At 47.0% G+C, this 283,065-nt stretch overlaps 10 protein-coding genes across 20 annotated transcripts in view; 4 read left to right on the top strand and 6 right to left on the bottom strand.

The window, feature by feature from the left end:
* Positions 1-12,606, top strand: part of CANX (calnexin) — a 19,172-nt gene extending 6,566 nt beyond the window's left edge. For both annotated transcript variants that reach the window (XM_040078031.2, XM_040078032.2), the window contains 14 exons: positions 1,106-1,294; positions 1,773-1,846; positions 2,354-2,412; positions 2,642-2,783; positions 4,099-4,180; positions 5,322-5,514; positions 6,424-6,613; positions 7,351-7,464; positions 7,931-8,087; positions 8,400-8,615; positions 9,007-9,126; positions 9,230-9,368; positions 9,514-9,596; positions 10,195-12,606. In XM_040078031.2, coding sequence (XP_039933965.1) covers positions 1,109-1,294; positions 1,773-1,846; positions 2,354-2,412; positions 2,642-2,783; positions 4,099-4,180; positions 5,322-5,514; positions 6,424-6,613; positions 7,351-7,464; positions 7,931-8,087; positions 8,400-8,615; positions 9,007-9,126; positions 9,230-9,368; positions 9,514-9,596; positions 10,195-10,248 — 1,809 coding nt within the window. In that variant the 5' untranslated portion in view covers positions 1,106-1,108 and the 3' untranslated portion in view covers positions 10,249-12,606. The remainder of the gene's footprint in view (positions 1-1,105; positions 1,295-1,772; positions 1,847-2,353; positions 2,413-2,641; positions 2,784-4,098; positions 4,181-5,321; positions 5,515-6,423; positions 6,614-7,350; positions 7,465-7,930; positions 8,088-8,399; positions 8,616-9,006; positions 9,127-9,229; positions 9,369-9,513; positions 9,597-10,194) is intronic.
* A 1,713-nt stretch (positions 12,607-14,319) lies between these two features.
* Positions 14,320-36,575, top strand: MAML1 (mastermind like transcriptional coactivator 1). Its single transcript, XM_040078353.2, has 5 exons — positions 14,320-14,688; positions 23,356-24,756; positions 26,762-27,022; positions 29,931-30,045; positions 32,216-36,575. The coding sequence occupies exons 1-5, from the start codon at positions 14,320-14,322 to the stop codon at positions 33,205-33,207; spliced, it is 3,138 nt and encodes a 1,045-aa protein (XP_039934287.1). The 3' UTR covers positions 33,208-36,575.
* Positions 36,576-39,042: 2,467 nt separating this feature from the next.
* On the top strand, positions 39,043-46,137 carry LOC120759296 (leukotriene C4 synthase-like). The gene is made up of 5 exons (XM_040078423.1): positions 39,043-39,100; positions 43,040-43,139; positions 44,925-44,995; positions 45,626-45,707; positions 45,990-46,137. Exons 1-5 carry the CDS (start codon positions 39,043-39,045, stop codon positions 46,135-46,137), a joined length of 459 nt encoding a protein of 152 aa, XP_039934357.1.
* Positions 46,138-46,844: 707 nt separating this feature from the next.
* Positions 46,845-97,842, bottom strand: MGAT4B (alpha-1,3-mannosyl-glycoprotein 4-beta-N-acetylglucosaminyltransferase B). The gene is made up of 15 exons (XM_040078314.2): positions 97,711-97,842; positions 62,300-62,479; positions 61,462-61,602; positions 60,570-60,703; positions 58,060-58,106; positions 55,767-55,880; positions 55,254-55,329; positions 54,768-54,882; positions 53,881-54,011; positions 50,938-51,045; positions 49,842-50,035; positions 49,413-49,491; positions 48,874-48,961; positions 47,902-48,014; positions 46,845-47,826 (listed from the first exon to the last, which is right to left on the bottom strand). Exons 1-15 carry the CDS (start codon positions 97,805-97,807, stop codon positions 47,803-47,805), a joined length of 1,641 nt encoding a protein of 546 aa, XP_039934248.1. The 5' UTR covers positions 97,808-97,842; the 3' UTR covers positions 46,845-47,802.
* Positions 97,843-104,488: 6,646 nt separating this feature from the next.
* On the top strand, positions 104,489-108,927 carry SQSTM1 (sequestosome 1). 2 transcript variants are annotated; one of them, XM_040078345.1, is made up of 8 exons: positions 104,489-104,733; positions 104,882-104,977; positions 105,772-106,001; positions 106,110-106,266; positions 106,741-106,830; positions 107,342-107,586; positions 107,834-108,041; positions 108,631-108,927. In XM_040078345.1, the coding sequence occupies exons 1-8, from the start codon at positions 104,556-104,558 to the stop codon at positions 108,786-108,788; spliced, it is 1,362 nt and encodes a 453-aa protein (XP_039934279.1). In that variant the 5' UTR covers positions 104,489-104,555; the 3' UTR covers positions 108,789-108,927. The 2 variants fall into 2 exon arrangements, with proteins under 2 accessions (XP_039934279.1, XP_039934280.1); XM_040078346.2 differs by lacking the exon at positions 106,741-106,830 and having other exon boundaries at positions 104,495-104,733.
* Positions 108,928-109,364: 437 nt separating this feature from the next.
* Positions 109,365-112,720, bottom strand: MRNIP (MRN complex interacting protein). Its single transcript, XM_040078347.1, has 7 exons — positions 112,661-112,720; positions 112,504-112,563; positions 112,282-112,379; positions 111,009-111,078; positions 110,578-110,714; positions 110,219-110,321; positions 109,365-110,026 (listed from the first exon to the last, which is right to left on the bottom strand). Exons 1-7 carry the CDS (start codon positions 112,718-112,720, stop codon positions 109,463-109,465), a joined length of 1,092 nt encoding a protein of 363 aa, XP_039934281.1. The 3' UTR covers positions 109,365-109,462.
* A 1,577-nt stretch (positions 112,721-114,297) lies between these two features.
* On the bottom strand, positions 114,298-136,008 carry TBC1D9B (TBC1 domain family member 9B). 3 transcript variants are annotated; one of them, XM_040078118.2, is made up of 22 exons: positions 135,860-136,008; positions 133,525-133,635; positions 130,563-130,681; positions 129,595-129,823; positions 128,690-128,948; positions 127,825-128,032; positions 127,480-127,692; positions 127,162-127,323; positions 126,436-126,586; positions 125,862-126,076; positions 125,005-125,122; positions 124,020-124,305; positions 123,260-123,389; positions 121,972-122,070; positions 121,191-121,259; positions 120,189-120,429; positions 119,832-119,897; positions 119,616-119,687; positions 119,151-119,201; positions 118,064-118,111; positions 117,512-117,618; positions 114,298-116,738 (listed from the first exon to the last, which is right to left on the bottom strand). In XM_040078118.2, the coding sequence occupies exons 1-22, from the start codon at positions 135,975-135,977 to the stop codon at positions 116,046-116,048; spliced, it is 3,765 nt and encodes a 1,254-aa protein (XP_039934052.1). In that variant the 5' UTR covers positions 135,978-136,008; the 3' UTR covers positions 114,298-116,045. The 3 variants fall into 3 exon arrangements, with proteins under 3 accessions (XP_039934052.1, XP_039934053.1, XP_039934054.1); XM_040078119.1 differs by having other exon boundaries at positions 119,151-119,183; positions 135,860-136,007; XM_040078120.1 differs by lacking the exon at positions 119,151-119,201.
* A 4,754-nt stretch (positions 136,009-140,762) lies between these two features.
* RNF130 (ring finger protein 130) lies at positions 140,763-192,599 on the bottom strand. Of its 4 annotated transcripts, none has more exons than XM_040078186.2 (9): positions 192,341-192,599; positions 191,985-192,275; positions 182,006-182,200; positions 169,002-169,252; positions 165,403-165,474; positions 163,486-163,568; positions 156,851-156,947; positions 155,639-155,843; positions 140,763-144,401 (listed from the first exon to the last, which is right to left on the bottom strand). In XM_040078186.2, exons 1-9 carry the CDS (start codon positions 192,411-192,413, stop codon positions 144,292-144,294), a joined length of 1,377 nt encoding a protein of 458 aa, XP_039934120.1. In that variant the 5' UTR covers positions 192,414-192,599; the 3' UTR covers positions 140,763-144,291. The 4 variants fall into 4 exon arrangements, with proteins under 4 accessions (XP_039934120.1, XP_039934119.1, XP_039934118.1 ...); XM_040078184.2 differs by lacking the exon at positions 140,763-144,401 and adding exons at positions 150,462-150,656; positions 153,476-153,569 and having other exon boundaries at positions 191,985-192,593; XM_040078185.2 differs by having other exon boundaries at positions 191,985-192,596.
* Positions 192,600-196,279: 3,680 nt separating this feature from the next.
* FLT4 (fms related receptor tyrosine kinase 4) lies at positions 196,280-259,502 on the bottom strand. Of its 4 annotated transcripts, none has more exons than XM_040078281.2 (30): positions 259,342-259,502; positions 238,590-238,686; positions 232,584-232,855; positions 228,806-228,915; positions 227,756-227,918; positions 227,369-227,508; positions 226,480-226,648; positions 225,794-225,911; positions 225,072-225,223; positions 224,270-224,432; positions 216,037-216,175; positions 213,418-213,526; positions 211,976-212,335; positions 211,580-211,726; positions 210,802-210,933; positions 210,416-210,522; positions 209,976-210,111; positions 209,068-209,172; positions 207,569-207,682; positions 207,242-207,330; positions 206,862-207,009; positions 206,201-206,295; positions 205,745-205,867; positions 205,256-205,367; positions 204,776-204,875; positions 204,221-204,326; positions 203,148-203,287; positions 202,445-202,565; positions 201,578-201,663; positions 196,280-200,238 (listed from the first exon to the last, which is right to left on the bottom strand). In XM_040078281.2, exons 1-30 carry the CDS (start codon positions 259,397-259,399, stop codon positions 200,019-200,021), a joined length of 4,131 nt encoding a protein of 1,376 aa, XP_039934215.1. In that variant the 5' UTR covers positions 259,400-259,502; the 3' UTR covers positions 196,280-200,018. The 4 variants fall into 4 exon arrangements, with proteins under 4 accessions (XP_039934215.1, XP_039934213.1, XP_039934214.1 ...); XM_040078279.2 differs by having other exon boundaries at positions 216,037-216,181; positions 259,342-259,472; XM_040078280.2 differs by having other exon boundaries at positions 196,280-200,235; positions 216,037-216,181; positions 259,342-259,472.
* A 4,202-nt stretch (positions 259,503-263,704) lies between these two features.
* On the bottom strand, positions 263,705-269,577 carry LOC120759424 (nuclear factor 7, brain-like). The gene is made up of 7 exons (XM_040078629.2): positions 269,447-269,577; positions 268,646-268,920; positions 267,977-268,072; positions 266,133-266,366; positions 265,737-265,756; positions 264,866-264,981; positions 263,705-264,779 (listed from the first exon to the last, which is right to left on the bottom strand). The coding sequence occupies exons 2-7, from the start codon at positions 268,916-268,918 to the stop codon at positions 264,235-264,237; spliced, it is 1,284 nt and encodes a 427-aa protein (XP_039934563.1). The 5' UTR covers positions 268,919-268,920; positions 269,447-269,577; the 3' UTR covers positions 263,705-264,234.
* Between the last annotated feature and the right edge of the window lie 13,488 nt (positions 269,578-283,065).

Genomic DNA, 283,065 nt, shown 5'->3' with positions numbered 1-283,065 from the left:
GTGAGGTAGGAGTGTAAGGCACGGAGGAGGGGATGTTTGGTTTTATACTTGTTTTCAAAAAAACTTCAGTCTCAGTTAAGCCTCTGGTTTCAGAAGGAAAATGTGGAGTAGGATTCAAAGGAGAAAAGATGAGCAAGGTACAGGTTGTTGTTGTGAGGGTTTTGGGCAGCTAAAACTCAGCAGCGTTCTGGGAGTGTTGCCTTTGGTATAAACCTAAAGACGCACTGATCTTTTAATTTTTCTAGGAGGAAAGGCAATTTGCAATCCATTTTACTTGCAAGACATTTTAAGCTACAGCTTGCCAATGTCTGTTGTATTTTAGGTGTGACAATGTGCTGGGCACCTTATAAATTAGTTTAAGTGTGACATTTTAATTCTGTAGGGCTTCAACAGTTAACAGCTACTCTTTCTTTGGTCATCTTGTTAAATTAGAGAATGAAAGAAGGGAATTGAATCAAGTGGTAGTTTCCAGGAGTTTCAACTGCTTATAGGCATCTGCCAGTAGTAACAATGACTGTTGGCAGTAATTCTGCAATAAAACCTGGGGAAGGGGTTTGATGATTGAAAGCACTAGAGCTCTGCATTTAAGAGGAAAAAAATATATTGAGCAGGAGATGAGGATTGACTACTCTGCAAAAATTACTATTTTTGAATAAAATAGAAAGTTTTATTTCAATTTCTGGACTGAATGGAAGCTTGAGTTCCTGCATGGTGTATTTAAAGTCCTTCATAAGCACGAAATAGATTTTCTTTTTAGGCTTTTACAGCCACATATGTTGTGGTGTCATGTACGTGTCTGTTGTCCTGCTTGTGGGCTGTGGCAGTGTAAGAGCAAAATTATGACACTTCTGCAGCATGATCTGCAGAACGTGCTCATGTGGTTCTCCACTCAGTTAATATCTGTTTGGTATTAAATACTTAGCTTTATGTTGTGTTCCTCCCCAGCTTTTAGAGCTGTCTCAGGCAGATGCAGTAAATAACAGAGCTGGAGAGATAAGTCTGCACTTCACCTGTTGCCTTGGATGCTGGGATTTGCACCGAGAAGCAGCGTGTTGCTCTGCATGCAGTGCTGGCTTGACCACTTTGCCTTGTCTTATTTATTCAGAACATGGAGCTGAAATGGCTACTGTGTGTGACCCTGCTGGCCCTTGGGATCCTTGCTGTCCAGGCACATGATATGGATGAAGACAATGATGCTGATGATGTAGTTGATATTGAGGATGACTTGGATGATGGTATTGAGGAGGTAGAGGAATCAAAGTCTGAAACGAGCAGTCCTCCTCCAGCTCCAAAGGTTTGGCATAGAACTTCTTTCAACAATTGAATTACTACTTGTGTTTTGGTTAATGTGAGTCTGATCAGAGTTGTCTTTACTTTTTTAACCTTTAATATGTTGTAATGTTATTAAAGATGTTATCTGAGAGTAAGGCTTGGAATTAAGGTTGACTGCTTTGTTCCTGTTCTCATATCCCGCATCTTCGTCCAGAAGACTTAGATCTAACCTTGATGTGAGTTAGATCTAACCTTTGATGTATCAGGAGTTAATTCTAAAATTTCCAGCTAGATAGATATATACTTGAGTTTTAGTTGCAGACAAGAGTACAACAACTTGGCACAAGCAGCAATGTTTACGTAATTTCTGTGTTTGTGCTTCAAGAATGTCCAGGTGAGCTGTATTTGAGTGTAGGAGTGTAGGAGTTTTACATGCCTGTATTTCTGTAGAATGAAGAATGTGTCTTGAAAGGTGCATAAATGCCCCCCTTTTCCAATAGGTTGCTTACAGGCCCCCTGTCCCAACTGGTGAAGTGTATTTTGCGGAATCTTTTGATAAAGGAACTCTGGATGGGTGAGTATAATCTGAAGGATGATTCAGTACGACAAATAATGTAAAATCTTGGTGAAAGGCAATGAAACCCTCTCTGCAGAACTTGTGTTATTCAAAACTGAACCAAAGGGCCCCCGTTCATTTGGGGTTACAGTACTGACTTCTCGAGACTCGCTGTTCAAATGCTGAGTCAAACCAGTATTTCCTTAAGTTCTGGTAATAAAGGGGAGGTGAGGCCATTACATGTGGTTTTTTAACTTTCCTCAGGTGATGTGAGGATGGTAAGGTGCTACTTCTGGGTTTTTTTACAGGGGTGTGAGGTACCTGCTCATGAGGCCATGGTTGTACCTTGGGGAGGGAAGTGGCAACCAGAAAAGTTTGTGGACTTGGGAGCAGAACTCCTCAGGGGATCAAGATACTAGGGTGTAGTCATGTGAGAGCAAGGGCTGCCTTAAGGGCAGAATTTTTAGTGTGCATGTTGTCAGGGGGGAAATATGGTTTTCCAACCACTGGATGTCTGTCTTCTAGGTGGATCCTTTCCAGAGCCAAGAAAGATGATACAGATGATGAGATTGCCAAATATGATGGTGAGTCCAACCCAGGTTTTGGATAAGTGTTTCTGATGTTGTTTGTCATACACGAAAAAGAGGTGCAAGTCTTTCTTTTCTGTTTCTCAGCTAAAATTATACTTGCTGAAGAAAATTAGAGGGAATATTTATATACCTGGCTAACAATATAAGATGTAGTTCTGATTTAAACAAAATATCCACTTGGAGATTTTAACATAAATGAATGTTTGGTCAATTTCTTCCCCAGGTAAATGGGAAGTCCAAGAAATGAAGGAGACGAAGCTTCCAGGAGACAAAGGTCTTGTAATGGTAAACCGAGCCAAGCATCATGCAATTTCATCCAAACTTTCCAAGCCATTTGTGTTTGATACCAAACCCCTTATTATACAGTAAGTAAAGAATAATTGGGTGTTCTGTTGATTCCAGGGTGACATGATAGCAAGCTGAGGTTGATTCCATAACTGAGATTTTGATGACTAGGGGTCTAGATGATACAAGATGCTGTAACGTATTATTTATACTGTTTTGAGTAAGAGTAGAAAGAGTAACCCAGATTCCCAAAGTGGGGAGTTAGTAATAGCATGGGTCCTTCTGAAGCCTGGAAAAGGAAGAAGTCTCTGCAAACTAGACTTGGTAACCTGTCTTGTGGCTTCAGTTCACTTGATTTAATTGCAGTAACAAGGTCAGGCAACTGACTTTTGTACAGCTAATTGTGGAAGTCTTTGTCCTTTTGAACAAACACTGGTCTGTAAGTAGGTCAGTGCTTCACTTTCTTATACAGTAAACTGCCCCCTGTTTCTGAAGGGAAGTGGACAGAGGGGTAAAGATGCATTTGTTTCTTCCTTCCTGTGCCTTACTTCATTTGCCATGAAAGATGAACACCTTACATAGCTCTTGTCATAACTGTTTTAGAAGAATCTACTTGCATGTGTGTTAGACAAGCAACTCAGTGGAAAAGCATAATTCAGTGAGAACAGTTGAGTTGTGCATTATTAGTGACATTATCAGCTTTAAACAAAGAGTAAATTAATTTGTATTTGCACAAGATAATGAATTGGTCACTTTGCTTTGCATTGTTTAATTTTGGCTCAAAATACAAGGCTAAAAATAAAGCCCAGCGGTCATTCACTCCAGCTGCTGGCATTGTGAGAGGATCAAGCATACTTAGCTTAGTCCTGACAGGGGTGTTTTGCCTTTTTCAGGCTCCTTGACATCCCTAAATATACTGTTGTATGCTTATAACCCTAAAGGGGCTTCTCCTAAAATCCAATTGTTTTTGTTTTGTAGTCTTGCAAATTGAGTTGTCTGTCTACTGTAGTAGTTGTGGGGAAAATAATTGGTTTGCCTCAATCCCTGTTGAAGTGTCATATACTGGAAAGCTTTTTCTTCCTCCTCTCTACTTCTAGGACATTATCTTCTAGGCCAGCACTCAATTTCTTTAATCTTTTCTGTCTGGTTAATTCTTCTAAATCTTCAGTTTAACTGTTTCTCAGGCTTTTGTGAATATTTTCTTAGTCCTTATACCTTTATATAGCTGTATGACTGTATCTTTAATATTCACTGGCTAAGTGATTTAAAGCAAACACCAACAAAACAATGTTACTGTTAATTTGTACTGGAAAAATTGTTGTAGTATATTACAAAAATAATTCTTCCTCCTGTATAACATGTGCTCTCCCCTCTTCTATCCAAAACTAAAATTAGGTATGAAGTAAATTTCCAAAATGGAATAGAGTGTGGTGGGGCCTATGTGAAATTGCTTTCAAAAGCCCCTGAGTTGAACCTGGTGAGTAATGCTACCACTTTTGGATCTTAGCTGTGAAACAACTTGAAGTTTTTTCACTTTGTTTCTTTCTGAAGAAACCCTCTTAGTGAAAGCAGTGGGGCCTGATTGCCCAAGTACTTTGCACTCAGCATTTTCCCAGTGCTTTCAGTTGGAGAGGATAAGTACTGAAATGTGATGGCCCCTTGAGTGGAAACTGAAGTTCTCTAATAGCTGAGCAGTTGTAGACCTCTGCCAGACTCTGCAGTACTTCAGATTTTCCTGGTTCTAGAACAAAACAGGAGCTGCTTAGGAGAGTGGCCAACTCCTAAGGCCTAAGAACTGCATTTTGTTCTCTCATTTAAGTGGTTTAGCCTGTTCAGACGAAGCTGAACTGCTGGGTAGCCTTGCATAGGCTCTTGTATCCTACGGGTTTTCTCTAGCCTTTTTCCTAGACTTTATAGGATGTACCTTTTATGACTTGTTATCCATCCTTCTCCTTTTCTTCTGCAGTCTCACTGGAGTTGTATTAATATAATTTCTATTAAAAAGCTCCAGAAAAACCACAAACATCAAGAACATACTTGGCTGCCTAATCAGTTTCATATGTGTATTGAATTTTCAGATAACATTAACAAGAACAAACAGACTTGAGGAGGTCAGTGGTGATTATATCCAGTTAGAGCTTAGATTGAGGCAGTACCCTCATACCTACATAAGTGTATGCTAAATGCAGCTTGGCTTCACTTTTAGTGCTGCTTATCACTTTGTGTGAAAGAAACTCAGTGGCCTTACTAGTCTTTCATCATTGCCAGTAGCTGATACTTCTAATTGATAGCTTTTAAAATGCTTTATTGTAATATAGAGATATACTTAAACATTGTGGATGTCACACTAATCTTTTGGATAACACTTGAATAGTTGGTGTTTCCCATGTGGAAAGTAGAGCCCAAAGTTACAAAATGAAATAGTTGGGATAGTTCACAGCACTTTTTTTTTTTTTCCTAGAGGCTTATATGAGGGACATAAGTTGTAGTGTGGGGATTTCATTGGCTTGATATCCAAGTTTCAGAATAATTTTAATTGAATAGGGAATTCTTACACCAGACAGTGACTTAAGTTGTATTTCAAAATAATGGCGTGAAATATTGGATTGTTTTTAAAGGATCAGTTCCATGACAAAACTCCATACACAATAATGTTTGGCCCTGACAAATGTGGAGAGGACTATAAATTGCACTTCATCTTCCGACATAAAAACCCAAAGACTGGCAAATACGAGGAGAAGCACGCAAAGCGTCCAGATGCAGATCTGAAGACTTACTTTACTGATAAGAAGACTCATCTTTATACTCTAGGTATGGTGCCTGCTAACTATATATATAGATAATTACTACATTTTCTGCACTGAAATCTCATAAAGTGAGCCAGATGAACAGGTGAATATTTGTGTAAGTGCACCATAAAACTAAAAACCACTTGAAAGCTTCAAGTGCAAAAACTGATTGTCTATGCAGAGGCTTATTTCATCCTTCCAGGAAGTCTTGATTCATGTAAGAAAGGTCATGCAATTTGAACTTAATACTTAAAGGAGAATTGATTTTCAGGGCAGTTGTAAGTAACTTGAACTAAGTATATTTGAAATAATTATCAGCATATATAAACTGCCTGAATGTTGCCTCTGGGTAACATGGGGTACACTAAGCTTTAGATGTAGAGGCATCGTGGTTTGTTTTAGTTTTGTTTGGGGTTTTTTTTTCTGCTTTCATGTCCCAGACGAACTCAGGAATTCTTGAAACAGTGTCTGGTATATTAGCTATGATCAAAATCTTTCAGGAAGTACTTAGGAGTGTCTCTAGCTTTTCCTACTACAGGGACAGCAGTAGATAAAGAAGTGAGATTAAAATGCTGTTAGTCAGTAGTAGGAAGTCTTATTCTGGAGTAGAATATGAGTATATACATTCTTACTACTAAAGCAATACTTACTGTGCCAAGGTCAACTTGTTGCGGTAACTGCTAAATCACTCTACAAACCTCTGTGCTTTTAACACACGTAGGACTTCTGCCAGGAGTTTGCCTTCTCACAGAGTGAAATGTGTGCATCATAATTAGTTGCACTTTGGTGTAAGGAGAAAGGTTCATAGCAGTTCTTTAAAGCAGTTGATGGGTAGGTGGTAGCTTGGATTGTACAGTGGGGATGATTGATGCTTTATGACTCATGCTTTGTACCGTACATGCAATGACTGCATCAAGTTTTTTCCTTACAGTCTTGAATCCTGACAATAGTTTTGAGATTCTGGTCGATCAAACAGTTGTCAACAGTGGGAATTTGCTGAATGATATGTCTCCTCCTGTGAATCCACCCCGAGAGATTGAGGACCCAAATGACCAGAAGCCTGAGGACTGGGATGAGAGACCAAAAATCCCAGACCCAGATGCTGCTAAACCAGATGACTGGTAAGGTGTTGGAAGGGTGGAATTGAGGGAGTCCTTAGTCTGATAATTTGGTCCTGATCAAAATGTCTTTCTCATGTGACTTATGGGAGGTTTTGAGTCTCACCCTTGTAATCACAACACTGTCAGTTTGGGCATCCTAACAGCACTTCAGTAGGCAAAGGCAGAGAGGTTCCACATCCTCTGGAAATTTCTGTTTAGAGCTCCTGTTTCTGCATCGGCCACAGACAAAGATTTTTACAGAAATACCTATTCTACCTGTTGCTCTCATCCTTGATGAGATCAAAAGATGAGCTGCAGAAGGTATAACTGAAGGATCTTTGTAGTTGTTTGTGTAATGTATAGATAAGGTAACTGAAAAACCTGACTCCCTAAATCAGAAACTGATCCTGCCTTTCTGGCTTTGTAGCTGTGCTTTGTAAATTGTACACTCAATTTCAAGCATAAATGTGTTTTTGCAGCTGCTGCTAAGAAATGGCATTTGCAATAATATGCCCTGTATAGATTGGTTTTTAAAAAACATCAGTAGTAGTACTTTGCAGTTGGCACCTTAATATACTATGAGGCACGTGTTAGGACTGCAAGACAATTCCTTTCTGAAATCATGGGGTGACTCTGACAGAAGGGAAGGTGGTTGGCTGTCTAGAGCAGTGGGCTTGTTCAGAGTCTGTAGAATCATACATGGGGCTAAAGAGCCCTTATGCCATGTGTATGTTAACACATAATGCTCTGCCCTCAAGGGATGAGGATGCTCCTGCAAAGATTGCTGATGAAAACGCTGTGAAACCAGAGGGCTGGCTGGATGATGAGCCAGAATATGTAGCAGACCCTGATGCTGAAAAACCTGAAGATTGGTAAGATTGCTGCCTGTTGCAAGTGACAGGAAATATTTCATAACTTTGGTACTGATGCTTACAGTTCATTGTTGCTTGCTGGCAAAGTTGCTGTTCAAGCTATTTTTCTTCAAAAGTAGAAGACAGTGGTCTGAGGACTCATGTCCTGCTTTCACCTCTGCATTTTTCAACTCTTTTGTGACTAAGCAGAACAGGGCAGGGATGTTCACCTTGAAGTAAAACCTGCTTGGAAGGGGGGCAGTGGGGGAAGCTGTGCTCAGAGACTGTCTTCTTTTGATCTTCACGGTTAGCCTTTGATATCCTTGTTCCTTCTGCAGTATATTTATCTACAGACCTACACTATACAAAGTTTCAGTATCTCCATTTCCTGGTAGAAATTTTGATTTTCCCAGAAATCGGACATTGTCTGAGCCTTATTCTGTATGAAGGCAAGGGGTGGACTTCAAAACTGAATTTGCCTTTTCAGGGATGAAGATATGGATGGTGAATGGGAGGCACCTCAGATTGCAAATCCTAAATGTGAGGCAGCTCCTGGCTGTGGTACCTGGCAGCGCCCGATGATTGACAATCCAAACTACAAAGGCAAATGGAAGCCTCCTATGATTGATAACGTGAACTATCAGGTTGGTGTTTTCATTGCTTAAGCTAGCAGCCAATGCAGCATCTCTCTTACAAAAAGCAGAATGATTTAGATTCAGCAGATGTAATTAAAAATTCAAGTGCTATCGTGATTGTACTGTGTTTAAAGTGGACAGATTTAAAGTGCTTTTTTACCAGGCATCACTTCATTGTATTGATTCCCAAAGACTGATGAGTTGCACCCGTAGATGTTATAATTAAGTGCAATGGATTGTTATATCTCTCCATTCATAATGGGCTGAAAACTAAAATTTGTCTTCTAGTAGATAAGGCTGCATGTTTTTTGTCTTTTCTAGGGTATATGGAAACCTAGAAAGATCCCAAACCCAGATTTTTTTGAAGACTTGGAACCTTTCAAGATGACTCCTGTCAGTGCTGTGGGACTTGAGTTATGGTCCATGACATCTGACATCTTTTTTGACAACTTTATCATCTGTACTGATAGAGCTGTGGCTGATGATTGGGCCAGTGATGGATGGGGACTGAAGAAGGCAGCTGATGGTGCTGCAGAGGTGAGATAGCAAGGTTTAATTGTGTGCTGCTGAGTGGAACAGTAGAAGCATCTCTGCTGCTCTCTCACAGCCTTTGGCAATATATACATGTATGTGCTAAGGCGGAGGGTTTTGCTGAACCAGGTCAGTTCATAATTACAGTGTGTTAATATAGGTAACTAACAGTACTCAGTGGTCTCTGAGTTTTTGCTCTGATATTTGGACTGTTTAGCCTAATTCTTAGTTTGTAAGCTATGGGAGAAGTACCTGTGCAGATGAGCTTGAATTTTTTTTGAGGTCTGAAATACAATGTTTAAAGTTACAAAAAGCCTGTTTGAAAATTCTGTATCTTAAACTTAGCTGCTAAACTTGCTGTATGGGGTGGAATTTGATAATTCTTTTGGTCTTACAGCCGGGTGTTGTGGGCCAGATGATGGCAGCTGCTGAAGAGCGTCCCTGGCTTTGGGTGGTCTACATCCTCACTGTGGCTTTGCCAGTGTTCCTTGTTGTCCTTTTCTGCTGTTCTGGAAAGGTAATGCGTTTCCTCTGATAGTTAGTCTCATGTCTAAAAGGAAGTTCAGTAAAATGTGCCTGAATGTCACAAATAATTGCCTGCATTTGTCATTGCCTTTCAGAAGCAGCCAAGTGCTGCAGAATACAAGAAGACTGATGCTCCTCAGCCTGATGTGGTGGATGATGAGAAAGAAGAAGAAAAAGATAAAGGGGGAAAAGAAGAGGAGGAAGAAGAAGAGGACGCAAATGAGGAAAAGCTTGGTAGGTAAACTAGATAATCTTGAACGATCTTCTCCCTGATAGAATAAACCAGCAGGATTGGCAGATACGGAATAAACGCAATGGTGTACTGAAGATAAGTCAGGAGGGAGAATGATAGTTCTTATATTTTTTCCCCCCCTTCCAGAGAAGCAGAAAAATGATGCTGATCTAGGAAATGCTAGTCAAGAGGAGGAAGAAGAGGAAGAAGACAGGAAACCTGCATCAGAGGTAAGAGTGCTTAATCTTTGAAAGAAGCTTGTGCATTTTCTTTCATATGTTACGTAGAACAGGCCTTACTACAGTGTTCAAAGTTAACCTGGCTCATGTCATGACCCTCCCTCCCAGTTTAGAACTTTGGAAAACTTAATCACCCTGAAGAATAGGAATTGCTGTGGTTGACTTCAGCGGACTTGGGCACCCTGCTAAAGACACTGCTGTAGAGCCTGCCTTGAGTGGGGAGTGGGACTGTTGGAAGGCATCTTCTTGAGGCAAAAGGCTTATTCAGCTTCAAGTGCAGTCAGGATGTGACCTTAAGTGCTCCACACTGACACAATGGCTGACTCAAAAATGGGTGGAGTGTTGCTTGAAGTTAAAGGATTCTCCCAGCAGCAGAAGCTGTTGAGCACTCCCAAGAAATAGTGTACATCCACAGTGAAAACAAAGAATTTGCCCGTTTGCCAGAAAGTACTTTCAGCAGTAGGTCCTTTCAAAAACTGAATTCTAATGTAGAAGTGGATTCTTCATAGGTTTTCTGAAAATGGTTATTAAGGGTATATTTAGGTTTTGTTTTATTTTATTGATGTTTACAGAAATTACTTTCTTGCAGGAGGAGGAAACTGTGAATAGATCACCCAGAAACAGAAAGCCAAGGAAAGATTGAAAAAAGTCATAAGAACTTGATCTGTGATTTCTTTTTTTTTTTTTTGTTGTTGTTTCCAAACATGGTTCTGGGAGAGGACCTTGGACACCTTACATTGAAACTTGGACAAACCTCAAGATTTCACCATCCACAGGTTCCAGTCACACTATCCAATGTAATGGAGTGTCTAGCAGTAAAATATTTGCAATCATCTGTTCTAAAAAGAGCATCATTCCTGTAGAAAGAAAGCATTTAATATAATGGGCTGTGGATTTTGGAATGTAACATAACTAACCTTTTCATTTTTGGTTTTAAATATTCTTTTCTGTTCTTAAGTAGATTGGTAGAAATTTTTCTGGACTCAAACCTTGGCTTAATTTAATATATTAATTAGTGAAATATAACAACGAATCTTGAAAAGTGCTAGGTGATAAAAATGCAGTTTTATAACTAGTTGTTTTGTTTTGTTTTTTACAAATATGTAAATTCCTAAATGCACCAATGTCTTTATACCCCTTAAAATTTGGTAATTGTTCGAAGAAAAGTTGTCAATGCATTTGACAACACCCCTGCCCTCAAAAGAAAAGACACCTGGGGGAAATGTGTGGGGGAAACAGTAGTGAAATTCTAACTAATCAACTTCATTCTTTTGGGGGGAGGGGAAAGAGGAAGAAGGGGTTGGAAGGAAGGGGTTAGGCAGTCTGTAGAATATATGCATACTGTGCATGGCTAAAGCCCTGTTAAATGTTGACAAATGATCTAGGATTTGGAGTGGGTCATCTTAATGTGGCATTTAATCCTGCAGAGTTTGCAGACAACCGATTTTATTTGTTCTTGAACTGTTTTTGTAAAGCTGAGGGTTGCTGGAGAGGTGTGGTTAGGCTACTTCCCCCTTTGCCCTCTGTTCAGCCAGCGATGTTTTCCACTCTGTGACAGTACAGCTCTTCCTGAGAGCAGCTTTGCCTCAGTTGCTGAAGCACCTCATGTTCAGCTCGTTGTCAAACTCAATTTCATAGCTAGGCCTACTCCTTTCCAAGGTCCAAACACTGAATTAGACAGTGTCCCATATCTTCTCACTGTTGTCACTGTATGTCTGCTGTAGAAATGGGGGAGGTAGGCAGGTAGGCAAGTTGAACTGAGTATTTGTTAAGGAAACAAAAACCACAACCAAGATGTCAGTATTGTAGGTGGGGAAGGAGCATGTGGAATCTCTTAACTGGTATGTGAAACTGTTTTAAGTCCTTTTATCTACTCTTCATGTAACAAATGCATTCTAAATTATATTGTGAATGTTAGGAAATTCCAGCTGAATAAATTTTTTTAAAGTGTCAAGTCTACCATACTACACTGTTTCAAACACCTTTTTTTTTGTGGAATGCAGGTGAGCACTACAAGAGCATTACCTCTGAGGGTGAGATGGATGTAATTCGTTACACTGTACCAAATATGTTGGCGTTTGGATGTCTATATAGATAAACTTTTGCCTTTGTTTAGAATGAAATTAAATGTCCTGAAATTATTCTTCTTGCACTGAACTTAAACACTCCAGTGTTGTTTGGTCATATGATAGGTATAGTGTGTGGAATAATTCCCAGGGGTTGTGGTGGGGAAGAGTGTTCCAATTACCTTGCAAACAATTAACCAATTACTAAAAGACTCTTGTTTGGGGTTTGCTTTTTTTTTTATTTTATTTTTTTTTTGTAAAACACTTATTGCGGCCTGTCCTTACGTTGTATCCCTTGGTTGTTGTGTTTGAAATATTAGTGATCACAAATGCATAGCAGGATTTCTTGATCTCTCTGCAGTGTACAAATAAACTATTGTAAGCAAGATACTGGAAGTAATTTCAGACTTCTGTTGGGAGCTACTGTTGCATGTTTAGAATGCCTTTGCCTGTTAAACACCTGGTCAATACTGCTCCTTATTGCAAAAATAGCTTATACTCTGACATGGAAGATGTCATAGCTTAAGCATTGCTACTAGCTTGTTCTCAGGACTGTATTTTTATCAAGGAGCAGCTGCTATTTATGACTCTCAGTCCTTTGAGATGAAGTATGTGTAAATGGTTTCAATTCAGCTAATGTTTTGAGCACAACATATGAAAATCTAATTAATCTAATGGTTTTTTATCTTAATATGCAAATTGCCTTAAACTCCCCAACAATCCCTGTGCATACCTGTTCTTTCAAAGCATCAAAAGTGAACTTGAGATCTGCTATCAGCTTTTAAATAGCATTATATTAAAGCTAATTGTAAATCTACATTCGCTTCTGCTAAATCTCCTGAAAAAGTCTCCTGTCTGCATGTTATGGCTTTTTTTGATACCATAGTGTATGCTTTAAATAATCACTACAATAAATGAAGACTTTCCAAAATGGATAGACAACTCAAGTTACTTTTTATCCTGCCTTTTGGCTTGGGTGCCTCAGTTTGACCTTAGAATTGCTCTTAGTTTTAAAGTCTTAGAGGAAAAAATATAGCTACCTGCTTATCAGGAATGCATAAAGCATAGCTGTGTTTTTTAGAGTAGTGAAGCTCCACCTGTGAACTGTGAAACTGTTACAGATCCTTGAAGGTGTATTTGGGCCTTTTGTGTCTGTGCAGCCAAGGGTGGCAGCTCTTGAAAAGGATGCTGAGCTTGATGTGCTGTGTCTGACAAGGGGGGAGGTGTTAGGCTGACAGGGTAAATCAAAACACAACCCCTGGGATCTGACACACGAGGCAGAAGAGCAGCTTTGCTCCTGGAGCCAGTGTTGGTAGGGGCAGTTGATAGGTCAGGGTGCATCTAACCCACTAACCCCTTCCAGCAGCATCCCTGGCTGTGATCTACCCTCGCTGCCTCTGCTCAGTCCTGAATTGTCACAGCTTGAGGCTGTGACCTCTCCAATGCGTTACAAATGTCTGTTTTCAAGATTGACTCCTGGGCCTGTGGAGGGTTTCTTCCAAGTACTGACTACTTCTACATGTCCATGGTTTGCTCTTGCGCTTTCTCTGCTCCTCCAGTGAGGCTGTGGGTACAGCCATGGGCCTTGTGACTGCTCTGCTCATCCCAATCTGATGGTAATACCCCTCTTGCCTCGTGGTTTGTAAAAGGGGGTTTTGGTTGACTGGGTTTTTGTTTCGGGGTTTTTTTGGTTGTGTGCTGCTTTTTTTTTTTTTTTTTTTTTTTTTTTTTTAAGTGTTGCTGGACACAACTACTGTCATTTCATGTCCATTTCAAACAGGTACTTGTAGAAGCAACTTGAAAAAAAATTGTAAAAACTAATCAATAAAGAAACTTAAATCTGTTTGGCTTTCTTTGTCTAATTAGCAAAGCTGGATCAGTCTTCATCAGGGTCAGGTAAGCCGTGCCTCTCTTGCCGTTTTTTGCCACTCCCGAGCCAGGTAAGCTGGCGCTTGTGCCGGGCAGAGCGAGGCCGGGCACACGGGGCCGAGCCGGGCTCCGCTCCAGCGACCGGAGCGCTCCTGCTGCCCGCCCCTCCCTGTCAATCACCCGCGGCTCCGCCCACCGCTTCTGCTGGTTGGCTGGGCCGCGGTGGCCACGCCCCTCCTTACCTGTTCCTTTAAACGGCGCCGAGCTCCGCCTCCAGCTCCCCTCCGCGGCTTAATTATCACCTCCGCGCTCGCCTATTGGCTGGGAGGGGCGTCGGTCACGGCTCGTGACGCGCCTCGCGCCGTGACGTGCCCCCCACCCAGGAAGCTCCGCCCATTTATTCTCAACTCGGCTCTGGAGGGGAAAAACAATTTCAAGATGGCGGCGGCGCGGACAACAATGGGGGGCCGGGGGTCCGGGCCGGCCCGCGCCTGAGGGCGGCGGCGGGGGGGAGCGCGGCAAGCTCGGCCGGGCCCCGCGGGGCCGGCAGGGCTCAGGGAGAGCGGGGCAGCGGAGCGGCGCCGGGCTCGGGGCAGGAGGAGGAAGTGGGGCGGGGGGGTAGAGGAGCGGGCGCCGGGCCGGGCGAGGGGAAGAGCCGGGGCGATCCCGGCGGGGAGCGCAGGTAAGGCCGGCAGGAGGGGCGGCGGAGGCCCCGCCATGGCGAGCGCCGGAGCGAGCAGCCGGTGAGCGGCGGCGGCCGCCCCTTCGCCTCCCGGCCCATGGTGCTGCCCCCCTGCCCCATGGCGGAGTTCGTGGTGCCGCGGCACAGCGCGGTGATGGAGCGGCTCCGCCGGCGCATCGAGCTCTGCCGGCGGCACCACAGCGCCTGCGAGTCCCGCTACCAGGCCGTGTCCCCGGAGCGCCTGGAGCTGGAGCGCCAGCAAACCTTCGCCCTGCACCAGCGCTGCCTGCAGGCCAAGGCCAAGCGGGCCGGCAAACACCGGCAGCCGCCCCCGGCGCCGCCGCCGCCCGCGCCCCCTCCGCCCGCCGCCGCCGCGGGGAGCGCCGAGAGGAGCGGAGCCAACGGGCTGGACGGCGAGACGGCGAGCGGAGAGCAGCAGCACGGCCGCAGCAGCGCCCTGATAGCGGTAAGCGCCGCCCGGGGCCGGTGCTGGGGCCGGGAAGGGACCGGCGGTCGTGCCCGGCTGGCACCGGGACCTCTCGTCTGGAGCTGGATGGGGGAAGGAAAACAAACTCTCGCGGTTGGTGTGGTGGCCTGCGGTGCTGGGGCTGAGGTTGGGGCTGCTTTGCAAAGTACCCTGTCTGCTGTGTTACAACTTCGCAGCCGATAAGGGCTGTTTTGTTTTCACTCGTCACCTCTACACGCTGGAAGAGTATATAAAAACTGCGACATAGTGGGGTAGGGATAGTGGCATGATTTCTGTGATGTTTAAATCATTCAGAGTATTTTGTGAATCATATTTCTGGCTAATTCACCTAAAATGCCCCTGCAGAAACTGTCAGAGGGACACTAATTCTGCGGCGCCTTTGGATTTTTGTTTGCTTGCTTAGGACTTTAATTTGGGGTGTCAGGGTTTTGTGGAGTCATTTGATAAGGATATGCTTATTACTTGGGGGGGAGTTTTAAGACAATGTGTCTGTCAGTTCTGGTACATATTGGAAAGAATTTCTGTGGAAAGGCAGCTGCTTGTTTGCCACTCACTCTAGTGGGTGTGAACACTATGAGAATCCCACTCCACCCATTAAAAACTGGCTTAGCTCAAAATCTTAATGTTTCTCTGGCTTCTCTAGCATTTCTGGTTGTTGGGATATATTCACATAACCGTGTTTGTATATCAAGATAGCTATTGCTTAACTTATTCTGGGCCCTTTAAATATACTGCTATGTGCTAATGTGTCAGTAATGTAGGTTAGTAGGATAACCTCTTAAAGGCTGCCTGTCCTAATACCTGTCTGCCTTAAAACCAGGTGTTTTTAAATGGTGGCCTGCATGGAAATGATTCAGTACAGCTCCAAGAGTCTTTAAAAGGGGACACTGGATTAAACGCAGATATTTCCAGGTTAATATATAGAATAAATCGTATTTTTAGTGTGCTATGTGTATTTGATTGAATTAGAAAGGAAGAAGGATATACTTTTCTCTGTCTTGGACCTCATTTGCTGTTTTTAAAATAGATCATGATAGAACTTATTGTATACTTGAGTGTCCAGGACATAATGTGAAATACTGAAACATGGGGTTTATTGATGTCATCTTTACTCTGATCAGCACTAAGCAGCCTGGGTGCAGTTTGTAGTATTTACAAGATGAACTGAAAGTGTTACTTAACTGAATTGTGTCTGTTCTTGCTAATACACCGATGAGACTCGAGGACTTGCTGACTGTTGAGAAGACTGAGGTCCTTGTGACACAGTTAGAGCACTTCAGAGGGCTGCCTACTATAGAAGGGTACTTGAGGAAGAGAGGAAACCTTGTGCATTCCTGACACTGATTCTACAAAACTTTATAGTCAGCTGTTGTTTAGCAGACTAACCTTGAATGTAAACTTGTGTCAAAACAAAAAATACTCAAACTTGTTTTTTATTATCTAAAAACTTAGTGGGGGTTCTGTTTATTTCCTGCTGGGCTCTCGGGTGTTTTGCATGTGGGGCTCTACCCCTTAATAATGTGTATTTTCATTACACTCAAGGCTCTTTAGCATGTCAAATCCTGTTACTTAAACTGCCACCACACGACCTCATATTGATCTTCTAAAAGAAAGATGGCTCTAATTCACTGGTGTTGTTTCTCTTAAATCACTTTGGATGTGGATTTGATCTAATTAGCATCCATTATAATGAGGGCTCTCAACAGCAGCAGGTTCTGAAGTGCACTGCACATCTGGGGAAGCCCTTGTACAGGAAGCTGCTGCCAGTGGCCAATTTACACAACAGAAGAGGGTTTTAGTGTATGAATGACTCTTCCTCGGGCTGGCCTGCTGTTTCCTTCCGAGGATCCATGACTGTGAGCTTAATTGCAGCTGCTGATTCATCACCTCGTTACTGGGGTATAAAGTTGGTTTGCTTAGTAATTCAAGTCTTGGAAAAAAAACACAACAACACTTCTGCTGCTAATTTAATTCCCCTGGCCCAGAAGGTCCCACTCTAGGTTGGTATTTTACCTCTACCCATCATGTTGCCATTATCAAGACTAAGCACCTGCTTTGAATGGGAAGGACGTGGGCTTGATTTCCAGTGTTCAGTAAAGTTTGGATGAACACCAGAATTATCTTTTAAAACATCCTGGCCATGTTCCTTTCCAAAGAATGATGCTAGCTGAGTGCAACATGCATTATATCAGCTGTTGCTGCTGTGGCAGTCCAGATTTTTCTGTGAAGCTGCATATGAATCTGCTCTTGGAAATTAGTACTTCACGTTGAGCATTAATGAAGCATTTATTTTTGTCCATGAAGGAGAGAGCAGTTCATATAAAGGTGAAGGCTTTTGTGAGATCTTGTAGTAGTAGGACATGAAGCTGCATTGCCCCAGGTGTGGACAGTGTGGGCACTGCCAGGTGCTGTGCTGGAGAGCATCTTCTGTGAATCCACAATGGTCACAGAGAACAGGGTGGCACTGCCACTTCCTGCTTAGTGTCTTGTGTGATTTGTCACATGGACAGAATCAGATATTTTCTCTTCCATTAGTCTTTTCTCTGATTTAGATCCTGAAGTTGGATGGATCTTGCTTACAGGCAGAAGTAAGGGGTAGATTCTTCCTTGTTTTCTTACTAAGCAGCTGTAAAATTTAAGCTACAGAAACTGAGAGACAGAATTACCTTGGATTATTTATGCATCACGTAGGCCTCTCCTTCATACAAGGAAAATGTTGAAAAACCTAGCTTCCTACTTCTAAAAAACTTGCACACCATCATTTGATGGGAAATCCAAACGTTGGCATCTACTTCCCGTTTCTGTTGTTTAACGTGACATTATTTAAGGCTGTGTTCAAAGTAGAAGATGTTTGATGTTTGGATAATGTGTTTGCTGTGTTCATCTTACATTTTTGAGAAGCAGGGGAGTTGGGAAGAGATGGGACTTGTCTCTTAGAACATTTTTTTCTCTGTTGGGTTCTGATACATGAAAGTTCATTGAATAATGCTGTTTAAATTCTCTGCAAGGGAAGGGTTGGCTTCCTTATGTTTCTGTGTTAGACTGTGAGGCAGTGTATGGCTGAGCTGAACAGAAGGCATTTCATTGACATGTGAATGACGAAAATGGGAAGATCTGGATTTTCATCTCTACTCCTTGTTTTATGATGTGGTGTCTTGGAAGGAGAGTTGCTCCCTGTTTCTTACTGGGTTTTTTCTCTACCTGAGAGCAGTTGTTGTGCAGAGAGCTTGCTTTGTCTAGGACTGCCACAAAACCACAAACAGTATTTCTGGAATGAGCACAGAAGGTCCAGTCAGTGGCCTGTCTTGAGAATACTTTGTGTTAAAGCTGAAGAGCAGCATTTATTTGGGAGTGAGAGATGTTTTACATTAATATTAGTTAAATACTAAATTAAGCAAAGGCACCAAGTAAAGAGTTTTAAATGAAATTTAAGTCCAAGGAGAGCAATGCAGTGTTTCTTGGTTGAAAGACCTAACATAATGAATTAAAGGGAATAGATTGCCTGTAGTATACTGACAAGTGTTAATGGTGTTCCTCTAACAAAGCTCAAGCTGGTACTCTAACAGTTCAGAAGACCTCATTTTTGTGTAAGCTGTGGTATAGGGGTGTTAAATTGTGAAATTATGTTTTTACCACAAAAATAGCAAGTTATTTACATGTTATTTATATATAGCTGTGGTGCAGTGCAGTCTTGCCACCATTGTTTGTTTTTGCTGACAAGTCTGATAGTTTGTTGCCCAACAACTCAGACAGGTTTTTCTTTGTCTCCTTTTAATACTCTGTGAGGTATTGTTTTATGTTTGAAACATTTCCCTTACCAGATTAGTTAGATATGCAGTGATGCTTCCTAAGTTGTAAGGATCTGGGAGTGACTGCGGTGCTGCTGCTGCTGTTTAAGTTCAAGTGAGGTGGAGGATCCGGCGTTGCAGCTGAAGGCACGGGAGGTTTTTTTTGATTCAGCAGAACAATTCCTGTAGCAGAAGCTGCCCCTTGTGACTAATGCAGGCTTGGGATATTTATAGACATGCCTATCCACAACCCTTCTTCACTCCAGCAGGCAGTCACCCAAATACAAAAGTCTGCTGGAATTAAAGTAAAAATTAAAATGAGTCCTGCAGTTTGGTTCTGACAGCACAGTGGAATGTAGGAACGCATTAGGAATGCAACTTTGGAAGCTGAGGGTAGATGCACAGTAAAGAAGGAGTTCTTAGTATGGTGTGTAGTCAAAATGTTATGTTTTCTATCCAAAATTCATACACTACAGTGTCTGATTTTTGCATTGTTATTCCAGCTTAAGGATTTGTCATCTTTGTTGCTCCTGTCCTTGGAGAGACAGGAGGAGAATCAGTGTCTGTAGAGCACCTACTGTGAACTCTGGTACATGGGAGCTTATCTCTGCTGCCACTTCCATGGCAGAAAAATGCATGTATTCTGATTTGGTTTCTCACTTCTAGGTGAGAATGCTAGGAGCCATATTTGAGCTAGTTTTTTATTACGCTTATAGTCTAATACAGCATTTCTTCTTTGAAAATGTCCAGTATTATGTTTCTCTTGCTGGTATATCAGGACAAATCCTTTTAGACTTAATTCTGATATTGAAATGGTAAACTAATTTGAAATAAAATACAAAAAATTACAGCTCTACTGAATCCTGTAATAATATTTAGATCTCTGTAACAGATGCTTTAAAAAACTACGTAAGAACATTATACAGAGCCTGAAAGGCATAGTATGAGTACCAGATTTTTAAGGAGTTTCTCTTCTGCCATGTTCACAAGGTGGGTTTTTTTTGTTTGGGGTTTTTTTTGTTGTTGTTGTTGTTCGGTTTTTTTTTTAGTGAAACCTGCATACAGTTTGTATTTTTATATATATATATGTATTTACCATCTTCAGTTATAGGACTCATAGTATAGCAGAGTACTGGATTTTTGCAAAAGGACTGACTGTCCTCAGTTTAGCTGTTCTGAATGGTAAAAGGGTTTCTTGCTTTCAGGCGAACAATATGAACTAAACTTTCATGCCTGTTGAATTCTAACGCATTGAAATGTCATTGGTTTCAGATGATTATCTAAATCTGGTTTCAGGTATTGACTCCACACCAAAATAGCCAACACCAAACAAACAAACTAAAAAGCCTGAAAAAAAAAACCAAACCAACAAAACCAATCAGAACAACTTTGTACCGCTTTTTTGACCAGTGATTCATGCCCCTCCCCACCAAGGCAGTAAGAATGCACTGCCCTGGCCTCTGAAGTTTTGAACTCTGCCAGTGCTAACAGACAAGATAGATTAAGTTTTCAAGCTTTTCTGGTTTCTTGTTGGACTCCTGTAGTAGTTTTTGGAAAGCTTGTACAAAGTCAGTCAATTCACCCTTGCAGTGAAACCACAGTCGGCCTGAGCATCATTGTGGTAAAACTGGCGGGTTTAAGACACAGATTGAATATATGAAAATGCTTTGTGTGCTCTCTGTTTTCTGCTGGAAGCTTTGTCATTTGCCTGGGCACGCATCCATCTCTGGCATTGCAGGCTTGTGTCCTTGTCAGTGTGTGAGTTACATGACCAGAGGTGTGTTGGACACCTTTTGTTGTCATGGATGGCACCTGGGTTTTGTCAGCTTGTGTTCCATGCCTGAGGAATGCACAGCTGGGCATGTGTGCTCCTGCCAAGGAAGTGTTTTTGACCACGTTGAGGACTGTGTGTTCTGCTCATGTGAATAAAATGCAGCTCAGGTGATGTGACATGGAGAAGGTGCAGCATGTGGCCCCTAAGTGGTTCTTTGACAAACTGTTTGTCCTGTCCTAGGCTAAAGGACCGAGGCCAGCTCACATCCCCTGCCTTGCACTGTTCCTATATTGGTAAAAATACTTCAGATAAATGCTTTTGGGGTAATATTTTTAGGCGTAGCTAGGTAGCAGTGATCTCAGAAGTTCACCTTTCATTGGAAAATTGAATAGGCTGATAAAATGAGAAGACATTTCTGTATCTGATCTTGTGACAGAGGAAATGATTGGCTCAGTGTTACAAATAAAATTGATTGATTCTGCTAAGGAAATCATGGATAATGTTCTGGAGGAACACTGTGCCTTACAGGATGGTAATGAACAAGAAAATTAAAGCTGAAGGGGTTTTCTTAGTGAGTAGCAAGCTATGCTTTACTTCATCCATGTGTTGGTTGGTTTTTTCCTGAGTTTTGGCAGAAGAGAACAGGTTTTTCTTGCCTTGAGAACTCTGTTGGAGCAGCTTGATATGTAGATAGCTTGCAGTCTGACTTGTATCTCACATGCAGCCTGTTATTTTCCCCCTCAGATCAGATTATTTGGATAGACACAGACAAACTGGGGAGGAACTTAATCTCCCTTTTTTTGCCAAAGGAATACGGTTTTAGGTGAAAGGAGGATTTTGTCTCAAGCAACTTACAGTCAAAATGTCTCCAAGGATCAGATATCTGAGTGTTATGACTGTTGAAACCCATAGAGATATGAGAGTTCCTGTGCTGGATATTAGGGGTCTGTATCTTCTTCTAGACTGCAGTGAGTGTAACGCAAATCAAAGTTATTATTTGGATGTAAGTTTTCAGGGGGTGTGTTTTTTCCCTAACTACTTAGAATTAAAGAGAACCCATTCCCAAACTTTGAGTAATTTGTCTCATCATATAACCTTGGGCAAGTTACTCATCCACCTTGAGCTTCAGTTTTCCCGGTGGGAGTATGAAGTAAACAAAGGGAAACACTGAAAGCCAAATGTTGTGATGGAGTTGAGCTTTCTTGCTCTCTGTTGTTTTGTGTTTTTTACAAAAAAGTAAATTTCCATTGTTCTTTCAAGTTGGCATTTGAAAAATTCACTAGAGAGCTGATACTCCAAGCTGAAGACGTGATGTTCAGATTAAGAGATTTCAACTTTCAGCCTCCTCTCACCTCATCCTACTCAGTCTTCTGCTGATCTTGCTACTCTGCTGCTATTTCCTTGTGCCATCTAGATCACAGTGTCCAGAGAAGCTGGAGTCTGTTTCACAGATAAAAATAAGACTTTGCTGTTACCTATGCAAGCATTAAACAAATAGTGCGGGGTTTTTGCTGCTACCTGTGCAGGAATTAAACAGATGGTCTGGAGTTTCTTTCCCCCCGAAGATCAGCTCACTGTAGACAGTTTAAAAAAAAAAAAAAAAAAAAAGAAACAATTAACTGTGAACCAGTCCTCCTGTCTGTAAATCAAAGAATACTGTTGTTCAGGCAAGTGTGTAAAATTCTTCTGATAATTTATGCTGGCCCTACATACAGCCTCTTGCTTGAATGCTGAGATCTTGAGGTTTCCCATTTTTCCTTGGATGAGACTTTTCCCCAGGGGTTAGTGGACTGCCTTGTGAAGACTGCAGGTAATATTAAAAGAACCATACTTGTCTTGAGGTTTGTTTAATGAGCTGCTTCCCTGCCATCTGAGAGGACTGTTGTTACCCTACACCTCAGATGGGTGGCTCTTGGTGGGGGTTCCTGTCGAGTGTCCTGCTGAGGTGTACCAGGGTGTCTCACCCAGGTCGGAGCCGATGGCAGTTCCCTTCTCAAGCTCCTTACGCTGTTGGGGCAGTGTCTCTGCCCTACAGGTTTGTCTGCGTTGGTGGAGCGTTCCAGCACCAGCAAAGCTCAGATTTTTTTACAGAATGCACCCGAGGGAAGGAAAAGTTTATAGTCACCTTTGATGTGTGCAAGAATTCTCTTTTCAGATGCTTTTGAGGTCAATAGAAAGAACTTTATATTTGCAAGAATGCTGGCAGGAAGGAGAAGTTGAACAAAGGCGCTCAGGCTCTGGCTGTGAGGCTGCTGCTGTAGCCGCTGGTCGCTTCTAGGTGGCACCATGAGAAAGAGAATCTGTGCCTTCACCGTCTGTGAGAGGCCAACTGTGGAGCTGCTTGGGGCTCTGGTGGTCAGAGCAGCTGGTAAATACTTCAGGAGAAAGGAGGAAAGGAATGAACTTGCTTTGCTGTGATAGAACTGGCTGAACTCTGAATTGCATTTTCCACAAGTGTGAAGCAATGGTCGCTAAGTGACAAATTGGTTTTGCTTCAGTGCCAGAAGTGTGATTGTCTACAAAATTTATACACATAGTTCTTCTCTAAAAGTTATTATCACAAAAGAATTACTTGTTTTTTCTAAATATTTAAATGTGAGACTGCTTTATAAATATTTAAGTGTGAGACTTTTATAAAACAGTCTCATGGAACAATTATACTGTGTGTGTACATAGATCAAATAAAATACGGGTTTTTATTCCCATCTAAAATTTGATTCTTAACATTCTTAAATATTTTTCTCATTTTGAATAGGAAAAGTCATAACATATTCCAGTTCGCTGCCATTTTCCAACTTTTTTTTTTGTTGTCAGAGTGTATGGCGGCTTTTAGTTTTGTCTGAAGGAGGGGGGTCTCTGTTTGAAGTAGTACATGTTTTTTGAAAAATTTCCCTAAGAGATTATACTGAGGAAGTCATCTCATGTGCTGACTTGTAAAACAAAATGTTACCAAAACAAAGATGCAATCTTCAATTTTTTTTTTAAATGTTTTATTCAGAGCAGGACAATGTTCTGGTAAGAAATAAAAATCCAGATCTATGTAACACAGAACTAAGTAACTAAAATATTCCTTTTATTTTTCAGCAGCTCCATGAGACTGTGAAAAGAAAGCTTGATAGTGCTGCTTCCCCTCAGAATGGAGACCAGCAGAATGGCTATGGTGATGTGTTTTCTGTGTCCAAGAAACTGCGTCGTGAGGATGGTCTGGGAGTGAGTGGTTCTTCCAATGGAATGCCCCCTGTGTCTCCACTCCATCATCTTGACAAGAAATCTGGTACTGGTGATACCTTACAACTTAACGGGAAACATCCAATGGGGCTCGATGGCATCAGCAAGAAGTGTCTTCCAGATTCCAGCCTGCAGATGAATGGAGGTGGTGATGCCGATGATTCATTTCCTCTGAGTTTGAACAAAGAGCTGAAGCAGGAGCCTGTAGATGAGCTTCCCTGTATGAATCCTGTAGCAGGGGGTTCTATATCTCAGAATAACCTGATGCCTGATCTTAATCTAAATGAGCAAGAGTGGAAGGAACTTATTGAAGAGCTCAATAGATCCGTGCCCGATGAAGACATGAAGGATCTCTTTAATGACGACTTTGAAGACAAAAAAGATGCAGATTCTTCAAATTCAGCTGCACAGACTCCATTGCCACAAGATATTAATATAAAGACTGAGTTTTCCCCAGCACCCTTTGAACAAGAACAGCTGGGATCTCCCCAGGTTAGATCCACTTCTTCGGGTTCAGCATTTATTGGTGCTGCTTCTGTACCTGTAAGTGCCGCTTCTACAACGGTTGGTAGTTCTCAGGCTATGTTCCAGCCTCCCAGTCAGTCAATGACTGAAAATCCTAATCAGCCCATGATGCAGGCATCAAACCACTCTCAGAATGTCCAGAGGCCCGTGTTATTAGCTGGGAAGTGTGCGGGAAGTGCCAAAGAAATGTCTTCTGCTCATCAACTTCAGCAGATTGCTGCCAAGCAGAAGAGAGATCAGATGTTGCAGAACCAGCAACAAGCTTCACAGGTCCACCAAACAAATCAGATGTCAACGTGGCAACAGTCTGGGACTTCCCATAGTCCACTGGCTGTCCCATATACCATGGAAAATCCTACTAGCCCATCAGTTTATCCACCAGACTTCAACAATCAGAAACTCATGATGCCTAATTTGGGAAATAAAAGCTCACCAAGAGCTGGAGGCAATTATCATGTGAACATTTTGGGTCATCAGCAAAACAGCTTGAACCAGAACCCTGTGAATAGTCAAGGCTCTATGCTGGACTATGGGAACACCAAACCTCTTTCCCATTACAAAGCAGAATGTGAGCAGGGGGTGGCAGTGCCTGGGCAGAACAAGACTCCCATGCTGGCATACATCCAGCAGCGCCAGCAGCCACCACTGTCCCACGTAGGTGACGACCAAAATGGGATGATTCTGTTGAAACCCAAGTCTGGAAACATTGCCTACCGGCTGCCACATGGTCAGGTGAATGTCCTGAATTACCTTTGCTAAGTAGCAGATTTAAGGTTGCTGGGTAGGTAAGGCTGGAGTGCAGCTTCCTTGGTATAGTTTCAAATGTTCTCATTGATTTTTAAAGAGAAAAAGCCTATATACAAGAATCTTAGACAACAATCATGAGGTCTTTTTTTCCACTGGGGACAGTTTTTAATACTGGGTTCTAGGTCATGTAACGTGTGATTTCCAGCTTAATATACTTTGTGGGCAACAAATTATGTCGTGCTTCACAGAAACTTCTACTTAGAAAGATAAATAGATGCTTTGTAAACTTTTGACTAAAATAACTCATATAAAACTGCAGTATTACACAGTGTTCTCAAAGAAGCTTTGATTTCTTTACCTTGTTTTTAGTCCTTACTTGTGTCAGAGTTGGCTTACTATAAAAAGACCTCCTTTTGCAGAGAGATGGAAGTGGGGACTGCATTCCTGATTTCTTGGTGTTCTGTGGAGCCTTTCAGTTCTATGGATTTTTATTGGTTAAGTCTCTGGGCGTTGGGGAAGCATGGCATAGGGGAGAAATGTATCATTGAGAATGAATAGTGGTAAAGTTGGTTTGCTTGAAGCATATGCTTCAGGTTTTCCTGTAAGAGAAAATTCCAGATGGTGCTCCTTTGCTTTGTATAGAACTGTTACTACAGGTATGTTGCAGGTGAAAATTTCTGTAGTGGGTGGAAGTATAGACTCATTGGGATTCTGTAACATGTACCTGCAATGCACATGAAAGAGAGCTTGTTGAAAAAAAAGGTATTTGTTGCAAGGAGTAAAGTTCCTTCAGCAAAAGCTGTTTGAGATCCAACTCTAGTCATACGTTTCCTCGACGAAACAGAAAACCTGTGAAAAAGCTCTGATTAGTGTGTGATAAAGACCACACCGGTGTGCAAATAGAAATTTGAGATCAATGTGTGCTTCAGAAAAAAAAAAGAATCTCTTTGAAAGCTGGCAGAAGTAACAGTCTAACAGCATTTTGATGGAAGAAGAAGGGTAGAGATGATTGTGTGTGTCACATCTCCCCCTCACTGGAAAACACAAGGGTGACCTTGCACCTACACTGCCACACTTGCACTGAACTAACAGAAATATTGATGAAAGCTTTGGGAGAATTTCTCAAAAGCTTGCACACAGAACAACTTAGCACAGCATTCCTTATATTTGGCTCATGATTCCTTATGAAACTGTAAAGTGAGAACCAGCAGCCAAACCCATTAGCTGCATGCTTAACTTTGTTCCTGTAATTAGAGATGAGGCTGAATTGTTCTTTAAAATGATGAAAACTGTCAAATTTCAAAGGGATTTGCTGGTACTGAGAAGGGAGTATCGGATCTTGAATGATAATTATTCCAATTTATTTTCGCTTATCCCAAGTTCCAGTCTCAAAAAGCCAAAAATGCAGACTTAAGAATAACAAACAATATCAGACTTATATGTATTTTTGTCTGTGGTGTATGGTGATCGTTGGATTGCTGGAAAAATACTTTAAGACCCATTTTGACCAGTGGAAGCCTTTTCCCCTTCACCTGCATGCAAATAGTAAGTTCTCTGATATTAAAAAAAGGCAGCTTTAGGATGGGAGACATTAACACTTGCAGAATGAAATGTTGACAGGAGAGGCAGGATTTAAATAAACATTTTGTACAACAAAAACATAAAATGTAGTGTTTGAAAAACTGCTACCAAAGCAAAGTGTGTAGAAGCTGGGTTGTTTGAAATGCAACAGTTTGTAACTGCCTGGAAAAAAGCACACAGAGCTATACTCACCTGTTTGAGCTGGAAATTGGGAAGTACTTTTAGACTAAAGTTAATTCCTAAACGTTGTGGAGCTTCTGACCCTCACTCCAAGGTGGCAATTCCATGTGTGGCACTGTGTAGATGGGTGTTTGGCTGTCTTTAATTAGCTGAACTTCCATAAGAATCTTCACAAGTGGAGAAGTTACTGCATTTCTGTAACTTTTGTCATTTTTCCTGTGTTCTGCAGGATCAGAACCCTGCTCCTGCTGTTCCTCGTGTTCCCGTTTCTGTCCCGGGCCCTGGGGTGGGTGCCCAGGCTCCAAATGTCTCCATGGCAGGTAACCACAGCAACTCAGCTTATCAGCAGCAAGCAGCAGTGATGAAGCAACACCAAATGCTGATGGACCAGCAGAAGCAGAGAGAGCAGCAACAAAAGCACCTGCTCATGGAGCAACAGAAGCAGCAATTCCTGATGGAACAGAGGCAGCAGCATTTGTTGGCAGAGCAGGTGAGAGGCGCCAGCTATCTGGGTTTTTTTTTTAACTTGTGCTGCTTTGCTTTGGTGCATGAAATAGCATTTGATGTCTTAGAATCAGAGAATAGTTTGGTTGGGAAGGACCTTAAAAATCGTCTCAGTTCCATCTCCTCTGCCGTGGGCAGGGACACCTTCCACTAGGCCAGGGTGCTCCAAACTTCATCCAGCCTGGCCTTGAAACAGATCCAGGGATGGGGCAGCCACAGCTTCTCTGGGCAGCCTGTTCCAGTGCCTCACCACATCCACAGTAAATAATTTCTTCCTAATGTTTAATCTGAACCTAACCTCCTTCAGATGGAGATCTTGGATTTGGAGCTCTATCACTTCATGCCCTTTTGAGACACCTTCCCCTCCAGCCTTCTTGTAAACCCCCTTTAGGTACTGAAAAGTGCTCTGAGGTCTCCCTGAATCAGCTGCCCATCACAAACTTTAAGAAAGGAAATAAAACAGTCTCTTCTGAACTGAAAATGTATGAAAGCCCATTTTGTGAGGAAGGTTGTAGTAGAATATGCAAGATTGTGGGGCTCTGACTGTGCCAAGTCTGAGCGAATGGCACTTTTATCACCTGGAGACATCCTGATAAAATTGAGGTCTCAGTAGAGGTGGCAGAAAAACCCCCTCAGTTCTGGAGCCACTGTAGACAAAACATGGTCGAGTGTTTGGCAGTGTATGAGTGTTGGTAAAGATATGCTTTTGGGTTAAAACAGTTTGGACTAAGGGAATACTGTGGGGAATTATATTATTAAGGACTGAAAGGAAATGCCCCAATCATCAATAAAATCACATTTTCTCTATGAGTTATGTGGTCTGTAAGCTTAGAATACCTTTCAGCAAATCAATCAGTCTTTGGTGACTTGTATGTTAATATCAAACATCAAAGATGAGTAATCATTACTCTCAAAAATGTTAACAAACAAGTATTCTTTGATAGCAGGTGGGGAGAAAGGAAATATGGGGTGTGATCTCCTGCTTGTGCTTTTGCATGTCTAGTGGATGGTGATTATTAGAGCTTTGTTAGAGCTCTCAGAGCTGTGCCCCAGTAGGTTTCTTTACGCCAGAAATGGACCTAACAGATGTCAGATCTCTGTGAACAATGGGGAGGTGATAAGTAGCATATCTCAAACACAGCCCTGAAATATTTTTTCCTATCTGTTTGCTTCTGCTTTGCCAGCACATGTCGCTGCAGTAAATAATCAGTATTATGAAAATACTTTGTTCATGTCCTAGTTATGGTAACCACAACTAACTCCTGTAATTTCCATTTTTCTATAGTGATGCTGGGACTCTGGTCCCAAATAAGGAGTGGCTTTGCCTTGGAGCTGAACAGCTTTAGATACTGCATTTGCCACATTTATTGGCCTTGTGCTGCCTAGTCAAGCTAGGTCATGTTAGCATTCTGGTTTGATACTTATTTCTTTGGATATACATGGTACTGGATGCAATTTTACAAAATGTTTCCTGAATCTGCTGATGTCTACTTTGTTTCAGGTTTCAGGTAGCTCCAGTGCCATTCCCTGCCACTTTAAATCTGTCTTTTCACTTGGCATTCTGCGTATTTTTTTTTTTCTTTTTTCCCCCAAGCCAGGTTCTGCAGTTCTTGGTTTCTCTCAGGGCTGTGGCATCTCTTGTTGGCTTCCATGGTCAGCCTCTTTCAGGTCTGACTGGTCCTGCAAGCAGCAGGTCCTCTGTCAAGCAGCCTGCCCTCTTCATTCCTGTGCATGTCTCAACAGCTTCGCAGCTGGAGACATTTGGGTAGGGTGGTAGTGATTATCTGCTGTTTGTTACATTGCACCAGTCTCTCCTTAAAGGCTTCTGGCTTGTCTCTTTACCCCAAATACTCTTGGAAGGGAGTTTCTGTCCCCTGCTGTTCTCTGTAACTTTTTTGTTAAGTGGGTAGTTGTGCGTTGTATCACTGCTTGGTCATGTCAGAATTCCAGTCTGGCTGAAGGTATCTGAGGAGGAAGAGACAGAAATGCTGTGCCTGGTGCATTTCATATTGTAAAAGCAGCTGTTAATACTGTCAAAATCTGAGTCTACTGTCACTACATCTACATTCCCCTCAAGAGTTTACATTTCATTTCTCCCCAAGTTTCCTAGTAGAAAATTTTCTTGGTTTATTTTTCAAATGGTTTGGTCATAAAATAGGTATGGGTTGAATCTGCTTTTATTTTAAAGAGGAACAATTATTTTGTGTCATGAGTTGGATCTGTTTCAGTTGATTAGTGCTTTGCTATGAAAGTCGTTTGAAACAATGGTTGAAAAACTTGTATGACTTCTGTTATGGACTTAGTTCTGCAGTTTTCCATAATCTTCTAGGAAAACCTGTGAGATATGAGAATATGGATTTGTGTGTATCTTTTCATGTTTGCGGACAAGGACTAGAAAATATTTACATATTCAGTTTTTGATATTTTGATACTTCTGACTTGGACTTTTGATTTCTGAGAAGGGTCTAAAATACATTGATTTGGAAATGAAGACCAAAAAAGTAAATGTTTGGGGATTTTTTTGTACACTCACTTTTGCTCTTTTTGTACCTTTGCCTCTTCTTGTCTTTAGACTATTGCTAAAAATGCCTGTTGATTATGTTACTCATTAGGAGACTGACATCTCAGATTTTCAATCTTTGAAAAGCTCCAGACATGCACTGCAGTAATTCCTGTAGTGCATGCTGTTGTCTCTGAGATCCTGCTCTTGTCACTCATCAGGTTGAACTGTCTTTGAGCCTTGAGAACGAAGTCTGAAGTGACTGTAGGGCTGCAGAAGCCCCTTTGACTACCAGCTGTGCATAGAAGTATGCAGACAGCTCGTTTTTATCCAAGACAGCCCTTGGAAAAACCTTGATCTGTTTTCAAATTATCTTGCATTGGGCCTTTCTTAGGAGAAGCAGCGGCAGCAGCAGGAGCAGCAGCTGCAGCGGCATCTGACGCGGCCTCCTCCCCAGTACCAGGATCAAGCACAGAATCCATACCAGCAACAGGTTGGACAGTTCACAGGTGAGTAAACATGGCAACTGAAATAACAGCAGAAGAAATACCAGGAGTGAAAAACAAGGTGTCTTCAAATTTCCTGGATTGGATGGCTTTTAATTAATTTATTACATGTCTGCCTTAAAAGCTCTTGACCTATACTCTGATTCAGTTGCAAATTAACAGCTTCCCTGGTCACAGGTATCTGGGACAACTTAAGCTTCTGATTCTTAATGTTGTTTGGGAAATGAATAAAATTTTTAAGTACCTTCATTGTTCTACAGGCTTTTTTTATACTTTTTTTCATTGTGCAGGTTGGAAATTCTCTCTGTCTTTGATATATTAATATTCAGAGGTTTTTTCCTGAAGTCTGACATCACTACTCCCTGTATCTATCACAGGCCTTCATTAAAGAACAATAAGTGGTGTATTATTTCCCTCATCTCAAGGATGAGTTTAAAAGTCTCTAACATTTTTATCCCTGATACCTTTAAAAGGGAATGTAGTTTGAATTCTCTTCATGTTAAGGGTCCTATGTGGTTTTTTTTTTTTTTTGTATGAGAAGCAACTTAATATGTATGTAGGATATTAATTCTGATAAAGAAAAGGTGTTGTCACTGTTCAGCTGGAATAACTTCAAAAATGTGAAATACCTAGAAAGCAATAAAAGCTCATCTTTTTACCTTAAAAGCTGTTACTTGGTGGGGCGTCAAGAAGCCACATTTCTTTTTTTTATAAACCTAGAGTACAAGAAAATTTCCCTTAGTTTTGTTTTCTTACTCTCCATGTTCCTGTAGAAATAAATACTGAAGGGAGAAGATGCAAATGGAAATGTAATACCCTCACCCTGACAGTGTTCGTGCCTGTGCAGTGTCAAGTGCAGCTACACAGCTGGGTTTTGTTACTTAACTGAAAAATCTCAATGCCAATACAAAAAGATTGTGTGCTGACACAGGGATCAATAACATCCTTCAGATATTGCACTGAAATATTTTTTGATCTTGCCACTTTTCTACAGAAAGATAGGCATAGTATTAGAGTAAGTTTTGCTATAATGAACATCAGTACTATTAAAAATAATTTTTACTGCAATGATGATTGTAACTATTTTTTGCACCTTAAATCCTGATATATGTGCTGTCTCTTCCCTGTAAATATTGTGACAGGAGGACTTTTCCCCCACCCATCCATTCCCTTGACATTGATGTTTTTATGATATGCTTTGTTGATAATTAATTCAACATAATTTGAATTCTTATTTGAATTTATTTTTGATAATTCTGTTTTTATTCAAACACAATATTAGTAATAATGTAGAGCCAGTACTCCTCAGCTGTCGTAAAATATCAAAAAATTTTGCAGCTTACTTTTGGTTTTGAAAGTAAAGAAATTATTAGTGTAGGTAGGTTTCCCCTGGTCGACTGTAAGGAGTGTGTGGAGTGTTACATGCACTACACTTTACAGAGCTTTTTCTGCCTTTTTTGCTTCAAATAGGAGGCTGTTTCTTCTACAAGAAGAAATTTTAAACATAGAACAAATAACAAAGGACTGTATTTGGTTTGCTGAGAAGACATTTTCCCAAATCACCTTGCTCAGCTTGCTTGGGTATCAGCGCTGCCTATTAACACGGTGAATACTTCACTGTGGAAATCCAAAAGATACTTGACCAAAATTTTCTGAATTCGATATTTCTGTATTAGGTAAATAGAAGATACTCCTGGAATTGGGAAAATGCAGAACTGACAACCCTACTGTTGTACGATAAGAGATGCACCCTAGTGTATGCATGGAATGACTGACTCTGTGTGTGTGTGTAGTAAGAGGTATTTTTTAACAGCTTAGTAAATTGTGCATGCACTTCAAAGTATGTGTTTACCTTTGTTCACAAAGAAATATCAGAGTCCTGCCTTTAAATTCATAATTTTTTTTAAAATTAATTATGCTGAACTCTTAGAAGTGGTATTCAGATTTTTTTTAGGACATTGGCATATCTGTGTTTGAGATCAAGGTGGAGGTGCTAACTGGAGCAACAGTTGACACTCTTTAATTAAACTCCTGCTCTCTGTATGTTATTTGCAGAGGTCAGTTTATACAATTGTAGCTGTGCCTCTCATCTGGGTTATTGTGCCTACAAGCCTGGCTTGGCACTGGTTGAACCTGAGGTATTTAATGTACAAAATATTTCTTTATATTTCAGGGTCATCTTCAGCCATGCCCGGGGTCGGTAATTTGGGACAGTCCAGCTCCGGCAGTCCGCGGATGTTTCCTCAGAGCCAGAACATGATTCAGATGGGACCTGGACACGCTCCTGTTGCTCCACTGCAGTCGGGCTCCAGCCAGCAGGAGCGGGGGGTGTCGCAGTACCCCAGCATGCAGAACATGCAGCGAGGGGGGTTGTACAACCTGGCGCCCGGCATGACCCAGATGGTTTCCCAGCACACGGCTCCCAGTGCCAATGGACAGACCCCGATGCAGAGGCAGGGCAGCTTGGGCCAGGGCGCTGCCGTTCCTGCTGCCTACGGGCAGAACACCTTACCAAACTCAAGTATTTCTCAGCAGCACAGTAAAGGTGCACTGAATCCAACCTTATCTAAGCCGCAGATGGCAAGAGTACCGGCTGCTATGGGGGCTCAAAATCCATCTTGGCCACACCAAGGTATCCCTAATATTAACAACCAGACACAAGCAAACAGCGGCTTAGGACCATTTACTGCCAACTCCTCTTTCCACATGCAGCAAACGCATCTTAAGATGTCCAACCAGCAGTTTGCCCAGGGAATGCCTCAGGTAAGCCTGAGCACCAGCAGGCCCATGACCTCGATGAACGCTGCCGTCTCTGGGCCGATGCTGTCGTCCTCTTTGGGAGCACAGCCGCGGACAAACCCACCCGCACAGCAGCAGGTACCCTCACAGCAAGTCTTGCCTGGCATGAACCAGACTGTTCCAGACCTGAATGCTTTCAACCAGAACCCAAATCAGCAAATTCCCAACAGAGGAAACCTGCACTGTAGCCAAGGGTACCCTGTGAGGACGACCAGTCAGGAGCTGCCTTTCGCCTACAGCGGCCAGTCAGGCAGTAGTGGACTTCAGAACTTAACTGGTGACACAGATCTGATAGACTCTTTGCTGAAAAACAGGACTTCAGAGGAGTGGATGAACGATTTGGATGAGTTGTTAGGAACTCATTAAAATGGGGCCGGGGGCGGGGTTCTACTTTTTTTTTAATTATTTCATGAGATATAAACAACTCTTGGACCAAAAATCCTGTGGCATTGAGGAGACTTGCAGGCATTAGAGGTAAATGGTTGGGAAAAAGACTGGAGCTGCTTCTCAGTGAGTGTTGACGCGTGGTCACGGCGCACCAAGCAGGTCTGCAGGAGGAGTGCGCTTTGTCTGCGGTCTCTGAGGAGTCGCACACTTGAACAGGTCAAAAAAATACTGTGTCCTAGCCAGCCTTCCAGAAATCTCTTGCAGTGTTCTAAGACTAAATATTTTAATTATTTAAAAACAAAACAAAAATTCCACAGAAATAGTGCAGAAAGAACGCAAATAGTTGCACAAATTGTGTTTAGGGCTTAGTCTGCAGCTATTACTTGCAATAATTATTTGTTCGTAGCTTGACATGCTGTTATAGTACTGTCCATCAAACTTCTGATTTTTTTTTGAGAAGAGGCTGTATGCACCTGAGTATGCTTGCAAAATGTTTGGAATTGTTTCTTTTCCCCATTGCTGAAGCATGTGCCTGTACTCTCAGTAAGCAAGTGATATTTCACAGTAAATATTTCTAGATGCTGGTAATAGATGAAAGAAAGTATTAAAACCTGGCCAGTTAGTCTAGATAGTCATCTTCATAGGTTGTAGTCTTTTAAGCTGCAGTTTGCACTCTGTTGTAGAGAGGCACAGTTCTTGGCTTGTACCTTGCTGTGTTTAAAAGGGGAATTTCTTATGGGAGAACTTTTAAACTATAGTAGGTTTAACATGAATTGTAAAGCCATTTACTTTGCACCTGTTTCTTCATAACTTATTTCCAAAGGTAGTTGTATTTAAATGAAGGCTTTGCTTCATGACAGCTCATCTAGTTTTCTTTGTTGTAGAAAGTAAAACTAACCTTTGAGATCAGTTCATCCCCCGAAGTTAGCAATGAGCACAAGACTTTGTCACTTCAGGATAAAAATGAGGAAAGAAGAATTTGGCTGGAGGTGGAAAGTCCTTATTAGCAATAATAGCACAGGCAGCCTGGGAGAATACTTGTATCAGGGTTGCTCCAGTGTGGAAGTCTCCCCCTTAAATGCTTTGTTTTTTTAATACTGGCTTACAAGTTTGATAATCTTTCTATAGACTGGTGGATTTACTTTTTTAATATCCCTTGAAGCAGATGCTGTTCTTCAGCTCAGCCCAAGGAGACCTCTTATCCATATGTTTGGGTTGGTCCCAGAAAGGACAAAAACCACAATGGGAACAGTCAATGTTCCAAAGTCCTTACTCTCTACCAAAAAAATCCCTTATCCACCAACAAACCACCTTGCCTTAATGTTTATTTTAAAATGAAAATAAAGTTGAAAGCTTTTGTTTTAAATGCACAAATACCTCTTCCCTTTCTAAATCCACTTGCTTGGAAAACTCCTCTAAACTTTCTAACCAAACCCAGCATTGTGATTTAAAAGCTATTTCCTTCAACACAGAGTGGCTTCTCCAGGAGTTTTCTGCATTGTGGAATCGTGAGTGCGGGGTTTTTTCCAGAGGGGGTGAAGGGAAGTGAAAGATATCATTGGTTTCAAAGAAGGAAAATATTTTACTGTATCTACAGCTCCTTTATGAGACAATTTGCACTTTTGAAAACTGCTTTTTTAACACTAATACTTTAACCCTTTCCAAATATGCATGGAACATGGTTTGTCCAGCACACTTAGCTAGTGTGGATGAATTCCGCTCTGTTGATCAGATTTGCTATTTTATCATGTTGAACTGTTGATGAAAGATGTGCATTGATCAGTGGATCCCACCTTTGAACAGTGGATAAAACTTCACTGAAGCAGGCTTAATCCCTCGTAGAGCTTTTGAAAAGGTGGCATAAAGATTGTCTTTGGATGGGAAGACGAAGCTGTTGGTGACTTTTGTTGTTGACACTTCCGATATTTTCTAGAATAAGTAGTTGAGATGCAAATAACTGATGCTAGCTTTTCTCATACTGGCAATCTAAAAAAGAGCTAGTGAGCTTGGTTTACTATTAAGTTAAACCAAAAACTGGTCCAAGGTAAGCGTCATTAGAAGAGTATAGATATAAACTAGCAATGGCAGGGGAAGGAGTATTTGCTGTATTTTTAATTTTAAGGGTTAACTTTGCACCAGTGTGCCTTCCCTTCCTGTCAGGGGTGCTTGGGACCTCAATTTCAAGTGACGTCCTTCCATGTCACTGTTTTTTTCCCCCCCTTACAAACACTTGACAGAAATAACAGGGTAGTAGGATTCAGCTTCTCTTTCTCCCTGTTTCGGTTGTGGTGAAATCTGCTCTGTTTTCCAGTAGATTTTGCACACAGACTTCGTTCTGAGTAAGTCAAAATACAATCCATCCAGTTGTGATTTCTTAATTGGAGGAAAAGAACATCTGCTGTTTGCATTATTACTACCAAAAAGGCAATCCAGCAAAATGTCCAGGAAAATGCAGGTGTGCTCTTTCCTCCACTGTTTCTGGAAGCTAAGGTGGATATTGCTCTGCTTGACCAGAGGGTTTGTTCAGGAAGGTATCTGGGTTTGATGACAGGGCCTTTTCATGGTACTGTTGGAGTAAAATTAAGTGTGATTCTAGACAAACTGGCTTATGATGCCCATTGGTCTCGGTGTGTGAACAGGATCCAAAGAGCCCCTGGCTCTGGCTTTGGTCCCTGTGCACAGAACGCAGTCGGGGCGTTGGGAACGCGGTGCCGCTGGAACAAGGTTGGAACAGTTCAATGGCAATGAAAATACGGTTTTGATGTGTGTGGGTGCATGGGCAGGGCTGGGCTCTGCCCTGGTGCCCTGTAACGTGTCACTGTCTGTGTCTGCACTCGGGCTTTCCATTTGCTGCAGCTTCAGAGCAATAAAACCAATCTCCCCTGAACTGAACCCAGCCGGCCGCCCATGGCTTTATTTATAAACTGCGGTTTTGGTTGGGCAGGCAAGGTGAGAGTGTCACTGTGCAACATCCACTGCCTTCCAAAAACCACGATCCAATTGAAAAGGGTGCTCGAAATTTTGTTATACACATTTCCTTTGTGTAAATAAATGTTTACAATTTTATATTAAAGATTTGAATAAGAGTTAGATCTTCTGACTGTATATTTTTTACTTTTTATAGATTTTAAAACTATAATTCTTTATATATGTGTTTGGGGGGTATTATGGTAAGTTTTATGCTTGTAAATGGAGAACAGTTGAATTTGATGCTAACCTTTATGAATTTTTGTCATTGAAATGTATAAAGAGTCCATTAATCCCCTTATTCTTTTACTACAATTACTGGTGCACACCAAAAAGAAATCCTTCACTTCTGTTTTATCATTATAAAATAAATATTTTGCTAGTGTATTAAATATACATGGTGTGACTTTATACATTTGCGTGAGCTGAGCAGAGTTCAGCGTTGTCATTCCTGGTGAGATGGTTCCTTCCCTTCATCCCAACACACTGTTTTTGCTCAGCTCGAATTCTACTACTGTGTCTTACCAATTCTTATGGTTTCCGAAAGTCCATTTAAACAGGCCAGAACTGGATAAAGGGGCCTTAGAAAATGTAACTTTGAAAATCAGGCTTTATGCTACTCCCACTGCTTCCGGGCTTTTGTTGTTTTTTTTCTGGAATGCATTGTAGGCCTTAAGCTGGGAAATTCAACTGCAGAGGTGGTTGTTAGTAGTGCAAAAGATTTTAATAACTACCGAGACCTCAGATGTGCAGAATTGTAGAGTCCCAAAATGTGCCAGTTCCCCCAGAATAACAGCCTTTAGAGGTTCAAACTGGTTTCCTCAAGATTTATCCGATGCAGGCACATGGCACACACGGGAATCCAGCTGAGACCTGGGACACGTGCTGCAGGCAGGAGCTGATGTTTCTGAGCAAGGAGCAAAGTACTGACAGCAATGTGTGTGGAGGTCTTGGCTTAAGGCTGGTGAAGTCCAGTAGCCACTGCCCAGCTTCTTCAGACGTTGATGGGTCATTCTCCAAGGTTTGCAGTTGGTGTCATTGTGCAGTTTGCAGCCCCAGCTCAGCCTCCAGGTTTCCTCACAGCATCCTGACTTACCGGAGTGTATTTTTAATGTATTCCTACTCTACAAGTTTTGTGTTCTGTTTGGGAGAGGAGGAGACCTGTAACTTCAGACGTTTATAAAGAACCAAATGTAACAATCAGTAGCAATACCACAATCAGCTGCTTTTAGTTCATGGGGAACTGTGAAATTACATTTATTTTTGTTTTATTGTCCCATTAAAATACTGCATTTTAGTTATTGTTGAATGAAACAGAAATTTTCCAAACCGTCCCCCACTGAAATGACATCTGTGATTTGCCAAAGATTTTAAGGAATCAGTGGCAACTTGTCATGGACCTTTGCTCAGAAACTAATTTGATTTTTTTTTCCTTGATGCCAGTGTTTTTCCTGAGAGTAATGGAAATCTATAATGGAAGTGTTTCTCAGCCTGAATTGTTTGTTGAAATATGTTGTAAGGAGACCCCAGTGGCATTTCCCCTCTGACTTTTATATTGGACACCACAGATGAAACATTTGGTCACCAATAGGTTCAGTTAAGGTTAATTTTTACTCTGAGTCTGCTGTACCTTGGAGAGTCTGAAGTCACATAATATGTGGTTTTTTTTTTTTTTTTTTTTAGAGGGAGGGAATGGGTTTGCTATTCTACATGTGTGATTATTTGTAAAAAGTGTAATATTGGATATTTGATTAACTGAACATCTAACTTGATGAGCTGTCACAATGGGGTTTTGAAGCAATGAAGAGCCAAACTAGAAGAAAAACTTGCTGTGTCCCTCTTGAGAGAAACTGTAGGTCTGGTGCATGCACAAATTCTGTAGTGAGGTTTGTTTGTGTGACTGAACAGGGAGAAGTGCAATGGCTCTGCCACCAATGCTAAGGGAAAACTCTTCTCTTTGATTTTAAAGTCAGAGTAGTCATCCGTATAAAGCTGCTCAAAAACAAGGTAAGTTATTGAACTGATGCCTATTTTACTGTTGTGGAGTGGGGAGAAAAGTTATTCAGGGCTAAAACATTGCTGGTTTTCAAATTTTACAGTTATAACTCTGATGTCAGTGTAAGAGTTCTCAGGGTCTGTACATTTCTATATCCTCTGCTGCCTTCAGAACTGAGAACTTTTATTTTGTATGTTAGCCAGGGAAAGGTTTGTACTGCTTAAAAACTTCAGAAAACTCCTGAGGGTGTGTGAATGCTAGAAAAGAACTAGTACTCTTTGGTAAACTTAAGAATAGTAATTAGTAGGACAGAGTATCTGAATGTTCTGTTAAATCACAGAATCTGGTAACAGAATTTATTCCATTTGGAGTGTATCAAATCTTTCATGTGGTCAACTCCACTACTTGAAATAAGAGCAGAAGGTCAAGTCATTAATTTGTAAATGCTTGTTCATAATTTTTACAACCTTGCACATAATTGAGATGCTTCAGAGCTCATTAAAACTAGCAACAAAAGGGTTGGAAAGAATTCCATCATCTTGCCATTGCCAGCAATATATAATTCAGTCATGGTATAAAATCTGTAAATGTAATTAGAAGAATTTCACAGTTTGCTCATGTAAAATTCTTCCCTTCTCCATTGTTCTGTAAGAGGCACCTGGCTGGAATAGACATTTTCTGGTGGGTGGCTGCTTTGGAAGACCACAGGGTGTGGAGAGAATTAAGGTGAGTTAAGGTGTGGTGGAGGAAACAACGGTGCTCAGAGGCAGTGAAGTGGGTGGTGGTTGGAGAGAGTGTGGGGACAGCTGTACCCAGAACATCAGGCTGGGGTTTGCTCCACGGTTAGCAGCATGAGAGATCAGATAGATCTGCTGGCCGCAGTCACACTTCTGGGGGTCCTGGAACAAGGTAAATGTCCTTTGTACAATGCCAATATTAAGGTAATTATGTTAAACTTTGTGGGATGTGGTTCCTGTATTTTCCTCTGAGTGTCTGTGGAGTGAAAGTCACTGTTTTCCAACCTGGCAAAATGATGCAAATTTTTGGCTGTTCATGGCAGAAGTGTCATGCTTGAGGCTGGTCATTATTTAACAGGGACTAAAATGATTCTCAAAGCCAGCAAGTAAAACTTTTTGACTAAAAGCAATTTCAATGTGATGTTCTTAATGTGAACTAATTTTTGATTGAATTTTAGCAGGTAATTTGTAACCTGCAGTGGCTGGAGGTAGCCAAAATAAAGGCAGGTTAGTAAATGTGCTGCTGAGGAGGGCAGTGTACAGACAGAACTGGTGTGGATGTAGCACACAGGTGTTTCTGTGTGACCAGTATCCTTGTGTGTTCATGTGGCACAGAGCAGAGGACAAGATGGACTGAGAGCACAGTAATTTGCAAACAAATGCAAGTTCTGGTCAGAAATAGACAGGGAGCTCTTCAAAGGAACTCAGTGACTTCTAATTTAGATAGATGCATTGTGTTTAGACCATTTAGAAGGAGCAGTGTTGTTGCCAAGCTCTGTTTATTTGTGGGTCCTTTCGGCAAAGTATCTCCCCCTTGAGCTTCAGGACAATCCCTCCCTTGCCTGATTCTACAAGGGAAAGTTTGTGGGTTTTATTATTACTGTATTAATGCACCGTACAGCTATCACACCACTGCTTACAAATGGATGTGAATCTCTGAGCAGTGTCATGTGCTTTTAGCCTTCAGATGATAAATCTCTTAATGTAAGCATTATTTAAAACAAAATACATCGCTTTAAAAGTAGAGCTCAAGACTTCTGAATTTTCTGTAATTTCCACTGAATTTACACAGACATACCACCACTAAATGGAAGAAGCTTGTGCTATGAATTTTTTTGTTGTTGAACTAAGTGGGGATGGAGTGAGTATTTAGTGTGCAAACACAGGGCATGAAGAAAGTTAGAAATTGAGTTACAGAAATGCTGCTGAGCCCTTTTCCTTTAAGAAACCCTCAGTAGCAAATCCCTGGATAGCATTTTGTCTCAAATATTTTTGTTTAATGAAAATTTCAAGTACTTTTTAAAGATTGCAGCATTAAGCACTGTACTTTGATGTCAGGTGTGAAGCCAGCAGATAAATAGCAGGCATTGGCACCCTCCTGTCTGTTCTACTGGATGAAGTATCCTGGGTTTCTGATCTCTGCTTGGGAAGCCAAGGAGCAAAATCCTGTGCGTTTCCTTTCCATCCACTCCTATGAAATGCATGTGCCCGTGTCACTGGGGTTCAGAGCTGTGCAGTGCCTTTCTCTGCAGGTTTGGAAAGGACATTCTGCAGGTGAGTTACAGGTCTGGGATTCGCTCTGAGCAGGTGAGCACTGAAGCACAGACATGGGCTATCCCTACAGACACTCCTCCATCACACCCTGGTGTAGGAGATGGAATTTAATGGCTGACCTTGGTACAGCATTAGTTGATTTTAATGTTTCCTTTTGAATTTCCTGGCAGCAAGCAGTTTCCACATTCTTTCAAGTAACTTTCCCCTTTTTAATTTAGTCATTTTCAGTTTAGTGGAACTCTTGAGTTTAGCACACTTTAGATGTGTGCCCCAGCCTTGTGGTGAACATTGTACCACAGAGCAAAATTATTCTACTCCGTTTTTTTCCTCACGCTCCTTTATTTTCTGGCTTCAAAGGAGAGAAAACTTGTGCAATGTCACTGTGAGGCCCCACAGGGCTTGTTTGCCAGGTTCACTCAAATGTGGCAGATAGCAGCTCTGATATGATATGACAAGTTTGTGGACATAATCAAATAGAGAATGAAGACTATTTCCACTGAGGAGCAAAGTTCAGGGAGAGCTGAGCCCCTGAGCCATATGGGAACCCACACAGGTGATTAACCTCGAGAGATGAATCACAAAAAAAAATCTTTGAGAGGTTCTGCAGAGTAGATTAAACTCTTTTTCTCTAAGAGTCCGTGCTGAGAAGGTTCATGCAGTGTGGGTTTTTTCAACACCTCATTCTGAGAAATGTTTGCGGACTGATTCTTCATCCTTAGTCCTTCACCCTTGCACCAGGTTTGGGGAACAGCCAGCTGTCCTCCAAAAGGCTCCTCCTGGGTGGTTGTTTTGCGTGTTACCCATCCCTAAGTGTCAGAGTTCTGTGTAGGACTTGTCTGAATATTAGCCCCTGTGTAGAAGCAAGATGCCAAGTGTAGAGCTAATGGAGAGGTTTGATGTGAAATGACTCTTAGCTCACCCATCAGTCACAAGGATCCTACCTTCGGAAAGGTGCAGATGGCACAAAGCAGGATGAAGGGCATTGCCCAGTGCAGTTGGGCTTATGCCACAAGCCAGATCTACTTATGGTGCTGTAACTTCAGCTCAGTCCAGTTCTGGAGAGGAGACTGGGCTGAGAGCGTCAGGGAGGAGGAGAGGTAACGGGAGGGGTCTTCCCTGAGCTCTGCCAGGAGCTGCTGAATTCCCATTGTGTGTGACACATCTCTGGATTCACAGAGGGAATGCTGTGTCGTGTCCTGCTGGGCCTCTGGAGAAGGGTCACACCCTCACCCATGATCAACCTGCTACAAATGAATCAAACAGGGGGGAACATTCTCGTTTCTCCCTATTTTGCTCTGTCAGCACCTCTCATTTAGGGCTGGGTCACTCTGGAAGACACTAGAATATGCTTAATTGTTCTTCAGTGTGTTCTGAAAGGAATGACTGTATTTATGTTACTAAAAACTTGTGATACACAAAGTCACATAGCATCAGATTATTTACATTTCTAATTTCCTTCTACATATGTTCTAATGCTTCTCTGCAGGCACATGTCTTGTCTTTAATCTTGGAACATCTGTCCCTACTTCCTCTTCTCTATCCTGCTGTTCTGCTTTTATCTTGGTTACAGTAAGACTGTCCCCAAGGCAGGCCTTGCACCCCAGCTCCTTGTCTCTCTGTGCCATGCTCTGGAAATACTGCTGTGTGAGGACTTTGCTCACTCAAGTGTCTCAGTGACACCAAAGTAATTGTTTTTATAACTTTGTTTTCTCCTATATGAAAATAGGAGTTTTAATAAAGGCAGCACTGTAGTAGTGCACCTAAATAAAACACTCAGAGCATCAGCAATTGTCTGTGGGAGTAGGAGCTTTCAATAAATAGTGAAACACTCCAAATCTTCCTGTTAGCAAGTTTTCATTGTTTTGAAGTGACTTTCCATGTCCTTCACAAATTTAAATGCAGCAGACACTTGAGTCAGGGCCTTGGCTTAAATGTGGCACAGTCTGATAGCAGGCATGGCAGCACCTGCGCTCCTCGAACTGCTGGAGCCTTGGGGCTGCCCTGCAGGAGTGAAGAGCAAGAAATAATCACCTTCTTCCCCATTTCCTTTTATTACCATGATTAAGAGCATCTCTAATTGACTTAATGATATCCCAGTGCTTGGCAGTTTGGATGCTGCTCTGTGACATGGGCCACACTTTGCACTCACTAGGAACAGCAGAAAGTGTTGCACATCATTCCCATCGGACTGGCGGACGGTGCACAGGTACTCTAAACCCAAAATGCAAGATTAAGGAATATTTCTGTGACTCAGTGTGGGCTTGCTATGGTTTTATTGTGTTTGATCTGCTGGGGAGCAGCACTGAGGGCTCTGCTGAGTGAGATGATGCAAAGTGTCATCCAGCACCGGCATTCAGCTGGGATAACCAAACCTGAATTCAAAGCACGAGAGTGGAATAAATGGCACATTTATTACAGGTCATGTGTGACAGCCCTGGACTATGGACCTAGATCATATCAGCTCTTTCATTCTAACCACTAGCTTGATTCCAAGCTAGATAAAGCTTGGCTAAATAAACACTGCTGGTCCGTTACCATTCCTGTGTTCTGTTTTTAGCCTATTTTGCAATGCAGGTGATCTATGCCCGTCGGAAGTACAAGATTTCCCCTCCTGAAACAACAGGTCACCCTGAATTTGAGAGGACCTTCAGAGCTCAGTAAGATTTTGACTTTTTGTGGTGACTTTGTCTAGATAAGATTGGAGTCAACTGTTGGGAGAGACTGGTCCCCCTCAACTCACCTTTCTGCTTACTGCTACTGATTTTTTTTTTTTTTCCAATGCTTTGTGCATTTTGATTTGGAACGCTGTGGCTGGGGTGTCTCTGTCCATCCATGATAATTCTCCTTCTGGCATTGTGAGGCAGCCAAATCACAAATTAGTGGCCGTATGGAGGAGGCGCAGAGCATTCACTATTAGAATCATTAAATTTAATATTACCGTTGGCTCCAAATGGTGAGAGCAGCCAAAGCTTTATTAATAACCTGATATTTTCTTGTAATGTTTTGCTGTTGAATTGAAGCAAACGGCCTTGCTGGGCCCTTGAAGCTACAAGGGCATTTTAATTTTTTCCCTTTCAGAAGCCATTGTAGTGTGAGAATCAGCACTCGCAGGCTCCTGCTGAGGGCTGTTTCTTTTTGCTCTGTTCCTATGGAGAGAGCAATGCTGGAGCTAAACTGGAAACGTTCACAGATCCCCTCGGCTTCCAGCAAGCACCAGATCCTGTCTTTCATCTCGGTGGTTCTGTTGTGTAAGCGATTGAAAGGAGTTGGCTGGAGCTGGTGTGAGGGGTAGTTCCAGCCCGGCACTAAATCCCAAACAAAGCAGCTGCGTTCCCTTGCCAGCGCACAGGAAACATTTGTGGAGTGACAAAAACACCGGCTCCAGTCCTTCTGTGGTGCCATGGAAGGCCAGCCTGCCTGGAGACATCTGTGAGCTGGGGAGCTGCTGGTGTGGCTTTTAATTAAATATTTAACTCTTAAATGTCTGTTAACCAAGTCCTGCCATGGGCTGTGGTGTTCTGGGAAGCCCTGGCTGTAATCAGCAGGGAAGGTAACCTTGGGGAACTTGAGGAGATACTGCCTCTTCGTGGGTTTTTCTTCTTTTCCCTGTGGAAGAGTATACAAATGGATAATTTGATCTACTGAAGGAAAAAAAAAAAAAAAATGGGAGAAGGTGGTATTGATGTATTACTCACTTGAAGAAACCTGGCAGCCTCCCCTCACTGAGGCTCGAACTGCATTTACAGAATAAGGTTCTTCAGACTTTTTCCAGCTCCCAGTCTGGCTCCATTCTTCAAAGGTTTGTACATTTTTGGCCAACATCAAGATTAAATTGCCTAGGGAATGGTAAAATGTGGGATAAGCAAAACCAACATCTTTAATAACACAGCTCCTACTCTTGCAGAAAATCTGTATTTCTGTTACTAAAGGAAAAAGGAGGAAACCTGGCTGTAGATCTGATCACCTCCTGCTGAATTTGATCTGAGAGAAGGCTCCTTCTTGGAGTGTGACTTGTGTGACTCCCAAATTTGGGCTGTGCTCACCCAAGGGGAAGAGAAAGCTCTTTAAATACCGGTGAGAAGGTTCTTCCCCAGCAGCTGGAGGTGCAGCAGCTCTCTGTGATGGTGCTGTATGTGGGATGGAGCCCATCGAGGGTCCAGCAGAGACAAATCTCTGTCCCAGCCACAGCTTGTCATTCCAGGGCCATGTGAATGAGGGAGGGGTGAATGCTGTGTGTTGTCTGGCTGCTTTTTGTCTCATCAATACAGATATTGGGTGGTTTTGATCAGAGAAAAGGCCCCTTTCCCACAGCACAGTGATGGTTCTCATCAGCTCTTTTAGTTTGCTCCGACGTGAGTTTCCAATCCCCTTCTCCAGCCGTGGTTATCCAGGCTCTGATGTACAAGGAGGCAATTTTAATTCTCATCTCTGGTTCTCACCAGGGCAAACTGCTCAGAGTACTTCCCGATCTTCATTTCCCTCCTCTGGGTTGCTGGAATCTTCTTCCATCAAGGTAAGAGGGATGAGGGGGGGGACTCCAACCCAAACCATGTGAACAAATAAGAAATCCCATTGTGACTCAGCCATTCTCTCTGTGCCTGTGAGGCTTTTGTTCATGGACAGCAAATTTCCCCTTTAGAAGTGCCCCAGCTCCAGCTGGGAGCAGCTGAACCCATTCCTGCCTGGAGGAGGAAGCACTGGCAGCCCCTGCTCCTTTGCAGAGCCTCGCTGTCCCCTCGTGCTGCTTCTCCGAGACAAGAGCAGGCTGTCCCAGGGCGGCAGCAGCTGAGACAGAGCTATGTCAGAACGAGAAACCATAACCCAAACCTTTACTCATCCGCTGTCTGTCCCTCCCACGTGAGCTCAGGGGATTTGGTTGCTGCAATAGGGACGTTGTGAGGAGAAACCAGGTAAGGGAGCGTTGCCAACCCAAGTCCCACAGCAACTCTGTGGGGCAGAGAAGTTCACCCCTCACAAAAAGGGAAGGAAGAAAGCTCATTTGAACTCCCCCAGCGGTTTAAAGCCACATCACTCTGCGTTTGGCTTTCTGCTCACGCCCCATTGGGATGACTGCTGGAATGCAGCTCCAGCAGTGTCCAGGGGTCCCAGGCCTCACCAGAGCTCGGCTCCCGTGTCCCCACAGGTGTGGCTGCGGCCTGTGGGCTGTTGTACCTCTACACCCGCCTCAAGTACTTCCAGGGCTACGCCGTGGCTGCACAGGGACGGTAAGGACCTGACCAGGGCACCCCAAACCAGCCCAGGGAGGCTGGGAGCAGGACCCGGCCCCAGGATCGGGTTTAGTCCCCATGGGTGGGTCTGCAGGCAGATCCTCACCCTCTGCTCCTGCCCCCGTGTGCTCACGGCCGTGTCACCTCTCCCCTGACCGTCCCAAAGGCGGGTGGGGACTCTCAGCCCTGCCAGGGTGCCTCGTGCCCCCGCTGGGCTGCGCTGGGCTGGGCTGGGCTGGGCTGGGCTGGCAGTGCCTGACGGTGTTTTCCTCCACCCAGGTTGGGACCACTGTATGCCAGTGCCTGGCTGCTCTGGGTGCTGGTGGGGCTGGCACTGGCCGGGCTCCTGGCACATTTCCTGTGGCCCAGCTCCTCCACATGGATGGCAGCACTGGTGTGGCCTCTCCAGCTCCATGGTGCCTGGTGAGAGAGGCCACGGCTCTCCCAAAACCCACTGTTTGCCCTGGCACAGGGGAGACAGCCATGTGGCACCACCAGAGAGAGAATGTTTCCTTGGCTCTGCATTCCCCGCTGAAGGGAGGTGGATGCTGGCACTCCTCTGCTCTTCAGAGGTAATTTCCCTTCTAGAAAGCAAATGCTCTCCAGCCTCTGCCCCTGCTGAGGAGCTTCACTGCTGGGCTTTGTAGCACTGTCTGCTCTAAAATGCCTCCGGCTCTGCCTCATGGAGCACAGATTGACCCACATGCTGTCGTCTCTCCTCCTCACTGCTGTAATGGTCTGTGTTGAAGAATCACACCATGGATGTACAAAAATAAATTCTTTTTCTCACTAGAAATCACCTGTGATTGTCAAAGGTGCTCAGAGAGTGGTGTGAAACTATCTGAATTGGGGACTGGGTTTCATAGGAAAAGCTGCTGTGATTAACTGAAAATGATGGGTAAGCTTGCCTAAAACCACATCCAAATACTGGGAGAAAAGCCTGACCCTAGTCCAGGTACTAAAGTCTGTGTTTGGCATTGATTGAATGACCTTTACTTTGCCCCAGCTTCACTTACCACCCACCCTGCAACAACACTTTGCCCTCCCTGGATTCCACCCTCTGCTGTGAACTTGGGGTTCACAGGTGCCTAAAGCAGCCCTGCTGCAAGCGACTCTCACTACTGCACCAAAGGCTTAAATTTAGCTTTTATTACAGTGCACATTGTTTTATATATTTATATAGAGAGATGTACTTGAAAAATCAAACGTATCCAATAATAAAAAATACAGAACATTAAAGTAGTATAATGCATTCCAGTGTATAGCTGAAAGAACATTGGGATTTACACTAATCCCTACTATTTTTGAACTGGGCTACCTCTGCTTTTTTTTTTTTTGCTTTTTTTTTCCCAAAAAACCCACATCAATCAATAACTGAAATAGTTATTTAAAAAAAGACAGTTTCTGCACTCCATCTCAAGGCATGAAGACACTGGAGACTTCACCATGAGTTAAGGGGCCGTGTTCAATGCTGGCAGGCACAGTGTGGCATATTTTATTTTTTTTTTGTTTTTCCCTGCCATAATCATAGCTCCAACCCCTTGGATTCGTTCCTCCTCTGCTGAAGGAGGGTCAGTCTTTGCCCTCACTTAATCCTCAGCTGTGGCCCGGACTGTTGCCTGGGAGAGAGCAAGGCAGACCTCGGTCCCTGCCCGCTCCGTCCCAGCGCGCCCGTGGGGTCAGCAGGCAGGACTCAGCGTGACCTGCTCTGTCCCCAAACGCAGCCAAAGATCGCCCTGTCCGGGGCTGAAGGTGCTTTTTGTCCCCACGCTCGCCAAAGCTCGTCCCGACCCCAAACTGTCCCGCGTCCGTGCGTCCGAGCGGCAGCCGGCACCCCGAGGGAGCGGAGCAAGGCCACCCCCCTGCACAGGGCTTGGGTTCTGCTTTTTGCTCCCCTCCAGGAGAGGTCGATGCCGGTCCTGGCCCCGCTGGGGATGGTGGGGCCGGCGCAGCAGCGGCTCGGCCACGGCGTGTCGGCGAGCTGCCGCCCCGGCAGCCGGCCCTGCGCTGTCCTGGTCCGGGCAAGGCGCCGCGGGGAGGAGGGAGCGGGAGCAGGGATCCACGAGCGTGTCCGTTCCGCCTCGTGCCTGTTTCACTCTGCTTTTTTGATAAAAATCTGAAAGAGGAGAGGGACGGGATCAGAGCCACCAGCGGGGCAGGGGTGGGGAGGTGCTGAGGGAGCTCGGCTTACCTCGCTCAGGATGATCCACACCGGGGAGTCGGTCTGGATGGACAGCCTGATGGCCTCCAGTGGCCCAAAAGATGGGTCCACCTCACCCTCTGCGACGCCCTTGGAGAACGAGCCTGGTGGGGAGAGCACGTGGCTGACACGGGGATGGTGCTCTGGCACTGCCCCTCCACTCCCCCTCTCCCCCAGGGCACCACCGGCCCCAGCAGCTCCTGCTGCAGCTCCCCAACGCAAAACAGGCTAAAAAACAGCAGCGTGCACGGCAATAGAGTGCAAAATGCCACACTTTGGAGAACAAAAATCAGGTAAACAAAAGGTATTTGGAGTATGTGGCAACATACCGTTGCTGTGAGAAAGGGGACAGAGTGACCTGACATGCTTTTTGGTTGTGATTTATTTTTTCTTTGAAAATGCAACTGGGAGAAACCAGTCAGCATGCAGAGGAATGAGAAAATGGCAAAACACTACATGTGCCAGGAAATTTTTCTTTTGTTTGTCTACTTAAAAAAAAGTACATCTTAGCAGGGACACCAGGACATTGGCAGGTCTCTGGAGGCTGCAATTGCTCGTTCTTGTCCGAGGGCAGGGCAAGCACTAAAACAAGCTCAGGTGGCAAGAGATGAAGTCTGACCTGCAAATGGTGTGAGTACAGAGATGGCAAAACTGCCTGTGGTGGAGGTTTTTAACCCCAGGGTAAGCAAACAAATAATCTGCATAATTTGGTCCCAGATCTGAGCAGAGACTGGCAAAAATGCAGAACTGAAAACTATTTGAGGAGGACAACCTGGTCTGAGAGCGAGGGCAGTGGAGGAGAGGGGACAATGACAATTAAATCCTGTTCCAACCTGGCTCCTGGCAAGCAGAAATTACTCTTTGCCAAGCAAACAGCTCTAAGGTTTGACTGACACGCAGGTGAGGACCTGGGCTGTGTTACCAAAGCCAGCAGGCACTTTACCACCCCACACCCCGCTGTACCTATCTGGATGTAGCCATCCGCTGTCCTGCGGTATTTGACGACTGCGCCTCTTCCCTCCTGCAAGGCTTCCTTATCTGACTGGAGACTCTGCAGAAGGAGAGGAGTTTTGTGCAAGGCCAGAGGCCATGAGTCACCCAAAAGCCACAAGGAAAAGCAGCAACCCCAGAGCTGTCCTCGCCAGCAAACCCTGGCATCTCGTCCCATACCCGGCACCCTGAGACACACGCCCAAAACAAGAGGACAGCTGCAATCTTCATGCTGCTGTTACAACTGTGCCATTCTGGCTTCATCCCCTCCTCTGCAGCCACCCCACCCCTCGGAGCATCCTCTCTGCAGGCAGGGATGGCTCACACAGCCGTGCTCAGCAAAGCACCCGAGGTGGCATCACACCAGCATGACGCTCTGGCTCCCTGCCAGCACCTGTAAGAGGCACTTGGACCTTGTAAAGATTCTCCTGAGGGCTTTAAGCGGTTCCCTCCTCTCAAGCCTCTTTTGCTTCCCACTCCACCCTCACCTCAACTCTCAATCAAACACTTACGTCAAACGGCAGAACCTCCACGGTTGTGTTGAAGAGTTTGTCCTCTGGGTGCTCGATGTTCCCGCTGCGGAAGAAGAACCTGTGACAGAGACCAAATCCAGAGAGAGGCACACTGAGCGAGGGGGCACGTGATGGCTTTCACCCCATCTGAACCATCAAACAGCTCAACCTAACAGGCACCTTCCCAAAGAGCCACAGCACGATTTGGCAGGAGACTTTCTGTGCCAGATCAGCTAAACCATGGACGGCGCACAAGTGCAAGAAAGCAAAGGTGGCCCCACTGAGAAAGGGTCAAATTATCCTTCCCCTGGAAGAGCACTGCTCTCTCCTCCTGGACAGCCAAGCAGGAGATGGACAGAAGAGCAGAAGTCAAATGTCTCCACATGCTCTGGGCTGTCCCCACACCCCGCTGACCCCTCAAGCACTGGCCTTTCGATACGGAGCGGTTTGAAGAATCTGAATCGGATGAAGTCTCCGGCAGTGGGAGTGAAGGCCCAGAAGAAGTCCTCCCGCAGGTAAGCCTTCTCCAAGGTGAAGTGCTGGTAGGTTTTCAGGCTGGTGCTCACCTCGGCAGGAGGGTTGACGTGCTCTTTCCGCAGCGCCTGTTTTCCAAAGTCCTTGTCCTTGGTGGGCACAAAGCAAAAGGGCAGAGAAGGGCTGTGAGGAACCAGGGTGCCAGCTACAAGGCACTGCAAACTAAAATTTTGTGATTTGCAGGGCACAGAAGGATGAGAGATGGAAGCAATTCAGGCAAGGCACCAGGCAGGGGAATGTGTGATGGATCCCAGGATACTGCCTCAGGAGAGGCAGCTCAGAGAAACACCCCAGCTCTGTGCTCTGATCCAGCACACCAAGGAGCCTTTCATTACCCAAATGTCCCTGAATGCCTGGAGCTCTGGAAACAGTCTTTACACTTGAGGAGAGAGCAGCTGGGAGGCTGACAATAGCATAAAATGACTGGATTACATGGCCTGACGGCACTGCACTGTGATACAAACTGGATTATACCATCCATTTCCCCGGGGATCACACAGACAGCACAGCTCAGGGATGTCTGTCCATGGGTTCTGCACCTGCAGTTGTGGGAAGCTGCATTTTGTTCATGTTTAAACACACATCAACAAATCCAGCTCTCACACAGTGAGTTATAGTTTACGTATCACCAAATCCCAGGAACATGGAGTAGAGTGGGAAGGAAGTCAGACCAAACCAGGAGTCATCTCTCCAAGGTTTTTCAGCAGATTCTTCAAAGTCACTTTGCCTGGACCATGGTCTGGCACTCAGGATGGGTGGCCAGGATTGGTACAAATACTTAAAATCTTGCAGTGACTCTTGGTGCATGTCACTGCCATTCTGAGGAGCAGGAGCTACCTGAGCTCACTGTAACTCAAAACAAAACACAACCACTTCAGAGAAATCCAGCTGCCACCACCTGCTGTCACTGATGTCCTCACCCAAAAGCAGCCAGTTCCCAGGTGCCTTCAGGCCAGGCCACCTGCAGCTTGGAGAGGGAGCTGGTACCCACCTTCAGCTTCTGTATCTTCCCAGCCAAGGAGGAGTGGGTTCCCACGTGCTGGAAGAGCGAGGGCTTGAAGCGGATCCTCAGGTTTGCCTTCTGCCTGTCGCAGTGTTTCTGAAAGGAGACAGCCCCACAGTGCCCCAGGCTCAAACCTCTGCAGGCCACTGTGGCCCACAGGAGGGATGGACAAGGGCACAAGGAGTGACAGAGTGCCCTGTCCTCCAGCTCTCTGCCCTTCTGTGGTATTTAGGCTCTAATCTGGCAAGAGGGCTTTTAACCACACTCTGGAGAAACCGTGACTCTCGGCCACTCGCCCCCCAGGCTCTGCTGGGCAGGGTCTGGGTTTAAGTGCCAAATTTCTCCTTGCCAAGCACAGCTAAGAACGCTGAGCAAATCCCCTCTGTGCTGTCAGGGAGGATCAGCCAGAGAACTGAGTTTCCTTTGCCCTTGGCTTATTGGGAAAGCCTTTTTCCTACAGCTCAGAGCTTGGGATCCCTGAAGTGTGAAGGTACAGGGATCCTGGGATGACTCAGAGCCCAGGCGAACAGGTACCAAGTGTGGGCTCTCTCTGGATGGGCAGTTCCCAGTTTGCTGGCAGGAGTTGTGAGCAGATGTACAGCACGTGCCATCGCCAGAGCTGCTGGGCTGTTTCACGCCTATCCACCACATAAATAACCTTGGAGATGCCACTGTCATCCTGGCAGTGATTTACCACGGAGTGGAGGGAGAGAGACGATGGAGAGGGAATAAAGGACAAAAGGGAAAACCACTGAGAGTGTGGGGAGATGAGAACTCACATCTTAAAACAGCTCATTTCTCTCAGTTTGGTGGAGCAGGACCAAAATACAGGTTAAAAGCTGCATGGAGAGGGTATTTGTTATCCAACTTTGGCTTTTTCCAAGAAAAGAAATGCATGCACGTCCCTAATGCCATCTGCTCTTGCAGCGTCCCACCCAGCAGAAACCCCGCGGCGGGTGCGGCGTCGCCGGATGCCTGGAATGGGCAGGGTGTCACACCAAGCCTCACCACAGGCCTGGAGCTGGGAAATTCCAGGCATGACCCCTGCGAGCTGCAAAAGAGATAATCCCCTAATCCAGCTCATGTTACATTAGAAAATTAAAACTAGCCATGCTAATGGGACAGAGCCTACTCACTGCCAGCAACTCTGGATGCAACTCCATCATGGCTATCTCACTCTGGATGGGGAGAGGAGGAAGAAGGGGAATGGAGGCAGCTACAGCATTTCCTGATTTATCTTTCTTCCCTTTTCCTGCACTGCTAAAGAAATGTTTCCTGAAAGCAGCCTTGTCACAGACAGGCCAGGAGGGGGAATAGCTCAGTTGGTGGTAAGAAGGTCATTCTTTCACACAGCTCTACCCCAGGTAAATCTAAAATTAGTTAAAAAAGAAGGTGCAGAATATACCCAGAGCAGGCAAAGCACTTACCAAAAGCTCAGGTCAAACAAACTTTCAATCAAAAAGACAAATCCTCCCTGCTACCAATTTGATTCTGCACAGTGGGATTTACAAGAGAAAGTCATGTTTGAAAGGGCGCAGTGCAGAGTTAATCATGCAAACAGTGGGGGAAAGGAGCCAGAAATCCACACGGAAAGTAGGTTAATTTTTATAAAGGCAACATGTTTAAGAGGTTTGCGGTTTCCCCTGAGAAAATCTTGGTTCCATCAGGTAGGAAAAGATGAGCACAGATGAGTTAAGGAGAAGATGATCCGGCCCAGCAGGATCTGCATTTAATCAGTGCTCAAGCTGAGGATTTTGAAGGTGGGGGCACAGACAGCAGCATCATTCCCAGCTCCATCCCAGCATCCCACCCATCCGGCTTTACCCACAGCTGTGCGGAGTGTGGGGCTGCCAGACAACCCTGGGGACTGTTCTGCCACACCTGAGCACAGGGTTTGAACTGCCAGGGGGATGCAGTGGACATCATCAGAGACTGGTGCTGCTGCACAAGGGGTACTGGAGCTGATGCTGTGTCCTCTGCCAGGGATCAGGCCAAATTAAACCACATCCTTGCCCCAGCTCTGCAGAGCCCAGAGGATGGTCCATCCCCCCAGCACATAAATGCAATCCTAATTCCCAGAGTGACCACTTGGTCTGGCATTTATCACCACAACAGGGTTGGCACCGTGAAGTCTGTTGTAAGGCACTGGCTCTGAGCTCTGCACAGGGACTCTGCTGCTCATTCTCCACCGGGGGAGGAGGGCGAGCAAGTGTTGGAGTAAATACAGTATGTTCAGAGAGAAGACAGGAGAGTATCTGGTGCTGAGCTCATCTTACGTCTGCTGCCACACACATTCCTCCTCTGCCCTTCCCACTCGCTTTAGCCCCTTTCTGCTGGAGTTCAAACACAACCTCCACAGGGCACGGGGGCTTACTGGCAGCACAAAACCAGCCCATTTCACCTCTCTGCACCCTCCTAGGAAGCCTGAAAAGAGCTTTGTGTGATCTGGCTTTATTCTGGCAGAGTGTGCAAGGAGGGTTTGCTCTGGGTTGTCCGGGGTGAGCTCTCTGTGCTCATGTGTGCTCCAGGCGGGAACAGCACATGGATCCGGCGTCAAAGGGTTATTCTGGGGTTGTAGTCAGTGAGTGGGAAACAGCTTCAGGGAGAGAGGCACAGCAGAATGCAAAACAACACAGGAGAATGGTGAACGACTCCTGTCCTCGAGGACTGGAGGAGGAATACCCTATTAGTGCTTAGATGCAGAAATAATGCCTTTCCTGGCAGCTGCAAACTGCAAAAGCCTGAACTCCCAGGTCTCCACTTACACAATCTACAAGGACACCCTGCAGCACGCTCCACAGGGATGGCACAGCTTGGTGCAAAGTCAGCTAGCACCAGAGCTCACAGGAAAGGTCCTCGGGAGGCACAGCCAAGAGTACATTTGCCCACACACAACAGAACATTTCCCTTCAACAGAGGTTGTTTACGTACTGCATCTTTCTCAGGGTTGCAGACTTTCACCCAGAGGATGTGATCCAGCAGCCAGTCAATGGGTTTGTCCTTATAGAACATCAGGATGAACTCCACAATCAAGCTCAGATCCAGAGACTTGAACATTTTTCCTAAAGCACAAAGAGAGAGCAAAGAGAGAGAGGAGCTTTGGTATGAAATGGTCTAGAATCAGAGCTAGGAAAGGAAAAATTGGGAGACTGGGCTACGGAGGTTAGATGTGTCCATCTATGTAAAGGAAACAACATGTGGCTCCTGTTTACGTACCAGCACTGCTGACTTTGCTGATACAGTTCCGGATTTAATATTCGTCACAGAATTAGAAAGCATTAGAGTCTCACAGGTCATAATAGTATCAAAAGGTCTAAAACTCTCCCATTCAGTAAAGAGAAACAAGGATGAAAAACACAGCCAGCTGCATGACAGACCATTTCCTGCCCCAAAAACTACAAGTTTTAAGCCAGTCAAACCAGTATCCAAAAAAACAGATCAAGCTGCTACTGCAACCAAGTACTGCCGTTCCCAAAATAGTTCTGGGCTGATGTAAACTTCCTTTTGCACACTCTTAGGCAAATCCAGATCCCATCCAGCCTAAAAGCTACTGGCCATATCTAAGCACTTTGGCTGTTGGCTGGGCCACTCACCAGGTTTATTTTTACTAAAAATGAGTAACTGCAGTACCAGCTGTGAGGATCTTTCTCCCTTGTGCAAACACAAGGGTCATTGCAAAAATAGGAGGGGATCAAGTCCAAGTATTTTACCATCTTTTGGGGACAATTTTTTGGGCCAAGAATGTAGTGCTGGTAAGAGCCAGCAGGCTCTTGTGCCTTGTGCCTGATAGGACTGGAGTGAGAGGGAGAGAACGTTACCAATGAACCCCAGCTGAGAGAACTCCAGGATCATCCACTCCTCAGAGGGCTGCTGCAAGGCAAAGTTCTTCATCGTGCTGAGATAGTTTGGTTTGGCCACAATATCATCCTCCAGCTGCAAGACAAAAGGGCACAGTGCCAATGCCCCATCCAGGTCCCAGCAACAGTCTCTCTATGTAGAGCAATTACACTATAGACCAGAGGAAAGCTTTGGCACAGGCTCAGTTTATTCTGGAAGGTGCTCCAAGCATTTTTTCTCACTCAGTCTTACAGGTAAGAGAAACAAGGACTTTTGTCTTTCCTAAGTAGGAGGTTTCCAAGTCAAAAAGCATTTTAAAAACCCAGCTTTTGAACCTAGGTGGCTAAAACCTGCTCTCACTCTGCTGCATCACAGAATTGGATATGCTCTTTGCTCTCTCTTAGCTGGTACGAGCCAGTACAGTGAACTCACAGGTACATCCATCTTCCCTCCAGCACCAAACCCACCTGCACGTAATAAATGCCTTTGGACTGGGCATACATCATTAAAAAGCAGTAGTCTAGGTTCTGCTTCGTCCTCCACCTGCAAGAAACAAAGACAACGGGAGTGTTGGTCTCTGCTGGGACAGTGGCTGCTCCAGGGAGCCTGCCAAGGCTGGGTTTGAGATGGGAAGGTGACACAGCCCTGGGAGGCAGAGAGGATGGCATATGGCCTCTCCCTTTGGTCCCTGGTCAGCTAAGAGTTACTGGAAATCTCAAGGACTTTGAAAATGAAGATAATTTGGGTTAAAATGAGCCCCTCGCTTGGTGATAGAAACACCACAGCACAAGGGAAGCCTGGCAAAGCTGGTGCCAGTTCATCCCCCTGTCACCCAATCACATCCTTCCAGCTCTTGGATAATTCATGTTTGAAGTCCTCACCTATCCCTGCAGAAGAGTTTTCCCTGCTGGAGTCAGTGAGGAACTTGCTACAGTTCCTTAATTCAGGGCTTGCTTGTTCATAAACTCACTCATTCTTACCTGACTCTTTCCTTGGGGTCTCCAAAGGATTCCCGCAGGTGGGAGAAATCAGGATAGAAATGTGGAGATGGGGAAATTACCTCCAGGAGACCTGAGTGTATTTCCTTTGGGAATCTGAGGGAGAAAAGCAGCAGTAAACAAATACCTCCACATCTGATACAATATTTTGTAGACCAAATCACTGGGTAAACACTGAGCCACAGAACCAAACAAAGAACAACCTCTAGTGTATAACTTCCCTGGTATCTGGTGCGCTTCCAGGCTTCATCAGAAGTCATCAGCAGGAATTGACATGGACTTCTTAAGTTATCTTCTCCCTCCCACAGCCTCTAATACCCCTATATGCACATGCTCTCCTCCTGCACACACACACGGTTCAGCTTTAAAGACCAGCCCTGAGCACCATGTACTCTTTACGGGATTAAGTGACCTGCAAACTGGTTCAGCAAAGAAAGGACTTGGCATTTAGAGGCTTTCCAAATGTATCAGTAATTAAAATTAATTTTGCCGAGGTTGTGCTATACATTTCTCCTAAGTTGCTTAAAACGCTGCTGTGCCGTAGTTCAGAGAGCCAGCAGGAAGTCTACCTAGCTCTCTCATGCTGATAAAATCAGCATCTACTTCTCCTATGATGTGGCTAAGAAACCTTTAAAGAGTCAAACTCAAGCAGAAAATAATGTCACCCATCTGAGAAGCAGGCACCTACATCAGCCTTGCAAGCAATACCCTGGGACTGCTCTAACTGTGAGAGATAAGCAGGAAAACCAGTTATTTTTATACTGCCTTTTCAAGAACATTTGGTGCAAGGCTGATTTCCTTTGTTTGTGCAGAGCCTGGAGGACGGGAGATGGGGCAGAGGGAGACAAAGCAGCGAGACTGCCAAAAACTTCTCGCGTCCTTTTTCCCTTCCTTATTCCTTCCTTGGCACTGGCAGGTCTTTCAGCTAACGCTCTCAAATCTTCCCTTCTCCAGGCAGCAGTGAAACAGCAGCTTCTCACTGAGCTGACAAAACATTGCAGTAAAGCAGCAACAGCTTCCTCCCTCCAGTGAGAGAAGCCCAGCCTGCCCTGGCCCCACACCACCTCAATTCAATTTGGAAGAAAAATAATTTCAGTGACTCAGGGAGGGGCAGGAGGCACTGGAGAGGGGGATGATGAGAAATCAAATCATTAAGTCAATTAAAGTTTCAGGACTTGTACTAGAGGCACTCTCTGCAGCAGCGCCCGGTAATTTCATCAGGATCCATCGGACAATCAGTCCATTATCCCGCGATAAGTGCGTCCTCCTGCCCGCAGGCACAAGGAGGGGAGCCCTGCCAGCTCCTGCACAGCAAGATGGAGGGTTCTGTTTCAGCTCTGCCACAAGTGCCCGGGAACACAACCCTCGCTCCCCACGTCCCCATCCCTGGCTCGGGGAACACAACCCTCGCTCCCCACGTCCCCATCCCTGCCTCGGGGAACACAACCCTCGCTCCCCACGTCCCCATCCCTGGCTCGGTGACACACAACCCTCCCTCCCCACGTCCCCATCCCTGCCTCGGGGACCAGGGGCGCTGCCCTTTCGCTTCTCCTTCGTGCGGCGACTGCGATCCTTTGGGAAGGAGCAGTCCCCGGCAGTCACCGCCCCTTCTCTCCCCACCTTCTCCCTTCGCCTCCGAGCTCTGATGCCGTGACCGCCCGGACCGGCTGCTGGTTAATAATCCTGATTAATAATCCATCACCAGCTTCTGCCTAAACAGCCACAGACCAAGCTGCAAAAGCCACGGAGGCTCCAGGACATAAATAGCAGCCAGCACGAGAGACAAATGTAACTAGAGCCTGGAACAAGGGGAAAACAAACAGGCTGGAGCGGGGAGAAAGATGGATCACGGGGTTTAAAGCAAAATTAGGCAGGAGCATTCGTGTGTGCGTACTGCACTGCCCAGACTGCACAGAGCAAGCACAGGGCTGCAGCAGACACTGAAAACAACTGCCAGGATCGCTGGAAATCTAAACAATCCATCTCCTCACAATGCCCCAGGGCAGAAGGAGCAAAACAGAAGGAAAACGACCACGTGTGTTAAATACTTCCTCCGAGCACAAAGCTACATACGGGATGCATTTTAGAACAAGCAGAAAGTGGAAGCGGCATCAGCAAAGAAAGCACAGTTTAAAAAGAGGAAAAAAAATCCCCAAGCAACAACAACAAAATACAAAAGGGAAGCAGAAGAGCGTGTATTTTCTCCTTAATGAAGCCATTCCCTGGCCTTGCTGCAGGCACAGGCTGTACGCTGAAGCCACTTGGAAGTGCTTACAAGTTTTTGATATTTTCTGCCACTCCGGCTGTGTACTGTGGATCCGTCTGAAAACAAAAGAAAAGCACTGTTAGACCCTTCAGCCTCAGCCCGTGTCCTCCATGGCTCAGAAATCTTCTTCAACACACCCCGGGGTACTGTCAGCACATCTGGATCATCTTCATTCACCTTCATGTCTCCTTTTATCCAGCTTTACTGCTCTCCCATGCTGACAGGCTCCCAGGAGCCCTCCCCTGTGGTCAGTGTTAACCAAAGGCATCACACACCAAAATCCATCCCAAAGGACAGAAGATCCTGCATATTTTCTCCATGTGCTCTCCTGGCACTTCTGCCCCTGCCAGCACCAAGTGTTTGCACAAGTTTTAACCTCGGGGTTATTTATTTTTTCCCTACATAAGCTGGCTTGTATCCAAGAGAGTATTCTTGGCAGCGAATACTCTGTACCCTTTAGTGAAAAAGAGGGGTCTATGTATAAGTTTTTCATTTCAGGTTCATTTTGACACTTTCCTTCCTAAAGCCCCAAGTTTGCTCCCACAATCTGTGTGGCAACCCATAACATTTGGGACACAAAGGTCGCCAGTGCCGCTCGCTGCTGTCTGTGGGAGAGATAAGCGCGAGCGCAGGGACAGGACCGGACAGAAACCTTCTGCACAGTGACGGGGAAAACAAAACCCCAGAACAAAGGGCAGGAGACCCACGAGCAAACACTGTTCCTGTTTCCTGGTGGTGGCATTGATTTGGGCAGCCATACAGATCATAAGGCTGCACGTCCCGGGTGGATCTGCTGATGCAGCATCGCAGAAGCCGGGACCAGCTGCTGCTGCACTGGGTGCCGGGCGAGGCGAGAATGAGACACCGGGGTGTGTGTCACAGGCTGAGCACAGCAATTCTGTGCTGGCACAGAGACAAGGGAGGGTTTTCTCGAGAGGAAAAGATCCCTTTCCTAAACAGGGCTCGGAGTCCCAGTGCTGGCTTTGGCAGGAACCATGCAGCTCCACTCCAAGTGTCTGAAACAGTGGGTTGGTGACAGCCGAGCCAGCCATCTCACCCCAGGGCTCCTCTCAGGCAGCTGAGGAAGCCTCTGCTCTCCCAGGCAGCCCAGCCACTGTGGATGACACCTGCAGTGGCCAGCAGTGACAGTTGGGAATGAGAAATCCCTATCCCAGAAAGGACAGTCAGTTGCTGCACTTGTGCTGAGTCTCCAAATTACTCAGCATTTGCTTCGGATTCATACCACCCTCTCCACTATTTACTCTTTATGCCACGCCCAAGGAGCTCTAACAAGTGCAGGTACATGGAGAAACACTTTGGGAAGAGGCAGAGCAGGCACAGCAGTGGCAGACACTTGCACAGAAGGATGTTACACAGCTCCAAGACCAAACTTGGCCAAAGGAATCTGCAACAGTCATCGCTGTTAGTGGGATGTGGTGTGTGCTCCTGCACTTCACGGGATCAGAATTAATTTGTTTTTCACTTTCCTTGTCATAGGTACATCCTGAAAATCAGGAGCTGCCATCACAGCACACACTACTTTAATTTTCAAGCCAATTAAAGTAGTATTACTGCAGTCCAAAACAGGAGCTGGTCTGGGTCAATTTGCTTAAAACCTCTCAGGCTTCAACTTACCCACTGCAAAAATAGTCACCAAACCTGTCCTGGCTCCAAAGGAGCCAAATTACAGCCAGGACCAAATCCTGTCCTGGGCCCTTTGGGCTGCACCCATCTGTGCATACCTTCTCCCTTCAGGCCAGAGCCCTGAAGGCCAAATGCTACTCAGAATGTCAAATTATGGGTAAACAGGCAGCAAACCCAGACATTCATCTTTGTTCTGCTCCCAGTAACAGGCTACTGAGGTTTATCTTTCTCACTGGATTTCTGGAAATTAAGACAAATGCACTTCAGGCTCAAGAAAATAATCCTGAGAGGAAAGCCATGGAGAAAAATAACCATCTAAACCCATAGATAAAAGCAGCTCTTGCAGATTAATGTATCAAGGCTTTTTAGCCCTTGGATTCAGCAACTGATTCCAGGCTCCAGGCACCAGTACAAAGAGGTGTATCAGGGTTGAGACTCGCAACCCCAATTCACCGACTCTTGGGTTTCAAGAGGGGTTTAGTGCTGTGGTACAGGTACATGGAGAAACAGAGCTGCTGCAGGAGCAGGTCTGAGAGCTCTCCTAGACATGGTCATGGGGCTGCTCCAGCTCACTTTGTGGATATCCACCCAAGCACCCTGCAGGAGGCATCATGAATTAGGTGAGCTGCGCCCCACCGGTAGCTGCTAATGGACACGTTTGCCTGCTCACATCCTGACCCTCTCTGGCCCAACCAGCATTTCATTTTGGGCAAGACACAACTGCTGATCCTGCTGGACAGCAGCCCAAGGCCAGGCTTATCTACCCAGCAAGTGGCAGAGCTGGCATCCGGGTGGGCAGCAGTTTGGCACCGAGTCTGGCAGACAGCGGGATGAGGGCCAGGGAAATGGGGCAAACTGGCAAAGCTGTGTCTTACCTCGGCAATGAGGACAACGATGACGGAGTCCTCCTTCTCCTGCTGAGTGAGCTCTGAGATGAGGGAGTTGAGGGTGTCGGTGAGGTAGGAATGCACCTCCCGCTTCACGCTGGGGATTCCCATCACGACGGACACTGCCCAGGGCCACGGAGAGAGTTTAGAGAGGGGGCTGTGTTGGACACTTTGCTCTGCTCCCATGACCAACTCATGGTTTACCTGGTTAATGCCAGGCTCTGTCATTAAAAACCAGCAGTGAGCAGCAGGTTGGTGGGTTCCTGGGCTATGCAGGGCACCCATGGGGAGTCAGATGTGCTCTGCTCTGATCCTCCCTGAGGGAATGATCTCTGGGGGGGTGGGGTGGGTCTTTTTAATTTGTGATCAGCAACTTGAAGACCACCTCTTGTTCTCCAAACCCCATCCATGGCCAAAAGCACTACAGTTTAGTAGGTGCAAGTCAGGTCTTTGATGTTGGGTTGGGATTTGGGAGCAGGGGGAATCATCAAGTAACCAAAGTCCTGTTCCCAATGGGATTTGTCCCTTTAGTTGGGTTACAGTCTCCATGAAGCACCCTACAAACTATGCTTTCATCAGAAGCCCTTCCAGGCAAAGTCTAGAGCACTCTGGATATGGAAAGCAGCAAACAACATCTGGCAGAAGCACTGAGAACATTTTAGGGCCAGTCAAGAACACAGACAGCACTCCCCTGTAGGCTTGCAGGCGTGACATGGCTCACCCACCCCATATGTCACCACAACCAAGGAAGCTTGCATGATGCATGCAGCCCTTCCTCCAGTCCTGCTCATACCTGTGCCACAGCCAGGCCCGGAGGAAAGGGGAGGGACAGGCACCAAGGTGAGGAAGAGCACCAGAAGCAGCACTAATTCCCATTTACCTCCAGTGCGCCCCTGTCCCACATGCACGGCTGGCTGCAGACTGTTCTCCTTTGACAGCAAATGTGGCAAATGATGGAAGATGGTGGGAAGGTGCAGCACATTCTTGTTGGTGATATTCCACAGTTTTAACTTGGTTTCGTCTTAAAAAGGAAAAGGGAATCAATTGCAAGGCACGGTAGGTAAGAAGAGACTGCAAGGCAAAATAGCCTTTTTACAGCAGCCTGGCCACCCGAGACTACTGCTGGGTTATAAAAAAACAGGCCAACCTTTAACATGCTACCACAAACCCAATTAAAGTTCAGCAGGAGCCAGGAGGGCCTTAAAGAAGTCCCAAAGTATTTGGGAAGGAGAGGAGAGAATGAAGATAAAATGAAGGTCAAATCAGATCTTTCTGTAGAGATCCAATTTTCTTCAACCGAGCAACTTAAAATAAATAAATAAATAAAATAACAACAAATAAATTGGCGAGGGGTGCTCAGCCAGCCTAACTCCTTCCTCCCCCCTCTCTTTGGATACCCATTTTCCATATGGGTTGAATACAGCCATAGGAAATGAAGTGTATGACTTGCAAGGGAGAAAAAAAAGCTTGTAAGCAAGCAAATTGGCAAATATCCTCAGCAGAGGCAAATCCATGTTTAATGATGCTTATGCACCTCTAATTAAACAGGAGTTTAAGAGCTCCCAAGTCTCCCTGAACTCCACAATTTGCTCCTGCTGGGGGAGAGAAGAGCAGGTCCCGTCCGCAGTCCTGCGCACACGTACACACACACACCTCTCTACCTCCTCATTAGAAACAGCTTCAACACAGCCCCAGATCCTCAACGCCTGTTTATTCACCAGATAAGCTGCTCCAGGTCCGGTTTATATCCCTCAGGGCCTGCTTCTCCGACAGGGCTCTCTTGATCTCCTCCAGGACCAGGTTGAGCTCCTTGGAGCGCTTCAGGCTCTCCTGCTCAGCGGAGTGCAGCCGGTCCCGGAGCGCGAGGAACTCCCGCTGGTAGATGTCCACAACGTCACCTGAGGATGGAGAAGAGAGACAAGTTTTGTCCTCTGTGCTCAGAAGGGTTTCACTCATACCTCCCTTGTTCCCCCAGTCCTTAAATTATGGATTTAGGGAGCTGTGGTCCAGCACGCACCCACTGGTGAAAGGGTTTCGGGGGGGGCAGTTCAAGTTGCAGAACTACAATAATAAAGCTACTTCCATTTTTCTCTTTCAGCTTGGGTTTCTGGGTCATGTAAAAATAGAATCATACAACAGTTTGGGCTGGAAAAACCTCTAAGATCACTGAGTTCAACCATTAATCCAGCAATGTCAAGTCCACCATTAAACCATGTTCCCAAGTGCCACATCTACCCATCTTTTACATCTCTTCAGGGATGGTGATTCCTTCACTTCCCTGGGCAGCTTGTGTGAATGATTGGCAGATTTCTCCTGAAGATTTTTTCTTAATATCCAATCTATCCTTTTCTACAGGTTGAGCCTTCCCCAGCTCGTTTGCCCTTCTTTGGGCACACAAATACAACTGGCTCCTGGAGGATCCTGAGTGATGGAAAGAGAGATGTTGGCAAGGGAGAACACTGCCCTGCAGTGAGACAAGGGTGCAGACAGCAGAGAGCCCCAAATTTTAACAGTCAAAAGAGATTATGGTAATCTAACATCTCCAAAATATGTCAGGATAAAGAAAATTGCATGGCAACAGCTGCCTGGATGCTTATATGAATTCAAGTGTTTGGATACACACCTTTACATTCATTGCATCATAAATGTATAAAACCCCCTTCTGATAGGCTAGAAAAGCTTTTTGTTTTGAAACATCTTATCCCATGCTCTGTAAACAGAGCAATAAAACTATCACGAGCTTTCAGTCAGAACTAACTATACAACAGCTGGGAGTGGAATCAGTGAGCCACTAACAAACCTTCCCGGGACATTTTTTCCCATTATTAATGAAACTGCTCATTAAAAATACACTTTTATCTGTGGTTATTCATGTGTTTTCAGTAAGATTATAACTCACAAGACTATACCCAAAGCAGATTTATCCACTGAATGGTAGACTCTTAACCCAAACACGACTAGAGAGCTAATGATCAAAAATACTGCACTGGAACTTCCCAACACAGGGCTAAATATAAATCAAAGCAATTGAAAAAGACACATTGACGGCATCAAAACCTTCTATTTTGGGGTCCATGAAGAAAAAGGAAAATGAATTTTGAAAATCATACATATCAAGCTTCAGTGCACAGAGTTTCCAAGACAACAGTGCTTCCCAGTCCAGCTACTGGTCATGCTTTTGCCCAGAAAGTTTCCCCTATTTAGTCTTTCCCCCAAGAAAAACCTCCTTAAAGACTCACTGCTTCAGCACAAGCCCCCCCCAAGGCAGTCTGGCTCCTATTAACCTTCTGACATTATTTTCAAAGCCACGGCACACGGGGAGGGAGCAGAGGAAGTCACACCCATTTGATGACTCTGTCCATCTGACAACACGTTATTCAGAGAAATTCAAGGGAGAGACATAAACAAGACCAGTCCTTCCTTTTTCCTGTGCAGTGCTGCTCGCTTTCCACTCCCATCAAGAAAACATTTTCAAACGTGCAGAAAAAGAGGTTAACACCCAGCTTTGAGAGCTGCCACGAGAATTCACAGGAGGACGTCAGGCTCTGAAAACTTGTACCACGATGAGTGAGACCTTTACCTGCTGGTACCACTCAAACAGAATACAGCTACATTCAGCTTCCCAGTACTCCAGGTTTTCCTACTTGTATCTTTTACTGGCTGCATCTGGGAACACCAGCAAAGAACAAGCCTCACTTTGTGTTTTCGCACACATGATGGCTTGTGCAAGGCTGGAAGCATTTGGCTCTTGGCATCCTGGGGGGTTACTATCCTGTGGATGCTATCAAAGCCAAATCACAGCCAAAGGCTGCCATTAGATCTTGTTCTGCAATACCTGGAGCAGAGTAAAGGCGAGGCTTTGCACATAATGGCTTTTTCCAGAGCACTGCACTTCATTTGTGTCAGATTTAGAAGGGAAATGTCACTGATTATTCAGTCACTAATGACCTGCCTGCCAAAGCCAAAAGCTGTACTTTCCTTAGACTGCAATGGCGATGTGCAGTCAACCATTTGCTGCTTTTCTGGTTAATGGCTGGAAGTGACTCTGTATTTGCTTCCAGCACTCCTGTCATATGATGTCTTCGTAGGCTTTCCATTCTTTAATTAAAATTTCATTAAATTTAAAAGCTGATCGATCGTTGACTGGTTCTGATGACAGCCTGAACAATCCTAGACAAAGCCTGAGATGGGTGTACAGTTTCCCATGAATTTCCAGTAATTCTGCACTTTGTGGCCTGCAATGACACGTGGCTGCAGATCTGTGTCCTCACAAAAACCCTCACTGCTCAGCCAGGGAGGGCTCTGAAAACCCACAAAGGGCAGCAGAGGATAAGAAAGGGGGATTGGCTCCCATCTCTACAAGCAAAGTTGGACAGAGAAGTGATTTGCTGCTAATTAGGCTGAACAAATTTTTCAGCTAGTGTCAGCTCAGCACAGACCCTTTACATACCTTTCAAAGCAGCAGCACTCCTGATCTACATATTTATTGTATTCCCTCCCAGCACAAGATAACAGAGCTCTTAAAATATCCCTAGACTCAAGCACTGCAGGACAAAACCTCCCAGCTATATCTAAAAAATAAAAAGATTTCACTTATTTTTTCTTGAGAGATAACACGTTGCTTTGGGCTTAAAATATACTGGTTTAAAGAAAGAAAGAAAGTCAGCGTTAGGTGACAGGCTGCAGGACTGACCTGGGAGACCAAAAACCTCTCAAATTTGCAGCACACATGTGCAAAGAACTCATTTCTCACCTTGCCAGGGCCCATATTTGCACTCAATGGTTTTTCACAATCTGTTTTTAGAAGCAGGATGGCTGTGAGGCTGCAAGTGGGAATCAGGCATCCTCATACAGGCCAGTGCTCAGCGGGGCAGGGAAGCAGCGCTGGGCACAGCTGAGGGGCACTCACCGTCTGTCCGTGCCATGCCCACTGCAGCAGCTCTGGGAGGGGATCCCTGGAGGGGCAGCAGCCCGAGGCTGAGGGACAGTGACCACGGAAGTGTCCAGCTGAGCATCACTCACTGACTGATGTCCCCTCCTCCTCCCCTCTCCTGCACGGCTGTGCCCGGACACGCCTGCCAGGCTTTGTGCTTTTAGCTGAGAAACCTGGGCTGGATTTGCCGAGCAACAACACAAACCACTGGGGACACAGAAGTCAGGGATGGCTTGAACAGGTCCTTTCAGGAGCTGGACTTTGATGATCTTAGTGGGTCCCTTCCAAGCCAGAACATCCCATGACTTCCCAGCAGTGGGGATGCAGCAGCGTGCAAGGGATGGGCACAGGCTGGTGGGGCTTCTGGGCTGCTCCCCAGGAGCCGGTGGGTGTCCCCCAGAGCTGAGCTCCTGCAGCCTTCCCAAAGCATTTACCCATCTGAGACAGCACCCCCTTAAAATGATTTCTCCATCATGGAGAATTCCGTGGCTTCATTCTTATTCAAGTGACTCTTAAGTGCGAACTGTGCTAGCAGAGGTGAAGGCTGGGATAACTGCATCCACATCCACTTTCGGTTTTTGAGTGAAAGCAAAATAATCTGATCCTAAACCAGAAGACAGACACAAAATCAGACCAGTGCCAAAAAAACACCCACCCTGAAATCTCACAGTCATCCATCCACGTGTATCAATCTATATCTAAATCATCTATATCTATACATATATACACACATATATCTACATCTATATGTATCTACACACACACATATATAGATATCTACCTACCTATACAGTCAGGAATGTAATAATTCTGTATTTTGCATTCATCTTTCCAATCACACTCCAACCTCCCAGGGAGTCTGCAGTGCATTTTAAACACATCCACATTTCAGTTCCAATTACTTTTGGTTTTGTTCTCTGCTGATAACCTCTCCCAGCAGAGTGGACCCATGGCCGACGCCAGAGACTTCCCTTCAATTCAATCTTTTCAAAAGCAAACACACAGTTTTTGCTAGCTGGACTTGCTTCTCATTAGGAAGACTTTCAAGAGACTTGGTTTAAAAACTAAAAACAACCCTCAAACCTCTAAACTGTTTAGCTCTGTAAAATCTTGGCTTCAAGAGCATAACTGCACTTTTTGACCGCTGTTGCACGAATTCCCAAAGCCAAAAGAGCGAGAAAACGTGCAGCTCCTTTACAACGTAAATGAAGCTGAAGCAGAAAATCCATCTGCCTACAGAAAATGTCTCTGTAATGACTGTTCTCCCTCATTTTATTCAAAAGACCCCTTTAAGAAATAAATGCTTCCCCCTCTAGGCCTTGAAAGGGCCTGAGGGGACTGCAGAGCACACAAACAACTCCCTCTCCGTGCTAGAGCATCTGTGTTACCCGAAAATGCTAACAGGGAAGAACAGGAACCAGGCTGGTGAGCCACTGTCCCCATCCCAGCCAGGCACCCATGCTGGCCCCAGCTGCCTCCAGCCCCAGCAGCTCCTGGAGTTAGATGATGATTAGGGGATTTTATTGTTTTTTTTTACATTTTGATGTTTAATGATTTATATAATGCTGGCACCGCTCCACGCATTACACTCTAGATTGCCCTGATTGAATCGCAACATTCATTCGGTCTTTTGCTAACAGAATTTCACTGGACCATTAAAGAGCATAGAAGGAGTTACTGTTCTGTATTGGTGAATTAAATTCAGCTCCTGAGATACAAAGAAGGAACAGTCCTGCTTTACATGGAAATCTGGTGGCTGGTGCAGCACACAGGTGTGAGGTACTTTGCACACAGGTACACAGAGATTGCAGCAACTCCACAATAACCTGTTTATACCATTAAAAGCAAAATGTTGCCCTTTCCTTACCTGGCTTTAAAAGGTAGAAACTAGCTCTAGAGACTCACCATAGAAAAATCTCCAAATCATCCCTAAAAAAAACACTGCAAAGAGACTCTTAAGTAGCAGTGAGAAAGGATAATTTAGCATTAAAAATACCCAAATATCAGCCCTTCCTCACCCCCCAACCAAAGGCAGGAGAAAGACTGAGCAGGTCTTTTCCTTCAGATCCAAGAAAACATGAGTGCTGCTCCTGTGAGATGAGAAAGCTGAGAGACACATCATCTTCCCTTCCGTGAGCCAGCAGGTCATTGCCCCCAGTTTCAGACTCATCTTTTAAAATCATAAATATTTTGGCAGCGTGGGATATATGCAGCCACTGAGAACCTGATTTGCATTAAGGAACTGAGCACCAAGACATGCCGAGCAACAATCCAAACACTGTCAAGGGTAGAGTTTGGGGAGTGGGTGGTATCTGGCACGCTGGGCCTCCCAAAAGGCTCCAGCAGTTGCAATTACCCTGTTGGGGGCTGATTCATCTGCATAGAAAGTGAGTGTTTCAGCAGTGCCATCACCACACAGCAAACACGGATGCTCTGTTCAGTAAACATTATGCGACATTTACTTCTCCACTGTGTCCCAAACCACCTGGATACTCAGTCAAAGCAGACATTTTCTAGCTGCTGCTTGCAAGTACACCCCAAGATTCTTTATTATAAGGTTTTAACATCATTTTTAGAGAAAAAAATTTTAAAAGGCAAAAAAAAAAGTTTTTAAGGAAAATTTTTCGAGTTTTTAAAATGATATTATGTTGTAATTTGTGGTTACCACCAAGGCAAAAAGTGACATGGAAAGTAGAATCTTTAGTACCACTAGAAAGCTGACTATTGGGAAAACAGCTACCGGTGTGGAGAGCTTCAAGCAGGACAGGGACTAGGGAAGGAGGGGGTGGCATGTGGGTTTCTCAGCTCAAAGCAATCGGGCTGTGTTAGGCAGTGCTGGCACTGGCACTTACAGGGAGGCCCAGTAACCAGAGTCATGCTATGGTTTGGGTTGGAAGGAACTTTAAAGTTCGTCTAATTACACTCCCCTGCCATGGGCAGGGACACTTTCCACTAAACAAGGCTGCTCTAAGGCCCATCCAACCTTGCCTCAGACATTGCCAGGGATGGGGCACAATGGGCACTGGTGGTCAAAAGGGCTGTCAAAACCAGCAGCTATGGTTTAGCTCCTTGTGTTCAACCTCTGCCCTTTATTTACCACTTATTTCAGTTCAGTCAGTACCTACAGCAGTGCTATCCTGAACTGGGGGTGAATAATCTATTTTGATGCCCCCACCACCTCAATGCACCCCTCAGTGCCACCACTATCCTCCAATGTGGAGCCTGTGCTCAAGAACTATCCTGCTGGAATGCAGAGCTGTTCTGGAGCATCAGAGCCTGTAGCATCTTAGAAAAACCAGTACCCACCCTCCATACCCAGTAAAAGGCACTGGTTGCCCAAGCAAGTGATGGAAGCAGGAAAGATCCCTCACAGTCAGTGGAGGCTCCTGCTGCTCCTGGGTTGGCTGCTGGGTTTGAGCATCCCATGGCATCAGCGTCACGCTGAGAACACTCATCAGCCAGGACAAGAGGCTTATTAAAAGTCAGCCTGTCTGAAAAAATGATCCTCAAATAAAGCAAAAGCTTTCCCCAGCTCCAGCCTGGTGCGTGCGTGTGTTGTTTTCTTTAATATGGCCATTTAATAAGAGCCTGTGGTATATTTAACAGCATTTCAACCTTCAGCAGCTCCGTGTAATGAGATAGAAATGCAATGCGTCTCTCCACTGACGGTCCCTCCCCAGGGAACACGGGCACCTTTAAGTCACTATTTCTTTTTGCAGCAGTAGGTGTTGATCATATTTCTGTTGTGCGTCTCCTCACTGGAGTTTAATGTTGTCTCAGCACATACGTCACCAGAAGGAGAGAGGAAAATTCATATCCCCTGCGCCTTGTTATTCCAATGTATGAGCTACTGTTTGCATTGGAGAGTCAGTTCAGACAACACACACACAGATATTTCAAAAACAAGCTTTTGGTTTTGCTCCTAAAGTCCTAAGCAGTAAGTTTTCAGAGATGGGGATGGGTAGATTTCCCATTATGGGGATGCTGCAGCACAACACAGATGGTGAACATTACAATTCCCCATCCCAAGGAGGAGAGCAAGTCACAGGGGTGCCCAAATCCCCAGGCTCCCCCGGGGGAACGCAGGCTCCGGAGCACGGGTGTAGAAACTCAGAAATTAGGAACACAAACAGCAGCGCCTATCACCCCTGCCTAAAGCGCCTCGGATCGGGGCGGAGGAGGCAGCAGAAGCCGTCAGACTGCTCTCGGGTACCCGCAGGGCAGGTTCGGGATCGCTTTGTGCGGCGCAGCCCCGCGGGTGAATCGCAGGGAGGGAGACAAAGGGCTCCGAGATCACCGCGAATCCCCTGGGCTTCGCCTGCCGAACAAAAGCGCTGGCAGGAGAGGAAATTCCCCGCAGGAACGAACCACCAGCTTCTGACAAAGGAACCGGTCCTTCTGATTTGTCCCGGGGTTTTATCAACCCGTTCAAAGGATTTACGAGATGAAGAAATCAGACGGCAATTCATTTTGCTGCAAAAAAAGCCAAGGGGAAAAGGGGAAGAGGGCAAATGCTGCCAATGATCTAAAGAGAAAAAAAGATGGGATTAAACAGTGAATTTTCATCACAGCAAAAGGTTAACTGTCCAGAGGAAGCCATAAGGATTGGTAGTAAACTCACCAGCTAATAGATTTAGTGAGGATGTGGGGAAGGAGATGAATTTGTGAAGTAGCCAGATATGGAGCGGACATGGAGATAAGTTCATCAGAGCCAGAAAAGGAGCAAATCATCAGGAGAAAAGTCAACCAAATGGCAAAGTGACACCAAAACTGATAGATGTAATTTATCTGGGGGGGAAATCAAGGTATTTTTCACATGGTTCTTAATTAGCAATATTAACTAGGGAGGAAACCACAGCACCAGTGTCTGCAGCCCAAACTGCAGGCAGCAGCAATCCAGGAAAAAAGGGGGGACAGGGAGGGAGGCAAACAAGATGTTAGTGTGGTTAATGAACAGGATGGGGAATAATAGTATGAAGATTGCAACATTATTAAAATGATGCTGCCTAATCCCACAATAGTTTTCACCTCATCTGAAAAAGAGTATTAATACCGACTTAAAAGGGGCTTTTGAGAGGGTGATAACAATGATCAAAGGCCTGGGGAAAAATCCTGCTTTGTGAGGAAGGAAGAAATATATGTGATAATTCATCTTAGGATGGGCATGGTAATAGGGCTTATGATGAAAAGCATAAATAATAGAGTGATATAGAGAAAATATACCACTGGCTTCCATTCTCCCTGTTTCAAAACACAGCAGTAAGTAGCCATTTCATTCAAATATTAATTTGAAACTGAAAAGGAAACGTGTTGCACGGGTAAAGTGTATTATTTCTCTGAATTCACTGAGGAATTTAAACAATGTCAAAGAGCTGGAAGGTGCTGAGCCCAAGCTTAGGTAAAACACTGTCCTGCCAGTGGTCCTTGGTCTAGCTGGGTTGGGAGCCCCCTTTTCTCTCCTTTTCCTTGGGAGAAAGACCGCACATTTCTATGTATCTCCTCACAACCTAATTAGGAACACTGAAGCTTTTGTCTTCAAAGCAAAGCTAATTCATTAGCAATCTAATTATTTACCTGTGTAGCACCAATACAGCTTTCGAAGCATTTTTCTCTCAAATGGAAAGTGAAGGCTTTGTACTTGGTGGGGTTTTTAATACCGTTTATTTGACTGGGGAATAAAAACATGCTGAAATGGAACAAAATAAAGCATTACAGAAATCATGGGTCATTAAACCTCGAAATAATTGCAGCTTGACAGGGTTTTAAAGTGAGGACATTACACAGCCAAACCTGGGTGAAGGGTGGAAAGGAAGGGGGGAAAAGGGGAATGGGAAGAGCTGGGAGCTTGCACATGTGGTCAATTTTACCAAGCAAACCCGTGTATGGTTTAAAAGGAGATGCATTTGCCTGATGCACACTCCTTACATGGCACGGGCATGGAAAATGCTCTTGGATGCACCTAAGGGCAGCAGGAACAGCCTGGCAGTGGAGAGGGTGTTGTTCTCCTGCTCTGAACATGAACATGCAGGAACCTGCAGCAGCACCACCGGGGTCCAGGCACGGCTCTGGGCACTTCCCATGCCATGGGCTAAGTCACTTGTCACTTATCATGCTGGATTATGAACCATCACAATGCAGGGAAAGTCCAAATCGCATTTGCTTGGCTCTCACCAAACCCTACGGACTGCATTTCTCTCCCTTTCACCTTGTTCTCACAACAAGCAGCAAAGCCAGTGAGTAAAATCTCATGAACCAAAACAGCCCCAAAGGAACAGCTGATGGCTGGAGTGTGCAGGACCATGTCCCCACGGGTGCCAGCAGGGCCCAGCTCTGGAGCTTTACACAAGCTCCAGAAAACCCTGAAGCAGAGCAAATGCCTCGCGGTCCAAGAGGAAAACCCTTTCTATTATAACCTCATTAACTTAATAGTGAAACAGAGACCTTGTTCCACCAAAACCCATATAGCCCCCACGCGTCCTGCTCTGTGCTTCGTGCTTAATGGCTCACAAGTCCATTCAAAAGGAATCCTTCCAAGAAGGGAAGTCAATCCTTGCAAAAGGTCACTGTGTTAATCATCACGCCCTTTCTCTAGCAGCAGCTGTCGGTAATTGCCTGTGAAGGAGTCGAAATGAAACTCTTGTTAATCCTTCTCCCAACATTACTAAAATCAAACATCATCATTAACCCCCCCACAAATGACCCCGAGCCACCAGCACTTCGCAGCTGATGGACCAGCTCAGCCCATCTGAGCAAAGATGTGGCACTGACCGGGTGGAAAAAGCAGCTCCACTTAGCAAATTGAAGGTGAATTTATTGATTAGCAGCACTAAGTGCTGGTGCCTTGTATTTCCCTACCTCCCGTACAATCGACCATTGCACTCATCATTCCACTAAAGTTACCACCAGACTCAGAGCAGCCGAGATCCTGGAACAGTGGGAATTTGTTTAATCAATAACATATGAAGGTTTTGGCAGGGCTGAGTGTATGAAAGAATTTTACAGCAGTGAAATAAAGTATTGCTGTGTTATAAATCAGAGAACACATATGGAAAAGTCAGAGTGATGTACTAAGAGGGATATCAAGGAAATCACAGAAGTTCTGGCTGGAGTCCCTGGCTCCACTGATGTTAATAGCTGAGAACTTCAATGCAAGTCAGGTTTGACTTCTTTTCCAAAAGAGTAACTCATTTGCAATGCATGTGACTGTACTGAGTGAAAGGATATTGAGAGCACTCCCCTCATTCCATTGTTTATGTAAATTGTACATCTTGTCTACCTGCAGATCCAGCCACCACCAGATTCCAATTTCCCTATTGTACCAACGCCTGATCAGATGCATGACCATGCTGGTGGGTAGAGCAGACTCTAAAATCACCACATACTGATCACAGGATGAGCTGATCTAAATTGCATTTTGTTTTAGTAGTCTTAAATAATTTGCAGAATGCTCAAAATAAAAATGCATGCAGAACCTTTTAAAAATTACTCAGCATTAATATTTGAAATATTTATCCCCTGGGGTGCAGGCTTGTAACACAAGCACTTAATGGGGTACAATTTCCTTCCTCCAGAGAAAAAACAAGACATTGCCATAAAATAGCACACTTAGGCAAAGTATAGTTGTTGATGCTATCTGAGGGCTCTTGTTCCATTTTATATGCTAGGAAGTTCCATTTTATATTCCTCGGAAGAAAAACATACCACTAAAAGAGTGGGAAGACCCACTTCTCCCTTTTGTCATTCACCAGCCAAGAAAATATGAGGAAAGGTTATCAAATAATGTTTGATAACCACAAAGCTAGACCAGCTGCTTTAGAATGCATAAAACCCGCCCTTATTTCTTCCCCTTGCAGAAAACACATCACTGGAAGTACAAAGACAGAATTCCCGACTCGCCGGCAATAGTAACCTGCAGAAAATTAACTTTTTGCTATTCTGAAGTGCAGGGACTAACCCAGAACGAGGTGGCCTTGGTTCCACACCCCACAGCAGCCCAGCTGCAGAGCTGCCTGCCAGCCCATGCCAGCAGCATGATTCCAGCAGATCAGCTCTGCTGAGAGGCAACACAGATGCTGGTGATGGCACAGCACAAGGTGGGGGTTGCAGGACATTTCAAGGGTAAAAAATAAACAGCTGGAGGGGAGGAGGATGCTGACTACATGGGTAGTCTACTGCTAAGACCTTTGGTTGCTTATTAAATGATGCCTGAAAGCTTCTCAACAAGCTGCTGCTCTGAAATGTTACTGGCATCTCCCACTGCCCCGTGCTGAGCGTCACGAGCGGCTTTCGGCCAGCCAGGAGTGCCAGAATGCACAGGGTGCTCCCCGAATCTCCTCAGAGGGCACCAAAACCCAGGCAGCCCCACAGTCCTGTGGCCTGATCCAGCTGGAAAATTCAGCATCTTTACTGCAGGCTTAGTTTTGTGTCAGATCATCCTGCTGACCGAGCCAGTAACGCAAAGGAAGCACAGGAGAACCAGGATGCCCTTTCGGACAACAGCCCAAAAGGAGAACAGTTTAAATGTCTGTGAAACCACAGACATTTAAATCCCTGGAGGTTTTGCTTTCTTGCAACGTCAGGTTTACCTAAAGGCTTAAAGGCAGTGCACTGAGCTTTACAGCCTGCTGCCTACCACCTCCAAAAATAGGTGTGATTCCGGGAGCCTGGACCACAGGACCGTGGTATTTATGCTTAATTTTCACAACTATTCTTAAAGTGCTGCTGAGTCCTGGCAGAAAACACTTCACACTCCCTGTGAGCAAAGACGCTGCTCACACCTCACATTCCCTTTGAACATGTCTATTTAAATGGATTTGGCTTTTCAGTATTTCACACACCGTTACCTTTACCGGTGCCAAGCTTAAGGTAACCTAATTGTCATGCGGGCTGCTGTGGATCAGTTTTCCAGACCTTCCACCCCGAGGGAAGCTTTGTTACAGAAATTTGACATGTTTAGGTGCTGCAAGGAGAATGCAAGATGGGCTGCCAGAAGCTGTGCCCGGCAAACAGCGTTGGAACTCACAGAGAGAGTTTTCCATGATCAAACAGTTGCATCTCATGCAGCCCAGTAAAGCACCAGTGCAGCCGTCTGTCCTCATAGCAGCATGTGAAGGATGACGAGGGATCAGGCTGTCAGCTCAAGGAGGTGTGAGGGAGAGATAAAAGAGGGCACAGAGCCCCAGAGAGGCCATGGCTGCTCAGGAAAGGCACAGCAGGGAGAGGGCTTTTGCACAAGAAAAACCCCAAGCACAGCTGAGCAAAGCCTCAGCTGGTACCGAAGGAGTTAAAGTGCAGAAATCACAGCAAACTCCACCAGTGGGTGTGAGGGACTGCGGGGCATGACCTGGCTGCTGCAATCCTCCTGTCCCAGGGGTGCCAGGAGGTCAAAACTCAGGAAAAATCCCACCACGGGGGAGCGAGGCTCAGCACAGCGCAGGGAACACAGCACTGTGACTCACCCACAAGGAAACTGCCCTTGAAACTTGCAGCACCGCTGTGTAGAGCAAAACTGGAGCCCTTCTTCCCCCTCTACAAAGAAGTTTATTGGACTTCAGTGTCCAGGGAGGTAATTTCTGTACTGAGGGTGCTTTAAGTACCCCTGATGCACCCGAAATGCTCTCTCAAGGGCCATGGAAGCTGCTCAGCACCTCCTGGAGTCCCCTGCTGATACATCCATAAAGCAAATCACCCTGGGTGAGTCCCCAGTTAATAACTTACCCTCACACCCAGCTTCCCAAAGCTTCCAGCACACAGATCAGCTTTGATACCCAGGATCACCGCTGTGCCTGGCTGAGAAAAACCTAATCCAATTTCTTTCTTCTTTAGGAATAAAACATCAAGCACGGGCAGTCAGTCAGATACAGCAGCAGTGTGGAAGTAGTGGCAGCACAGCTGTGTTATCATTGCCAGCAAACCCACGGCTGAGGGAGCAATGGAGATGGGGGAGCTCCAGTGCTGGCATGGGCTGGGAGAAGTGGTTCAAGACATACAGCCTCTTTTGGGGAGCTCATTATTTAGTTTCATGACCATGGAAAACCCCAAAATGTGTAAACTGTAAGATCACAACTTTGCATGTAGGAATTCATGACTACAAAGACATTCCTACAAGGTTCCCATGGCCATGTCTGCAGCCTGGTGAGAGCAGGGGCATTCTGACAGCCTTATAAATCCATACACTGGAAGAAATATCATATTAACCCTACATTGCTGCAGACTGGAGCAGCCCCAGCAGAGCCACCCAGCCACCCATGCACAGAGGGTTTTTGGAAGGTACACATCCTTGTGCACCACCCCGAAGTGCCTAAACCACTTTAAAAGCCACAGTGAGGTCAGGATGCCATGGAGCACTGCCTCAGCACCGCTGTGCCCCAGCAATGTCCCCTCTTGGGGCCAGAACACACCCTCTGCCAAACCACCTGCAGTGCCTCTGCAGCTTTGGCAGCCTGGCCAGGGCACACACTGCAGCCAATTCCCTGGGCATGTTTTATGGAGGACAAGCCCAGGAACTGTGTGTGTGTGTGTGTGTGTGTTTGAGATCAGATTTCAGGGAGGTGATGTTTCTAAACCCCTTCCCCAGCACAGATTTGGAAGGTGTTGAACAAGCAGCCATCCAAGCACCCAGGCGTGGGCAGGACGTGAGTGCTAAACCAGCCCCGCACACCTGACAAATAAATACTTTAACATTAGACAGGAGACTATAAAATGAAGCTATAAGCACATATCACTGCACATGAAGGAAAATGTGTTCTGCTGTTAATGCCCATAATTCTCTACTGAGAGTAATGGATACCAACAAAAGAAGAGACATCCAAGAGTGCCAAAATGTGCACCTACCTTTTTTTTTCTCCCTAAGCTTGTGTTGAGCATACTACTTGAAATACAGAATGGCTGAATTCTATTTTCTCTCCAACCCTCAAGCCAACAAAAAATGCCCACGTTTTAATAATGTCATTAGGCATTAGGATAAATTAGCAGGGTTATAATGAATTCTCAGAAAAAATACTTGTGTCTTCAGAGCTGTGTTCCAGTTATACACCAAGCTGTATTTCAGATTAAATAAAAAGCAACTCCTATGATGGGTAGCAGATAAGAAGCCAGGCTAAATAATGCTGGAGGTCCTTCCCACCTTTGAAATAAAAAAAGAACATATGTGTTATTTATGATCAGTGCTACTACAGGGCCTGGCTGATCCTCTGGAGCTGAAAAGGAAGAGCTGGATGATCTTCCAAAGGAGAAGGGAGAGGAAAAAAAGCCAGTTAAGTTTCCCAGCCAGGGAAACAATTTATGGATAGGAGTACTCTCTTCAACTTCTTCAGCAAGGAGACCATGCATACTTATCTTTCTTTTCAAAGGACATCTTGTGCGTATGAGCAAATTTGTCCAAACCGTTCTGGCTCCGGCGGCGGCAGCGTGTTTAGTACACTATTTCCAGATGTGCTTCTATCCAGTCAGTCCGGCTGCTGCCTCAAGCCAAGAGAGTTATATAAGCTGCAAAGCTTAATTGGATTATTTAGCCCAAATCTTTGGCTGAGAGGCAGCGGGGCTGGAGAACCGGACAGGCAGCCTGGAGAGGAGCTGCAGCCCCGCCGGCTTGGGGGGAAAGGGAGGAGCAGAAGCCAGCGAGTAAAGAGTTGATAAAACAAGACTGGCCTCCCCGTCTCCCTCCAATTTCTCACACCTCCTGTCCCTTTTACAGAGGGGGTAGTAGTTGGTATTTTATTAGAGCCATGTTTTCCTACTATAACAAAAATTTAAAAGGAATGCAAGAAGCATTTAGAAGACATGAGCATTTCCTCTCTGCACTAACAAACATTTCCTGACTGTGCAGCTCTACAACATGGAATAACACATTTAGCATCCTTGTTTTCCCACAATAATATTTTTTTTTTCCCAAACTTTGGCCGTTTTGATGGCTGATTTTCCATTTAAGGGCAAAATCCTGCTTGTGGGATAACCCATCCCAGCGGATCTTCGCAGATGTAATTATTAGGGCAAAGTCCTAAAAAAGAAAGTGTTGTGACTATTCTTGGGAATAAATCAGGAAAGAGAAGAGAGAGAAGCTGAAGAGTTTCCAAATGCTGTAGCTACCAAAGTGTGCCAGAATGATTTTACTCCTTTTATTTTTAATAGAGCTGGATAGTTAAGTCAGTTAAGTATATAAACTCACACTAAACTTTGAGCAAGTTGCCTGCTCCATTGCTTAAACAAAAAGTACATGCATGCTTGACAGCCATTCAAACCATTTTCATGAGACCCTGGATGGACTTTGTATGGCTTTACTACAAATAATAATAATAATAAAAAAGCAGCCTGGCATCCTTCTCTGCCACTGCTGACAACATTCCCACCACTCTCCACCAGGCAAAGTGCCATGGATGAATTCAGCAGATTAAAACAACCAGAACAGTACAGCAGGCAGGGATGTGCTCAGTCCTGCTGGAAATAGCTCCACAAACACTGCAAATCACACACAGCGAGGCAGGATGCCTCTCACTGCTCCAGCTCTGGTCCCAAAAGCATCATACACACAAGAACCCCAAAATCCAGAGCATCACTGCTGGCATCCACACTGCAATTCCTGATGAATATTCCCATGAATGAGAAGCTGCAATTAACACGCTGTTCAGAGTCATAGTAAACAGCAGCAGTGACCAAAAAGCTCTTTATAGAAGGGCTCTCTGCTACAACACCATGATTGCTAGTTATGGAAGTATTTCAAAACAAGGCAGACAAAGAGATTTCCACAGGGCACAGCGAGCTATCCGATTTGTGCTGCGCTTGGACTGCATAAATCAAAATCCAAGCGGCATTTACAGCACTCTATATGTTCCTTAAACTTTATTTTTTTTTACTGCATGCATTTTGTTCCCTCTGTGAGCTGCAGCTAAAGCTCTGTGTGACTGATGGGAAGGAGAAAGTTGGCTCAGGCTGACCAGGCAAAGCAGGCTCACCCCCCTTCCCTGTTATCTGCATTAAGAGCTTCAACAAATTTGTGTAATACCCAGCATTATAGAAATGGATTTCCAACCAGAAGAGCAGTTGGCAGGATTAAACAAGAAGAAAAGCACATGCACATAAAAAATCAGGAGGTCTGCACACAAGCTAATGGAGCAAACAGAAAATCACTGGGCATGGTCCCTGGGCTGGAGAACCACTTCCTTTACGACAGACAGTAACGTCTCATTACAGAAGAAACAAATACAATAAAGATGAATATTCCATCTTCCCCTGGCTACATTTTAAGTGTTAAGCCAATACAAATTCTCTGGTTATATTTCACAAAAATAGCTACTCAAAAAAGCCCTGCTGGCAGCGCAGCAGAGCAAATTTCATTTGAAAGATAAATCCTACATTTTTCGTAGGCAGATGTGAAAATATATCAGACTTTATCATAACAGCCCCTCCCAGGAGCCGAAGAAGCCACAGAGTAAATCTGCAACAACAAAGCTGCTTCTTTTCCTTCCTTCCCCGACACTGCTTAACTCAACACAGACAAAATCACGAGCAAACCAAGTTAGTTCATGTGGCAAACAGAGGCCACACACTCTCCCAGCGCCACGGTGCTCCGCAAAGTCAGTATGGAACCAGCCCGGCACTTGGGATCATCAGTAAAACACTTGGACAGTGGAACTGCAGGGATGCTGTCATGACTGTCAGCACAAAATGACCATTCAGCTCCACTCCTCCACCGAGGCAAGACCGTACCAACCCTCAGGAAACAAGCGCAGCCTTGTCGGGGTGTCTGGGCACGCAGGCGCCTGACACCGGCCAGCGGCTGCCAGGACAAGGCTGCTGGCAATCCCAGGAACGCTGCCAAACGCTGAGCTGGAGCAGGGCATTGTAGCATCGCTATTTCTGGCTGATAAAAGGGCAAAATCGAGCTACCTCCACAGTTTAGTGAAAACTCCTACAAAGCTGACATGTGAAATGCTCTGAAAGCTGCTCTTCGGCGCAGGATTATAAATCTGGATCAACACCACCTTCCCTCCCGCTGCAAGAACATTGCACTGAAGGGTGATTATCCACCTCTTACCAGGATGGGGAAGGGAGCAAAGGAAGAAGCACCTCTAATCAATTAAATCCCAGCTTGGTCTGAGAGAGCCAGTCTCTGCAAAGAACATCCCACAGCTGCTCCCACAAAGCCAATGAAATTCCCTGTAGAAGGTGTTGAAAATGGAGGGCAGAGAGACATGCACCCTACCCAGGAGTGTGCTGGATGCTTAATCATTAAAACCTGTGGTTCCATACAGGTCTGCATCTGCAGTTCTCACCTGCTCCCATGGGAGGGGATGGATTAGGGAATGGGAGCTGGAATAAACCCAGGCAGTGGCAGCACCAGGGGTCTGAACATGACTTCCAGGCTTGTGCCTCCTGCAATCTCAAGAAGATCTTTCTGGATTCCAAATATTTTTATGACTAAATAGTTAATTATGACTAGTAATTTTAGCTTTAAAGAAACTACAAAGCAGACAATCACTTTTAACCCAATAACTAGGAAAAGTAAACCAAAAAACATATATATAAAAGCAATCTGGTCCGCTCGGCAAAGCTTTCCTACTGCCTAAACCAGTATCAGCGATGACCTGAAGTGCAACAGAGCTGTGCAAGGGCGGCAGCTCCTTAGATTTGTAGTTTTGGCCAAACTCTGACTACAAACTGGAAATCCTGCTGGCCTAAAGTCCCCTGGATTCAAGCACTGGAAGCAAACCTGCACCAAGAAGCAGCTGTTTCCATGGACTGTAGCTTGGAAGAGGAGCTTGAGCTCTTGAGATTGCTTATTTTTCTTAAGTTACTTTTACATATATTTATTCCTTCTATAATCTCCCCTTGCCTTGCATCTCAACTTTGAATTATTTATCATCAGGTGTCACATTCAATTGCATACTTTATGAGGTGCAAACCAAATGATTAGTCATTCCAGATTAGACTTTCCCAAACCATCTGTGCCAGGCTCTGCAGCAGTTTGGTTTTGGTTTTGGTTTTCTTTAATACTTGGAGGGGAAATAAAAGTTCAATACTGGATTAACTTGAAACACAGTGGAAAATAGTCCATGTTTGTGGATAGCAAAGCTTTATTACTCTGCTAGAGCCGTGCTCCTCCAGGAAGGTGCAGATGATCATCTTCAGTGTAATTCAACCAGTGATACAAATTGCACGCAGCATTATTTCAAAGACCTCTGATTATTGATTAGAAACAAAGTCCTTCTCTTCCTGCTCCCTCCTTGAGTGGTGCTGATTGCACACAATAGAGAGCTATCACTTAAAGAGGCAATTAAGTCAACTTCTGAAAGGTAATTGAATAGCTGGAATTCTTGGTGCACTATTGTACTGCATTATCTTGATTGCAATGAAGGAAAAACAAAGCAGCCAGAGCAACAAAAATTAGAGAATGAGGCTCTGGCCATAGGCAGGAATACTGAAATGGATGGGCCCATTAACGCTACACACCCCCCCCCCCCCCCCCAATATTTTCTTGCTGTGGTTACTTCTAACACTTGCTAGAAGAGTGAGAAAGCACAAAAAACTTGGTCTTGTTTATTTTCTGCATTGTCAGGGCTTTATGTGGGACAGGCTGCTGACCAGGCACAGAGAATGCTGCTGGCTACAGCCACCCCAACACACCCCACACCTGGGGGGAACCCAACATCTGGGCATCCTGTACTCAACCAAAAGCTTTGATTAAAGAACTTCTTATGGCTTGGGCTATGAAGATAACACTCTTACAGACTCACCCACGCCTGGCAGAGCCATCAAGAGATCTCCTTTCTGCCGTCCTGGCTACCTTCAAAATACCCAGAGGACTTCAGATCACCTCTGGAGTTTCCATACCATGGCCTAACTGGGCTGAAGTGAGACTAAGAGTTTGAAAGCTGTTGGGAAGAAGGACATTGTTTTAATCTCTCAGAAAAAAAAAAGAGCTTAAAAAAGTCCTCAGTTACTGTAAGCCTGCCAGCACTCAGAATTTATATAAAATAACTCAATTAAATGCAGTAAAAAAAATGCATCACAATCTAAGAGAAGAATCCTTGGAACCTGAAGGCACTGTTTGTACATGGTCAAAATTCACCATCAATTTTTGAGCAATTACTCAAAGTACTCAGAGCACTCATGTTATAAAGCATTTACACAGACACATAAAACAAAAGCTTTTTCCAAAGTAGGAAAAGAGGCGCCACAAAACATAAAAATCTCCCTCATTCTTCTGTGCTGACAGCAGCCTGTGGTGTGACCTTCCACCCCTGTCCCCTGGCCCTGGGTTTCCACGGCAGCACAATCAATCCACCCAACCTCTGAGCACACTAATGGCCAACTGCTGCTCTCCTCCAGCAGCTTTGCTTCCCCACTCATGCATTTTGTCTGGCACTGGAGCCTTGCTGAAGAACATAGGGCTGAGCAGGGTGAGATGCTGCAGAGAGGATGCTCTGTCTATTCTCCTGGCACACCTCAGTTCCTGCCCTGAGTCCCACAGATTTCCCAGCCCAGAACAAGCGTAGATCTCCCGGAAAAACCCAATAAATGCCATTTCTCCAGTAACAAATATGCCAGCAGAGAAATGCAAATCCATCCTTCTGCAGATATGGCTTTTGTGTTTGAGGGGCTGCAGGAGGGATGCTCAGAGGGAGCTTCCAAAGGGATCTGTGCACCCGGCAGGTTGGGAACCTCTCCTGTACCCTGATTTCCCACCTGTGAAATGGGCTGAATGACACCCAGCCAGCCTGGTAGAGGGCTTTGCCTTTCATCAATCCAATTCCTTGTCTGAGAGCCGGGTGACTCCTGCTCTCACCTACTCCACCCTCACCCTACTGCTGTGGGGCCTCAGGAGCCCTCACTCTGAACAGAGGCATCCATTCATCCACTGGGAATCTGGCAGTACCACGTAAACAACCTCTGAAACACACGTGGTACCATCGTTGGGCACTGTGCACCAGGAGTATGACTTTAGCACACAGAGCCCTGCCCAAACTTCTGCCTCATTCCTTTTTGTCAGTCTCTCCTCAGTCTACTTCGCAATTATCTCTGCAATTCCCACTGAAAGACAGGACACAATTTAAGGAACTTGAGCAATTTTTTCAAACTTGAATAGTCTCTACCCAAAGGAAGCCAGAAGGAAGCCAGTGCACTCAAACACACCCCAAGAGTCTCAGTCCACAGACAATACCCTGAAGTGGGAGCTTTTAGTCTTTCTTCATCAGCAGACTGAAAGCCCAGCACATACAGTAGGGCACCAGCCTCTCCCTGGCCATCCTGTACTTGAGACTTGTTCTATCTTTTCAAAAGCTCCCTTCAGTTAACACAATCGAAAAATTCTTTAAGGACTATATCTAGAACAGCTCTAAAAATTGATTGTACTTTCCCTGAGAGCTCATGTCTACTTACTGGATGGAGGAGCCAAGAGGAGAGAACAAATATTTCATGGAGCAGCCACTGCACATAAATATTGCCCCTGACACAGATGTGCCGTGAAGACAGTTGCATCCTCACATCAATTACACTCCAGAAGCTACATCTGTAGAAGTCAAATGAATAAATGTAAGCTAGAATAAAATATTATTTAAATTTCTAGGAAGCTACTTCAACTTATAGCCATTCTTTCCTGTGACACATTGCGCTGGTTCCTATTCTAACAACACATTCATGTACCTGCACAGGTACAAGGGATGTATACAAATCACACCTTGCAAAACAACAGCTGGCAAAGAGCAGGATTTGAGTATTCATTACTCACTGCTCAACAGTTACATACATTTTAATTCTGACCTTAAAACATAATTTGGACCGTGGCAGATGTTTTCTACAGCACAGGCTGCCTTTGGAAGAGAGTTAATTCAGTTTAAACATGGCAGCAATGAAGAAAGGGATTTAAACATTTTCTGCTCATTCTCCAAGCTTAAGGCTGCAGAGGTAAAAGTGAGGGAGGGCTAAATTGAATGGCTGAATTTGCCTCTCTCAGCCTCAGCTCTGGATCCAGACCAGCCAGGTGAGGCTGCGCCTCCCTGTCACCTCTGTGACATCAGGCTGTGTCAAAAAGAAATTAAATTATTTCAATGATGTTCTGCTGAATGCACACTGGTGGAACCAAGAGAAGAATAACCTCTAGTTTTAAGCTGCTGAATTTTCATCAGAAGAAGGGGACATACTCCTCTGCAAAACTCTTCCTCCTCTCCCCTTGTTACCCTGAGCAGCTCTCTCCTGCTATTTGACGTTAATAAGTAGATCACTCCTTCACCAGCCGCACTTAAAATCTTCTGTAAGGTAAGATCCAATTGCAATTTTATGTCCGCACAGTTGCCCACACTGAAGGGCCCTGAAATGCTCTTAACGAGTTGTGTGCACAGGGATCAGCTCTTCACACATCAGCGGAACAGGCTTGGGAAGCGACAGCTGCTTCCATAGTGCACAGGCAGTGGAGCAGTTTAAGGGGAAGAGAAATGGTATAAATAATTGAAATCACAGCAAGAAATGTAGGCAGAGCAGAGGGAAGGAGGGCAACTCCAAAGAAGCCAGCAGCAGGAGAAGAGATAAGGACTTCTCCTGGAAGCCAAACTAAACTTGGGTGCGTGTACAAAACCCACACCTTCTTGCCAGTGTGCTACACCACACACCAGCACTCTAAAGAATTTCTTGACCTTTTCTGCACTGGCTGGCAGTGATCTGAATTCTGTCCACCTACACGCTCTCTCTTGTCAACATCTTCCCTTTCCTCCTCTCCATGAAATCCTGAAGTCTGATGCAAATCACCCCCGTGCACGTCCCAGCACTGCAGTGACCTTGGTAACCAAAAAATGCTGATGAGTCAATGTGGATTTCAAATTCTGCCACTGACACCCACCTCACCCACAGGGACCTACTCCCCCTGGCCCAACTTCTCATGGTGAAGCTCTGGGAGGGTTCCCAGTACACCCAGAACATTCAAGGTGCACTAGAGAGGATCCTGGTTTCAGCTGGGGCCTCTGAGCACATGTCACCATCAAGGGTACCTGCAGAAATGCCCACCCTTGGTTTGCAGGCTTGCATAACAACTAACCAGCACTCTGGGACAACAGACAAGCGCCGAAAGTTTCAATCCCAGGAGTGAAACACCTCCTTTGATGGGCACAGCTGCTACAAAGGGCTAAAAGTTGTAATTCTGCCTGACCTTTAACTATTACAGCAATACTCCTTGACCTGCATTTTAGAAGTTAGGAAGAGACAGGACAACCCAGGCTAAGCGATCTGCCACTGTCTTGACAGATTTCCAAAGAGACATGAAATATCTGCCTTTCTGTGTGTGTGCATTGTGCAAGTCACTTGAGAGCTGTGCAGACATCTGGAAAAAAACACAGTTTCTCTCTGGATAGCGCTCACCCAAGCAGGAGATGGCAGGAGATCATTTATAATGCTCTGTGGAGGTAATATTTGGCATAACAGCTCCAGGAACTGCTCCATCACAACACTGGGTTGAAGAAAGGACACTTCAATTAGCAACTCAGCTAACCAGACACCTTTAACAGAGCAAGTAATGAGATTTCTTAATGAGTGGTTCATCTGAAGGGTGTGCAGTGATACCAAGACGCGGGTGAAAATGCCCATCAAGATCTCTGTGCAAGTCACGAGTGCGTAGGATGGATATCTTATTTTAAACAGCAATCAATTGATTTTAAGGAGTCAGCTGTCAGACCCTGCCAGACTCCTCTTGCAGAATGTCAGTATTTTTAGGCAAAAGCCTGTACCAGGCATCACTGTTAAAGTTCAGCCCTGCTCCTAGAGCCACAGGGCACATCCTAGAGCCACAGGGCACACAACTGTGACCAGAAGGTGAAGAAACCTTGATACCGACTTTTCCGTGTGAGCATTCCAATTTAAGAGTTGCTGTTCAAGAAGCATGTCACCGAAACAAAAAATGACCACTTTTTTTAAACATGACTCATCTCCTAAAGATCCTTCCAGAGGTTGCAAGGATCCCACGTATCTGTTTCTCTACACACAGCCCTGCTTGGCAAGCGCCTTATTGGGGTGTGCCCAGCTGCACATCACACCTTTGTGCAGCCTACCTGTCCCAAATCCAAGCCTGGTATGAAAAGGCTGAGCTTCACATGTCTCTAAGGACATCCTCCAGCTGGGACAGGCAAGTGACAGCTCACAGTCCTGTGAACAGCAATTCTGGTGTCAAGAGCAACTTAGAGCTCACAGCAAAAAGAGACGCACCCACCCCTTGGATTTCAGCACAAAACTGGCCCTTGTAGCCTCTCTCTGCCACGTGAGGGAGACTGGAAACCCGAGTCCACCTAGGACAGGACAGAATTTTCTCTTTGACTTCTAAGAACAAGGAAGTCTTTCTGTACTTCTAAAGACAGCTGAGCCTTAACAAGGCTGCCGTGCCAGCAAGTAAAGATGGGAAGGGAAAGTAAAGGGAATCTTGTGGTTTCAGAGGGTCTGCAACTGAGAAGCTGCATTTGGGCACTCTCCAAACGAATGATGGGACTCCTTCCCTGACAAAAGAGCCATGAACAGCATGTGTCCTCAGGAGTGCAAAGGAATGGTGCCAGCTGCCAATCCTCCTCTTCCAGCTGGAGGACAGCTCGTGGGCAGAAGTCTTCAGTGGAGAGTCTCCAGATTGCTCCCACTGGGGCACACACAGCCTGGCTCACCAAAAAAGGCTGTGGCCAGCTCAGACACGCCTCAGTTCACTTGGGGAACACGTGATGTGAGGCTGGAGAGAAATGGCTCTCTGACAGCTGGAAAATGCAGCTGCCTGAGCTGCTGGGGGATAATGAAGAACTAGCCACTTCCTAGAGGTGTTTTTCTGTCACCCACATTCTTAGAGGCGTGTTTGTGTCACCCTTTCCTCTGACCATGGGGTCGCAGAGAACAGAGTTTCCGTAACGCAAAGCTCTGAACGCTGTTAACTGAGCCAACCCCATCCAAATGCCACGGTCTCAGTCACTACGAAACTGTTCCTTTCTCTTTCTGCCATCCTCCATTCCATCCATGGGGTGTCCATTAGATTCAAACACAAAGAGCCTACAACAAGAGCCTCATTAGCTGACTGTACAACTGGATTTGTTTTGCAGCACAGCGCCGTCCCCCACACTGCAAGGCAGAGCTCTTGATGGGGGAAAAAAAATGGATCAATTTAGAAAATATCTTGCACACCTAAATGTTACATGCAGCTCTTCTGTCAGACTTAAAACAACAGCACTGCCAGATGTAAAATGGGGGAAAAACTCCAGGAAGCCTCTGAAAACAGCAGACCAAATGAAAGGAGAAAAAGATGAAGGAGGTTTCAAATCTGTCCTGGAGAGAATGTGTGTCATAGCTTTAATCTGATGTGGGGAGGGGGGGAAAAAAGGAAACAGGGCAGCAGAGACCAGAAATTAGATCTATTATGACCAACCAGGTAGATAAAAGATAGATGATCACCAAGGGAGGATGGCTGTGTTGGAATCAGCCAGCTTCAGAAAATGTCTAGTCAGCTTTAGCTGATTTGATACACATGAAATTGGTGTCCACACAAGACTATTCTCCTGAAAGGATGGGATTTAATGCATCGAGATAATTATCTAGATCCTTCTTTATCCCATTAGTGGTTTTCATTCGCATCCTGGAACACCATAAGCGGATTGTTCAAGAATTATTTGCCATCCACTGTTTCAATCCCGATTGGAATTATCTTTATACCTCAGTATGAAGAAAAGAGATTACATCCCTGCCAGGGCTTGCTGGAATGCCCTCTTTTCTGAAGCTCCCTTTATCATTCTTGTTCTATAAGGTGTGGAAAAGAAACAGAAAATAATTGTCATGGACATGATTTTGCCCTCTCTTCCTTCCTCACACATATGTTTGGGAGGAGGAGGAGGAGACGCTCTTCCCACTGCATCCCCTGCAGGAGATGCATCACTACACCTGCAGAGAGATGAAGCTCAGCAACACTTACTCATCAAATTACCCAGGACAGGATCCAAAAACGCTCCCAGCTTCCTTTTGCACCACGATCCACTACTAAAAGAGCAAGGATCAAACTGTTAAAACCAATTAAACGTGTGACTTGATGCAAGAGCAGGAAGTGGGATTCACTGCCCTGGAGATCCCAGGGGCGTATGGCAAACGCCACCTCGTGCTCTCTAGCAATGTATGTCACTGTGCAAGCTCCGGAGGAGATCAGGCCAGCGTCACTCAAACAGCCAACACAACCCCTTGCTTCAAGGCCTAAAATAACAAGAAGACAAAATTCCCCTCCCAGGCACTCTAACTGCCTGCCAGGTTTTGTATTACTGGAAGAATTACATCTCCATCCAGGTATGGCAAGGACACAGCTCATCTCCTCTTGGGCAGCCGTGACTCTGGCCAGCAGTGAGAAAAGATGCCTGGATACCACAACTGTCCCTTCTCCTTAAGGAACGGGAAGGAGGCAGGTATTCAGACCCGACATGAACAGGAGTGCATGTATTTTTTAAAGAATCGTGCTTTACGGCTGTGTAATGAGATCTGTAGGAGAGGTATCTCTATAAACAAGTTATTAAAAGGGGGAGGAGGGACACAATAATAGCAGGTGCCAATTACTCAGCTCCCAGCAGAGACTTTTCAATTTCTCACCTTCCCCCAAAGCAAGATGTGCCTCTGTATGGCACTGCATTCACTTGCAAGTGTGAGACCCTTTGGAGTGTGGCTTCTCTCCCCCATGGCAGAGCTCCACTGCCACCAGAGCGGGGCCAACCCTCGCCCCACCAGCCCTGTGCCAGAGCTGGGACCAGCACACCATGAAATTAATTTGGAAACTGAATACAACCATATTTTTATTTGACTTCAGAGACCAGCCGCTCCTCCCATCAAGAGGAACAGCAAATTCGTGAGCTGACTGCAACTGCCAGGTTTGGATCCCTGCAAGTATCTGCTTAGTTTTGGGAACAAAACACCAGTAATGATTTTGTTATTTTGAGATGGCGGCATTGTTTCAGACAGTAAATGTCCACCCTGGAGCTGTCAGAGGCACGCCATCCTTTAAAGCAAGCACACCAAGGTAATGATTAATATTACAAAAGTAATTTGAGCCTCTAAAATCATTGTTTTCAAAATCAGCAAATAATTACCAAGGCCTTCAGCAATCAATACCCAAGATAAATAGAAGATTAAATTGCAAAAGAAACAGAAGAAAGTACTTAATATTTGCCAAACACATGCCAAATACACTTTTTCATGGTAACCAAATACTTCCAGTAAATAGATATTTTAGCTCACTGGAGAGGCACTTTCAGAAAGTAATAAATTAATCCAATAAAACAGACAGACTGGGTGGAACCAGACATTAACGAAACAGAAACTGATCTATAGAGAGCCAACCCACAATCCATGTCCTAATTATGCTCATCCACCACTCTGAGTACTTACCTCCCCCACCCAGGTCAGCTCTTTAGCTCAGGGAAAATACACATTTCATGTGGATTCACTGGCATGACAAAGTGGAGAATTTCAGCCATCAAATTACAAGCCAGAATTTGCATTTCCAGTTTTTTTTTCTTAAATACTTCTCACTCCTCAAAGTTAGCAAATTAATCTCCTTTTAAACACAATTGCTTTTCCTTCACTTTAGTTGAACCTCTGTATGTGAAGTGCAGGATGAGCTCGTGCTGCCCATCAGCACCAGCCACCCACGGCACATCTTCACGGCGGTTTGTCCTGCGGGCTGTGCCTGGCCCCACCATCACTCCAGGGACCCTGATGGACTCAGAACAACCCCTGAAACTCGGTGCAAGGACCAGCACGATCTCCTCCCCAGGTAGCCTAAACCAGCTTCTACCCAAAATCATTGCTTGCTAATAACGAAGCCACGCTATTAGGTAAGTATCTGGTAAAGCTCTTCAAAAAGTGGATAACTTGAACTCAGGATTAAGAGAGGTAAGACATGGGAAGATCTCCATCCTGGTCATTTTCTACAACATCAAAGGAAGAAGAAAGGGAGGAAACAGAAGACAAAGAGAAAATATATCAAAGCCAGCTCCAGAGAGCGCAATCAGAGATGGCATGAAAAAGGAATAGTTAAAACGTCAAAGGCAAGATCAAATAAAAGCTCACAGTCTGGGCACAGAGAGAGAGGAGAGACCACCCCAACACTTCTGCCAGCATTAACTGAATAATTCATCTGACAGGTACTTGTCTGTGGTTGAGTCTGAGAGAGCTCAACCACCACCAGATCCATCCATTCACTCGGCAAAAGACACAGACAGACACTGCTCTTGTTTTACACGTGGGGACACACCCTGGGGACACTGCACAGCACCTCTGCTCCCCTGACTGTCTGGTGTTTTGGGGAGGAATAAAGAAATTTAGTTCTCCCTCAGAAATCTTCTCCAGCTTCTGTGTGAAGTTCTTGGTACTGGCAGGGCTGGCCTCACAACTACAGTTTAACCCAGCCACCACATGTTTTCACTGTACAAAATATATATACAAAGATCTTTAAGGAGATGATTTCTCAGGACTGGAAGCATTTCTTTGATTATTTACAAGAGCTTCTAAAGGCTACATAACCTTTTGGTACCACAGTCCTCCTCCCTAAGCCATGACATTCCTCAGAACACTGACGATAGGCAGAGAACCTACTGCCACGTAAATACAAGCAGTGAAGGACAAAAAGGATCTCCAGGATGAACCTTCCAGAAAGCTCTTGGCATCACAGGAGAGAAGAAAAACCTAAATGCTCTAAGGCAGACTTGAAAACGTGATCAGGACGGTCTAAGAACTCATTGATGAGCAGGTAAGGACCAGGCACTGATGCAGGCATGTCAGCAGCACTGACATAAGCCAACACCTTGCTCTTCCTACAGCTCAGCATCCATCCCACTACCAACAGCTCCTAAACCACCAGAGTGACAATTATAGCCACAAGTAAATGGACACTGCAACGCAACAAAACTCATCATGAACATAAAAGACAGGTGGAGATTAATTTTTGCCCAGAAGCTTCTTTAAAGCCTAATGCTTTACATTTGAACACTACTGCCGTCCACTTTAATACAAGCAGAAATTAAAATATCTTGCACAAGACATTTTCGTGTGCTTGTCTAGTCACTTCAAAATACAGATTAACCTTTAGGTAAGCATTTATCCTGCACGTAGCACAGGAGGGATGGAATATTTAAATACTGGCAAGGCAGGGGCAGGCAGGAGAGAAGACAGAGTTACAGAGCCCTTCTCTGTGCATCAGAGATGCATCCATGCTAATGCACTGATCCTGGAGACTCAAATGTGACTTGACACCGAGACAAAAACAGAAGGGGAATTGGTCAGTGACACAATTAATGCAGAAAGAGATTATTTAATACAGGAATCTGCCACTCCCAGACTTTCCTGCTTTGCAAGAGAAGCCTGACATAAGCTCAAAAATAAACCCAAGAAGGGCACTGCTGAATAAAAAGCCCCCTATGCTGCAATTCAGACGGAAAAGGCAGAAAAATTTTTCTTCCCTCCATCAAAGACATAATCCTCTGCCTGTATCAGGAAGCTGCTAAGCAGATACTTGATCAGTCCTCCCTGAAAAGCCTCTCCTCATAACAATGCTAACCTGCCTGCCTCCACTGAAGCTCTTTGATTATTTTAATACTTTCTACAATCCTTTAATTTGCCCAGTGAGTTCTGCCACCACAGCAGCCCTCTTCACCCACCAAATCTCCCAACCTCTTGATCTCTGTCTCATGAAAAAGAAAACTTGAACATTAGAATTGGCACAATAATGATATGGAAAAACCTTCACCTGGAACATTAAGCATCATCTCCGAGTATTTTTATGTAGGTGGCTCAGCCTCAGGGGTTTCCTTCAAAGTCCTGGTGGCTGTGGATGCCTGTGCTGAGCATGGCACCTCAGTATGGATATTTGTTTGTGTTTCTTTATACCACAAAGAGAAAAATTGGTCCTTTGGTCACTCCTTTGGGTTTTGTGAGCCGGGAGAACCATGGGTAATCCAAACCCACCTGCAGCAGCCCTGAACATCTACTGCTAAAGCAATTTCTCCAGCACTTAGAGGCTTCAAGGCTTTCTGGAGATGACTGACAGCTTCACTTAAACTAGCCAGCTATAGATGTGCTTTACACTAAACACTAAGTGAATAATCAATGAACATTCAGGATATAAGTACAAATCAATGATTTGTTTTACATGAATCAAAGAGAATCACAAATGAGTTTTGTTCTGCAGCAGAAGTAAACCAAGAGAAGTACTTGATGTAATTGGGGGTGTGTGTGTGTTAACCTCCTGACTGCTCCTCTCCTATGTGCTGACACAGACCCTGCTGTCACAGAAGTGTGGCAGTGTCCTCCAAACCCCTGTGACAAGAGATGTCACTGTCCCCAGAGAGCAGATGGGAACTGAGGCATGAAACCAGCCAGCTGACTTTTCCAAGACTGGGAGGGACACAGCATAGCAAGGACACAACCCCAAGCCTATGCTGAAGAACACAGGTTAGGAGAGAGCCCTTGTAACTTCATCACACAACCACAGCTCTTAGAGTGGGAGCAGCAATGGGACACAGCAACTGCACACACAATACAGGTCAAGAGCCCCCTTTAAAGGCCTTTTAAAAACTCTACATTAATAAAAACCAGACATACAGGTGACTCCAGACAATGAACGACTTATTTTGATAAATGAGTATCAACAGATTGCACAGTGCCCCTCACTCTTAGGATGAATTTGTTCAAGTCACGGGGGCAATAACTTTGCAAATGCTGCTGCATTCCAGCTGCAATTTCACACAATGTCTGCTGAGCACCAGCCAGGCCATGAAAAGTCTCTCAGAAATGCTCCTGCACATCTTTTTATTCACCACACATTTTAATGACAGATTTCCAAACTCCATGGTTCCCTAGCCAGGTCCTTGCCTGCACCTTCTCAGCCCTCAAAAACGCTCGCTGGGTCTCCTGCTGGCACCTCTCCTGGGAAACACTTGCAAGGGTTGCCATGCTCAAACCAGGGCTTTCACTCATATCCATTTCGCTGCAGGCAGTGCCCAAGACCTCAAAGAAACTACAAAAACCTAACGTCAAGCTGGTGCAGGCAACAGAAATGAAAAAGCAGCGGGAACCCCACATGCCGCAGGACACGGCTCGTACTTAGCGGCATCAAGCTCTGACTCTGCTGCTTCCAGAGCGGATTAGTGTTCACGGCTTTTATGCGCTATAGAAGAAGACTTTGTAAACACACTCAGAGGAACATCCCTCCAGGACAAAGTTTGCTTCCCACAAAGGACACCCCTGCTGAGCCGAGCATCCTGCCGTGCATGGCACTGCACGAGCGATGTTTCCTTATGGAGACGCTGCCTGAGCTTTCCCTGCCGCAGCAGAGCACTGTCCACGCTGCAGGCAGTGCCCCACAGCCACCAAACCCAGCATCCTGCTCCTCACCACACTCCCTAACCACGGCAGAAACCCTGTGCTCAGACCTGAGCCAATACACCCAGCCAGGATGCACGTGGTGAGTCCTTCAAGGAGCTGTGCACGCCCGTTCTGAAGCGCTTCCACAACATCCACAGGAAAAACAGTTCCCACAAGGTGAGCACAGAGTCACAAACCACCAAAACACCACACGGACACAAGCGATCTTCGGGCTGCAAAGCCACCATGCAAACAGCAATCCCACCTTGCAGCCAAATCTACAGGTACAGAGTTGACTGCAGTTGGGGTTTTACAACCCCTGGAAGTCAGGAGCTGGCTGGCAGTGGGTAACCAGAAATCATTAAAAGCTGACAGAGAAAAAGCTTGCCAGGGGAAGCCTGCACAGGCAACATGAGTACAGAGCCTGCTCTGAGCTACACAGCCATACTGAGCAGGTACCATGCCAACCTCTACGTGTAGCATTTCCAATGGACAGCACGTTGGGAGACTCCTTAAAGGGTCAACACAAGATTTAAAAGTTCTTGTTCAACTAAAAATCAAATCCCAAGACTTAAACCCCAAATACCCTGCAGCATTTATGGCTCTGGCATAGGCTGCAAAGGACAAAGAGAAGGGCTGTATAAACAGCACATGGCTGGTCAGTCAGTCAAATTAAAAAAACATTATAGATGAGAACTGAACAGTTTTCACCACTGGAAATTAAAAAACCACAACAATTTAACTGGTAGGTTAAATTGTTTGCCTTCATCCCATCTGTACTTGTGACTTACCTAAAGTCACGAAACCTTCTTGGTTTTACTGATCCCTCAGTAAGTCCTGGGTCCCCTGGAGTCCCCAGATTGGGCACATTAACACCCAAACCCGCCTGCACCTTCCCGAAGGCTGATCCTCCACAATAAGCAGCCCTACACGTCCACCGCCTGCCACCAGGTTACAAAAGACTTTCTGCATGGCAGTTCATAGTTTTGAGAAGTGAAACCATATTGAAATCTGCAATCAGCAAAGAGAGAATATCAGACGCTGGCCAAGACACCCACCACCGTGACGCACAGCACGCGGCCCACCTCCGAACAGCCCGTGATGCTGGACACTGGCTGCCTGGGTGAGTGGCTGTGCTATTTGAGGCTGCCCTTCTCTTCCCACTCCAGCAGACTATTTCAAACCCCGTTTATAATTGGAAAGAGGCAGCATCTGTTTTTACAGACCATGAGGTCAAAACTTTTCTAATAACCACAGCACAGCAGAACACCATTAGCAGGTAAACAAGCCCTGAGCTGGTCTCAGAAAAGCAGCTCTAGAGATGGTTTGCTCTGGTTTATTTCCTTTCAATTAATTGTTTTGTCCTCCCAACACAGAGTGGGAAGACAAGCAGACTCTGCAATGCCTTACATTTTAATATCATATTATTCCCCACTGGAGGCAATGCGGACACCTTGCCAGACTTCCCCAGAACTCAATGACATCAGTGACTCAGGAGCACTGGGAATTGTCTCCAGTCACTCACAGGGGGTGACTGACGTTACAGAGGACTGGCAAACACAAAGCCTATCTTTGAAAAATACAAGTATGGGAATAAGGAGGAAGGAAATCATAGAATCATCAGCTTAACTTCAGTTTAAGTGCTTAGAAGACAAGGAGAACTTGAGCAAGAGATAACCTCTGTTCATTAAGAACAAATCACATCAAACCTCTCATATTTCTTTCTGTGACAGGGTGTCAGTTCTTGCAGGAAAGGGGAGAAGGAAAAAAAAAGATTTCTTCTGATAGTGTTTGATGGGACATCCCCGTAAGGTAGCCAGGGATGCAGGGACTGAGCTGAGCTGCCTGAAGGTAGGGCCACCACTGCTGGGAAGATCCCCTGTGAACAGGGCACTGCTCATTGAGCACAGACGGGGGGCTTTACTGAAGCACCTTCCAGTGGAACCCATCCCAGATCCCACACCAGTTGGTGTTTTCATCCACAACTTGGCTGATGGCAGAGAACAGGCTGATTGCCCTGGAAGGCTACACCAAGCTAGGAGGGACTGCGAGCATGCAGGAGGACAAGATCAGAATTCAGAACAATCCCGATAATTTAGAAGAAGCGGTCTGGAAAAAAAAAAAAAGGGACGTAAGTTCAACAGGGACAAGCGTGAGGTAATGCAACTTGGTAAGAATAATTAACCAGGCAAACACAAGCAGGAAAACATCTGGAGAGGAATAGTTGAAGGGCTGATGGGATTAAAAAAAAAAACAAACATGAGTCACCTATGGCAAAAGTGAAAAGCACACACAGTGGGATGTATAAACAGGATCATTGTTTATAAAAGATATGAAGTAACCCTTAGTCTTCTGAGCAAAAATACAGCAGCAGCTTCAGCCCTTTATCCCAGGTTAAGCATCACTCCTGACCAAATATGATGGTCCAGAAGAGAGTAGCAAGAGCAACTGCACACCAAGAATACATGACCTAAAAAAAAAGTGATCAAAGGAACCAGTGTGGTTTAATCTATATTAGTAAGGGAAATGGTAGCAACTTCCAAGTATCTACTGGCCCACTGCAAAGAAGGACAGAAGGAACTTTGCCGCCTGTTCCCAACAAATGGAAAAAAAGAAGACCAAACCTGAAACCAAACTGAAGAAAAAGACATTTCTGTACAAATCATAAGAAAAACCTAATATGAGGGCTGCTAAATGTCAAACAGATTGTCCAGGGAGCTTCGGAGTCCTTGTCATCAGAGGTTTTTAAGAAGGAATATGACAAACATTTGTCAGGAAGGGGTTGGTTATCAGCGATCCTGCGGAGGGCAGGCGATGGACTGAATGACCTCTCAAGGTCTTCTCCAGCTCTGCACTGGATAACGGCCTGATACGTAAATGACCATAATAGCTGGAAACCCGCTGTGCTGACACTGCTGGCTGTGACCTGTTGTAGCCGTGGCCCTGTGCAGCTGACAGCCTGCTGCTGCCAGAGGAAAACGTGCATCCCGGGAAGGGTCCTGCCCACAAGGACCGGGCAGTGATACCCACGGTTGTTATTTTGGCACTTGCATGAGCCACGGGGAAAAGCTGCCTGTTAAAAAATAAAAGTGTGTCAAAGGACAACACAGCCCAGACAGCACAGACTGCCTAGTGGGGCTGGCCACCCTGCTTCTGAAAGCAGGGGGGGCTGCTCAGAGCCCACACAGCACCGCACGCTGCTTTTGCCTTATTTATGAGAGGAAGCTGCAAGCAAAGCCACTGCTCGGTGGTAACCACAGGGCAGTTCTCAGAGCATTCCTCGGCACCTGCACAACTATTGTAGTCTAGCATTTCTGTCTGAAAGCAACACACAACAGCAACACCTGGGTATGCAAATATTTTGGCCAGTTAAAACTATCACCAGCAGAAGCAAACCAATCCACCGGTACCAAGGCAGCACGCCTGCATTGCAAACACCCATCACACAAACCTCGGCAGGAGGCAGCTCTGGTGGGATTTAAACCACCTGAGCAGCACAACAGGAGAGCCTTCAGTGATGAATGAAGCTGAGGAGTCCAAGCAGCCACCTGTCAGACACCCGCAGCTGCCAGGACAAAATGGCACATCCTAGGCACTCCTGGCCTGCTGCCAGGGAAGAGGCTGGATGGGCTCATGTCATGCTGCCCATCAGAGCCAGAAAACCTTCCCCCAGAGCTGCCCCAGCCCTGATGCCGGCCTTGCACTACATGCAAGCTGCACCTTGTGACGGTGCACAGTGTGCCACAGGATTGTAAATCCACCAGTCACAGCTCACGCTCAGCAAAAACAGTTTCTCACCTGTAGCAGGGAGAGATGCTTATATAGCAAGTGGGAGGAGAGAGTCAAGGCCTGGTTGGTCAGACCACATACCTTTAATGACCTCTAAAAGTGCAGGAGCTGGAAGAGCTGATCAACTACTACAGGCGTAGGAGGTTACACACTCATACGCAGTACAGAGACACAATTCAGAAGCAACTGTCAGAATTGTCCTCCAGGCCAGAATAAGTCCAGTTCACTGCTTGAGTGAGAGACTGGGTGGAGAAAACCAACTACTGTGTTGTCAGGAAAAACCAGCAGCAAGAATCTCTGCAACACCTCTACAGGATTCCTCCACAGCCTCGACGGGACAGGGCCCTGCGCCTTTGCTCTGCACCTGCCTACTCAGTGCAAAGCCAGCACCAATATTTGTACGCTGAAGCCACAGCCCTCACACCTGTCCCACATCCGCTGAAGTTACTGGACTCAGCATCGAGCCACAAGGGACACATGAAGGGAAGGCAGAGATGCCCAGACCTCCTCTCACCAGTCTGCCCAAAGAAGCCCCAGCGTTTCAGAGCTCCCCCCAGTTGCTTTCATGCAGATTTAACCCACCTGGCTCCCACCGGCCACGAAGGATTTGGCCATAAACATGGGGGTGCAAAGAAGCACATCATCAAAGCCAAGACAAGCGCACCCCGACCCGGACAACAGCCCGCCCATCACCCCGCAGCCCCCCGACCCTCCGCGGGCACCCCCGGCCCCAGCGCGCCTGGGGGACGAGCAGAGAGCCCCGGCTGCGGTACGCCCCGCCCGGCCGGGCACGGGCAGTCACCCCAGGGGTTCCGCAGGTCACGGTCCCGCGGGGACCAGGGGGCACCGCGGGGCCGGGGGCGCACAGAATCCCGCCGAGCCCACACCCCTGGGGCTCCGGCGGGATCCTGCCCTTCGGGATCCCCCGGGTCCCGCAGGATGCTCACCGGCTCTGGATCCCAACGCACCCCCGGGGTCCGGCCGGGCCCGACTCGCGGAGTCCCCGCACGCCCTCCCCGGCGGCGGGGCGGCGGCCGGGCCCCCGCGGAGGCGGCCGACCCCTCTTACCTTTGTGCCCGCCGAAGGCGCCGTACCAGGAGAGCGAGAGCAGCGCGCACAGGCACCCGAGCAGCAGCGTGAGCGCCGTGCCGCTGCGGAGCCTCATCGCCTCCTCGCCGGCGGGGGCGGCCGCATGTCCCGGGCGCGGCGCGGCCTCGGCGGCCCCGGGGACCCCGGCGGAGCGGGGAGCGCGGAGCCGAGAGCGGGAGCGGGAGCGGAGCGGGGCGCAGCGCCCGCACCGCCCGCACGCAGCGCCCGCGCCGGGCCCGCCGGGCGGGCGGAGCGGGGCGGGGCCGGGCGGGGCCGAGGGGCGGGACCAAAGGGCGGGGCCGAGGGGCGGGACAAAAGGGCGGGGCCTGGCGGGGCGGGGCCGAGCGGGGCGGGGCCGAGGGGCGGGGCGGCAGCGAGTGAAGGGCGCCCCCGTGCGGGGGAATGCGGGACTGTAGAGGGAGGGGCGGGGTGAGTGAGAGTGTGAGCGTGAGTATTGAGTGTGAGTGTGAGTGTGAGTGTGAGAGTATTGAGTGTATGAATGAGTGTGTGTGAGTGTGTGAAAGTGTGTGAGAATGAGTGTGCGTGTGCGTGTGCCTGTGAGTGTGTCTGCACATCTGTTTGCACGTGTCTATGCATGTGTGTGTGTGCATCTGTGTGTCTGGGAGCATGACTGTGAGTGTGAGATTGTGTCTGAGATTGAGCGTGTGTGTGCATGAGTGCATGTGCACCTATGTGTGTGTGTGTGTATCTGTCCATGTCCATCCATGCACATGTGTGTGTGTACATCTGCATGCACATGTGCATGTGTGTGCAAGAGTGCACATTCATGAGTTATGTATATAAATGTACATACCTGTATCCCTGGCTTAATCCTATCGACACACACTTGCCTCCTCATGCCCACCCATATGTCCCCACAAAGCTACAGATACATCTGTGAGTGCCTGCGTGGGTCTGTACACGTGTGTGTGTCCATATGTGTCTCGTTCTGTGTCCATATGTCTGTCTCTGTGTGTGAACATGCTCCCAGCTCCCTCTGCCTGCAGTGTGCGGGGCTGTGCACGTACCTGTGGCTGTGCCAGGGTGATGCCCATCCCTGCACACGGACCCCCAGGAATGGCCCAGTCCCTGCAGTGTCACGGGTGGGTGCCCTGGTGGAGGTGTGTGCTCAGCCCCTGTGCTCAGGGATGTCCCCACGGGGTGTGCACAGCTGGGGGGTGCAGGATGAGGTCGGGGGCACCAGCCCCAGGAGTCAGGCAGTGCATCCTCGCTGCCATTCCTACAGAAGTGTTTCATCTTGGTTCAGGAAATGGTATCCAATGTTTATTGAGACAAAATCAATGCCAGATGAATATCACAAATGGAAGCTGCTGCCTGGACGGACATTATCCCTCTTCCAGAGGACCTGGCATTCAGGGGTTATGACCTCAAGCTGCTTGCTGGTGAAGGACAGAAGAAATCAGATTACAAAATGGTTTTGCTTCTGTTTTCTTCTGTTAATGGGTCCAGCTTATTTCATTATAGACTGTACTGCGAGGTCAGGCTCCACCGGCATTTATTTGCTTTCATCATCTGAACTTGTTTCTGTGGGTGGGTTTAGGTCAGGCAGCTCAGGTGCCCTGTTCATGGGTACATAATTCCTGAACCAGCCAAAGTTGTCACCTCCCGTTCCCCAGAGCTCTTTTAGCAAGTAAATATTTCTCAGACCTGTAAAGATTGTAGGACTGGCTTCCAGTGATCAAAGTCTGCTGCTTGAAATGTTTGGATCAATTAAGGTGCAACGTCCAGCAAGGCGTGTGCCGTGCCAGAGGCAGGACCCGCGATGCTCGGATGCTGCCCCGGAGCCATCTCCGGGGGGCAGGCAGGGATGAGCCGGGAGCAGCCGCCCTCCGCGGGCACATCTCCCAGCAACACTCCAGCAGACATGGGAATTCTCCTGAAAAGGAAAATCTGCCAAATGGGTGCCCAAGCGTCCACTCAGCTTCCTTCTGGAAAGGTGAGGAGCGAAGGGAGCCCAGCACCCAGGCAGGTGCAGCGGCGCCTCGGGGCGCTCTGGGTGCCCCGTTGAGGGCTATGCACGTTTATGAGGAAAAGCACAGGTCACCCATTTCTGCAGTCTTGCCTAACTGCATGCTTAGAATTTTCTTCAGTTCGTGAAATAAAAGCACGTTTTTCAAATCTTCAAATGGCCTCTCCCGGAGGTTAGACAATCCGGGAAGGAAATCGGCAGAGGGAGCCCTTTGGACGGCGTCAGAAGTTTCTACATCCCTCCGCTGACAGGAGCCAGGGAGGAGCTACAGGGCTGTCATGGGTTAGTACAGTTCAGTACAGATCACTGCTCACTCGGGGAACACCCCTGAGCAGGGAAATGCCACGAGCAGAACTCTCGGGGATGCTTAAAAACCCCGGCGGGCGGAGCCCGGACCTGGGCATCCTGATTTTACAAAGCACAGCCGAAATAACCCCATCAGAACGTGAGCCAGCAGCAGGTCCGCAGGGATTAATGGCAACCCCTCCTTCCCCCAAAGGTGCCAGACGAGTAAGAGCTGCTGGTGAGGAAACGCTACAGTCCATTAAATGTTGGCTGTTTATTTTCAGAGGTGCGAAATGCTCCCACACCACTCGGGATATGTGATGTGTCTGCAGCGGAAGAGAAGTGAGGAACATTAATAATTTCTCCAAGACAATTAATTAGACTCTTCGCAAGGATAAAGTTTAATCTAATTTCTGCTGTTATACTTTGTCTTCATAAAAGTCTGAAGAAATTAATGAGCTTTATACCTCCCTCTCATGATAAAAACCTTGGGTTCTCTTGGGAAAAAATGAGGGACTAAGCCAAATTGTAGCACCTGCCATTTTTCTCTCACACCTGCAAAGGTCTCATTTATTCTTCAAGTCCATCCCTCTTTTCCCAGTTTTGTCTTTTATTCTGTTTTTAAAGTTTTGAGCAAATTTTGAGCAAGCTTTGAGCTTTGGTCCTTCTGCAGAGCAAAGATTAAAATGTGACCTGCAGAGACCCAACCCCCTGGCAAAAAATAGAGAGAAAAGGGGTTTTTTTAAGGTGATCTCATGATCTTTGAACAGTTGATGTTGGCAATGCTGACCGTGCTGCAGAAATGAGGGGTCCTCATGGGAAACACTCCCGTAGCAATCCACTGGTCTTGAGGACATTACAAAAATTAGAAAGAGAAAACAGGTCTAGGTAAAAAAATGTAATCCAGATTAAAAATGTAATCCAGAATCCTTGGCTCTGGAGTTTGGCCCATCTTTAGGCTCGATCTTTCTGAGGCTGCTTTATGCAAGAAACCAAATGATTTAATTTTCTATGTGTTTTATAGGCTGCCGTGTTCAAACATCACCATGGCTTGTTTCACTGCAGTATAAATGTTTCCAAATCTCCTTAGCCATGAGAGAGAAAGATGACAACAGGGTGCTTTACCTTCAAAGTGTTGACATGTTGATGCTTTAATTCAGGGCAAAAGCTACGAGTCAGATTCTCAAAGCAACACTTGCCCCAAGCAATTTACGTAGGTTCTAAAAAACGCTTTCTCACCTCCAGGAGCTTAAATCCTTATGGAACTGCACGACACCCCTAGTTTGCTTGTACCTTGTGCTTGCTCTCCACCCATTCTTCCTATCTGCTCCCCTGTCTCAGTGAAAAAAAAACTGTCCCAAAGTTTTCCGCCCTTAAAGCCACAGCAATGAGAAATGCTGCTGAGCCTGTGTAAACACCTGACGTGCAACAGGTAAACTTCAGGAAAGCTCAGCTTCAAAAATGAGACAGCAAAAAACTCGCTGCTCGGCTTTCTGCTCTGCCTGTGCCAATGAGGAAGGAGGGTTCTGCTTCCGAGGCAGGAACAGTGTTTTCACTGGGCTAGAGGAGGGAAGAAGCGGTCATGGGACAGGGCTGAGTCACCAGCATTAGATCCGACATGTCTGGAGGATCCTGCACCTCTCCAGAAGGCTCTGGAAGGAGCGTGCGGGATCGCAGAGTGTGGGTGGGGCACTTGGTGCAGCCCGGAGAGCTGTGCACGGTCCCTCCACCATCACACGCTGTCCTGCCAGAGCTGGGAGGGCACCGGGACCAAACCTCCCCTCCTCACCAGGGGTGCTGGGACAATGATGGGAGCCTCAGGCTGGAGCAATGATCTGAGGGAAAATTGCCTCTGGAAAACCCTCATCAGCCTCTGCCGTGGTTTGCAAGCAAGGAGAAGATTGGACATTTCCCCTCCTCCACCCACCCTCTTCCCCCTCGGGCTTCACTGCAAAGATAAGAAGTTTGGACGGAAGGAGTATTTCTGGTGATTGTGCCCTCAGAACAAAAACCTCGCCAAATATTTTTAAACATTTCCCAGCAGAAGTGGGTGTAGAGTGAAAGCAGAGCACTGAAGGGATGATGAATGCTCCTTTTTATGCCTTTTCTCTCTAGCTTGAATTTTTAAACTCGGACAGCTTTTTTCCCCCCTCTGTTCCCTTTACTGTTCCTTTGCTACATCCATCTGTGAAGCCGGTTGCTCAGCACCTGGGGCCAACAAGCCACTTTTTGGGCAGGGCTTGCTGTGCTGCCATGGGATTCCTAAGGAATCATAAGAAAATATCCACACAGCCGCTGCTTCATGCTGAGAATGCCGAAATCCAGATCCACTTACAAACAGAAACTTCTCAAATGGAGCTGGGAATACAGCACAGCTCCTCACAGGGGGCTGAGGAACTGGCCAGAGGCAGACCCCAGGGCAGGAGGCAATGGGGCAAAGGGAGCTCTGAGGTGGAGAAGGGCTTGTTGGGAGGAAATCCCCGACCTCGAGGAGGAGGAGGAGACTCACTGAGTCACCCCTGTCCCGTGATCGGTGAGGTAAGCCAACAACAGACCGGTGAAAGCCTGTTTGCCTTCTGTTTTGTAAAAGTGCATGATGTCACACCCAGAAGGCTGAGCGTGACTCAGCATGTCCCACCAAGAGAACCGGATTAAAGTGGACACCGAGGAAAACTCAGATTTCCGATTTTATTTTAGCGCATTGTTTGATAATTATAAGTGCAACGATCAATTCGCCTGGAGACAGAACTGATGTGAAAAGACACAGCAACTTGAGGACAACCTCTGTGCCCTCAAACGCCCCTCAAACACAGGCAGGGATGGAGAAGGGAATAGGAATTGGGGCTGTCTGGGACAGCAGCAGCTTGGACTGTAAGGAATGATTGTGCTGGGGCTGGGTCTCAAAATACGAGTCTCTGGCTTTATAGATGAGACCGAGAGTGGCCCTTGGAGTCCTCAGAAACAGGACCTGAGATGGGCATGCTGGAAGTGCTGCCTGGGGAGGCAAATCCAACACTGGCAGAGTGTCCTCTACTGCACATCCTGCTTCTGCTGGTGCCACATCAGATTTTATGGAGAAAATAACATTCTTCAACAATGTCAAGTCATCAGTTTTCACTGACATTTTCAGACTTAAGGGTATAAACAGCAAACAGGCAAAAGGGAAGGTGAACACAATATGGCTTTGCTGCCTGCCCGAATCTTTCAATGTTTCCTGCTGTAAAAGCTGCTGAATCATTTCCTACATGGCATTGTCCATGCTTTCACCTGAGTCTGCTGGTGTTTAAACTTTAACCCACTGCTTTATGGGGGAAATATTAGCCATATCATACCTAGAAACCGAATTTTCTAGAAAACATTTTAACTCTAATGGGGCAAACTTTTCCACTGTAAATAATATTTTCCAGGAAAGGGTTGCAATTTCAACATTGCCACGCATATGCCAAAAACGTCTCTACATGAAAGGCCAAGTGTTTTAACATATATACTTTAGGTCAAGAAATAAACTACCTTCCCATTGTGGAAATTAAAATTTATGCTTCTCTTGATTACAGAAGATGATAAATCATGACACAGTTTCTCCTAAGTTCTTAATATCTTAAACGAAGAAATACAGCACCAAGAGTCGGAGCGGTCAGGCCTTTGGGTGCGAGGAAATTAACACCAACAAGGATCCTAATAATCATTGATCCATCATTATTTAATTATGCTTGGACAGCACAGATGGTGTGTTCTGCCAGCTGAACCATCCTGCGGCCGGATTAAGAGGCCTGTCAACTGTATCTGATCTGCAAAAAAATACTGCTGCCAACCGGCTTGGAAAGGCCGTAGCGCATCCACCTTAATGTCAGTTGTGTTTACACCACTGTCGTTATTTTTAGCCCCCCCTTTCCGAAACAGGGGGTTCAGGGAAGAGTTATTTATTCCCGTCACGCTCGGCATGCCAGCCCCTCCGGCGGGTGCTGCACGAACGGGGCTGGCGCACGGCTCCCACCGCCGCTCGCTGCCCGAGCTGGCCCCGAGGCCGTGACGGAAGGGACGGGCAGGACCGGCACCGCCGAGCGGTGCCGGGACGTGGTGTGGCGCTTCCCCACCGCGGTGTCTCGCAGGCCACCCTGAAGGTCCCCGTGTCGCACTCACTCCCGGCCGCCCAGGCCCCGCTGGTGCTTTGGACGCCACAACAACCCCGCGCCCCCAAACGCTCCCGGCACTGGAGCAAACCCGGGGCTGAACGGGGCAGGGAGCGGACACGGACATTTGTACGTGTCCACAGGTTTTCCGGGCTGCAGGAAAACGTGGCTTGAGCGCTTTTCCGTTCGCGCTGGATGCGGACGGAGCAGGACCAGAACCAGGAGCGGGATCGGGCCCGGGGGCGGGATCGGGATCGGTATCGGGCCCGCGTGGAAGGGGCGTGGTCACTCGTGGGCGTGGCCCGTGCTGTGGCGCTATAAAAGCGCGGCCGCCTGAGCCCCTATCGCCGCCGCTCGCTCCGCCTTGTGCATCCGTGTGTGTCTGGGCTCCCGGCCGCAATTCCTGCTGCGCCACAGCCATGGCGGCGCTGACGGTGAAAGCTTACCTGCTGGGCAAGGAGGAGACGGCCCGCGAGATCCGCCGCTTCTCGCTGCCGCCGCCCGTCCGCTACCGGGCCATCTACGACCGCGTCGCCGAGCTCTTCCAGGGGCTGCTGCGGGCCGGGCCGCCGCCCGCCTTCCGCATGCACTACAAGGGTGAGCGGGGCTGGGGCTGCGCTGCGGGTCGGGCCCCGGGGCGGGGTGTCCCCGGCGGTGGCAGATCCCGGGGTGCGGGGCTCTGGGTACCCCGTTACCCCCCGTGACACCCGACCGGGCGCCTCATCCTGCGCTTCACCCTTTGCAGATGAAGACGGGGACCTGATCGCTTTTTCCAGCGACGAGGAGTTGGAGTTGGCGCTGCCCTACGTGCGGGATGGCGTGTTCCGTGTTTATATCAAAGGTACGGCCGCGCAGCTCCGGAGGGCACGGCGGGTCCCGGCTGAGCGCTTCCTGGCAGCGCTCCCAAAACGGGAGAAGCCGGCCCGGCCCTTCCCCGTGTCCTCAGAGGCCTGGTGGAAGCTGCGGCCTTTGCGGGGGAGGTTAAATAAAGGGCAGTGTAATATGACAGAACATGGAATCTGACGTGGGATAAACAAACCACAAGTTTCCTCCTAGCCCTATCAGATGGCCTAGTGCAAGGCTCTGTTGTCATTCTCATTCCCTGGATACACTATAGACTACCGCTGGTATCTTAAATATTCACAATGTGTTAGTCTTAATTCTACTTTCCCAGTGCACAGTTGCTCCCTAGTCCCTTATGTTCAGGTAGATGTCCTCAAAGCTTTATCTGCAGTCCATCTAGTGAACCACACCTGTTGTCCCCATTCTCATGTTATGTTTTCTGGCATCCGCCTTCTAATTCCTTCTCCAGAAACATTTTGTGCCTGCAGCGCTTGGGAAGGTAGGATGAGAAGCCAGATGAGGTGGTGCAGTACTCATCTGCAATGAGCGTGCCAAGAGATATTTAGGATAAGTCATGCTTGGTTTCAGGAGAAGGTATCTTTACAAAATCTTTTTGCACGTGGTTTAAGGTCTCTTCCATGAGCCCAGCTTAGGTTTGACAGCCAGTGTAAAAATAAACTGATCTAGTAAGTCAGCACTGCTCTGATGGGCTGTTTGTGCTTCCTCCTCTGCCTGATTTCCAGCCTGTAAATAGTAACCTGTTAGTGATGCAAAGTTTCCTTTCCTTAACAGAGAAGAAGGAGTGCAAGCGGGAGCACCGCTCGCAGTGCAGCCAGGAGCCGCCCCGCAACATGGTGCACCCCAATGTCATCTGTGATGGCTGTGAGGGACCCGTGGTGGGGCCCAGGTTCAAGTGCACTGTCTGTCCAGACTATGACCTGTGCGGCACCTGTGAGGGGAAGGGCGTCCACAAGGACCACAACATGGTGATGTTCCAAAGCCCACTGCTTAATCCGTTTGAGGTGAGCAAAATCTGTGGAAGGGAACTGATGAGTGGGACATTCCTCAAATTCAAGTTAGGAGTTTCAGTTGCTCAGAACCTAGTGTCACATGGATGTCGCCCTTTACAGTGGCTTCCCCGAGGACGCTGGCTCCGTAAAATGCGCCATGGTGTTCCACCTTTCCCCTGGATGCACTGCTGGGGGTATCCTGGGCCTGCAGCTCCCTGCCAGAACTCGGAGCAAGCCGAAGCCACTGCCGCAGCCACCAGTGCACCGGCTGCAGAAGGTAAGAGGAGATGCCCTGCTAGATAAGGCGGTGGTGGAGCCTCAGGCTGGCTGAGGTTCTGCAGCACAGGGTAGAGTCTGTGTGGGAAAATAAACAGAGGAACTAATCTAATTTGCTTGAAATAATTGGCACCTTTCAGCACAAAATATGATTACTTTGAGGTGTGCTTGAGTTCACGCAATCAAATCAATAAGGATACAGATAAAGTATCTGGAACCCAACCAAGCCAAGCTGTTAGGTCAAGCATGTCAATATTCTACTCCAGATCTGCCTTTCAGCATGGCTAATGAGCCATAACAATGCTAATGCTGGCTTTCTGTTCCAGAGGTAGCTCAGTTAGTTTTTGTCTGTAGTGCTTTGTTTTGTAATGTATGTGAATGACAGGAATGAGCACTAAGCTCCTCTGGGGACACACCCTCTGCAGGTGCTCTTTCCTTCTGAGCTTGTGTGTGCTAACAGAAATTGTTTTTCTAGAAGCTTCTACTAACAGCCAGCCTCAGGACCCCAATGTCACCTTCCTAAAGAATGTTGGGGAGAGTGTTGCAGCTTTTCTGAACCCCCTGGGTAAGTGACCTACAGTTTGTTACCAGTCCCTGAGACTGGCTTACAGGTCTGTTTAACAGGAGCAGCTGTCAGTTGTTGTGACTGGTCTTGGAACTGCCTCCTAAGCCTCAAAGGCTTAATTTACACTTGGATACTAATAATGCTTAGGCTTAGAACAGCACTGAGGACCTTTTCTTTGAGAAAATGAGGCAAGATTTCATTAGGGTGTCAGCACTGTAACACTACCTACAAGTCAGTGTGACTCTGGATTTTGCCTGGTTTATGTGGACAGATACGTAACTTCTGTCCTGGCCCTCTTAAGTATATGGCTTGTCTGTGTAGAGGAAGATGACTATTTTGTGCTTAGCTATTCTTTCTTAAAGAAGGCTTTGCATTTTAATTCCTACATGTTACATAGCAAATCGCAGGATGACAGAAACGTTAGGAGTGTAGAGCAGGATTGATAGGATCATTTAGGACCATGCTTTGGAAAAACCGCTTAGGACTTTGTCCACCTCAAACGCTTTTCTAGGTATTGAAGTTGACATCGATGTGGAACATGGAGGACAGAGAAGCAAAGTGACTCCCACTTACACCAAGCAAGAGAAGACCAATGCTGAGGCAACCAGCAGTGCTCCAGGCCAGAATGTTCAGACCAAAGCAGACCAGAATAATAAAGAGTCTGCTACACAAGTAAATGCCCTTGCAGAACAGATACAAGACATGGTGGTAGATCCTGTGCCCACACAAATGGAAGATGGCAGCTTCCACTCCCAGGTACAGGAACTATGACAGTAATGGAATATAATCACTTAGCACACATGGTGGGAGTGAATATTAAGATGAGATCAGATTAAATTGAGATCAGATTAAATGATATGCAGCAGCTTTTTAACCTTACAAGTTTACAGCAGAGGAGGTGGCATTTCTTGGGGATGTCATTCTTTATATCAAAGGCAAAGAGTAGCAGTGTGCATCCTGCCTGGGAAGCACTGCAGCACCTGGACCTTTTTTTCTATTTCAGGAACACAGTGAGTCTAGCAGTTCATCGGGGGGTGAGGAGGACTGGACCCACTTATCATCCAAAGAAGTGGATCCTTCCACAGGTGAACTGCAGTCTCTGCAAATGCCAGACACAGATGGTCCCAGCTCCCTGAATGTGCCTCAGGATCCTCCCCAGCCAGGACCTACAGGACTGCGAGAAGCTGCTCTCTACCCACACCTGCCCCCAGGTAGGACAGTGTGCAGGTTTCGTAGCTAAGAGTAACTCTGGCTTGGGAACTGCCAACTTGGCCTGACACAAGCAGACTTGTTTTAGAGGTGGTAGAAAGCAAGGTGTTGTGTAAGTTAGATCCAAACCTGTCCCTGACTTGGGCAGGTTTGGCAGCTCTTGCACCCTGTTAGAGATGATCCCGTGGTTCCTCTCTTGAATGTGAGTCTTAACCAGATGTCTGACCTTAGGTTAATACACCATTTGAGCAGTATGAAATAGGTGCTGTCCTCAGTCGTGTCCTTGCTCTGTACTGCTTGAGAGAGACTTCTAATGCAGGATGTGGATGAGCAAGAACATCCTGTGGCTTTAGGGCAGCACGCTTCTGCCACTAACAGTAACTAAGGCCCCTCAACTAAGGTCACTAGTATGGAGTCCCACAGCCAGGCCAGCTGAGCCTGACTAAGCACTTTCCTTAGCTCTCACTCTGTATTGTTTATCTCAAGCATCTGTGCTCGTGGAAGACTTAAGAAAGGCATGTCTCCTCTTCTCAAAGAGTGCTATTAAAGCCTTGCCTAGTTTTCCAAACTAAACTATTCTTCTTTTCACAGAAGCTGACCCTCGCCTCATCGAGTCCCTGTCCCAGATGCTCTCCATGGGCTTCTCTGATGAGGGTGGATGGCTCACTCGGCTCCTGCAGACCAAGAACTGCGACATTGGGGCAGCGCTCGATGCCATCCACTATTCTAAACAGCCACCTCACTTGTAGTAGTAACAGAAAGCACTTTTCTAGCTGAAAGCAGATAACACAGCATGAGTTATTACGGTTCATCGTTCTTCCTACTCTGGGTTCTGTCTCATGTTCTTAAGTGCTTGTAGAATGGAGAAATAAATACTACTGCATGTGATGTGTCTGTGTGAGCATTTCAGTATCACAGCTGTCTTATGGATGAGGCTGAAAACACAAAGCAGCCCAGGATTCCCTTTTTGCACATACCTTGGTGTACACAATGGCCTACACTTAGGAAGAGAAATCTGAATGCACTGCTGGCTCTGGAGCTTGCTTGTAGCTCTAGAAGAAAGGGTTGCTATGGGAGATTTCAATGAAGATGTAGTTTGGGGAAAAAAGAGCTGTAGTTTGTAAGGAGGAGTCAGTCACAGAATTTAACGGTACAGGCCAGGAATCCTTAAAACCTGGCAGCTTTCTCTCCCCAAGCTGACCTACTTCCATTCCTATTTCTAGCTGCTGAGGTTGCTAGACAACACTGTAACCTGAGAGCAACAGTCTCTTCCCCCTCCTTCCCTTCCCCTGAAACACAACTATCAAGCAAGTAAACACCTTTAATAGTGCAGTTCTCAATGACTGAGTACAATCACCTTTAGTTCAAAACTACAATATATCAAATGCAGTAGAGACAAGAAAGACAAGCCAAAGATGCTTGCTCATAGATCATCATCAAACTCCTCACCTGTGCAGAAGAGCTGCCCACAAGAAGTGATGCTCATCTTTGGCCCAGGGTTGGAGTTAACAAGGGTGTTTACCCTCCCTGTGGTATCCACGCAGCAGCTTCCTGCAGTGGTCCGTGCAGCAGCTCCCACCCTCAGCACCTGGCTGTGAGGTTCTCTGAGCACATCCTCAACTGTGCACCTGCTGCTGGGCACTCTTGAGGCCAGAGCCTCAGTGCTAGCAACACACTTTGTAAACTCAAAACCTGCACCCTGAGGCAGAGTTCTTCCAGCCTGCCCTGAGCACCTCCAGGCTCCACCAGCAGCAGTGCTGCCCAGCCCCACACCTCCACTGCCCTCCTGCAGTGCCATGGTCACCACAGCAGCATTTTCACTGGAGTTACCAGGTAACGAGAGAAATCTTCCCCACTTGGATGGTTTGGTACAAGCAGCTGGGGGCTGTGTACTCTCCTCAGGCATCACAGACTCACAGACAGCAGGAACCACACTGCCTCCAGAACCAGCATCTCCATCAGGCACTGCTACAAAGCATTTCTTGTGCTGTAAGAAGGGAGAGAATTTGGTTACAAATGCAGCATAGAAGCATTAAAGGTGGCACTGGCTTTGCCTAAATAAAACCTTTCAGAAAGAAACCCCCAACACATTTTTTTTTTTTTCCTCCCCAGTCATTCATTAGCTTGCTTGGAGAAGAGCAGAGAAAGAGGACAGGAGCATCCTCTATAGCTGAAATACCTCAGTAGTTTTAACTTTTTTGGCTTGACAGACATGTTGAGAAACTCCACTTTCTTCTGCATGCTCTGAAACATCACTGGAGAGGAAGTGCTTCAGGTGTTTCCTGGCCAAGAAAACCATTCACAAAGAAGACAGATTAGATCCACTGTGATTCTTTTCACAGATCACCAGAGAGGTTCATAAAATGCAAGGCTCTTTATCCCCAAATACCAAATCCCTGCTCAGCTCAGGTCATACACTGCAACCTGCACCTTAGCTCAGATCTCAGAGATGAGCTCCGTCCCACACCTCCAAATCAGGTGTCACCACTCGGGAGACAGGAACTGCAAAACTGTATTTGCAAAATATTCTCTCTGTACCTTTGTTCTCCCACAGTCTTCTTTCTCTGGGAACAGAACTGTTGCCTTTCCAGAGCTGCCTCCTCCTCGTCATCTTCCTGATCCTCACTCTCATGGCCCAGATATTTACTCCAACGACTGCCTTCTGTCCTTCCCTCCTACAACACTGGAGAATTACTAAAACCAGCAAAACATGGGGGTTCTCATTTTTGGCGTTGTTACACATGTGCCGAATGCCTCAAATCATGAACCAGTTTAGGACACGCTCCTGTATCACGTTCTCAGGTTCAGTCCCCAGTGGAGCAGTTTCTGTGCACATCTCCCTCTGTCTCTGCAGGAGCCTCTCTGATCTGATTCAGCTGTCTGAACCACATAAAGGGATCACTGATTTCACTGGGATTCACCCAGAACAGAATGGTTTTGTATTTACCTCAGATTTCCAGGGATCTTACCTGCTGGACTGAACTGTCCTCATGTTGTGCTGCTCTATTTTTGCTGTCATTTACAGAGTCTTCTACACACCTAAAATAGAGGTTTAAAACACAGTTTCTAGAACACACTCCTCCTGTCTATTGATTTATAGGCTTCAAATCATCCAGTCATAGCACAAGGGATTGAACAGAAAGCATGGTTAGGAACACTAGATACGACACATATCAGAAAAAACAGGATCTGTGGAAAAACATAACAAATGAATGATTTGCAAGATACATTGCACAAATACTTGATTCAGTATAGTTAGAAGCTCTAGTTAGAGCCCTCGTTATTGCTATACAGAGTTGCAAGTTTGATCTAAAGCCACTAACTGTGAAATGGTAAGTTTTAATTGATCTTAACTACGGATATAACAGTGTTTGTTTGGTACAACAAACTCATTTATTTTATCCCATGAAAGCAAGGAAAAGGGAAGTTGTTTCATAATGTTTTGAAATTCACAATTCTTTGAGAATAAAAATAGCAACACTTTTTGATAAAGTGAACAATGAGTTTTCTTTCCCAAGTTTAACTGCGAAGCACTGTGTAACCACAATTTACTTACGTAACTCCCCTTGACCAATCTCTGAAAAGAACTTTGAGTAAAAAGGAGGCTGGACCAGTTCAAGACCACTTCAAGATTAGATGAGTTATAAAGATTCAGAAATGAAATAAACAGGAAGGTGCTACTCAGATTTTCCAGCCCAGCAGGAAGTACACCGAAGTGTTTGCAGCGAACAAGTCTTTTACCAAGAGCAGCAGTGATTACTCAACAGATTAACAGTGTGAACCTAAATGCCAACAGTTAGGCAGCAACTTCTTCAAATGGATGTTTTCTGAGAATGTAATCTCATGAGGTGAGGACTGTAATCTGTAAAAGGGACATCTCCACAGTCAGCTCATCAAACAGCACATAAGAAAGACCAAATTAAAAAAAATCAAAAACCAACATAAATCCAAACCCTATTGTGTACATATTAATGAATAAAGGCCTGACCAACACATACTATTGATCATCTAGAGCTATCTGAAAGAAATCCTCATCAAAAGAAACATGCTGGGAGACTAAACCCCAACAAAGAGCTTGCTCCTACGACGTGAGGCCAAAACCAGCATGGTCAGGGCTTCTCAACAGACCAAAAATCCCTCCTGTGGCATGCCCAGGTTGGCCAACAGGCACCCAGTGCGTGAAGATGCACGTGAGCCGCAGCACATCAAATGCAACGAGCAGGTAAAGGTTAAACACTGTACCAAGATGTCCAACCAAGCGCCTCCTCTGCTTCACCCTGCAGCAAGTTCAGCTTCTGGACGTGGCGCCTGCACTCCAGACCCGAGCCCTGCCCATAAACCTGCACAGAATGAATGAGGACAAGGCTGAGGGAGCAGCCAGAGGGGGACAGCAAGAGGTGAGGGGACAGCCCAGGTGTCACCGAGGGCCAGCACACGCGGCTGAGGGTGTAGGGCTGCCCTCACCTTCTGCACGGCCTGCCGCTGGCCGCACACGCTGCAGCTCCACCGCCCGCTGCGCTTGGCCTGGGAGGGCACAGAGGGGTCGGTCAGGGCCCGGAACCCCCTGCCCCCGGCCCCGCCCGGCCCGGCCCGGACCCCCCTGCCCTCGGCCCGGCCCCACCTGCTGCCCCTGAAAGCGGCGGCAGCTGCAACACCGCAGCACCCAGAACCGCTGCGCCATGGCGGCCACGTGACCCCCGCGCGAGCCGCCAGCGCCCCCCGGCGGCGGCACCGGGCAGCGACAGCGGGCACCGGGCAGCGACACCGGGAACCCGGGCAGCGACAGCGGGCACCGGGCAGCGACACCGGGAACCCGGGCAGCGACACCGGGAACCCGGGCAGCGACAGCGGGAACCGGGCAGCGACACGGGGAACCGGGCAGCGACAGCGGGAACCGGGCAGCGACACTGGGAACCGGGCAGCGACACCGGGCACCGGGCAGCGACACTGGGAACCGGGCAGCGACAGCGGGCACCGGGCAGCAATACGGGGAGCGGGCAGCGACACCGGGCACCGGGACCGGGCAGCGACACCGGGCACCGGGCAGCGATACAGGCAGCGACACCGGGCACCGGGCAGCGACACCGGGCACCGGGCAGCGACACCGGGCACCGGGCAGCGATACAGGCAGCGACAGCGGGCACCGGGCAGCGACACCGGGAACCCGGGCAGCGACAGCGGGCACCGGGCAGCGACACCGGGAACCCGGGCAGCGACAGCGGGAACCGGGCAGCGACACTGGGAACCGGGCAGCGACAGCGGGCACCGGGCAGCAATACGGGGAGCGGGCAGCGACACCGGGCACCGGGACCGGGCAGCGACACGGGGAACCGGGCAGACACCGTAACCGGAACGGGCTCTCCGCTCTCACAAACCAAACACATCAAGTCACCGGGCTCGCTGTGCCCGCGGCAGCTCAGCTTTGCAGGGGCTGCTGGCGGTGCGTGACCTTCGCGTCTGCAGCTGCATCGGCACCTGGAGATGTGTTGGTCTGTGGCATGTAATGCTAAGTCCACAGAGTAATAAGGAAAAAAATTAAAATAAAATAAAATAAAATAAAATAAAATAAAATAAAATAAAATCAGAGTGCAGTCACACCAAGTCCACCTGTTGGACAATATACCAAGTTTAACATTTCTTATATAGCTTTAGAGAGAGGTTTTGTTCACCTTGGCCCGGAGGAAAGGAATTTGAAGTTACCTTTCAAAGGACTGTTTCATCACTCAAGACATGATGAGCTTAGCAGCTCAACAGACTGGAGGTAGCACAGAAGATACACAAAAGATAACCATTAAGGACCATCAGCTCCAAACAGCACCCCTGGAATGGTCAGCAACACCTGATCAGGAAAAGACCGATAAGAGATCCAAGGAATGAGAACCTCATTAGCATCGGAGGTGAAGAAATCCATAACCAAAAGAAACCAAATACTAAAAAAAGAAAAAAAATCCAGAACTTTGGACCAATGAACATTGAACCAATTAATTTCTATGGGGTTTGACTGTATAGGTATCTGAAAAATCTAGTAAAGAGCTGTGTGTCATAGAATCATTTTCTCTGCACACGTGGGTAGGTGTGGATGAAATGATTTCTGTTGCACATCCTGGCCAGAATAAAGTAATGCCTTGAATCTCTAACACTAAAATGTTGGAGAGTTTTTGTTTTTCCCAGAGTTTTGGTGACACAATCTTTCTCAGAACTGGGTGAAGAACCAGCTCCATGAGCTCAGAGAGAAATAAATGACAGCCAAATAGCCTATAGGATTGTGATTCATTTATTGAATACATGACAGGTAAGACAGACAATGTAAAATCACATGTATTATTTGTACTTAAAAAAAAATACAATAAATTACTGAATAATTAGTAAAAGCAATTTTACTAATGGCTGCTCTCCAGTGATACAGGACAGAGGAGGCAGAGAAATAAGAAACATGTACCAGCTGTGAATACAGACCAAAAATGTCACGAGGATGAATTAACACTGAGTAGCACACCAAGCAGTGTTAAATGGGAACATCCACATGTGTCCTTCCTACCTTTAGATCCCAAGTGCCAGCCAAAAGCTGGATCAAACCTTGCCTTCAGTGCAGGGTCTGCTCTGGCCGAGCAGCAGCGTCTCTCGCCCCGCCCCTGGCACGGCCACTGCCTCCGTGCTGAGATGAGTTTATCTGTAGTAACAGCATTGCTTCTCCTCCCTTGGAGAACACACCTTGCTACCAGAAGGGCAACTCATAGTTTCCTCTGGTTTTAATTGATTTAAAAGACCACTCACTCGGTCTCCCAGTTATTTTGCCTCTAACTGGAATGAGCTCTGGTATTGAGGTTTCCCATAAGGGGCTGATGGCAGAGCCACACTGCTCTGAAATCTTCCCCTTTAGGTACAAATGCCCTTGGATGTGCAGTAGTTTCTAAGAGCATGTCCATTTTTAAACTCTCAGGAAAGGACACTGAGCAGCAGAGCGTGGCACAGTGCTCCTGCACAACTTCCTGCTCCGAGCATTTGTGAGGGCTGACTGATCAGAGTACTCTTAGGGGTCCTCCTAAAAATTGGACCCATCACTAGCTAGGAAAAACAGGGAATCAGCACTAAATAGTGAACACACCAACAGGGACAGTCCAGCAGAGCAGTGTGTCACTGCCCTGGAATGCTGAGGCTGATTCACTGACTTCTATTTTAGGAACCTATTCCCTCATTATAACCACCATGGGCCCACTGATTGACTCAGTATCACTTCTGCACTGAAGTCAAGGAGCTTGTGGCTTCCCAGACAAATTAAAACCAATGGCTTTCAAAGAAATAGAAAAGCAAATGCTAGAAAACCACATCTGCCTGAAAATTCCAGAATTCTGAAGGAGAAAGTAAGTGATCGTACACTACAAAAATGCCAAATCACATGTGAAAGAAACCTGCAGGTCTGAGCAATGTCTCTGTTTAGTTCTTAGGGTGCTGGGAGCAGTGGGGCACATTTGCTTTATAGCTGCTGAGTCACAGAACAGCTTACAAGAATGTACAAGATTATTTATAGGTCAGAGTCCTACAGCACTTGACTACACTGCATTAGCTCTCGGACTGGCAGCCAGAAGTGAGCACGGTTTCAAGCCAGGCTGCATCTGCTGTGCAAGTTACTCAGGAACCTACAACAAACAAGGGCAGGCAAGGAGCAGTTACTGTCTGAAATAAAGCTTAATTGAAATAAAAGATAGCAAAAGGCAGACATGCATAATTTATGGTGGTAATTCTATATGTCAGGGGCTATTAGGTTGTAATGGCTCTCAAGAATGTAATCTAATTCTCTCAGCTAGAGTAGCCAAAGAAACACCTAGGCAGTCACTGTCAGGAGCCCCTTATCAACTGGATTCTATTGTAATTGTGTAGTTTCTGACCTCTGAATAAACAACAAAAAAAACCCAACAAAATCCAATCAGAAAATACCAAACCATCCTGCCATCTGCCACACTATCTTCCTATTTTATCTCCCAAAGACAACTCCTGCTTTCCTGAGTTCACCCTGACACAGAGGAAAGTTCATAGTCACTGGATGAACTGAACTGCCTCTCTACCTTCTTCTGATCCTTGATCTTTTGGAGAATGTTGACTTTTTTCTCAAAGTAGTTTACAAGGGCTGTTTCTGTCAGCATGGAAGCCAAGATCTGCTCGAAGGAGATGGACCAGTCAGTGTCAATCGTGCTGCCATACCTGGCAGCTGCACTGCTGCCCTCACAGCCGACCAGCACCGTGTCGTCTGCGATGTCTTCGCACTGCAGGGAGCCCGTGCTGACCATGGAGTAGGAAGACATAGACATGTCATCTTTGGTTTCATCATCTGATAGCAGCTGCAAAGGAGAGCCTTGTCCTTCCCCCGACCCATCTCCTAGAGTTTGGTTTTCCTGTTGTGTTTTTTCAGGCTGAGCATCAACGCTGGCTTTGTCCTCATGGTCAGCTTGGGGATGCTGCTGCACTGCTGAATTCTGGCTCTGTTCAGATGTTGGTGACTCCTCTTGACTCACAGGATCTTGGGTATTGTTTGCTTTGCAGTCCTCAGACTTCCTTGTGGGCCTGTTGGAGAATTTTTTCCCAACTTCCCCAATCCGCAGAAGCAGACTGGCCACAGTGGCGATGGCATGGTACAGCTCCTGCTCCACGGGGTCCTCACTGAACATGTTGTAAAGGGTCTTGCATAACTCTATGAACTGTTCCTTTAAAAGAAAAAGACCAAATAATCATGTATCGGACTGAGAGAAGTTGTCAGTGGCAGATGAAGCAAGAGGCACCATCTCAAATGACTCATTGCTTATTTGCCTCCCTACCAAGCGGTAACTTATTGCACAGATTCAGAACAGTGACACAAACTCCCCCCTCTCTGTTGTGGCTAAATTGAGACAATTTAATAGTGGTGGGTTTTCTGCTGACAGATGAGCAGAGTAGTCACATATCCACTAATGCTAAGAAAACCTGAAGTTTTACTTCTATTCTGCTACTCTACTGTGGTCAGCTTCTATGCATTTCTGAACTGGTTTAAGTAGGACTCATCAAGGAAATTAGAGACAGAAAAGATCACACCAGTCATCTGACTCTCTCTTTTGTAACCACATTCTTCACTCTCCACCAAGCAGCTGTAACTCAAAGCAATGCAAAACCAAAAAAAGCTGAACAAGTTTCTGTGACTGGCAGCATATTTGAAACATCCTGCTCTGAAGGGAAAACACAGAGTGCAGTTCTTATAGGAAAAACTGGTCTGTGAGGCAGAGTGAATCCATTACATTTGATTGGTTGATACAAAGCAGTTTGTCCATATCCCCTGCAGAATTGAACAAAAATGTTGAATTAGAGGTTCTAAAGCTCACCAGACCAGAACAGCAGGGAAAACTATGGGCAAGGACTGAATATACTGGCAACATGGCTGCACATACTGCAAAATTCCACTAAGCTGCCAATGATCCAACTGGAAATTTTCATACTCCTTTCTTACCTGGCTCATTTTGGGGAGATCTTTAATGGTTTCTTTCCTGTTCTCTTTTTCCTTGGCCCACATTCTTAGGTAGTATCTGTAGTCCTGTGGACTGGTACCTTTCTCCTCTGCAAGACAAGATACAAGCCACTAGTCAGGTGGTTTATGATTAGAGACATAAAAAGTGAATGCTGAGCCAACAAAAATCAGGCTTGAAGAAGGTGTTATTGACAGCCCAGGAAAGCATCTTCCAGGAAGGCTGCATTGTTTCCTCCTGGTTTATCTGATGCAGCTCAGTAGAGCAAAAAATTTAACAGTGCTGCATCAGCTTGACTTCTCACAGATGAACTCTGTGAGATGACAACTTACCCAACATGATTTACAAATGCTGTGATCTTGGTATGTAGAAGAGTTGGAGCAGTAAGGCACAAGGGATGTTCATTCCCCAGCTCACCTCCTGCTTTACCTCTGTCCACAAGGGACACAAGGTCTCCTTGATCAGCATGAGACAATGAACAGATCATAATATGAAAGATACAAGATTAGAACATGGTCTACTGATGATGAAATTACCTTTTTCTGGACCATTCTCATTTCTCCTTCCTTTATCTTCTTGGGTATCTAAAGAATTATGGAATTATAAAATAATTAATACAACACACAAAGAACTTAATATACAGATTTAAATTATACACGAGTACGTTTAATAGAAGTTAGATCTCACACCCATATCATGGTTAGAGTGAACAGAACAGGATGGAAGCCCAAGGCTGAGGGGATGGATAAAGAGCCACACAAAAAGTGGGTTGAAGAGCTGAGGTAGAGGGTAGAGGTCTTAAAAGAAAGTGTGAAAACACAGATATGAAAGAAAGAAAAGCAGTGTGATGGCTTAAAGACAATGATGTTCAGTCATCCAAAGCAAGATAATGAATGGAAAAAACCCAAACCATTACTGAGCACATATGTGACTAATGCCTACACTCCTCACTATTCACTGCCTGAACTGACATTTTGGGAGCAATTTGCAGCCTAACTTCATGAACTTCAGTTCTTGTTCCCTAGACTGTCACTAGAGCAAATAGGAAGTCTTGGGTTCAACTTAAGACTGTTTAATCATCCACCTAGCACCAAACTGCACAATTACCTCTTGTACTTACTCAAGATTTTTTTGGGCATTGTAGTGTTTTGGTAAATGTTTAGCATGATTGACATACTTTGTCCTCCCATCTGACAATCCCTAATGTTGTATTTTAAGAAATGCAGTAAACTAGTCTACCAACGCTTTGGCAATTCAGTGGCATGCATCCTTATTCCTTTAAACTGGAAGACTGTGGAGTAGGCACAGGGATCACCCACCCAAGCCAGCAAGCCTAGCACCAAACCCCTCTGTTCTGAGCATCTTTCTGACCACCAGGTTCTAGGATGAGATGAATTCCACTGAAAGAAGCCAGATAAAACCTATTCTGACAAAGGCTGAAACTCAATAGTCAGAATATACTGAAAGATATTTAATTAATTATAGCACTTTATTAATAGTGAAAGTGTCATGAGCAAGGAGCAGCAGCAATAATTTCAGAGTATTTACAACAGCACACTGGGCTGGCAGGTGGCATCAGTACCACAGCCATGCTCAATGCATGCACATAATCCATGGACTGACCTTGAGACTCACAGTGCAGGCAGATATCCAGCTCTGAGACAAAAGGAGACACTTGAGCAGCAGAAAAAGGGATTGAGGGAACAATATTCCAGATAAAACAGAAGAAAAGGTCAGACATAGACAGACACAGAGAAGGAAACAAAAACAAGAAGAGACAATGAGACTTGCGTGAAAAACCTAAATCATGGTGAAAGACAGGGGCTGGAGAAAGCACACTGCTCCTCCTCAGCAGTCTGTGCCCATGCTTCAGAGCATGCTGTATCCTGCATGGAATGGGCACCAAGGAGTTTTAGCTCCAAACTTCTTCCCCATCATGCAACAAAGACAGTGAACTCAAACACACTGGCAATCCTAACACACTGCCAGCACGAGACCGTGCCTTGCACAAAATCACTGTTCAGAGGACATGAATCTATGCTGGAACTCCTGCTTAACTGAGAGGTAAAGGCAGCAGTGTTGCATTACCTTCTGTTGTCATATCCTCCGTGAAATAACTTGTGGCCTCCAAAGCAGATTCTGTCTCCTCTGGATTCAGAGCTGTATTCACAGAGAAGCAAATGTTAAAATCTCTAATTGAACAGCAGTATGACCCACTTCATTAGCAAGACTCCTGAGGCACCCCCTGTCGATGTCAGAGCAGCCCGTGTCCAACAGCAGCAGTACACAGAAGCAGTCACTCACCAGGAGGGAGGTGCAGTTTGTAGAGTACTTTGAGTTTTTCAGTGAGGTCACCATGGTACATCCCACCTGGAAAGAAAAAAAAAAGGTTAAGAAAAATAGCACTTTAATGATAAAGAGTCACTCTCTGCTTACAGGTTTAAACCAGAATGAATTCCCACACAATGACTGCTCGAAGTCCTGTGCAGAATCAGTAATGAAATCCACACCAAAAAAGGCATATTTTGTTCAGCTTGAGGCTTCCTGCCACCCTCCCCATTCATGACAGTGAACACACCATCATCTCCTTTCGCTTCTCTTCTTGGAAAAGGACAGACACATTTTTTGCAGCATTCCATTTTCTTAAAAAACGCCGCTTACTCATTCCTGTCACGAACTCCTTGAAGTTGATGAGGGAATCCCTGTTCTCATCCAGGAGGCGGAAGAGCCGCCCTGCCAGCACAGGGGTGTGTGCCCCACAGGCCCAGGGGGTGAGGCTGATGAACAGCTCCTTGAACTGCTCCATGTCGATGCGGTACTGCTCCAGGTAGGGCAAGCTCTGGTCGCGGCGGGCAGCGGCCGCACGGTTGTTCCCCCAGTAACAGCTCATCAGGTACTTGGCCTTTGGAGGGAAAGGATTAACAGGGCAGATTATGCTGCTCCACAGGAGTGGAGACTGTCACAGCTCAAGAATAGCACTGAGGAAGCAAAGAGACATTTCAAGAAACACATTATCTGCCTTCTGATTCCTAGTGTTATTTCACTACAAAATAATATGAACTGAAGGAAGTGACACAGATTTCAGGAAAAACACAAGGAATTATTTAAAGTGAAAAATACAAAACATGGTTTCAGGTTTTAACAAAATGTCATTCAGGCTTTATTGCAAAGGGAACATGCAGGTTTTAGAACTAAGCCTCTAACTCTACAAAAGAGAACAACCAACTTTGGTAAATGCAATTGGGTAATATCATTCTTTTAAAAATATATATGCTGACAAATAGAGGCAAAGCCCTTAAGTAATCTTGTCACAATTACAGATGAGGTCAATGGGAAACCTGAGAATAAAAGCTGAGGTACAGTCAATGCTAGCTCCCCATTCTCAGAGCTACATCACATTCTCTTCCATTGACTCTACAGTTTCTTTCTGAATATCATTCAAATACTGTGAATGTGGTTTGGCCACCTTTGGAGGAAAAAAATTAAAAATAATTAATCAGATAGTAACAGGGCCAGTCCTAGAGGCACCATGTGTAACAGAATGCCACATCAGTTTCTGATAGGTCACATTAAGAATTAAAGCCAAGCCATTGCTTCCTTTTCAACTTACTTTGTACGGTGTGTGACAACATTTCTTCCTCACTCTCAAGGAAGGTTTCTTACCTTGAACACTACATACAGCTCTTCTAGTTCTTCCATAGAGAAACCAATGTCACCAGACACAGCTCGGACCTGTAGTTATGAATAAAACAGAGTGAACAATTTATTTCAAAAGCAAAAAATCAAATACAAGTAATATCTTCTGTGTTACATATAAAAATCTGTGTAACACAGAAGAGAAGAAAACATGTGCAAGGATATATCACACAGAATGGGAAGAAAAATATCACCATTCTAACACCCCTGGAAACAAATCAGGAAGGCAGCTTGCAATCAAGCAAAAACTGCTGACATTTTCAGTAGTTTACTGTGCTTATTTCCTGTCTGTGCAGAGCAGATTGTGTCACCCCTCCCTCTTGTTTTTATTTTCAAATATTTGACTTGGATGCATTCAAAGAACAACAGTGAAATAAACACACTGATGAGATTCTCCATCTAGGACATGGGAGATAATGGCAATAAATATGGACACTCCCCGTTGACCATGAACCCTTCAGTAAAATTCCCTAATGCACTCTCTAAATGGCAGTAAAATAATCATCTGCTAGTCAGCTTTTCTCAAAGGTTCCAGGCAAGCAGTAAAACAGACAGCACTAGGCATAGGAGGCCATGTCAAAGCCTACAGGTGTTTTTTATCTGCCTCCATGACAAATATCTCATTCAATCTTTCTTCCAGTCACTTAAAACTTGGGTCTGCTACAGCATGAAGCTTCTCAATGCTCACAGCGAAACACTTTTCATGAATGTGCCACTTGGTGGCTCATTCAATCTGGGAGTCACATACCACACTCTTCTTGGCTGTATCCTCCAGAGACTGGATCACTTTCAGCCTTTGTTTGAAACGCATTTGTTCAATGTCATCTGCCTTCAGATTGCCAAATTTCTACAAGAAAGGAAGCACATCAGGTCAACCTCATCACCTGAAGAGAGAATGATCCATCTTCAATTACGCATTCTTTAACAAGTGTACTATCCCCTCAGACATCACCTAAACCCACTAGAAGCCTTTTACCAGGAGCAAGATGAGAAAAAACTTGAGTTCTATTCCCTATTCACTCCTGTCCTGCAAGAAGAGTAATTCAGAGTTCAGGAGAAATCCAACATCAGAGATCTCTAAAGAAAAGTTGCAAAAAGGATCTGTCAGGACTGACAGAAATACAGGTCCTGTACTGTGGCAGAGATAAGAGAACAGACAGGCTGTCATTCCTTCCAGCCCTGCCATTTTTTCCTCAAGGACCCCCATGAGATTCAGCCTAAGAAAGATACTACCGAAGAAACACCACAGTCAAGAAGCTTTTCTATGGATTAGGTCAGACAAGTAATATGAATTCAGTGACACTCTTTTATAAAAAGAAACCAAGAACAGAGATGGCAGATTTGAAGAAGCAACCAAACACCCAGGAAAATGACAGCTGCCTGACTGTAAACAGCCAGAAGGGGACGGGGTGAAAAAAGATAAAGAGGGAAATGATCCCACAGTTAGCATAGAGGAACTGCCAAACATCAGTTCTTTTGCCTGTGTTCTTTCCATCATTCAGAATCAAATTTCCTATGAGTTTGTTCTCGGTATGAATTGTGAGGAACACCTCTATCAGTGCAGAGATATTTTAACAGCATTGCCACCATTCTGGGGTCACCATCCTATTACTACAATGTGGTTCACAGAACAAGATTTCTATGTATGTGAACTGGGATTCTTCTGTGTTTGTGCAGAGTACTTCAAAATTTTTACCCAAAATTTTCCTCCTTAACTCCTTAGCACTGACAATCCTCAAACAGAAGTAATAATGGAGACTTTTTTGACAAAACAGGAAGAAATCTCTAGTTCCTAACTTCTTCCTTATTTGCAGTCTTCATTTTAGTCCCTCTGATGTCGGGCAGACTGTTTGTAATGTGCAACAGCCAACTGTGTCAGGTTCTACTCATACCCAGCAGGTGGAACAATGGCTTCAGCCTGCATTCCCTAGGCATCTCAGTCTATGAACATTGCTCAGATTTTGGCTGCACAAAGTATAAAATGGGATGTTAGAAGAGAAGAAATCTCTTGGGCAAACACCAAGTGAGAACTTTACCTCATATGAAGTTTTGATGAGTTCAAATATGTCAATTTCAAGTGGGGGGTCATCTCCACTGGTCAACAGTGCATGCAAGTGGGGAATAGGGGGAGAGACACTCTGTCTGTTAACTACGTTGTCCAAATATCTGTGTAAAAAAATGAGGAAAGATGCAAGATTCCAGGATTAATGTCCAGAAAAAAAAAATATCCTATATGTATTACTCCCAACTTCTTTGTATCATTAATCTAAACGTGAAGGAGAATTTAATTTTTCCCATCTAATCTGCAATGCTACCCTCAATGTACCTGAAGTAAAGTTGATTTTCACCCTGTTTTGGAGGGTATTTGCTCTTTTAAAAGCAGGCTTCTAATCATATGCTGAAGATCTTGCCGTACACGGAAGAGATTCCCATTTCAAACAAGAAAATCTTACATTTACTAGACTTAAGAGATTTCTGCTTGATGTTTTATGTTTCTAGAAGGTGATTCCTGCCACAATCTGTTCTAAAGAGTGAACCAGAATTAAGAACCTTTAAGAATTCAAATTCAAACTCAGATGCAGGAATTCATTATGCTGCAAAACAGCTCCAGAAGTATGGGATTCCTCCATCACGGGGCAACAATTAATTTCAGCTGTTGCAGAAAGCAATAGCAAACCTCTCTGGAGCTCAAGTTTCATCCTAGAGTGTTATCTATGATCTGCTATAAGGTAGGAAGCGATGATGACTAAAAGGCCATTGTTACTATTCTGTCATAAATAAGAACAACAATGGTACCTGCCCAAAATAGTCATGGCTTCACCTTCATCGCAGCACTGTAGTAACTTCTCCATGTTGGCATCAAGTATGGCCAATGACACCTGCAGGATAAACTTGATGCCCTCATAGAAAAAACAGTCAACAATGACCACGGCACTCTCAAAGGGCATCACACTCAGGAAGAGAGTGAGAAACCAGGAAAGGGATATGGTGGAGATCACTCCCAGGTCCTGCATCTTTTCTGACAGCTGTGGAAGATACTCTCGTGTAAGTTCTTCAAAGATGCCTTGGTCCACCAATGCACCTGAAACAGAAAAACAAAACAGTGGCAGAACTCAAAATGGTGGTGTCATGTACCAAACAAAGCAATTATTAAACAAAACAGTTTGAGTTCACTAAATTTCATATAAGCCTCTGAATGCTGTAACTAAAATTAAGACATTATTTTTTTCCTTGTTCTCAGTAAAACCAATGAGACTATTCCTACATTGCAGAGCATGCAGACACAACCTCTCGACACAGAACCTCTCATTCATCTGTGTGTTTGCCCTGAATGGAGGGGTGGAGGATTACTTATGTTTTGGTATTTATACCAGACTATAGCCTTTTACACAAACCAACTATAAAAACTCATGAAGTGGTGCTTTCACTAACGTTCCCTGAGAGCTTGTTCCACAGATTTAACATGTCATTCAGATGGGGAAAACTAAAACTCAGTAATGCTCTTCTAGATATTCCTCCTTACTGCTAATAATCCCTCCTGATACTAATTTTTGGTGACTTCATCTTCCTTGTTACTACAAGGTAGAACCACTACCTTGGAGGCCTGTAGTGTCTGTTCCTACGTCTCCATCACACCCCTGCCACTTTAAAAGGAACAGAGTTACGCTTCATTATCTTTAAAATGCATCACATTTAATTAATTCTGAACAGTAAAATGTTCCTGGGAGATGCTGGTGCAGCTGAAAATCCAGGCTGCAGCAGGAATCTGACAGGGACTCACCCACTACTCTTGTGTTGTAGTAGTCTGGCAACATCCGCTCGCACAAAGCCACCAGGAGCCAGAAAGCCTCTTCCTCGTTGCAGTACAGCAGCAGCACCGAGGTGACAATGTTCATGGCCTAGGAGCCAGCACAGCAAACACACAGGTACAGGGGAAAAACATGGAGGTCCTCATGAAAGCTCTGCTATTAAACACCAGCTAAATTTTCAAAGCATGAACACAGCAAACTGAGTCACATCTATTTCCAGCTCCTACTGGCATCTGAGTCCACAGATGACCTTAAGCCAGTTTTTCTTCCTGTTTTTAGTTCCTCTGTTCAGGAGACAGCAAATAATTTGATGACCTTCGGTCACACACTTTCAGTAAACAATGTGAACAAGAATAACTTTCAAAGTCTTCGTAAAAATCTTTGGTAAGAATTTGGCCATAACAACAATATAATGAGAACCTGTAACATCACAGCAATACACAAAATGAACCTGAATTTCTACCAAGTTGTTTCACGAACTAGCAAATGGCTTCATTTTCAATAGACTGCCCATGTGCAATGTCACTTATTTGACTTAATTGCTCCTTTTAATGAAACCAGAATATGTTTTTGCTGAACTATGGAAAGCTCAGTCAGGAAAGCTACCAAAGACTCTGACATTACAGCTAACAGCACTGTGAAAAGTCTACTTAAATAGTGTGTTCAAAGGCTATTTAAGAGATGATGCAGCACAACTTCTTTCCTACTTTCTCACCACTACATAGACAGCATGAAGGAAAAGCTTGAAACTGAACAAAAAACTGTAGAAAAAGTCCAAGTCAATCATGGTTACTGTGTAGGACTAACAAATCTAAGACCTCTTTCCTACCTGACAGTACCCAATTGTTGGATTTCTGAATGCATAAGCTGTTAAGACTCTCCGGAGGGCAGCAATTCCAAGTTCATTTTGGAAGGCAGGATGTTCTGGCATAGAGCGGTGCAGATCTCTTTCAATTTCCTCTGTAGCGAGATTGTACCTTCCCATCGACTTTTCCACAAGATCTGCGTAGTAACCAGGATGAGTCACCATCTCATTCCAAGCCCCTGAAATGACAAACAAACATTGCTTTACTTCTGGTGCTTTGAAACACAGATTTTATTCCCGGTTTGAGAGATGAAGGAGCCAAGAAGCACTGCATGAACTCATGAACTACAAATAGATGTGAAAATATAACAACAAACTCATTGTTAAATCATGTTAGAGTTTAGGTCCCAATATTGAAACACAGACAAAGGAGGCCAAACAGCGACTAAGATAATAAAGAAAGCCACAACAAAGTATCATTCAGATGGAATAAACCTGTCAATAGTTTCTTCTGAAATGACCTAGGATTCATACCTTTTCCTTTGAGATGTGCAGAAAGCTTATTCCTGCTGTCAAAATATGCAGCACAACATCCTACCTGAGAAAAGAAGCCACAGCTCTCCACGGAGATTCTCTGGGATTCCTTTCTGTACCAGCTCCCTTGTCTTGGCAGTGCGGTACATACACATCCCTCGCCCATATTCAAAGAAATGGATGTTCCAAGACTCTTCCTTCATCTTCTCCTTTGCCTTCATAGGAACAAATATGGCCATTTTAGGAGATTATTACATTTTTATGTTTGTAAGAGGTGATTTCTGGGTATATTCAGGCCTGCATTTCACAGGAAAAATACATTGTGACATTCAAAACCTCTTCTTTCTGCTGAAGAAGAGTGTATATACTAACCTACCCTGTTCTGAATGAGTTATGACCTTGCTTAAAGTCAAATCCTTACAACTACATCTTGCAAATCTCCACATAAATGCAAGCAGAACCATGGATCACAATGATTAACTAGCAAACAGAGATACAAGCTCCCTGCTTTCCTGCTCTGAAGAAAAGTTGTTCTTCACAGTCATGAATTCACATCCCAGAACACTAGTAACAGTCATTTCTCAGCCTCTGGTCAAGTATCTCAGATATGTCAGTACAAACAGTGTAAGCTGACAGTCAGGTTACCTCTATGCAGCACTATCACTGTGACACACACAGCAGTGATACTGAGCAGGGATAAAATGCATTCCCATTCTAGAGCAGGCCAGGAAATCAGCAACCTGCTGCAAACTATTAAACGTTAATCGTTTTACATAAAAATATTATTTACTCCTTTTGGTCCAGAGAGCTCCTCAGAATTCCTCCTGAAGAGTTTGAGCAGTCCCTGCGAGGCTGTTGGCACTTGCCCAGCACAGAAGCTGACGGGTCGATGGCTGAGAGCAGATGTGGGGCTGACAGCCAGGGGGCTGCTGGAAGGCAGCTCTGGAATCTCCTGCACAAGAGAACAGAAAATGTCTGAGCTCACGCTCTCTCCTTTGCTCATGGCCTAACAGAGACAGCACTGGGTGGTGACAAGCACTGCAAACACGCTGTACAGAGCACTGCTCTGAAAAGTTGATAAAGTTCCTCCCAGCTATTTCCTTAGTACCTCGCTGCTGGGATCAGCCACGTTCCACTTCCACTCCCTGTCGATGCCACAGGGTTTCTTGGACGGTGTTCTCTGCAGGAAGTCAGAGATCCTCTGTACCAAGAAATCCCGGTCTTTCAGATTGGCGAAGAAGAAGGTCATTTTACTTTTAGTGCTGATGGACAGAGGGCTGGGCAAGACACTGGAACTATCTGCTTTCTCAACTATTGTCACCTAGAACACAAAGACAAGGGCCATTTGGATCTGGCATGTTTTCCATTATCCATAAAGCACACCACAAAAGACAGAAGGACATGAAAGAGAAGAGAGGCCTGTAGTCTTAATATATAGCTAAGAAATTCCCACCTCCCTGAGAGGAATGATGAGATGACAGGCCTCTTCTGCCCTGCTGGCAAAACAGATGTAATTGTTGGAAACAAACATCTGGCCAGGAATATGCATCTTGTTGAATGGCGTCCACAAGGTACAGTCTGTGTGTCCATCCAGGCATTCGTCCTTGGGCAAGCGGAAAGTGGCACGGTAGCACTCATTTTTGGCTCGAGCATCCAGGTCTCTGGGGAAAAGCAAAGGGTAGTATCCTAAAACTTTCTTACTCACCTGAAAAACCCACTCAAACATTAATGTCAAATGTTCATTCCAATCACAACCTTCAGACTGTGCTGTGTATTCTTAGTATTCCTTTCTCTAACTGAGATGCCACCCCTCCTCTGACTCCTCTTTCAGCCTTCAGACATGCCTCCCTGACAAGGTATGTCCTGCAATACAAGATAAAATATACAAGTGCATCTGCAAAACTGAAATGTTACATCAGATCCTGAAACTGCAGAGAACAGTCCCCAGTGGGAGGATTTACTACAGTACAAATCTGTTTCTTTTTATAAATCTTTAACTTCAGACAAAGGGGCAGGTGTAATTTTCTTACTTCACTTTTTTTCTTTACATATGAATTTCAGCCATTTCTAGTTGAAAATTCCTTCTGACAGTGCCTAGCCATGCATGAGAAAAACATGAGGCTGTATGTATGTGAATTCAGCTCCAATTTGGGATGGGGAAACAGAGAGAACAAGCAGAAGACTAATGACTGAAGTGAGTGATGTAGCCCCTAGAGTAAGAAAACCCCAGTAGCACCTGGGAGATATAAAATAATGCAGATTTATTTTTACAATCCCCTATTACCTGTCTTCTTTTCTCACTGCTGGGAACATAATACCTTTTTAATGCAGAGATGTTCTTAAGAGGCTTCCTGGGCTTTGGGAGAGACTTGTCCTGTAGGAAGCTCTCATTATCCAGTAGCTGCCGCATTGCAATGTTGGCCAACTGCTCCATCAGCTTGAAGGTCTCATTGATGTTGAGAAACATGGAAAAATAGAGTTCACTGTCCCTCGTGCTTACTTTAATGCACTCAGGGAACAGCAGTGTAGCATTTTTTTCTAGCTGGGTTACATCCACCCACTGGATCACCAGTGTAACTGAGAAAAAGAATTTAAAAAATACTATTATTGCAATTGAGGCAAAACAACAACCAAATAGATATGAGGGTCTAGCAGCCTGCAAGCTCTCAGTGGAGCAGCATTTCCCCCCCTCTTACACATGGAGAGTTCTTTTCTTCACACTTTTAGTGGGTTCTCCAAAAATACTTGGAAATAACCTTTGGGATTAACTAGACTAGAGATAATGCAGTTCCAAAAGGACTATCTCCCATCCAATAAATGCTTTCAACTACAATTACTCAAATTTTTATTTTTTCTTTCTAGCAAATTAGCTTTGGAGTTTGGGCTTTGTAAATACTGGGTCCTGGCAGGTGTTTCAGATAAAACTCACCAAGGTAAAAATACTGCTTGGTTCTCTAACCAATCTAACCTGTAAAAAGTAATCCAGTTTCAGTAAAACAGATGTACAACTGGAGAAATGTTTTAAAAAATGACTCAGGCATTCAGTCTAAACAGCACTGAAGTGCCTAGGAGACCAAGAACTGATTTACGTGCTGAGCCAGACAGAGCTCAAGGATTCCTAAAAAAAACCTGTCAGCTTAAAAATGAGTTGACATAAAAGATCAACTGCATTGAAAAGATCATGGGAAGTGACAGAAACACAACTTGTAGGCTCGTAACTCACCCTCTTTGCCCAGCAGGAAGGAGTAGAAACAGAGGTGGTTGACAGTGAGGTACAGCCAGCCCTGCCTGGGGACACGTCCCTTCCAATAGCTGCAGGAATAGTAATTGACCAACTTCTCCACCTCAGGCATCCCAAACTGCTTCCTCATCTTCAGTTCAGCCTCTTTGAATTTACCTGGATCCTCTTCACTCTGGGGCTGCTCATTCTTGTTCTCCTCAGCAATAATGCCCTGAAAGGACATGGGAGGAGAGAGGAGAAACAGAAGTGAAGGTGCCTGCTGACAGAAATTATGTACAAAGCAAAGGGTCACAGCAGCAATTTGGAAGGCACAAAGGAACAAGACACAGCACTTATCCTGTCACGTCAGAAATAGCAAAGACATGCAGAAAGGACAGTCAGATCCTGTGGGAGTCTGGGATCTGGGATCCACTCCTGAACAAATGCCACAGGCACTGATGCTTAATGCTTGACAGAGTTCCTCATGGATGGCCTGGGAACACTTGGAACATCCTGCAGGAGAACTGAAGTCTATTTTCACTTGCACACATGCTTCTTCAGCTGGAAGAAGATCATCTGCCAGGAAGGGCAGAACTCTGCAGTCTGACAGATCTTGACTGGCCAGAAGGAAAAACAAATGACCACAATCTCTCTCACACACAGACACACATAGAAAATACAAAGATTCTGACAGGAGAGCTGAAACAAGATGCAACTTCCTGCCGTTCAATAAAGAACTGTATTTATAAATTTCTGCTCTGCAGGATTTGTGGGCTGGGAATCTCAAATGTGTTAACTGCAAATATACTTGTTCAGTATTTGCTGTGACTGTGACCTGATGTTGACAATACTATATGCATGCCATGACACTTTCATACCGATGTATGACTGAAAAGGATAAAAAATTCTTACAGCCATCTCCCCGTCCTTTCTCAGAATCTGGAAGCCCTTCAGAGAAATATGTCACTTACATGTATCTTGCCCTTGACAAAGGTGGTGATATCTTCTTCATTGTCAAAGATGGACAGAGTCTGCAGTAAGTTATTCTCCAGCCATTCCCAATGCTTTGTGATCTCTTTACGAGATGATCCTAATTGAAGGGGAGAAAGATGATGCCAAAACCAAAGAAAAAAAAAATTAGAACCAAGTCTTTCTTCCTCCAAGTTCACAGCAAGAAACTAATAATTACTGAACAGTGATTAGGATAAATCACACACACCAACTGTGTACATGTCAAGGACATTTTATGTACACCAACATTATGTTTCTAATAAAACGTCTCCATTGTCACCAAGGATACTCAGCACATGACCAACAGATCATCCTGTTGCCAAAGCACACCAAACACAGCCTTTTTCCCAGACAAAAAGCATTCCCATCTTCCTGTCAAGAAGTACTCTTTAAATTACTGGCATTCTAGAACAAAAATAATGAACTACCAGAAGAACCTAAAAACTAGAACAATTTTTAGAACAACTGGAATTTTTTAACACCTACAAAGAGGTTCCATTTCCCACGGGCAATGGTCAGAAAGGAGAATGCAATCAAAAAGCAACCAAAATATTTACATCAAAAAGTTCTCTGCTTTCTTAAATAAAAATTGCTCAGCAAACTTTCTATCTAGCTGTCTGTAATCATACAGTCTACAACAGTTCAAAAACCAATTTAAAGAACTTTTGTTTAAAAAGTTGCCTTTATTTCCATTAATTATTTCAAATACTTGGGTTTTTCTTCCTCTTTGTTGATAGCTATCACTATACTGTAGACAGAAAATAAAAAGCAGAAGAGATAAAAAAAAAATCAGGATTCTTTAACAAGATAAAAAACATTGTTAAATGCAGATGAAAAGAAATATTTTAAAATGCAAGTCAAAGACATTTTTAAGTTTCTCTTTGCCATATTCCAGTAAATTTACCTTCTAGTTTCATACTTATGGAGCGGGATATCTAAAAATGTTAACAGCATGCCTGCCACTACTCAGTTTCTCTATGAGTACTATTTACCACTCTGTGTAGTTAATGATGGAAAAGAAGAAAAACAAATGACACAAACAGTTCCCTGGGAGGCAGCTTCAGCCGTGAAATCCTCTTCACATATTTGCAGTTGGACATCAAACCATAAAAACCCAATGCCTGCTAATCTGAGAATAAAACTAAAAGCAAATGAGCTGTCCTGTCTGAAAGGACTGCAGGGATGTGAATTTGGGTTTGTGTATATGGCCCAATGTGCACGATAACAAAAGTTTGTTCTGTTGCCTTTGTGTATAAATTAACTTGACGTCTACCGCAGCATCTGGCAATGTTTCTAAAAATACAAAATGGCTTATCTTAAGGGCACAGAACTATTAATTACAGGATAAAAACCCCACAGATTCAGCAACAGCAGAAGTGGAATAAAGTCTGTGTCCTGCTTTGCTTCATGAGCTGCGTCTCTTACCAAGTGACAGCAGCCAAATTGCTAAAATAAGCCTGGCCTTGCTAATTGACATCTTTGTAAGAACAACATTAGAATGACATGCATGAAGGAGTAAAAGTTTGTGATTCCTACAAGGAGGGTTATAACAACAAAGTGCTGAAGAGCTGAAGCTGCATGTATTACTAAATGGCTGCCCACCAGTATTTACACACAGTGAACTGTAAATAAAAGGTTTGTATTTTTCAACTAAAGAACAGCATACATTTTACAACTTTAAAGGAGTGCCAGTACTCTTACTTTGACAGCAGCATGAGAACCAGATATGACAAAAAACCAAACCAAACCAAAACAAAACCACTTTTGGATAAAGACAACATATTTACTCGTATTTACTATGTACAATAATTTATCAAACTCCATTTGGGTGTTACCCAGCCCATCTCACTTCTACATGCTGCATTGCTCAAAAATAACTGAGATACAGAGGGTATCAACTAAAACACCCCTGAAATTGAACAAAAATCACTAATGAGTGTCAAGATACCATAAAATTACAGATCTGCACTAAATAGTCTCCTTTTTTCTATGCAGTTCCTGACTTGCCACTTGATTTTCTGTTTTTCTTAATTCTCTGCCTCCACCCTACTCAAAGGGAAACCTGAGTTTCTGTGAAACACAGCAACATCTAAACCTCTCCTCTGCAGAATTTAAGTAGCTCTGCAAGGGAGAATATTGTTTGGTTGCCTGGGGAGAAGGTGGGAAGAGGAAAAACAAGACATCAGCCTCTGTGGGCCTTGCAAATGATTCCTTCACAATCAGATTTTATGTCTCCACCACAAAATGAGAAGTAAAGATTCTTATTATAAACAAAGTTGGTCTAACAAATATGTCTGGAAATATTTCCTCTTTAGCAAGTGTTAGGACCTAAAGCTTTAATCAAAGTTCACCAACAGGCATCAAATGGTTGCATTATGAAATTCTAAAACAGTAGTGACATTTCTCATGTAAAAGGGGCCAAGGATCCTTGATGTTAAAAAAAAAAAAATTATTCTAGTCCATTTTACAGATCTATATACACATCTATTCCAGGCCAGAAATAATAGAAAAAACATAAACTGGACCAAGAGATTCCCCAAAGTACCTCTAGTACCTTGAAAAATGTTACATGTTTCCCATCTTGTGCCATGCTCCTGGTAAGCAGCAGCACAACACTCATCATCCCACCAAAACCAGCATGTGTTATTCTCTGCACAATCTCACTACAACCTTGCAAATACATCTTGAAGAAAGAAAATTCCTAACAGCTGCAGAAATAGAAGTTTTTTCAAAGCTTCAAGTTCCTCAATTACAGTTTAGACAACACTGAGTTTTGTCATTTCTGGAATCTTCCACTACATCAGCAGAAGCTCTTGGAAGTGTCCTGAGCACTCACAGGATACTCCTATGTGGGATAACAAGTCATCTGAATCAAAAAGAGAAGAGAATAACTCAAACCCAGTCCCCAAATGAGTCACATACCACAGGCCACTGCCCAGTACACTTGAGAGTCCTGAGTCTGGTGCAGAATCCGGTATGGGGCAACTCTGGCACTGGAATCCAAAACCACGTCTAGTGTTCCCACAAGGAGACCTAGGAAGCACAGAGACACAAATTACAGCAGTGTAATACCAAAACTAAGAACTGGGTTAAGCGAAAACACAGGATGATCACTGCAGAAAATGTCCATGTTCACAGTCTGTGAACAGTTGTGATGGAAGAGCTGCTGCACTTGGCTGAGAAAATGGAGATACACGTCCAGTCACTGGAGGTAAATTACCTAAAAAACAACTGCAGCCTGTCCCACTGGTAATGGACGACGTTTCGATGGCAATTGAATGCCCACTAAGCCTCATTATAGCCTCCCACCTTCAGAGCAGAGTTTTCTAATGAAAGTGAAATATGGTTTCCTCTGCAGGGTTTTTGCTTCTGATAGTGATTTTTAAGCCTACCAAGCTAAAAGACACAAGAGCTTTCAACACTATTTTTCAGAATCACCCCTGCCAAAAGTAGATAACTTGTCCAAATGGAATCAAGTAGATCTAGAAAAACTGGTGCTCACAGGTTTCAAGGATGTTTCCAGAAGTACTTTGATTAAACAAAGATGTCAGCAACTCAAAATTTGGTAACTGACAGAAATCAAAAAATTTTTATATAATGTTAAAAAAGAAAGGAGACACATCCAGAATAAATGCTGATGGACCAGACTTTGTAAAGCAAATCAATTTACTTAATTAAGTCTTTATTTCAATTAGATAAAACAGATATCTGATTATTTGTTTTGTTATTTTAGACAATGCATCATGAGCATCTTTAATGCAAATTAGCTTTGCAACACACTCATGATTAAAAGTTCTCTAGTATTAAAACTTGGAGAGGGAGCATGGTTACTCCTCGGGCTCTGACTTTGTGGAGGATTCCCAGCTCTCATGGTTTTGGTAAGCCTGTGCAAACTGTACTCATCCATATCTCATTCCTTATCAAGAAACATGCCACTTCCTCTTCCTTATCTCCCTTGGCTATCTATGCAGCAATTAACAAATTAAGAATATACCACTGATTGTCCTCGCAGTGAAACATCACCCACAGCAAGCCCATGTGACAAACCTAAACCAAACACGTATGTAACCAGCACAGCAGGATCTGTTTGGGCTCTGGGTTTCTTGTGTAGTTTTAGGCAGGATATGGATTAAAAGTTAATTTTGAATCCTTCCTATGACAATACTGAACGTGTCAAATATTGACACACAGACCAGTAATGAGATGTTTAATAACTCGGGCCTGACAGCAACCCAAACACCTTTCCAGCTTAGCTGAACATCCCATTCTAACTCAGATGTCACTGTGCAGCTGCACAGCTCCTTAAGGACATGTGGCTTTTAACCTGCAGGAGCTCTGAAGGTTCTCACTGAGCCACAGTACCTCAAAAAGTAAACATTGCTCAAAGCTCCAACCCAGCAGGAACACGTCAGTTTAAATGTTCCCAGAATAGCACCAGTCGTTTCTTTTTGGAAAAAAATGGAAAACTGTAGAATACAAGTACAGGCCTGTATGTGAAACTGCGTAAGTTAGGTGACATCAAGCAGAGCAGTTCAAAATAATTTTGAACACTGTAAAAAGATAACATATGCCAATGTTGTTTATCATCTGCACCATTTCTGTAATTAGTTAGTCTAAAAGGGCTAATACATGACAGTCGCTATGTGTAATTGACAAAAGTCAATTTCACATCTTTGTAATTCACATAAATGGGTTTTTTTTAAAGTGAAGGGATTTGTTGTTGTTAACATTCTGCTTTGGTGACAGTCATGTTATTTTAGCAGTTTATGTCAGAAACACGGCTGTTCCCTACACACGGGGGTGTTTTCCACTGGGCTGCACCCACACAGCTTCACCCCCGGCCCATGTACAGCACAACTTCCATACCGCTACTAAGTATAAATCACGTCTTACTGTCATCCTCTGCACCTTGAAAAAGCACACACATCCACAAAACATGCAAATAAACCACCTTAATAATTCAAAGCAAGGCGAGCAGGGCTGAGAAGCCATTTCTGACAAGAGAACAAGACGGTCCCAAGCACTCCGCCAGTTATGTGTCCTCCCCAGCAGCTGCTCCCCGGGCCTGACGGCTGACAGCCCCGGCCGAGGGCGGACACCGCGGCCGTGGGGCTCCGGGATCACACACATCGCGAGGAGCAGCGAGGAGACGGGCGGAACGCGCCTCTCTCCCCGCGCCGGGCCCTCCCAGCCCCTTCCCCGCGCTCACGGACCCCGGGCCGGGCCGGAGCCTCCCCGCGGCCCCGCCGCGCCTCACCCGTGAGGCCGCCCCCTTTGCCGTGTCCCCGCCGGCGCTGGAGAAGGAAGAAGGGGTTGGCGCGCTCGGTGACCCACAGCGCGCCGGCCAGCAGCACCTCCTCGGGGCCCAGCCACATCGCGGCGGGGCTGCGGAGCGGAGCGGCCCGCGGGGCTGGGCTGGGCCGGCCCGGCCGGGGCGGGAGCGGCGCGGGGGGAGCGGCCGGGCCGGGTCACGGGGCCCACACAGCGCCCGCCGCCACCGCGCCCCCTGGCGGCCCGGCCCCCTCACTGCCTCCGCGGCGCCGAGGTCGCGGGTTCGAGCCCCGTGTCCGGACGGCGCCCGGGGCCGCCTCCCCGCACCGCAGGCAGTCGGGGGTGAACGCCGCGCTTTGCAAAGCTCCTCTGTCTCCCGGTGGCACACTGTGGCATTGAGAAGACCGGAACTGAGCGGCCTGAAGTTGTGTCGGGAAGGGGAGGAGTGGGTTAGGTTGGATATTAGAAAAATACCCACCCTAGAGGGTTGTCGGGCGCTGGAACAGCAGGGACATGTCCAGCACTCCTGCGCAGGCTGGGGATGCTTCCATCTCCTCTCTGGGAAGATGGGAATTAATTTGCCCCTTTTTGCTGCAAAGAACATGCACTTCCAGCATCTCTTCCTCGTGGTCTCGGGGTGGGGGTCCTGGAATGCCCCTCCTGGCAGCTGGCTCATTTTGGTCCTACTTTGCAGGACTGGAGCCCGCTCAAAGCTTGCGGCCCAGTCCAAGGATGATCTCCGCTGCACACAGGACAGCGGGACGTGCAGTTCCCTTTCATCCCTTGGCCGCGGAGCAGCTTCCCAATAATTTAGTGAACCGTTATTTTGTTTCAAAAACCATTAGAGAGCCTCCAGGCAAACTCAGAAAGGGTTACAACAGCAGAAAACACTGACATCTGCCATCTCTGTGCTTACTGTCCAGCTCCCAGGAAGGTGGGAATGCCGTGTTTTTATTAGGCTATAAATCCTTTAACCCTGGATGATCTATCTTCTTTGTTAGTGTAGTACTCTAATCCCAGTTGGAGCCTTTGTACACTACTGTAATATAAATATTTATTAGCTGGCTCAGCCTGCAGGGCTGTGCCTTCCCCTCAGTGGCACGGCTGTTTTTGGGAAGCTGCAGGATGGTTTCTGAAGGCTGGCTGTCCTGTGGGAAGGGTTTGGACACTGGGAGAAGATGCTGAAGGATCCTTCCCTGTTCATTGCTGTTCTTGCTCACTCTGTGCCATCTTTAAGGTGGCAAAAGCTGTGGGAAGGTGGATTAGTGTCTCCAGCATATTCATAAGGCACTTTGAACCATGTGGCCCTTAATGGCCTGGGATTTCTAGGCACTAATACAGAAAAAAAAAATTTTATATATATATACACACACACATATATACATATATACATATATATACATATATATATACACACACACATCAGAGTGGGAAAAATACTCTCTGAAAATGGATCTATTGACAATGTTGTCCCACACTGTCCTCTAAGACAGATCTATAAGAAATGCTGCAGGACTGGAATCACCAGGCGATGCTTTCATTCTCCCGTATTTTCAGACACAAAACTCACCAACTCCGCATTTTTAAATTGCTTTTTATTGAAATGTAGTACATTAGCAAACCCTAACTAGTCGGTATACACTATGAACATATCGGCATATACCACGTAACTACAATACAGTGTTATACTTACACCAAAACATGTCAACAAGTTCTGCTGCTGGCAAGCTCCACTTCCACAGGGGCTGGAAAGCCCTGGCTGTCGGGAGGGCACTGTGTGTCCCTGTGTCCCCGCAGCGTCCCCAAACCCCTGGCAGCTGCTGGCGTGTTCAGGTTACCTGGTCATACCGGTGTGACCCACCTGGCAGCAAGCCAGTGCAAACAGGCTTTTCATTTTACACGCACTCAAATTGGGGTTTTTTTGTTGTTGTTTGCTGCAGTCTCCTGTGCCCAAAGGCCGGGGGCTCCCCTCTCTGCTGAGATAAAATGATCCCATTTTGGTGGATTCAGTGTGCATAGTTAGCCATGGCCTTGAGCAGGTGATCCTGGACAGGCACAGTCATACAGAGAAGCTTTTAGAATTTAACATCTACTTGCAAATTGCAGCAGGGCCGATGGCACAAGCAGAAGAGTGACGCTACCACTCATTTTGCTGCGAAAGGTCAGGTCATTCCCCTTTATAGGAGTGGTGTGACAGACCTTACCAGTGCTGGGAGTTAAGCCTAGACACAGAGGGTGGGGAAAGTCTGCTTGCTGATGTGGTGGCATTGGGGAAGGCCTCTCGTTCATGTAGCACCTTCCAGCACAAGCAGAAAGTGACAGGCTGGGGCACTGCCTTGCTGGGACCTCATGAACCTGCACCAGGAGCTTTGCTTTGACAGACCCAAAGACTCTATTAAACATTCCTGGCTTAACAGCAGCAAAGAACAAGTTTACTTTCACACTCAGACTTTCCTGTGCTGAAGCCTAGGAGGGTTGCTGAGCTGTTCTCTGTATGATCCTCCCAGTGCAGCCCAGGTCTACGGGGAGGCTGCAGGCAGCTACAGCTCTTACTGCTGGAGACAGTGTGAGGATGTTACAGACACAGGCACGGGGGATCCACAGCAAATCTGATGATCCATGCCTTAACATAGCCCAGCAGAGCTGCTCTGCTGGGAATTAATGGCTCTTGTACCCCCCGGGGGTTTAGGCAGCTGAAGATCGAGTCAGAGCCAAGCAAAGTTGAGCCCTGGAGTATGTGAGAAGCAGAAGAAAAAAAAAAAAAAAAAAAAAAAAAAAAAAGAAAATGGCACATAAATGCACACAGCTAAGGCTGAGCTCAGGGAAAAGAATAAAAGCTCCTGGCCCCTGAGGGCTTTTGGATACAAGTGGAGAAAGGAATAGCCTAGCAGGAGTGAGGGAGCCTTCACATACATACCCATCTGATTTCTGGGCTGCAAACCCCCAGTCCCAGCTGTATGACACTAGCTGATGTTACACCTCAGCCTTGCGTTGAAATCACTCAAAGTAGCTTCAGCTTTCAATAAAACACTATGTAGTTCTTACTTAGTAGGAATATTAATACTTAATTATTAACTCCTTAGGAAAGGGACTATTTTTGGGCAACACTTCATACCGCAGGGCCCCCAAGCCCAGAGACCCTGGACTTTATTGCAGTAAGAAAGAAAAAAAATATTCAGATGTTACTGCACAACCTACACATCCACTTCTGTTCATGTGAGCATCTCCATGAGGCTAACGGGCAGAAGAGCGAAAGGATGCTCCATTCAGGGATCCAGAGAACGAGCATCCCACAACAGCCCAGATCCCACACACCCTGCTTTGGCTGAGCACAGCCCAGCAGAACCTCTGTGTTCCCACAGAGCGTGACTCTGGTTTGGAGCGATGCATCCCCTTGGAGGGGCTGGCATGGTGATGGCACACTGAGGGGATGGCACAGTGATGAAGATGCTGGAGAGCAGCTGGACAGCAGTGCCCGCACAACAGGGACCTTCACCCAGCTCTCCAGAGGAGGAGGAAGCCCGTAGTAACTAACAGAGTGGAAAGGTAGAGATTAATTGGGAGAATTAAGAGTGTCTGGGAATGTTGTAGGCTTTTAAAAAGACTAGGTTAATGAAAGGATCAATCAAGCGACAGGTAACAAGGTGTCAATTAGTGGTTCTTTGCAAAGGCTCTGTGAGCAGATTTCATCCCCTCAAAGCACTTTGCAAGCACCAGGTAAACCTGACATGCCCTTGAGAATTTGAGGTTTTTGGTCAACACCTCAGGACATCACTGGCTGGGGGTTAGAGAGCATCACGGCCCTGGGTCAGGAGGAAAATCCCACCTGGAGCCCTTCTCTTGTCACTGCATCCCACAAGGAAGGGATAGGGAGTACAGCTTTTTCTTGTAATTATTTCAAAGACAAGGGAAGAAAAGCAGAAATGAGCACCAGTACTCATTGAAGTACTGCCTGCCTCTCCCCTGATTTCCCCCCAGTCTGTTTAGTTGGAACATCTTTCCCTCTCTCACTCCCTCCCCTGCTCACCAGTTTCCACCAAGTGTGCCAGAGCTGAGGCTGCCCTGCGGTGCAGCAAGTCTAGCAGGGAAAGGAAAAAGTGAAGATATCTTTAAATATAACAACACATATGCAAGCTGTCATGGCACATCACATGCTCTTCTGCAATGCTCAGGCTGGAAAATTAGGTCAAGTATGGCTGGGTAACACAGGGTGAAAAAGGAGCAAAAGCTTTACTTGGGAATTTGAAGGTGTTTGCTGAGTTCCCTGCCCTGAGCTCTCCTGTCCTTCTCTCCCCTGCTGCAGGGCTGGCAGCAGCTCCATGGCTCTTGCCTTTGCCCCACTGTGTCTCAGCTCCTCAGCTGCTGTGCTATTTTCTACACTGTAAAAAACAAATGACTACTAGCTAAGCAAAATAACAAATATTTCTAATACTTAAGTCAACTCACCAGTAATCAGGCTGCAGAGCTGCCTAAACTTCAGCTCAACCCTGGTGCCTTCATCCTTCAGCTCATGACCTGACTGTGGCACTACCTCAAACCTAAATTGGACTGAACAAGTCCTGGAGCCTCAGTGTGACCCATGTTTCCTGCAGAATTCCCTCTGCCTTCCAGGAGCTGGTAAAAAGCTCTTGGCTCTCCCAAGCCTTTGCACTATTTTACATGAATGTGTTTAAAGAAAACAGATGTGTAAAAGTCTCATAACATAGTCCTAGACATGTTTATTAAACTGTTTTTGGTCTTTCTTTGGCTAATGTAGGATATCTGGCTATTCCTATAGCACCCTCAGGTACCAGGGCAAGCATCCTAGAGCAAAGGGACAATGCAGATTCCAACACATGAGCTCATTGGAGGGAGCAACTGTGAGGGTCATTAGGTAAATTTTAACATGCTTCAAATTCAATATTTAATGTTGTGTATTATAAGTAAAAAGCACACTTACAGTCTGGTTTCTTACTGGCAATTATCCTCTAAGAACACAAGCAAACCTCGATTTTACAAATGTCTTATGGGAACATGCAAAACTTTCATAGAAGAGGAAGCTTAGAAAGGGAAGGCAAAGTGTTGAGGTTTGACTAGCTTAAGAAAACACTTGGAGATAAAAGGTTTTTTTTATATGTAGAAGTCAAAACCTGAATGTTTTCCTGTTAAAAAAAAGCAATTATTTTTTAACTTTGAAAATGATTTTCCAAGTTACTGGCACTTACAGTGCTTGGTAGGTTGCTGTATATTTTACTTCTGTGAAATGACTCAACCACACACAGCACCACTGCAGCAGAACAAGAACAACAATGCTCATTAAGCTTTTTTTATATACTGATTAATATTAAAAGGAAAACCTCAAACTTACCAGCACAGCCCAGAAAAAAATCACCCATGTTGCTGTGGTGCCTCTTCCCTGTCCTAAATATGACTAACTGGGGAAGGCCTGCTCCAGCACGTAGGGACTGATTGCTTGAACAAGCTTTTCATTTTTTCAGTGTTGCAAGACTTCCCAAATCCAGGATGTCAATCACAAATACCAGCTCCCCTATCCAAGATGCTACAGCACAAATCCATTTTTACATCACTGTGCCAGACCCTGTCTTCACTGAGGCAAGCCTGCCCTCCCCTTGCTTAAAACCAGGATGTTTGGTTAGAAATAAGATTTAGCAAAATACAAATTACATTGTTTATTATTTTGTCTTTGGGGGCTTTGTGCTTTCTAGTTTTCAATTTCCATGCCTCTTCTAGCTTTTCTGTATATTCTGGCACACAGCCTGTGCAAACGGGCTCATTTGGAGCTGAGAAATCATCAGCTTTGGTTTTGTGCTGAAACTGTGCCCCAGTGACATTCCTGGTGGCCTTAGGGGACATCCCTGTGTCAGGGATGGGGCAGCTCCTACGAGAAGGATTGGCTTGGAGCACCCCACTCAGTGCTACAAGAGCCTGTCCTACCCAAAACCCCACCAGAGCAGCTCTGTGCCAGCTGGAGACACCAAGGCATGTTTACATTCAACCAGGAACACCCAAGTATCTGGGTTTATTATAACCTGACTGCCTTCATGGATAAAAACAAGCCCCATAACCTCCTTGACAGTCGGTGATTTTCCTTTGGGGCATTTGCGTTCCCAAGGTGCCGCTCCCACGTGTCCCTGCTGATCTTGCAGATGTAATTACGAAAACAGAGGCTGCTCAACCGGCGCTCCTGCCACCCCCGAGTCCCATACGGGTTCAGCTCAGCCAGGCTGGGATGGGGAGCTGTGCCCAGGCTGGGGTTCAGCTCAGCCAGGCTGGGATGGGGAGCTGTGCCCGGGCTGGGGTTCAGCTCAGCCAGGCTGGGATGGGGAGCTGTGCCCAGGCTGGGGTTCAGCTCAGCCAGGCTGGGATGAGGAGCTGTGCCCAGGCTGGGGTTCAGCTCAGCCAGGCTGGGATGGGGAGCTGTGCCCAGGCTGGGGTTCAGCTCAGCCAGGCTGGGATGGGGAGCTGTGCCCGGGCTCGCTGGCAGTGCCCGGAGCTGTCGCTGCCTGCCCCGCACACCCGCCAGCAGAGGAGGGATGCTGACCACGACCCGCTGCTGCCTCAGCCCCTGTGGCACTTCCTGTGACCTTCACTTCTGCTTTGTAGGAGAAAGTGGGCGTCAAAATCGTGCTCTTAGAAACGTTTGGGGCTTCAGCGCATTTCCAGAGCGAGCTGAATGGCAATAAAAGTGCATTTGGTAAATATCAATGTGGGTATTATGAGAAAAACCTCCCTACACTTCACGCCACCCACTCTTGAATTATCAGATTAAATAAAGCTGACGCACAGCAACAAAAGTCAAAGCATGCTCGGCAAAGAGGCTCATTTCCTCATCTTACAGAGCTGGGTTTTTCTTTTTCTCTTGAACATCCATGTTAAAGACACAGCTGAACCACACTTCAGAAAAGGATATATGTTAAGCAGATTGCTATACAATTAAAAACATTATAAAGGAGGGGAAATTCCCCTGCTTGTAGCAAAAGCAGGTGAAATTAAAGCATGGCAGGATAAGTCTTACCTTTCTTTTTGGCTTAACTGATTTCTCAAGATTCCTCTACAGAGGGTGAAACTTGTGTTTCACATTACAAGGACACAAATGAGTTTCTACACCTACAGTAACTTAGACTGCAATGGAGAAAAATCCAAACATTCATTAACAGCTATGCATTGTCCGGTAGGAAACGGTGGAGCAAAAGGGCTCGCTCCTCCACGTTGGCTCATCTGAGGAACACCATGAATGACTTTGCTCCAGAGGTTCCTCTCTCGCTCTCCATTTCTGCATTGTTCTCTCAGAAGCTTGCAAACAGTATCCATTTCCCCACCGCTTTTGTCACATGCTGGTAAAAATTGATTTTTCCTGCAGCGTGTCAAAGCAATAGCTGCTTTCCTTTCTTCTCCTGCTTTCTGCATTCCCCTTATTGATGTCAGTGGGAAAGAAGGGCACAGCTCAGAGAACGTATTTGTTAAATAACTGTTGCAGATCTCAACAGGAGAGTGGGATAAGAAGCTTACCTCTTTTCTTCTCTGTGTAATGCCAACATGCTGGCTTTTAAAAAACCTCAGTGAAAAATTTGGTGGATTTTTTACCCCCCACCCCCCAAAAGAAAAGTTACGTGAGAAAGAAAGCTAATTTTATTCCTGCATATTTCAAAAAGTCTAATGGTTGTTAGGTAGATCAAGTGCTGGTTCTGTGCATGTCCTCTCTACAGAAAGAGACTCACTTGACTTCAGCACACAAAAGGACCAAAAGTATATTCTGTGTATACCATTGTTCTCCTGCTTCAATCGAATTGGAGAAAAAAAATCCAAGCATCAAGTTTCTTGAAATCTTTCTGCAAATGCAGGTCCTCTCTGCAGCTTGAATGTCAGACTGGCTTGCCACCGGCTGGGGTTAAGTGGGTTGTAGGAAACTCAATGCACTTATGAAGGTCCCTCTCAGAAGGGGCTATTTCACAGTAAGGTTATGGATTGACCGAGATATACGAGTGCTTTTACCAGTCACTGGCCATCTCCTCTACAACCAGTTCCCTTTCTGACATTGCCCAACCATCTGGACAGCTAAAAAAATCGGAAACAGCAGACGCCTGTGCAAGAGACGCATTTGCAGTTCATCACAAACTCTCAGGGCCACCGTAAAACCTCTCCTGCATCGCCGCGGCTGGGCCGACACAGCTCCCCGTGCTGTTACTCAGCAATTTCCATCAGACAACCTTGCTTGCGCACAGCTCTTTGTCAGCTCAAAGATGCCACCCTCAGAATCCACCACAGCTGGTCTTCGTCTGTGCAAACGAGAAGGTGGGTTCGTGTTCTGGAAAAAGCAGCTCTTCTTCAGACAAAGGAGATCCATGGAAAGAGTACACAACAATAGGAATGAGAAATGAAAAAAACAGAAAAAGGGCCAGGAAGGAGCATGGATTCCTTTCAGGTTTTGTTCTCGTCGTACATGTCCAAGGCAGGCTCGATGCTTGAGAACTCGCTCTCGTAGACCAGGCTTCGAGGGGACAGAGAGTTACGATGGAAGAAGTGACTGCCTGCAAGAGGTAGAACAAAACCACATTAGCAACACACAGGAACAATGAAAGAACTGAGTAAAGCATCCTCATACCTGTGTGCTGGATGCAAACACAGTACATATGGACAAAACAGCCACCCTTCAACACAAACCAGTAACAACCATACGAAACATTCCACCTCTGTTCGTGCACTCCCCTGCCAGTTTAAAGCAACTGCTTTCCATATTCATGAACAGTCACACCTCAAATGGCTCTTTCAGATAAAAGAGGTCAAGTCTGAGCAAGGCTGGGGCAGGCTGGAGTTTCACACTGTCTGCAAACAGTTGCTGGCTGTTGATTTACAGCCTTGTAAAGCAGAGGCGTGCTTCCCGAAATCCTTGGTCAGCACCAAAGCGCTGTGTCCTGCACCAGCACAGAGCGCTTCAGCTTGGTCTCAAAAGGAACAAGCAGGTAGAGCGAGGGGTTCCCCAACACTGCTGGAACCCTGACCTCCTCCAGAGCTCAGCAAACTCCATCCACATGAGTCACCTTCTAGAAACAGCCACCTATGGATTTCCTTAAACAAAACCAAGGAGGCTCTTTTCCAACACTGGCAATACCCAAAACAAGCACCACGTGGCTGTTGATAAACTGGGGAGTCGAAGTCCATTTTTTTCCCTCGGTGGCCTGGCATTCCCGTGGCTCTCTGAATCCACAGATGTGCTTTTGCAAGGATCCCAGCCCTCCTGCTGTACAAATGATTCTCTCTGAAAGCATCTATCATCAGATCAGGCCCTTGGCCAAAACACTTAATTACCTGGTTTCTTGATCCCAGGGGGATTAGCTGGGAGCAAGGCTGCTTAGATTAAAATACTCCAGGCAGCTACATGAGCCAAACTGGAAGCAACTGAAAAGCTTCCAAGTTCATCAAAAAGGCATTCAACAAACTAAGGTGCCTCCAGTTTCAGGCATCAGTGAAGCAAGATGCTCAGGGAATTGTAGTTTTAGCCCTGGCAGATTTTAGCTGCTTAAATCCCCATTTCTTTTCCAAATTTTGAGCGCAGCCTACCCCATTCTGAAATGAAGACCTTATAGAAGATGTGAGAAAAGAATTCAGCTGCTACTGTCCAAAACCCTTTTTCTCCTTTCCTGCTCACCCAAAAAACACACACTTTGTGTGCCCAGGTTAAATCCTTGCTAATGAGTGCCCAGAGGGAAAAGAGAGCCAGAGAATGGAACTGCTGCTCTTTCACAAGCAAAAGTCAGTGCACACACTCACTCCACCATCTGCAGTGAGAATGGGAAGTTGTCATAAGCAAATTAGTTTTTGATCTTGTAGTTAACTGAAACAAAAGTGAAAATTGTGGTTACATTGCACAGGAGTGGATTGTTGACTCTGCCAGGAGCATGTATCCAGGTGCTTGGAACTAGCGGGCCATCTTGGAATATACTTCCAGAAGCAGTTGGTGGGGAGTGACAAACACTCATTTTCTGGATCTGAACCATCCCCCAAATTTACAGGTTTCTAAAACTGGGCAATGCTTAAAATAAAAGCAAACAAACAAACAAACAAATAAATAAAGGTTGACTGTTTAAGGAAACAAAGCTGGAACTGTGACTTCCAGATTATCATGGTCTGTCTCCAACAACTGGACTCGATGACCTTAGAGGTTTTTTCCAACATTACTGATTCTATGATTCAAGCAAAAAAACCCCCAAGCCCTCAACCTGCTTTGAAATCACACCAGATAAAACTGATTTCAAGGCTGTGTTATGGGTCAGGTTCATTTACTTTTTGATGAGCGAGTCTCATTTTGCAGTTGAAATAAGCCGTGAATGTTGGATATTCCATCTCTCCCTCCTCCACCTGCTGCAGTACTACACACAACCAATGCTCTAACAACCAAAGGGATTCTAAAAGCTTGGTGCTGCTTTTGCTTTTATTACACAGAAATCAAACATGGGAGTAGGAAGCAGACAGCCCAGGCTGTCATTTCCTCTGTGTGCACCCAGACTTTGACTCTAGCACGTTGGAGGGAGAGATTTAATCAACAGGCAGACAGGTCATCTGACAACCAGTATTTTATATTAATCTGGAAATAGGCAGTGTATATCCAACACCTCTAAAATTCTTTACTGTAATGTTTTTGTCCTTCTTGGCAAAGGAAATTTAAGCCACCCACTTCCAGGGAGGCTGCATGTTTCCGTACAGATAGACATCTCTTGGCTTCCATACCACTTTTGAGACACATCGTTCATTCTTTCCATAAGTGTCTCCTCTCCCATCCAGTGCAGCCAGCCCAGAGCTGAGAATTCAGCTGCTGCTCAGTGTTTTCCACCACTCAATCTTCAGGTGCTCCATTAACCAGGTCAGGAGCACTGCCCACAGCTTATGGCTGGAGCAGTAGGGCACAGTGACCCAGCCACGCTCCTCTTAATGCAGAAAATTGCTACTGTTTGTACAAAAATGTGGCGGCAGTCCAGCTGATAAATTTACCGAATAAATGTATTTTAAGGACAAGTACAAACATCCGCAGTTCCAAATTCAGCTTATGAATCTGTTCTTCCTATTTTCCACTTACCAAGGAAGATCAAGATTTATCCCTGTTTGGTACAGAAAACAAATGGGAAGGCTGCATGCAGTTTTAATAGATGAAAATGAATCCTTCAGTGCTCTCTGCCACTATTCTTCATTATATGATTAAAAGAACTTTTCAGATAACTTGCATTGAGTGTGAAAATAAACAAACTACCCTGGAATTGATCTTTATGCCTACCATAGGATGCCACCAAAGTGAGGGCAACACCAAGGCTAAAAACTCAAGAGACACAGCCCTGCAGGTGGCACCAGGATTAAATATCACCTGATGCTCCCTCTCCATCTTAAAGTATCTTAATGCCCTTACTCATTAATCAGGGCCATCTTCTGCCACAAGCTGCAGTCCCTTCCACAGCTCCGCCAATGAAGAGTTCTTACTCTGGAAATCTGATCAGAGCACTCTCTACCTTAATCTGTTTTAGCACCCTCTCAGTTAAGGAAGAACAGAGTGGAAGTCCTTCATAAAGCACCCTTTCCTCAAAGCCAGCGTAGCAGGAAAGCAACTTTAAAGTAACTGCTTTCCATATGCATGAACAGTCACACCTCAGGTGTGACTTTCAGATAAAAGAGGTCAAGTCTGAGCAAGGCTGGGGCAGGCCAGAGTTTCACACTCGGTGCTGGCTCTTGATTTACAGCCTTGTAAAGCAGAGGTGTGCTTCCTCAGAAGATCCAGAAAGAATAGTTACCATTGTGCAGACATGGTGGGATGAATGACAGAACTGAAGTGCTGCAACAGATGGCTGAAAATTCTTCAGAAGGGGACAGGCAAGGAAGGAGACTCATTTGGGGTAGCCCTGTGGTGCTCAGAGCCACTTCCCATGATTTACCAGCAGTCCCAGGTACCTGGGGAGGAGCCAGCTGACTGGAGGTCAGCAAATGTGACACCCAGCTACAAGAAGAGCTAGAAGGGGATTCTGGGCAATTGCAGGCCTGTCACCTTGACCTTGGTGCCAGGGAAGGCCATGGATCATTTTAGTGCCGTCACATGGCACATCCGGAACAAGCAAGGGGTCAGACCCAGCCAGAGTAGGTTCAGGAAAAGCAGGTCCTCTTGACCAGCCTGGTCTTCTGTGACAAGGTGACTCAGTGGATGAAGGAAAGGCTGTGGATGTGTCTGCCTGCACTTCAGTCGAGTTTGACACCGTGTCCCACAGCATTCTCCTGGAATGCCCACGGCTTGGACAGGTGCACCATACACGGGTGAAGAACAGGCTGGATAGCTCAGCCCAGAGAGCGATGGGGAATGGAGTTACATCCACAGGGCTCAGAGCTGGGGCCAGCCCTATTTAATGTCTTCACTGATGATCTGGATGAGGTGACTGAGTGCACCTCAGCTCGCAGCCAGCACCAAGTTGGGTTGATCTTCTGGAGAGCAGGAAGGCTCCATGGACGGATCTAGATAGGCTGGATCAAGGTATTTAAAAGACACAGATATGGCACATGGGGACACAGTTTAGTGGTGGGCTTGGCAGTGGCAGTCCTGGGATAATGGTTGGACTTGATGATCTTAGAGGGATCTTCCAACCTAAGTGGTTCTATGATTCTATGGAAAACTTTGAGGATTTCCTTCTGTCAATCCAGAAAAAAAAAAAAAAAATGTTTCTGGGATGATGTAGAGTCTATCTTTGAATGTATTTATTTCATTAACAGATGAATATGCACTGATTGCTTGACCTCTAAGTAACCTATCAAAATTGTATCATTATTAACACTTTGTAGAGATACTTGTTAGAGGCTCAAAAGAAAAACTAGAAAAGATGATGCTGAGTTATTTAAGTCCTCCATGTAGGGAAATGCACTGAAAAGTCCTGTCAACCCTTTTGTTCTAAATATCACTCAACTTCTCCTTTTGCTGCTGTTCTGAAGAAGAAACATAAACTGGAATTATTATGGTGCTTTTTGCATCTGGGTCACTGCACTGCTCACACACTCCCTGCCCAACAGCATTAAATAGCACTTACGGAATTTTGGTTCAGGAGACATGCACAAACTTACCAGTTTTACAACTGCTGTTGAGAAATGAGTGAAAAAAACACGTATCATAGCTTGTTCCCTAAATCATGCTCTAACCACATTCCTCCATTTTTGGCAACAACACTCAGTTGACACATGCTGTACAAGCACACAACCCTCAAACACAGAATGTTTGAGGTGCTTTTTCTTCTTGTGCGTAAGTCCAATGGGGTTTTCCAGTCTTTCAAAATGCACTTACTGCTCTATTGATTTGTTTCCATATTTCTTTCAGAATTTCACAAGGACACTGAAGAAGAATTCTATTAAATGCACTGAAGCTATCACATTCTTCACTGCCTATTATAAAAGCTGCCTTCTCAGCTGAAGCCTGATGGACAAATAAGAATTAAGAAACTATTTTAATGTAGCATCTGGCTGTGTTCCTAAATTCTAAAAGTGCCTATACATAAAAATAAAATTAAATTAAAGCCTCTAGTTCCCAGTACATAAAAAATTAAATCTTACAGCAAAATTACTCCTCTCTGTTTATTTAATTAAATTAGAAAGCATTCACTTTCTACATCTCGACGCGAGAACAACAAAAACAACCAAACCAAGAATAATTTTTAACTTCTGTCAATTACTTTTCCTCCCCAACTTGTTACTTTCATTTACCCATCTCGTTAAGTCAGGCGTTAGCATTTGGCTGCCTCTCAGGCCTGTGTGTTTTAACTGACTGTTGTGAAATTACTCACACAGGGCTTGCATAACTTGTATGAAACAGCTGGAGTGAGGAGAGCCAGGGGAGATGTTTTCCCTCTGTCTCCTCACCAGTACAGAAGCCCTGGCAAGCAAGGACATGCTTGCACAGAGTTTCTACATTAAAGAGCGTTATCAACCTTCCATGATCTGTATTTGAATGAAAACTAACCCCTGGCACCGATATGAAAGGAGGCTTCACACGCGGCAGCAGGAGAAACGCTGTATTTTCACTTGTTATTAGGGAAGGAAGAAGCGGTTTAGAGCAGCTTCACCTTTTTCAAAAGGAGGGTGGGGTGAAAGTAAAAGAAAAGGTTTATGATTTGTGTTTTGAGACAACAGCACCGCAAATCTCCAGCAATGCCTGGCCTCAAGGCAAAAATCATACTGCAGTGCTCCCAGGGCAACTGGGACTGTCACAGGGAAAGAAACTGAGAAAATGTTCTTATTTCAAATTACTTCTCAGCTGGAGTCAAGGTTAAGTCCATATACCAGAATTGACAGCTTGACCCAGCTTTTTTCCCTAACAAGCTTATATGGAATGATTGCTAACAACACTTTTTAGTCACTTCAGTGGCAGTTGAGTCACTTGAGTGGCATCATAACAAGGGCACTACATGAGATTTCCACTACTTAGCTTGTGGCCCAAATGAATGGAGAATAATGGAGATCTGCAAAGACAAAGTCATTCAATGGAAATAAAGCACCTTGTAAAATTTACAAAATGCTCTCAGACTTGAGTACTAACACAGAAAGCCCAAGAAAAATGAAATTCTCACAGAGTAAGATTTCATAATTAAAGGTTTTTTTTTTTATTTCTTCACTTTTTCTTTAATACAAAGCTTTGGCATCAGCAAATTTTATGAAAAAATAGAATGTACTAAATAATTGCTTGTGCTGCATGATCGATAAATGATGCATAAAAATAGGTGTCTCTCTCCAAGGCAATCGGCCGGAAAGCGTTTCTTCAATAGCATTCTGCTCTGTAGGGCAGAAAAAAAAAGGAACAAAATATTTATGTTAAAGTTAATACTGCCAATACTGAGAAAAAATAATAATAAAAAACTCCTGTAAAAGTAAGTTAGTGAAAAATGTCTAATTATACAAAGCCAGAGAATTAGGAGACATCTGTATTTGTCACATCATTCCTGTATTTGTCACATACAGGACAACCAGAGGTCTAAGCACTTCTAAGCTTTTGAGGACACTCCATCTGCTACTGAAAACTTTCTCTAAGTGGTGCTATCCAACATTTTGGCTTAAACCCACCGTTACACAGTAATTTCTGATTGTTCCCTAGGAAGCAAGGCAAATTGTGCTGCTTCTGTTCCTTTCAAACACTGCCTAAAACTTTTTATACTAGTACTGCAAGGGTGCTTTGAGACCAAGAGAAAGCAGCTGGTTCCTTATTTTATCACTCAGACAATGTTTACTTTTATCACAACTATTTAAAAATGCACTAGTGTGTATTTATACATACACACAAACATACATATACACAGCTAAAAATGTATATACTCACGACTCCAGAACTATTGCTCTAAATAACTACGTTTAAGCTGAGGGAAGGGCATAGCAAGAAAAAGGTACAGGATATGTTTTTAGGTGAGTTTTAAAGTAGAATTTCAAGTCTTTTACTTGCACCAGAATATTACATGGCCTCATTCTTGCTGCTGCTGTTTTTCAGTAAGAAAAGCCCCTCAGATTCCTCTTTAAACCCTACCATAAGAAAGGCACGGCATGTCAGCTTTGCTTTTTACATGGAGAGCAGCATAAAAAGCAAGTATGCTGTTTAATAGAAAAGGCAGTGAGGAAGAGCTGCCATATATCTGGCATGATATTCAGCAGAGGAAATTCTTTGGCACTGGGAAGGTGTCAGTGAAACCATAAATCTTAGCATTAGAGTCTTTTTAAAGTGTCTAAAATGAGTAGTCAAACCCAGCAGCACTTGTGGAGGCTGCTCAGATCCCAAAGGATCCAGATGAAGAGCTGCTGAGGTTAGAGGCTACAGCCAAGAACCTCAGTGACCCAAAGAAGTGATTTTTGAAGCTCTGGTTTCTGGGTTGTGAGTTTTCTTATCTGCCTCCAGTACACACTTGATGTGCTTGGATTTCAATTCCTATCACTCAGAAAAGGAGCTCTCCTTGTATCAGCACACCCTTTGTTTGTACTGAGGGAACATCACTGTGAAAACACTTTGCTGGAGGCCCGAAGTCCCTGCCAATGTGCAGCAGCTTGTCCTTGCAGTAAAAACAGTCCCAGATCCCACTGAGCAACAAGAAGAATGTCAAGGCAGGGCAGAAACGCAGCTGCTATCAGTGCCCACATCTGGATGAGACTTCAGGGCTCCAGCTCCTCCTCCTTCGCAACAAAGTGCAAGTGCCCAGCAATGCAGACATTCCTGTTCTGCAGCTCATCTTGCCCCATTGCTTTCCCAAGCTACTTTTCCAGGCAGACTAAAGATTAACTATGTTCAGCTGCAGCCCTGTCGCCAAGCTGCTGATTGACGGCTGCAAGATTTTGACAAATTGGAAAAAAAAAAAATCAGTAGATGTGGTAGGGCTGTTTGAAATACTAAAAGTTTTCTTCATGAAGCCCTTTTGGAATGAGTGTATGAAAAGAGGAGGAAGATTTGGAAATTAGTGGTAATCAAAAATCCCTGATGACCAATATTATGGACCCTCCTGAAAATCATTAGCTTGAGATTGCCTAAAATTTTACACTAGAGGCTATTAGACATGTTTCCATCTTACTGAGGACACCTTATACTTTCCAAATAGTAATAAAAGAAAAAAAAAAAAAAAAAAAAAATCATCCAAACCCCTTCTCTTGTCTCAAAGAAAAAACAATCCTAAAGGAAATGTTTATAAAGCTGCATTTCCCAGCTGCATTTCTTTGGATCTCACCCCACTTCAGATAGAGAGATCAGCACTTTAATGGAAACTCAGCTGTGTCAAGATGTTCAGAGACAAAGAAATACGTTGACACTTTGCCTTCCCAAATAAAAAATTAAATTAAGATTAAACATATATCCCAAGCCCAGATATTCTGTGCACCTACATGAAAATAACTAGATGTACCTAGTTAATAGATCTGCAGAATAGATTTATACTTGCCCACACACGGAATTATTTAAAAAAAAAAAAAAAAAAAAAAGACTGAAAGTCATCTGCTAGGGTAATTTCTTGTCCAGCCTGCCTGAAGGGAAGCTGAGGGTTTCCATGTAGGTTAAGAAAGCATGGAAGCAAGCAGCCCATCGTTTAAGAAAGGAGAAACAGTGCATTCACTGCTTTCAGCTCTCCCTCACCTACAAGGAAAAAGGTAGATTTCTATTTAAACACCTTTTTTTTTACCCCTTAGCTGAAAGTGTGCCAACTAGGAATACAGGATTTTTTTTTGTTTTAACATGAAATTTGACTGTAAAATTTAGGTGAAAGCTGTCAAAGGTAACTGCTGGTAGTAAGTTTTGGCTCTGACAGGTGAATTTTGAACATAGGAATTTAATGGCAGAAATCTAACGTTCACCTAGAACATTGATCAAAAACTGACCATAAACGTTCTCTGTTTTCCCCTTTTCATGTCTCCACTTAGTAAAGAGATTTCCTCAGACAACCCAGCTAAATATAAATGGTGGGAATTTACATGTTACCCTGAAACAGAGACACTCGCCTTTGAGAAAAGCAGGAAATTAATTTGATTCCTCCAAAACTACGCATTCCCCCTTCTATTGGTATTTATTCCCAATGTTGTCCATGACACACACCCACCAGAAATGCACAGAAACATCTGAGTATTTACTTACTCATTAGCATTCAAGCTAGCTGTGGCTTTGATGATCATGTAGCAGAGTGTAAGGGCACTGAGGAGGCCAAAACTGGCAATAATAAACCATTCTTCTGTTGACAAAGGAAAGGGAGGAAATCACTCGTGGGAGAAAGCGATGCCAATATTTCCCTCAAACACCACTGGCGGAAGGCAAGAGGCTTCTAAGCCATGACTGGCCCCAGGAGGTGAAGCAGAAGGAGGTTAAGCCACAGAGTTATTGACGGGAGAAGGCTAGCAAAGAAGAAGCGGAGAGAGGTGCAGAAAAGAAGCATGGCACAAACAGTATTTCCTGGCTGAGCCCAAGGGTTAGTGATAAAGAAAAGTTACTTAACAATGCAAAGTGAGATGCAGGATCAAGGGAAAATGTAATGCAAACTCTGTCCGCCCCCAGGTCAGAAAGACGACTGTCAGGTTGGGTTAGGTTTGGTGAGATGCAGCTCTTACACATAAACACGCCCAAAGTACTGTCACACTTCAACTGTGTCTTTACCCCCTCCCTCCTGAATTTATGTTATTTAAATCCCAAGAAAAATCAGAAGAGATTGCTCAGCAGTAAAACATTACTAGAGTTTTTGACTTAATAGACAGATATACCCATGGAAAAATAATTTCAATACTAGGGTAGATATACACACATATTAAATAAAAATTAATATAAAGAAGTCTATTAAAGAATGTTCATTATTCAAAATTCTCCCCAGGATCAACCTGGCTTACAGTAACAGTTCAGAATACAAACACTGTTGTTGAATACAGCTTTTGGTTTAACTCTCATGCCTCAAAGAATGCATGTGTCGTCCATAAAATACAAACATTTCAAGAGCCCTTTCTAAAGCTTTACTTTGTAAACATTGTCAGAATGAACTGTTGGTGGTTATTTCTTGTTTTACCCTGGCTTCCCTTCTGTGCACAAGCAGCACTACAGCTGGGAACAGACAGTAAAAAACACCTTCTGAAAAGGCAATTAGTAAAAAGGGAAAACTACAGTTTTCCCACCCATGAGAAGGAAGCAGCACAGCAACAGATCTGTTGTTGTCCAACACGACTGAGTGCAAGGTGAGCCAGAGGTTGAACAATGGATGGCAAAACGACTTACGGGCTTTGTGGAGAATCCAGATTTTGTTTGTGGATTTTCCCACCTCAGATCAAGATATTTCTAGATATGGACTATGTTTTTCATGAGGTGAGTTTGTTTGGTTTTGGTTCTTTTTTTTTTTTTTTTTTAATGAGACATTTACTTTACTACAGCACCTAAAGAAACACTCTACTGGACTGCATTGGTTTCACTGCCTTTTATACATGTATCAGTACACATGTATCAGTGGCAACCAGTCACTAAGTTCAAAATCTAGATCACAGATGCACATAAACAAAATACAAGGAGAAAATGAGACTGTTGTACTGCACGGATTCTATTTTTGCATTCAGCCAGAAAAACAACCATTCATGCATCAAGTGCGACTGTACAGCATATGGAAAACAGATGCAATTCCACACATACTGTATTTATTATTGTGCTATTGTACATTAAAACCCTAGGTAAATTCCAGTAAGTGGAAATTTTCCACGCTGCTTTTATGGATAAGAGATTTCAAACAGTGCAGGAACAGTTTTCTGATGTTATAAAACACTTGGACAATGCTCAAACGTTGGTACATCAAACGCTTCTTTAATTCACAAATTTTGTAAGAAAAAAAAAACACCTGCTAAGTGACGTCAGAGTTCCAGTAGCAATGTTCTCAGGGGAAAAAATGACTGCAGAAATAACTATCCGTTAAAATATTTATATCTGTATAAATTATTGCATGTAAAGTATTCTGAAGGGATAAATAACAGTTTTGGCAATCTAGCCTCTTGTGCTGGTTACCAAATTCAGGAAGGTTATTTTGGTGCCATTTCAGTTCATCCTGGGCTCTTTGCATGCAGATCTAAATGGATATACCATTAATAATGGAAGTGTTGGCACTGTCATAGCTAGAGTTATTGGTTCCAATAAGGAGCCTCTCTGGCAGAGACACTGAGGTCACCTTTGTCCCTGCAGGGACATCCATCACCAGGGCCCTGCAGCACAGAGGGACACACACACACACAACACCCCACGGACGCCGCAGGACGCTGCCGGGAGCCAAAGGACACTTACTTGTCACTGCAATGTTGATCTCCCCTGACCTGGGTGTCAGCTCCCCGTCCTGTGGCAGCTGCGACATGCCCGAGGTGCGCAGGGGCTCCAGGCTGAGGGAGCTGTCGGTGCCGAAGTCGCCGAGTGCCGAGCGCCTGCTGGCCGGCTGCCCCCGCGTCAGCCGCTCCATGTCAAAGGCGACGTTATCCGTGCACGGCACGCTGGGCTGCGGGAGAACACAGCTCCACGTTACACCGGGGGGTGCTGCACACGCAGCGCCCGTACCTCCAACGAAACCACACACACACACACACACACACACTTTGTTCGGCTGCTGTGGCTGTCCTGAGGTCGCGCAGGAGAGGAACATGTGAATGAATAACTCCTGCCTCTTGAAGAGGAGAAGGAAGAAGCAGAAAAAAGGCTGAGATACAAGGAAGGGACTCAAGGACACTCGTATCGTAGCCTCTGCTTGTATGGTTTACCACAACCATGGCAAACTCTGAATTCTGTATCCTCTTCTAAAAACCCAGGGATGTTATTAACTGCAAAAACAGGTCATCCGCAAAATATCTGCTACTATTTCTTAAGAAATGTGCAAATTTGCAACTGACACAGTTAAAAATGGAGGCCCGATTACCCTCGCCGTCTTGATTCAAAAGCCACTTTAGACAGTCTCTCCATATATTTTCTTATCTTACTCTGAAAAGAGCATCACTCCCACGTTGTATTTTTTTCCTCATAAAGGAAAGATTAAAAAAATCTGCTTTGGGGTTTCACTGCTATCCCTTTGTGAAATGGTCAATGAAAGCAGTCCTGGGCATCCTGTAAGACACGAGCTGCTTGAGGAAAACTCACTGGCCTTGGCTAGGGCAGGCCTTTTAATATGCAAATTTAAGACTGCCTACAGGAAACCACAAGAACAAGAGCTGCAGAGAGTAAATTTAACAAGGAAGAGTTCAAAGGACTTGAGAAAAAGGAAGATTGCAGAGACTCTAGAATACTTCCAGTAGATAATTGTCATAATGCAAATATAACAATAAATTCTCAACTACCAACCAGGGAAAAAAGGAAAACCAACAAATCAGCACCAAAGAAATTTGTAAAATCCCCCAAATATTTTCTGAGTCAGGGTACTGGAACACACTTCCCCCTCTCCCCCCACTACAATTACTCTTCCTATTCTGGGTCTCAGATATGGGAGAAAGAAGAATTCACAACTGAGCAACTTACCACAATGCCCAGTGCCTTCAAAATGTTCAGTTTACACATTGGACATGTACAGTGCTCACTGAGCCATGGATCCACACAGAGTTTGTGGAACACGTGCCTAGAAGAAGAGAGAAGGCACATACATAGTTTACAAACAATTCTATTTTATACCATGAAAACTACTTAAACTTTTGGATAGCTGGGTTTTTTTTTAATTTTAAAATACATGCAATTCTTAGAATTACCAGTATTCTGTGCTAATTGCTGTAATTACAAAAAATAAATTAAAAAATATTGCTTGTTGTTGTCACCCTTTACTAACAGTTTAATTAGGAGGAAACACTTGAAGATTTTTGTTGCCCCCTCACCCCTCTCCTTGTGGATATGAGTAGCAGATGCAAGGTAGAAGAACCAAGGCAATGCCATTTCCATCATAATCTTGTCTACAGTCCTGTCTCAGTTGCAATACAGAATCTGACCATAAACTTGGTAGGAAGAGCACATATCTATCAGCTGTCAATCTGGTTTACCAGTCAGTGGAACCAACCCAAACACACTCCTGTTTGACTTTGAAAAGGCTTTTATAATTATCACATTGAGGTAAAAAGAAGGCTTTCCCTGCCATCAGTATTTCTTGATATCAAGAAGGAAAACAAGTCCATCATCATACAGGTGTCATAAAAATAAAAGGAGAGGCAAACTGGGCTTTCAGAGATGGAAAGGCAAATTGGGCTCCGACTTGCACAGCAGGGAACTCTGCAACAGGCAACAGTCTGAACTGCCTCCTACACTGCATTCAAAATCTTAGTCACATACATGAATATAAATGTAAGTGTTGGGATTGATATAAACCAGTGTAACAAGGAAAGACTACGCAGAGACCAAAACAAGGTATATAAATTAAAGGAAGTTAAGGAAATGCCTTCTTAGCTTTTCTAAGGCAAAGAACTTTTCAGAGCATATTCACGGCAGGAATGGGGATCACAAGACTGTCCACCCAATATAGCTTTAGTAAGTACTCATAATAACCCAGTCTGAGTAACTGCCTGTGATAATTCCTCTGATAAGAGCTGTGATCCTTCATTTCCAGTGGTGCTGACTGCAGAGCAAGGAGCCAGTAAGAGCAGGCACACCCAAACACGACAGACTGGTGATCATGACAAAGATCAGCAATTACAAGGGCTGCTTAGTCAGCAAAGAGCTGTGCTCTGGAGCCAGAAGGGAAAGGGGCAGGGGCAGAACAAGCAGGTCCTGCCATCAGTTTGAGGCATCGGCAGGGGCTGGAAGAGGTGGCCATGCGTGACCCCAAGGCAGCATAAAGCTGAGATATCTCTGTCCCCTCCTTGCTCGGGTTACATTTGTTCTCTGTGCCTCAGAAATCTCATCTTGGATTCTGGGAGTCCTCTGCTCCCTAGCCTTTGGGATTTTAAAACCAGAGACCAAATGAGACATCAGATAATTCTCTTTTAAATCTCTGGAAAGCAACGTGAAAGGCCTCCTGAAACTGTTAAACATGGCAAAAGACAGCATATAATTGGCTGATGGAGGGACTAAAGAATATCAACATAATGAAGTCTTAGGCAGCTACAGCTGTATGTCCTACCTGTAGTAACTAACGATGCAGAATTAGGGAGTAAAATAGTCAAAAGAATATGGGCAGGCAGCAAAATAATTCTGCTTATCTCTATCCCAGATAATGCAGGAATAGAAACTTAATCTCACTTGGCTGGCCTGTGTCCTCTAGCAAGATGGCAATCACAAAAAACAGGGTATGTACAGTGCCTTCTATTCAAACACCCAAAATAGACTCACTTCTATTATTTCTAAGTCATAATGCATTCCCTTTATTACTCACAAAACTACAGGAAACAATGTTTAGAAACTCTGGGTGATACATAATGGTTTGAAATATTTTGAAACATACAGAGATGCTATTTTTCTATGTTAGGCAAATTATGACTTCTATTTGCTTATGTTTTCTTTTAAGGCTCTGGAATCCATTTTTTTAAAGCAGAACAAACCTGAAAATCTAATATTTTGGGCAAGAGCAGACATCAAGACTCCACAGAAGTATGAAAACAGCTTTATTATATCATTATTGGCTCATCAGTGTTGTAGAAGCACTCAGCTCAAGTGAAGCAGGCGACTGATATAGATGCCAACAAGCATCCACTAAATATTAGGAGTTATTTTAAAAAGTCATTAGCACTTTGATATATTTATATACACAGTCCTATTGTTTTTGTGACCTCCCAATTCTTTGCTTTTAGTTCCTAAATCTTCAAGGATGTTTATTAATGTGTTTCAAAGAAGCGTGGCTCTCCAAAGGTTATTGATTTAGAAAGCATGGCTCTGCCTATTACTTACACAGCTTCTCCACCTCTTAAAAAGTTTGCCGATAGCACCATTGTGGCTCAGGCTCTGTCTGGATTTCTCTGTTTGCAAGAGTTAAAAAGCAGCCATACAGCAATGACAACAGCAAAGAAGAATTATTTTAAAACCTCACCCTGACAAAGTAAGCCCTTGCAATTTCTGCCCTCATAAACCTCCTCCATCTTCCTGTCATTGGTATTCCAAGACCATAAACGTGACGAGCTCCTAGCGAGTCGCTCTTGGTCACGACAGCCGATGCCGTTCCCTCTGGGGACTCAAGGTGTGACACAGCCTCTGCTGCTTGCCCAGCCTCGGGCTGGAGGAGGCAGGGCTGGCAGCAGGGCTGGCAGCTGGGCTGGCAGCACTGACGGAGTCTCCCATGCGGGCACAGCTCCAGGCAGGTGACCTGCAGGTATTTTTCCACTCTGTCAGCACACCCAATCCAGCTGCCCTCCAGCCCATAATAAACACTGTAACACCGACTCCTGTACAACAGGGCTTCTTTGCAGCATTTAGCAGGGGAGAAAGTGAGTTAGGAAATCTATTTTGGTGGCATAAGGCCTCCAAATTCACACATCACAAAAGGAGAAGGGTTGAATAATTTCTGAGCGCTGTTTCCCTAGAGCTCACCACCCTTCCCTGCTCTCAGGGCAGCATCCCACCAAAGGGACCTTTGCTGCTACAAAGCAGGATCTTTGGCTACTGCTGGAGGCAGCTGCTCTCCTGGCCCTGGGGTCTAAGGCACTGCAGGAAACAGAAAGGATGCCATCAACACTCTACGTTAATTTGGTCTTAAAAAGAGAACAGCAGCTAGTTGCAGCAGCGTAGAATCAAACATGAAAATCTGGTTTAGTTACTTTTGTCACTTTCCTCCTTGTTGCTCAGGACAGGAATTAAGACTTTGGCTCAAAAGCAATTTATTTTACACCATTCACATACATCTTTGTCTACCTAGTTAATTCCTTCCTTGGCCATCTTTATGCCCTTTCCAATGTCATTTTCTGTTCTTCTCTAACCTGTCACTTTGCTCTCACCTTCCCTTATCTCTCACTAATCGTTCACACTACCCACTCCTCACTTATCACCGAGTGCCTGCTCAGTCTCTAGATGCAACTGTGTGATGGTAGAATAAAATCATCTGAATAAGGAAAATTGTCCGTGAGGTTTGTCTTTTGCTAGGATCCCTCTGACATTTGTTTCCTCTACTTACTTTTCACCTACACAATGACATTCACAAAAGACATTCCTCAAGCTTGGAGGCCTAAAACAGATGGCTGCTTGTCCCTCTGTGCACTAAAGCTATAGGTATGTCCACAGGCTGCTGGTACTGAACATCTCTCTCTGAAGCACAAAATGAACTACTGCAAACAATGCAGTTGAATTTCTACCATCTTCACTTTAGCGTATTTTTAAATTGGCCACAATTTCCTGCACGCCACAAGGCTTTACATCACAAATGTGGTGTTGCGCTACAGAATTTTAGGTGCAACTTGCTCAGCTGCTGGCAGATTTTGCCTGCTGTGTGTCTGTCCAGACCAGATTCCTCTGCTGAAGCACAGTGTGACAGACCATACTTAACTGCAGAGAACAACTGTGCTACTAAAGGGAAAGGCTACTTTTAAATTGATGAAAGCAGCAACGATGTCACATGTCAGTGATTCCTACTGTCTAATGATTACAGCTTTCCCAACAAGCACAGTAAGAAGAGGTTCTGGCCTTTTATTTGCTTCCTCTTGGTCAAGTAATTTTCTCCATGGTTTTCTTGCACTTTATTCTCTCATCTGGCTTAGAAACTCTCTTGTAGGCTTTGTTTTATTGTCTGCGTGCTGGTCTGGTGGCTTTTTTTTTTTTTTTTTTAAATAGCATTGCGTGCTACACTTAAATGGAAGGCTGAAGTAGGAGGAAGTAGAAAGGAGTTAAACCTCCATAACAAGATTTGGGGAGAAGCATCTCAGGTAGTGAAGACTGAAAAATCTCACATGGAATCTGAAATTTATTGGGCCCATCTTTGAAGGTACTAGTTGGCTTTTCATCTACAAATATAAAAATGTCTTGTGGAAAGCATGCATCTCACTGTTTGTGTCTAGCCTAGATGGTTTTGCACTCAACTTAAAAGCTGGGCTGCAGCAAACGAAATGGGAGCTGTAAAAAAGTAGAAAGCGAACATAAAAGTCATCGTACAGCCTTCGGCAGGAATGTAATCTGAGCCTTTGCTGACCTTACATTCTTGTGAAAAACAGAACAGAAAATGATCTACACAAGAGCCTTGATCTCTCCTTTACATGGGAAACTGCACTGGGGCAGGCTGTGCTGAGGTGGCAGCCAGGTGCACCTGCATACAGCTCCCCAAACAGCTGTAATCACCCCTGACAGAGAGCTCAGAGCTCCCCGCCTGTAGGACTGTGGCTCAACAAAGGTGTCTGAAGAAAAAGGACTTTTTTTTTTTTTTTTAAATTAAAAAAAATAAATCAATGATGACCTTGTTTAAATGGTCTGTATTGTATCTGTGGATATCAGCAACATATCCAGTGCTCACACAGGGGCAGTTGTTTAACTAAGGAAGTCAGCTTTTAATCCCAACTCTGCCTTGTGCTCAGTGGGAACAGCTGTTTTCCTACCAGGGAAGACTCATTCTCTCTCCACTGGCAAGGACCTCCTCCTGCCCTTTGTTTAGTATCAAGAGAAAGGCACAGAGGAGTGGGACTTGTGACCTTTCATTCCACATCCTTGAACCTCACAGTAAAACTATACAAGAGAAGCTTTCTTAAGAAGCAGTTTATGAAACCATCATCTCAGTGGTCCAAAACTCGTGTGCAGTTTTCAGAAGTTCCTACTCTAACTTCTGAATAACCTTCTGCACAACATATCAGAAGAGCAGGGCTTAATTCACCTATACAAGCTTCACTTGAAATTGCAATAAATGACATAACTGAAATCTTTACACTTGGGAGTATATTTTTCAGGGCAAGATAACATCAACTTTGAGTAAAAATGACCAAATTGTTAGAATGAAACACACACACATCCACATGACCAAAAGCTCCCGAATTTTTACAGTCTAAGCTCTTCTATTCCTGAATATTTTAATGAGTCTCTAAATAATCCGTTGTAGGTATTTTAGCTAAAAAACACTGAGAATCTAAAACAGGTCATTGTTTCCTGCTGTCCAAGAGGTAAGGATCACAGAGAACAGTAAATAGAATTAGATTTTTGGCTTCAGAAGTATAATGCACACATATTTCGACCAGTAAGATATAAAATAATACTGTTTTCCTTTTATGATGATGGAAATACCCTGCACATTAGAAGATATTCAAGCTATTCAGACCAGCCTGCAGGAGGATTTAAAGACCAATAATGAGCTCTTATGTGCTGCTGCTGCCTGACTGAAGATTGACTCCAACATGACTTTGCTGCTTCCAGAGTATCATGCAGAACCATTCATGTACCAAGCACAAGCCAAGTTACTGGATCTTGCTGAATATATACGACCTAATTTACACATGGATTTTGTGCCTGGAGATGAGGAGAAACCACACATCAGAACACAAGGGAAAGATGTCCTTGGTAATGCTTAATGCTACCAAAATGTATGATTCATCAAAATCCACCACCAGGGTGGAAAAGTATTTAAAAGCATCTCTCAAAGAGAAAATGTCCCAGAACAACTCAAGGATGGAACTGGAATGGAAGCAAACTAAAAACCTGTAAATGTAAACACAATGCTATAAAAGAAGGAAGTTGTTACATTTTAAGCAGTAAGGCAGAATCACCAGCAAGTACAAATCTTCAGACACAAGCCAAGATCACACTGCACTGAAGAGACCAAAGACAGATGATAGCACAGTGGCTGACTAATATCAGGAGGTATGAAGGTTGCAAAGACTGCATTTCCCCTCCCTACAGTTTCAGAAAGCAGCAGCCAGTTGTTGCACATCTACAGTGCAGAATGCTGCAGTTGTACCTGGCTCACTAAAAAACTGAAGTTTTTTGAGTCTGCCCATCACTTGGTCCTTAAACCTGCACCCCTCCACCTCACTGCAATCTCAATAGCTCCATTGCCAGTATCTTTAATATAATTCTGTTTAATCTCCATTGTCCTAACAGTGCCAACACCCACCTTCACACCTTCTGGCACCATAGTCTAAAGCAGAGTGGCTGTTATTAGGACTGGAAACATCCAACAAATGCATTTGTGAATTACAATGCACTTATTATATGAAATGAAGCAACAGAGCACCAAAAGAGAACAGTTTCCAAACAAAGCAACTTTATTATCTTACTTGCATGGCAAAATGCGAACAACATCATTCTGCTTGTAACTCTCAATGCAGACAGCACAATGATCAAAGTCTGGGTCTGTTTCCTAAAATGAATAGAATGAGAATTCAAGTCAAGAGTTGAGGCTATGACAAATGTCAAAGTAGTTGTGACTAGTATATGAACTGCACTGTGCCAAGTGGCTGTTACTAAGCTATAAACCCAATGACTGGATTATTATAATACAACATGAATTAAGCAAGAAAAGCATCCCATACATACAAAATTCCTCTTTCTTGGAGCTGGTAAATCATCATTAGATACATAAACTAAGGCCCAAGATGATTCTAATGTTCAGTGAAATCATTATAAAATATAGTGGAGATTTTCCCAGATTTCCTTTTCTCTACTTCCAGCTTAGAGCTAACATTTCTATTTTATTCAGGGTTGGTGGATTTTTTTTTTGTTTGTTTGTTTTGACAGAGTAAGAATTCTGGGGCTCATTTTTACAGTGAGAATGAGCACATTTTACTTAGTGCAGGGCAGTCCAATATTTGTATCTGCTGCTTATTTACAGAATTATCATCATTCTTACTGAGACATGAATATGAGGATCACTGACTGACCAGCTCCTCTCTCTCCTGTTTTCCCAAAGTTACCATTTTTTAAAACTATATTTTAAAATACATTTTAAAATTCCAAATTAAAAAGGAGGGGACTTATTTTGTATATAGACATGGCATCAACTATACATATTCAAAATGTTTTGGGCCTATGACACAAAACAGACGGTGCCTTCTTTTAGCTCAACTTCATTCTTCTTTTTGATGCCAACCAACTACAAGTCAGACAGCAAGACAGGGACCAGAGCAAGGCCACAGCCCCTCCTGGCCAGCACCAGGCAGGGCTGCACACAGAGAATGCTGATGGCTCCTCTGAAGAAGAAAAGGTTTTTTCTCACTCTGTTCACCTGCACCTCACGCTGTCTGTACTGCAACCTGCATAGCACCTGCCAGTTCTGAATTTATGCTGTCAAGACAACAGCATTGTGTTACACGGAAAGGTTCCTCTAATTTGTATGTTCCCCACTTCCAGAAAAGATTTAGCGCAGTGAGCTGTTTTGAAATACAACTACATAGGGAGGGAAGAAGAACAGAAAGACATTTTCTCTGCGTTCTCTCTGGAAGCAAAATTTCTTATCACTTCCTAATCTCCCACTGCTGAGAGTGTTGGAAAGAAAGAAAAAAAAAATCACAATAAAAAGGCCCTAAGAAATAGTATTTTAAAAATCAAATCATAGCAAGAATTCCCCTGCTTTTTGAAAATTGAAGCTAAAAAATTAAGCAAGATTAAATGACTACTTTTTCCTTTCAGAATCAAAAATAAAGCAATCCTGCTCACAAAAGTGGAAAAAGCTTAGGACACAACACCATATATTTTAGTCTGTATACTAGCAAGAAATATTTTTGGAGTAACTTTGACTGAAATACCTCTTTATGCTCCTCTTTAACTTACTGAATAGTCATGTTTTACTTCAGAGATTATCTTCAATTACCTGTCTTTTAAATTTATTTTTCCTTTACAGAACTTATATAGGATAAGGCTCTAAGCCTTAGAATTCAACATAAACAATGCCAGCCCTATGTAGTCATGCCAGAACACCCTCCCAGTCAGCCAGCACAAAAAAACACCCTCAGTCACAGTTGCCAGATGGAGTGCAAATAGTATTTAAGCACGAAAAACTTATTTGAAATATACAAAATTACAGCACAAATCAAAACTAATAGTTACACAAAATATTGTGCCACAGGACAAAGTAAGCCTCCAACAAGGAAGGCAAAGTCATAAATCAGGAACAGAAAGAAAAAACTGAGATTGTTTCCCAGAAAAAAATTAAACATGATGCTCAAGTTTATCATGTTGAAATCTGATTATTATACCTTATCACCCTTCTTTACTGTCCTGGTTGTCAATTTACCAATGGCTTTCTTGGCAGCATCTCCAAGACGACGCTAATAAAGTGACAAAGAAGAGAACACAAATTAACCCTGATAAACAAGCTTCATTAGTGTCCTTTATAATGACTTATTTGGACTCAATAATACCATTGCAATACACACTATGGCAGCAGGCCAACACATAAGACAAAATGCAAACACAGCAAGGCACGGAGATTTGTCGAGAAGGAAAAACAGCCAACAGCTGAATCCTCAAATGCTCTCCACAAGCGTGGGCATAAAACTCATGGACTGTATACAAGTCCACAGAAGTGGATCAACATTGATGTGGAAGAGTAATCAAATCCAAGCTGCAGGACAAAAGCTGAAGCAATGTCCCCTCCCAATGATTTCCATTATATTCTGTTTGTACTGTTTTTTATTCAGTGTGCTGTAATATACTGCTAGTTCTCTTAAGCCTGAATTATTTTTATATTTTCCTTCTGAGCAGGCTGATCTTATTCTGAGATGCAAAAGATCCTCCCAGTGTAACCTAGTTTCTCTCTTGCTATTACCCAAAACCACCAGGATCTCATAAAAGAAAAAAATGATGGGTCACGAAATCTAAACGAGCCAATATAGACTTAAATAAAGCTGAAATTAATACTGATTTGAGGATAACCTCAATCTGAATGCAGAGGCTGAATTATTTTTTTGCTGTTTATGCTGTTTTATCACCACCACAGCTGGATGGAAGGAGCCTTTTCTGACATTCAAGTTGTGATTTCTATGGAAATGCCCAGTTCCCAGCCAACAAAGAACAGCTGTTTGTCATTGTTTTCCCACTGGGATCCCAGAGATGGGCACTGAATGAAACAAAGATCCCGTTGTCTTCATTCAGGGACATGAGACATCAGACTTTGTTCACAACTGACTTAAAAATCAGAAGTTATGTATTCCCTTTTCCCCCTCCAACCTGTACTAAGTACTCTGCCTTTGAAAGGGATGGGCTGCTTCTCAGAATGCAGCTCTCAAAACCTCTCCTGCAGCCTGCAATAAATGTGTGGGGTTTTGTGCCCACCTTTTATAAAACTGAAACCCAAATTCTTCATAAGGTGTATCCCTCCCCCCGTATCATACATTTCCCCGCATGCAAACTGCAATGAAAATTGCTTTTATTTGAGAAACACAATGACCTCAGAAACCTGTATCACAACTGACTGTACCACTTATTCTAGAATTATGTAAGCACTTTTCTTCCTTGTGGTTTTCACAGAACAGCAGCTCTTATTTTATATTTTTTAGTGCAAGGATTTGAAAAAAAATCAGATACACAGTCACAGCTACTGAAGTACATCCATGTAGGGAAGCACAGCATCAGAAGCATAGCTGGGATGGGAAATTATATGCCTCCTAAAGTCAGAAATCTCACCCTAACTTCAATATGCGAGAATTTAGCCAATTTAAGCAGATCTAAATTACTTGTCCTTCCAAGTAGTATTACTTGGAACAAGCATATTGGCCTGAGTATTTAATGACAAGAACACACTGGGCACGCTGGAGTAGATAACCATTGCATAACCAAAAGCGTGATAGTAAGAGAGGAACGAGGCTGAAATGGAATTTAATTTAAATGCTCAGCTCTACCAGCTAACCAAATGTGGGTAGTATCTATATTTAGTTCTACTGCATGTGATTGTGTATGCACTACAAGAAATTCTAAAGATTATTTTCCCATTGAATGCATAAAATTTCAGCAGAACTCTTCCAACATATTGAAGTTCTTTTACGTAAATAAATTTGCTAAATAATAACTTCCATCTCTTCCTTTTAGAGAGGTCAGTCTCTTCCATTTTCTAATTTTAACAAATACTCTTTCATGCTAACACTGGAAGTGCTCACGATTTGCTATTTCACTAAGTTAGGGCACAGACACACAGCATATGTTTGCCTTTAAAACCCACAATTGTCTGGATGGAAAAGGTCACTTCCACATGCAAAAGAGTTTCACACCTCCAGCAGAAGCACACAAGAATAAGGTGAAATACCAATATCTACTTGTGTTATCTACAAAAGGCAGCAAGTTTTTGATGGCTTTGATTTAAAAAACAGAAAAACTTGAGCCTTTGACATAACCTAAAAACAAGATCATAGCCTAAACCAAGTTATTTAATCACTAACAGTACAGCCTTTGTAAAAGCTCTCAAAGCTCTTTAAAAATAAGCGGTAGCTGTCGCCACTTTCTTATTAAAGTTTAATAAACTCAGCTTTTTAAACCACATAAAATTTTCATCAAGTTTCTCCTGACCTTTGTAAAAATCTAAAGGAAGAAATAAGGTCATAAGAGCCCTTTCCCAATGGAGGAGCTGTTTTGAAACGTGGACATTTGGAAGAAGCCTAGAGCCATGTAGGGGATGGAGACGGCACAATTTAGTATTCCACAGACATTCATTAAGTTAGTGTTATATTTAAACTTTCACTGTCCCAAGGGACCACACTAAGTACTGGCTACAGTGTGGTCATTTAAGAATGAAATCCTTAGGAAAATCTACAGGATGCCCATGGGACTTGCAGCACCAGACACTATTTATAGTAACTGAAAAGGAAATCCTGTGCCACAGCCGAGGCTTTATAAGATTGAATTTATTTTAGGTCTGACAGAACACCGAAGAACTGGCCCACAGGCAGATGCTGTGTATCAGCTGTAGTTTGGGGGACAGGGAGGACAGTGACTAAAGGTCAAGGGGTTTCTAAGTTAGCCCTGACAGAGAGAGAGGGCAAAGAGGGCACTGTGGATTTCCTGAGGTTTACTGACCCTTCCCAATAAAAGCCAAGGCACACTATGGAGGGTCATTAAGTCCACACTAGTAAAATATTTACTTCAAAAGTTTATCTGTGTTTGAGTTGACAACTTGATTTAGTCTAGATCTCAGAGTATGGCTATACATAACTCAGTTCTTAAACAAATTAAGAGTTGAAAAAGAATCTAAGAAAGGCATATGGGACAAAATTTTGCTTAAAATATATGACCAGGAGAATTAGGTACTCCTTACCAAGGGTGATCTTAAATAAAGTTGAAAGTTAATGCAGACCACTAAGCAGCTCTACACCTTAGTTTTCTTACCCTAACATTCATAACAGATTATGGTTTGGGAATACTTTCATACAATTTCTGAATTACCTGAACTATTACAGAACATATCCTTAAGAGCATGGAGAAAACTCATAACATTTGCTCAGTGCTCTCCTACACTACACAAGCTGATTCACAATTTAACTTTCCTCCTCATTCCCAACATACATCCAGTACGTATTACTCAGCCAACACAGAATCCATCTCACTTTTGGACTTACACAAACCAAAACTCAAGTATTTTGCTTCAGTTCTATTCTCTGCTGTCATGTAAAAGCATCTATAGCAGTGTGCTGCTCAGGATGAAAACACTTTGCTATATAAAAATCCTTGTCTGGCAACATGCTTTGCCTTGGAACAAAGAGGTTCTGAACACCAGTTTGGTGGGCATTCCTTATCTGCTCCCTATTCATTATTGTATACAGAAATATTATCTCCATAACTTAAGAGAAAAGAAGAGACCCCTTACCTGATTTCTGTCACGTGCACTTGTGTACCTGATCTTCTGGATGAAGTAAAATATTAACCATGCTGAAGAAATGATCATCAAAACAATGAATGATATTGACACAAAGACTAAAGAGCCTCGACTGAAGTTCTTCGGAGGAACACGGGACCCCACTGCTATGGCCATCAGGACAGAAATATTCTTTTCCAAGTAATTCAGGATCTCCTTAACCTTCGATTCTGTAATCATGACAGCAACAATGTCTCCAGTTCCTATAAAACGGGGAAAAAAGTTTAATTTCTATTTAAAATTAACATGGCATGCTGCTCACATTTTCCAAATGCAAAGTCATTTGACAGCTCAAGAGGTTTTAATCTAAGCCATCTATGGCACATGGAACTGGGCACTCTACTCATGCCTCGTCCTTCAAACCCAGATTTTCAAATTAGGACATTATCATGCAAACTCTCTGCAGCTCCACACATAGTAACAGATCTCTACTGCTGGTTACACAGTACTTCCCACATTGTAATTACTGTGTACAGTCTGAACCAGCTTTCAAAAGTACATTTGTTCCATATCTGAAGCCATGAATATCTAAACAGGCAACTCTCAGAAAAACATTCAGGAGGTGAGTGAGAATATGAGACTATTGCTCGAGCACCCTTAGTATAGGCAGTGAGTGCTGTGGATGTTGCTGGGGCAAGTTATGCAAGTTCCCCTGTGTGGTTATGTGGCTGCAAAGTACACGAGAATTGAAAAACCTTGGCAGAAGTTTGACTGCTGATTTTATCACCCATACAAAGACACGCTTGATAGGATCGCAAAGAGGCTGTCAGCTTCATCAGTTCCATTTTCAATGTGTAGCCCATCTGTTTTCATAGTGTCTTGCCTCTAGACTGCTTCCTGTCCCAAAGGGAAAATTATTGGTACAAAGATAATAGGAAAACCATAAGCCCTGCTGAAAAAGAACAAAATCACCTATAGAGAAGAGAGAGCGCCTACGTTTTCAAGCAAAGACCCCATTAAAAAAAAGAGGACCTTGAACACAGGGTAATTCTAAGTTCAAAGAAAGAAAACTTTTAAAAAAAAAAAAAAACAGCCAGAAAGAAAAAAAACTTAGGAAGTTTCATTCTTATTCATCCAGACTTTTTAGCTTCCTATACTAGAACCCTTTCAAGACCTATTTTCAAAATGCTTGCAAAATCTGTTCATCTGCTTGCTCCATCTGCTTGCTCCAATTCACATTCCCTCAGAGAGGAACAGTATAAGGCAAACGACTTCAGCACCAAGATTCTGGATTTAGAGTGGATTTAAGCTACAGAGAATCTAGTGTGACAGTAGAGAACATGAGGTCCTGTTTAAACAAAAGGCATTTGCTCAAAGTCTTTTAATCAAAACCTAATTTTTAAGAATCTACTGCACCCACAAAATGTTTAAGAGCCAAAAGAACAGCATCTTTGAAACCCTGGGCACAATAACTTGGGGTGACAGCTACAAAATTTCCCAAAATGGGGACTTTTTAATAGAGTTGTTCAACAGCCTTAAATGTTCTCTTTATACTCTTAGAATCCACAATGCTAAATAGTAACATTTGCAGTCACTATCATCAGTTTTCCTATTAAGTTCGCTAATGTTGGTGATGTGGATTGTGCTGACAGAACTACTCAAAAGAATCAAAACTGATAATCTCAGAAATTAAAATTTGCACAATAATTGAAACACAGCCCTCAAATTGCTTTCTTCTAGAAACTTAACTTTATTTAAAATTGAAATGGCAAAGTCATGCAGGTCTTGTCCTGCTAACACAGGGCTGAATAGGAAAAGAAAGTTCAGTGTTTACTTCTGAATATGTTTGAAAGATTGACACAGTAATTTAAAAGCTCTGAATAGCAATGAAAACTCAACATAACTTATTTAATCTCTAGTATAGCACAGACACAAACAAGATCAACTTTAATCCAGCTCTCAAGAGACACTTGAGTACCAAGTTTGGTTTCACGCAAAAATAAGCAAGATATTTAATAGACAGCAAATCTCAATCACTAGCTTTATTTTCATAGAAATCTTCCCAGATTCCTATTTGTCCAGTTGGGAAGATAGTTCCTGCCCAGACTTGCAGCACGTTTTTACAGCACAAGAGACACCCGTCCTGCAAGTCCTGTATGCAGCTGCAGCTCATGTTCCTCAACCCCAAATCCCTGCACCTCCGATAGTGCAAGATGAATCAAGAGCAGATAATTTATACTGCTTGATATTTTCCCCAGACTTCACTTCTGCTCTTCATATCTAGTTCAGGCAGAGAAGGAAGGCAGGGAAGGCTACAGGAAGACTCTATTCTCCAGAGCACATATTCTGCTAAGCTTCCCCACTAGGAATTTATTTGCACTGAGAAATTATGTTAGTATCAAACTATCAAGCTAAAGCACTCAGTGTAATATTCTAACATGATTTATAGCTATCTGCAAAGCAAAGATGACAAAGATCTTCTGATACTAGTCCAGTTCTATCTGAATCCAAAGCTGAAGCCTCTACCTATTCCCTGCTGGCCAGGGAATGTGACAAAGCTGACAATCTGTCATGTGTTTTATATAAAGCCCAGCACAATGGGAACCTCTGGCATCACTGCAAAGTGATTTGCATTCCAAATGACTCAACTGGGAAGAGCCAAAGTGCTACTGCTGCTTCTGACCCTGCCAGAGCCAAGGAGAACTGCAGAAAAGAAAAATAAATTGTGTCTGTTTAACACACTCAAGCTCAGTGGAAACTGGGACTTGGTTCATCCGTATTTTTGTCAGGGGCATCACCCTAAATAATTTTAGCAAGAACTCCCTGTTTGAGAACAATTGGGGGCAGGAGGAGACAGTGAGTCATTTATTTTAAGCACCTTGAAGCCTCATATTTCTGAAACTTTAGCAGAAAAAAAAATCCTCAGGTGAAGACAGCAAGACTGAAAGTGTTTGTGAAACTCAGAATACGGTCTTACTCCATAATCTTGCAAAAAGGAATATTGTCCTCAGCCAAGAACACAGTGTCCAAAGAAAAGAATCTGGTTGCTTACACATGGAACCACAGATGACAAGCTAGGACAGACGGTAGGCATAAGATAAATATTGATGCCTGTAAACATAAATCATTTAATTGCTATCATCCAAGCCCAGGCAGCTCTTCCTAGCTTGCAATTTTACCATGCACGTGTTTAATCAGGATACTTATACAACTCTGTGTATGAAAAGGGATGAAGTTGTGACTAATCATTATATCTGTGTAATGTTACATTTTGAAAGCAGAATAACTTAAAAGCTGAGAAGACAGTAAAAACAACATTATGGGAAAAACAGCAACATCCAGAAGTTTCCTGTAGAGCTTGTAAGAAAACTGCTTTGCTCTCTCACTGACCTATTCACATAATACTTGTGGTGCTTTTGTTGTGTTGGGATTTTTTTTTTTTTTTTAGGTTTTGTTGTTGTTGTTGATTCTTGACTACCAAATGTTCATCTGAAGCTCAGAATACAGATAACTATGTCCAGGATGCCAGGCTGAAGCTGAAGACAGGCAAGGTTCAAAGAGCAGACTTCAGACACCTTCAATCCAGCTAGCATCCACTGGAGGTTGCAGGGAATGGCAGCCTGGCAAAATGCAACTTCTTGCAGAAGGGGAGAGCAAAACCTTAGATCCCACCTCGAGTGTGGAAAGTGTCAGACCACCTGCAAGAGGCACTGAACTACTGTGATTTCATGCAACAAGGTTTGTAGAGAACGGAAAAAGAGCCAGATACTCATAACAAAGGTCAGTGATTTGCTAATGGCTGATATTTTAAACTAAAGTCCTTGCAATAAGTCTTTGATAGTGGCTGCTGATGCTGCAGACACAGCATGAAGCACACAGACTGCACTCATCTCATGCTTGTGAAAGAATGCTGTCTTCTCTTTAAATAGCAGAGAAAATTTAACTGCAACTGAGTTCTTTATCACTTCTTTCTGAAAAACCTAAATGCAGCACAATTACCTGAATAATTCTGCTGGGGAAAATTTCAGAGTACTTCCTTAGAAAACACAAATTCCCCATTTCCTGATAAAGGTAAAGATTGGTCCAGGCAGTCACTTGAAAGCTGGATTCAGACAGTAAAACACCACTGCCTTTCTGAGTGCAGCAATAGGATCATCATCATGATGGTGTAATTGGAAATAAAACTGCCCATTCTCAAAAACCAGACTTCCCTATTCTTCTACTGAAATCCTGTAGCTGTGTGCTAAGCATTTCTGAATGCATTATATCAGAAAAAAAAAAGACAGCAACACCTACTATTCAGTAGCCAGGAAAGGGATCAGTCCTTTTACAGTGAGCGACAGATTTCTTGGAATAACATCAACTAACAGCGAAACCACTCCAACAGAATTTGGGAGCCCAGAAAATGACAAAGAAAGCAGGAAAGCACAAATGAAAGCTATGGCTGTATATGAAATTTTGAGAGACTGATTGTGAGTTCTGTGAAAACCCCAGAAGACATCTGAGCTGCATGAGAGCAGAGGTGGAAGCAAGGATTACCTCTACAAAGAAGGGATTCAGCCACGGAGGATATAATCCACAGAACCCGTGAGGTAAAGGATAAGCAAAAGGCATACTGAACTGTATGCAAAGCTGTGCTGCTAGAAAAAATAGGCCTGGGGAGAACTGTTTTTAAATAAAAATTCCATGGCACAACAGTGGGAAAACCCACACATTTATCAGGCACCTTAACATTTTAGTCTGATGCAAAATGAAGAAATCCGTTGTGAAGAATAACTCTTACATTCTAAGCAGGTTTATGGGAAAGCAGACACCAAGAGGACGAGCCTTGGCATATCTTCAGAGTCATTAAAACCGGTCTAGCTGCACATATTTTTATTTTGATCTAATCAGAAAGTAAACAAGAGCACATCCAAGCTGTCAACACATGAGCAATCTCAAGAGTAGAATATGTTGTTTGAGATGTCCCAAATCAAATACTTCTGAAAACAGAAAAGGACCATAATATTTGACAGTTATTGCATTCTAAACAAGACAAGAATTTAATGCCAAAATATATACATTAATTTTAAAAAGAGACTGGTAGCATTTTAAAACATTTGTCTTCCTGTTGCCTTAATAACATTGAAAATGTTGAATTCTTGCCTGTCTGTAAACATTTAGTTTAGGATGCCTATTTTATGTAGTGACGGACGCCAGAATAGATTTTACAAAATTACCACAAGAAAAATCATAAAGGGCAGGAGTATATGAAATGATTACCCAAAAGTCAGGCTTTCACAGGGTGCCTCAGTTAAATACAACCAGTGGAACAACTTTCTATCCCAAAACACTGAGCAGGTATTTTCAGAAATCACAAGTCTCTTTGCTGCAGAAACCTATGCAAAACAACCTAAATAAAAAAGCTTCTGAAATTAAAACTTGAATTCTCTCTGCTCAAGAGGACAAAGAAGTTGTTTCAAGTTCAGTGAGGAAAAAGGCTTCTATGAAATACTGTCAATGTGAGCCTAAAGAACACTCAAAACTCTTCTTTGCAGCAAAAAGAACTTCAGAATTTCACTCTGTCAGGTAAAGAGAGGGTCCTGCTCTGTGCCCTCTAAACATGATTACAAACACTTTAGTGTTCTGCAACATGCCAGGCATTGCTGTACTGCAGGCATGATGGATGATCACAAAGTCCTGCTCCTTAAAGAAAAGCAGGCATTGATTGAGGCAGACGATTAGAAAACCAGAAACAGCAAGAGCAACTTTTCAAAGATGAGTTGATACAAATTCAAATCAAATATTAAAGCTTAATCAGATTCTTGTTGTGCTAGCCTGTAGCACATTAAGTTCATTAGTGATAAATAATAAACCTCTAAGCCCATCCTCCTTTGTTAGACAAGAAACAATGCCTCAGTATGATGTCCTTGCTGTGTTTTTCATCAGCTTTATAATCTACTCTGACCAAGAGTTCCTAAAAGGAGAGCCAAATAGCAAAATCAGTTGAGAAAACAGTTGGGCTGTATTTAGATGACAGCTACTGACACATTATTTCATAACTCAATTGCACTATTCTGACACTCAGGGAAATGTCTCCTAAGGAGAAATTTGCAAACAATCAAAACAGGTAGTCACAGCCACATCCTAATTCATTCACAAGTCCAAGCCCTGCTGATACACGTGAGCTGGAGAGCTACGCCCCTGGATTTCCTCAAGCTTGTCAAGGTCAAGCTGTCTCTCTGCAACACCCAACGCACTCCAGAAAACCAACACTCACAGCCTCTCAAAGATACAATATCGGTATCTACAAAAGAGGTTTGGCTTTGGCTTCTCTCCAGATCATTTCCTCTTCACCCACCTCACCCCAGGAGCTCCTCTCTATCTTCCAGCCCAAGTCATATAACACTAAGCACTGCTAGAAAAATTAAGATCCTCTATTAAGCTACAAGATGCACGCACCTCTTTATTGTTAGAGTCCCTCAAGTTGCAGAATCTCTGCTCAGCCTTTAAACATGCTGCTTCAACGCTTCTGATGGGCAGCAGGAGGACAGACCCACAGCTGGGCCAAGAAGGGGAGAGACTTTACAAATCCCTGGAATTTGAACTGCAGCAGAGTTCCCCTAGAATAGTAGGGACACTGGGTTTGAGGTTTCTTGTGCTCGCCTCCTTTGAATCACCTTGATAATTCCACTTATATCACATATTCCCTTTCTGTGGAAGGATTTTTATCTTCTGGGAATTACATTTATATATATATATATATATATATTTGTGCATGTGACCTTTTGGGTTTTCTTTACACTAGGAAAAACCAAGCCTAGTCACAGGAAAAGCAGACAGATGTTGCAATGACTTTACAGACATTTCAGACTCTTTTCTCTCTTAGCAATGCTCCTTTGCATCTGCTTGCACTAGAGTTTTATCTTTTTTAAAGGAAACGGACATTCCTCCCCTAAATGCCGGATGAATAAAAAAAGCTTGGCACAAAGAAATGTATCACTTGATCATCCCCTTTCCACAATCTGTGCACACAGATTTTTTTTTTTCTTTTACTCACATTTTTACATGGCATTTAACCATGTCTATGGCATGTAAACTGATTTGCAGTCTCTTATAAGGAATAAATACTCGTATTGTTAAGCTATTAGTATGCTAACAAAGTAGACTGAATTTTATACTCAAACCTTGAACAAATGCAAATTAATAAAAAGCTGAAGGATCACTAAGTTTTGACTAGGGAAATGGTGTAACACATTTCTGAAATATCTGTGTCTGCCTATCTTCAGAAGATATTTTTGTTAACTTGAAAACGACTTTCCTTCACTTTCTATACTTCTGAACAATGTCCAAAACCTGTGTCAGTGTTATATTCTTAACTCATCAATAATATTAATGCAGTGTAGACCTCACTGATCCATTCATCAGCGTAAGACGCACTTGGATTTTGATGATTGTCTCTTGCATTCTGTAGTGTGACCAGGTGCTAGCAGGTGGCTTACACTGTGCTATTTCTGAATAGCAGTTTGTATTGCCACTAATGGACGGGGCAGCTACAAATCCCAGGGATTTCAAAAAAGGGCAATTTGTCATGCTCGTGTATTTTCTTCTATAGATTTCTGTACAGATCTATCCATCTGGACATGGACAGTCCTTCCAAACAAATTCAGCAATGCACTAAAGAGAAATGGCAAGACAGCCTTACCCAAGGACACTACAAAATACTTTGAGGGATTTATAAATAGTATATTCATAGATTAATATCATAAATTTGGTTCTACTGAGTCCACAGATATGGGGAATTACTCTGCTGCTGGAGCTCAGACTTTGGATAAGAAAAAGAATGTAATTACTTACAGTCACTAACAGTCCCGTGGGCCTTTTCACAGCCACAGAACTAATTACCCTTTCAGCTGGCTGAGTTAAAATGAGCCTGACTGCTGTTATTTCAGTTGTGGATGAGGCATGTATGACACAGAAACACTGGTAAGGAGTTCTGCAAGGCACCAAGGCTATGATGGCTCCGTAAAGGGGTTTCCCTGGATTGCCTTGAAGAGACAAGTGCTTCCTTATGGTCCAGAATCAGCACGTCAAACACTCCTCTCCAGGTCTCTAAGTGTCAGATACCTCCATCTACTGTGAAGCAGATATTCCTGAATCATACACACCTCCCTATAGAGGGAAACAAGATCAACAATAAAGCTGTTGACACTTGTCCTCCATATTTTCAATTAGCAAACATAAAAAAAAAAAAGATCAAATATATGTAAACTATGCTTAGAATATTAATTACTTTGTCTTTTATAAAGCTTCATCTTTAATGACTCAGCTCTTTTCACTAATATTCTAAGATAAATTAATAACAATACATTTTAATACCAATATTGTAATATACAATAAAATTAGTTTAGACCTGTGGATTAAAAGTAGGTCTCAGTAATCCAGGGCAAGTTTTGCAGCGGATTTGGCGTAGAGCTAAAATATTCGTCGGCACACATTTGTGCAAGATAATCTGCAGTGCACCCCGCCAGAGCTTTCACGCATCAGTTCAGCTGAGAGTTACATAAAGAGACATTTGTGAGAAAAAGGCAAGCAGCAGAGTTATGAGATGAGCTGCTCAGGGACCAGTGCCACAACAGAGGACAGTGGCGCCTGGATCGCCGGCTCCTTGTAGTCTGTTGCACCCACTGAATGAGGACAGAAACGTGGAACAGCCATTAGATGGCAACAACTTCAAATTGCTTCCTGTCCCTCCTGCCTCTGACCCACTGACCTAAAACAATCCACAGAACATACAGGCAGTTTTAGCACAGTTCAGAGCAAGTCCAGCCCTCGCCTCCCACGCTGGTGCGCTTTTTAAGCGAACAGAGGGCCATGAAAAATCCTTCCCTTGGAGGGAACCTGTTTTTGGGAGGCCAAGCTGGACAGTGCCACGGCAGGGGAACGTCACCTGTGCACATCCATCATGGAACAGAAACCCCTTTCTCCGGAAAATTCATGAGTTGCTCCTTTAGAAGAGCCGTGACGGCTGATTTTGATGACATGTCTGCCTCTTGTTCAAAAGACCTTAAAAGATTTACCTGTATCTGGTAAATCTTCTAAAAACAGTGTTGTATTGGAAGCTCTTTATACGCTTTGGGAAATTTCTTAGCTGGTGATAAGCCATAGCTGCTGGAATCCAGCAACTTCATTTTGACTGTTTTCTATACGTGTTTCTCTTTTTCTGTCTATGTTTTTTTTCCATTAATTCTAAGCAGGAAATTTGAACTTTAGAGCCTTGTTTGGCATATATTATTTTCTATAAATCCAAAGAAAAGTCTAGATTTTAAGACAGAAATTCAGTATCATAAAATCACAGAACGGTCTGGAAAGCACCTTAAAAAATTAACCAGTTCCAACCTCCCCAAATTTAACTATTTTGTTAACAGGATTGCCTCCACAACAAACAAGCAAAAAAAGGAATTAAAATGTTATTTAACCTGAATTTTCTTCCTTTTCCCATAACTGCTTATAAAGGAGAGAGCTACTACATATTTTCTCCACCACACAGCTTCTTTTTTACATTAGACAGCATCAGTTTTGCTTTAACAAAAGCATCAAGCAAAACCACTCATAAAACTGCCTTCCTGCCAGTGACATCATAGTCGAACATAACCTATGCTGGGAAAGATATCCTTCGCTTAGGCTGATAGAAGACATCCACAGGATTGTGGAAAATAAGTATACAGTGACATATACGATGGACAAAGAAAAGAAAATAATGTTGCAAATAACATCAACAGAAGTAGAGGTTATTTAAAAAAAAAAGCTGACCAATTCCTGAAGGTCATCACCTACTTTAAAACTCAAAGGTGAAAACGAAGGGACAGAGACTTGGTTGACTATGACACCAGAGAAAGCAAATTCTGCTATTAACAGCAGAACTGTTCACTTGACACAGTGATGATAGACTGATTCCAGAGTGACAGTTGTTATCCAGCCACCAGAAGGAACTGCCATTCTCCTAAGTAATATTTTGAGTATGAACAAATTTCCATAAGAATAAAATTTTCAAATGTGTATTCAAGCATAAAATAGCTTGGATAAAATATTAATCCTACAGGTGAAAAGTGCTTCCTAAGCTGTTCTCACAGGGAATCACCTCTCTGCAGGTGGGCAACATACATAAATCTGTGTAATGCGTTATTTATTTTTACCACAGACACTGTCTAAGCGGGTGATTGGAATTCATGCAAATATCCATGCAGGAAAGCTTGCAGCTCATAGTGTGCATTATAAGCAGTTACTGCTTCACCAGGAAGACAGAGTATTTCTAAGGCTTGATATGCAGCAGTACAAAGACTATGTTACAGTAATATAAAATAACACAAGGTCTACTTTCTCCTTTGTCTATGGAAAGGAAATATAGAGTCATAAAGTTGGTCATAGTAACAGCTGCAAAATCATTTTGTGAAAAATGTACTTTTAAATGTACTGCACAGCAACAGACATCACGTGGAGCAAACACCAACTTGGTGGCTCACCTCCACCCTCACCTGCCATCAACTCCAACACATTAACTTAATCAGTGCAGAACAGATCTCACATACACAGGGTCAGCTCCTCCCGCCTTGGGACACAAAATACTAAAGAGAAGTGATGTAGTGCACTGGAATATCTAATCAGGAGATCAGTCAGAATCAATTAGGTTGGAAGAGACCTCTGAGATGACATGGTTGTTCACCTAAAAAGCACACAAGCAGTGCTGTGGTTGAAAAGGCAGAATTAGGAAGACCAAGGAACGGCTTGAACGTGTGCAAGTCTGCTTTATATATTACACACAGTGTTAGAAAAGACTCATCCTGTAAGCACAGGGTCAGGAATCTGTATCCCACCTGGAACAGCTCTCAAGAAGGGGAATGCTGGATTCCAAACCCTCCCTGTGCTGAGGCTAACACCCAAGGACTGGTCTACATCTCAATTACACACAATTACAGTTCCTCCATCAGCTCACCAGGGAGTTATTTGCAGGAAGTTCTGCAAAGTGATTGCTAAGGAAATCCCTCACATGTCCATAACACAATCAAAACAAAGGCTATGGAGCAACATTTCTTTCTTTACAGGTGCTACTTCAGTTCCAGAAAATTACTTTTAGCCTGTCACGTAGTTTGAACAATTCCAAGTCCAACATTAATTCTGAGATAGAGCCTTCAGCCCAAACCAGGGCAGATTCCAGACCACAATGAGCACGTGCACCTAAACCCCAATATTTCAAATACACAAAGCTAAAATACGCATCATCTGCAGTTAATTGCATTTTTCTTTAAACCTTACCATAAGTAAGAGTAAATATTTGGAACTCAGCATGCTGATGACTGTATTGGTCTTTTTCCCAAATATCAACCACCCAAACAGCTGCCTGGCTACCTTACAAGACACTCTTTTACCCACAGCAGATCTCAAATTTTACATCTTAGATGGTATTTCAACCAACCAGAACTACTGGCTTATTGATAAAGTTTCAAACACAACACACTGGTCTTCTGAGCTGAAACAGGGAGTGAACAAGGATTTCCTAATAACTGCCAAATCTAACAACATTATGAGAAAGAAGGTATTAGAGTTTTAATTAAATCCATTATATGATTTAACACGTAATAGAGCCAACAATGCTAAGGCTACATTAGTAGTAGTAACCTTTTTTCCTGACACACTGAGGTATTCCAGACCATGGGAAAACTACAAATCAATGCTAAACACAGCATATTTATATAAATAATTTTACAGGTAGTTCAAAGAGTCCAGAGCTGAAAACTTAAGAGGGCACTACAACTGTAGAAAGAGAAACGGGGAATTTATAACAAAAAAAAAAAAAAAAAAAAAAAAAAAAAAAAAAAAAAAAAAAAAGGAAGGTGGCAAAAAAACCCATTTCATTAGAATATGGGACTTTTTGTCTGTAGATTATTTATAAAAATGTCTAAGGAAGGTACCTGAGATAAAAATCAATTGTTTATAGGCTTTGAATTGAGCCATGGAGGTCAAAACCCTGCAAAATTCCTGTGGTATAGAGAGTTGGGAAGGTCAACCACGCCTATCATTTTCCTTGTTAAAAAAAGAAAGAAACAACCATAACATTTCTTTATGAAAGGAATTCAATTCTAGTTGTCTGACAATATGCAGAGCAATAATTAAGAAATTCTAGTTTCCAAGCAACCCCCTATGCTAAAAGAAACTAAAAATATTCTTAAAAAAAAAAAAAAAAGTCAGCCAGCAGTGTCACCACCCAATACAGAGATATGCCTTTTCTGATTAAACTAAATAGTTCCAAAATGAGAAAACCTTCTGGAAAATTAAAAATATAGTTATCAGAATTGCAAAAATAATTTTTTTAACCAAGGAAAATGTTTACGTATGAAGCTTCCACCAACAAAAGTAAGTCACCAGGAACCGTGAAATTTTATACATAGGCAGCTGTTAGAAAAGAGAACTCTCTAGAAAAACAGACTTCCAGCATTATTCTATACAATTTATGAGGCAAGTTCCCTCCAAATCACTGTTGATTCCTGTATGGTACTTAGACTTTCATTGCAGAAAGAGAAACCTCTGTAAACTGTCACTAAAAAAGCAATGCAAGCTCAGGTCCCAAAATACAACTGTCAACATCTGAAGGTCCCCACCAGAAGAGCGAGTTGAAGACATATTGCTATAGAATTCTCCAGGTTCAGATGCTTCGTAAAATTCTAGATCTCCTATTATATATGTATGTTAGCTTCTCTTCTGCAGAAAGGTTTGAAAGATTGCTGCTCAGATTTTACAGGCATTTCCTCACTCCAACACACCCACATCCCCACTGCAGAGGAAAGTGCTCCTCATTGGACAGATGTACGCTACAGGAAAATAACTTTTCAGAATTACTGGCTTATTTCACTACATTGCACATATGCAAATATCATTAGGGAACGGGCAACTTCCAATACCATCTGTCCAATGCCAAGGGCTCTTTAGCAATAGTTGATATAGCAAAAGCATTATAGTGAAGGAGATCACATTTTATTCACCTTGATGAGTCATTGTGACAGGTTCTTCACTGGACATATTGTTGTAAATGACCACAGCTGTGGCATTATGTGAAGCTGCTCGCAGTATTTTCTCTTTAAACGTACAGTTTCCTCTCTGTAGTAAAGCAATCCACTGCTTGGTGTTTGGTGGAACTTGGAAACGCGTTCGAGGGTCGCAGCCCAGACGATCTGCAACTGAAACGGGAAACAAATTTACACAGACGCCAATTTCTCCTAACAGGCAAGACAAACAAAAAGAAAAAGAATTAAAAATCCTAATTCCAAGTTGCTGAAGTTAATGTTAGTGTGAAGTTAAATGTTATGCACTCGGAAGCCACTATTCTCTTGTGAAGAAAGTCTAAAGATAACTGCATTCTTATGAAAAAAAGATTTTAAAAAAAGCAGTCTCATGCATTGAAAGCTGTGACTATATGCCCAAGAATTAGGCTCGCTAACACAAGCTATTTTTAACTCCAGTGCAGCTATAACAATGAATTCACATTCAAATCAATACCTGCCTAGAGGCTGAAAAACATTAGAATATGGTTCATCTGCTATAGGCATTTACAAAACAGCTGTTTATCAGTCATTCTGGGAGTACAGATCTTTTTTTCTTCCTAAGGCAGCCATAAATATCACTGCAGTGAAGTACAACTAAACAAAGCAGGTTGTGAAAACAAGATTTCAGAATTATCTGCCACGTGCAGGCTACTGTAAAAAGGACAATATTAAAAGCTGATCTTGTAAAACCCCAGCAGCCAACATCAGCTTTTTACATATGCATTTTTTGTCTACAAGGAAATGTATTCAAACTCATAGAGAAACAAAACATGCGTTTCCAAACACAATGCACTCGTCAGCTAAACAGGTATAGATGGTATAAAGGAAGAGCAGCAGAAATGGCAAATGCCAGATGTCTGAATTCAACAGCATGCAAAGCTCTTTTGTCCCTTCTGATGGTGTAACACATCCTGGAACAAGCCAAAGCCACAGAGCTGCGTGCAAAAGGCACAAAACCCAAGGCAGAAGTAACTTCACAGCAGCTGAAACCAATGAAAGACAGACCTGTTTGCACAACGGGAAACACAGTTTAGTCTGATACACTGGTCACATCATTAAAGGATTTTATAAATTTAGAGCCAACGATAGTTTATAATGCAAATATATTTATCCTTTCAAATGCCAAGAGTATAATAATCTTTGGCTACTAAAAATAGTTCGGATAAACAGTGATTTTTTCAAGATATAAACAAACCATTTATTTGCATAATAGATCAGAAAACATTACAGTTCTGCAAAGTAAGACAAAGTCAAATGAAGCCTCACAGAATTTTTTTTCCAGAAGGAAGTTCAGCACAACTATGAGATTTCAGAAAAAAAATCTACCACCAAAAAAATATCCAGTTTAACATATTTGCTGGAAACAAAAGGTCTTTTTGAGCACTCTCAGCTTAATATAGCTGAGGTTAAAAAGAGATTCAAAGAGCTGAAGATGTTTTCTGAAACAAGAAAGAAAATCTTCTGCTTGCTTAAAGATAGCTAGTGGAGGTGAATCTATACTGTGGCAGACATACAGGAAATAATTTTGTCTCTTAATTTGGACAAGAAGTGCCTCTCCCTGTTCCCCTGGAAGGAGGGTGGGGAACCAGATACCAGCACATCCTTTTCACAATTGTTTTTATTAGACATCTGTATTAGACATCTCAGACATGGAGGGCTATTTGCTGTATTTTTGTTTCGTACAGGCATCAGGGAAAATCTGAAATACAGATGCCTGAAGCCAAATTTTGTAGTGTTTTCTTCCATTACCCTGACATCATTACTTGAATCCCTGTGGAAACTGCTAGCTAGAACTGATCCACACGTGTTTTGAAGCACTAGTGAGATGTTCATGCCCACTGCACTTTTGTAGGTTGTCTTTATAATCTTAAATTTGAGAACGGTATGTATTTTTAAAGGAATTACGTTCCTTTTTGAAAACGTGGAAGAATCATAATGCAGCACGTGTGCCACCAATATTTTTCCTCTGTTAAGGTAAAAGCTGTTTAATGCACGATTCCCTCTTGTTCTTGTCCACTCAGAAACATGGAAGGGAGAAAGCACCAGCAGAATGTGATAGGAAGGTTTTCAAGCCTCAGAAGCTAAAAATCCCATCTTTCTCCCATGAAATCATATTCAAGAATCTCAGGCATGATACATGTTGGAAAATACCATTTTCTATATGGCTACTATTCCACAGAATCCCCTCAAACAGCCAAAAATAACTCTCAAAGTAGACACTATGGCAAACAAAAATTTATCTAAAATATATGGGATTATTAAAAACAGTAATCCTACAGATTATGTACTATTTCTTTCAATCATACAATCATGATCAAAACTAAAATATGAAGTGAAAACAAAAACGGCCAGAAGAACAAGGTAATGGGTTATTACAGAGAAAAGCCATAAAAGCAACAAGGTGAACCTTGAATCAGGAGACAGCATTCTCAAAATTCATGCAGGCACCTTGAAAGTCATATGCTTGAAAATTTTTAGCTTAGAAAGCAACAGAGAAAGCAGTAAGAGATAACAGAAACTGCATCTGTGGGAGAAGTAGTACAAAATTTTCTACAAAAGCAGAGATCAAAGTCTCTCTCAGCTGTGGACAGAGCTATGAAATGTTACTGGATAAAGCAACAGAATTAGGAAACAAGATATTAAGAGATTAAAGCTTTCCAGATACACACCAACAAACACCACTCAAATGCTTCAGCATCTTATTCCTGACGAGGTGTATTCAGCATACCCTGATGAAAATTTAACAGCTGACATCAGCTCAGTACTATTTAAGTAATACAAAAGCATTAAAGAAAATTTGGTTGGTTTACATAAATCTGAACTGTCTGCAAGTCACTTGAGATTTAGTAAGTCACAGCCCACTTTTCATTAGCATTCTATTACACCACACCAATGTTAAGTAATCTTTTCACTTTTGTCTACATAAAATTCAGAAACAATGGTGAAAAACGTGGGGTGTTCTGCTTGTCTTTTCAATAGACTAAAGATACCCTGAAAAGCGTGGAAGTCTTAAAATCACAGTCACCCTTCTAGAAGAGTGAGGTGGTTACAATAAAACATCTGTACAGCTTCGGTGTCAGGGACGTCAGTGGGCACTGAAGGGGACACATGTGAACAGGGTCAGCCAGAATCATCACTGACACTTTCCACGACTCTGCCATCTATGACCTGCTATCCAAAGTTCAATTAGAATCAAAACCACACAGGTTGCAAGCATTACCTGGATGATCATAGAATTGTTTGGGTTGGAAAAGACCTCTAAGATCATCGAATCCAACCATTAATCTGGCACTGATGTGTTCACCACTAAACCAACTGAGCACCACATCTACAGGTCTTTTAAATCCCTCCAGGTACACTGACTCCCCACCACTGCCCTGGGCAGTCTGGTTCACTGCTTGACAATCCTTTTAGTTAAGAATTTTTTCCTAGTATCAAATCTAACCCCCTCCAGGCACAGCTTGAAGCAGTTTCCTTTCATTGCGCCACTTGCTACCTGGGAGAAGATGTTGAATGCCACCTGGCTCCACCCTCCTGGGGGGTTTTTGACAGCAAGAAGGTGGCCTTGCCTCAGACCTGTGCTTCAGCCCCTTAGCCCTTCTCTGGACATGTTCCACTACCTCAATGCCTTTCTTGTAGCTCAGAGGCCCAAAACTGATGCTACTTGCCAGAAGGAAAAGCAACTTCACATTAAATTGTTCTAAAACAAATCACTTGCACAGAAAAAGATGTCAGAAGCTACTCATGGAAGTTCAGAAGATATAAGCATACAGAACGCCATTTAAGTAAGTTTCCCTATAAGTGTGCTACTCTTCTGGCTTATTTGAAATAAAAGCTATTTACCCTGTCTCTGTGTTTTATCTATGCATCATGTGCTGGCAAAACCCACAATTTTCTGTTAAAAGTGGCAGCCTGCTGGGTTAAAGAGCTATGTACAATGTTGTAAATCTCTCTCTTCCTACCATAAGTCCCAACACCATAGAAGAGCCTCTTTACAGAAGAATCAGTTGTGATTTAAGTACCTGTCATTAGGCTCATGTTTGTTTTCTGCTTTAGGAGAGCTTCAGTTTCCTTCTGCAGAATACACCAGGCTGCTCAATTTGTGTAACTGTTTTTCCTTGAGCATTTTTTATAATTCAAGACCCCTTTCTGCTGAAGGACTAAGGTCTGCGACAGCATTTCAGGAATTCATGGGAAAAAATAGTTAATGCAACAGATCCAACCAAGGTTCCCCAGCTACTGAAAAAGTAGTGGCAACCTCTCATCAGCACAACAGTACTTTCCTCCTTTTCCAATTGCTTGGCCATGTTTTAGCCTTCTCCCTATAAGAAGGAGAGCCATTTTGTGGAGCAAAAGTGAAATGAAAAGGGCAGCTCCCAGCAGCTTTATCAGAAGTGCACACCTGCCTGAATGCAGACTGTCCCCTAGTCCTGAACTGTGGCTGGCTTTGCTCTTTCTCATTCTGTGTGTTTCTGCTGCTCTTGCATCGCTTTGAACGTAGCTGTGACACCCCCCTTCAGCCAAGGTTGCTGCACTGGCTGCTGTCAGACTTTGTCCCCTTTTCACAGAAATATCCCACTCTCTGGGCATTAACCATTTTATTCTATGCAGGGGTTTTTTCTCCTTTTTCTTTTTTTCTCCTCTGAAGGTCATATATCTTGCTATTGATTTCATCCTAAATAATACTGTACTCTGTAAAGCCAGCACCAGTTGCCAGAGCTGGTCTGTCTCAGCTACACATACAGAAATCATTTTAAAGTCTGACCTTCAGTCACTGTAATACAATAGCTGGAGAGACACCACTAGTATTTTGAGGGACAGCAGATCAAGAGGCTTGTTGGGAAAGAAACCACAGAAGAGCAGGGGAAGGTGCAGGGTCATGCACACTATACCCCAAAACATTCCCTCCCTACAGTTCTGCTGCCCAGGTAGGCACTAGGTAGAGCACCTGACTGGTAAAATAAGACAGCTTTGTGCAACACATTAATTATAATCCTGTGATAAAATTTCCAGAAAAGGAATTCAGCTGGGAAATTCACAGAGGCAACTCAGCAGTGCTGACTGATTATTTCAAGGAATGGCACTAGTTATTTTCTATCCCATTAGGGCTTAATACATGCAATGGACATATTTTCTTTCAATGCATTACCACTTGTGTTATTACCAATACAGCCCTTATTCAAGCCAGTCATAATTTCTACTTTATAAGGTGGTGCCAATGAATCAATGAATTATGTACAGCAACATTTTATTTTCAAGAGCTTTTTCAGGTAATTGCTTTGACTAAAGCTGGCTTTAGCACAAAAAGAAACTCTTTGAACAAGAGGTAATCTGGTTACAGAGAGGAAGTTAAACAAAAGAAAATCACTGAAGCTTAGAAGAGTCCTATAATAGTTCAGATTTAATCTTGTTAGCTCAGTAAGTATTCTACAATTGTGGCTATATACTCCAATATATAGCCTGCACTTTTGCTATCAATTAATGACTACTAATTAAGCCGGATACAAAGATCAATGATGAAGGACAGAAGCATAGCACAAGATTCTCCTTCCCCTACTCTACTGATATATTTGCTTGTTGCATTTTCCTTACTGGTTTGGATTCTGGGACAGAATTTCTGTCTGAATGCTGCCTAAAGCTCCGTAGTTACCAGGAAACTGGCATTTCAAACCTTCTGCAGCTAGAACTTGTTCACACAACATGTTTATGAAGTGCCAGATGCTACAGAATGCTGTAGTTACAGCGCTATGCAAAAGATACACTTCCTTCCTAATGCTGAGCCAATATTGTTTCTTCCACACTTTCACCTTCTAACGTATGTTTTTCCTCATATTCTCAGTCTCCTTGCCCAGCTCCAACCCTTATACCCCTTTCCGGGAGCTTTCCTTCCTATGAGCTCTTTCTCCAAAGGAGCTTTTGTACAACCACCACTTCCCTACAAGCCCTTTAGACTCCATCCCTTTCCACTCCTCTTCACCCCCTCGTTCCTGACCTACTGGCTCAGTGAATTTTAACATTTCAACGCTGGCTCTGCTGCTATTTCCCTTCCAGTCATCCCCATAACCAGTCCTGGGCATCCTGCCTGCTTCCCAGCTTCCCAAGCCAGCCAAGGTGTACAAAACCTTACCTCCCAGCAAGTCTTGCAAGGGGACTCTTAAGAGCACACAGGACTGAATTTCCAGTCCTCACACTGGAATCCAAGCACAGAAGAAAAGCAATAACCCAGATTCAACAGCCACAAAGAGTCCTGGTCCCCATGGAGAATGTTTTTGAGGGAACTAAGCCACAAAGCACTGCAAGTTTCTACCAAGAACCATTAAGGTGAGTATTCAGTGGCTTCTAGCTTGGTTTGCCATGGCCAGGGGAATATGCCTGACATCTAAAGGTCTGCACCACAACTGGCTCCCAACACCAAAGAAGAGTAAAACCACAGATCACTGGAGTGGCACTGGGCTGAGCACTTGCACTTGTCTGTCCATGTACAGACATCCAGGAGCACCCAGGCAGCTGCTGTGAGAGGACTGGGCTGAAATGACCTGGAAGTATTCAAAGCAAGATTGGATGAGGCTTTGACCAACCTGGTCTAGGAAGGTGTCCCTTCCCAAGGCAGGGGGCTTGGAACTAGACAATAATTAAGGTCTTTTCCAACCCAAACCACTCTATGATTCTATGAAAATATCTGGTTGCACAAAGTCACAAATAACAGGGTAAGGGACTGAGAAGTATTCAGGAATCTCACTGAAGAAATACTATAAACCTGAACTAAACTATCAGAAAACCTGCATCAGCTGTGAAGATGCATTTCACTTCTATACGTCCATGCACAACATTTTTTTTTTTTTTGGAATCTGCAAGCATTCATGTCCACAAGTGGTTTAAAACACTCTTCTAATAAGAAATTAAATCATGACAAGAGAGAGATTAACAAGTTAGAGGAGGTAAGAAAAGGAACTCAAAGAAGAAGAACGGAAGAGAGATTAATAGAGAAACTATGCTGCTATCATGCATTTAATGTGCGTGGAAAAATCCGCCCACACAGGTGCTGAATGTACACCCAGCAGCCAACTGTGACCAAGAGCTCGCTGGAGCTGCACTTTCACAAGTCACATTCACAGGCGGTCATGCCAATTACCGCCACCCCACTCCCAGGGGAACATTGCCTTTGAAAGCCCCTATCAATTTCATACAAGCTCTATTAAAAGAACATGGAAAGAGTTTTAATACATGTATTAACATGACAAGGTTGAATTCCATAAGAAATCCTGCTAAAAAAATGGGAGAAGTGATTGACTATCATGCTGCACTGAGATTTAAAGGACAGGTGACCACATGGGACTGGCATCTTCAAAAAGCAGTACATAAAATATTGGGCATATTCAAGAGTAGAAGTCAAGAGACATCACAGAACACTTAAAATCACAAACAGAGTGTGGTTAGAAGCAGATCATTTGCCCTAAATATCAAATTAGTAAACTCAATTATTTCCCTGCAGGCAATGAGTAAGGGATGCAATAAAATGCCTCATTCCTGGAAGTGTCCAAGGCCAGGCTGAATGGGGCTTTGGGCAGCCTGGTCTAACGGGAAGCATCCCTGCTCATGGCAATGGGGTCAGAACTTTACGATCTTCAAGGTCCCTTCCAACCCAAACCATTCTATGATTCTTCACAGAGCATGCAAAAATGTGAAATTAAGGACACCTCAGCTCTAAAACAGTCCATGCCATCAAGGTGCTAACAGACCACCCACACGTGTGAAAATTTCAAAGATAGCCCATAAATGGGTGAATGCTTGACATCAAAGCAGTTTCAAATTCAAGATATATTCAAATAAAGTTGTTAACAATTGTAGAGTCTTTTTTCTTCTGAGGATACATGAAAACTGGGGTGCAGCATTTACTGGTCTAAGAGCAGTGGCTGGCAGCTACTCATGTTTAGAGCTATTAGAAAAAAATTTTGCAAATGAGTTCTACAGCAATATTAACAGGCTGATAAAAAAAACATTAGAGCAATTACTTTCAGCAAGACTGCATCATCTTTTATCAAATCAGAATATCAAAAGGCAGAAGATGCTCAAGAACAGCTTAACTAAAAGCAAAAAATATTCCAATCTTTCTTACTACATGAAACATTTTTAAACCACAGGCACATCAGCAAAACTCAAATAAAATAGAAGTGTATAACAACCTACACAGAACAATTCAGAGTATCTAAAAGTAAGGAAGACAACTGCTGTTGTGCTTGCTTTAAATTGTCTGTAATGAAACAGAAGGGCAAAACTCAATTTCCCCCAAAATTGACAATAAAGTTTTAACAACTGTACTATGTCAAACCACGTCAGGTCTGCCATTTTCACGCTTCCTGCTGTGTTTTCCCAATAAAGTTATTCATCACAGTACTTAGCAGTAGGTATAAAAATGCTGTTTATAATTTTATTTAGCTCTTCTCATTATCAGCTGCCGGTGAAAATGCTACCAAAGCCTACCTCAGTGTTTAAATTGCATTTTAGTGAAGGCAGATCAAAAGAAAGCAGAAAAAGTTACAGAGGCAAATTAATAGAAATTAGTATCCAAAGTTTTTCTTGACAAATAACACAGCTCAAAAAAAAAAATGAAGTGTTTCGATACCTTTCATGTATTAAAAGGCAGTATTTTAAAACCTGTTAAAGTACTATCAATAACAGTGTTTACAGGCCTAAAACTTTCAGGGCAGACTCCTGATTTCAAGAGGGTTTTGGGGGGATGGGATATAAGTGAGGAATATCAGGAAGCAGAAGAATGACTGCAACATATTTTATGCTAGCTGATAGACGGGATTTGAAGTACAAATAAAAATCATTTTACAGCAGACTTCCTCAACAATTTCTGCTTCCTCACCCTTCCACCCCAAAATCTACCCCTAGTTATATTCTACAGAGCTATTGAAATTGAATTCCAGTGAGACTGGCAAACACCTGCTGACGGACCAGAATCTTACAGAGGCTACCTAGCAGAATTCATTTGTTCTGAAGAAGCACGAAAGTATTTTCCTGATTTTAAGGTTTGGCGAATTCGCTAAAGCTTCTAATAATATATTAGTTTTGTGTTATCAATTCTTCTAAAACACTCTTAGTATTCACCACTTAGACTCTAGTTTTAACTGACTACAATATTTCACTTAATACATTATTCAGATGTTTACTGTCCAGGAGGCAGGTTGGGACCACTGTACTCCATCAAGTAGTCCATTTCTTATAGATAATGTCAAGAATGGCTGTCAAAAATAAGATACTATTAAAACTACATTACTATTACTGAAGATACTGGTTTCGCTTCAGGCAAAAATCATGACAATACTCTCAGCTGTTCAAATTAGTGTTCTCTGTAAACCCCAACATTTACCAAATGAAGAGCTGATGGGCAACAGCTTTGCTTAATTAAAAGAAAACTTACTTGGACACTCTATCCAGTGTCCAGTACTGGAAACAAGCACATTTTGGGCTGGCTGTGAGAGCAACAACTTGGTAGCTTCAGTCCTTCCAAGTCTTGATGGGCAGCTTAAACAGCGTTTTTAGGAACTGCACACTGAAAAACTGTGACTTCACGCAGTTGCCAAAGCTATCCAGATGCACAGCGAGATGGCTATGCAGCTGTTCTGAGATTCAACGCAATGCTGTAACCAAATACTGCCGACTATCACTACCCTCTCCACAATTAGTTAAGGAATAACACCTTCACCCATCAATACACTCAATCTACCGGGATCCATGCTGGAAAGCACATTATGCTTTGCTAAGCCGTTATTCAAGCCAACACTCTCAGATCACGGATTTATTTATTTTCCTCTGGGCAAGCTCTTTCTCCTCGTTTGTCAGAGCTCTCTAGGAAAGCCTGCCCAGCCCAGGCAAGGACCAACCACCCGGCAGCGAGAGAGGGAAGCGTTACCTCCGTTGATGGGGACGGGAGCCACCAGCAGCCCCTTGACCTCCACCTTCGGGGAGTCCTGCCCGTAGCGGCCACGGTCGATCCGCAGCACGGTGGGGCCGCCGCGCTCGGGGCTCAGCACCGTCACGTTGATGATCGCGGTGTAGTACGCCTGGCTGGCGTTATCGGCGCCGGCCGGCCGGACCCGGCCGTGCCACAGCAGCAGCGGCAGCAGCAGCAGCACGGAGGAGCCGCCGTTCCAGTGCTGGCGAGCCCACCGCCAGCTCATCTTCGACTCCAGGCGAGCCGACGGCCGTCACCGGTTGCCTGCGCCGCTCCCCCGCGGCAGCGTCGAGCCCCGCACGCCCGGGTGTGTCCTATCCCATCTGACAGCCCGGGAGCGGAGAGAGACCAAAAGCAGGCGGAGCGGGGAGGAGAGCTCGGGCTCATGCCATGGGAGGAGCCAGGGGAGTCATGGCAGGTCCCAGCCGAGTCCGATCCGCCGCCGCTTCCCAGGGGAAGCTGCTCGGGGAAAGCCGGGCTCCGCCGGTCCCTCGGGGCTCCGCCGGTCCCTCAGAGCGCCGCGCTCCTACCGCCCGCCCGCCTCCGCGGGGGAGCTCCGGCGGGCGAGGGGAGGAGGCGGGGCCGGCGCTGCGGCCCCCTCCCCGTGCAGCCCCTCGCCAGCCCAAAGGAGGCTGCTGGCAGAAGCCGCCGCTGCCGCCTCAGTCGCGCTCGCGAAAAGCCGCGGGGCTCGCCTCGGACTCGGCCCGCCGCGCCGCCTCGGTTCGCCTCGGGGCTCGTCGCCGCCTTAGTGCGGGAGGCGGCGCAGCTCAGTGCCCGGCCCGACGTCCGCAGCCGGCAGCCGTCGCTTCATGCCCGGTTCGCCCCGAGGGCGGCGGAGCCCGCGCACCGTCCCGCGGCTCCGCTACCGGCTCCGCGCCTCGACTGCAGCTCCACGCTCTGCGCAGCCGCCGCACGCCCCGCCCCGCGCCACGAGGGCGGGAGGCGGAGCCTGGGCACGGACCACGCCCCCGGGAAGGCGGGGCCAGCTCCAGGGCGGGGCCGCCGTGTATGATGTCATTGTGGGCGTGGCCAGGCGGTGGTGGGAGCTGGGCGCGGGGGTGGCTGGAATGACAGCGGGCAGCGACCCGCGGTTCCGTGAGGCGTTAGACCGCAGCATCACCGAACCAGATAGGTTGGAAAACACTGCTGAGCTCACCGAGTCCAACCTGTGACCAAACACCACCATGTCAACTAGAGCATGGCACCGAGTGCCATATACTCTGTCTTTCCTTAAACACCTACAGGGACGGTGACTCCACCACCTCCTTGGATAGTCCTTTCCAAAATCTAACCACCTTTCTGTGAAGAAAGTCTTCCTAATGTCCAACCAAAACCTACAATGGTGCAGCTTAAGATGTTGGGACCCATGGCTCCTCAGCATCTTTTCAGAAAAATATTTCCAGTTCAGGAGCGCTGATCGCCAAAAAGATACAGAATTTTAAAGCATGTCAGAAATAGGGGGTGAAAGAGCTGGGTGTGTGAAAACCAGGTGGGATGTATTCAGTCTGCTCAGGCAGAACTGAATGGGCTTTGGGGGCAGGAACAGCACAGACTTTGTGTCAGGATCCGGTCATTCCTACTCTCTTTGGCATTACTTGCTTCTGACACTAAAATGGGAAATTGTACAAACACTCAAATATTGTTAATAAATATTAATCCCAAGAAATACTGTAAAATGGGGTTTGATGAATGATCATCTAACAAAGTTTTAAGGATTTCAGCCTCTTGGGAGGTCTAACAAAATAGTGTAATGGCCCCCTTGGATTTTGAAAGGTAAACTAACTGAAAATTAGTTACAGCAAAGAGAACAATTACTGCAGGATTGTGAGTTAGGATATTTTCTAAGTTTCTGAAAAAATGGCTGTGGAGCTGTTCTTTTGAGATATGGTCTCCTTGGTAATATCCCCAGCTGCAAGGGAAGGCCCTCAGATAAGCCCGGTGTTTAATCTATGCATCTTATTAACCCATTTTCCTCTGGGAGCTTTTGCATTTTATTCATTTCTGATGCACCTGGTCACACACACACACACACACACACACACACACATAACACTGTCGAAGCACAGTGTGTTTATTTCATTGAGAAGCGAGTAGTTTTATCCTGCCCTTGGAGAGACCTGTTTCATTTCCGAGGAAAGCAGCATGGTTGCAAACCTGCATCTAGGAGCAGAAGAGACCTATGGATTCTGCTAAAGGCGTGTGTGGTTCTGTAAAATCCTTTGAGAAGCTATTTCTGCAAATCTTTGTAGAAATGTCAATACAATCCAGGAAATGATTCTGAAGCAGCAACTGAATGTTCTGCTTACATTTTTTAAAATTTACTTTTGCCCTTCTTGGTACATGCCGGGTGAGGAACCACATGCTATTGATTGCCTCCGCATTTCACCCAAACTTTCACCCCAGCCAGAGGGTGAGAGTTGTGGCTGACACACTGCAGTGTGCAGAACATGTTTTGAAGATGTTCTTGCTTTGATTTCTCAGCACTAAGAGCTCTGCATCATTCTGATGCAAACTCATGTGCTTTATTGCCGAAACGTCCTCAGAAGGGGTCAAGAAGTCCTGGGGGCCTGAAGGATTTTTTGCTATCACTGTGCTGACCTTCAGAGAAGCCCTTTTGAAAAGCATTTAGGAAGCATTCACTGGCCATATTAGAAGTAAAACAAGGGGCCCAACATGAGCATCCCCAGTTCTTTGCTAACCACATGAACTGGTTTTTATTTTGCCCTGTCTGGTTTCCTGCAGGCTGTGCTTCTGATGGAGAGAGGTGCTCCAATGACTGTGTGAGGGCTGCTTCCTTAGTCCCATCCCCATCCTCATCCCCATCCCCATCCCCATCCCCATCCCCATCCCCATCCCCATCCCCATCCCCATCCCCATCCCCATCCCCATCCCCATCCCCATCCCCATCCCCATCCCCATCCCCATCCCCATCCCCATCCCCGCTCACACGGCTGGGAGGCTCTTCCTATGGATGCCCTGTGGATGGGCTGGAAGGAAGGTGAGGAGCAGCCAAGGGGTCTGCTCAAGGCCCCAGAAGAGGAGCAGCCAAGCACTGCTCCAGGATGCACCAAAACAGGATATTTCATCAGTAGAACAGCTTCAATCTCCTCATTCCCCAGATGGGCAGGTCCTTGGATGGGCAAAGGAAAATTAAAAGGTCCTTTTGGATGCCTTCACAGGTCCACCCAGTGGTAAGGAGGGAGCTGTGCCTGAGCGTTCCTTGAACTCCTGATGATTTTTTTTTTTTTTTTTAAATTAAGCGAAATGCTCATGAATCCAGTTCTGTCCCATTTCACAGTGAACACCTCGTCCAGCCGCGGTGCCGCCCCTGCCCCGCTCCCGCCCTCGGCTTTGCTGGGGCACAGCCACAGAGCGGCCGCCATCTTCCCGCCGGGGCCCGCGGAGGGAGGGCGCCACCTGCGGGCCGGCGGCGGCACCGCCAGGGGCTCGCCCGGGGCGGGGGTCGGGGATCGGGGGTGGGTGCCGTGAGGAGAATAGGAACTGGGAGGGAATTTGGTGCCATGATAACAAGGGGGTCCGGTCCGGGGGTCGGTGCCGTGAGGAGAATAGGAACTGGGAGGGAATTTGGTGCCATGATAACAAGGGGGTCCGGTCCGGGGGTCGGTGCCGTGAGGAGAATAGGAATTGGGAGGGAATTTGGTGCCATGATAACAAGGGGGTCCGGTCCAGGGGTGAGTGCCGTGAGGAGAATGGCACCCCGTCCGAGGCGGGGTTAGGTGCCCTTAGAAGGAGAGGGAGCCTGCGGGGAGTTTCTGCGCTGAGAAGAAGAGGGTCTGTGCGGGTTTGGTACTACGTGGAGAAGGGGAGTCCGGGGTGTGGTGTTGCCTTGAGAAAGGGCGTTGGCGGGGGGATTTGATTCCCTGAGGAGAAGGGGGGTCCGGGGGTCTCTCGTTCCCCTGGTGTGGTGAATGAGGACAGGAAGGCTGGAGACCTCCAGGGCTGAGACCCCCAGGGCCGAGGTGACAGGGAAGGGTCATGGTCCGGGGCACAGGGCTGGGTGCCGTGCTTGCTTCTGCTAGAGAGCTTAGCCAAAAAGAATATGACTTCACCATGAGAAAAGACAGAGTTTTATCCTGGATGGAAATGCCACAAGATCCAGTTGTTTCCAAGAGAATGCAGGGAAATGCAAACGGGCACAAAAGTAAAAATAATAAACTCAAAATATGCTGATGGCTTGGGCCGGGGCTGGGCTGCCCCAGGGGCAGAGGTGGCCCCAGGAACCAGAGAACAGCTGCCATTTATGACTTTATTCATTTTCACATTGAGATATTACAACAAAACTCTTAATGGCAAGGGATAACAAGTACTATAGGAGGAGAGGAAAGGAAGCAGTGTTCTAACTGGTTTCATATATAACCATGAACTTCCAGAGACAAGAGTCAACGTGAGTTACAATCACTCACATACGCTCACTGGTAGGAAAACTCACGTGCAAATACCCACACACTCACCCAAAGCACACTCACACTCACACAGACCATGCTTTGTACTCACACATAACCCCTGTTTTAGCCTACTTGCTTCAAAGGCAGCCCACTGAAACACTGAATGCTGCTAGAGCAACAACAGGTACCAGGTTAAAATATTGCAATATAAATGTAGTGTTACTTGATACACAGGTTTTTCTTCAGAGACACACGTGTATTTGCAAGTAGGGGACCTAACACTTTGTTTTCAGGAGGGAGGAATGTCCTCTCAACACCAACACTTCGTAAAGAAAAGTGAGACTGAGCATAGAGTGGAAGCAGCCATTTGAAAGGACAGTGATGATGATAAATAGCTTAGCTTCAATGTTGAGTTCCAGTAAGAAGCCCAAACAAAACGGAGAGTGCATTGTGAACAGAGCAGGCACAAATATCAAACCCTGGGTTTTAAACATTGAAATACTCCTTTGTTGCTGTGGAAATATAGACAACACGCCTGTTTCACATATTAAAACCAAAACAGACCAGCTTCATTTCATATGCTTATCTGGAGACAGTAAAAATAAAAGACCAGAAATAATTCAAAAGAGTGGGAAGGGTTATCAGGTTTGTATATCTAATTTTTTGTATACCTTTAGAGAGCAAAAGTACAATTGTCCCAACAGCTCTTCAGTAGCCCGCACTACAGTTGTTCTTCATCTGCAGGAGTGTCTGAAGAGGAGCCAGCTTTTGCTCCTATCAGGCTGCATTGTTCATGCACTGCTGTTGACACAGACCAAATAAAATCTGATTCCACCCTCCATCTAGATGATGCAAGAGAGAGAAGATAAACTTCTGTGGAGTTGAATGTTCAAAAATCAGATGACACAGAAGAGCTTTCCCAAGGGTGAAGCAGGGGATGGTTAACAGCGGTTTTAACAACCCTTCTCCACAAGGATGCTTGTGAACAATTTACAGCTAAACCTAGAGAAAAAGCGCAGCTGTACTGGCTGGATGTCCATGCTGACAACCAACTTGGGCACTAAGATGCCTCTGTCCCCTTTCTGCTGAGGAATCCTGCCTCTGCTCAGCAAATGTCATGCTTTGCTGGCATATACCTATCCCTTACATATGGACAGGAACTAACAGCTACTTTGAAATTATGTTTTTTAACTATTATTTTGTTTGTAGTCCTCTTTATTGGGCCGTCTCTCAGATGGAGCTGTTTCCAGGCAGAGAACCCTTCATGGAGCACTGGAAACAAGAGAGTCTGGGTCCTATGGACACACATCACCCAGCAAGCAGCCTGAATTTAGCTCACCTGGTCACCTTCTACCCCTGTCAATGCCAGTGGAAACCTCTAGCAGCACGAGTCACATGCAGCCTCCCTTCTGCCAAGGGAACCACCAGTTCAAAAAGCAGCGCAAGATGAGGGCAGGAGAATTTGATCTGGCCTACACCCTGTTGGCTCTCCTACTTCCTTGTACTGGCTCTCCAGCAGCTCCTGCCAGAGGATTCTTACTGAGTCGTAACAATTACTTAAAGACGCTTAAATTCCTGGCAGCTTCAGGGGACACCAGTAGAAGTCAGGGAATTCATTGTCATATGCAGTTTCCAGTTCTAAATCCTGAGCCAGTTTGGCTCAAGCTGGTCTGGTTTTGTGCCTCTTTTTTTACCATGGAAATTGCAGCCATGTCATCCTGCTGACACATAAAGGGAGTGGAACATTGAACGAGCTGCACAGGCTTAGAGAATCTGAATGACAGGCGTGCTTTTCCCATGTGCTAAATAAATCTCCCCATTATACTTGTGTGGAGAACTATAATTAAGACTTGGCAACATCATCCATAAGGACTCACAGGCTTACGTCAGGAAATGCATAAAACCCTCTGCTGGAAAAGGAATACAGTTTGGGAAAGCTGTACATCTGACAGGAAACACAGTTTTACAAGTCCAAACCCTTGGCTCTGTGACAGAGGTGTGGCCCACAAGCAGTAATTCCCTGGTGCTGAGATGCCCTGGTGCACAGAGCTCTGCCAGCCATGGGCATGTGGGAGAAGAGATGATGACAAGCTGTTCAAAGGAGCCTTTTTACCCAGACTCCTGTGGCAGTGATGTAACCATGCTCTGTGGCTGAGCTCTTGGATTGGGAGCAGGAGGGATAGAAGTAGGTGGGAAGTGGTGAGGCAGCAGTACAGAAGTCTACAGAGAGGGGCTGCGGAGGCTCCCCAGAGCTCTGGATTCATGTAGTATCTCTTAGAAATAAAAGACCAAAGTGAGGGGATGTTTCCTCAGCAAATAACTGTTTCTTAATCCTCTGGAGTCAGGTGTGCCCTGCTGGAAGCTCAGCAAAAGAAACTGGAGAGGAGCCTGCTGGGCAGAGAGTGCCTCCTCTGAGTCAGGGAACTTGGGAGACAGAAAATGTCATGGTGCAGAACTGTCCATCCAGGAGAATCAGGGATGGAGCCCTGGCCAGGGGCTGGGCTCCATCTGTTCAGTGATGTCAACACACAAGGGGATGCAACCCAGAGCACCTTATTGCTGAAGCACTGTTCCTTCCATTGTTTCCAAAATGCTTTGCAGAGGCTAGAAAATAAACATTTCACTCCCTGCCCTTTTGATCTTTTTCCTCCCAGCAAACTCTATGTTTAGAAGCCAGCTCAAATTAACCTAGCTTTGCTTTAATTTCTCACTCAAGCAACAAATGATCTCAGCACTGTTCTGGGAGAAGGGGAAGGCAGCACATCTGTGAGTAACCCCCTCCCAGCAGAGATCATAAAAGAACCTGTTTTGTACATGGCCTTCAAAAAAATTGCTGTTTATCTCACTGGGAGCACTTTAGCCATCAGCTGATGACCGACTCAGCACTAGCTATGTTGAGATGGCTAAAATAATCCTAGTGATAAGGCAGATTGTCAGGTTTCCTCAGATGAGAGGGGTATGGGTGTTGCTTGCAGAGGATGGAGAGGCTGGCACCTACTCAGGATGAGCAGCACGCATGAACATTCACAAAGATCCCTCGGGATCTCTCCGTACACCTCTTTAAATTGTCCTGCTCTTGCTGCTAATACCACTAGGGATTTCTTCCCTTTGATTCTGCTCCACAGCTCAGCAGCTGACATCATGATGAGGGGAGGAGGAAGCAATCCAAGGAAAAACATTCAGGCTGCACACCAGGAAGAAACTTGAGACTAAGACAGATCTATTTATATCTGACCTGAAATGGGCTTTCTGAATGGGAAGCTGATCTGAGCGGAGGCTGGATGTTAGGCAGAAAGTGCCACAGCGCTGAACACAGGCACCCACTCTCCGGCAGAATGCATCTGTCTGAGGTGCAGGAATGAAAGAAACATGAGGAATCAGTGAGGTGCTCTCTCCAGTCGCGGCACAGAGAAGCTGCGGCTGGAGGCGCCGCGTGGTTCACGCTGCATTCCAAAGACATCAGTGTTCCCCGTCCATTTGGGACAGGTTCCCTGTTGAGTATGGACACAGGTTGAAGGAGAAGCTCTGAGTGACCCTGTTGACATGCTTGGAGGGCCTTGGCAGTTGCTTCCAGGGCCCGGTGCCATTAGTACTGCTCGGAGAAGAAGGAAGTGTGGAGAGTGGGGGGACTGGCCCCCTCACCAGGTGGGGTGCAGCTGCCATCCTCAGAGTGTTCCGACAGCTCCCCGTATTCACTGTTGTAAAAAGTCTGGCCTCCGACTTGGGACCCATACAACGGCCGACATCTGCCCCGCAGGTCCGACTGTTCCCCTAACAGCTCCACGGTTCGACTGGGCCCTTTACTGCTGTGAGGGAGAGAAACACAGAGAATTAACCTTGGCACTCCCAGAAAGCCTCTGTCCTGCTTAGAGAGATCCCAGCTGCAGCAAATCTCATCTTCTAATGCATGTGGCAGAGACAGGGTCAGGAATGGACTCGCACCTCCATTTCAAAGCACAAAACCAGGCCTTGCTCTAAATCTAAGCACAGCCTGTATGTTCTGTGACAAATCCACACATAACTGGCACACTTACTTCAGCTCTTCCAGATACCTTTGGCATACCTTCTAGATACAGGGAAGGGTTGGGACCTCAATGAGTAGGGAGAGACAAGAGACATTGCCCTCTAGATCTGGCAGGAATAACAGAAATTCATACAAACCAATTGCCAGGATGGGCGAAAGGAAAAGAAGGAAGATGATGAAGTTGTGGGCAGAAATTATATGTCCCGTCCAGTGCCTGCCAATACCAGGTGACTGGCAAGAAATCACAAGAGCAAGGGTAGGGACACATTCAAGGAGAGGTTTAAGAGTAGTGTTTTCCAGGAGACAGGACACCAGGTGTAGGAGACAACAGGAACATGCCTTAGGGAAAAGGGGACAAGGACAAGAAGCAGGAGATGGTTCGATACAGGAGCAGAAGAGCCACGGGGCTATGGCTAAGAGAAAAGACAATGACCAGTCTGATCTTGGGAGGCAGATGAGGTGAGGAAGGGGCTTGGGACTGGCCTTGTCTACATACGAGGTGACATGGCTTGCTCAACACATTGTCACAGAGACAAGGTCTCAGCCTGCTCTGGCAGATATGAGCTGCACAGGTTCCCACCCAGTTAAAAAGCCTGGGTCAAGGACATAACCATCCATAACATCCTGAGCTCTGAGAGTGCCAGCTCAACCTGCCAGACTCCATGTCAGCATGTGGGAATTCCTAAGGCCTGTCCCATCCTTGCTCCACCACATCAGGGCTCTGTATCCCATGGGTCAGGGCTGAGGGAGCAAGGTGGCAGCTACATAATTTCTGCCCATCCCATCTCCCACTACTTGAACAAGCCCTGATACATTTCACCAAAAAATGTCAATAAGCATTAACAGTCTCATTAACACCATCACTCCACTGTGCATCATTATCTTAACAGGCACATTCTCATTGATGGGCACAGTTTATATTTTTAAACCCTAGAAAACAGCAGGCTCGTCTGTTCTTCCTGTGTTTTGCATCTCATTAAGGAGTGCATGGACTTATCTGGCTCAGGGCCCACAGTTGAAAGCTCCAAGCAGTGCAGCCCATGGGGAGATACCAGGAGCTGCCTCCTGGTCTCACTGAATTTGGCAGCAGGGAGGCCTCAGTGGCTAGGCTTAAGGAGTACCTGAATCCACCTTCTTTTCTGTGTCGGTTTTCTATCCTCTCAAATTCCTCAGATGCCAGAACCATCCCACTGTCTGTCTGATTGTCCTGGAAGGAAGCAACAGGAGTTATCAGTAACATCCCTGTCGACTGATCAGAGTGGGAAGGAAGAAGAAATCATTCAGGAGATGAGATTGTGTGTATGTTTGATGGCGAAGAAGGGGTAGGAGCACTTTACCAGCATGCTCCATAGTTTTACTGAATCTGATTTTCTTAGGTACCTTCTAAAATGCAGCACATAAAAAGGTAAGATTTGTGTGCTTAGTTCAGTGCCATTTTTGGGAAATAAAAATGAGTGCTCCCTGGCTGGAAGATGTATTACCATCAAATCTGTGAGAGGTGATATTTTCCTCTGAGACTGAAGGTATGATTTCAGGTCTGCTGCTAGAGGAGATATCAGTACCAGTGCAGTTCAGAGAGACCTGGAGGGTCCCTAATGCACACTGCCATGCGGATCAAGATGCAGATAAGCAGGAGCTGCAGAAAGGCACTCTGGGTTTACCTAGTCCTGGCAGGATTTCAGTGTGCTTAACCAGGCTGTGTTGACAGATTTGAGAGGGTGAAGAGCAGGCTTTTCTCTGAGGTCCTTTATAGTCTCCCCTTTTGTATATCTAACCTCCCTGTTTCCCACTCAGGCAATGTGAACTGTGCTGGAGAGAAACCCCAGTGTGCCAGATGAAGAAATGAAGGTGCATAGGACTGGATGGACCGAGCAGGAATGACACAGACAGACTGACATAAGATAGGAGTGATCTTCCTTCCACAGTCTTAACAGTAAAGGTGTCAGAAAAGACTGCCCCCCACTCACATCCACTCAGATACTACTCACCGGGTGTGCCTTGTACATTGTGTGTGTCATGGGAAACTCTTCAAATGTCTTTATCCTGGATGGACACCTGATCTGATTTCCTCCCGTCAAACAACCAGGGAACGAGACACAGTTGTAGTATCTGCCAACAGAAGCATACAGTGTTCAGTAAAGGCAAGAGTCAATGTCCTGAATGAACAGGACCTGAACTCAACCTCCTCATTGTGCAACCAAAGTATGCAGGAAGGAGGATGACCCAAATGGTGGATTTGGGGAGGGTAATGGGTTCACCTTAGACCTCTTAACCCCATACCACTTCTGCAGTGGAAACTAGACTGACTGAATCAGGCCCCAATAAGCTCTCCACGTGGGATAAGCAGAAAATGTCATGTAGATTCCATCACATTATCATGGTTCACCAGAGAGGAGAGGCCTGGGACTAATTGTTTGGGTCAGTTAGGAACAGATAGGATGAAGCACCTTACATGATACTCTGACAGCATAGTTGAGGAGAAGAAGGAATGTGATAGGCTGACAAATCCGCACTTCCTCATGAGCAAAACAAAGTAACTTTGCTTTTATAAGCAAGAAGCTATGGCCTAAATGCTTGGATCACACCTTATCACCTGGGATTTTCCGAACATCTGGGTTCCCCCCATATCCCTCAGGTTCCCTTACAGGTCAGGCTGCTGGGCTCTCCCTGCCCTTTTCAGAGGGGATTCACCTTGCTGCTAGGCTGTGGCAGCGTATCCTCATGTCAAAGTCCTCTTCATCTGAGTTTTGCTGGGCAGAGGAAGGCACCTGGGAGAAACCATCATCTTCTGAGCTGTGAGAGTCGTTCAGTGGGATGTAATCTTTCCCTTCCTGGTAAGAATAACAGTAAATGGCCTTACAAGAGGGGGAGGGCTTTCCCACAAGAAAAGGCTCCACAGGCAGAAGCTGTCAGAGCTGGGAAGGCAAATTTCTAGTTTATAAATTTTATTTCTCTATGACAAAATATCTGGCTGGAGATTTTTGTGACCTTTGTGTTAAGTAGCTGTGAGTGATGCATGGAGGTGTGTGTGAGCAGGAAAACAACTGCCCATAATAATCCCATAATTCTCCAGTTTACATGGACAGAGTACTGTGCTCCAGGGCAATGTCATTTGTGGCTTAGTCATGCCTGTGCTGGGAACCAGTGCTGAAAGGTTAAAGTCAGGAACATCAGGATGAGACAGCACTCAAGCATTCAGCTATCGTTTTCTGAAAGGCAACATCAAGAAAAAGTTAAAATCAGAGCTGCACGCTCATCACAGCTAAATGTCCTGGTGAGTTACCACATGGAAGAGATTAGTAATACTTTCAAAGAAATCTGTATTAGTGACTTCTGTAATGTAACAGTTGTTTGCTTCACATGGCCCTGACATTTCAATCTGAGGACAGAGTTTCAGAAACCCTGGTCAAGTCCTGGATTTCATTATGCAGGCATGTGGGAGGCAGAAGTACCAAGGCCTTGACTCAGCTAAAGAATTTCAAATAATCATCTGGGGATTAGGGTGGAAGTAGGAATGACGACTGAGAGGGCTCCTGCCCTGCAAGGAGCAGAGTTTTATGAGGGTGCAGCTAAAAGGCTGTTGCAGAAATGAGTCCTCCAACAGCTCTGGGAAACAGACCTCTGACCCAGGAATCTCTGGTTTTGGTGGCCTACACAAATGTATTGCATTGACCACGGAATCAGCTGAGGGCACAGTGAAGGAGCTGGTGATGACAGAAGAAAGAGCTGCCTGGAGCAGAGCAGGGACACAGAGAGGTTTTCACCTGCTGCACATTTTCCTGAAGAAGGTTCCCCAGTATCTCCACAAGGTCAGAGAAAGTCGGTCTCTCCTTGGGATCACCATGCCAGCAGCTCAGCATTATACGGTAGCTGCCAAGAAGAGATGCTTATTTCACACCAGAGAAATCCCCTTCTGCCCCACTCCACAGCTCCCACCCACATGGTGCCCACTGGGACAGACTGTGTAGGAAAGCTTGGTCCCCCCAGCACGCTGGCCAGGGGAACTTACTGGCAGGGTGCTGGTTTGTTATCCACTTATAACAGGGAACAAGGAGCTGATTCAGAGCCCTCTGATACCCTTCAGCGCAGAAAAGCACAGTGCTCAGACCCATCCCAGCATGGGCATGCAAGGACACCTAGAGAGCTCTGATCAGAACCCACTGCCTTGCTCTCCAGGCAATGGCCTAGAGTGAAGGATGTGTGGCCTCATCCCCTACCCTGGCTAAAGATCTGCATCCCACAGAGGGGCCTGTCCTGCTCTGTGCTGGGATCTGCCTCTGCTCTAACCAGTGCTGGAATTTTTGAGGTTTCTGACTCACATTTCTGCTGTGGCATACTCTGGGGCTCTCATCCTGGTACCATCTTTGAGCCTCTGGCAGAACTCCTCATTGATCTGGACTCCAGGATATGGAGATGCCCCTAAAGAAGGTTCAGAGAAGGGTGGGAAACAAGAAATGTGCCATCAGAAACCAGTCCTTTTGAGACTGTCCTTTTGAGACTGCCCTTCACCCCAGAACACTGAGAGATGTGGTCACTACTCATACACAGCCCAATCCTTGGTGCTGCCTGAGTCAGGGTTCTCTACCTCAGTGAACAGAGGTCACCTCTGCTTGCCTGTGACCCCATCAGTCTCTTCATGGGTGGATATGGTCTCCATATTTGTTTTGCCTACATGGATGTTGCTTCCCATCAGTCCTTAGATGTTCTTCAGAATGTCTGTCCTGCACAGACTCACCCACAAACCGCTGCGTGGGTAGAGGTGTCTCCCTCAGCAGCATGAGACCCTCATTAGCACTCACCTAGTGAGAAAATTTCCCAGAGAAGGACCCCAAAAGACCAGACATCACTCTGGGTAGTGTAGACCTTGTCGAAGATGCTTTCTGGAGCCATCCACTTCAGTGGGAGACGGGCCTGCAGGAGGAGAGGCAAGACACAAATGTTCAGCTGGGAACATGTCCCAGGACAGCCCCTTTTGTAGCAAAGGGATGAAATGGATGAAAGGAAATCAGAGCAAATAGCCCTCCTCCTCTCTCCATGGCAGAATTGGTTAGGTCAGAGAGAGGGACAGAGACACTGAAAGGGGGATGAATGAGTACAAGGAAGAGTAAGTTAATGACAGGCTGAGGGGCAGAAGGAAGGAGACAGAGATCTGCTGGTGGAGGAGGGCAGGACATGTGTCATTGGTCCAATGGCTTCTGGTCCAGCCATGCAAGTAATTCCACTCCTGCTTTTTCATCTTTTCATCAAGGGGGCCTCATCTGTAGAGGGTTTGAGAAAATGGCACTCACACTGCCTTTCCTGACATAGTCAGGGTCCTTGTAGATGTCCCTGGCCAGGCCGAAGTCACAGATCTTTACCACGTTGTTTTCTGACAGCAGGATATTGCGAGCAGCCAGGTCTCTGTGGATGCACTGAGGGCACACAAAGAGAAAGGGGCAAAATAAGAGGGAGAGAAACCACAGTCAGAAAGTGTACATCACCTCCATTCCCCATAAGCCTGAGCTGTGGTGGAAATGGGAAGAAGCTAAAGGTAAAAATTTCAAAAAGGGATGGTTAAGGAGCAGTTGGAATGCAAGAGAACTAATTTCCCAGCTTTGTGTACACATATATGTCTCAAATTTCCGGAGGATTGTGAAGTAGATCACTGAATCTCTCTGTGTGTCACCTGAAAGGTGGCTGTAGTCAGGTCTCTCTAATCAGACATGCACAAAAGTTCAGGTGAGCAAAGGAAAGGCTGAACTCACCTTTCGGGATGCCAGGAATTCCATACCACGTGCTACTTGGAAGCTGTAGCAGATGAGGTCTTCCATTGTCAAGGGACTTTGCCACAAGTCATCCACTGTCCAGAAGTAACAGATAATGATTAGACAATTGGTGATCTGTTGTCCTCTTTGTCTCTCTCTCAGACTGCAGTGTACAGCCAGTTTCTCAGTGAAATACAGTTAGTACTCAGTCCTAACTGGAATAATCAGCTTCCCTCTAAGATTTTCTGCTTAGGTGGCAGAAGGCACAAGGCAAGAACCTCCTCAAGTGTGAGGAGAAAGAGTCCAGCCTCCAGCATATGTCAGTGAGACAGAGCTGTGGGGAACAGGACTGGAAGGGGCTTTGAAGGTCAGCTCATTATTTCTGTCCTAGGGAGGACTCAACAAGATGCCCCTCAGTTCTCCTTTCTTCAGGCTAAAATACCCAAAGGGATTTAATTCTCCCTTCTGGGTTTCTGGTGTCTATTACAAGAGACAACATGATATAATAGCCCTGTTCAGGGAATTGCCATTCAACAGTGATCAGTTCCAAGGCTGGGACCGCACTCCCCACTGATATTCCCTGCCCATTCCCCAAGCTAGCCAAGTCTGGCATAGTTTTGGTGGGCCGGGTGAGGAGCCGGTGCCAAGGCTGGAGTGTTACCTTCCTGGATGGGCAGCGCTGTGCGGCTCTTGTGCATCAGGAAGCGGTGGAAGATGGCGCTGTCGCTGGTCCCAGAGCGGCTCCTCCTGTCTGCTCTCACTGCCTCCACGATGGACTGCACCTGAATACGCAGCCTGGGAGACTTCTCCTGGCAAGGGACCAAACCAAAACCCTCAGCAGGCAATGCACACTGTAACCCTTGCACCCATGAGTTGCACAGTCTCTTCCCATCCTTAAACAGTAATTCTGGCCTGGAAGCCTCTACCATTGCAGGAAGAAGGACAGAGGACATCTTTGTCACATCGTCAGATCATGTATTAGGGGAAGTCTTCCTTCCCTAGACATGGGACAGGTCCCTAGGGGCAAAGGAAGCTACTCACCCTGTAAGGACTGAATCCTTCCCTCTTGGTCCGCAGGTAGTTGGAGAGGTTTCCGTACTTGCAGAACTCAACAATAACCATGAGTGGACCTGGTGAGAAGAGACCAAAGGTTAGGGCAAGAGGTAAGGGCTTGAGTTGGTCAGAATTTGCCACAGCTTGTGTTATGTGCAGCGCCGCTGAGATGTGACACCTGCTCTAAGTGAGGACAAACACACTAATAACTTCCCCACAGGTTCCTGTGATCACACATGTGGACAGCAAAAAGACACAGGGGACAAGCTTGGATTTTTGGGAGCAGGCACAGCCTTGCTGCCCTAGAATATTTACCATTTGGTTTGGTGCAGGCACCCAGCAAATTCACCACGTTGAGGTGATTCCCGATGTGAATGAGGATCTTCAGCTCTGACATCAGTGCCTTGTGCTCGCTTGCAGTAGCTCCCTCTGGAAACACACAGACCATGTCATGACACCTCCTCAGAGCTTTTCACTCCCCCTCACCACCCTTCTCTAGCAGCGTGTTAATGTGAGTCTTGCTGAGGAGGCTGTGACCTCCCAGTTTCGGTACATTTTGTTATTGCATATTCCCACATGAAATGCTGAGCCTTGTCTGGAGATCCCAGGATCCCTGCTGTAACACGTAGGGTGCTTTCTGTAAGTGCAGGGACCCAGAACAAAGGACAACACAATCTGTGCCCAACAGATTTTTCCTTATGATAGTTGTGGAAAACATCACTTGAGACTTTCATTGGGATGCACCCGTTTGAATCTCTGCCCTTTTGGCCTCCAAACAGAGATAACAAGTCATGAAACAATTCAAAAGAAAATTAGGAACAAAAGACATCTGATTCTTTTTATCACAATTGAAGATAGGAGCTGTCTCAAACCCACATATCTTTTGATGATTCCTGTTCAATAGCAAACACAGTGTCATGCTCCTGCTGTCTCTCTGTACTGCATCTTCTCTCAAGCGTCCAATTCGCATCAATTCTTGACCCTCTGTTTTACCCCCAGGGTGTGTTCTCTGGTTTTGGGTGTCTTTTTCATACTTCTCAGCTTCCCCATATGCATTTTGTCTTACTTTAGAATTTGTAATTTTAGCCTGAGAGACAGAAGCATCCTCTTGAGCTGCAGCTGATGGGCCAGGTGAGAGCCTTGCCTTAAAAAACTGTAAAGCAACCTTGCACACCAGGCTGTCCTGTGCTGTGCAGATGATCTGTACACTTACAACAGTAAATATATTTAGATGAGCTGTGACACTATTTCCATGTACAGGCTACTTCTGGCCAGAGACTGCCTCAGTGTTTTGTTTGGTGCCAAATTACAGAATAATGTTTTGGATGCCTGTTTGAAAGCATGGCTATAAAAGTTTAACGTCTCACTCTGGATAGACCAGGCTTTGGGTGTAAAGAACATTTTGCCCTCAGAGCTGGGTAAGAGCTGCAGCCTGCTTCCTAACCCAGCTCTGCATCTGGCCCATAAACACAAAATACAGGCACATTTGGAAGAAGGCAATTGGGAGCAACACTTCCTTCAGTGGCATGCCAAAGAGGGGCTCTGGAGTCTTGTTCATCCTTTGAGACAGATTTAATTCTTTGCCTTTGCAGACAGCTAAATTTCCCCGAAAGTTGAGTTCCCCAAGTCCTTGGTGTCTGTTCTGCCACTTCAGCCACCCAGTGCAGCTGAATGGAGTCAAAGAGGATCAACTGTGTTGTGGCCAAGAAGCCATTAATTAAAAGACAGGCATTTAGAAGGTGAATGTTCCCTGGCAGGTGCCTCATTAATTGCTGTCTACACACATTGCATGTTTTGCTTCACTGTTCACATACCTTTCAGCATTTTGACTGCTACAGTCTCACAGCTGTTACTTTTATTGATCCCAAATGCTGATGCTTCCACCACCTTCCCAAAGGCACCGTGACCCAGGACTTTACCTATGGAAAAGGAGAGTAAGTATGAAGAAAGGCAGGTGCAGAAAAGGCAGAATAGAATGAAGGAAAACAAAAATCCCAACAGGAAATCATGGGAAGAAGAAAGAAAAAACATCATAAAGGAAAAGGAAGGAGTGGAACATGTGCCCTTTCAGGTGGCTGCTCACGGTGTCGGTGAGAATAAGAGAAAGGACGATGGGAGGAACTGAGACAGACCTGGCATGGACAAAGCAGAGGAAGGAAATTGCCATGCAGACATGAGAGGCTACTTGTTGCCCTCAAGCAACAAGTTGTTGTGTGTGGGAAAGGTAAACAATCCCTTGCAGCACAGCAGCCAGGACCTATGTCACTGCTCTGTGCCTCAAAGGTAGTCTGCTGCCCTTTAAATTCTGCCAGACAGAGGGAAGAGGCTGTAGATAGGTGTCTCAGCATGAGGAAAATGTGGATGCAATCCTGATCCTGAACTCGGGATAACCTGGCTGTTCTGTCCAGACTCACACTTGGAAAATATGGGGATGTGTTTTAAACCATGCCCAGGGGTCTTCTGTTTTCAGTAATACCTGTGTGGATACACTAAGGAAGTCTGGGCTTACAGTTGGCTCAGACCTGTCTACAGTCAGACCGAAAGAGATTTCCCAGGCACTGCTGGGCTTTAGGGACAGCCTGGGGAAGAGGATGGGAAGCCTGAGGCAGAGAGAAAGCATTAAATACACAGAGGTGTGTTAAGAAATCTGAAGAGTGGGTTTGTAGGGCTGGTGGGAAGCGCTGGCTGCAGTGTGCAGTGGGAGGGAGGGGGTCTGGCTCACCTAAGCGCAGGCGGTCTCGTGGGAACTCCCACTTGCTGGAATCGTAGGGCAGGTACTCGCACTGCTCCTCCAAGGGCACCTCGCCAGGGTCCATGATGATGGAGAGGTAGCCTGTCTTGATGTCTGCGTGGGCCGGCTGCAGGAACCAGCCAACAGCAAGGGTGAGGAGTTGCCCTCCCTGCCCTGGGTGCTGACTCCCAGATGGGATTTGGATTCATTGCCTGCCTTGACCTGCTACCCCCTCAAGCAAAGGCCATTTCCTGTCACCTCCTTTACCACAGCCCTTCCTCACCCTGTCCTTGGCAGTGAGAGCACTGGAAGCATCACTCAGTGACCCCCTTTTAGCAGGTGCTGTCATGGAGCCCCACATCCCAGCACTGGTGTTGCCCCAAGCCCTGATATGCCATCCCCCTCTGCCTGGGACAGTCACAGTCACGTACCCTTTTGATGTTGCAAAAGATGAGAATAAGCAAGATCCAGAAGAAAACAGCAATAACTCCAGTCCCAATCAGGATGACAATCTCCACATTGGTCCTGTCATCAGAGCCTGTGGGATGGGAGGGAAATCATAGCTTCGGAGATTCCCATTCCATGCTCCAACTCAGCCCTTCCTTATGGCCTGCCTCAGGACGTGGGGTGACGGGAGATGTGTTTGCCTGAGCTAAACATGCTCTGGACTACAGATCCTCCTGTGAGAGCACCATGCCACCAGCAAGGCCAAGGCGCTTCCATTGCCTCCCACTGTCACAGGGAAGATGCATGGGAGTTTGGCCATAACTTCTATTCCACCCCTTCACATCCCCAGGGGTGTTTTGGCTGCTGGTACCTTCCACGGAGACGCTGGCTGAGGAGTTCACACAGCCCTTAGCATTGCAGACGCTGCACAGGTAGAGCCCAGCATCCTCCTCCCTCACCCTCTGAATGCTCAGCCTCTGGTTGAAGTCTGCCAGGTCAATCCCTGTAAGGCACAGAGGGTTGTGGTGGTCACTCACAGGGGGAGGAGATTAGTACACTGGACTCAGGCTCAAAGTAAGGCTTGCATTTTTCGGCTGATTCATTTTAGATGGCAGAATGACATCACACCAGCTGGTAGAGGCTCTTCTCTTGACGGCCCCAGAGATACCCTGGAGGGGCCTCCCCGTGGCAGTATATGAGGGTATAAATTCCTCACTGAACATGCTGAATAGGGACGGTGCCCAGGTTGTCCAGCTGCTGTGTCAAGTTCTGCTTTAGAACCTGTTCCTTCCTCTCTACAGCGTGCCTGGATCCTATGCATGTTCCTTCCATGAGATCTGGGTCAGACCCTGCATCATCACAGATGCCAGGCACTGGGCTGAGAGTTAAGAACATGAATGATTTTTCTCTCCCTGCTCTCCAGCTGAATGTGCACAAGCACAGACACTGTTGAGCCAGGCCCTAGGGCAAAGACTTGGCCAGTGAGACTGCATCAAATTAGAACAGAATGTGAATAAGACCAGGGTCTGGCTGATTCAGACAACAGGTGCCTTTATCTGGGCACAGCAACTCCCAGAACCCAGCAGTGTTCAGCTCTCCAGCTGCTGGACATACTGCCCTGCCCGTGATCCACCCCCAGCCCACTGTACCTGACACTTCTTCCACCAGTTTCTCGTCTTTGTACCAGCTGATTTCAGGAATGTGGTTGCCGTCCACCTTACAGCGCATCTCTATGGAGTCGCTGACGTTCACCCAAATGTCTGTCAGGTTCTGCTTGAGGCGAGGGATCTCCAGGGCTGGAGGAGCAGCACAAAGAGGAGGAGGGGAAAACGGGAAACTGATTGATCAAAAGAATATCTGGGTTCCTGGGGGGCTTTGGGCCTCTGACCCCTGCTGAAGGGTGTCTTGAGAACCCAGGTGCCCTGCCTTTGCCACCTTGAGTTTAGCTTGCTTGCGTGGCTTCCCCTGGGGATGGACTGGGGAGCTGATGGCAGCAAGAGCACCAGCTCTCCTGTGTCACTCCCGCCAGCCCTGTGGACCCTCACCCTGCACAGAGATGTATTTCTTGTGGCAGTGTTTCTCCCGGGTCTTCCTGTTCTGGACCTCACACACATAATCTCCCTCCTCATCCAGGGAGATGTTTGGGATGGTGAGCAGCAAGGTCGCATCGTTGGAGTTGGGCTGGAAGCGCAGCTCCCCCTGCATCTTGGTGGCATAGTGGTGGACGTTCTTACAGTCCAGCACGAGGGGGTTGCCCTCTTCATCGTGGAGCTTGGAGAGGTTCAGCCGATACCACTGCAGGTTCTCGTAGGTGTAGTTGTCCGCATTGCAGCTCAGCTGTAGGTCCTGCCCCTCTATGGGCTCTTCTGAGGGCTGGGATTCAATCTCAAACCCGTCTGGAATGGCTTTCAGGAAGGAAATGAACATATGAATGAGTTTTCATGGCTGAGCTGCCAGACACAATGAAATTGTCTCCTTGGGCTCAGCTCTTGGAGATCTGCCTGTCCTCAGCCAGGGTGAAGGAAACCACTGTAAAACAGAACTGTGACATGCAAACTGTTGGCAACCACAGCTTAAGCCCAGTGAGTGCTATGGGATATGCTCAAGTCCCAGCGTGAAATTAAGATGGAGTCACAAATGAAACAAGCCAAGGAGGCCTGAATTAGGCTGCCACTGCTCCCAGCTCAGCTGCAGCATCCTGGTTTGCATGCATGCCCAATTTCACATGTGCAGGCAGTGACACAGCAGGCTGGACAGCAACACAGACAGCAATACTGAAGCAGTGACTGAAGATGTTCATCTGGTTTCACAACAGCTGGTGGCTCTGACGGTGCAGGTACTACCACAAGAGCCATGAGCCCAGCCTTCTGGGCTGGGAATTTTATTATGGAATTCTCATTCCATAGGATATGCTTTTTCTGTGCCCTTGCTGGGCTCCCTGTCTCAGCAGGCAGGGACAGGCTGCCACCAGGACGGGGTGCCACAGGCAGGAGGCTCATACAGCCCCTATGAGCCATGGCTCCAGCCCACATCGCTGGGCTCTGGCTCCTGCAAACTCAGCTTCCTCCCATCACCAAAATCCCGTGGGATCACTGCCGGGGGCTGGGGCCATCGGGACCTGGCCTGGGACAGGGTCGGGCGGTGCCACTAGAGGATGCTCTTGGACCAGACACAACCCCAGCCCAGGGAGCCGCCTGGGTCCGAGCCAACGGGATGTCCCCAACCCCAGACCTGCCCAGGACCTAGACGCAAGCAGTGCTGGCTCATTCCCAGGTCTGCCTGCCAAACTCTGCTTGTGCTATCTGCTGCCAGGGCTTCAGGCATTTGCCACCCAGCAGAGCCCTGTGTTAGCCCTGCTTTCCTGCTGGCTTTCCAGTCACTGTTGAAGATCCTAACTGTGAATGGCAGGACCTGACAGCTCTAAGGACCTGCCTGTTTGAAGCAGAGAGCTTGGCTGGTGCAGGTAGGGGGATTTTACAGTACTCACTGGTCACGTAGAAGTAGATCAGCCGCTCGTCTCGACCCACTTTATTAGAGGCAATGCACTTGTACATGGCTGAGACATTGGCCTCTTGGATGGCCAGTTTGCTGACTGTCTGATGGGGGAAGAGAACGTAAGGAAGAGTCAGGAAGAGCAACAGGGAAGAGAAGTAGGATCACTTCTGCTCTCTGGCAGGTGGCAAAGCACCCAGCAGCTGTTGTTGCATAAACCTGGGAAAAGGTTATTCAAAAACAGACCCTTATTCTACAGCCCTTTGAGTGTTTCAAGTTTTATCTGTTGGATCTACCAATAACAACATGATTTTATTCCCAATCTCTGCATCTTTTTATGGAGCCCAGTCAGCATAGATGCCTCTCCATGGGAGCAAACTTCTTGTTAAGCCCCTCAGGTCACAATGGGGATGGTGCTCAGCAAGGGGGACAGTAACATGATGCAGGGTTGAGGGGATGGTCAAGCTCCTGCCAAGCTTTATTTATAACAGTGGGAAGAAAGGGAAAGGACACCAGGGCTTTGATTCCCTGAGACCTCTGCAGTGAAGTGACTACTTAGTGTCCCACAGGGTTTTCAGTGGAATTTACAGGTACTTACAGACCTGCAAGCACTCCGTTTTTTTCATAAAGAGATATCAAACCTGTGAAAACATCCCAGCTCTCATCCCTTCAGGAAGAGCTGTCATCTTTCTTTGAATTCCAAGTGCACATAGACACAGTCCTAAAAGCTTCCTCCTCTCCCTCCAGCAAGACACGATTAAGACTGGGCAAACAGCCAGGCTGCCATCCTGGGAGCATGGACCCAGGGGAGGCTGCCTCCAAATAAGCCAGGAAAAGCAGCTGGGGAATAACGCTGCTTTCCTCCTGGCTCACACTGCACATGTGTGAGCTACCAAATGTATGACAAGCACTCCCCTTAGAGGAGACTTGCAGTTTGAAGCTCCAGTTTAAACGACAAGTTAAACACATGCAGAAATCCCTTTAATGAGGCAGTGTTTAAAATTCAAAATTAACATGTTCCTACAGGGAAATTTCTTTGCCTTTACATCTCATAGACTTTAGGAAGCATTTCCGTTCTGAGGGGCAATGTATTGAGGTTGTGTTAACCAGAAGGAACAGTCATTCATTCAGTGCACACTCAACACAGCTGAAGTGACTTTATTACTGGTACTTTTGTGCATTGCCTTTTCCGTTTCTTGGGGTTATTCATACAACCAGAGTGACCCTATTGCTGGCACTTTTGTGTGCTGCCTTTCCTGTTTCTTGGGGATTTTCCTTCTAATCTGCGGTGTTATGTTTGAGTTGGGGTTTCTTGATCTGACATCATCCTGCTGCCTGCAGCGCATGGCTGTGCACTGCACATCCTGTGGCTCATTCTGGCACTTAGAGATGGAATAAAACCCAGGAGGATGGAAAGAGAAGACAGGCAGAAAGGACAAGGGGAGAGAGAGAAAGCAGATTTTAGGATATAGCATCCCACTGTAAATGGAAGAGCTCTTTTCTCCCAAAGCTCTTGCACATCTGTGGGGATTCACAACCGAAGTTGAGGCTCCAGGACAGTTACAACCAAACAGATGGAATGAGAAAGACACAGCTGAGGAACAGAAGAAACAAAATGGGGAATATAGGAAAAGATCAAGAAGGACCAATACGAGTGTCACATCCATAATGGGACACAAGGGCTTCTCACCCAGGAGCTCCCACCATCCCTGCTTGCATCCCTGGGGAACATCAATCCCTCACTCTCCCTTCATCTGCTCTGGGAGGAGAATCATCTGCCCTTGCCAACCTTTTGGCAGAGTGATGAACTCCTGGCCAGGCCAGGGGACGGGAAGTGCCTTTAGAGGTGTGTAGGAAAACAGGAAGTGACTTTCGGAAACAGGGGCCCGTTTGTTTGTTCTGCATCCCTCTGTGAGCGGCTGGTGCCCGACACCCGTGGGGACAGGAACCTTGTCATGGCGCAGACCTGACACTCATGGCTGCCTGGGAGACGGAAAGAAACAGGCAGCAAGCAGGTCACACACTGCAATGAGGGAGAGATGTTCCTTCCAGAGAGGAAATGCTGTGATGGAGAAGTGGCTTTGTGGAGCACACGTTGCTCCCACTCACAAAGATGCAGTGGATGGATGCCAGCTTCTCCAAACCGTCTCACCCCACCAGGATGGGGACAGCTGGATGAAATGCCCCACCAGACACATGAACCTTCCCAAGGCCAGAGATTTCCTAGTCAGTTTGTGACTCCTGCTCTCCTGCTCAGGATGCTCTGCGGGGTTTGGCTCTCACAGCTCATGCAAAATGCTCAGAAATGGCCGTGGAAGCCCCCATAGCACCTGTCCCACATGTCTTCCCTAGCAGGATGCCCTATGTTCAGTAACAATCTATGAAATCCCTCCTGTGCAGCCAGCCCCAGTGGAAGCCTCTCTGGACACAGGGTAATTCCTCAAAGATGACAGCTCTCCCTTGCCCTGGGGCTGCCTGGTACTGCCACTGATGGTTTACTTTAGAAGCAGAGGTGTGAAGCCCTCACCAAATCAATCTCTTTCCCTGATTGCAAAGGAGTCCCGTGCCTGTCTCCAGCTCCCCGTCCCAGGATGGGTTTGGAATACAGCCTCACCTTGTTCCGCCCCTCCACGAACTCCACCCAGGTGTCAATGCTCTCGATGGGGTTCACGGCGTCCTGCCGGGACACATCTTTCCAGTCCTTGCACTCGGGCATCCGGTCCCGCTGATGGCGCCTTGCTGCCCGGTGCCTGCTATTGCTGATCCAGCAGCCAGGGGAAAGAGGAGAGAGACAGAGAGAAAGTTAGCTGGGAAAAAGCGCCAGAAGCAGCTTTGTGTCATAGAACTGATGGCCCTGAGCTATAACTCCGCAAAATTTCCTGGATCTTTCAGTTACACACTCCTGATGCTTTATAAGGGGGCGTTGCAACCGTCAGTGAGGCAAAAATCTGTAGGTGTGAATACAGATGTCCCAAGGAGTGTCTTCACCAGCAGGCCTGGGGCTTCATCTTTCCTCGCTAAAGGTGGAGAAAGGCAGCAGTGAAGTTGATTCACATGTGCCTAGGCCAGCTCTTGATGTCATTTTGCTCAGCCCCAAGGCCTTAAAGCCCTGCTGGGACTGAGAGTCAGGGGTGTCACTCACTGGCTGGTGCTGGCCTGGAGAGCAGATTATGCAACACTCAAGGGTGCAGCACCCAGGGGTGCTCCTGCTGCCCTTGGTTCAACAACAGCCAGGAGAGAGACCTCCCAAGCAGAGGTGCTGCTGGTGTCTCACAAAGGAATGATGGTACCTCTTCAGGTTGAGACAGATGGGTGGGAAGAAGTCCCCAAATCTGTCAGGGACCTGGGATGCTGCAGCCTGCAGGAAATGAAATGTGGGTTGGGGTGGAAGATGGGAGGGTCTGCCCAAAAATGTGGGTTGCGATAGAAGGGAGAGGCTTCTGGTAACAGGGAAGCAGAGGGAAGCTAAGGGCCCAGGAGCTGTAGCCAAGGTGTGTCTTTACCAGTGTGGGGCAGAGTACTTGGCAGGGCAAACACACTGGTGAGCTGTGTAAACAACAGGAAGCAAGAAAGAAGCCTCCTGCATCCTCTGGAGCTGTGCTAGGCAGAAATATGGTGGCCTTGCGAGACAGTGCTCATAATTCATGGGCCCCTCTGCTTCCTGACAGGGCCACAGTGCACTTGCATGCGATGGAAAGCTCTGGCGTCCCTGGCTTGGCAAAAGCCTGCACAGGGCTGTGGGACCTGGCTTCCTCCAGGCACCCTCATGTCCTCCACCCTGACTGCTTTGGCTGCAACTCCCCAGCATCCCTTTTCCTTCTTCAGTGAGGCTGTTCTTAAAAAATGCCACTGCAGCCCTGCCTGATGCTGCCTCAGCTTCCCAGGCACAGGCAGTGGGCACGCACCCTTCCTGCCAACCTACTGCCCTGCTGGCAAATCATCCCAGCAGCTGGCAGAGATCTGGCTCTTCTCCAGGATTTAGCAATTCTCCAGCAGCAGCAGCTGCCTATGAGTACTTTTACTTCCATCGTTACCCTGAAGACAAAGGACAGAAAAGGCACAGGGACCTCAGGGCAGGAATGGTATGAACCCCAGCTGCTGTCTTGGGGTCTCACCAAGGGGCTGTGACAATTTCTCCTGCAATCTGCCTCAATTTCCCCATTAGCACAGTGATCAGTGGTTTCGTTGCAGGTCTTGTGAGGTGTGGCTGAGCCATGGATATCCACTGACAGATGCAGGTGGCTGAGGATGTAGAGGATGCTGTGGAAGCTGTTGGTGTCTGGGACCAGCCAGCCTGGGTAAAATTCCCACACGTGTCTCCACGCTGACTTCCCACAAGGTGCCATGTTGTGGGTAGGTGTCCTAGGTTACAATGTAAAATGTGCCCAAAGTATGTATTCTATCACCATCTACATGAAATGTTGTTGTGCACCACTGTTTCCCGTGCCCCTTCCCTCCAGACTATCTTCTGTTAATGGCCCATCAATACCGCCCTGCATGACTCATAGATAACTCTCCCCAGGAGCTATCTCTGTTTAATAGGCAATCAAGGACCCATTGCAAAACTGATAAAATGATATCAGTCCATTGTGAGATGCTCCGCCCAGGGGGAGGAGCCAAGCATTCCCACCTGGATATAATCGGGGCCTTGGGACAGCACAGGCAGCCTTACCCACTGGATTCCCAGAGGACAAGAGCTACCAGACCTTTCTGCAAGAACACTGCTTCAACAAGACCACTTCATCTGGACTGCCACCACCACGGTTTCAGGTTGTATTCTGACTCTGTCAGTAATCTTTTGTACCATTGCATGTGTTTTATTTTATTTTACTTTTTTTTCCTCTCCTATTAAATTGTTTTTTCTGACTTGGAGTCTCTCGCTGGTTTTGCCTTCAAGCCAGCACATATATTTTGGCGCCCAACGTGGGGCAGGAGGTACTGAGAGAAGTCAGAATTACAATTTTGTAGTGAGGGAAAAAGAAACAGCTGTCCGCTATGATGCTCAACATGCTTTCATATATCTTATACCTAGCTCTCTACATTTTCCCACACATGGGGCAGTATTTGCCGGTCTTAATGCTCATGTGTAGACCAGGGTATGGTACCAGAATTGCTGTATTGGTCTATTATGTTTATTGTATGATAACCTCTGAGGCAATGAGCATCATTCGGAGTATATACTCTATTTTGTGTTCTTGTCCTGGTCCAGAATGCTACATCTGGGCTCTCAATAATCGCACCCAGCCCCTGTGGGGAGGGGTAAAGAATGATTTTTTCCAGTCTTTTAGGTATGGCACAGCAGTTTTCAAAAGTATTGAGTTCTCTCTAGGTGCCAAGGACAGCATAATATTGTTGTTAGTTCTGCTTTGCCTTCTCTGCACGGCCTGCACCATGCTCACCATGTTTAGAAATCAAACACTACATGGGGTGGTGCAGCGTCTCCTTGAGGAGGAGGGAAAAAGAAACAAATGCAAAACAACGGCATCCGTGTCTACACAAACTGTCGTAGAGGAAACAGGAACCGCATCTATGCAGACTGTCACAAAAGAGAAAAGAACCAAAAACAAGGCAACAGTTTCTGCATCTACTCAGACCATCACAGAAGAGAAAGGAACCAAAAACAAAGCAACAGTTTCTGCATCTACTCAGACCATCACAGAGAAGAAAGGAACCAAAAACAAAGCAACAGTGTCAGTGTCTACACAAGCTGTCACAGAGGAGAAAGAAACCAAAGGTGCCATCAGCATCTCCACACAAACTGTCACTGAAGCAGAACAACCTAAACCAGTGGCAGTTGCCCCTGTTCAGAAGAAGAAATCAAAGAGCAAATCAGTCCGCATAATGACTGATGAGGATGTGGCAGGACCTTCACACTCAGCAGAAGAGACAGAGCCAGAGATCATCACCCGCTCTCTATCCCTGGGTGAACTGCGTGACCTGCGGAGGGAATTCACCCGCCAGACAAACGAGTCCATCCTGACCTGGCTGCTCCGCATCTGGGACGCTGCAGCCAATGACACCATTCTGGATGGAAGTGAGGCCAGGCAACTGGGATCGCTGTCTCGGGATGTGGTCATTGACCAGGGGATCGGGAGAACCCAACAAACTCTCAGCCTCTGGCGGCGACTGCTAACAAGTGTGAGGGACAGATACCTTTGTAAAGAAGACCTCCAGGTGCACCAAGGAAAATGGAGCACCATGGAACAAGGTACCCGATGCCTGAGGGAATTGGCTGTGCTAGAGATCATTTTCTCAGAAGACGAGAGATTTCCTAAAAGCCCAGATGATGTCCAGTGCACATCGCAGATGTGGTTGAGATTTGCACGGCTTGGACCAGAGATGTACTCCCGTTACCTGGCAACGCTGCAATGGAGGGAAGGTGAGGACAAGGTGGGCGTCTTGGTCAATAAACTAAGAATTTACGAGGATACTGTCACCGCCCCATTTCGTACCCATGTCTCATCCGTGGAAACAAGGCTGGCTGAGCAAGTCCGGAGCTTGATTGAAGAGGGCCATCAGAAACTAAAAAAGGAACTTAAGGAAGAAATTTACCACATCTCGCCAGAACCAACAAGAGTCTCTGCCATTAGGAGCAGGTACCCACCAGCCAGGGAGAGAGGATACACTCCACGGGGTAACCTCTGGTCTTTTCTTCGGGAACATGGAGAAGACATGAGGAATTGGGATGGAAAACCCACCTCCTCCTTAGCAGCCCGGGTACGTGAACTGAAGAGAGAGACACCTACCATGAAGAGCTCATCTAGAGCCAACACTGCTCCAGTCTCAAAGGCACAGAACCCCAGACAGTATAAGAAGAATGATATGACTGATCCACTTGAAGGGACCTCAAGAACATATTTACAGGAAGAAAGCAACGTGTACCATGACCAGGAATAGGGGGGCCCTGCCTCTAGCCAGGTAGAGGAAAGGGACAATCGGATCTATTGGACTGTGTGGATCCGATGGCCTGGCACATCTGACCCACAAAAATATACGGCTTTGGTTGACACTGGTGCCCAATGTACCCTGATGCCATCAAGGTATGTAGGAACAGAATCCATTTCTATTTCTGGAGTGACAGGAGGGTCCCAGCAGCTGACTGTATTAGAGGCCGAAGTGAGTTTAACCGGGAATGGGTGGCAAAAACACCCCATCGTGACTGGCCCAGAGGCCCCATGCATCCTTGGCATAGACTACCTCAGAAATGGATACTTCAAAGATCCAAAAGGATATCGCTGGGCTTTTGGGATAGCTGCTGTAGAGACAGAAGACATCAGACAACTGAGTACCTTGCCTGGTCTCTCAGATGACTCCTGTGCTGTGGGACTACTAAGAGTTGAAGAACAACAGGTACCAATCGCCACAACAACAGTACACCGACGGCAATACCGCACCGACAGAGACTCTGTGACTCCTATCCATGAGATGATTCGGAAACTGGAGAGCCAAGGGGTGGTCAGCAAGGCTCGTTCACCTTTCAACAGCCCTATATGGCCAGTGCGTAAGTCCAGTGGAGAATGGAGACTGACTGTGGATTACCGTGCTCTGAATGAAGTCACCCCACCACTAAGTGCTGCTGTGCCAGACATGTTGGAGCTTCAGTACGAGCTAGAGTCCAAGGCAGCAAAGTGGTATGCGACCATTGATATTGCCAATGCCTTCTTCTCCATTCCTTTGGCAGCAGAGTGCAGGGCCCAGTTTGCCTTCACCTGGAAGGGCGTACAGTACACCTGGAACCGACTGCCCCAGGGGTGGAAACACAGCCCCACCATCTGCCATGGACTGATCCAGACTGCACTGGAAAAAGGTGAGGCTCCTGAACATTTACAGTACATTGATGACATCATTGTATGGGGGAACACAGCAGGGGAAGTTTTTGAGAAAGGAGAAAAGATCATCCAGATTCTGCTGAAAGCTGGTTTTGCCATTAAGCGAAGTAAAGTGAAGGGACCGGCCCAAGAAATCCAGTTCCTGGGAGTAAAGTGGCAAGATGGACGGCGGCAGATTCCCACTGAGGTCATCAATAAGATCATCGCCATGTCCCCACCGACCAGCAAGAAGGAGACACAAGCTTTCCTAGGCGCCATAGGTTTCTGGAGGATGCACATTCCTGAGTACAGCCAGATTGTGAGCCCTCTCTACCTGGTCACCCGCAAGAAGAACGATTTCCACTGGGGCCCTGAACAGCAACAAGCCTTTGCCCAGATCAAGCAGGAGATCGCTCATGCGGTAGCCCTTGGCCCAGTGAGGACGGGACCAGAGGTGAAGAACGTGCTCTACTCAGCAGCCGGGAACAATGGCCTGTCTTGGAGTCTTTGGCAGAAGGTGCCTGGGGAGACTCGGGGCCGACCACTGGGATTCTGGAGCCGAAGCTATAGAGGATCTGAAGCCAACTACACTCCCACAGAGAAGGAAATCTTAGCCGCCTATGAAGGACTTCAAGCTGCCTCAGAAGTAATTGGCACTGAAACGCAGCTGCTTTTGGCACCTCGACTACCAGTGCTGGGATGGATGTTCAAGGGAAAGGTTCCTTCCACGCATCATGCCACTGACACCACATGGAGCAAATGGATTGCCCTCATCACACAGCGCGCCCGTATTGGAAACCCGAATCGCCCTGGAATTCTAGAAATTATAACTAACTGGCCTGAAGGTGAGACTTTTGGATTATCTTTTGAAGAAGAGGAAGAACAAGTGACACGTGCCGAGGAAGCCCCACCGTATAACGAGCTACCGGAGACTGAAAGACAATATGCCCTTTTCACTGATGGTTCCTGCCGAATTGTAGGCGCTAACCGGAAATGGAAGGCTGCAGTATGGAGCCCCACACGACGAGTTGCACAAGCTACTGAAGGACAAGGTGGATCAAGTCAAATTGCAGAACTTAAAGCCATCCAGTTAGCTTTAGATATTGCCGAACAAGAGAAGTGGCCAAGACTCTATCTCTACACCGACTCGTGGATGGTAGCTAATGCTCTGTGGGGATGGCTGAACCGCTGGAAAAAGGCCAATTGGCAGCGCAGAGGGAAACCCATCTGGGCTGCTGAGATTTGGCAAGACATCGCCGCCCGAGTAGAGAAGCTGACCGTTAAGGTTCGACACGTGGACGCACATGTGTCCAAGAGTCAGGCTAATGAAGAGCATCACAACAACGAGCAGGTGGACAAAGCCGCCAAGGTGAAAGTATCACAGGTGGATCTAGACTGGCAACACAAGGGAGAAGTATTCTTAGCCCGTTGGGCCCATGATGCGTCTGGTCATCAGGGGAGAGATGCAACATACCGATGGGCCCGTGACCGAGGGGTGGACCTTACTATGGACAACATCTCACAGGTCATCCACAACTGTGAGACCTGCGCTGCAATCAAACAGGCCAAGCGGGTAAAGCCTCTGTGGTACGGTGGACGATGGTTGAAGTACAGGTATGGGGAGGCCTGGCAGATTGACTACATCACCCTTCCCCAAACCCGCCAAGGCAAGCGCTATGTGCTAACTATGGTGGAAGCCACCACTGGATGGTTAGAGACCTACCCTGTACCTCATGCTACTGCTCGGAATACTATCTTAGGCCTTGAAAAGCAGGTCTTGTGGAGACATGGCACTCCTGAGAGAATCGAGTCAGACAATGGGACCCATTTCAAGAACGGCCTTATAAACACCTGGGCTAGAGAACATGGCATTGAATGGATATATCACATCCCTTATCATGCACCGGCTGCCGGGAAAGTTGAACGGTGCAATGGGTTACTTAAGACTACCCTGAAGGCGCTCGGTGGGGGGACTTTCAAAAATTGGGAACTGAACTTAGCAAAGGCCACCTGGATGGTCAACACTCGAGGGTCAATCAATCGAGCTGGTCCTGCCCAGTCTGAACCCTTGCACACAGTAGATGGAGATAAAGTCCCTGTGGTACACATGAAAGGCATCTTAGGAAAAACTGTTTGGATTAATCCCACATCAAGCAAAGGCAGACCCATCCGTGGGATTGTTTTTGCTCAAGGACCTGGTTCCACTTGGTGGGTAATGCAGAAAGATGGGGAAACCCGTTGTGTACCACAGGGAGACCTAATTTTAAGTGAGAACTGAGTGTAGGGTTTCATTCTGTATATGTGTATATTTATCTATCTAGCTGTAAGAATGTATTAATTTAGGTATAATGTAGATGGTCATAGAATAAGGGGTGGATTATGTCCTAGGTTACAATGTAAAATGTGCCCAAAGTATGTATTCTATCACCATCTACATGAAATGTTGTTGTGCACCACTGTTTCCCGTGCCCCTTCCCTCCAGACTATCTTCTGTTAATGGCCCATCAATACCGCCCTGCATGACTCATAGATAACTCTCCCCAGGAGCTATCTCTGTTTAATAGGCAATCAAGGACCCATTGCAAAACTGATAAAATGATATCAGTCCATTGTGAGATGCTCCGCCCAGGGGGAGGAGCCAAGCATTCCCACCTGGATATAATCGGGGCCTTGGGACAGCACAGGCAGCCTTACCCACTGGATTCCCAGAGGACAAGAGCTACCAGACCTTTCTGCAAGAACACTGCTTCAACAAGACCACTTCATCTGGACTGCCACCACCACGGTTTCAGGTTGTATTCTGACTCTGTCAGTAATCTTTTGTACCATTGCATGTGTTTTATTTTATTTTACTTTTTTTTCCTCTCCTATTAAATTGTTTTTTCTGACTTGGAGTCTCTCGCTGGTTTTGCCTTCAAGCCAGCACAGTAGGAGAGCAAAAGTGGGACACGGCTCGGGGCACAGCCACGGTCACAAGAAGCCCATAACACCACCACGGTGGCCTGACAAGACACAAGTGTTGGAAAAAATGGCACTTACAGGCTGCGTCGGGAGAACATCCGACAGGGCATCCATGGCCTCCACTGCCACTGGATCACCTCCGGTGCTGGGATGCCATAGACAGTGCAGGTGAGGGCCTGGGGGCTTCTCTTGGAGTAGATGCTTGGAGAAGAGGCTTCCTTCTCATGGATGCGTGGAGGAACTGCAAGGATCAGAGTGACATTGTGAGCAGCTGCAGGCCCAGCCACTGCCCCCCCCGGCCTGGCACAGCCCTCCCCAGGCCCACTTATAGACAGCCTGGGCACTACAGCTCTCTGGCTCTCACGGCAACTCAGGCACAGCAAGTCATACTTAAGCAGATTCAAGTGACATCGTTTCTCCTTTCTCTGGTGAGTGGAACTGTCTGGATGCTGCAGGGCTCAAAGCACAGGGCCACAGAACCTGCTGGAGACAGATCTCCAGGCAGCAGTGCCTTTCCAGCACTTTTAGTTGGCATCTGTTTCCTGCATGACTGGGACCAGTTTCTGGCATGGGAAAACTCCATAGTGGCTTCCCATCTAGAGGAATTACTCTAGATCAAGACTTCATCTGTGTGACAGCTGACCTGCTCTCAAGTCCACATCAGTTAGGGCCACCCTCAGCAGCCTCTCCAACTGCAATCGGGAAGTGGCCCCTGAACAATGACATATCCAAAGTCAGGGAGCCAGGATCAAAATTGTGTCATGGGGGAGGAAGAGGTGATGTAGGTACCAACTGCTTTAGGATAGCAATGGGGACTTGGTCTCAGAGTGGCCCAAAGGCTAGGGCCATGGGCTCAGCACTCTCCCCCAGCCCCCCTTACCATTGACAATTAACTGGAGGCTGATGTGCTTCTCCAGCCCCGCCAGCCTGTTCCGCAGCACCAGCGTGTATGTCCCAGCGTGCTGCTCCGACACATCCTTGATCTGCATTGAAGATTGAGATTGCTTGGGAATTAGCTTTCCATCCTTGTACCTGCAGGGAGGCAGAGAGAAAATGCAGCCATGGGGAGGAAGTGTCCCACTGGCAGCTGGGCAAGAGTGCAGTCAGGGTGCCCCTTGCTAGCACTGAGGACCTCTCTGGAGAGACCCCTGGGCCTTCCCTGGACCCAAGGTATGGGTCTGCACATTGTGTCATACGGATATGCGTGGGGTTGGGGGTGCTGTAGCTCTGCCCCGAGCAGTGAGTGGGGGCAAAGCTCCCATCTCCAGTCAGCTCTGATGGAACTGCAGCATGGTGAGGTGCACAATCCATCCCACTACCTTGTTCCTCTGAGTGGCTGTGATCACCACAGCAGAGGGACAAGAAGGACAGCTCCTGTGGGAATTCCACTTGGCCCCTCCAGACAGTGCAAAGCTGCCAAGCCAGGCTGTGCAGCTGAAAGCCAGGACATGGGAGAAATGACTCCCATGGGTGGAAAAAAGTGACATTTAGGACAATCTTGGTGACAGAGGGACCTAGCAAGGAAGCCAGGCTAGGCTTCCCCATTTGGCAGAGGAAAGGAGGAGAGGAGAAGATGGCTCAAGCTAAGAAAGGTTAAGTTACCACTGGAAGTCTGGTGGGGGGTAAGCCACGACTTTCACTGGCAGCTTCACGGCTTCGTCTCCTGCTGTGGCTTCTATCACTGGGCCCTTCCTCCACTCCACAGTGATGAAGGGCTTTTCTGCAAGGAAAAAAGGGACCATGGAGGAGAACTCAAAGAGACAGGGTGTCACAAAGCTCTGCTGCTCTCCACAGGGCCCAACAGCAAGGACCAATGACCGGTGGGGCATCATGACAGCACAGCTGAGATCCTGGCAGCTGAAGTTCTGCCTCTGTCTCCCTCTTGGGAACCATTGGGGATGCAGGAAGGCTGGGCTGCCCTGTGACTTTCTGCTGCCAAGAAACAGCCACTCAAAGCAGATGGTGCCTTGTGCAGCACCCTGGTGCCCCTCAGGCCAGCCATGCCATAGGGGCACTCCATTTGCCACAGGTCCTGCCATTCATCCACTGCATTTGGGCCAATTTGGTGTTGGCACCTCTCTCCCTCCCTTTTGGGACCCTGCTGAATGTGACTCTGCTCCCAGCGTGGTGCTGGGGCGCAGGAGGGCTGAGGGGCTGGAGGAGGGCTGGGTTTCACTAAAGCAGAGTGGATGGAGGTTCAGGAGCCACTCTGCCCAAGCAGTCTGGGGTTGGCTGTGCTGCAGCTGGGCTCTGGCTGCGGCTCTGCAGGGCACTGGCAGGTGCCGTACCGTGCACAATGACATCAATGCTCTCCTCCAGCGTCTGGGCATCAGTGGTGGCAGTGCATGTGTACTTCCCCAGGTCCTGCTGGCTGACGTTGTGGAGGGTCAGGCTGCTGGAGAGCTCCGTGCACGTCTGCAGGGAATGGCGCTCGGACTCGATCACTGCTCGCTGCGTCTGTGGGAGATGACAGAGGGAGGGGGATGAAAGACTGCAATGGGATGGGGCTGTGTGGATGAGCTCCTCACAGCAGTGGGATGGGGCTGTGTGGATGGGCTCCTCATAGCTGTGATTCCTGATGCTCAGTGGTTGCCTCTACCAGGAGAGGTTTCTGCACAACTGACTGACATCCTCAGGTCACATGTTCTGTGTACTGACTGCCTGGGGCTGGGGTCAGATCTTAGCATGTTTTTCTCTTGTAGCCCAGGAACCAGGCTGGGAGCCCCATGAACTGAGTGATGTCCTCAAGGGACTTCCCTGTCTCACCATTCAGAAAAGCCAGAGGATACAAGAGGGGGAAAAGGCACAGTGGGCAAAGGGACCACTTCTTGGTAACAAGGGCTCTATGATTAGAATAGCTCCTTTTAAATCGATTACGTTTGCTCTGGATTTGCACTGGTGAAAATGAAGCCAGTGTTTTCCCAAGAACCCGAAAGCAATAATATCTTGGCAAGGAGGGAGCTTTCTGCCAGGAAAAGGGGTCTTCCTTCTGTCTGTCTTCTGCTGCAGGAGAAAAAAAATGAGAAAACACTCTGACCAAGATGTCCTGGGCACAGCATGGTTAGGATTATGAGGCAGAGCCCTACAAATGATGTGAAGAGAAACAATGAAGGGTCGGGAGGGGATGACTCAGAGGGAAACAGTTCAGTGCATGGGAGCTGCTCTGTTTGCTGGTACCTGTTTGCCAGGGTAAGTCCACTGGAAGCCCACGCCAGAGTTGAACTCAGCCCACACTGTGCAGTTCAAGACCAGCTTCTCTCCCACTAGCAGCTCCATGGCTTTTTTGGGATACAGCTGGATGTCATACAGCTTGCTCCCTGATGCAGAGGAGGGAATGAAAAGACATTTCTGATCTAGTAACCCTTTGACTCAGACTGTGCAGTTACAGGAGGTTTGGGAATGACCTCCTGCTGCATGGTGTATCTCTGTCCGACACACAGTAGGAGAGATATAAGCACCATCCAGAGTCTGTGTAGCTAGAGAAAACCATAACAATCCCATGAACCACACTGATGGACTTCAGAGCCACCCAAACTGCTCCCCTGAACCTTCCCAAATATTCACCTGCTATATGGATGATGAAGAAATTTGATTTGAAGACCTTCTTGTCAATTACAGTCTCACAGTGGACGTACAATAAGTCCCTGATCAAGTCTGTGGGTACCTGCATTCCCTTCTTGTTGTCCCAGAAAGTGCTTTTCCCGTCAGGGTGGATGAAGAAATTTTGCTGGAAAAATCAACATTTTGCCGACTGAAATCAGGGGGTAATAGCATTCCCAGTCCACCCCTCCCAGGCTTTATGCTGGCTAACACATCCTTTTTGTGGGAAGAAATGATGCAGCATCACGCTGTGCTGGCCTCCTGCCCTCTCCCCGCAAGGGTTTGCCATCTAGGAATCGTGGCCTCCCCTCTACTCTGAGTAGCCACATCCTGCACCATGAGCCTCCCCATCTGCAGAGTGGTCCAGAGACTTCCAGGAATGGAAATTTCTAGAGATAGCTAAGGAAACTGATGCTGATGTCCCAAACATCAGCCCCACCGGGATGAGTGCTGACCTTGGGTAGTGTCCTTCCCGGGCAAGAGAAAGGCCCCTGGCCCCCAGAATGTCCCTGGAGGCCTTTGTACAATAGTAACACTCATCCTGGAAGGATGTATTTGCATTGTAAAAAAAAAAAAAAAAAAAAAAAAGGAAAAAAAAAAGGCAAGAGCAAACTTGATAAGAGAGATGTTTTTACTCATGAGCCCCAGGGCTGCAGCCTCTTCCCTTGTGGGGATGCTGACCACCCAGAGGGGTGTAGATCACAGAGAAGAGGCAAACAGGGAATGCTGTGGGGAAATGGGTTTAAAACAAAGTTCTGTTTTGTTTCATAGAGCTTCAGGGCAGAGAAGCAAGGTTAGCAGGAAACCCGTGGGGTCTGCCCAAGGGAACTGGACAACACAGCTTCAACCAGCAAATAAAACGAGGAAGCCAGTGGCTTGTACTTTCCATGGAAAATGTATCCCATGCATTTTCCTTTCCTGGCAGTGCCTGTCATGCTTCCACTCAGGCAATTACAAATGCAGAACAAATGCAAGACATCTCGGTCCAGAGTCTCCCAGCAGCCGAGCACTCACCGAGGTCAGTGTGACGTTAAGATCTGGGATGGACACAAGGCATGGTACCCAAGTGTTCTTTTTGCTGATGAGGAGGGTCTCTGGCTTGTTGATAAATGGCTGTTCAAAATCTGTAGAAAAGATGCAAGGAGAACAACTGCTAACAAAAAAGAAAAAAGCAGGGAAAAGGCAACAAGCAGTAGAAAAGGAGGCTTCCTGAATTTCCTTAGCATAGCACAAGCTTCACAGAGGGAGTAGTGTTGTGCTGTTCAGTCCCATCTGCCACATGTGACAGTCAGAGGAGACACCTGGAATTTGGGAATGCAAAAGCAGAATCCGGCTCCTCCGCACCAAACACGGTACCGCTGCAGCGGCACTTGTGTGCCATTTGGGCAGCGCGGGAAATGACCTCCCCTTTCCTGGAGCCCTCATGGTCTCTGCCTGAGCCCGACCCTTTGTGAAACCAGTTCGTCGTGTCCTCGGCGCCTGCCCAGCTGGTGGCTGTGTCCCTGAGCAGGGCCGGCGTGGGGCTGCTGGGGCTGCGCTGCCCTGCTGCAGCGGCCGGCAGCGCGACCTTCCCGGGCGAGGAAGTGACCATCTGCAATGGTATGCAGATGTCATCCTGCAGCCATCCCGGCCGGCAGATAAACACAGGAGCTGAGCTCTCCAGGCCTGCCACCCCACTGCCGCCCAACCGCTGCAAGCACAAATATTGACAGGAAGAGCAAAAACACCCCAAAAATAATCATTATGAAACGAGTTAGCAAGGCCAGGGATGTTACACTAAACTCTGCGCAGAGCCGGTGTAGAATCAGCAGTGACCTAGGCTGACTAAATGGGACGAAGACAAAATTGGAAGAGACAAAGAATTGTGAGGCTGCTTGGTGTCCTCAGTGGCAGATGATTTATTCTGTACTATCAGCCCCTGCCTGCCCTTTTCCACAGGGTTTTATGCCTCTCTGAATAGAGAGTGGTTCCTAGTGTCTTGAAGGCATTGTGTTGCCAGCATCCCTCCTCTGTAAATGTCCATCCAGCACATGGTCATGATTGGATTTATTCATGGAAATTGTCTTCTGGGTGAAAGGGGCTTTATAAGAAGTGATAGGTCTCCATCTGGGAGACACTGGGCTGCCTCAGAATCCTGCTAGGGGAGATTTTACAGCTTTTGGTACACTGGAGTCAGACCAAACGATCCCAGTGTCCTACATGTAGTTTTACTCACCTGTGTTTCAGCTAAATCATTGATTTCAAGTGAGTGTAGCATGAGGACATCTGTTTGCCCAGCCTGAGATTTTTTCCCTCTGATACCCAACCCCTAAAGAGACCCATCTAAAGGGACAAGTCAAAGATGAATGTGGAAATGATCCTCACTTTGGGATTTTGTTGTTCAAATCACATTGGGCCCACCCAATCCAACCCAGCGCTCCCACAGTTAAGTGCATAAACCTTTAATTTTTGATCTCTAAAGTGACTGCTTCAGTGATAGTCATTCTGCAAAAGCCTCACCTCTGTGTGAAGCACTTTTTCTACAGTGTAGGTGAAACAACCCACACTCAAGGAACTGTATTGGTCAGCTCTTAGGAACACATGGATTGCCCAGAGAGTTCTTATCTTTATTTCCTGTGGTTTTTTGCTGCCACAGGATTGTTGGCTTCTGAAATCACAGATTTGTTTCCCAGTGTGAACATGTTCCTCATTCCTCTCCTGAACCCTGGGCATGTGGAGAAGGAGGAGCTGCACAACTGCCAGAGGTGAGAGACTATGAGGTCCCCTTCAAGCTCAGATGGCAGCCAAGAACTGATTTACTGGGCTGGTCCTGCTGCCAATGAGCTTGTGATTCATGCACTAACTCCCCCCTCTGACAACATCACTAATTTCCTTAAGACTGCCTTAATGGGTCAGATGGGAATAATTTAGAATCTTCTTCATTAATACACGCTAAGCTTTATGAGATGTGGGCTGTCCATAGCCTATCCTACCCTGATGAGGCATTCTATAGTGCTATCTGTAGCTGTAATAAAATACACACCTAACCAGACACATGGGAAGGAGACATGTGTGCAGAGTTCATTTAAGAACTGAACTGCAGGTAAAATACAGAAGAACCCATTTTTACAGGCAAGCACAAATATTTTGTTCCTGGCAATTTCACCAAGCTATTAATATGAGAAATAAGCTTGATGGATAAACCTGTGGTCTGATCATCCTGTCTCCAAACATCCCCAACACTTACATCAGCTCTTCCAAGCTCTCCAGGGACAGTCTCACATTGCAGCCCAGTTCAGCAGGAACAGTCTTTATCAGAATGTTTTGAAATGGCTGTGCTTACTATATGCCTAGTTTTTCCTGACATGTCCCTTCTCCTGCCTGAAAGCCTGTCCTGTCTGGAAAGGCAGATTCTGAGGTGTTCTAGATGGTTTATAACCAGGAGAGGGGACAGCCTGATTAGACTGAGTATGAACATGTGCTGTGTAGCCATGTGCACAGCAGTGCTGCTGGCAGGATCTGTTGCACACACGCCGTTCACAGGCACCGTGAGTCCCAAGGGCCCTGACAGTGTGGGATTTATTGCCCCTAACCTGCACCATGTGCACTCTCTGGCAAACAGGAGAGGAGCTCCTGAGCTGCAGAGACGCTGGAGGTGAGAGAAAGTGGATCAGGGGGCAAAGAGACATTTTTTGGATCACAATGAAAAATAGTTCTTGCAAATGCACTCCCTGCCTGTAAGCTTGTGGGGTTGTACTCATTTTCAGTGTATCTAAGAAGCTCTCTGCCTCCACCCTGATACAACCCTCTAGAGTGCCTGAACACCCCTGTCCAACTCACAGATGTCTGAAATCCAGGCAGGCTCTGTCCTGTTTTAGGGTGGGCAGCATAGCCCATGGAAAGAGGAAGCAATTGCCCAAACAGACTTCAATTCCTCTCCAACAGCTGCCCAGCTTTTCTGATTTGACCTGCATTTTTCTCTGCATAGTTGCAGAGGCAAAATAGGCTTTGCCCTGGGACTTCTGAAAAATGCATCTTATATGTCATGACCTGCCTGGCTCATGACAACTGCACCAACTAATAAATGGGGGCGGAAAGAGAAATAGCTCAGCCAACTGTTTCCAGGGGACAGAGTTCATTTATCTTGCCGGAGCCTGCTGTGAGCAGTGGGGGAGATGACAGAGGAGAAACCCCTGGGACACAGAGATGCTGAGTACTGGCCCTGCAGCCACCCCCTAAGCTGAGGTTCCAGCCCCAGGCCTGGTGAACATCCCTCCTCTGCCAAAATGCACCTCATAACCCTGCCTGCATGGGCAGCTCCTGCACAGTGTGGAGAGGAGCATCTGGATCTGTCACTGTGGAGCAGCTCAGGCCAGCAGGTCTGGGAATAGGCTGCACATGGAGTGCTTTTACCACTCATCCTCTCCCTCTCAGTCTCAGCTTTATGAAACACTAGCACCCCTGGCCACCAGCATCTCAAGGAGCCCCCAGCTGCCTAGAAGATAACTCCTGTGCATTTTTTAGTGGTGGAGCATCTCTGAGGCCAGGCTCTCTTTGAATTCCTGCATTCCAGCCTGGCTGGAGCCATGCCCCCAGGATGGGACATAATTGAATCCCAGGCACTGCCGCCATGGACGGATATTGGTCCCCTGCACATGCAGGGAACCAGCCCTTGGCTCCCTCCCCGAGGCTGCAGCAGCCACACTCTGCCCTGGGAGGCACAACAAGATGTTTAATCCTTCTGATATTATGTTGGTGCATTAGCTGCCCTGAGGCCCCCAGCCTGCAGGTGCACACCACCGACAGCTCTTACCTCTCACAAACACGTAGGTGCTGACTGCTGTGGTGCCCTCGATTTTGGCATCAATGTACTTGTAGTAGCAGCGGTAGTAACCCGTGTCGTTGGCCTGTGCCTCTGTCAGCACCAGCACTTTGCAGTACGGCTTTGTGCCGGTCCCCTCGCAGTCTTCTTCTTGGATTGCCCGGCCGCTGCTGGGGGCTGCTGAGGCCACCAACTCAGTCTCCTCCTTCCCAGCAGGATCCACCTTGCCTCCTGGCCACGACCACTCCAAAGGGTGCTGGCCTCTAGACATGGGCAAAAAGCAGCGTTAGCTTTGGGCTGAGCATGGTGAACACGATGGTGGTTTTATTGCTCTGTGTGACTCTGTGCACGCCTGCACGTGGCCCAGCCAGGCACCATCTGCGGCTGAGGCATGGAGGAACGGCCATACTCCAAGGGAAAAAACATGCACAAGGAAGTGGCAACCAGATTCCTTAAGTGCTGGGTAAGCAAAGGCTCATCCCCTTCCCCAGGCCACCTCTCTGGCCCTGATAAGCTGTAAGGTATCAGCCCATTCACAAGCAGACCCCTCTGTCCCATGGCACTGTACTACTGAATGCCAGGACAGGGAAACACACAGGGCTCTGAGGGAAAGGTTCCATTTATTTTCTATTCCCTCTCATTATTAAAAGGGTCCAGAGCTATTAGGGAAACACATGGATGTGATGATTTCCCTTGGCTCAGTGTAGCTGCTGGCTGTGGCTCATTGTGTGATGAATGGAGTGGGAAGAAGAATGGGGGAAGGAGAGCAGACTGGAAAGAAAGCAAGAAAGAGAAAAGCAGGAGGGAGTCTGGGATAAAAGACAGCAAGGGGAAAACAAGAGGAGGCTCAGCTGACTGCCTTCTGGCCAGCTGCCAGCTGTTTCCTTCCCCGTTGCTGTGGGAGGGGGTTCCCTGTGCTCTGCAGATCACCCCGCAGCCCCTCAAAACCCCAGCTGGCCTGGAGCTGCTGCACCTTCCCACCTCTGCAGAGACACTGGGCTGCAGACACCTCTGTGATGGCATGACCACAAAGCCTGTTCACAAGCAGCCCAAAGACAGACAGAAAAGTCCAGGAACTCAAGAAACCCCCAGACAGAATGTGCACGTGTGTGTTTATATATAGCTGAGGATCTCCAGAGCGGGAGCTTGCATGTGCGCACACGTGCCACCATAGCTTGTTATAACTTCACTTGTTTACTACAAACAAAACAAGCTTTTATTCCACACTGGAAGTTTCCTTCTGTGAAATCAGAGCCCCTTTCAGAGGAAGGCCTAGCCCCCACTTGAAAGCTTGCCAAATAGCTGAAAGTCACTTAAGTATGTGCAGAAAAAGAGAAACGGGGAGGAAAAAAGAAGCCGTCGTAAGAGACAGCTGTGGGGTAAAAATGGCCTTTTGTCAGCACCATTGGCTCGATGAGGGGAAACTGGGTTCATCTATTATGCAAGTTGGGAATAGACATGTTGGCACATGCAGCTCCTCTGCCCGGGCAGCTCTGTGGGCAGATGCTTTTAAGCACAGGCAGACTGTGACCATCACCAGACAGCAAGGGACAGCAAGGAGGAAGCGAGATAAGGTGCCATTGGAAGGCACAATGGCTCCGACACGAGGACAGGATTTCTGTCCAAGTATGGGGGAAAGACCTGCCCCTTTGTGTTTGTCTTCAGCAGCTGATTTATCTTCCTGCAGGCTTTGCCCTCTTCCAGCTCACTGCAGATGAGGTTAGAGAGAGTGTGCTGCACTCTTCCCGTGTGGCCAAGCACAAGGGCTCTGGAGGCAGTGGTGAGTCCTTGGGACAGTCACACAGCCTCTCTTACCCAGCTCAAACTTCTGCTTGCACTAAAATCGCCATCAGTGCCTGAGGCAGGACTGCAAGTACAGCTCTGGCAGCTAGTGTTCATGAAGGAGAGACAAGCTTCTCCCAAGTACCAGAGTCTCACAAACACTTCAATAAAAATAAGACCTGAATTTTGAGTTTTTCCCATCCTATTCACGCACATGGAAAATAACAGTGAAACTGATCACTAAAGCAGGCACACCTGCTGGCCTCTGCCATAGCTGTTGCTGCTGTGTCCACAGCCCCACTGCACTGGCTCAGACCATGGGGCTGTCCCCGCTTTCAGCTCAGAGCTGAGAGCATTTTTGGCACTCCACTTGGAAGAGGGTAATTATAAAAGTCTCCAGTGTTTCCGCTTTCTGTTTGTTTACCTACTGGGATTTTCACACATTATCAGATCCACTTGTTTCATTAACCATCAAGGCCTGCAGTAGCTGAGTGACACATATTTATCTAAACATGGATGGGCCAGCGCACACACAGACATGGCGACCAGCCCATGGGCAGCTCAGCCAGGCATTCCTTATAGATGTGCTTTCATTTCCTTTCATATGTCCACAGGCCTGGTGGGGACACAGGAGGTGTGGGCATTACTGTGAGTCCAAGTTAGTGCCGCTGGTGTGTTAAGAGGACCAGAAGAAGGAAGGAATGAGGACAGGTCAGGCTCACGTGGATTTATTTCTGAATCTACCCTCTGCGTGTGGAGAAGGGTCCAAGGAGCAGTTTTGGATAGTTCCCTCTCTCCTATCTGTCACCTTCCAAGATTTATTCCCAAGTTGTTTTCTTTCAGCTCGGTGATAATGTGCCTCTTGGCAATGGAGCCTGCTGGTGCCAGCTGGAAAAAAATGTGCTGTAGTCTTCTCCATAGCTGTTTTCCTCAATCTTTTCAGGACAGATGCTCTTCAAGGGAGATGTTGCAATTGGCACCCCTCTTCTTCAATCCTCTTTGAAACTCCCACGCATGGTATGATGGGCAAAGCTGGTTGTGGCTTTGAGGCTTAGCTGTGATAAACCTTATTCCCCCCAGCACCACGGACGATGTTCACAGCAGCCACACACGTAGGAGAGAGCAGCAGGTGTTGTGTGTTCCTGGACACCACTCTGGAGCAGTGGTTGTGGAGCTTCACATTATCCTCAGCCTCCTTCAGCCATGCCACAGTGCTCATTTCCTCCACGGGAGCCAAGAGGGCTCAGGGGTCAAATATTTCCTCTCTGCCACAGATGGGTTTGCACATCTGTGGGTCAGCTCTGGTAAGAGGGCACTGGGAAGCAAAGGACATCCTTGTCCTTCTTCTTCTTGGTTTACTCCCCAGCTGTGTGCCCAGCACCTGCAGGATGGGATGGGATGGGATGGGATGGGATGGGATGGGATGGGATGGGATGGGATGGGATGGGATGGGATGGGATGGCACAGCCAAGACCAAGTTGATCCCTCCATTGGTTTCTGCTGTAGTGCAGCTGGCTCCTGTGGGATTTGCTCCAATGGTTATGAGCTGGAACAGCACAAGCTCTCTACTTTCCCCCCACACAGGCTGCTGAGGGCATGAATGCAGAGATTGACAATATTCTTTCCTTCCTTCTAGGAATGGGAGCTAATAAAAGCTGCACTGTCCATTTGGGCATCAGTCCCTTCCCCCTGTTCTGCCACATGCTTGGATCAAAACATCCCTGGGGCTCTCAGCCAGCCCCAGCATAACCTCTATTTTGGGGAATGTTCCTGCACTGGTCCCCTGCTCTGTCTGGGCCTCTCAAGGGTGCTTTGTGCTGGGTGACAAGGGAACAGGACTGCATGTGATGGCATTTGCAAAAGCAGAACCCCAGCATCTGGTGGCTCCTTGTGTGTGAGCTGTGCCTTTGGATATCTGTTAAGCATGCCCAGCTGCAGAGGCATTGCTTATCCCATGGCCTGGCACAGACTCTGGGCACTGATGAGGCGTGGTGGGCTGTGGAGCAGGAGCGGGGCTGCAGAGCTGTGGATGCCTGAGATCCAGGCTGCTGCAAGGGAGCCTGAGAGCACAGTTGGCTGCAGGACTCTCACGCTCAGTGGGTGAAGCTTGAAAGGTCTCCAGGGAGTCTCACACGGGGGTTTTGAGCTCATCTTTCTGTTGAAGCACTGCTTCGAGCAAGCCTGTACTCCTGGCTCCAGGGCAGCTTGAAGAGCAGCCAGAGGACATTGCTCTCAAGGGAAGACCAGGGTCAAACTGAAGTCACCTCCAACACGATGTTCAGCAGGAAATCCCTGGATCCTGGATTTGGTTTTGTATTTTTTTCTGCCCTACCCTGCCCCATCACCCTCTCCTTTGCCTGTTCTCTTGGTGGTCTGCATGTTTTTCCCTTCAGCTCCCATTAACACAAGCCAGGTCTTCCCAGGGTGGGCCATGGTCCAGAGAAGAGGTTGGAGAAGCAGCTGGCTGTAATTAGAGATCCCGGGACCAGGAAAGATTTACTCTTCATTCAAATGAAGTGAGTGTCCAGCAGTCAAAGTCCCCTCCTCAAGACAAACAAACACAGGACTGAGAGCTCAGAAGGAAAAGGGGATGCTCTGAGCCTTGCAGGAGATACTGAGACTTATCTATCTGCAGATGGTGTGAGGGACACTGCACAGCCCCAAGGAACACAGCTGGGACAGCAGGATACAGAAGCAAGGAGCAGCCGAAGAGCAATATGGGCAGAGGGTACATGGGTTGTAGTGCTGTTTGCAGATGGTCCTGTGCTCTTTGGCTGTTCAGTCTTTCACAGCTGCAGAAGACACTTTCTTTTACCACACCTCTAACTTCAGTGTGTCCTTTAACCCTGGCTCGATCTATAGACAACAGTCTTGAAAGTGCTTTCCATGTCCCTTTCTGGGCCCCTGTTGAGAAAGGGTCTGCCTTGATTCTAAGCTCATTCAGAATATTCTCACAGAATATCCTCACCTCTTCCAAGGTTTTAATAGAGGGTGTCAGTTCCCACATCCCTCTGTGGAGAAAAGTACCCCGGCAGAGCACTGGAATCCCCAAACTCCCTTCTCTTCCTCCAATGCACACATTTCCTACATCTCAGCACACATGATGGCTCTTCATGTCACTGGATGAAAACAAGCCCACAACCACTCATCTTCCCAGACTGAGTGAAATCAGTTCAGTAATTAATATCAACAAGCTTTCCTCTGTCCTTCTCCCTTGGTTATGAACTGATTCACAAAGGAAAAGCAATGCCATCTGTTCCAGGAAAAGTTAAATATGTTTGTGACAAGACACGAACACAATGCCAGCCAAGTGTTTGCAGTAATTGCTCTGTGGTTATATATAACACTGAGAAACACCCATTTGAGGCCCATGCTGAATTTAGATCCCCATTGGACCCAGCATTCAGACCCCAAGCATGGATCTGTTTTCAGCTGCTGAAGGGAAACTCCAGGAAAATTGACCTTGGACAATTCTCCCACTTGTTTATGGTTTGTCTGTTTTTTGTTGGTTTAGTTTGGGTTTTTTTTGTTTTTTCTGCTTTCTGAGACAGGAGGCAGTCCAGAAAACAGCCAAGTGTGCCAGCCTAGATAAATCAGTTCAGACACACCACCTTCTCAGAACCACAGTGTACAAAACAACCAGAGATTCTCCGGCTCCTCTCACAGTTATTCACCTGGCCTGGCTGGGGATTTTTTTCCACCCACATATATAAAGAGAGAGCATTAAATCTCATCTTCCTAGAAAAGCTGGAGGCCTCTCATAGCCACTACTAAGTGCAGCCTTGCCTTCTTCCATGGATATTTCTCAGTATCCCCCAAATTTCCCACTAGATTTAGAAACCAGAACTTCAGTCTCAGTGGCCCCAATGAAGTGAGAATAAATAACGTCAGAGAAAGACAAGGAGAGTCAGGAAGACCAGTTTCCCTGAAGAGCTTACAACAAAGCTATCAAATCACACAAAATGTTTCTCTATCTTTCTTCTTCTCTGAAAGACTACGGCAGAGGTTATCACTGAATCCTCTGAGACATCTTTTGCTTCTTTTTCAATTAATTAGATGGATTCACACTTGGGAGATGTGGAAGATTTGTAGTCAGACATGCTAATTTGCAGGAGTACTGCAGCCACGGTGTCCCTAGTGGGCTCTCCTTGCCTGGTCCTCCAACACTCACCAGGTAAGAGGAGTCTAGACAGAGCCACACTTGCTGGTGCCTACCTGCAGGTGATGGTCAGCGTGTCCTTGGCGTTGATGACGTGCTCCTCCTCGGTGATGCTCAGAGTAGGAGGGGTCATAGAATAGCTGCTCACCAGATCTGTGGAGAGAAGGGAGAGAAGGGATGATGCAGGGATCCACAAGGCTGGGTCCAGAGCTGTGGGCAGCAGCTATCCTGGTGCCATGAGCCCAGAGAGGGGCAAAGGCTCTTGAAGGGAACATTTTGAGGTCTGCTCCTACAAGGTAGTTAATGCTGGCTCAGTGGGACACAAGAGGTTTGCCTGCAGCCCTCCTGGCTCCAGTGAGCAGCTTTTCAGCTCTTGGGCCAGGGCCAGACAGCCCCTGGGTTCTGATAGGCAGCTTAGCACGGATGAGGGCCAGAGAAAGAATGGAAGACCAGAAATCAGGGAATTCAACTGTGGCCGTTCCTCACCAGGTGAATGATATTGGGCTTTCTTGGACTAGGGCTTGGAAATGATCCCCTCTGCTAACCAGAAGGAGGCTGGCAGGAGATTTTTCCATACACATGCACCTTTCTGTAATCAAGGGGACAAATCAGGGATGCTCAAATACCACAAAAGTATTTCTACTGAGATGCTCTCCGGAGGCATTCATGGAATGCCCTTCTCCTGTGGCACACTTTCAGGTACAGTCACCTGACTAGGACCAACCTTTTGAATTTCAGCAGCCTCCTTCCCTCTACCACCGGACAGGCATTCCAGGAGTGAAATTATCCAGGCTCAGGGACAGGCAGTTAAACATTATCATGTTCTTCTTCCAGGTTTTTTCAGGGAGAGTCCCACTTTTTGTGTGTTTGCATCTCTGGCATGCCAGACACGCACCCTAAGTGAGCTCCTCATGGACAAAATATCTCGAAGTACCGGTTACCTTCAGAGACTACTGTTGTTTTTCATCAGCACAGTGTTGCCAACTGTCATTACTTCATGATCTTTATCTTAAAACTCCAGCTTCTGGAGATGTGAGATAATTCAAAAGAAGTCTTGTTGACTGCAAAAACAAGCAAACTAGCCAGAAATAGAGAGGGGGGAAAATGTTATGGAATGTGAGCCTGTGACTCAGGTAGGTGCTAAATGCCAAGGAAGAAAAGAATGCAAAAATATGCAGCTAGCTTGACTTTCTACAAAAACATGAGCTTTTTTGCAACTGTGTTCTGTGTATGTCTGTTCCCTTCCCTCGTAACATTCAAACCGAGGTATCAGAGAGATCTGGCAGGGTTGGAGAGGTCTCAAGGATGTGGTGTTTCCACGTGTTTCACAAGCAGCAGTAACACCTTTCCTCCAAAACTGTGACCTGAGGACTACAGGTCGAGAGCCTCAGGATGAGAGGAAATGGTCTTAGGTTGCACCAGGGGAGGTTAACATTGGCTATTAGGAAAAATATCTACTCTGAAAAGGTGGTCAGTCATTGGAACAGGCTTCCCAGGGTAGTGGTAGAGCCACCATCCCTGGAAGTGTTCAAAACACGTGTGGATGTGGCACCTGGGGACATGATTTAGTGGTGAACACTGTGGTTACTGTGGTTACTGGGTTAATGGCTGCACTTGACGGTCTCAGAAGTCTTTTCCAACTCTAATCACCCAATGACACCAGGAATGTTTCTCTGTGGGGAACCCTGACCCAGAAGACAACAAATGGCCACACAGGGGTGGCACGGGGATCCAATCCAGGCCGGTGGAGAAGCCGCCGCGCCGAGGCCCCACCGCCACGGGGAGAGGCTGCTGAGGGGGACACGGCGGTGAGGGACGTGCGGAGCGGCACCGCCAGCACTGCCAGGCCTCGTTCTCCCCAATTGTTCTCCACTTCCTTCCCGCCTGCGCGCGGCTCTGAGGTGCTGTCCCCACGGCTGCCCCCATGGCAACAGCGGGGTGACAGCCACATCCCCCCGCCATCTCCCGCCTCCCCTCCGCTTGCCCTCATGAAGGAGCGTCAGCCTCGGGCAGTCCTGGCCCACCTGCTGTGTGCGTGTCCCACGGCCTGTCCTGCACACACCTCTCCCTCAACAACAGCAGCAGCTATCACTTGTCACTCAGCACGGTGTCACTGTGGTCCCCGGGGCTGCGTGGTGCTGGGCCCCCAAGGAGGACACCCCACCCTGCGCCTCCAACCTCCCGTTCCCCAAAGGAGGGAACGTCAGATGTCACGAAGAAAAAATGTGCCCCGGGGCTGTGAAAATAAATGACCGCATTTTTTGCAAAATCCCTTCAAAATGTAGCGGGGTTTATTAAAAAAAAAGGAGGCGGGGGAAGGAATCTGTCTGCTAAGCTGCGTTTCCTATTAATGCCGGACACGCTTATCCCAGTGCAAACACTGCTCTCCAGATGGCCACAGCTTCCCTGTCCATCGTCCCAGGGAGCAGCTGGGGGTGCCTGCCACCCCCACAGCGCTCAGCCCAAAATGCAGGAGATCATGGCTTGCATGGGGCCAGCTGGGGACAGCAAACCCTCTCATCCTGTCTATGCTCTGGGGCAGCAAGCAGAAAGGTAATCCCCAAAACCCTGGCACAGCCAGCGCCAGGGCTGGCTGCAACAGGCACTGAATTAGGTCGTAAAACTGGCACGGGCCCTCTGCTTGAACCACTAAATAAGTGCCAAGGCGGCAGAAGTCTCTTGGCTAACGCTGTGCCCCACCACTGGGGCTGGGGGGAGCAGGAGGGCGGCAGAAAGAACCCCCTGCCTCCCTTCACGTGCTGCCTGGTGACCTGTTAGCAAACAACACCAGGGGGTGGAGGGGAAGAAAGGAAAAGTACGATCTGTGCAGGTTGGGGCTGTGGGATTCCTGCAGATGCATCCTGTCCATGGCCCTCCGTGAGTACAACAGGAAAAGGAACCACTGCTCACTCCGAAAGCACCGTGGCGCGGGGCTGGGGACACTCCTGCTGCTGGCAGCACTGCTGGGCCAGCTCTCGTGGCCATCCAGCCTCTTCACCAGCCCTGGATTGCTGGAAACATTAGGGACTCCCTGCACTGGCTCACGCTGCGGACCCACTACTCTCACTGACACCCCACACTAAGCCTGGCATCTTGGGATGCTGATGCCCAGAGCTACCCATGGCATCCAGGACAGGCAAAGGGATGCACAGACCCATTCCCAGCCTGCAAAATCATCTTCAAAGCCATCAGCTTTCCCTGCAAAAATTCTCTATCGCTCTGTGCTTGCCAGATGGATCCACCCCATTGCTGGCCTTGCCCTTTCCCTCCCCGAGGGAGCGTGTGCCCTGCCATGGCTCTCTCCTGCATTTCACTCTCTCCAGCACTGAACTTGGTGCTGGGTTTGGCCATTAAATCTCTGCTATCCGACACACAGATGGTTTGTGTCTCTGGCAAATCCCAGGGTGCGAGGGAGATGTCTCCAGAGCATGGAGTGTCTCCTCTCCTCTGAGTCCCTCCTTCTCCACCTCCAACCCCTGTGATGCTTTATCTCCTCAGCCCTCCAAGTAGCTCCTGCTTTCTTCTACACACCCAATTGTGCCCTTGCACAGGGAGAGCATTAATGTAATTAAAAAGGCATGCAGCAGCTCTGGCTTTGTTTTTTCAAGATGGTTGCAGCTTTTTTCAAACAAGCTGGCAGCAGGATATTAAAATAAACAGAGGGGGATTGATGGGATGTGGCGAGAGGAAGCAGGATCCCACAGCCAGTCGCACCTTGTCTATTTCCAGAGAAACGCGTTTCCCAGCAGTTTTCCTTGCCTTGATCTTGCAGCATGTGGCTCTGAAAGAGGCCAGGCTGCACTGAGGGCCTTCTTATCACTGGTGGCTGCCTCATTTTCAGGCCCCTCTACCTCTTTCTGCTCCCTGACACCACTCCTGATCTCAGTTGCATCCTGCATCCAGGGCTCTCCCTGCCTCGTGGGCAAGCCACGTTCACCCTGTAAAGTGCTGTCCACCCCAGGGCATCTCACAGCCCAGCCTCATCTCTCCATCCTTGGGCATGTGGGAAAGCCCCGCACGGGGCCTGGTTTGGTGTTGCGATGGCTGCAGATGCTTTATCCTGCACCGTGGCATCAGTGCCAGAGCCAGCCCTGCCACAGCGTGCCATGGCTTTGGGAACAGGGCAAAGGCTGTGTGTGGGACAAGGTATAGCATGGTATGGTATGGTATGGTATGGTATGGTATGGTATGGTATGGTATGGTATGGTATGGTATGGTATGGCACGACACAGCTCCTGCTCTCCGTCTGCTCCCACTCACAGGAAGCCCTGCACCGGATCCTCCCCCAGGCCCCCCACACCACCTCAGCCCCTCTCTGCTTCCCCTTCCCTCCCTCTCTGCTGAGCTGGCCCTGCTGACTGATTAACGGGGCTCCTTTCCGGAGAGGGATTTTGTTCACACTCTGTCCTTCTCGCTGACTTCCTTCCCCGGCGCTGGGCTGGATCTCTCTGGTCACAGCCATCACATGTCCCCAGCTAACCGGCCCAGCTCACATTCCTGCCACCACACCTTGGAGTCCTGTCACAAGAGCTACAAATACACAAAGCAAAGCTGGTCCAGGTGAGGCATGTCTCCCTGCACCTTGCATACCCAGCCTAGCCTGCCCACCCTGGTGCTGTACTGGGGCAAAAGATAGGCTGGCAGAGAAAAAAGGGTGTCCTTTCCCCCAGCAAAGCTCCCCTGACCCTGCTATCGCCCCACCTCTACTTCGCTGTTTTCAGACAAAAATTCCCAGTCAATGAGCATTTGTCCAACAAAGCAATGCAGGAACTCAAGATCTGGATACTTTCTAAAAAGGAAAATTCTGTTTGCACCAGACACTATGTGAGCAAAGCTCTGCTCCTGAACAGCCAGCAATAAAATTCTGGTACTCTCTGGCCAAGAGGGACTATTCAAAAGAGCAGCGGTAGCTACCACTGGGTCAGAAAGAGGAGAAGTTTGCTCTGCTCTTTCTGCAGACTTCTTCTCCTGCTTTCCAGGCTGGACTTGTCTGAATTAGCAGCATTTTCTGGCAAAACTGCACGTGCCCCACAGGAACTAACTCCGGTACCTCAGGTGCCATTTCCCCCCTGGGCTCCAGTTACAATTCCCCACCTGCCCTGTGCTGGTATAACTCAATGCCCTCATGCTGGAGGACCTGTGGTTGCCCACAGACATGTGGGAAGTCCACGTGCTGGTGGCAGAGCCAGGCCAAATTCCCACCTACAGGGCTGAAGTTCCCCCGTAGAGCAACTTGTTCCCATGCACGGGGCAAGAATCCAACTGTGGGTTGGAGCGGCAAAGCGTGAGCGTCACGTCACACAAGGAGCAGGCAGCTGGCAGAGCAGCAGGGGAAATTTGAAGTAGGGCTGTCAACTCCTCCTCTTCCTCCTCCCAGTGCTCTCCAGCAGGGAGGAAGGCTTGTTTTGCAGAGAGGTGAGATATCACACGAGGCTGAGAAATAAACGTCAGGCTCCAGCCGATGGAGGGATGAAACACCAGGTGTCTTCTCTCCAGTCTCACAGTGGGCAGAGTGAGCCCCAAACCATGGTGGAAACTGGCACCAAAATAGAGCAGATTCTGCCCAGCAGCCTGTGCCCAAGGACTGCCAGGGCAGCGTAACAGCCACTCAGGCCCACAGTGAAGCTGGGAGGAAAACAGAGATGGAAAGAGGCTAATGAGCAAGCAATGAATAAATGAAAAAGATAATGATAGAAAACTGAAAATCACCCCCAAAACTACGCATGTGCACAAGGGAAAACAGAGCAGACCCCTTCTTTTATGGGTTCATGGAAGATGTTCCCTGTTCCATAAGTCAGGGTTGACCCTCAGTTCAGACCTGCCTCAGAAGGGTTAAACAGTGATGGATCTCCAGTGATGCCAGGTGAGGACGAAGGACACGTGTCCAGACAGGGCATTTGGGGACTGAAGGAACAGGGCTCTCCTCCTGCAACCAGGGGGGACCCCAGCCAAAGCATCCCCCAGCCTGGCAGCCAAGTGGGGAGTGGGGTGGCATGGGCAGAGACATAAGCAGCACATTACACAGTATGTGTGACATCAGTATGGTCACAACACAAATGGAAGCCAGAGCAGCAGCAGCCTGAGGCTGGGCATTCCACGCTGCTTTCCCAGCCCCTAGCACTCCACAGCTGCACATCCAGTGCCTGTGGCTCTGGCCAAACTGGCCTCAGTCAAAAAAGCTGCTTGGCCTCAGAGCATGCACCCCAACAGGTCTCTTTAGGCTCTCCTGGCTGATAAACTTTAATTAACTGGTTCTTTTCTGGTTTCTCATAACCAACTGCCTGATGGGTAATCAGGCAAAAAAAGGCACAAGCTCCTTGGGCTCCTTCAATGTTTCATCTTCCAAGCTGGGAGTCCATCCAGGAAGAGAAACAGAGCAGCTCAAAAGCAGAAGTCACTTTCAAGCGAGGTGGGCTGTCCTGAGGAGCAAAGTTACCCGTGCATCCCTGGGCCCTTGGTGCCTTCAAGGCAGGGATTTATATCAGGGTATTTCCGAGCCAGCTGCCCTGGGCAGCAAAGCACGGCTATGCCCAGTGCCTGACCACGCTCTCACCTGTTTTTGGGACTCTGCTCTGCCCCAGGGTCCCGCCACCACGTCATCCCAAAGCACCCCAAAGCGGGGTCAGCGAGCGCCTGTCTGGGAGTGTTTATCTGTCTGCCGTTCTCCCTTGGCAGGAAGCACTATCTCACCATCGCCCTGCTCGCTCCAGCCCGGTTTCCTGCTCCATCCTGCCAGGTTTACCCTGCTTTTTCCTCCTCCCCTCCCCCTGCCCCACGGCCGTCAGGCCATGTTTGCATTTCTGTCTCCTGCCGTCTTTCCTCTCCCTGCCCGTGCCCCCCCGCGCTCGCTCCCTGCTCCATCCTCCCCGAGAGGCTCCGTCCCGAGCCAAAGTTAGCCCGTGTCAGGTAGCCACATGTCCGGCCGGGGGCAGCGGGTCAGCCGGGGCCACCCTGCAGACCTCCTCCAGGATCTCTGCTGTCAGCAGCCTCCCCGGGCCCCAGGGGAGCGCCTGTTTGCTGCCCTCGCTCCAGCGAGGGATGCTCCGGCACATCAGAGGGCTGCTCTCCCCTCGGCGGCCGCCGGCCCGCCCTTTCTGCTGCGGGCCAGGGCTGGCCAGACGCTGCTTTGTTTGGTCCTCCATTCCCCGGATCGCTCCGCGTTTGTTGGCCGCCCGCTCCTGCCCTGAGAATCCTTTTCCTGCCTTTGAGATAGAGGATGCTCGAGCCATCTGTGTGTTTTATTTCCTTGTAGAAACTAACAAGCCAAGGATTGCTTCCTCTCCCTGACATTTCAGAGGGCAGCTCCAGCTCAGCGGGATGCGCAGGGAGGGGAGGGAGAGCCCAGCGCCTTCAGACAGGAACAGGACCTATTCTGTCCACAGGATTCACTCCTTAAGGGGCAGAAATCCTCAGATCCAAATGCCAGTGGCAGCTCCCGCTCTGCCACCGCCGTGGCTCTGCAGGAGTCCTGGGCGAGCCGCCCTGCTCAGCATACATAACCACCTCTCTTCCAGTGGCCCCTATTAACTGCACGGCTAAACCCTTGCAAAACTCAATTAAAATTATCCTCCCACATCTTAAGGACTGTCATGTTGCTTCTCTTCCTATTTTAATTTACTTTTTTCAAAACCTTGCCCTGCTCACCCTCTCTGCCCCAGCAGGGTGAGATTAACATGGTGTAGGAGCAGAGGCATTGGATGGCTTTAGGGGACTGATATCAGCGACTAACACCATTCATTACATCTCTGACTTGAAGGGATGCAAAGGATGGTCCACAGCTTGTGTGAAATGAGCGTTGGTCCAAGTCCACTGCTTGGCATAAGGTTTTGCCAGCACAAATGCATGGCCAGGAAGGGCTAGGGATAGCCCCCTGTGGGCCCTGGGGGTCTGGGATCTGTTCATTTATTTGGGATTGCTCAGGAGCTGCCTGCAATTTGGGATTGCAGGATTCAGAGGTTAATTCTGACTATCCAGGTGTAACCCCAGCAGCTTTGCTGGGCTGAGGCAGCTGTGGGTACAGACCCTAAGGACACAGCTTTGGCCACTGAGAAGAAATGGTAGCCCATCAGTGATTAAAAGGAGATGATGGCATGAAATTACAATCCCCTGCTTCTTACACTGTGCCTGATGGAATTATGAGGCAGATGACCAAGTACCTCTTTGTGCAACTCAGCTAAATTGTGGACTTTTCCATTGTGGGGTACCCACAGGGAGATTCCCAAAGAGAGATAAGCTTCCAGAAGACAAGTCACTACCAGCTCTTACACACCGTGATCCAGGTGAGACATCCAGGAGTCTCTAAACCACCCGCTGCCATAACAGAGTGGGTACATCCAGGATCCCCCTGCCCATGCCAGGGCATCATCCCCTTTCCCAGAGCTCCAGCTGCCCACACTGAGGCTGCTGGCAGTCCAGGCAAAACCAAATCCAGTTTCAGACCTGGGCAGAGAGTTCCACCCACAGCACCTGGACTTTGCTGCATGAACACAGAGGAAGGGAAAAGCCTGAGAAACAGCGGAGAGAGACCCTCAGATTCAACATCATCAACTACAGCTCCATCATGAGCCATTTCCAGAGGCTCAGGTGAACTCCTGCCGAAGCAAACTGCAGGTGTGCTGTTGGGGGAAGATGGAGTTCAAGCCATGTGAGGCCTCAGCATCCAACTCTCGCTGGGAGAAGAGGAGGCAGAGGCAGCTGACTGGCGAGTCAGACAGAGCCCGAGGGTCGGCACTGAGCACGGAGAGAAAAGGGCAGTAGCATTTGGAAAGAAAAAAAACAAGTCACAGATTTGCTTTTTGCTTGATGTGTGTGGGCTTAATTGTTGGCCTTTGAAGTTTAACTCTTCCCAAGACTGTTGGCTTATGGACAGAGTGAGCAGGATGCTGGAAAAACCCTGTACACCACTCAGGACAGGTTTCCCCCATGTAAGCAAAGCCTGGGGTGTGCTGCCTGCCTCCTGCCCAGCCTGCTGTGCCAGACTGACTGTGCTGGGCTTTTTCAGGGGTCTGCAAGCCCTGCAGCTGCGCTGGGAGACAATGTACCAAGTGGAAAAGACCCGCTCCTCCATCTTCATGTCCCTGGAGTCTGCATCCAGATGTTTGCTACTTAGCTGTGAACTGAAATCAACTCAGAGCCCTCAAACCAAACAGCTGCCTTGGAGCTGGCAGTGCCTGCTCTCTGCAGCACAACCCACCCTCAAGTTGATCTCCAGCTGCGGGGTGCAAGAGAAGCTGATTGATAAACAGGGTAAGTGGGGAAAAAATAGTTTTGCAATTAGATGATTATCTTGGCCTTGGAAAACCTGCATTCAGCTCCAAATCTGCTCTAGGCTCCCTGGAAGGCTGTCATACAGCTTCCACGTACCTCCATCCCTGCCTGAGCCACAGAGGGTAGGGCAGCAGAAACTAGGCTGCTCTAGCTTGGAAAAATGTATACTGGTGCAAGAAAGGAGGAATCCTCATTCCTTCTAGTTAGAGGTACACAGGAAACAGGAAAATAATTTAGCCCAGAGTCAATGCAACATGAAAAAGCTACATTAGATGAGGATGGGTGCAGAAAGTAGGAAGCACAAGCGAAATGCAGGAGGAATTTAAATGTCCTGATTATCAAAGAGGGGGCTTCAAGCACTGAGTATAATTTAAAAATAATAATAATACAGCAAAGGGGAAGAGTGATTAGGGGCATAGAGAGAGCTGGTGCCTGGGGAGCACGAGCCTTCCTCCCTGCGCAGGCTCTCCGTGCACACCTGCACGTGCACACGAGAGCACTGGCACGACCCTGGGTGGGGTGGGCACGAGGGGGGAGCCAGGAAGATCACAGGCACAGACTCTTCAAAGGAGAATTAGTCATCAGAGGTAGCGGCAGAGGAAGGAAGGCTCAGGTACGAGGTCAGACACAAGCAGCGAGGGCTGACGGAGGAGTTCTGAGCGCTCGCTGCAGATCTAAGAGCCTTCGGTGCGAGCAGGACGGGAGATGGGATCCCTGAGGTAAATGCACCTACAGCACGTAGGAGATAAGAAATGTCAACCCTCCTCTGCGCAGCTCAGTTTGGCTTTCTGCCATTCCTGAAAGCAGCCAGAGCTGCCCAAACCCAGAGCCTTCCCTGATGTGGTTAATGGAATCTTACTCTGTTCTCTGCTGAATCCTCAGGAGGGATGGGCTCTAAAGAGCTCAGCAAAGCTCTCCCCTCACACAGGACCTTGCCGGGCTGCACCTCAGCCCTGGCTCAGTGATCCCACCTGCTCCCTGCTGGGCAAAGAGACTTGAAGATGCAGAGATGCGGGGCAGTGAAAAGAAGTCTGGCCCTGTGGGGCTGTGCAGGGCATTGATGGCAAGTTACAGATGCACACGCTCTCAGTTTCTCTTGGCACAGAGCTGTGACCACACGCCAGGACCCGCTGCGGCAGGAGATAATAATCATCATCTCTGAGAGCCAAAGTGTATTGGGGCATTCACGTCACTTGAGATTAGCTGGCTGTTTAACATCTGCACAGATTGCTCTCTCCACCTCCACGTAACACCCCTCGTGCAGCTATGAAACTAATTTAATTCCCTTCCAAGAAAGGCTGAGTTGGAAATGTCACACTTTGTATATCACAGCACAATGCCTACAATGGAACGCCCAGCCTAAATGGTGGTGTAGGACCCTAGTGCTATTTGAAGGCCAATAAGCTAAACCTCCTCCTTCTGCTTTTTAAAAATAGCTTACCACAGGGTGACCAAGTTCCATAAACACGCAGTTACTCTCTGTTAGTGCGCAGAGGCTGACTGTTGTTTTCCTGCTCCAAGGTGCTTCCCTTGCCTCGAAGCGCAGTGGGAAGAGCACGCAAGCGGACAAGATGGGAAGGAAGCGTTTACACATGCTAATGACTTCCAGCCAAGGAGCACAAGTACCAACAGGGAAACGGTGCTAAAGAAACAACACGCCACTTCCTCGGCTCTCCCTGTTTGGTCACCATGAGGTACTTGATGCTCAGAGCCCTGGGGCAAGGCTGTGATGGCCTCTGCAGCCCCCCGGGAATTCAGGGTATGGATGAAGGAAAGACACATCGGCTTGGTCCACAAATGTGGGAGAAGCCGTTTGGGAATAGGGGTGTTTTGGCACCATACTGGACCAAAGGGGCCAGGACAGACACGGGCCCTTCCCCACTCCCAGAAAAATGTGTCTGGAGGCCAGAGTCCTTCCAAGTGCCATTCAGGTTCATTTCATCATACACATCTCTCTTTATGCCAGAACAGGTTTCCTAAGTTCATGTGGGGTCCTGTTTATTTTTCTTTTTTTTTTTTTAATTTTTTTTTTTAATCACTATTGTATTAAGAAGTGTTTTTCTTTTGGCAAAGGTTACCATGGGGCCAACGCTGTGCGGAGTCTCCTGCCTTCTATCACCACTAAAACCTCTGCACCAGAGCTCAGCCCAGCCACGTCGCTTATCTTCAATGAAGGCAGGCTTGGATTTCCCCCTCCGTATAAAAAATAGATCCCGGCACTCCCCCTCTCCCCCAGTGCATTCTTTCAAATGCCACCCACTCCTTGTTATTGAGGGGAGGCTGGAGAGGCAGGGATTAACTGCCTCAGGCTGCATCAAGCTTTATTTGTCTAAGCAGCCAAGGGTGAGGAACAGCCATAAATATTGTGAAATGCTGAACGTTGTCAAGGGGCAACACTGGGCAACGCAGGCACCTTGGCAGCAGGGATTGCATCTTGGGCTGGACGCAATCCTGGTGTGACTGACATCATTGGAAAGGTTCCTGCTTCCCAACAATACCCAACAAAGGGGCTTCGAGGAACATCAAACTCCATCCTCAAGTTTAAACTGTGGATGCCACGCTACGCCCAGTGCAGCACTAACAGTGGTGACTCTGTCAGTCCTTGTAGCACAGGAGTAAGCAAACATGGTGAGGAAAATGCCACTTCAACACTGTCACCCAGGGGGACACATCCTGGGGCTGAGCCTGCCTGCCCAGAACGGGGCACTACAGGATGTGCTGCAACTGCCCTTCCCTCGCACGCTGGGATGTCACAGCACGGAGAGGAGATGAAAGAGCAGGATATGCCCTGATCCCATCCCAGCATCAGCGGTACTGCCAGAGCCAGCCCTTACTGCCCAGGATCTGCCAAGTCTGACAGTTTGGCAACAGCCAACAAACCCTGTGAGGAGGCATCAGGCCCAGATGCACACTCTGTTAACTAAACTGCTTCACAAGGCATCGCCAGGTAACTCCTCTTGGAGGCAAGGCAGCCTCTTCACCCGTGCTACGTCCCAGCACAAGGACCGCGCACTGCTTGCCCAGGGGCGAGTGATCTCCTTGGTGTGGATGTGTGCATCTCCCACGGGAGCATCCCACTCTGCAGCTGGCTGCCACGCGCTGGGACGTGCTGTTAAACCTCTGCCCTTTGCCTCCCGAGGGCCAGGGGCCGCAGTGTGGGGAAGGGATTGATGGCCACCCAGCCCCACTTATGCCCCTCTGGGGACTCTGCTGGGGCTGGGGCGATGCAGGGTGTGAGTGATGGATTTCTGCGGGCGCTGGATGCCGTCACCTCTGCTGGCTGTGATTTCGCTTGCTGCCATCACTCTGAGCCGGCAGTTTCCAAATCTGAGTGTAAACCACCAGTCGTGCCCAACCTTTCTGCCTCAGTAAATGTCAAGATTTACTGTCATTCATGGAAACTAGTTGCCTGACCCGTACTTATGTTGGTATTTATTTTTTTAGGTCACCACATCTAACATCCATCTCAGTGGACACCAGTACTTCAGAAATGGGGAAAACAAGTTATGGATGGAGAGCTAAGTCTGGAGCTGAACCTCACTGTCAGCATATACATGTATGCAGACACATAAATGGTCTCAATCAGTTTGGGAAATTAGTGGAGGAATTTCCAGGCTCTGCTACACAGCCCTGTGGCTTTTTTGTGGAATAAATAAAACCAGCAAACCTTTTACAGATTTCCCTGCTACATGGAGAGCTCAAGTGCCTCTGTAACTCGGATGATGGAGGATCCCAAAACCCTCCATGGGTCTCCTGAGTCTTGTGAAGGTGCAGACAGACCTTCATAAACCTGTGGGGCCACTGCCCAGCTCAGGGCACCTCGCTGTGCCCTGCAAGGTCTGCCAAGCCCCAGCTTGCCCTGCCAGTAGCTGGAATGGAGAACCCACTGCAGGATGGGGAAGGACCCAGAGAGGAAGGGGACAGTGACCCAGGGGGAGGCCTGGGTGCCAGGGGCGCTGCTCACTGGCTACCACCAGCTGCTCAGCAAAGCCACCGTGAGCTTGCAAATTCTTTATGAACTTCCCATGTGACACAATTACTCAGGGGCCAGATTCTGAAGCTCTTCCTTCTCTCTTTACTCAGACCAAGCCCCACTGAAGTCACTGAAACATTGGCCTCAATACAACTGAAGGAGTTCAGGATTTGGCCCAGTAATAAAAACTTCCTTCCTTTGTCTACTGCTCACTCCACATGATCCCACTGCCTCCCAGCCTCCTCCTGGACTCCTCTCCTGAGGCTGGAGCCATCAGTTGTTTTGATGTTGCTCTTTCATTTTGCCCTCAGCCAGACTATGCCAGCGCCCTCATGCAGCTGCGAGCTGCTGAGGTGGAGGGAGCTGGGGTGGCCAGTGAAGAAGAGGGGGAAATTGTGGAGTTAAATACAACCTGGCTGAGGCAGAGAGCCGGTCTTGGGAGCATGGATGCATGCAGACACCATGCAGGCTGGGAGCTGGCTCAGCCATCACCTCCTTCAACGCCTCCATCAATTCCTTCAACGCCTCCTTGAGGACAGGTTGGAGCATCTCCAAAAAAGGCTTTCTCCCCCCTGCTGAGCATAGAGCAAATGCCTTGGGCTCTACACCAAACTTTTATGCAAGGGAATGGGTGAAATGACTCCTGCCCAGGAAAGTACAGCAGGAAGTTAACTCATCTCACTGCAATGACACACGCTAGAAAATGACACCATAAGAAACACATATAACTTTAAACAAATAACTTGCAAAATGAATTTTCCTGCTTTTTCTGCCTCAAAATAGCCATGAGGATACAAATCCCCGTCATTCCCCAAGGGTACCTCATCCTCAGCACGATCATCTGAAATGTGTACTCCAAACGGGGTTTTGGAGCAGGAGCTCCTGCTTCCTTCCCGTGTCCACCAGCCTTGCACACACGTGTGACACAGAGAGAGCAGCACAGGAACACGCACGGACACACAGAGCAACTCCCTTTGCACCAGGTTCCCTGCCTGTGCTGCTTGGTGACAGAAAGCAAACACAAAAGGGATTTGAACTCAGCTGAAGTGAGAAGCAGCATTTAGTCCTGAGGTACCACCATGGTTTGATGATCTAATGGATGCTCCATGTGGGTGACTGGGTCAGACAGTGGATGGCTCAGAGAGAACTGACACAACCCCTGTGAGCTCCTGCTGAGATTTTGCATCTCGCAGTGAGATTTTTAACATTCCTCAGCTAGGACTGAAAGAGAGGCACACTTTGGAGTGTGCAGCTCTAACCACCCTAGGGAGCACAGAACTCGGAGCAGCAGAGGAATGGTGCTCTCAAGGTGCAAGTCTGCGGCACAGCCTTTGCACAGGTCTGTGGGAGCCCTGTGCCATCCAGCCTGGCTGAAGCAGCCACCACGTCCCGCATCCCAATGCAAAACACAGCGGTGCCAACCTGGCCATTCCACAGACTGAGAGTACAATGCCCTGGCCAGTGGCAAGGGCTGCTTTGCTTAGGGCTTGCTCTTGAGTAAATACAGTCTTGCTGTACATTCTGCCCTTTTAAAGTACATTAATTGCCATGGAAACTGGTATGGCAGCAGCCTGGTGGCCTCCACAGATGCAAGGCAAAAATCAATGGATACACTGACATACAAGCTGTGTTTCAGGACTTTCTGTGGTTTTGAGGCTGGTCACCATGGGCACATAAAAGAGAATGGCTCAGACACTAAGAAGATGCCATCTTCCATGGAGAGAAAAATGTGGACGATAAAACATGGAGGAACAATTCCTTTGCTGTGTCCATCTGCTTGGGCAGTGCACTCTTATATGGGATCTGCTCCCAGTACTGATGCGTGTGCTCTGCTTGTAGCACAGGTCATCACTTCCAGCCCCTGCTGGAGCATCCCTGGCTGCCCTTCACATCCTCATTGCCAGTGAGTACAAAGCCTCACCTGGTCTCAGGTTTTGCTCCATGACTCCCCTCTGCCCATCCATGGCTCTTTCCACCAGCTCAGATGTCTCAACCAGAAAGAAGGGGAAAAAAATCCAACGTGACAGATGTATAGACACACCCCATCACTTCTTGGCCTTGAGAGTCTTTTAAGTAGCACCGAGGCGGTTTGTACACAGAGCAGCGTAAAAGGAAAGGCTGTGAGTGCCCTTCCCGCCCTGCCTGGCCGTCCCCGAGAAGCCGGAGCAAAGGGCAGCCCTGGCTGTCCCCTCCCAGCCAGGGCAGCGCTGCCCCGTTCCCTGCCGTGCCGCCCATCATAAAGGGGTCCCTGAACTGTTATCAGGCAGTGACAGTTTCCGCCATCAGATTCCTCCTGTCCGTCAGGAAAGCTAAATAAGGAACATCGTTCAGGCGGCTGCAGGAAGAGGGGAAATGCAGGGACATCCGGCCCAGCTGCCAATTTTTCCTTTCCCATGAACCACCACTGACCTCCGCCAAGGGAGAACCTGGACACCCAGCCTGGCATTGGCACTGCTCCTCTTGGTTTAACCCTTCTCTGGGGGGTGCCCTGGCCCCTGGAGCCTGCTGAGCAGGTGGTCTCACCAGGCAGGGTGGTGTGGCCATGGTGGGACAGAGCCTGGGCGCTGTGTCACTGTTGCTGGCACCGCAGATGAAGGTGGGCAGACTTGGTGCACTGGCTGGCATTTTCCCAGACAGCTGGAGCCAGGAGAAAGCTTAACCCCTCCACACCTGCACATGGGTGGGCAGCTACAGCTCACATAGAGACAACATGTCCCAAAACCATCAGCGAGCTGCTCCATCACTTCCCTCTTTGCATGCACCTCCACCAGGAGCAGAGTTGAGCTTATTCTTTCACTAATTCCTCTGAAACAGAACTGGGGTCTCCCAGGCTCTGGCAGGAGTTGTAACTCACCCTGGGCTGGCTGCTGCAGACAGGTAAAATTTCATCTCCCTTTTCTCTCTGCTCACTCCGGGGCTCTGCCCATCAGGGACAGGGACCAGGACAATCTGCAATCCACTTGCCCCTTTCTCATGGTCCTTCCTGTGAACAGCCCTGGGGTCTTTGCTGCCTTTCACTGCATAGAGCCCAAGCAGGGGAGCAGCAGCTGCCAGGTTATTATGTGCTCAGATACAGGAGACCACAGCACTTAAGTTTGCCTTCCCCCATCACCCTGTCCTCCCTGTTTGCCCAGTGAGTTTTCCTGACCCCCTAAACCGATCCTCCCTCATTAGCACATGACGTCCGTCCCATGGCACCTCCAGGTTTGGCTGCAAAGGCTGCATGAGGGATCCTTGCCCTGGAAGGAGGGGCAGAAACACAGCAAGAAAAACAATTCACTCGTGGGAGAAGTTGTAAGGTGAAACACAAGTCACTGGCTAAAAACTGTTTTTGCTACCTCAGCAGGGAAACGACTCCAGGAGAGACTCCAAGACTCCCCACTTAATATCCTCAGCTTATAAAACTTAGTGGGAGTTTCAGCACCGGCTGCTGCAGGGCCAGGTTTTTCACCCTCCTTCTGCTGAACTTGCACCTAGAGATGGAGCGATTTGCTCGACAAAAGGAGCGGCCACGCTGGGCTCAGGGCTTGTGCCTCCTCGCCGACTTGACCACAGGCCACCTCCGCTTCCACTATTCTGCCTTAACAATGAGGCACCGCAGATGGGCCATAATGCTGTGCCGAAAACCTCAGAACTATTCTGACCAAAGAGAAAAAGCCCCCCTGGGACCTGGCTAACCCCCTCTTTTAACAACGTGAAACGAGAAACAAAGGTCTGGGATAGCCAGAGGCAATAAAACCCCTGGAATTCATTTAACCAGTCACTAGATGCCAGTGCAGCTGCAGCAGTATTTCTTTTCCTAATGAAGGACAAAAGCACTGGCCCAGGGCAAGGCTCAGCTCTGGTCTCCCCGGAAAACCGTGGCATGCACCAGGAGGTCACGATCCCCCCACAGCACCCAGCAGGAGTGGGACACGTACCTGGTTGCTGCCCCTTGCCCAGCTGGCGATTTGCAGGAGCTGCAGGGGAAGCTGAGGTAGGTCAAGGCAAAACACAGCACTGGGCACATGTGGCTCACAGTCCAAGGTGGGAAAGGGGGGCTTTCAGCTTGAGCTAACCACCCCTGGATTTCCTCCTTGCAAACCCGTATACTTTTCCATGCACCACTGCCCGTGGACCCAGGCGAACATCTCACACTCACAAGGCCCTGTGAAGATGAGCTCCGCTGCTCTCAGCAGCGTGCAACAAGCCACCAGCCTCACATCATGCTCCCAACACGGGAATCCACCAGGAACTGCCTTCTCCAGGCGAGCCGTGATTTTGCAGCCCTCAGTCACAATGCCCCAGCCTGCCGTTCCCAGCGGAAGAGCCCTGCGGCTTTAGTCATTGCTCACACGGAAACCACCAGCACCGCTGGCTCCCCACCTTCCGTGGGCACTGGATCCTGCCATCGCAGGGCCTTCTGCTTCTCCTTGCATTTGCAGGAGCTCCCCATCACCCCCCATTAATTGCGGTTTCCCCCCACCTGGTTTGAATGCACAGCCCCCCCCAAACTGGGAGTGAGAAGTGCCACCCATTGTTCTGGGGCTGTTCCAGTCCAGCAGGCAGAATGCAAAGTCATCTCTGCTGTGCCAGCTGGAGTGGCTCAGGGGAAGGCAGGTGAGATAGGTGCTATCTCCAAGGCTCACCTTGCTCCCCAGAGCTGCTGAGACCTGGACACACCTGGGGACCCCGGAGAGCCCCCTCCTGCTCTGCAAGGCAACCTCCTGAGCGTGGTGGATGTCCCCTGTGGCTTTGGAGAAACTGCTCCCAGGTCACGGTCCCCTCCCTCCTGCTGCCGTTCCCGTGGGATCCCGCTCTCCCCTTCTTTCTCCAGGAACTGCCTCGGGATGCTGGGAACAGCCTGTTCCCTCCTGGCTGGCTGGGAGCACCTGCCCTTCCCACGCCTGCCCCGGAAAACACCGCAGCGAGGCAGGGCCAAGAGAAACCCTGGGGACAGTGATCCTGCGTGGAGCAAGCCCACGGGAGACAGGCAGCAGAGTGGAACGGGATACACTGGAGGAAGCCCCGTCCACCCTGTCTGCCCTGGCTGGGGACACTGTGCTGCTGGGGGAGTGTCCCTCTGACCAGACGTCAGCTGGAGCTCAGTGACGCCCTGCTGGGTGTTTGTGCAGGCAGTGAGCTGCGGGCTCGTGTGCCCAAGCCAAATCCCAGGGCGGTAGTTGCAGCTCACTCATCTGAAATCATCCTAAAGCAGATAGCAGGGCACAGAAGCCGTGGCTGCCCCTTCCCTGGCAGCCCCCAGGGGCTACAGGCTGCACCCCTCCAAAGAGCCGCTCCCCTTGGAGGCCCTGGCTCGTCGCTCTGGGTTGAGCCTGGTGGGGTTGCCGCGCAGTCAGGGCTGTTGAGCGAAAGGGTGTTGCTGAAACGGCCCACGTTTATTACTCGCAATAAAGCAACTGCTTCAAATCCCAGCTGCACAGGCAACTGTTGCTGCTGGCACGGTCAGCGCGGGGCTGTCCGAGCACCCGGCCGGGAATCCTGTGGGATCCGAGAGGGGAGCGGGCAGCGGCAGCCAGCGCAGCGGGCTCAGGTCCTACACAAGCACGGGCCCTTCCCTCACACTAGGGGCATATGCCCTTGGAAGCGGCAAGCCGGTGTCCCAACGGGATTGTTTGGCTGTGGGGGGCTCAGCACCGCTCTGTGTCCAGAAGATGGTGGCTCAGGGAGCACATGGTCCCATCACCATTCACAAAGGGCTACCCTGAGAGGCCAAGGTGATCTGGAATGCTGGGGCTGTTCCCCCATCTCACTGCCTGCACAGGCAGCTCCCCAGCTCCACTCCATCCTGGGAGCAGCACGGAGCTGCAATGTGTAAGAGTTTTGTGCTCTTACACACAGCATCCTCTAACGCTGGCCCATTTAAACAGGCACAGGTGCCAGACCAGACCTTTCATGATCCTGAGATGATTATTTCATCCTTCACAGGTGGAACAGTCTCACACACACACATCCCTCCTTCCAAGGGGAGCAAATATTTGCACCCCATTGGGATTATGGTTAATGGGAAATTTGTGCTTCCTTTACGCACTGACAAATTGTCCTCATTGATAGAGTGGAAGGAGGGGAGGCAAATCCCCATGGTACCATCCCCCAGTTGAGCTCCACATCGCCCTTCATCGCTGCACTAATCAGGCAGCACCGAGAGCTTCAAAGCTCTGCTCACCCTGTTCTGACGAGGCCACACAGCTGCGCTGGCCAGAGCCTCCCAGACACTGCTCCTGCACCTCCAGGAGATGAAAGAACCCGGGAGCAGCTACATCGTGCTCTACAAATTGCTAACAAGAGAGCTTTGAACAGTTGCTCTCACTGCAATGTCACCAGCAGTAGGTTTCTTTCTGCCCAGGCTCCTTGAGCATCCCCTGAGCTCTGGCCACCCATTGTGTCCTTTGGCCCCATGACACCAAAGCCATCAGCAGTTTTTTGGGCAGAGCAAGTTGACAATGACACTGCTGGTGACGCTGTTCATGCCACACCTGCAGCTCTCCTGTGAGCTCACTTCAACAATAGCAGCAAAAGCCACTGGTGATAGCCAGTCACTGAGCTGATGCTACAGAAAATTCTATTTATGGTTCCAAAATTCATTTCCCCACATTGCAAGCTTCCACCATTACTAACTTTCTTTCAGTCTTGCTCTGATCTGGGCTATAAATGCTTTACTCATCCAAGAAAGAGCTCCTCTGGGGGTATCTGGTGGGGTGTTGTGTCCCCACTGCCCTGGCAGTGCCCACACAGCTCTGCCCTTCTCACAGGCTCTGCTTGCTGGAAGGGCATTGCAGCCCCATCGCTGCCGTGGTGCTGCACTCTCTGCCCAACAGCCTTTTGCCACCGAAGTGCTGTGGGAAGGGAAAGCATTTCCCTGGGATCTGCCTCGGGTGACTTCCGAGGCGGACCAGAGCTGGGACAGGCAGGCTGGACAGCCTGGCATGGACCCCCGCCTCCTCGCGCCTTCCTCCCCGGCACTCACAAATTAATGACTCTGTGCGTAAAAAACAAATAAACAGAGCCGGGACTGGCCTCCAGCCGGGCGCGCAGCGACATCCCTCCCGCGAGGGTCCCGTGGGGTTCTTCCCCGCTCGCAGCGACACATTCGCGGCCCGAGCACGGCGTGGGCTCCCCGCGGCCCCCGAGCCCGCGGGGACCGCAGCACGGTCCTCCCGTCCCGTCCCGTTCCATCGCTGCGGGCACGCTGCCACCGCCGTCGGGGACACCCGGGCGGGCACCGCGGCGCGTCCCGGCCGGGGATGGGTCGGGCAGCGCCGGTCTGAGACGGGGCACCCCGGGGGGGACTGCGCTGGTCCCAGCCGGGGATTGGGGAGCGCCGGGAGAGCCGGTCCCAGCCGGGGATGGGGGAGCCCGGGACGGGCAGCGCCAGGGCACGGCACATCCCCGTGCTGGGTGAGGGACCCCGCGGCGGGCACCGCGGGTCCCTGCGCGGTCCGGGGTACACGCGGGCGGAGGCGCCGAGTCCCGTCCCGTCCCGCCGGAGCGGCCCCGTCCCCAGCGAGCCCGCAGGTGCGGGACGGGCATCAGAGCGGGCAGGGCAGCCCGCAGCCCCGGCAGCTCACCTGCCTCCGAGACAATGCCGAGCCAGAGCCAGAGGGGCAGCGTGCAAACTCTCCTCATCTCCGGGGCTGCCGGCAGGTCCGTGCGATGCGGAGCGGTGCGAGCGCCCCGCGCCCGAGCTCTGCTCCCGCCGCGCCCCAGTTGCGGCGACGCGCGGCGGCGGCGGGCGGGGAGCACCGGGGCCGTTTCCTTTTCCTCCGCCCGCCCGGGCCGCCCGCCGCCCTCCGCAGAGCCTCGGGGCGCCGGGCGGGCGGGGCGGGACGGGGAGGGGTGGGCGGGGAGGCGGAGGGGGCTGGGGGGAGCACCTGCAGCTCCGGGCACTGACGGGGAATCCGCGCTCCCCGCACCAGCGGGGCTTTGCGCATCCCTTCACACTCGAGCGTCTCCACCTGTGTGTGGGGGTCTGCATCCCCTGCATCTGGGTGGGCAAGCGTGTTCCCCGCCCGAGTGCGTGGGTCTGCATCATCCCTGACCCATGGGCACACGAGCACCCCCACACCTGCGTGTATTTTCACCCCCGCGTGTATTTTCACTCCGGTGTGCACCCTGTGTATCTCCCCGCACTTGTGTGACAATGCCCGCACGTCGCCTGTTTCTCGTCCGTGCCTGGGTGCACATCCCGGCCTCTCGGAGCAGAGGGAAGGCACACCAACACGCTCTCAACAACAGCACACACGCACCTCATGCGATGGAACACATCTCACACCTGCCTGCGCGCACCCCTTCGTGTCTGTGCACCCCCTCGGTTCCACACCTCACACACCCAGGCACACCGTGCTGCACACACGCCTCGAACCCCCCTCGTCCCGCACTCCCTGGGGCTCACAAAGACACACACGCATTTGGGTGTGCTCACTCTTGCACCCTCATTCATCGGGGTGCAGCAGGGTCCCCCGCTCACGCCGTCCATGGTGCACAGTGCCAGCAGCCTGGAACAGCCACCTTGTCCCTTCAGCCCCGCTGAGTGTGGCACCCGCACGGTTCCCTGGCAGCTACACACCAAACCCCACACGCCCGTGGCGCTGGCAGACGAGCGGTGCCGCCACAACGCTGCCACTGCGAGCGACAGCGGCTCCGGCTCGGAGCGAACGGGCTGCGAATGAGCCACAGACGGGGGCGATGCCAGAGCTTTGGGAGCGCGGTGGCACAGCTGGCACGGCCCCGGCCAGCTGCCTGTGCACCCAACGAGCGCTGAACAGATAAATTAACACGGCCCCGCACTGCGCTCCAGAGGATTATTAATTACACTCACTTTTAGACAGTGAAGAAAGAGCCTGAATTAAAGCCGTGTGCTCATGGCTTCAAAAAAGCAGGAAAACTTCTGCTGCGCTCAACTGCTCACGTTGCCAAACCCGCAGAAGAAATCACCCTGTTCCCCTCCTGGAACTCTCAGAGGGGCTCTAAGTGACAGAATTTATTTTACCTGACTCCCCCCATTAGGGAGTTTTAAACCCAGGGACTGCCAACTCCATCACTCGTCAGCACGCTCATCTTGGATCACCTCCCTCTTGGATCTCAGCACAGCAGAAAGAGACCGTGTCCCTTCACCCCAGGGGAGTGTCCAAGCCCCTACAGGTTCGAGAAGACTTCCAAAACTTGCCCTAAGGGAGAGCTGGAATGTCAAAGGGGTGGCACTGCCCAGCACTACGGAGTGAAAAGCTGAAGTTTCGGGATCAGTGACTGTGATCAGAGACGGGGCAGCCACGCAGTGCACACGCTGGGGACAGCATCGAGGTCAGTGCCCTTGAGCGGTGAGGTGGTGAGGAGTGGACAATGAACCCCATGGCAATCCCAGCACAATCCCAAGTGCTGGCCGAAGTGCACAGGCAGAGAGTGCTCGAGAAACTGAGTGCGAGAGGAGCAGCGGGTCTGACCCGGGGTTGAGGGGAGAGGCATCTCCTGGAACCCCAGAAGACAAGGGGTTCCGAAGGCGGCCCGGTGCGGGCGGCGCTGGCCAGGACCAGCCCGTCCGTGCTGCCATCTAATGGCAGTAATGGCAGGACACCGGCGAGGGCTCGCCCCGCCACGGCGGGGAATTTTCCATCACAAACGCAGGGCGACTGTGGGACCGATGGGATCTTTCCATTGTTGCGGCCCTGGGAAACAAAAGGATATTATTTTAAAATCTTGTCTCCATTCCAGCACGTGGGGGGACCCGAGGAAGCAAAGGCTTCCCCAAACCACTGGATAAAGGCACACACAGATCACAGAAGGCTGCCAAGGCAGGAGCTGTTGGACACTGCCCAGCCCTAGCATAACTATGGGAAAGGGACACTGGGGTGGCTCTGGGAACACCCAGGGACAAAGCAATTGAGGTAACCCACAAGAAAAATACAGCCTGGCCCTGGGAGAAGACGACGAGAGCCAGCCCTGGCAGGTGCAGAGTGGATGCTGGGGTGAGGGGTGCTTTAACCCCATGGTGCCACCATCCCATCCCTATCCCCTGCTGCCCAAACCCAGGCCAAGCTCAGGTAGTCACTGCATTCACGCCGATAGTTCCTACTCCACAGTGCTCTGGTTCGTCAGAGAAATGTGTTTTTAGGCAGCATTTAGTGGCAGACTGCATTTCCTCACTGGGCCAATGCTGCACACACGGCAGCCCAGAGCAGCATTTCCCTGTATGTAGGAGCTGCTCTGCCTCCCCAGCCTTGCCCCACAGCAGGGCCAGGTAAGGAAATTTTACCCCAAAATGTGACTCTGCCTGGCAGCAGCATGCCACGGCCACCACACACAGCCCAGCAGGAGACGGAAGGACCTGCTTCCTCAGGAGCATTTGGGACAAGGGGGTTTGGCTGCTCTCCAGCTCTGCCTTAGGCACGGGGAGGGTGTGGGAGGTGGCAGCAGTGGCAGTGGGACACACTTGCAGCCTGTGCCACCGTGCTGGCCCACACAGCATACGGCAGTGGCACATGGCAGCGGCACACAGCAGCGCTGGGCAGCGGGAGCAGGCAGATAACAAAGCCTGGCTGTGCCCACCCCTGCCAGTGCCTGGCAGATCTGCTTCCCCTCACACCTCGGGGACGCTGCCTGCTGCTGCCCAGCCCTACCTGGCTGCAGTTTGGGGCAGGCTGGGGAGCTGATGGGTTTCAGCTTTCCCCAGTGTAACTCCTGCTGTGATCAAACCAGCCTCGCCTTCCAGAGGTTCCCAGCCCTTGCAGAGGGTAACACAGACCGGCTCGCAGCACCATTTCCAAGCCAACAACTCTTTCTTCTCCACTCTTATTTCAGCTAAGGCTGTGGGGCAGCAGGAGGAAGAAATGAGAGCGGGGAGAGGAGGCCGAATCCAGCTCATGGGCTCAGCACTCACTGGAGTGAGCTCAAACCCCCAGCATCCCTTCCACACCCAAGCCCCGAGCCAGGCTGCAAAGAGCAGAGGCTTCCCAATGACTGGGAGCAGCCCCAGGCTGTGCTCAGCGCTCCTGCACAGGACACATCTGCCTGAACCCTGTACAGGACATCCTCACCTCTGGCTTCTCCTGCCCTGGCACACTGCAGCAGTGGTGTGCAGAAGCAACGTCCCTTGTGGCACCACGGGGGAACAGGGCCCCTGTGCCACCCCTGCTAGGCAGGAGGATGGCCAGTGAAGGCCTTGCTTTGGCAAGTGTCCCTGTGCCCAACTGTGGGAGCTGGAAAGCCTCACACCTGGCCCTTCCCACAGCACAGGAAGCTGAGCCTATGCAGGAGGTGTCTGGCACCAGCCAGCGCTGGGGACTATGCACTGGGGAACTCTGGCCTCTGCTTTGAGCCTGGAATGGATTTGGGTGAGAAAAACATGACATTTCCACCCACCTCAGGCACTGCCATCCTCCATCCCACCCACCACTTCCACCAGCCAGGCTTGGAGCCATCCCAGCACCTCTGCTGACTCATGAGGCAGAGACACTGCCAGCACCTCCTGGGCACAAACCACAGCAGCCAAACCCGCTCAACTTGCCCCCCCAGGGACCCCTGCCTGCCCTCTTGCAGGTACAGCACTGCCAGCAGGGCCACAGGGGGCTGACAGGAAAAGAGCCACATTCTTACTGAGTTTGGAAAGAATTGTAACTTGCCATTTTTCCTACGTACAAATCCTTGAGACCCAGCCAGGCCAGAGATGGTGAATTTTTAAAAAACTGTAGCCCAAGATCAGGGCTAGGCTCAGAGGACCTCTCTCCCTTGTTCTCAAACAGCAAATGGTGAAAAGCCATCCAAGATGTGCAGGCAGTGCTCCAAGGAACTATGTAGGAAGAGTGCGCAGGGACAGAGGAGCCAGGGCTGGAGCAAGGCTCCGGGGGGCTGCTCGGTGCCCCCAGGCTGTGCCACAGCCCGGAGCAGCAGATCCCCCCAGCACACAAGCCTCGAGCACGCCCAGCAGGCACCACTGCCTTTCTAATGAGCTTTAATAGTGAGCGAGGGGAGGGACGCACGCCGCAGCGCCTGGGCTGCGCACCGGGCTCCCTCTGCTGCCGGCCCGGAGCCCTGCCCCGGGATCTCTTGCAGCAAAGGATGCCCATGGTCAGGATGAGGAGTTGAGAGGCACCCGATGTTGCCCCGGGACTGCTGCTCCCCTCCATGGGGCTTAAGGGTGGGGGCACAGAGAGGCAGGAGGTGCCATCAACCCACAGCCACCTCCCCTGCAGCCCCGTGGCTACTGTTAATGAACTGTGCTGTGCTCAGAAATGGGAGGTTGTTCTTCTGTGGGTGCCAGGAACCCCTGTGAATGCCTTGTGGCAACCACAGCCATGGCACAGGGAAGGGAGGGCAGACAGGACCTGGGAAAAGATTCATTCCCTCCCTCCTCTCAAAACAGAAACCAGAACAGCTTCTCCAACACCCATCAGGCCTGTGTGTGCAGACCTGGCCTCCAGCACAGCCCCGGGCAGGAGCCAGGCCGGTGCCCCCAGCAGCCAGGCCCCTCACAGGGCCAGGTGACAGAGGCGCATGGGCTCCACGTTGTCCCTCCCGTCACTGAAGCAGGTGCTGAAGAAGGGGCAGTATCTCTCTGCAGAGACCTGGTGGAAGGTGAAGAGGTGGGACATGTCCCCAGCATCAAAGAAGGCGACAGTGCCCTCCTGGCAGTCCAGGAAGACGCCCACTTTCCGTGGGGGCTGGCGGGGAGCCAGGCGCACCCAGGGGGTGGCAGTGGCCCAGTACTCTGTCCTGTTCCGCAGCCGGAGTGTCCAGTAGCCGTTCTCTGGGCACAGCTTGACCTTGGCCGCCCGGTCCACAGTCTCAGCAGCCACCCCCAGGTCCCACTTGGTTTTGCTGCCCACCCAGACCTCCCAGTAGTGCCGGCCGCTGTCGAAGGCCTGCGCGCCCAGGACGTTGACGCACTGACGGAAGCGCCGAGGGCTGACGGGGACAGGCTGGGCTCGACTCCTCTCTGTCACTGCTGTCAGATCTCTGGAGAAGAACAGGTTGGGGTGGGCTGACTCAGGGTCAAAGGTGAGCGGGGCAGGAGCTGCGGAGACATCAAGCATGAGATTTTACCAGCTCTGCAGAGCGTCCCTGGCCCGGCACACCCATCCCTCACAGCGATGTCCTCACCAGGGCGGATGGAGCGCAGCATCTGCCTCCAGAAGATGTACTGCAAGGGACCACTGTGGCTGTCCCTGTAGTGCTGCAGGTCCAGGGCAGGCTGGGTCCCAACATGCACCGAGGGCCTGGGGCAGAGAGAGGCAGGCAGGGTCAATCCCTCTGCTGAGCCACTGCCAATGAAGGCAGGAAAAGCACAGGCAGGGCTGCAGGACGGTGCTGCATGTGACAGATTTGGTAAAGACAGGACACAAATAAAGGTCTCTGCTCGCTCTGCCTGATGCAGCTCTGCCCCCAGTGCAGAGAGTGGCTCAGGGAAGAGGTGTCCAAGACAGAGCTAGCAGCACTGCTCGTGGAGGAGTGACTCCTGGCAAACTCACACCCAGCACACCCAAGAAGATTCCTATATGGCTGAACAGGACGGGCCTGTGGAGTCACAGGGCATCCCAGGGAGGGAGGGGACAAGGACACACCCCCCTATGACAGTTCTGGCCCTCAGCTACTCCCAGCCTCAGACAAACCTGCACCTCAGGGACACTTCTGCACCCTCATGAGTAGTAAGAAGCTGAGGAAGGGCAGGGAGAAGATGAAGCACCCAAAGTCTGTTCTCTCTTGCAGCATGAATGGCTCTTGCACCCATTCCAAACCACTGTCTCCTCCACCCACTCTTCCAGACGTGTCAACACGTAGGATGCTCCCTGGGAAGAGCATCCAGTGTATGCTGGGGACCAGCCTCCACCTTGCACACCACCAATGACTTCCTGAGCAATTTGTGATGCTTTTAAAACTTGAGATAACGTCCTGCCTCTCCCACGCAGTCCCAGCCAGGGACTAAGATAAGCTCCTGAAAAGGGAATCAGCTTCTTTCATGCCAGACACGTACCTGATATCCAGGCTCTCCACCTGCAGTGAGAAGCAGAGAGAATTAGCAGTCACTCTAATTCATGCAGCTGCACAAATAAGTTCCTTGTCCTGCCTCCTGCTGCCGTACAGCACAAAGGGAGGAAACCAAGCTACCAGGACCTGCAATCTGGGGAAAACTAACTGGGCACTTTGATGAAGAAGGAGGAATGCTGCCAAGACCCACCACATCTAATGTCACTGTATCCCATGTGGCTAAAGTCTCCAGACTCCAGAGGACTGGGTAGATAATCCAGAGAGATGGCAGTGAGAAGGACTTTGGGGTACAGCTTAGTGCTGTCATTTAAGACTCTCCCATCCCAATCTGAGATCCTGAAACATCCCTCAGCCTCCTGCCAGAGTCAGCAAAGCATCTCACCTCCAGCAGTGACACATCTTCCATCTTGCTCAGGCTCTGCTTGACGTGCTCAATGTCCCTTCGCAGCACTTCCATCCCCTCCTCCAGCTGGCCAACGTGCCTGTGCAGCTGGGCCAGCGACTGCTCCTCCTTCTCACCCAGCTCTGCCAGCACAGCTCTCTCCTCTTCCTCCAGGATCTGATGAAGGCGAGCAAACTCAGCCCGAATCTTGAAGTTCAGCTCCCCAGACACTTTCTGAGCAGAGGGAAGAGGCAGAAGGTGAGTCCAACAGCTAAAACACACAAGTAGGTGCACAGGATGGATGTGCCTGTTACTTTGCTTACAGAGCCCGGGAAATTTGAGGTTTACACATAGACATTTTGGATGGAGAACAGCACACAACGACAACCTTTAAGGCTGCAGAGCCAAAGGAAAAAAAACCAAAACAAATCAAAAGAACAAACCCAAAGAAACCAGCTCCACCAAATGCCTGGTCACTGTAACTAGAAATCCCCACATGCAACAACAGCCCTCTCCCACACCACCAGGAATTTGCCTGTGGGCAAGACTGGAGCTCTTTAAATTTTGTGGAGCTGCAGACTCAGCTGTTCAGGTTAGCTGGCATTTATTTCACATCATTCCAGACCCTGAGCAGAGCTGCCTGATGGGCAAGCCGCACAAACTAATCTCTGTCATTAAGGCTGATAAAATCCCATTCAGCTCTATCCAGAGGTCACTTTTTTCCAGTTGTTTATTCACCAGCCAACCTTGTTGTGTTCTCACTGCCTTCCTGGCTGTTTACAAGAGACAGCCAATGACTTTTTATTTTCCTTAAAGCTTTTAATCTCCAAGTGCAACCTTAGCCCTCAATACTCTCTCAGTGCTTCCTGAAGTACAAATCCCCTTCTCCCCACAGGAAACCCATCTCCCTCAGAGATCTGAAGCTCCACCAGCCTCCTCTTGCTCTAGCAGGTGCTTGTGCTGACACACCAGAACCAGAGAGGAGGTGCAGGGCCTCCCTGTTCAGCTCAGTGATTTGCTCCTTTACTCTTGAGACACCTCTTGGCTCTTGCACAACAACAGGAAAACCTGTGCTTATTTGCTAATACTTCTTCATTAATCTCAAAGGTCTATTCGACATCTGGCAAGAGGACAGAGGTGCAGGCTGGGGGATCAGAGGCTCGAGTCAGGAGACAGTGGGTTTTCCCCCTCTCAGTTTTATCTTATCTCTGAACTACTTCCATTTTCCTTTAACTCCCCTTCCTTGGTTTTTAACACTTTTATGCCACCCAAGAAAGCAGCACAGTCAGCCTGTGGCTGTTCTCACTTCACAGACCTGTACCAACACGGAACCTGGTCTCTCTCAACCCCATGGAAGAGCATTGAGGCTCTTCATTCACCTCAGAGCTTTGCAGTGAACTCCAACACTGTCCTTGTGACAAGGCCACCACTCGTGCAGTGCCAACCCTGCCACTGACCCAGTTCCTTCAGCTTTGCTGCCATCCCTTCTGACACGAGAGGATTTTAGAGCTGCCAGGAGTTAATGCCCTCCCAAAGAGGCAGCACTGCAGGGCCAGAGCAGGCTGCCCACAGCTCTCACCACTCACCATGTCTCAGCTCTGCTGCACCAATGCACTCTGTAAACACTGCATTCGTGAGTGCTAATGCTCCTCCCAAAACCTCTGCTGCATATCCAGCAGTGATGAGCTTGGGCCTACATGCAGGGGAGTTTGTGTAGATTCCCCACTGTTACTCATCTAGATTTTTACAGGAAGCTGAGTTAAACCTCAGCTGAAGTGATACACACATCCTCCGTGAACAGTGCCCCAGAAGCTGCCTGAAGAGCAGATCCCACAGGGTGTTACCGTCAGGCTGCAGATGTCCTCCTGCACCACATGCTTCCTCTGCAGCAAGTTCTCCATCTCCTTCTGACGAGCTTGCAAAGCGTCTTCCAGGTGCTTCTGCAGGAGCAAGGAAAAGAAGGTAGGGAGGCCATTTCACCACTTTACTGTGATTCAAGAGCAGACCCAACTCCTATGGTCAGCATCAGGAGGATCTCATATAAAGGCTGTAAGGAGAAGCAAGCACCTGATGCACAGCCTTGGGAATGAAATATCTGTGCATGTAGTGAATCCAATTTATTCTAAACATGGGGAGCTCCAGCCTGGGATATCTGTTTGCACAAGCTTGAAATGATGCATTTTGTGAAGGGACTGTCCCCTCAAGCAGAGCACCTGGCACAAGCACCACTCATCCCCTCTCACTTAGGGACCATGTCCTTAAATGAGAAATGACAAAGCTGTGGTTGGAATCAGACACAGGAGTGAGAGAAACAAATGCAAAAGAAAAGTGTTCAAAAGACAGTTGTAAGGAAATAGGGAGGAGGACTAATCGGGAAGAGACACAAATGTCACTGCACTTGAGTCAGATAAGGCTTCACAGTGGGGGAACTGCCTGTGGGAGAAGGGCTGGTGGCTGCACAGGGCGCATGTGGCACCTGTCCCCTCATCCCCAGCCTGGCAGAAGCCACTCACCTGCATCTTCTGCTGGTGCTCCTCAGAGCCGCAGCGCCGCACCTTCTCCACCAGCCCCGAGAGCAGGTAGTGCGTGCGGAAAGCGCGGCTGGGGAACTTTCGGCGGCACTGCGGGCAGGAGGGGACGTGGGCGCAGCTCTCCCAGTACTCCTGGATGCAGCCCTTGCAGAAGTGGTGCATGCAGTCCAGCATGACGGGCTCGCTGAACAGGTCGCAGCAGATGGCACAGGTCAGCTCCTCCCGCAGGCTGCGGTCCCGGCAGCTGCCGGCCATCCCTGCCGGCACACAGGTCCCACCCTGAGCTTCCTGCCACCACCACGCACAAAGCCCATCCCTCTGGACTGGGCCGAACTTCTGCCGCTGCTGCGGTCTGCGGCAGGGCTTGGTTACCAGACCCGGGGCGGGAGGCGCAGGGCCTGCCCAGCTGCTACACTGGCTGTGTGCAGCGCTGGAAAGCCCCGAATTACAGGGCAGCCCTGGCCGAGGGTCACTCCCTTTGCACGGTAACAACTTTCAATTTCCCGTCACTTCAGCTAAAGTGCTCAGCGCGTCTGACAGGGCCTTGTGTCCCCACAGGGCCCCAGCGCGGCCATCAGCCGGCCCGAGGGCTGTCAGCACCACCCGCATCGCGAGGAGCTCCCGGGCCGAGGCGGCACCCGAGGCGGCCGAGGCCGCTGCCGTGTGCGGCACCCCTTCGGCTCGAGTCCCGCGGGGCGCACCGCCCGCTCCCCCGAGCGCAGCCCCGGCCCCCCGCCATCCCAGGGACCCCAACGTGCTTAGTTTAGCTCGGTCCGGTCTAACCTAGTCTAGTCCGGTGCAGTCCAGTGCAATCCAGTGCAGTCCAGTGCAGTTCACCCCAGTCCTGTCCAGTCCCGTCACGCTCCCACCTCCGACCCACGAACTCGGGCCTTCAGCCACGCCCCGCCCCGCCCGCGGACCGACGTCCGCCCTGACCAATCACGGTGCGGACGCGCCGCGCCCTCGCCAGCTCATTGGATGGAATCCCGCGGAGGGGCGGGGCCCCGGCATGTGACGTATCACGTGCGAGCGCGCTGGGCCGGCTGAGGGGGCTTCACGCGCCGCTCGCGGGAAGGCGCGTGCGGGGTCGGAGTGCACTGGGCTGGACTGGACTGGGCTGGACTGGACTGGGGCGGGCTGGACTGGACTGGACTGGACTGGACTGGGGCGGGCTGGACTGGACTGGACTGGGGCGGGCTGGACTGGACTGGACTGGGGCGGGCTGGACTGGGCTGGACTGGACTGGACTGGGCTGGGGCGGGCTGGACTGGACTGGGGCGGGCTGGACTGGACTGGGGCGGGCTGGACTGGACTGGACTGGGGCGGGCTGGACTGGACTGGACTGGACTGGACTGGGGCGGGCTGGACTGGACTGGACTGGGCTGGACTGGACTGGGGCGGGCTGGACTGGACTGGACTGGGCGGGCTGGACTGGGCTGGGCTGGACTGGACTGGACTGGGGCGAACTGGACTGGACTGGACTGGACGGGGGCGGACTAGGCTGGACTGGGCTGTCCGTGCACTGTTCCTTTGCTGCTCGTGTACTGCCCGTATGCTTCCCCTGTATGCCCGTATACTGCCCCTTTACTGCCCCTGCACGTCCCCTGCACTGGCCTTACACCTTCCTGCACCGTCTTGCACTGCCCTTGCACTGCTCTGCACGGCACAACTCCTGCCCCACTGCTGCATTCGGTAAAGAGCATCGAAATGAGCTCCAGGCCAAAGTCTCCCTCTGCCCCGCTCACAGTACCTTCAGAACACAGTCCTGGCCAATGCTTTGGGGTCACAGCTTTGGGTTACCTCAGAAATCACGAGGGCTGTGGGCTTGTTAGTGAAAAAAAGAAAGAAGGAAGGGTTTTCATCCTTGTGTGGTCACCTGATGATGGGCCCTGCAATGTGGGAAGTGGCAGACACTGGTGGATATGTGAGAAAAGTCACCAGAACTTTCAATACTGGAAGTAAAAGCAAATAAAACCAAAAGGAGAGAGGTCAGGCCATGGCCAGATGGGCTGGCAGCGCCCACACGGTTATTGTGGGGCTCAGGACTGCTCCAGCTCTCTGACCAATTTGAGTTTTGGCTGCACCCTCCTGCTCCAGTACCCATGGTGGCTCTGGAACAGGGATGCTCTGTCCTCACTGGGCACTGGGGGACAGGAACTCACTGGGCAGGAATGGTTTCCAGCAGACTGAACCTGCTCCCATTGCTGCCCTTTTATCCTTCCCACTGCACAACATGGAAGAGTGCGCCTGGGAATATCACTGGGATGATAACACTGGGACATAGGGATGACACAAGGATCCACGATGCTTGAACAATCTCCTCTCAGCTGTGACTTCATGCAGCAAAACCTCAGTTCCCACATTTAGATCTTTGTGCTTCCACTAGGCTGGCTCTCACCCCGTGAACATGCCAGGGATGAATGGGAGCAGTGCCAGCGCCAGCCCACCGCAGTGGGACAGTGGCTGGTGCTATCTCCCATCCTCCTTCCATGTGCCAGCAATCCTGAGAAACAGCTGGCTTTGGACTCATGGATTTTGGGTGGGAGCTGAATCATCTGCTTAGGTGCATCCTTTTGAGAGGGAAATGGTTTTGTCATCTGTGTCCAGCCTACTGGTTTGGCCACCATTCCTCCAGGAGACATTATAAACCATGCACAGACACACAGACAAGCCTCCAGCACAGGACACACAGCCTAGGCTGAACCAGGATGCTGCTCCTTCACCTGTTGCAGCACTGTGATCCTTTATTTGTGGGGCTCTTCAGAGAGGTAAAAGCACCAATAACTGCTTTTTAACAGAGATCTGGAATGTGCTGTGAAAGGTTTTGTTCCCTCAGCAGCCCAAGCCAACAGTGCTGGGAGGCGTCCCTGTGAATCAGGATCTGTGCAGTGGTCAGAGCTCATCTCCCCCCGTTATGGAGCCCAGAAGGTGACAGCTTCCCTGGGGCACCTGTAGGCCTGTTGTTTGGAGAGGCTGTAGCTGGATAACTGAAGCTTCACCCTGAAACAGCAGAATTTGGGATAGCTCAGCTGATGTCGAACTTCCCCATCAGCTCCCCTTTTAGCCCCAGCTGGAGCCTAGTCCTGGTCCCTCTGTGCAGTGTGAACAGCAGGAGCATCCCCTTGGCACAGCACCAGGCTGGGCACTGCCAGCACGTACCCTGCCCAGGACTGGCATGGGGCTGTGGGATGCTGCTCTCCTGGAAGGGAAGCTCTGCACCAGGGTGTGGAGCTGACAGCTTGGGTTCAGGAGCTGCAGGACATCCTACAGCGCCCAACAGAGTCCTGGACCCCCTGATTCATAGATTTTCCCAAGTAACTCTCCTTGCTGCCAACAGAACTCGTCCCTCTTGTAAATTTGCTTATTTCCATTTTTGCAGGTTTGAGTGGCAAATGCAGATTTTGGAGCCAAAGGAGGAGTGGCACTATTTTACCATGCGCTGCACTAATCCATCAATCCAAGAAGAAAGTTCTAATACAGATGGGGACGTCCTTGTCATGGCCATTTCACTTTCTGGGACATCAGCTACAAGGTCTAAAACCAGCAGTGAGTGGCAGTCATTTCCCAATGAACACGTCTCCCTTCTGAGGAGTGAAAACACACACCCGAACGTCCCCTGGTCTCAGATTCCTGTTTCAGTGCTCCTGGCATCTCTTTCCTTTCAGCACTCCCTTCAGTTGGCAATGTAATGTTTTTCTTTCTTTTTTTAGCATATCCCTCTCGGGAGGCTCCAAGCTCTGGGCTGGGAACGCTGTGTTTGGAGAGTTTGATTATGCACTGGGGAGGTGAAGGATAACATGGATTGAGAAGGGTTTGACTCAGAGCACATGGATTAGGTCCAAAACTCTTCATCATTCTCTGTTCTGTGCAGTAAATGTGTGTTCTTGGAGATGGGTGTCAGAGGAACTGTTTGGCCTTGCGGGAGGAGGGGGATGAAGTGGGCAGTGCAGTGGGTCCGGCTGCTGGGGAACTTCCCTGGGGTGTCAGCAGAACACGAGGGGAAGGGGAAACAACTGCTGATCCCAGTGTCAGTCCCTTGTGTCAGCTCTCCAGATGCAGGCAGGGAAATTCCACAGGGGACAAGAAGCTTTGCATCTTGATTTCCCCGTTTCAGTTTGGTTTGAGTGCAAATACACTCCGAGGGCTTTGATTGCTCTGGATCCTGCTCTCCTGGAGTCTCTCCTGGAGGATCCTGTGGCTCTCCCTGAGCAGTGCCCAGCTGTGGGACAGAAGAGGGGCAGAGGGGTAAATTTGGGGTTATATTTTTCATGACGTGGACAAGCCCCAGGTGAAGAACTCTATTGGGGTGAGAATGGGGTACCTTGAAGGGGTACCCTTCCCACTTGACATCTCTGGTCTGGAAGGAGTGGGGTGCTGCTGGTCCAGGAGAAATCCCGACTCCCCATGTCCCCAGACACAGTCTGAACCCCAGGAAGCTTTGCTTCTGAGGGCTCCTGCCAGCTCTTTCCTGCACTGAGACCAGGAGGGGGAAGAAGTGGAAAGGGATTGCTGTAAACAGAAATTAAAGCGTGAAAAAAGAAGGGATGAGGTAATAGCAGCATCAGTGCTAATGGATATTACACTTCCCTCCGTGACCTCAGCTGCAGGGACATGATTTAGAGGCCTCGGTTAGAAAGGCGAGCAGGAAATGAAGCAATGCTCTGAGATATGGTATCTTTGGATAAATAGCTGCAGGAGGAAGGTGACCAGAGGCGGCCATTATTTGCCAATATTTTCTTCCCAGTCCCAAATGATATTGCTGTTTTGCTAAAGCCAGAGCCTTCAAGGCTTTGGAGACTCTGAAGTTTTCTGACTATGAACTGGCAGCCATGGTCCAGGTAAAGTCCTGTAGAGATGGCAAGAGCAGGTGTTGAGCAGGTTCAAACCATCCTAAACACACCATGAAAGGACCCAGGTGAAGTGAGGGCAGGAGTCTGAAGGTTTGTGTCATTTTTTCCCCTCATGTATCCAAGAGAAGGGCTGAGGATCAGCATGAATGATTTTTTTTTGGTGTTGTTTTGTTTATTCTCCAGGGATGCTCAAATAATCCCAGGGTTCCAGTTTCATATGCTACTGAACTTCTCAGCCCAGTGTCCCTCCCCAGGACTCCTTGTGTGAAGCAGCATCAGCAGGCCTGGCAGGCAGTCTGTCCTGCCCTGTGAGATTCCCCATGCCACCCCTCCGGGCAGCCAAGAAACCGTCACGTTCGCATTCCACCAGCATCCTTCAGCTCCCCACACCCAGGCGCCAAAACCAGGAGATTTCTGCAAATATTAACATTTCTGGCCGCTGCTTGTTTGCCTATTTACTCTGAGCTGTGCATGAAACCTCTCTGATGCTCCACAGGCAGCATGGGCTTGGCCAGAGCAGCTTTGTCCTCTCAGCCTGCGCTGTGATGGGTTGTGTGTCAGCCCCAGCCCACCCGCTGCTCACTGCGTGCAGGATGCCCGGAATGCTCTTCTCCTTCACTTGGATCTCTGGTTCAGGGTGCTGAGCATTCACAGATGTGCTAAGCTGCCCCTTCAGAGCCCAGAGCATTTTCAGGTTTTGATTTTTAATGTTTTTTTCCTAATGTTTCTGAGCTCAGCTCTCTATAGGAGGGGTGTGGGAAAGGTCTTCATGACCTCATCCTAAAAAACAGGCTGGGAAGGCTTGGCTGCTCAGGGTGCTGGAGTCTTGTCCATTAGCATCCACGTTCCAGGGTCAGAACACAGTAGCCATGAAATCCACACCTGTGGTCACATCACATACCCAGACTGCTTTCTCCTGGCTGGGCTGAGGCTGTTTGCTACATTCATTACTTGCATTAGAGACATCTACAGAGCACAATTCTCTCCCTGATGTCACATATGAAAGCCTTCAGTCCATTCAGTGAAAAAAGAGAGAATTCTTTTACCATCACACAGTCTAAAAAAACTGAGGGACATTTCTGCAGAAGATTTCACAAGAACAGTATTTCTCAGTCAAGCATTTCACACACAGCACAGGTTATTGGGCAGAAATGTCCCCCCTTGCTATTTATTTTGCACTTTGCTATCTGAGAAAGATGCAGATGTGCTCCAAAATCTCATTCATTTTGGAAAAACTCAGACTCCACACTGCCTGCAGCTCAGCAGCCTCAGCCTGGAGGCACCTCCCGTGCTCCCAAGAGGATTTAAAAGCATCTCTTTACAACCTGGCTCTACTTCTCGCCCTTCCACTTTCTTACAGCCACACACTGAAAGCCGGAGCCTGAGAATCACCAGACTGGTCCCCAGAAACAAAATGAAAGAAATTCAGTTGCCACTGAACGAGACAACCATCTCCCTTAAAGAAAATAATTAAAGTGGCTGTACCTGTGTTAAAAAATCTGAAAGATCTTCAAGAAGATTTTCCTTCTGGAGCTGTCACCATAACAACGAATGTTTGCAAAGGAGGCAATGGGGAGGGAGCAGGGAGAGATGTGCCCTTGGTGAGCACAGGGTGCCCTGCCCGGCCGATGGCTGCAGGTGATGCCAGGGAAGAGAGGCAGGTCAAACCAGCATAGTCCTGGGAATACTGCACAAACCTGAGCTGTTCCCAGTGTCTGTACTGGTGAGGTTGTGGCAGTGCTTGGCTGGGCAGCTCACTGCCCCTCAAACCCTGTGTCAGAGCTGCCCTGAACAGTCCTGGGGCCAGGGCTGCCATGGGAGCCAGGCTGAAGGTGAGGTCAGGGGCAGGTGGAGGCCTTCAGGAGGCTGCAGCTCCTGCCTCTGGTTTTGGCAGTACAGTAAATACTGAGAGTGACGATCTTACCCGAGGAATGAATTGATCTTTTTCAGAGTTCTGCCCTTTGCTTCCCATCCAAAGCTCACAAACTGATTTATTTGTAATAGGAAATGAGGAGGCTCCTTCTGATTCCTTTTTCAGGGCAACAAGCTGGGATACTGCCTTGCCCAGAGCAGTTGTCAAAAGAGGGAATAACCCATCCTGGAGGCACAGCACCAGGGCCCCTGCTACCTTTCCCCTTTCTCCAGCTACCTGGGCTGGCTATGCTCCTCTGCTTTACTCTGCAAAATAACAATGCACACTCTCTGGTCCTGCATCTTATGCCCAGAGTGAATGTCACCCTGAAGGAGCATGGTTTTCCCCATGGGAAGCTGAGCACTACCAGCTGCACCATTCGAAGGCACTGAGTGCTCCCAGAGGTAATGCTGTGCAAAGCCATATTTCCCCTGATACCTTAAATATCTTAAATGCCTGGGGAGAAATGTCTTCTCTCTTCAGCACGAAATAGCTTTCAAAGTAGATTTGCAGGCTCCAGACTCACCTCCCTCATGTCTGGTGTGAGCTCCTCAGTGAAGGCAGAGAGGAAACTGCTCATCAAATAATAAATTGCAGGCACACGCTCCCCTGAGCAGTTGTTTGGAAAGTGTCCCATATTCTTTGTGCCAAATTTGCTGGCCAGGGAAGCTCAGTGGTATTAGCGTGTTCCAGCTAATTAGGGCTGCGAGTCGTCCTTTTCATCGCCTGAAGAGCTGAGAGAAGGACAAACCCAGAGCACTGCCTTTATAAGGCTTTGTGCTTTCCAGCAAGGTCTCTGCTCAGCTCTTCCGTGCTCTGCTCGTGCCCTGGGGACGCAGCTCTTCCCCATGGGGCACTCGGTGTCATACCTATCTCTCAGTGTCAGACACTGGCTTGTGAGTCATTTTTCTGGGGAACACGGAGCCAAGTCGATTTTCAGCCAAATCCCTGGGTTTATCTCAGGAGGGGAGCTCCTGACCCTCCTGTGCTCAGACACTGCTGCCAGCCCAGCACTGCTGAGCTGAGCAGGGCGTGGGTAACCTGCCCCCTGCCCACAGCTGATGTGGGTCCCCACAGGACCAGAAAAGATGGAAAGAGGCAGCGAAGCAGCAAACATGGTCCTGCTGCTGCCACAGCGGTGCTGAGCACTGGATCCCAACTCCTGGATGCCTGGTGGCTTTTGGCAACACCCAGCCCACAGAAGACAAGTCATGCTCTGAATTTTCCAGCCACTTGCATCACTTTCAGTCTTGACACTTTGGAAGAGTTTAGGCTGGGGCTGCCATCAGCCCATCCAGCTCTGCCTGTTCTCATCACACAATCCAGCGTTTATAGCACTGTTTGTCATCTCAGGAGTGACAGCTTGGACAAAAATTTCTTTGTGGGACCATGAAGCAGGAGTATGCAGTCTGGGAGAGCAAGGCCCTGATGACAGAACATGCTGCCTAAATGAGATGGGCAACTTTGAAAGAAATCCCCTAGGACAAAGTGGGAAAGCAGCTGCCACTGCTGCACATCCAAGCACCAGGTCCTCTGCTCCAGGGGTGAGTTTGCCAGAGTGAAGCATTTTTATCACCTTTTTTATGTACAGAGAACTGAGATACATCAAATGATTTGCCCAAAGGCAGACAGGGAGTTTGTGATAGATGGGGGAAACGCGTTCCAACCCAAAAACTCATCCATGTTTCTATTTTACCCAGACTGCTGGTCTACATTGGATCGTATTTTTGCAATCCTGGCTCTGAAGAGCTTATCTGACTGCAATTATCCTCTTATGCAGAAGCTGTTTTCTACCTGGCTCAGTACATAAACAACAAGCAACCCTCTAATAAATTAACAAAGCTTTGAGTGCAGTGACTTGCAGAAATGGCAGCTAAATGCAGGGGCCAGTTGTGGGCTCAGCAGTGCTGATGTCTGCCTGGAGAAACTGCCTGGAGTCCTGTCCTGATGTGAGGATGATCAAGGGGATTTTGTGTGTCAGAGTGAGATCCAGGGGTGGGAAGGGATGGAAGGGGTAAACCCTGCTAGGCATTAATTGACTTAACCAAAGGAGCCCTGTGGGTTTGCCCCTAGTGGGGCAGGAGCTGAAGTGTGGTGATGTGTTCAGCAGAACAAATCCCGTTAATCTTTTTCTATATGATCATCTCCTTCCTGACTCACTGACCCTCATCCTGCAGACACGTTCAGTATCCCTGACTTCTGCCTGTCCTGAAGGTGAGCACAGCTGAGGCAGACCCAGGCCAGTCCTGGGCCCACCCACAGTTCATCTCTCCTCCTGCTTCTCCAGTGCTTCTCACTGAAACTCACTATCAGCATCAGATAGTTCAGATATTTTAGCCAAACTTTGTCCCCAATGGTTTCTCTGCTGCTTCACCAATTCCAGGAATGTTCAGATGGGGACAAAAAGCTGTTACGAAATGAGAATCTCTTTTTAAATTCAGAGAGGATACAGACAGCTTTCTATCCGCCCTCCCACCCCTGAGTCTCTTTGTGGCTAATTTAGTTCCTAGATGCATCAGACTCCCAAATCCACTGCATCCGTGAACTCTGGGGCTCAATGGAAAAGGGGCTTTTGTGTTACCAAAACTTGCTGATACTTTGGAGGCTGCTCAGGAAAACACAGGCATGACACCTCAGGAAGGAGCAGTGGAAATATTTTGGTTACATGCAGGTGGAATTAAGCAGATGTTTAAAAAATGAAAAGCTGCTTTTCAAAGTATATCACTGTTGCTGTTCCAGATGAAGCAGGATGAACCGGAGCATCTGGAAGCCTTGGTAACAGTTTTCTTAGAGATTCCTCCCAAGGAGTGAACAGATCATCCACCTTCCTTTTCTGACAGAAGTTAAGCTACAGCAGATGGCTTACAGCTGCAAGGTGGTCAGGCTGAGGACCTGCCTGCTCACTGAGGCACTGATTACAGACCAAAAGACAGCCCTCTTCTCTGCCCCATTTCTCACCCTTTTGACATCATTTTTGCTCCCTGGAGTACAAAATTCATTGCATTTCTCAGAAGTATGGGTGAGCAGACTCGCTTTTGCCTAATGAAAGCCTCAACCACGGGGAAAGGCTTTTGAGCTGCAAAGATGCTTTGAATGATCCCATCATGTCTGGAAGGACGTGAGGCTCCTGGGACACCCGTGCAGGAGGTTGTGGGTATCCAGTCTGTGTGTGAAAATACCCCAGGCTTGAGGTTACAACAGTGCATGCAGCGGGCCCTGGCACCTCTGCACATCCTTCCACACCCCAGGACAATGCAAGGAACCATCTTTGTATTCCCTCATCCCCCTCCTTCAGAGTGTTGCTGGTTGGGGCTTGGAAGACCCTCAGCTGCTCTGGGACCTGTAAGCTGTGGGGGGAGGTTGTTTTGCACCTTGGCGTTCAGGCTGCTGCAGTTTGTGCCACGACTGCTCCTCTGAACCCACCAGCAGCGTGAGGGGTCTGGCTCCGCAGCCCCCAGGTGCCCTCCCCTGTGGAGAAGCCGAGGCGATGCTACAGCCAGCGCTGGCTGTAATTCTGTGGTAGCTGGGTGAGATTAGGCAGACTGGCAGGCAGCCCGTGTCTGTGGCGCTGTGAGAAGAGCCTGACTCCCAGGGACAGGGCTGGGGAGCACCCAGGGACCGGGGACCAAACTCCAGATTGGCGGGGACCATTTGGGATGACAGTCCAGGTGTGCTGAGAGCTCAACTGCACCTTTTTGCACTGCTCTGTCTGGTTGAAGAGCTGAGGTGATGTTTTGGAACACAGCAGGTTTTGGTGCTTCTCTGGACCCCTTAGATCGTGGCAGAGGACGTCTTGGGGACTTGCACTGACAAATCTATGATTTAAGAGTTTGCATTTGCTGTCCTCCAGCAAAGACCACGTGCCAAAAATGAGTGGAATTCAGCCCATGGTCCCAATGAAAGTTCACAGCTTCAGGCTGTGCAAATTTCTCTCCTGTCAATCACTGCCTTCTCCCCAGGCATCTTATTTCAGCCCTGGGAAGAGGAGAGTGGGGAGTGGTAGCAAAGGAATCTGGGGAGGAGGCAAGAAAAATCTCACACAGAAGAGAAAGGAGAGAAAACATAATCTTGAGCTGAAATCCACTGCTGAGGACCCTGGAGAGGAGGAGTATCCATCCACCAGGAACAGGGGGAATAACGTGCACCACTCACTTCACGTTAGCTGCTCTTTGCCTCTCTCTGCACACCACTGAGACACAGCAACGGCTCCTTCCGAGCAGTTTTGTCTTGTCCTGCTTCCCTCCACTCTCAGCAAAAGCTAAATCAACAGCCTTAGGGAAAATGAAGGGAGAGAAGACATGAAACTCCTACAAAAATCCAGTTAGCACAGCTGGTGGATTTTATGCCTAGTCCTTTTCATTCTGAAGGGGAGACAGAGAGAGGAGGGGGAAGGATGGGATGTAGGACAACTCTTGTCCAAGTCTTGGGTTCAAGTGTCACTTTCCGTGTGATTTCAGGAATGTTCTCATTCTGCTTTTTCTGCTGAGCCATTAGAGTGTTTTCTTTTTCCTGGCGTATTGTGACTTTTTAGCACAAAGGGGTGGTTGAAAAGCCTCCCTGTTTCTCACAAAGAAAAGGAGATCAAAGTTCACTGTGGGGGTAAAGAGCAAGACTTCTCTGATAAAATTCTAGTGGTAGGTACTCAAAGGCAAGGAGAGGTGTCCTTCCCCTCAGCCTGTGGGAGCATCTCCTAGCCCAGGTGAGCTGCAAATTCACAAACAAATTGCTTGAGTTGAAAATCCTATGCTAAGAATACACGATTTCTCCTTGAGGGCAAAATCTTTGAATAGGTGGGGCTCATCTGAGCTTATCTGCTTCACTGTGTCGCCTTTAGAGTGCTTTCCTGGGCTCCAGTGAGCTTGGATTTTGCAGATTTGGACATGAGGATGCTGCTTTCCTGTCTCTCCTTCTTTCTTGCTTCAGGTGTGTGGACGGTGCTGACCATCCTAAAACTGAAAATCACTCAGTTTTCATGTCCACAATGAATCTGGGTCTGGAGCAGACCAAGGCCACTGCAAAGTGACTAAACCTTTTCAGCATTATTTCTGTTTGTATCTCAGGAGTCCCTGAAGTCCTGTCCCACTGCAGATTGCTCTGTGCACCGTGCAAACTCTGAGACACAGGAGGGTGGAGGGAGGTCTGTGAAAGCTCTGCTGAGCTGCAGGACCTGCCACCTCTTGCTGCAGGGGAGATCCCCCTCTGGACATGGCTGTGCCAGTCCCGAGGAGTTTAAAGCTTGAGGAGATGGGACAGCTGTGGAGTGAGGGCAGAAAACTCTGGCCCAGGTCCGTGGTATGGACGAGGAGCCTGCAGAGCTCCAGCTCCCAGCACTTCTCCCTGGAGAGGAAACTGGATGTGGTGGAAAAGCTTTTCTCCGCTCGATGCAAGAAGCCCCTCAGTGGCTGAACACTGTATAAACAGCAGCAGCAGGCTCCCCCCCCCTTTCCATTTCTGTTTGTTAAACACACGCTCTCTGCCTTTCTCTCATTCAGGAGCAAAGACAGCATCCAGCTTCGTGAGACGGGGCTGTCAGTCACCCTGCGAGAGGGGGCTCTCCGGGTGCTCAGGGAGGGCTTCCAAAGCTGTTCCTGGCGATGAAACACTCACCAGCAGTCCAGATCCTCACCTGACTTCCTCCCTTCTCCGAGGACAGTTGCAGAAAAGTGCTTTCCACTCCTTTGCCACAGGCTGACTTCCAGAGAGTGGAGAGGACCAAGCGCTCCGTCCTGGCCGGCGATGAGGCGGTGACTGGAGGTGAGTGGCTCGGTTTCTAGAGGAGAAGGATGCTCTGGCCTCTGCAGGTGGGTCAGGGAGGGCTCATCTCAGCAGCAGGGCTGCGATGGGGCCAGGTCTTGTCTGTTCCACATGGTTCAGGCAAAAAAAAAGGTCCAAGCATCTTTGGGAAAATGGATTTGGGGACTGACAGCCCTGAGAGCTGGAATAGAGAAAGCAAACACGAGATACTGGCAGGAGAGTTTTGAAAGGTCCCTGAGCAGAATCAGGGAGTGTGGGAAGCAGGATGCTGAGTGAGAGCAGTCAGGAGAGCAGGTTGCTCCAGGGTGCTGCAGAACCCGGGCACATACAGCCCCAGAGGTGCAGCTGTGGGGCTGAGGAGCGCAGCTGTCTGAGAAATCCTGATCTCTCCTGCAGTCTGCCTCCCCGTGGCTCGGTACAAACCTCTGTCAGCTCCTCCGTGCTGGGACTGCACACGCTGCTGGCACTCAGCTCTCTGCCACAGATCACCAGTCTCAGAGAGGGAGATGCAAAGGGGGATATGGGATACAGGAGGAAAATCAGTGCTTGCTTTCACTCAGCAGCCAATTGCATGTTAGTACTTGAACAGAGAAATCCTCTTATAGTCCTGCTGCAAATGCATTTCACCTACAGAGTTTCTGGTCTGTCCCAAAGCAGGATACTGCATTTTCTCCCGGTTTGTTCTGTCAGTGAGTTGTTATTTCCCTCTGCTCTAGTGCTTCACCTATCCCAGACTCTGTAAATTTCAGGAGGTAACAGATTCCCCAGGTTACCCAGGATCCATCCACCACATTGTCTCTTCCTTTCTGCAGCCCCAGCAACTGGTGTGTCTCCACTGCAGTGTGACCCATTGATCCTTATGTTCCAGCCAGCCTTGCTCTGCTCCCATGGCACATCCCACAGGGCAGAGGGCCCTGCACTGCTCCTCCCTGTTTTCTGTAGGAATAATTCCCATGACAAAGCATGTATCTCTGCCAAACAGATCTCTTCTCACCACCTCCTTTTTTCATCCTGTCCTGAGCTGGGTGATTATAGCATCCTCATTGCCTCATCCCCTTCAGAGTCCTCCTGGCAGGGACATGAAAATATTTAGTGTGAGAAACCACAAGAAATCTCTGGTGTATCTCCTCATCCTTGCACTTTGTCTCCCAATGCCAGTTCTACGCTGCAGGAGCAGTTCTGGGTGGCAATGAGTGTCTGATACCACGAGGTTTCTGCACCAGTGGCCCTGAGCTAGACAGGTAACTTACAAAGCTGCAGCAGAGGGTGGGCAGGTCAGGGGGTCTTTGCTTTTGCTGGAGTATTATAGCAAGGCAACCACCCCTCCACTGGAGATGGAAGGAGCTGGGATAATTTTTATCTGTTCTTTGGCTTCAGGAAATCATCCAGAACTGCTGTTTGTCCTGAAACCTGCCCACGGCACAGAGAAGACAAAATTTGTTCCCCTTCATCAGTCACATTTTGCTTTTTCATGTAGTTCCTGAGATCCATGTTCAGGTTTTACACTGAGATGCAAAGTCCTTTCTGGTGGTGAACACAGGAGGCTGGAGTTGGAGAACTTGGGCTCTGCCCAAGCCCTGCCGTGGATGTGCTGTGTGGTCTCTGGCAGGGGTTAACCTCCATATTCCCCCATTTATTGTGTTGTACTCCCTTAAGTGCTGTGCTGTGGGGTGCAGGGGCACAGAACAGTGCTGCCTCTTGAGTGTTGGGAGGGAACATGAAGGCAGTAGAAGCTGGTTTGTCCCAGGGTTACCACCAGCTTCTCAGACCTCCTTGTCATGGATGTCTGCCTGGATATGGGTCTGGGGATGAGATGAGTCAGTGCTCCTGATTGGGCTGCTGGAGATTAAGGGATTTGGTGGAGTTGAGCTGCTTTGGAGGAAGGA

This window comes from Hirundo rustica, chromosome 14 (genome assembly GCF_015227805.2).
Source record: "Hirundo rustica isolate bHirRus1 chromosome 14, bHirRus1.pri.v3, whole genome shotgun sequence".
Taxonomy (NCBI): Eukaryota; Metazoa; Chordata; class Aves; order Passeriformes; family Hirundinidae; genus Hirundo; species Hirundo rustica.
The sequence above is the reverse complement of the archived record's forward strand: the minus strand, read 5'-3'. Positions and strand labels throughout refer to the sequence as shown.

What these genes read in the sequence shown, in the direction of transcription:
- RNF130 (XM_040078186.2), bottom strand. Translation starts at nt 192,413, where the DNA reads ATGAGCCCGAGCTCTCCTCCCCGCTCCGCCTGCTTTTGGTCTCTCTCC. An exon ending in GTGCACGTGACAGAAATCAG is followed by an intron (nt 165,475 to 169,001) that starts GTAAGGGGTCTC and finishes TCACTTTATTAG; the next exon opens with CGTCGTCTTGGAGATGCTGC. An exon ending in GTTCGCATTTTGCCATGCAA is followed by an intron (nt 156,948 to 163,485) that starts GTAAGATAATAA and finishes CTCTTCTTCTAG; the next exon opens with GCACGTGTTCCACAAACTCT.
- TBC1D9B (XM_040078118.2), bottom strand. Translation starts at nt 135,977, where the DNA reads ATGTGGCTGGGCCCCGAGGAGGTGCTGCTGGCCGGCGCGCTGTGGGTC. An exon ending in CTTCCTGCTGGGCAAAGAGG is followed by an intron (nt 128,949 to 129,594) that starts GTGAGTTACGAG and finishes TCTTTTTCTCAG; the next exon opens with TTACACTGGTGATCCAGTGG. An exon ending in CAACAATTGGGTACTGTCAG is followed by an intron (nt 125,123 to 125,861) that starts GTAGGAAAGAGG and finishes GCTGGCTCCTAG; the next exon opens with GCCATGAACATTGTCACCTC.
- MAML1 (XM_040078353.2), top strand. Translation starts at nt 14,320, where the DNA reads ATGGTGCTGCCCCCCTGCCCCATGGCGGAGTTCGTGGTGCCGCGGCAC. An exon ending in ACCGGCTGCCACATGGTCAG is followed by an intron (nt 24,757 to 26,761) that starts GTGAATGTCCTG and finishes TGTGTTCTGCAG; the next exon opens with GATCAGAACCCTGCTCCTGC. An exon ending in AGCATTTGTTGGCAGAGCAG is followed by an intron (nt 27,023 to 29,930) that starts GTGAGAGGCGCC and finishes GGCCTTTCTTAG; the next exon opens with GAGAAGCAGCGGCAGCAGCA.
- MRNIP (XM_040078347.1), bottom strand. Translation starts at nt 112,720, where the DNA reads ATGGCGCAGCGGTTCTGGGTGCTGCGGTGTTGCAGCTGCCGCCGCTTT. An exon ending in AGGACAGTTCAGTCCAGCAG is followed by an intron (nt 110,715 to 111,008) that starts GTAAGATCCCTG and finishes CCAGTGTTGTAG; the next exon opens with GAGGGAAGGACAGAAGGCAG. An exon ending in AAAAAGTTAAAACTACTGAG is followed by an intron (nt 110,027 to 110,218) that starts GTATTTCAGCTA and finishes CCCTTCTTACAG; the next exon opens with CACAAGAAATGCTTTGTAGC.
- SQSTM1 (XM_040078345.1), top strand. Translation starts at nt 104,556, where the DNA reads ATGGCGGCGCTGACGGTGAAAGCTTACCTGCTGGGCAAGGAGGAGACG. An exon ending in GTTCCGTGTTTATATCAAAG is followed by an intron (nt 104,978 to 105,771) that starts GTACGGCCGCGC and finishes TTTCCTTAACAG; the next exon opens with AGAAGAAGGAGTGCAAGCGG. An exon ending in CTACCCACACCTGCCCCCAG is followed by an intron (nt 108,042 to 108,630) that starts GTAGGACAGTGT and finishes TTCTTTTCACAG; the next exon opens with AAGCTGACCCTCGCCTCATC.
- LOC120759424 (XM_040078629.2), bottom strand. Translation starts at nt 268,918, where the DNA reads ATGGCCGGCAGCTGCCGGGACCGCAGCCTGCGGGAGGAGCTGACCTGT. An exon ending in AGGACATCTGCAGCCTGACG is followed by an intron (nt 266,367 to 267,976) that starts GTAACACCCTGT and finishes CCCTCTGCTCAG; the next exon opens with AAAGTGTCTGGGGAGCTGAA. An exon ending in GCTGCGCTCCATCCGCCCTG is followed by an intron (nt 264,780 to 264,865) that starts GTGAGGACATCG and finishes ATGTCTCCGCAG; the next exon opens with CTCCTGCCCCGCTCACCTTT.
- MGAT4B (XM_040078314.2), bottom strand. Translation starts at nt 97,807, where the DNA reads ATGAGGCTCCGCAGCGGCACGGCGCTCACGCTGCTGCTCGGGTGCCTG. An exon ending in CGCCTTCGGCGGGCACAAAG is followed by an intron (nt 62,480 to 97,710) that starts GTAAGAGGGGTC and finishes CTCCATCCTCAG; the next exon opens with GTGACGTTGTGGACATCTAC. An exon ending in CTCTCAGCTGGGGTTCATTG is followed by an intron (nt 54,012 to 54,767) that starts GTAACGTTCTCT and finishes TTTGTGCTTTAG; the next exon opens with GAAAAATGTTCAAGTCTCTG.
- FLT4 (XM_040078279.2), bottom strand. Translation starts at nt 259,399, where the DNA reads ATGAGGAGAGTTTGCACGCTGCCCCTCTGGCTCTGGCTCGGCATTGTC. An exon ending in GATCTACTTCTACGTGACCA is followed by an intron (nt 212,336 to 213,417) that starts GTGAGTACTGTA and finishes CCTTCCTGAAAG; the next exon opens with CCATTCCAGACGGGTTTGAG. An exon ending in CAATGTACAAGGCACACCCG is followed by an intron (nt 201,664 to 202,444) that starts GTGAGTAGTATC and finishes GCTTCCTTCCAG; the next exon opens with GACAATCAGACAGACAGTGG.
- LOC120759296 (XM_040078423.1), top strand. Translation starts at nt 39,043, where the DNA reads ATGAGAGATCAGATAGATCTGCTGGCCGCAGTCACACTTCTGGGGGTC. An exon ending in TGGAATCTTCTTCCATCAAG is followed by an intron (nt 44,996 to 45,625) that starts GTAAGAGGGATG and finishes GTGTCCCCACAG; the next exon opens with GTGTGGCTGCGGCCTGTGGG. An exon ending in GCCGTGGCTGCACAGGGACG is followed by an intron (nt 45,708 to 45,989) that starts GTAAGGACCTGA and finishes TCCTCCACCCAG; the next exon opens with GTTGGGACCACTGTATGCCA.